The sequence below is a fragment of the Diprion similis genome, chromosome 6 (genome assembly GCF_021155765.1).
Source record: "Diprion similis isolate iyDipSimi1 chromosome 6, iyDipSimi1.1, whole genome shotgun sequence".
NCBI classification, from domain to species: domain Eukaryota; kingdom Metazoa; phylum Arthropoda; class Insecta; order Hymenoptera; family Diprionidae; genus Diprion; species Diprion similis.
Window position 1 is genome coordinate 14,126,957 of NC_060110.1, and position 288,358 is coordinate 14,415,314.

Sequence of the window (288,358 nt, forward strand, 5' to 3'; positions counted from 1 at the left end):
GGTTCCCTAATACGAACGAAAAGTTTGATTGCCTGAAGCAGACAAAAAATTTAGTTACATGAAACAGGCAAAAGGTCTAGTTAGATAGAACGCTTAGGAAGTTTGATTAGCTAAAATAGTTGAAAATTTTCATCAACTAAAACAGACGAAAGGTTTGACGAAAACATTGTCGTTCGAGTGAAGATTAAATGTTTCTCAGTATACTTGGAGAAAAAGTAGTTCGTTGCCCTGAAACAAAAAAAAAAACAATCAATAAAAAAATACTTTCATACACCTTAGATATGTTCTATAAATATACTTACTACAAGCTTCTTGCCCATCACTATACACTCCGTGATTTTTATTCCCGTGAATTGACCGCCGGCTTGCAAATGCCGCGCTTTCTCTCAGAACCAAAAAGTATCAAGTTAACGCGCAAAAGGCACCGTCAATTTGAACTTGAAAACTCTGTCGTTAGTAACAAGATCGATTGAAAAGCTGAAGGCTCAACACATCAAACGTGATTTACTTTTTCATATGCCGTTTACGAAATCGTCAAGCAAAAGAGGCGATCGATCGACTCGCATGGTCTCGATCACTAGATCACTCGATCTCTAGACCACTCGATCACTGGGTCACTTGATCACTCGGATACTGGGTACACGATCACTGGATCACTCGATCACTCGATTAGTCCGCGAGGGAGCGTCAGAAATTTTGGGCTCATTTCCATCAGCTTAATTTTTTTTTTGTTCGGGTTTTGTGATTTTTCCCGATAGACGTAATTCCCCAACAATTCCCGGCTTTTCCGGTCTGTCACCACCGTGATGATCAATCGTCGCGCAAATAACGCGTCCGATTCCCGTGATTAATCTACGCGCAAAAAGGCGCGGCCGATTAATCCGTCGAAAAATCTTAAATGTCTAGGACTTGTCACAAAATTCTGTAGAAAACCAATTCGCATCTGCGTATTTTTGATACCGACACATTGTGATGCGAATTGTTGTTCCGAGATGCAAGTCAAGTCCGGGAGGGAGGTTGGAAGGCATGCATTATTGTGTGGCGTGACGGTCGGCGGTCCTCTTCGACGCGAAGTCTTCGAGCTCAGCATCTCTCCCCATCCAGCGTACCACGGAACGCGATGGATGGTCCAGAGATGCGTTTTGCCTATTCAGACGATCACAGAGATCAATTGAATGAAATAATGATAGACGATGATTAAATAATTGAATTCAATAACGAGTGGAAAACAATAGCAAAGTGACAAGAAATGGGAAATTGGATCTCGTCCAAATTTGAAAGCTTACTAATAAATAATTCGGAGACTCTTGTATTCAGTTTTGCGCGTGTTTCTTGATGAAAATCACTGTGATCATTTGACGCTGTGGATTACAAAAGTTAATAACATCGCGGTGCATCGCGACCTTCCTACCCTCGCCTGATTCCCAACGGAACCACCCAACGGAAATGTTGAAAAGAAATTCACACGCACATCTGCATCAAACCCCGCAACGGATCCCACAACGGCCACCTACCTACCCGATTACCTATATTCGCTCTAAACGATTCTCCATTCTTTCCAACACACATTATTCTTCCTCATTTGCGCCATGGTCACTGTCACTTACTTTTTCATTGAATACCTGTGAGGAGCAAAACGTTTTTGTACCATAATCAGCGAGAGTAATGTTTTAGTGATTGCTGGCCGATTATCGGTACATAAACCTTTTGTAGATGGATTAAAAACACCCTGACTTTTCTAAGCGAGCTAAGCCTGTGGCAATAAAAAATTGAAAATGATTCAAGATATATTATGCAAGTTGATTACGTTAGGTTCTACCAGACTTTGAAACATTATCATTTAAACAATCGCTGGAATATGTTTAAACCTCAGGTTTATCCACCACTTAAACGACATCATTGTAATTATATAATATCTGTAGCAAAACACAATGTGTTTTCGCGAATGTTGAGTAAGTGATGGTTACCTGTCGCGATGCTCATTCCACTCTCAGCAACGTGCAAAATTTCTAACTTTGTGTAACTTTGGTAGTATAGGTCAACTCCGATGAGAGAGAGAAAAAAAATGAGTCGACTGAAAGTCAAGCAGCGTTGAGATCGCGAATGAGCCTATGCTGAGAAATCGAAGATTTGTGTAACAATTTTTACCGCCACGCCACGTGACAAAGGAGTCCCAGGAAAATACCCGTAACCTAAACACGTGCAAACTCACCAACGATGCTGAGTAATGGAGAAGTTACTCGGATGTCTCTGCTTAACTCTGAAAAAATGCAAAAGGAAGCTCGAATTAATTTAGCAAACTAGATTTTCCATTATCACTGTTTTCTATTTCTATATTTGTTTGCCGCATGTTACACAATGACAGAAATTAGGTTTCAAATGTAGCATATCGAATTATCAAAAAATAATTGAAATAAATTTCATTACCTCCTCTGGGTTGCTCCACACTTTACATGTATATGTAGTAATTCTCGTAGCTTCTTAGGTTGTACGATGGTGACACACTTTCCATACTACGATAAGAATATAATAAATTATTACTCGCATCATGTACTTGGATCAGATTTGATGTCACTGCAGACTGTATCATAATAAGTTACTTCCATGATATTTCAGATGTTTCTGATTTATTTATAAATGAACTCTAGATATTGATACTAGAGGGCTAATAAAATAAGCAAAGATATTGGATAAATGCCTAAAATTAATGAGCACCTAAAATCATCTGCAATCAGAAGTGACGTGATAATTAGAAATCACATTGGATGTGTACCTTTCAGGTTTATTCACTGTGTAGCGTTAAACAGGTGGCTTAATTTTCAGAGTATTGTCAGAGATCGATTGATTGGGTTACGTCATTTGAATCATCGCTAAATCTGGTCGATAGTGCTTCAATACAGTGTGCCCCCTCTAAAAAACATTTTATCAGAACTTGTTTTTCAAAATCACTATACAAGGCATTGAAAAACTACTGTTATTTGTGTAAAATCATGATGGACTGAATAGCAATCAATTTCATCTAACAAATTTCTCAAATTGAAATTTATGCAAAGGCATAATTAAGAACAGTCTCAAATGTGTACCTGGTTTCTGGTCTTCCAACAAATTCCGAGATGTTCAGCTGCTGCATTTTGTTTTCCACCATCTATTACCAGGGTGACTTACTGGGGAAGCTCACTAGCCTCGACGATTTTTGCAGTAGTTCAATTCCGTAATCAGCTGAAGGACAAATCCATAACATTTTGTTAATTTTTAATCTAATTCAACATCCATATACTCAATGTTTAAACACATGCAATTTTCGTTTGTAGCCAACGTATTATGCCAAGCTTTGGAAAATCTTAACGATTATTTACACAAACAAGTAAGAAATGATTAGGATTGTTTTATACCTGTTGTTTATCTGCAATAAGTTCAACAGTTCCACCACCGAGCGATGTCTTCCAAGATTTATTGATGAGGCCTTTCAATCTAGGGTTGCTAATGTCAATCAAAGTTGCTGCAGTTTCTTTCTGCAATCGGGTAAGATGAGGAAAGATTTTTCTAGTACTTAATGTAATTTTCATAACGATTTGAACAGCATTGAAAATTGACCATATTCGTCCAAAACATAATAGGTTCGAGGAAGCAATAACAGTTGACGATTTAAGTTCACTCGAAATTTCGAAACGAATCAGTAACGCCGTTGATGCAATAACGTTTGTTAAATCTAATAAAGGATTACAAAATCGAGGATCCCTCTATCGATCGATCCTTAGAAAGAAATTCGGAAAAACATGCAATCCCTCACAGTATTTTTTACATAAGAAACAACACCAAGATCAACGACGCAATAAAATTTTCATTCCACAAACGTGTGTCCACGTGAGAGACGCGATCCGCGAACCGAAATCCGAGACACAACTCACACGAAGGTCACCTTCCGCAAGGTCCGTTTTTTCAAAATGTTAGAAGTAAAACGACAACGGAAGATTATCAGATCATTTTCTTGTCACGAAACTCTAGTGCCAATATGCAGCGTAGTAATTACACTCGATTTCAAGCCATTTACACTTTTTGTGTTGTAGTGGCTGTCTAGAAAGACTGAGTTTAACTTGCTAACAATGCAACTACGCACTCACCGAAAGTCTGCCGCACAAACAATAACAAACGACACCCGACGCAGAGAGTCGAGAATCGAAATCGCTAAAAGCTGAAGTTGCACAAAAGAATGAAAATTTGAGACACGATAACTCACCTTCGATGTCCTCCGCTGTTTTTGTTTCCGTAACTCTGCTCTTTTATGGGCCATCATACACTGCATGCCGTTCGTATATTATCACGGATCGAATCACGATACACAGCCTTTTTATTAACCGTAAGGTATCGGTGCTTGGCCATGTCACTATCTTGTCACAAAACGCTTATGACTCTGCAGCGTAATAATTACACTCGATTCGAAGCTCATTCACAGTTTTGTGTTGTAGCTGGCTGCCTCAAGGGACTGACAATGAGTTAAAATTGCAAACAATGCAACGACGCACTAACCGAAAATCAGCCGCACAAACAATAACAAACGACACTCGACGCAGAGAGTCGAGAATCGAAATCGCTAATAGCTGAAGTTGCAGACAAGATTGAAAGTTTTAAACACGAAATTCACCTTCGATGTCCCCGGCTGTTGTCATTTCATTAACTCCGTTCTGCAATGGCCCGTACGCTGCATGCCGTTCGTATACTGAACACAATCAGTTTCGTGGAAATACACTGATCGAATAACGTTACACAGCCTTTTTTTCACTCATAACCTATCGGTGCTTAGCCATGTTCCGAATACGTATACTGTACATGGCGATTTCAATTCTTGACTTACGCGACTCGCGTAAATCTCATTACGGCTGCTCGGAAGCGACTGACGCCGCGCTACGCTCAGAAACACGTCTCAACCGGTTGGAAACACCATGCGAGCTGTGCACAACGCAGTCAGATGGTCAAAATATTGCCGTTTCACGCGGTTTAAGGCGTCGATTGAAATTTTCTGGTGTCTTCCGATCAAATAAAACATGCGTGAAGATGTTTTTTGACGTACAGCAAATAACTGAATGCTGGAGCAGCAAATTTGCTCCGATGGCGCCCATGATTCCCCCCCCCCCCCTCCCGCACGTACTTAACAAGCAGCCAATGAGAGCATTCTGCTCTGTTTACTGCGCGTGAAAAAACAGCTGAAAGCTAAAGGGGAAATGTGAAAAAAAACCAACAATCTTCTCTTTTCTCAATGTGTAAACATAGGACTGAAACTAATAACATAATATTGCCAGTTACTCGTCCTTATACTACTATGTATATGAATGTGGATTTGTAGATGATCGTATTTGGATGTGAAGATTATATTTATTAACCGTGTGTGCAGTTATCATCCAGGCACCTCGAAGATTATTTCCAAAAACCTATCTTGTCTCGGAGAAAGCTATTGTATTAACGTCACCATTGAAATCGTAAATTGAATGAAAAATCTATTCATATTCAAGTATCGTGTTTACAATTATTGGCCGGTGATTCAGATCTACTCGAACATTATACGTGACATTTATTACGGTGATATCCCAAAAAAATTCACGATTCTTTAATTTCTTCGGTTCTTTAAGCATGTGCTACATTCAATTCTTTTATCAGTACCCCGATTAAACAGACGCTCACGAATTACCGACATCCGAGAAAGAACCCTGATCATTTTTAAATTTGTTTTTTATTACGTGTGTGATAATAATTGCCTGAGATTCATCGAGGTTCGTTCAGCGTAAGCTCAAACATTAGTAACAATCGATTTTCACCTAATTTCCAAAAAATACTAGCCCCATAAGACTGTAAGTCTTCATATATCTTCAGTCAACGCCGTAGCGCACTCTAGCAGCAGCCAGTAGATAGGGTGGTACTTAAACTGGAGAGGAGTACTCGTCTGTGGTAGCGTCCTAGAAAACGATATAGGATTTCGGAACTAAGTTTCGACATATCGTGGATCGTAACCGCAGATCAGTTACCTACCGTACTCCACGAGCCAGCGTTACAGACGCAGTCGATAATACAGAGCATGTTTGCCGTAGCGAAGTGGTCTTGTAGTGATTGAAACTGAACAAATCACAAATATTAACATGCAATGCATCACTTAAAACGTAACTTATATAATCTCGCCAATTTTGTGTAACGTGTATTTCTCCTTGCCTGTGCAGTATGCAAGTTTCTCCCTAGTGATGGACAAGCAGTACCAAATATTATCCTGAACAGACATTAACGTCAGGAACAATTGTGATGGTTATTACTTACATTTCATTGATTTCAATTTGAATTTTTCCTAAATCCTGCGTCTTGAAACACTTAATTTCGTGCAATTTAAAAATTGTATAAGTTTCGCAGGACCTTTCTGTGTGATAAAGATAACATTATGAGCTGTTCAGCTTCTGCGCCGAGCCTCTACTGAAAACTATCTGGAAAACTTTAGAAAAATGAAATCTGAAAATATTTACCGTAATAACACTCGATTCCACGCTTACTTTTACTTTTGTGCTGTAGTGATTACTTTAATATAACACGCATTTACCGAAAATCCGCAAATAATTAATCAAAAATTACCCTCGACGCAGTCCGACGAAAATCGAGACCACTCCAAGTTCAAATTGCACAAAGCAATGAAAATCCGAGTCACGAAAATTACCTTCGATATTTACAGGCTTTTTTGATTTTAACAACTCTTTTTTTGCTTAAGACTACACGCTGCCGTTCGAGTATTATTCGTCGACGAATTTCGTGGAAACGAATTTGGTAGAAATACACTGATCGGACTACATGAAGCAGCCTGAACAATCCGATTTAAATTCTAGAACTGTATGTAGATTAACCGCATCATAAAGTCCGTTTGCCAGACTCAACTTAGAGGGACCTTCCATTCGGGGTATCATAAATACATCGGATTCTTTTTCCATACGATTGGTTGGTTGATCCTTGCGTAGACCCAAATTCAGCCCTTCGATGAAGATGAGCTAGTAGACGGAGACAATTTTTTTGCAATATATTATGAATTTGCAAAATTTATCAATTATTTATTCAAGCTTCAGTAATATCATTTGTTAATGCTTGTGATTTGTTCAGTTTTGATCACTACAGTGGCACTTCACTATGGTAAGATATACTCTGCATTATCCACTGCTTCCGTGATGTCGAATGTGGTAGAGTGTTAATTGATTACCGACCTCTATTCACTGTCCAGGCAGTCGAAAATTACTTCCAAAAAAGTATTTTGGGTCACAGAGCGCTACTTCACAGAGGAGTAGTACTTGCTTCAAGAGAATACCAATGGCTGGCTAGCTGTCTTCAGCAATCCTCAGTCAACGCAATATCCTACCAAAACGAGCCAGGTCCTGTACAACATTACCTGCCCATTCATCCACCCAAATGGACGAAGTGTTCGTCGGTAATTTCCATTATTTGTGGCGTCTGTCGGCAAGCAAAGGCATTACTGTGGTATTCGGTTGGTAATAGTACATTCACTGTCGCTTTCGACCGCAACAAATATGAAGAGCAGACCGTCGATGTCAGTACATCAGTCAGCTGTACCGGCAATACCGATCTCGTACTGATCTGCCGTAATCGTCCGTATCGGTAAGCTACCTTTCAACTTTTGCAGCAGTCGAATCCTTCCTAGTGGTAGGCCTTGTTTAATAGAATTATAAGCCAGAACACAAGTAGACTCGTATATCGTTTGCTGGACCACCTCCGAGTCATAAGTGCACTGAGGTGTGCACTTGATTAGTAGTGGCCTAGGGAGAGTGATCGTCACGGCCTACGGATCTATGGACCGAGCGCAAACTAACGTTATCGACGAGGGGTATGAATCTTGGAGTGAGTTAGAAAGGTAAGACGTCGGCCATATTGACGAGCACTGTTGCGTATGTCACCACATAACCATTAACGGGTTTCTTTCTATTGAGACTCATTCTTATTAAGGCAGGTTGTTTGCTCCAACATTGATACATCGAAAACATCGATATTTCATTCTCGATATACAATATTTTTATATCGATATTACCTCGCCCAGCTCTTGATCCCCGTGTGCGCCCCAACTTCATTCGAATGCTGTGAATTTAGCTTTTTATTCACCCCTTCATAGACATGAGCTACAAATCAATCAATCTATTAATTGAAAGTATACGTAGAATTGATTATTTGATTTCAACTGTTGACCTCGACCAACTTCAATTATCGATATACTCTTGTCGATAATCGCATAAGATCGATATCGAGGCTTCGATATATCGTTCGATATCAATATCGATACTTGGCTTTCGATGATCACCTCCAGTGTTACCACCACAGGGCCTGTACGTTGACCCTAGGTAATGTGAAAAGGGATTGGTTAAAACTGGGAAATCACTTCAATGTGTACCAAGTACTAAATAGAGTACTATAACAGCAAATTTCTCACTCTTTCTGGCTACGTTCATGAACATAAGTTTTTATTTTCAGTTTTGGCAATTCTGCTACTTGGTACTACCATCGTTGTCTCGACTAAACGCGAACAAAAAGCTTGTTTTGAATGGTTTTAAATGTCTTTTCTTCCGCGTCGATAGTCGCAATTAATTTTTTTCAATAAATACGAGAACAACGTGCGTTCAACGGGTCAAGCAGCACGTATGAAATGGAGGCAATGGAAGTAATAGACCTCTCTTCAGACGACGAGAAATCACCGTCCGCCCCAAAGGTATACTACACGTCATGCCTATGCTCATTGTCGGATCGTAGCTCTTTCGCTAATTTTCTATACTAATGTCAGTTATGCAAAACCAATACTAACAACGTCATCACTCGAATTCGACGTTACCACTAGCCAGACGCAGTATTTAATTAACTATCTGCATAACGTGCCACTTCTAAAGTTTACTGAAGAAATGATCTATAAATTTGCATCGTATGTATATTTAACTTCTCTCTGTTTTTACATTTATTAGTTAGGTACCTATTGAATTGTTGAAGTTAAAATTATGCAACGTGAAAGCTACATGCTATCAGTTGGGTTATGTCATTCTTGTAAATCAACAAGACAATACTTCATCAATTAACTATTAAAAAATAACTGGTAAATGTGAAATAGCATAAATTTTCTTGCATATAAGTCTTTTTTAGTATTAAATATCGCTAAAGATTGCAATGATATCATTTAAACGTGGTCGATTATTCCACGTTGCAGCTTTACTTATTTTTGGTAATAATTGAAGTTACACAGAGATGGTCAGATAATTTTGGTCTGCTAAACTTTTCGACTTGTTTAATGAAATCGTGTTGCAAAGACGGTCTGTAATTAAGAAAAATTGCAAGTCTCCCCGTGTCCAATTACATCATAACGCAATGGGAACTGTATAGTATACCAATGAGAATTAGCTGTCTTCACATACCTTTAGTCAATTTTACTAATGAAGTGAAATGTGCCATTGTACAAAAATATCATAATATCGATGTGGACAAGTTGTGATAATTTGAATACTTTTATTGTGACTACCGCTTAGCTACGTATCGTTTAAGAAATCTATAGCCTTAGACCTTGAATACAGGATCGAGTCAATACAACCAATTGGTGTACTTCGTGTTCAGTTGCGTTGTGATACAATTAGTCTTTAAAGATTATTTGATAATAACCTGCATAGTGTTATGAAACAGAAATAAGAGGCTCAGAATAAAGCCCAACATAGTTTGGAAATAATAACACATGAGTAAATCATTCAATGAAATGCATTCTTTACGAAATATTATCATATATGAAATAACCAATTGATTTTACTTACTGATTCTAAGCACACATTTTATGTTTAATTTTTACAGAATGGGGGCATGGAAGCAACGTTGTCTTTACTTTCGAAAAGTAGACTACCAACAAAAACTCTTGCTTACAAGAACGAGGAAGAATTGGAGATTGTGTATAATGCAGTTTCAGCTAGGAAACGAATACATGATGATTCAATTCCAACACATATGAAAAAAATAAAATTATCTTCATATGACCAAAATCCTACAAATGGAGTTAGAAAGCTGGTTACTAATCCGGAAACCCTGACGGACAAATGTCAAGTGATTGTGGATCAGAAACGAAAAATAAAGCCAGAAATCTGTTCACCAAAACCGGCAACTATACCTATGGAATCTCATTCTGCGCAGAGGTGTAACAATGTTGTTAATTTAGGCTCAAAAACAGACCAAAATGTAACCGATTCAGATGTTGGAGATACATCAAACTCACAAGATGACCGACAGAGTACTCATTCATTTAAGGTTAATGAGGGAGCATCATCATCGAGGCAAAACCTTGAGCCGCAATTGGTGGTTAGGAATAAAATCAAAGTTTCTGAACTTTCCGATCCCAATTTGACACTCAGTAAAGAATTGTTTCAGGCATTTTTGAATGCTTGCAAGAGTAAAGACTGTAGCATTGATATGGTTAAAATCATAGCAAAACTTCAAAAACATTTTGATAATTTAGAGCCACATTATGCAAAGTCTGAAAGTTTCATAAAATTGATTCGGACGAAAGAAAAGTTAATTTTAAAAGAACCGGCAAAGTACTTTGTGCATATAGGTGAGGTCAATGATGAAATGAAGGCTCGACAAATTCGAAATAGATCGGTGGCCGCTTATACCCTTCACAGTGAAGAATCAGACGAAAAAGATGTTAAAGATAGGGAAAAATTGAGAGCACTGGAAAAAGCTATGAGACGCTGCGAACGTTATATAAAAAAATGTGAAACGGCTGATGTTAACTTTGAAGATGAAAATGATAGCCATTATATATTGGCAGAAAAATATAAGCAGAGAATGGTTGAACTTTACAACAAATATTGTGAAATTACAGGAGAAAGTTCAGATGCAGGTCGTGACTATTTGAGGCCTAAACATCATTCTGTAACACCTCTGCCGATATTAAATCAAGCAATTTCAAATTTTGTCAATATAAAAATGACAAAATTTAGGGAAACATCCTCTTATAGCAAGAAAAAGGGTGGCAAGACTCGTTCCACCAATACTGTAATTTTTCCAGATTATGTGGATATTCTGAATTGTATAAAAAGATGTAATATGGACCAAAATCTTGAATTGACTAAGGCAAAACAAGAAACAATAGGTAAGAATGATCAATATAATCAATGTGCACTGTAGTCAAATTTGACTTTACCAAGTTCAGTTCCAGTGTATTAATTTTACCATGAAGTCTTCTTCAGCATGATTTGCATTTGGATTATTCCAGAAATTTCGTAGATTGTACTTGTTCATCCAATTATTACAATTTTTTGTGACTACTGACTACAAATCATTTTTTTCTGATTTTCTAGCAAAGCAAGCATTTCTGGATTTGGGAGCATACTTACAACGCTGTAGGCAATCTGACTATTACGATACTTTCTCATTGTACCTTGACAATGACTCTGACCCGGCATTAGAAGATGTAAGCTTGGCGGAAAAATTACGTAAAAATAAAGAAATTGGTAAAGAAAGGTTGGAGAAAGTATTTGCCGAATTCGTGAAAAAACAAGATGAATCTAAAACCACTGACAATATATCGGAATCAGAAAAAGCAGAAGAATCAGATACGAATAACGAATCATCAGATGACAACGAAAGTGATGAATCTGATGCAAGCGAGCACAATCCACTCGATATAGAAATGGGTAGTGATGTTAATGAAACTGTCGGTGATAAAGTAAGCATACGAACGCAAAAAGATTCTAGTCCAACAGATAATGACATTGAAACAAACAGGCTTGCGAATACAGAGAAAGAGATTAACAGTTCTATAGAAAAAAGTAAAGGATGCCGAAGAAGTTCACTTTCACTTTCGAAAAATGGAGAAACACACGGAAATTCGGGTACGAATGAATCTGTAACAGAAACAAGTGTAAGAAATGTTGGTGTTGCTGATAAAAAAGGCACAAACGTGACAAATCCATCAGAAACTTTGTTGTCTCCAACTGCAGTTAATGGTCCAAATGTCAATCAAACACAGACTGATGAGATAAGTGGAACTAAAGGATCTGAAATTGTCAGGAAAATTGCCTCGCCACCTGATAGTTATAAGAAAACAACTGCACCTGTACTTTGCAGCATAAATTTACTATCAGCGGTGACAACAAACGATTTGGGATCAGCTGCTGGGAGTTCATCTCCAACTCCTTCTGACGAAGTGGAAGGTTCGTTATCAAACTCCGTAATAACGTAACGCATTATTTTTTTTCAACACACACTTCCATCTCGAAATTTTTACATACAGTTCATGGCACTTTATTCCAATTTAAATAGGATGATTGTTTTTTTATATGAATGTAAACAAGGTTTATATTTCAATAAAAAGAATGCAATGATAACAAAGCGATTTTTCTGTCAAGCCAAAGTAACTTCTATAAAATACAACCCAATTCAAAGTCTAACATCTTTAACTTGCTGTTTGCGTTGCACTTAGTTCGAACTGCCTTAGAGAACCACCACTTTCATATATATTTCTTTCTTAGCGGCAGTGATATCTTTGTAATTTAGTTAGTTAATGGTTGATCAATACATCAATAGAATATCTACGAATTTCGGCAATTTTTTGGAAATTAAATTCTTCTAAAATAAGCATTTTTCTCTCTATATATCATTGGTGTGGCTACCTCACACGCATTCCTAGGGGGCACCTCCAAGTCGTCTAACAAAAATATTACTATTTCATTTACCACAAACGTATTTATAAAATCAAAAAATTAAAGTGTCACCACTAGTGGGTGCATTCAACGGTAGTATTTGTGGCTCATTCAGCCAGTGAAAGTTGTTTTAAAAAAAAAAAAAAAAAAATTGATATTTTTATTTGTTGCTATTACTTCTACTTTATGATGATTCTGCATAAAGTAAAGAATTACCATTTTCCCAGAGAATGAAGTCGATTAAATATATCAGGACAGCCTTCGTTTTGTGCATGGACGTACAGACTCATTTGGTATTTTTTTTTTTAATTTGGTATTTTAATTAATCGTGGCTATCGTGTGACAGCCAATTTACTGATTAGTCCCTTTTCTTTATCAGGAACGTTTTAACCACTTTCAGAATCCGCGCAAGCGATGCCTCCTGAGGCAGAGACTCAAATATAACACAGTTGAAGCAGCATCAGGCGGATGACTCCGAGTAGTGGCTTGCTGATCTCGTTACTTGTGTTACAGTAACCGATGCCCCTGCCATGGCCCCAGCTGTCAAATCAATCTGTGCGGAGGAAGAGAAGAAACCAATTTTGAGGCCACGGTCATTCGCCAAGCCGTCTGCTTTTTGGTCAGATTTTCAAACTGAAACGAAAAACTCAGCCGGAAATACGAAGATGAAAGAAGCAGCAGACACGGATATGAAGGAAGAAAAAAATGATAAAATTTTGCTGGCTCAATGTGGACAACGTGAAATTATAAAACGGATCAACTCAACTCCCGTAGGAAAGACTGTACAGGTGAATGCTGATGTCCTCAAAGATTTGCAGAGTAAAAAAACGACTGTCATGATACCTACCATTGCGAGTAGAAATAGTCCAAATATCAGTGTTAACAATGTGACGAATAACTTTACATTTGTAAATTTCAAGAAGCAGGTACAGTTAAAACCAAACATTGCATCCGGAGTTTCGCAACAAACTAACACCGACAAAAAAGGGACAATAATTGCACATTGCAGTAATGTTGGGGTAATTAGCATTGGTTCCAAGAAAGGGCCAACTTCTGAAAAATCCAATGAGAATCAGATAGTAAAAACGATAACCGTCAACAGGCCAACCAAACCCTCTAATTTCAGCAATCAAACAACAACCGTAGTCACACCGCCAAGACAATACAAAATTATAGCTCCAAAAACCATAGACAATCAGATTCACAAAAGAACTATTTGCCATCTGCCCATTTTAGATCAACGTGGAAAAAAGACAGTTTATCAGGTGGTTAAACGTCTCCCTACAACCAAAGTTCAAAATATTGTTCTTCCAAGGCCTGTTACGCAAAATCAAGTACCACTTGATCCACCTCAAAGAGTTAGCGGGAATTTACCCGCTATTGACCCAAAATTAAAAGTCCATGTTTCCAAAAGTGTTAAAAAGATTTTTCATATCAATGTTCCACGGAAATCTCTGGATAAGGCAAACAAAGTATACGATGCATCCGACGATAAAGTTTCCACGTATGTGGTGGAGTAGATACTAATAACCATTTTTCTATTGCACGCCTATGGTATGAAAAACGTATATTTATTATTAAATTCATCGTCAAAGTTATACATAGCTAAGTTGGTGAATAATAAAGTATAATGTAGATTAATAATAACTTCGGCTGATAAATTAATTATCTATTGTGTTATTTATCGTAAGTGTTACATATATTATTTTCTTGTATTCGTTGAAAATTAAACCATTGCTTTTTTATAAATCCAGTAGCAGATACCTTTTTTCTAAGCTCCTAAATGCTGGGAGTCATTTAACCCGCGCACGAACTTTAATCGAAATTACCTTTTATAAGTTTTACTATTCGTCTGGTGAGTGGAAAATCGCTAATTGCCAAATTTTCCAACATGCTGTAGTGATCGATACCATCTCGAAGTGATACATATTCCACATTGTCCATATAGCTACAGAGTTGCTGTAAAATAAATTAATCTTGATATCGTATTCGAAAATAAATTACAGTTTATCAAGATCGTGTTTTTGAGAAATTGAAATAGCAATTCAGGTTTCAATTCTCTTCAATCCGTTTATCTACATATTGACAGTTATCAAGTTTATTAATCTTTCGCACCATGGTCAATTGGCGGGCTTGTTCTATGTATGCAGGAGAATCACATTCTCCAACCACAACCAGAGCTTTCAAGTTCGGAACAGGAGCGTGCAGTACACTCAGAGCACTCATTAATCTTGCTTCGTTGCTGGAATTGACAAGAATCGACATATCAATTCGTTCTCAATACATTGCCGGACATAGTGCAGAGTTGGTAGTGTTAATTTAGTGTAAACAATTAATTTAGTACAAACAATATATTCAATAAAATACATTGATGTATGTATGAACGATGTATAATTCCGAACATCATAAATCTGCTCAAAATCAGTAACTAAATCAACTTTGGACGCTTTCAAAATTCCATTCTACACACCTAACAAATTACAGAGCGTGCACTTTTTGAAAAGGTTACTTGTAAAAAGAAAAGACCTAAAGTTGAATGCTACTTGTAATGGCAACTTATGACGAGCCCAGGTGCACTTATACGTATAATTTTGAGCCGTAGTCCTTTATTTCGGGAGAACAACGATGCAAACTTTTCGCTAACCGGATTCTCTTGATTATGTGTACCTTAACTTGAACTGATTTTTGATGAAAAAAAAAAAAAAAAAAAAAATAGCGCAACAAAGTACCATCCACACTTCGTGCTGCTGTTCATGGCTATTGTCTGCATTCGCTTTTTGCAATTTGGATTGCTTGAAGTTTAACTAATTGTAATACACGCCGTACCTGTCAAGTTTTAATTTATCGTTGTACGAAGTTGTAAGTAATGGTTCCAGGTAGTAAATACCGCTGAGAAGCACAAGTCCTTTGAGTAATGTACCGTTTGGTTCATCCACAAGCCATTTTGGATCCAGTACACTAGCCGACAAATGTGCTCCAGCACTGTGACCACCCACCCAAACGCCCCTATTGAGCAATTCGTATGATTGATAGAGAAACGTTGAAAAACTGTTAGCCATGATATGAAATATGGGTTTCGTTGTGGGTGTATGTCAAGAGACTCGTAGCAAGTATCGGAAAAAATAGAATAGCTTGACCTTACCGAGATCCAAATTTGGCTGCACTATGAAGAATTTGATGTGTAGCGGACTTAATTTGATGTACGATATCACGTAGTTGGACTGTAAGATACACAAGACCGTTAGTCGAGAATATTGCACATGGTTCAGTTGTAGCCTATTTAAATTTCTGGTTCAATTATTCACATGACACCTACCGTTGGGGCATAAGTCATAGCCAACGCAAATGACCTTTATGCCTTCTGATACACAGCTTTCGACAGGATATGCGATAACATTTTTACTCGTTTCTTGCCAGTATCCACCGTGTATGAATACAAATATCGGAGCATCTAAAAGATGATGAATTAGTGTAGTTAGCGACATTAAGAAAGTTGATTACATATTTCATACGAAAACACGTATTAACGGTATAACAATATTCTCGTGTTATTTATGCTCACCATTTGGTAGATCAATGCCGTAGATGTCATACTTAGTTTTTTCCGAAGGTCCATAAGGGATGTCGAGTTTACACTTGGTATTTTTCCGGGCGCGAATGGTAACTGCGAAATTATCAAAAACAAGTCGAAATTAAATACTTTTACTAGATACTGAAGAATGTCGAAACCTTTCCTACAATTTTTAATGCGTGGTACCTGGTATTTATCTCCACGTACGTACTAACCTTCCTCGCCAAACTTCAAAAAGTTTGTCACCACTTTGTCCGGACTTGTTCTTTTGTTCCACATCGACGGGGAAAATAGTTTTTCTTGATCCTAGATGGGATAGTAAAAAAATATGATAGAATTTTCTGATTCAAAGATTAAGAATCATAGGAAGTAAAGATTTTGTCAAGAAATCCTCTTCGCATATTTATGATTAACCGTTTCTTGTTCACAAGAAAAGTGTCTCTCCACGGTATGGATGCAGCGTTTGATTAGCGTAATTCTGGGGTGTTAAGGCGTAAGAGAATGAAATGCCAAAATTTGTGTTCTAAGCAAACTCATTAAGGCCTAGTCAGTATCTATTAGTTTGCCGATGAATAATAAAATACCATTCTGATATTATAAAATGTAATATTAAAGCGCAATTATAAATTGAGCCGTTGGATCGTAGAACGATAAATAAAATTCTGCCAGCCGTTCAAACTCTACCCTTGACACCTCGTACAACATTCAACCAAACATCATTTTTCAACGTACCTTCTCAACGGTAATTTCATGGTGCATCATGTTTTGTCTTCTCCGAAAACTTGGTCGTTTCTAAAATGAATCGACAAAACTGGGATTTTAGGAAAACAAAATTTCTCCGGTCTTTTCACTTGAGCTTCTGCCGAGGCGATGATTCACCTTTCTTGCTCAATTTCCTAACTTAATTCTTATCGTCGTATAACATGTAAACAGTGTCAACTTCATTACCCTCGTCTACGAGTATTTTCAACGACATTATCTCAACTTTCGAGCATCGATATACTATCGTCAGAACCAGTGGAATCATCTATAACCAGCTTCGTAAATTAACGAATTCGTAGTCGTACTGTGTCACAATCCGTTAATTAGTTTCGTAAAATAAGACAAGTGCCAAAACTTGTATAACATCACCTGTAATTTGCAGTGTTTTTTGCTTTTTTCTTTTAACGAAATCTTGTAAATTTAATATAAATAATAACTTAGAATCAAGGATCATCTTTAAAGTAGCTAAAACAATTTTGAGGTAAGGCTATTCATAACTTCACATTTCGGAACGAGGTGAAATGGAAACACTTGAGGAAATATTTTTTCCCAAACCGTGTGTGTGTGTGTGTGTTTTTTTTTTTGTTGTCAATTTTCTGAGATGATGCAAGTCGAGATTTTGTTGAAAGGAAGAACAAATGATGCGCCTTGAAATTTCCGATAAGCGGAGTATGTTTCGGTTGATTATTTTACATGGTATCAGGCGGCCATCTCGAACCGTTCGCCGAGCTTTATGTGTTGTTTTACAATCCAGCGGTTCAATTTACTTAAATGTGGTCTGATCGATCAGATATTTGTTTCAAGATTATCATTATCAGTATTTTTACGAATGTTGTGCATTTTTGTGTTTTATCTTATAAATCTTTGAAGCTTTATACCATGATGTCAAAATTCCTCGAGATAGGTCATTTTTTGAATAATTGTTTATTATACGACTTTTCGGTCGCGGGCACCCACCAACCATTTTCAGGCCTGAATGACAAAATTACAAATTCTAATGTTATTCTTTTATGTCTAACATAACGTTGGAACAAAATCTAAACCTTTATAAATGATGCACATGTGTGAATGTTACGTCATTTATAAATCTGGATTACTCACTAAAATTTGGATGACCTTGAGGCGTAGATATTCATGCTTGCGCCATTTGGGGGAAAGTGAAGATTATCAAAATTGATGCAGATCATCCAGTTACATCTTTTAATACAGAGAAATCGATGTCCAAATCAATATTCTACGGCGAGAAATGACGAATGTGTTATAATGTCATGATAAAAATGGCTTAAATTTGGTATATCTGTTCTATGGTTGTCATTGTTAATACTTCCCTGCATTATTTCTTTGACATTTACTTTGTACCAATTTAGTTCGGTGGTAATTACACTATGGTGCCCCTCAGCTAGTCTGTACCTAGTTTTAACCCTCAGAACCAGAGGGCAGACGAATGTGATTTTATGACCTGATAACAGCGAGCGCGCGGATTTTGATAGATAAGTTTCGGCAGTGAACGAATGCGGACGAGCGCAATTTGGAGCGTGTTCTGTAAGCCGTTTTACTCTGAATCGGGTTTTCGTGTATTTGGCCCACTCCTTATTAGGGACATTACATGTATCAGGCTGCATAGCAAATTGTTCGACTAGCTTGTCCAGTTAGTCAGGGTGCATCAGCTGGGCGAGAGACACCCCGTCCTGGCGGGGGCGGTCACAGGATTGCCTCCAGGGTATATCCTTTTGCGACTTGGTGTTCACATCCTGCAAAGTGATGGGAGTCCTGAGACGTCGGGGCCACGTTGCAGGCTTACAAAGGCGGGTGTACCTTCCACAATACTTTATACGTTGATCCAAATGTTGTTTCTCTTGCTATTTAACACCGTCCCTCATACGATGCACAATTCTTGTTCAAGCCTTTAAAAACTATAACACCTACGCTTGATAAAATTAATACAAGTGTGTAAGATTGATTGTTTGGATTCCAACAAAATTTACGTGGGGCAATCATCAAAACATGTAGAAAGGCGGATTGCAGGTCATAGGTCGAAAATTGAATGTCATAACTCTGAAAGTTGTGCACTTGCATCTCACTGGTTAAGAGTTAGGTCACAAATTTGATTTTGAAAATCCTTCAGTAATTATCACTGAACCGAATTGGTACAAAGGAAACGTCAAAGAAATAATGCACATAAGCATTAAGAATAACAATGTTTGCAACGTGTCATTCTAAAGAAAAAATTAATGGTTCACACATGTTCATCAATATAATGGTTTAGATTTCATTGCAATGTTATGTTAGACACAAACAGTAACATTAGGATTCGTAATATTGTTTTTCCAGCTTGAAGATGGTTGGCGGGTGCCTGGCCGAAACGTCGTATAACAAACAATTATTCAAAAAATGACCTACCTCGACAAATTTTCAAATTATTAAACACACCTTGTCACGAACCTATCAACAATGAAGCCTATATCTATGCATGAAGCCATCAGGTGTGGATTGTAAATAATTTTACAGAATTTCAAGACCTCAGACTAAACATATAATATCGATATCGAAGTCAGCGAAATGATCTAAATTTACAATTAATATAGGAATCAGTTAATACACTACACTGAACTGTACTGATGCGAAAATAATCCACTTTAATGAGGGAAAATGAGGCACCAACTGTTTGTAGGAAACAATTCACGTGAATACTACTGGTACCCGAGGTTGCTGAGAAGCCACTGACAGAAGCAGGGACTCGTAGAATAGGTGCGTTGTAACATGATATTAGAGATTGCTTGTATATAGTTCACCACCGATCACTATTACCACCCAAGGAATATTGTATCAAGTATCGTAACAAAATCAATATGCGTACATTCGTGGACCTAAAGGCGCATAAACAAACTCAAAAGTATCGTTCAATTCTCGACGGTTATCATTAGAACGAAATAGTAATTGTTACTCATCATCAGACTGTAGAGACACGAATTTTGAGTTTGCATATCTTTTTACTTCATCGTCGGCTATCAGAGGTCGATTTCTAGCTATCTAGCAGCGTTTATATCTATTCACTTATAAAATAACTGATACTAAAAGCAGTATGGGGGTGATATTAATGCTGCACTTCAATACCTCGATCATAACCGGCACTGAAATATTTCACGAAGACGAAAATCAAATCAATGTCTAGCGTTACTTAATGTTGAGGATTATACACTGCGTTGGATCGTGTGTTGTTCTGGCGAACGAAGTGTCTATCGGAGTTCGAGGGAAGAAGTTTTGCGCAAGCTCACACGAAACCAAACTAGTGCCGTGCTCATACCCATGCTCAGCTGTCGCGTGGTATAGCAGGTCACCTTACTTTATCTGACTAGACATGCCGAAGACATTGCAATAAGCAAATAGGTTAAAATTTTGCAAACCGTTCAGTTTCGTCGGCCACCTCTAGACTTCATAGTCTCTAGACTCCTGGTTCCAAGTAGTCCAAACCAAGAGTTATGAGCATCCGAAATAATGTATTCCGAAACGTTGGACGAAGCCGTATCGATGTCCTGAAAACCATACAGTCCTGGATGGTCAGTTGTGCCAGGTATCATCGCACGTCAATGTGCCACCGTGAGTTAAGGATAGGATGAAGACCGTCAAATCAAATGCCCAAAAGAGTCTTACTGTGAGTTTTACCGAAGCGCAGCTCGTAATGTAATACGTCTTTGTATTGTTACCATGATCTTGTTTCAACTTTTACGGATACTTGTAGTCGCCTTCTTGAGATCCTGATATTTTGTTTTCTATTCCATCGTCAGTCGTTATTGCGGCAAGGTACTGCTCTCAGCTTGGGTCATCTTGTAACAAAGATATAAGTAATCAATTACGATTACTATTACCACATTCACCAGGGAATAGTTGTGATGATGGCGTGCATTCAAAGCGATGATCTAGCTGAAATTTTGAAATCTTCTAAGCATTATTGATAAATTTGGTCTTCACATTGATTCACAACTAATTAATTGATTGAAAAACTTTTTAGCAAGAAAAACTTGGAACTTTTAAATTTAGTTGCAGCCCGATAGTTAATGGATGATAAGCTTTAATTTGCATTCAATTCGATTTGGTACAGTAAACTTTATCAAAGTTTTAATGACTCTGTCATTTCAGTCATTGATGAAAGATTTAAGATCACAAAAGCTGAAGAGTTTCTATTTTACGGCGTCTTGTACTAAACGTTTCATCGCAGTTATAAAATTTATCAAATGCATAGTACATTGGCAGATGGTAACAGTTAAAATTTATATCTTTTTCGTAGAGCATCTTTGAGGTGTACATTAAATTGTGAAATTCAACTAACCGGTTTCCAGTTGCAGATAAGTACCATCACAGTCTGGAATATTAGATCTTCGGTCCTTTAACATACATAACTCAGTATTACCTTGTGATTCGAATTATTGCTTCACATTTGTTGTCAGATACTTCCTGTCCATATTCAGTACATATTTCGGTATATAATTCTTCGAAAAAATTCTCTAATCACTTGTAAAGGATATTTGCGGATATGTATTAATTATTAGTAGTGATAACACTCAAAGCGGGCAGTTAAAAAATTAAGACACATCGTTGTAAACGCTGTTCAATATAAATACGTGAGATCAAAGTTCCAATATAAGTTTTTATGTTTGATGAAGCAAGACCATTTTTATTTACTTATAGGGTTCCTTAATTTTAGGGTTCTTGAGTTACAGACGTTGTGCAGGGTGTTGGCAGAGTTCGAAAGGGGAGAGCCTTGGTTACGACGCAGCATCCGAACAGTGTAGATTGTTGTTGATCAAGCCTGTACATAATCGCATAATTTTTTAAAGTACATAATTAGAGTATCATTCACTGCTGGAAACATATTATAATCTGTACAAGATAGAAACTTACTCATTGTTATAGTCAAAGTGTCACGAATGATTCAATATACCGTATCATTAGAGGCCTTGAGCTAGAGTGATAAAGTCTCTCTTTCTCCAATGTCGCAACCATTTACGTCTCCAGATGCGGAAAAAAGGGGATATTACGGACTGGTTTTGTGTTTAACCAGATTTTATGATAGGTTCGAGCACAAATTTGTCGATGCTCTTCAAATGGTTCACATTACATGGTGGCCGCGTGGTGGTCAGTCATGAAAAAGCCAAGCCTCTAAAATACTTAAATCAACATTCAGCTTAATAAAACTTGATATAAAAAAGTGGTTTTTCTGGTTGGTTTGGTTTAACATATTGCCACCGCAAGCGCCGTGCAACCGATTTATTTATGAATATTACTTGATTACGGTGAAAAAATATAAAATAATAATGCCTGCGGGGCATTATCGGTTTTTGTGTGGCTAATTGTAAATGTCAAGTTTCTGGTTCTTATTCACACAACCTGTTGACCTCAACATTTCATCACGGTGAATATGAGACGAAAAAATTAGCGTAAGGAACTGTTCGTTTTCGATGCAAAGCCACGGCGTGAACAACAGCGGAACGCGAGGAAAGACAATAGCGATGCTTTGTCTGCGGAATGCAAGATTCTCACCGCTGTGCATACCAGACGGAGAAGCGTTGAACCACATGATCTTCACAATGCACTCTCACGCCTAGTTGGTTTTTTACCTCAAGGATAGAGAAGTAGCACAATTCAAGAAATGCCGCGAGCAGAGCTATAATAGCGTGGTTTCCGTATTTCTTAATCAGCGGCGCGGAGCAATTATGCAACAAGCTTCAAATATTACATTTAGACAGCTTGAACACTCCACAAGGTATTATCTGGTAGCACAAAGTACGACCATTCCAAGATGATCGTGTTGAATTATAACTGTCGTTCATCGCCGATATTAACCAGGATATTAGAAAACAATAAAACAAAACACTCATGTGACTACTTTTTTTAGTGACGCATTCCTCAGCCACATGTTCAAGTTTCGAGGCAAATATATCGTGGGAGAAAAAACATTTTTCAATTTCAATACAACCCTTGTACTGATTAATTTTCGGGCGTGACTGAACCAGTGCCTGTTACGGCACTGATTCGTGTACCGAGTTATTATTCGAACAGACACCTGAAAGGTCCAGACGGAGGTGTTCAAGTTACGCGGATCATTCGTGACGCTTAAAAATTTTCAGATGTAGCGGTGAGACAATTTTACATATGATACTTGTGTTAAAATGAAATGTGAAACCTAGTCTAATCCACTGTTTCGAAGCTGTGATCTATACCGCTGCCAAAATATCTAAATACAGAAAAACCCGTGTCAACTAATTTTCACATAGCTATATATGGGCGATGCCCTCAGTATTCCATAAATTGTCTCATACTGAGTTCAACTCCTCGCCGAAATGTCCTGTCAGCGCCCTTTAACACTGTTATTCACCAACTACGTACGATTGCTGAACTTGAATCTGTAACTTCACAATCCAAATTAATAAACACACAATGGTTGACATGCTAATCGTGTTTTGCCTGCACTCCCAACTCTGTAGTTTAATTTTATGCAACATTTCCGGACATGTTTGGCTCGTCATCTCAATTAAGAAAGGGAAGTTTAGATTTCACCCGACAATGAGAATAAATTGTGTTTTCGTTACGAAAATTTCGTTAGGGAATGACATTTTGAGTTCGATTACTCCAATGAGCTAGATTAATTAATCGATCAGATAAAAGCCGGTAACTTGTTGTTTCTTCCTCGATTTCTCCACATCACATTCTGAAGTTATGCATTTATTGCAGTTTCCAAGAAGTCGTCGAACGTAACTTTGTGGTTTTGTGTAACGTAATATTCCGTCGAACGGGAACCGTGTTACCATATGCGTTGTAAGAAATCACAACGTTATATCAGTAAAACTGCAAATCAACGCTAACTTAGAAGCTGCAAGCGCATAATTAATCTTGTATAAGCTGTACTTGGTGCGAGAGTTTATTATACTAAGCCTTGATGCTTGCGTAAATATGATACAAGTCACGTAGGCACTTTCATCATTACTGTAAACCGTGTGATCAGTCTGGATGTAACACGTACCGATCGTTTGTCCTTATACGGAAGTTCGGATGTGGAAATCGGGAAGTTTATGAAGTTTTTGAAACACGTATTATATTGTAACGAAGTTGCGTTCACGCCCTAATTATACAACAATTAATACAACACGTTAGGAATGTTACAATCTTCTCCTAGTCTGTTACAAACTGCCTAATGAACAGAGCAATCTCCTCTTCCGGACATCGAAGAAAACTCAAATTAGGTTCAATTCGCTGGCATCGTTATAGTCTTCGGAGTCACCGGTCCCAGCAGTTATACCTACACAGAGAAAAAAGGACCTCGCGGCAACATTTTTCACCTCCACCCACGCCGCGGTAACCGGCGGTAAGGAACCAAACCCGAGAGTCCGGAGGACCGTGAAATTCAGCAGTAAAAGCCAATGAGAAGCCGGCCGGTTAGGGGCCCCTCGACAACCCGCCTTACATTATACTCCCTTCTTGACTCCTTTCTGTCAGTGTACAGTGTACACATACCTGGGCATATGCCTGGGGTATTCAACGCTGGATTCCAAGGAGGCCTGCAAAGGAGGTAGGTGTTTGCTGGCAGCGTTTCTACGCGGGATATGTATGTATAGAAAGGCGCTGCCGTACTACGGTCACCGAAATGTATGTCATAGGGCAACCGCCGCTATCTGCATTCCCCCTTCCTCGAGCCTCCTCTTCTTCGGCCATAGATGGCAGGGCTCTGTGAATCCGGCTCCCCCAGGAGACAGACGCCCGGATGGTGCCACCCTCGCCGCTCCCATCCACTGCCGTTCACCATGATGCCCACGGTGCAGCCGAGGAGTCAAGGCGAGCGGCGAAGACTCGCGCAGCGTCGGCAAATCCAGCCCTGGAATACCTGGAGGCCTGCAGCAGAACCGCTGCGAGCCTTGAACCAGAAAAACCGGGCCCAACCCCCCCACCCCGCCCTTCCCGCCACCGACCCGGATTCCCACCGCCGCCAAGCCGGACAAGACCGCCATGAGAACCACCGCTTACTGACTGCGCTAACGACAACCGTAGGATGTAGAATGTGTGGATGGGATGTGGATGGGATGTGGATGTGCAGCAGCTCGTCGGCAGAGGTATCGTGTGCGCGGGTAGAGACGCACTTGATCGTATGCCGACTGCATACTTTTGTCGGTGAAAATGTGTGCAGACGACACACGGATGTACGCATGGTGCACAGGCTGATGTAGGTATATAATGCATTCGGGATGCATGCAGGACGACGTGGTTTGGCTGGCCTCCGGCAGGGCTGGAGTATACTTACCGAGAAGTATTATACAGCCTACAGGTGAGACGATATTCCGCACTCCGTCGTTGCCGCAGGTGACGCCTGGTTCAGACGTGTTTATATGTGTATATAATATATATATATAGATATACAGAGATTTCGGTTTCAGCTTGCCTGTTAATTACTGTGCCCTGCGTTTTCACACGCAGGGGACGAATTTTCGCACAAATCAGATAGTCGGGGGAGAGCCAATGTCGAGACGTATAGAGAAAGGTCTTTGTGCCGATGATTTTGCTGTAAGAAAACTAGTTACGATCACGTATTGACCGCAAAGATTCCAGACAAGCGATTAATGGCTGCGGTTAAAAGTCGTGCTTCGGGAGGGGCTTCGAGTAGGAGGCGGAGGAGAAGCTCTGCCAACTTTCCATCGTTAGGTGCTACTCCTTGACGGTGTTCGGAACGTCGAAAATATACTATAGTATAATGATGGTTCCCTTTTTGATCTGTACATCATCCTCAGAATAGTATTGTTGGATATTTGAAAATTTTCTCACGGTATAAAACGTTATTGCTCGACGTTCGTGCATACCACTAATTCCTCGATCCACTGAATAATTCAACTAGTTATGTTTCACACTTGATTATAATTATCGTAAGATACAGAGAAAAAATATTTATTTTTTTTCATAATAACAGGGTCAACAGTATCTATTTTGTAGTTATTTTAAACAACTGCTCCAATGAGGAAAAATTGACCGTAATTTCTGTAACGATATATCCAAAGCAAATGTCGACGTTGCGTAATCATTTGAACTATAATACTACTCTATACTTAAGCGTAGTTATGCAGTTAAATAAACGAAGAAATAACAATCCGTAAACTGTATACGGTTTTTATACCAGAGTACGTTAAACAGCTTAAGACAAAGGCATATGGAGACGAGAATTTTAGTTACGCTATAGGTATAAAAATGTCAGTTTTTTTATAGGTATAAATACAATGGATATTCTGACGTAAGGATGAGCTAGAGTTAGCACGGACTATAGCTGATATAGAAGCCCAGAAGCGACCTCCCCATCTTTACTAATCATTTGACCCATCTTTTAGACACCATTCCGGGCTATCCTGCGTGTAGACTTATACATCCTGCATCTCCTCGTGCATTCCACACTCTACGCTCAGATTCGAGTTGTGTTCAATCGAAATACGTATTCGTACATCGATTACGATATATCAGTTGAGTAGTTTCTGAAGCTACGACACGTGTCAAAGTATCACCCACTACGAGCTCATTTTAATTCGTCCCAAAACTGGTCCAGAATGCTGAGACAACCCGCCTACACCTAAGTTTCCTGATAAACAATTGTCAACTAATTGAGTATAATATCACCCGATAGCTTCACATGTAGTAGTATCACAACACTGCGGTCAACTTAACCGTTGAATTGTCACTTCCGACTCGTGTCGGTTTAGAAACTTCTATGCGGGCTCTGCGTGCATTCATCTTCTAAATCCGAGAAATTTTCAAAGGACCTCGAGACTTGAATGATGTCATTAGCTGCTAAAAGCTTTTTTAATTCATGTACAGTGATTTTTAAAAAATATTGCGCTGCTTGGTATACAGACCAGCTTCAATGTTAATCTCAATATGTACTTATTATAACTATAGACACAACCGCACTGGGTAAACGTAACAATATGCTCATATATAGTAACAGACAGGATTTTCTCGGTTGGAGATTGGATAACGGAGCGGGACGATTCTGCAGTCACCACGTATACGTGACTAGTTAACTGAAGACCAGAGCAGATTAACTTTATTTAACCTATTATTATTTTTAGCCTCAATTAACATTCGTGCTTCGCTTCTTGGAGAGCATTACATATATACGTCAGACGATACGTTTTTTTCAATTGAAAAACAGAGTGACTTGTTGTACTGTTCTCAGCAATGAAGTCCATTACTCGCGCGACACAAAAGTTAAGTAAAGTTGAGGAACGAGAATTGGAGAGTCTCAATGCAGGGAATGGTCTCTCTCTTCTTGCAGAACTACACGCTTGAAAAGATCAGTTACCACGCAAAGTCTGAAAAGATCCCGCTGTCTCAGAAACGAATATTGTCATTTTTCAGTTTAGTCAAGACTGTCAAATTTATGTCTCATCGCTAAGAAGTAAAGCAACTAAATCCACACGAAGGGAAGTTGATGTATTGAACTTTCGGAATCTTACAAAAGCTTATGGTGCAGTGTACACCTAAATGTGTTAAGACTGCAACGGTGCTTCTTTGGAACCGGAGAAACTCGATTACAAATATTACGTAACAATTTCACTGAAGAATCTGAGTTCTTGAGTAAAACTGATCAAGTTACGAATATGGAGCTAGTTAGGTTCTAAACTACGCGTTTATTGACCAACGTAGTTCCGATTGAAAAGTTTTAAAATCACTTTATTCAAGGTTGGATTTATGCACTAAATCTATTGGGTCGATTGAAACTATGACGAACATATAAAATTAGAGGAGGAACAATAGAGGTGAATAAAATTGTTGCTTAACAAGATTCGTATTACTGTCACTATGTTCAACAGACTATAGTTTTACATTTTATCACGCTCATGTTAGAATACTCTACGCATGAGACAGGCAATGGATCTCCAAGGAGCCTCACAAATGCGTGTGCTCAGGTATTTAATATGTCTGCATGTAGATATGTACGCGAGCCCATAGTGAAAGTAGATGCACCCTCGCCTTCGACGATATTCACAAAGTTATAGTCCATTCGCACGTAGCCGTTCAACTTACGCTATATTATAGGCGGAGAGTTTTTCTTAACCCTTAGCGGCACACATTTTTCCTTACTTATTATCGACTTGAAATTTGGTACTCGAGGGTTTTTGGGGTCGCTGATTACGAATCTGCACTCAAAATTTGAAAATTCAAGATAGCGGATTCAATATGGCGGACCAAACGTGCAAAAACTCGTTTGACGAGAGCGAAAGTTGGTACTCGGAGGTTTTCAGGGTCGCTGATTACGAATCCGCACTCAAAAGTTAGAAATTCAAGATGGCGGATCCAATATGGCGGACCAAAACGCAAAAAGTCGTTTGACCTTCGCAAATCATAAAACCCAAGATCCTTTCCATACTTTTAAATCAATTGCAATCGTTTTGCGGTCATAAAATCCGTCATTTGAAGTGTACAGCCGCCATATTGTGTCCGCCATTTTGAATTTTGCAAATCTGAAAACGGATTCGTAATCAGCGACCCTAAAAACCCCCGCCTATCAAAAATCGTAAGGATACTCTTAAAACTATCTTCAATAATACATTATTTCTAAAAAAAAGTGCTATTTTTCAGAGTTTGTTAATTTATACAAACAAATTAACGAAATATAAAAACAATTTGAACATAAACTTTGATCCTCTAACATATCAAGATCATAAAATTACAACAAAAAAACCGGTTAAATCGAATAGAACTACTATAAAATCGTAAAAACGTGTTTTAAAACAGGTGGCATTCAGGAATGCCACTGTGCCGCTAAGGATTAAACGGTGAGAAATGAAAGGAATATGATAAGGAAATAAAATAAATGAGTGAGTAAATGAACCAAGACCGTAGCGGAAGATTTATTACGTACATGGGAAAAACGAGAGTGAAATATTTTAAACCTAACAGCTAATTTCACGAAGTATTTTTCTCAAGTTCGTGGTTTTATAACGTGTTCAACGTATTATCATCGAGGGTATTACCGTTAAGGACTCTGCGAGTATAATCAATTGCCCAACGTTAGTATATCGTCATATATATGCGAGAATTATACCCAAGTATTGTGATATTGAAGTGTGTATCAATTCTTTCGAGAGAACAAGGAAATCGAACGAGCTTTTCGTATAATTTTACAAATGGGAAAACACAGATTGCGTAACGTTCTATTACTTAACTCTTTGAGGGGCACATTTTTCTACTAAAGAAAATCGGAATATGATAGGTGATTTGTAGGTTACAATTCTCCAAGATCTAATGAAGTATCAGCGATTTTTTCTACGTCACTTTTTAGAATAACAAAACGTAAAAACGTAGAGCCGTGGATTTATCCATTATTTCATCCCTACTTTTTTTCGTGTTGATAGAAAGGTAATTACTACGAAACGCGTGAATAGATCTGCATACATAAATACAAATTAGCTATTCGTGAAAATGAAGTTAGTAGTAGATTTTGTATTCATAATCGAAAATCATAGCGTTCAGAAACATTTCATGGGTTAAGAGACTCTTCCGAAAGCGTTGCACACGATAAATAATAAGAAGTTAGTATTCAAAAACCGACGACAATTCTTAGGATAAAAAATAATAATCAGGAGAGTTTGCGGAGCGCACTAATGGTCTAGTCCATTACCATAAGCAATTCAAATATAGATCAGTGAAACTCGCAGAACTTTGCATCAATCGTATCACTTTTCTGAGCAACGGTAATTTGTTTAGTTTGTATTAACTGTCTCCAAGTTCTCATGACGAATAAACTGAAATGAGTTTTAGAAACTCCGAACCAAAGTTGCTGACTCATACCGATACACCTAAATCTTGACGATAATAATTTTTACTAGCATTTCATGTTCGTCGCTTAGTCACACCGTGTTCGTCTCAATGAGGCGTTTGGTGAAGCAAACTTCATTTGGATATCATGTCTTTAAACGATAGCAGTTAAGTCCTAAAAGTCTTCTCAGAATTGAGAGGTTCAACGCTAATTCCCCTTCATTGTTCACGAAGAGTGACGACGCTGTCATGTCTTTTCTTCCTTTTCTTTTATTATTTGCATATACTTCTATTCAAATTGTATGTACGGATATATTATATATGTATAAGCCGTCGGATTATCCATGTAAATTGCCCTAACCGGTCAGTATAATCGTCCCTCGATGAAATGCGGTCCCGAATATTTTGCCTTGCGTGTACCTGAAGGAATGCCTTCGCAGCAAAAGTTTGTACCTTGGACGTATAGATAACTATGAAGGTAGGTATAAGCTATAACCAGAAGCTTACGATCTTCTGTCTTTTGCCTGAGGGACTAGGCGGCAGGGAGAAGGCGTAAAATATAATTATTTCTTTCGGCACTGACGATGAGAACCTATCATTATAGGGAAGCTGATCTGCGAACAAATGAAAATATAATCACAACGATAAAATTTAGACCTCAAAACGGTTAACTGACTATTTTTAAAATTGGCAATCCTTCTAAATATAGAAGATAGGTGAATAATTATTATTCTATATCTATTATCCTCACAAAGCCGACCAAGTATAATATAACTGTTTCTTAACGAGGTTCTCATTGTATATTATATAGCTGTGGCTTTTTGCAGCTATTGACCGCAAACGTCTACGATTATGATAAAATTGTAATAAGATACCGCAAATATTAAAGACTTCCGTATGCAGAAAGCATTATTTAATAAAAACTAGGTTGATCTTGGCAAGGATAAAAAAATGTTGAAGATTTAAAAATAGATATCGATCCTGCCAGGATTCGAACCTGGAATCTTCTGATCCGTAGTCAGACGCGTTATCCGTTGCGCCACAGGACCCGTGGTGTGAATTGGCGCTATTTTTGTATACTAGCTGTCACTATTGCATCAACACGATATGTGTTTTCGTGATTATAATAACCTTATCTCGCAATAAATCAAATAAAAATACCGAGTTACGACAAAGTGACGGCGATTCATACGATAAGATTAGATCACCGGCTGAGAATAACGAATTTTATATGTGAAATGTGACGAATGCCTGTGCACTGTACTGTATAAACAAAATTATCACCATCACTATCAGGTACGAAAAAATTGTAGGTGAATAGAATTCGAATGCTAAGAATTTTTACTTCTCCAAATGCCAAAGCTGAGAAATTTAGGCTGAAATTTTACTCCGATGAATACTCCGGCTTAATAATATGTGATTCATAGATAAGAAATAATTATCTAAACGAGTGATTTCGCAACTTAATTATCCGCATGATGATCAAATAAACCGAAAACGGAAAAACTTCTACATATAATTGCGTGTATTCAATTTGTAAACTATACATGTACGAAACCGTTTATATCTGTGATGTTTTTCGGCGTTTGGCTTTCGGCCAGAACCCTTTCACCTACGCTTAATGGCTGCTTCTGTTGTAAAAGTGTAGAAGTCCACGATGCAGCAGGCGTATCTCGTAAACACGATATTGAAGTACTTGACGATTGGCGTCGACGCTTAGTTGTTACAGATTTACGAGGTATATACGTTAGCATCTCGAGAATGCAACATCACAGCCGGACGCAGTGGAACGTTGTTTCGGCGTTTCCTTTCAAATATCGCCTGAACCGTTTCTTATTATAACGGTTTATCATTTGCCCGAACAGCCGTTGTGCGTTCACTGCAGCTGGCATTGTCCATTTATTCACCTTTAGCTGCTTGAGCAATGCCGATAACTGATTCACCGTTGTAACGACTACCGATCAAACGACGATTGTTATTCGCGTCGACGATAACACAGCCGTATTCGAGAATATAGAAGGAATTGCACACGCAGATGGTAGAATCACGCCTGTGGGATTCTGCGTTGGCCTGATTTTCTAATCAAACCGAGCACAGTACACGGGAGGGGGGAGTAAATCGAACACAAATTTTCCTCAGGTAGTTAGCTATAGCCATGCATATTGCTGACTTGAGTAATCCCAAAGGTAGAAATTTCATTACGATTATGCGTGCACCGTTGCTTCCATGAAACGATCGTTGAAACCTGAAAACCAACTAACGATCGATTATCGTCCGACACGTTATAAGTTTCACTATTTTTCAACAATGTGTATATGAGTAAATGACGCATATACGGACGGATCTAGAATATAGTATAGTTTGAACAAATTACCCAATGAATCATTAGACGGACAGAAGGTCGAAGGTAACAATTTTGTAGAACTCAAGAAACGGAACTAAACATGCCAGCGGTAAGAACGTCGATCCGAAACACCATGTACAAAAGTATATGTAGATATATATTACAGTGTTTCTTTGTCTAATAAAGCGACAAAAGCGATGAAAACCTATAGGTCTCATGGTTCCGTTCTCTACCTTTTCGATTCTAGTACTCTGATCACGAATTATCATATCACACTACGTATACTTCAATGTATTTATATTATATGATCATGCTATGAGTCAAATAATTAATGCGACAACGTCCCATAGGTGTAACGTTTGCATCCTCATCGCAGCCGTATGTAAACGGACGCACACGTAGGTATATCGCTTAGCAAGCACCTTCAGCCTCACGTGCAATTTTGCAGAGCTCAGGGCTCGTACGATAGTCATCATATTCTATACACTAACACAACATATGAAGAAGACTCGTGTGTATATTGACATATTTGGCTTTCTCCCTAAGCTCATATCGAATAACGGTGATGATAGTAGTAAAAAGCGACGAGGATATTTAGCTCACGTCTTAAATACTGTGTATACAAAATTATAAGCACTGACGTGTATTAGTCATCGTGAAAATGTTTGGTTCGGGGTCAGAAATGTCAACGCTAATAAATCAGGCACACATCACGGCCCAACGATACCTTGTGTTGTGGCAAAAAAAGTGGGGCAGACCGAAGCTTCAAGTCGTGATACTTATTTCACGCATTATTTGTTACATTAAATTGCTTTTATCCTATTTCGCGAGTTTCAAATAATCGTAATATAATTAATATAACTTCTTATGGGGCATTCCATGACATCTCGTCATTTATAAGCCAAATTCAGTATTACGTTCATCGCCACATTCGTATCTCTTTCAATTCAATCATTTCGTCGGGCAGCCTATATATAACGACGTAGGTATTTCGCTTTTACGAGGCGTGTCGTTACAATATATTTTTATGTCACGGTACGCGTCGTCACATTTTCACCACCAATATCGAAGAAAATGAGGGAAGCTATAAAAAACTCACGTGGACTTTGATATTTGAAGATATTCACGACACGTCGAAATCGATTGGCGAAAGACTTTCTCTGCTTTGAGGCTGATCAAAATTTTTAAGTGTAGTAAATATAAGATACACAATCGCCTCACTCGCCCCCCCCCCCCCCCTCCCTCATCAACTTGTTTTTCCAGTTTTAACAAGATTTGAATAAAAAAAAATTTTATCTGGCTAATTGCATCGACCTAGATTATGCCTAGCAACCTTTCTATTTGCATGTATAACACGATACTCGCGAATGGGGTACACCAGAGGTGGTGATAAATTTATTCGCACTTGTTGTAAAGTGATAATGATTTGAGTCCCTACAAGTATTCTATATGAGCGGCAATTCATGCGTTAGGAGACGTATACTAATGTGACAACGAGACGAGCTGCAGGTGCCGAGTTCATATAGAACATATGTTTCTAATTACTAACAAGAAGTTTGCGTTACCTACATATACCCTTTCCGTTCAGTGTGTCACACTTGTTTGTATACATCAATTAAACGTTACAGCCTGTCAGAAACTAGATCTCTGCATGCTGTCAATATGCGTACATATTGCGTGTATATTGAAAGCGGCTCGCGTTTACATCGGAGCAGCGATTTTCCTCTCATGTCTTGAATATCTCGAATATTCCCGGCGTCATTGCCAGTCATTTCAAACGTCAAGATTCAAATGATTTGAAAACCAAGTCAAGATACGCGATTGACGTCCGACAGAATTCCTCAAGTTACGACAACGCCGACGCTTAAGATTTTTTGATTTCTCAATACTTTACTGACATTTCAATAACTTTCACTTAGAATTAGTCAGGATCTTTCAGCTCGATGGAACCCTGCAAGTACCGTTATTATTAGTCCTGCAGCCTGCCTGCTTATGGTATTTTCTGAACATCAAGCGCGCAATGCTCAAGATCAGTATAAATGCGGTAAAGTTTACAGATTGCGGTGATTCTTTATCACTCGCAATTCAGTATGGAGAAAAAGATTAAACCACCAATTCCGGTTAATGCCTACAGTGTTCGTGGGAAAACGTGAAAGAAATAAAACCCCTGTTCATGAATGACGTAGAGAATTGTTTCGTGCAATGGTGTTCTTGGGACAGAGCACTGAAGGTATTAGGTAAGTTATTCGTTTTTTCCTTCTAGATAAATTCGATGGGGAAATAACTCGCTGGATTGATGTGTCAATACGTTTGTGAATTAATAAGAAACAACCGAATTGATTGAAAATCACTGAATTAATGAGAATCGACTGAAATAATAACAATTAACCGAAATAATGAGAATTAACTGAGAGAGAATTGAATTATGGACAATTAAGTCAAGTTCATTTGAATTAGTTTGGATTCGTACCAGAATTATCTGTTGAAACGAAAAAAAATTAATTTTAACTGACTGAAAATGAAGAAAACAATCAATACAGTTTTTGTTTCATTACCTCACTCGAAGTGAATTAGAGTGAATTGTTAAGAGTTACCTATGAGAAGAAAAAAAGAAAAATTGATATTCATTAATTAAAATGAATTAAATAAATGTATCTGAGTTAAAAAAATTAATTTAAATTAATTGAAATGAAAAAAATTATCTCGTCACTCAAATCTAAAGTTATTTTCCCCTCGTCTAAATTCCCTGCAGAAAACTTGCGTCATCAAACGAAAAACCGTAAAGTCGGTCAGTTACCGGCGTGATCGACATTTCGAGCGATAAAAGGTGTTAAAAAATCCATAGTAAAAGTACAGCCGCTCCAAAAATGTGATTTTTTCCTAAAGAAAGACGTCATCAGCGACCGTGCGTTGTTCCCAGATTAATACTCTCATCTACCCTCCGGGCGGCTGCGTTTAGCCGCTCGTCAGATGAGTGCAGAGGCGTCGTTGAACGCATCTCCCGTGTTACGTGCCGATGCGATGCCGAAAAGAACGCCGAGTAGGTAGGCACAAAGGTAAAGAAAGGTGTTCATTTTCCGCTATACATATAACACAGCAGTGGAACAATCGTATGCAATCGCATCGAGCAACCACCTGCCTCGAGGCTAGGCGGCACGGCTGTTCTCGGCTCGCCGACCCCTCGCGAGGCTAATCTCGCCCAGCCGGTCGCCATGGTAACGGGATCAACTGGCCCGTGCGCCTGCGCGTTAGGTTGATGCCGCAAGTGGGGTCCCAGGCTTGGAGAGGGGGGAGCGAGGATATCGTAACGAACAACTGCGCCTCGTCTTCTCGGCCAAGGGGGTTGGGGGAGGGGATTTACGACGGGCGTCGCGGCGGGTCGGCGGGGTTGAGTGGACCCGAGCGAACGACGCAGGGGAACAACTCGTCGGACTTGTGCCGTGTGTGCGTCGACAGTATTCTTTAACCTAGATGACGACGCTTGACGGTATAACAGTGTTACCGCGAGTGCAAGTTAGTTAGTTAGTGTCATTATTCCGCATCAAGTGTCGATATACGGGACGTGTGCGCCCTCGTGGGACTCGCCTAAGACAAGGCTAAGACCGGCAAAATGTTTGACGTTTTCGGGTCCGTGAAGGGCTTGCTCAAGCTCGACTCGGTATGCATCGACAACAACGTATTCCGTCTCCACTACAAGGCTACAGTGATTATTCTAATCGCCTTCAGCCTTCTCGTCACCTCGCGACAGTACATCGGGGATCCGATCGACTGCATAGTCGACGATATTCCGTTAAACGTTATGGACACTTACTGTTGGATCTACTCGACGTTCACTTTGCCGAACATTGGCGGTGAGGTCGGTAAAGACATCGTGCAGCCGGGCGTCGGGGCTCTGAAGGCAGGAGACAATGAGAAAAAGTACCACAAGTATTATCAATGGGTATGTTTCACTCTGTTCTTCCAAGCGATACTCTTCTACGTGCCCCGTTACCTCTGGAAGTCCTGGGAGGGCGGTCGCATCAAGATGTTGGTACTCGACCTGAACTGTCCCGTCGTGAACGACGACTGTAAGTCGGACCGCAAGAAACTCCTCGTCGACTACTTCACGTCGAATATGCACACGCAGAACTTCTACGCGTTCAGATTCTTCGTGTGCGAGATATTGAACTTCGTAAACGTTGTCGGTCAGATATATTTCATGGACTTCTTTTTGGACGGCGAGTTCAGCACCTACGGCGCCCAGGTGGTCGGCATGACGGAAATGGACCCGGCGGACAGAATCGACCCGATGTCCCGGATCTTTCCCAAGGTTACAAAGTGCACCTTCCACAAATACGGTCCCTCCGGAAGCGTGCAGCCGTTCGACGGACTCTGCATTCTGCCGCTGAACATCGTAAACGAGAAGATCTACGTGTTCCTCTGGTTCTGGTTTATCGTCCTCGCGATCCTGAGCGGCCTTAGCCTCGCCTACCGCGCCGCCGTCGTCGCCGGGCCAAAGCTACGGTTGATCCTCCTTCGCGCCCGAGCTCGCCTATCGCCGCAGACGCAGATCGAGACCATCGCCCGGAAGTGCCAGATCGGCGACTGGTTCGTTCTTTACCAACTCGGGAAGAACATCGATCCTTTGATATACAAGGAGCTCGTTGCCGACCTCGCCGACAAGCTGGATGGCAAGGACCCCGTCTAACAACCCTAGACTCGATCGTCGTTTTTGATGAATTTTAGAGTTGTCGCGCCATGTCCGAGGATGCAGTTTCAATATTAACCACTAATTTCATATTATACACGCGATCAAATTTACCTATAGTTGTTGATAGAAAAGGAAAGGAAACTAATAGTATAAACAACTCCGAGACTTTGGCGTAGGCTCTAATTGTGATAAACACAGGGGTCGGCGTCCACGCGATGCTGCAGAACACTCGAGTTAACGGTAAATGCATCATGGCGATCGCGTCTCATTTCTAGAAAACGATACGTGCATTGATCATAGGTAATCACTCCATGTGCGATCATCATTAAGTAATATCTAGGAGACGTTTTCAAGGGTTGTAAAACTGCTCCGCAGGATGCACGCTGTGCGTGTGTCTATATATATACACATATATACACATATATATATGTACATACACGTATGTATGTAGATATGCATGTATATGTACATATTCACGCGCGCCCAAACACACACACACACACACACACAAAGTTTTCGGTTGGCCTAGGCTAGAGCAAATAATAGGTTACAATTGATAGTCGGGACAGATGTTGAACGCCCCAACACTCCACGACCGTAAACGCACCCTTATGCAGCCCGACTGCATGCGGCACACATGCACGTAGCCTATCTTTGTTTGCGCCCTTGCCCGCCGTAGTTCTCGGAAAGGCACGGTTTACAACCGAAAGCGAAGGTATAAGGCGGCCCTTTGTCACAGTCAGGCTCACACAGCGGTTCTCATCGAGCGTTTTACCTCTGCCGCCTTACCAGACGCCACCTATTTATTCATGCATACCTGTTCCCATCTATGCACTGTCGTCTGTGCGTGTGTATGTGTGTGTAGGGAGAGGAGAGAAAAATGATAATTTTTGTCCACCAACGCACACGTTATAGGCATACCGATTCACGGATTTACGAGCAAGTGTTGCAGCCGTAATATTTTTTCAAAATATTTTTGCGCTATCGCACCGCGGCACGCCGTTCCCTAGTAACATTATTTTTATCGTAGTAATTGGTATACTATTTTAGTATATAGTATCTTTCTTAACCATAAAGTTTTCATTCCACGAGGGACCAATAAATATATATGTACATACATACATATGCCTACATATATAATTGATAAGTGTATTCAAATGAATTACGTGTTTTTCTTTGTTGTTTTTTCTTTTTTTTTTTTTTATATATATATAAAAATACATTTGTAATTTTTGTTAGATCCGATCCAATGGGGAGGAGTCACTGTTTGTTCATACATCCTCTTATACAAGTTTCGAACAAAACTAGGGATTCTCCCAGGAATGATTTAGAATTTTTTTTTTGTTCTGCTTTACGTTGCTTTTGGTAGTCGCAAGTACCAAAATAATGTGAAACGAGAGAAGACGATTATTTTTGAAAATTGATGCTCAAAGTAAGACTGCCACAAGTACACACTCCATCATATCGTATCTTGTGAAATTTTATATTATTATTAATAATAATGATTAATGATAAATCAATAATAATTCCAAACACAATGAGAGAATTGTGTAAATCGCATAATAGTTATATAATGAATAGATGAAATTACAATTATTATCGTCGAATGTCAAGTTTCCGTGGATTAATCTCTGCGCAAATGTTCATCCAAGAGACGCACAAGATGTGAGAATATGCAATATAAATATATATTTTCCCTATGTCCTTACAGATTGTGATTGTCAGAAATATTTTATATGTTTGTATATATATAAAAATATTCACTGTAATTTAAATAAGTCGTGAAATTTCGAAGAAGAAAGAGAGAAAGATACTTAAATTGAACACCAATTTTTATTTTTCTTCATTTTACAAACTATCGCACCATTTGCCTTGTCGAAACATCTCATCATTCCCACCTAAAAAACATTTCAAACAATTCGGTACGCCCAATGTATGCCATACGAGTTTCTAGAATTTTCTATATGTATTTTAATAAGACATTTCATGATTACATGCCTATTCATTAAACATGTAGCATTAGAAATCGTAAGAGATGTGGTCTGCCGAGTGGAAAACATTCAAGCGCGCAATGCTCTGAGAAGTTAGATTTAAGGTTTGATAAATTGCAATAAAAGCAACAGTGATAGTTGGAAACAATAGTTTATTATAATATTAATGAAACGCTGTAAGAATAAAATAAACATCATATTTTTTGTAGCCTTTAAACGAAAATGTCAATTTCTCTGCTCCTTATCGTTCACTATACGATTGTTATTATTTTTTATTTTCCGTTTTCGTTTTCTCTCGAAGTTTCTTTCCTTTGTTTTTCTCACGGAGTATCCATACACGTATAATTCATAATTATGAGTATACACTTTGTATCTCGTCACCTCCTTGTCACGCTAATTGGTTTTAGTTCATCGATTTTGTGAAATCAGCTGCGAACTTTCTTGCTTACTTTTAGCACAAAATGATGGGCATTTCTCACGAATGCAATTTTCTGTATTATCAATAATTTTATTTTTACTATTATTGTTATCATTATTATTATTATTATTATTATCATTATTACTAGTACCGTTAACTTCGCTACAGTCCCTGCTTTGGGTATGTTCTGAGATCGGCCGTTCAGTTATGGGGTTTTGTAGCCTAAGTGCCTCGCGAGACAATTATATCTCTTCATAGATAGTTATTTTATTGCATAAGCAACCCAGATAGTATAGTAGTTGATGAAAATAAAGAAGCGTCCGGTAAATTTTTAAATAAAATGTTTCGCCTATAATGAGCCGTAATTGTGGTCGAGTGAAGACTAGATAAAATAAAATAAAATATTCACGAAAAGTTTAAGGGGATATACGTGATACTTATGTATTCGCTGCAATTTCTTGTAGATAATAAATATTGAGGAAGAAAACGAACCAAACCGGTATTAAAGAGGATAAAAAAACATGATTGGCTGACATTCCATATTATATAATTTATGCATACGAAATAGCAAAAGAAAAACAAATAAGTATGTAAGACGATAATAAAAAAGAAGAAATAATGTAAAGATGCAAACTAGCCGATCAAATTGAAATAAAGATAGCTGCAAAACAGTACCTATTTCACCGTCTTGTCTTTCCATTTAATCACATTCGGCTTCTCAATACTTTGGATCCTGCGTAACTCCTCACAGAAGGTCATTCATTGATTCACGTTACGACGCGCGTTGATTCTTATTGGTCACGGAGAACTCGAGAGTCACCTTTCTTGCGATTTCAGTGCAGTTAAGAATATCGTATATGTTCACGAGTTATTCCATGACCTCCGTGTAGAGCTGTAGAGAATACTGAAAACCTTTTCCTCGCCCCATCTGGCGACGTTGATGCACTTTGAAAAACGGTAGGAAGTTACAATACACGTAAGTTTTTAAACTGAGATCTAAGCGTCTAAAATAGTGGCGTTTATTGCTTGGTAAGGTCGAAAATCCTACGAGAGGTTTCCTTTGGTAAACCGTGGTTACGAGAGTCTTATAAATACACTGTATGCACAATGTACGACGTTATTGTAGGCTTCATTACGAATGTAGGCGTCTATACTTACACGTGTAGGTACACGCGTATGTTAAAACATAATCAACCGCGCTGACTATTCCTATGACTACCTTTGTGCTCCAGCTGTGTATATTGATGTAAAAAGATTCTAATACCTCAGCGTCGAGACGGCCTCCGAGCTCGCGTCGAGAGGCACCGTCTTTCATCTAGTCGAACAAATGCTACAGAGAAGGCGTAAGGGGATTGGATGTACGTGGGTGTGCCGTAGACGCGGTGAAGACAAAGTTGCGGGTTTCTTCGGGTACGCCTCACCTGGAGATGGAAGTGAAAGAACTTCGAACGCGCTTCGAACACTCGAGGAGTTTTGCTATGCTTCTCGATTCTTATGTTCCGAAGACCTATTTTTTCTCACACGTGACACAGCTGCCCACGTGTTAAACATGTTTCATTTCCACTGGAAGCGAAAACTACATCTCAAGTCGAACGGTCGAATCTTGAGATGATTATAAAATGAGGACGTAAATAATAATAGTAGTAATGACAATAATAATAATATAGCAAATATGTGTGGGGTTGATAAATAACATATAGCCGAAGGATCGTTTTAATTTTTATAGTAAAAAAATCGATGGACAGGAAATCAATCGTGGGTTTTCCCTGTAACAGAGCGATGCACAAGTTCCACAGGAAAACGTAGCACTGGGACCTTCCAGTGAGATTACTCCGAAGTGATAAAAGCTGATGGAAGATAGCTGTAGGTGCCATATAGATAAATCGGACAGACAGGCCTACTTCCACTAACTAATTCTACGTTACGTTCACAAATCACCAACAATTTGCGTCGTTCCTGGACAAATTGAGATGTAAGACATTAATCAGTTGATTAGTTGTAACGAGAAACAACTTTATCCAAGTTTATGAGGACGGATGTGTTTAACATATTTTTTAGCTTACAGATTCACATTCTTCGAGGATATTGATTGCAGAAGTGAGTCGAACCACACGCTGAGCGAGTATGCATGTACTTTTGAGTCCGTATTTCGAGTCGGTGAAAAGTGAATCACTATATCGGTAGAGTGACGAACGCCGATTTAATCCGGTTTTGAGGCTTCCTCTGCTCGAAGCACCAGGTTACGATCCTGCCCCCATTGGCGTAGGGTCGGCCACAACGTACATCGGTCGAATCGATTTGGCATACAACTTTTTTCGCATCTGGCCGCACAATTACAAGACATTAGGTCGCGGAAAAGCATATAGCTATGAGTACAAGCATTGCTTTATTAAATTGACCTCCAGCTTTATTGCGATTGCCCAAGGCCCACGGCACAACCCTCGTAGGTAATCTAACTTTATCACATCTAATGACACACTCGTGCATATCTAAACGTCACAAAGACCGGTGATTGAGGACGGTGCATCGTATCAACGCTGCAGCAATCCAGGACTCGCACGCGACCAACGAGGCTTGTAGAAATCTGACCGTTGTGTAAAACGATTCGTGACAGGCATCACGTACTTTCGCATAACGAATTCCATTCAGCCAATTATCACGCTCGTTCCCGTTATCCACGCATGAACACTTTTTCCGAGCTCTCCGATATCAGTTTTTGCTTATTAATTGTATTTGCGTACACGATAGACTTCGTCCAATGCACCCGATGGCCACTGATGATTATTGTACTGTTTAACGTCCGTTTTCCAGGAGAGAAACTTCCTCGCAAGCACCGGTAGCTGCAGTTGTCACGTGACAGACGGAAGAAGCGTATTATACCGTCAAGGTAATCGAAATCAATAATTCTTGAGCAATATAATGATGATTGATTTTCCCTAAAATTCCAGCAAGTATAGACAGAGCTGCAGAATAGCGGATCTTTGATCGGGGAAATAATGACTGTCGAAAAACAAATAGAATATGTAATCGTTATCAATCGGTGATCGACGCGAGGGACTTAGCAATATCGAGACTCGCGAAAATGCATTTTAAGTGCAAAACCGTAGTGAAGTAACCACCATTTAGCATACGTCCCGAAAATTTGAACGGACAAAATATGGTCGACATCCACTTGGCGATTCAAAGTTTACCGATTATACTTTCACGTATCGCTGCAGCATCCGCGGTTCATAAATCACCCGGATTGCACTTACAACGTACATCATAAATGATGAACACCGTATAACGCCAGCCCTATCTAAGACTAATTGAAAATAACGTCGCCTCCGTAACGTCTGCGAGAATAAACGGTAAAAAATAGCCCCTTTGTAATCGCGTAGAGTTATTGCTAGCCACCGCGTCGTAGAAGAAGAGACAATGGAGTATGAGATCGTTACCCTCGACGAACGCGGCGCGATCTCTTTGGACCCGAACCTTTCGACGTCGACGCTATTGCCTCGTACCTGTAGGGACACGCCGCGTCAAGCGAGACCCTGAGACCGTCACCATGGGTCACGATCGGCGGACGACGGTCTTGGATCCATGGCGGCCAGCAGAGCCTGGCGAGGATCCAGCCGGCTTCGGCATCGACTGGGCATGAGGCCCGTCGGGCCCACGGGGGCAACGGCCGGTCACCGCCGGTGGTAGCCGCGGTAGCCTGTACGGGTTCCTGCGTTACGTGTATATTAGAGCCCGAGGACTCTTCTCTTCTCTTCTCTTCTCACGAACTCTGTGTCCTCGACTGGGCATCGTCGAAACCCAAGACCGTCGTGCACGGGTTGGATTCCCAATGAGCAGCCCGGGGACCACGAGGAATTCAGAGACGATAAATGCAACTTTCATACGCCTCTCGGGCGTAATATGACAGAGACACGTGGCCCACACGTGGGACTCTCTGATCAAGTCGATTTCTACTACCTTTCTCGGGGTATTTCGAAGATCGATGGTGCACAGCCTGCATTCCGATTAAACCCTACAAAGACACGAAGCTCTTGCGGACTTCTGCACCACCGTTTAATGATGGCAATCGTGATCACCGGTCGACATACTTCCTCGTTAACTTGTTCTAATTAAGGTGTGTCTCGTTTGATTGTATGTCGCTCAGAATTACGTTTTGTTCTAGATATTGCCCCATCGTGACTTTGATACAGTTTATTATTGTAGATATAGAGCCCAATCAGGCGAACCCTGCGATAAGATTAATTGCCTCGCTTGTTACAACGGTTTTCAAGTAGCGTGATTGTGTGTAAACGTAGCTACACGCTGTTTTGTACTATCACAGATGTCCCAGCATTCTTCACCAATCATATACATTAATCAATTCTATATATAACCGTTCATAACTTGGATACCGAGAATAATCATCAAACTTTGCCAAATTTCAAAAACGTCACGTTCGCTGTATTTCTTTTTCACTACCATAATCTACGGCGATTAATTTCTGGCCTAATTTCTTAGAATTATCATTTTCTTGATGACTATTCGCAATTTGATGAAATTTTCACATTTTTCTTTCATTCATACTCAACTTCATTTACACTTTCATTTATACTAGGAGGCCTAAACCTGCGCGAATTGTGTTTATACCCCGCTAAGTCTACATTCTTCCACCTTATATACGTAGTAAATGTAACGGACGTCAGATCCCATTTAATTGAAATATTACGTAAAACGATCGAGGAAGTGTCAGTTAAGTAAAATTATAATCTCGTTGTTAGTCGTGTAACGGAGGACATGTACCGTCTCTTTGCGGACGCTCTTAAAGAGGTAGAATTTCTCGTGAGTTTTGACGTATAGTAGATCGTAACGCTGCACGATTTTTAGTTGGAGTTATTCGACTCACGAATATAATTCTCGTTTCTCCATAATTTGCTTATTTCTCGAAAAATATGTTGTGATAAAAGTTAATACAGTTGGTATATTGATCATGGTTCGATCCACAGTACATCTAAACTGCGGTCGAGTAAATTCTTGTTTCGAAATTTACTGAAATTTGATGCAATAGGCGAAGCTGGATAGAGTCAGTCCTATTGAAGCATGCCGCAACTCACGGCGATCGTCAGAATGATTCCGTTCCGGTTCATAAATCTAATCGCATCGCGATGGTATCGTTTTTTTGTACTGTCGTCTAATATTCTCGTCGATTTTTTCATCGAGTTTGGTACCGAATATTAGTATTTGATTTTCTGAAACATCGGTCTTCTTGTAATTGGTAATACTTTTTCTCATGAATATTAGGTCCATCATGTTAAAATGGCAAACCTTCGCCTTTATATTGCAGGCGAAGAAAGAGAAATTGCCTAATTGGAATAGCGCGATTAAGGCGTGGCGATTCCCAGGATCAGAACTGTTCGCTCATGCGTACTATATCTACGTTACGTGTTGGAGTTCGAGTGACAGACGTTTCATTGTGGTTGAAATGCCTGGTGCCTGTTCGTGGAACAAATCCAACAGGTGGGAGACCTGTCATATCCTACGTGTCAGGTAGCGATAACCTTATCTTCCACGTCCGGAAAATTCTGATCGAAGTCTGTAATCGTAGAGGAATCACAATACATTGCAAGGTTATAGTCACGTCTCTCAGGGTCTTGTGACGAATAAAAAATTCGGGGAATCATACTTCGATGCCAGGGGGCGATAATACGCGAATTTGGATTCCGCAAAGTGTCTGGAATTGATTATTGTCGATAGAATTACCCTGACACATAAATCCGCTATGCGGGTACAATTACGCTTGCTCCTTTTGCCAGTGAATGCACAATACATGTTTACAGACAGATTTATTCTTCTCGTTAATTTATCACCGATTTTTGGGCACATGCCCACCAAATTTGGCGAGCATGACTCGGAGTGCGGTTTCGTCACCACATTTCAGAGGTGGTAACCCGTAGCAATAAATTCGGTCGTATAATATTAAGCAATATAAAGTTTGTACTCAATAATCTTTTATGTAACTATATATTGATTTTTCGCGATTGAAAAAAGTACAGTGACTTGTGCTTCTTAAACATAGAGATCAATCGATAGTAACCACTATTCTCTACAGTGTTGAATTTTTTACCTCACATAACCTTGGGCATTAAAAAAAATGTCTACTTGCGACTTTTTTCCCTTTGTGAAAACAGTAACCGATAATTCTCAGGCAAAGTTTTATCGATAACTACTTTTGTTGCAACGAATACATAATTTATTTCAAAAAACGTTCGAAACAGGAATTCCGAGATCTCGCGGTGAAAACAAGGTGCGATATGAAAGCAAAAGTCAATAAATTGTGAAGTTTGTCAACTACTTTAACTGCAGAACAGGTTTACCTGATGTGCAACTTCTTATAGATGAAATAAATTTAGCTGAGTATGAGAGGTACAAGTGTTTCACGGCTCGGTGGCCTTGAGGCCCGGAGATTCGTCAGAGTAAATGATCTCTTAAAAAAATGTCAGAGAAAGTAAAACAGTCCCGTGATTCTAATTTTCAATAAAATTGTGCCAGAGTAGGCTATACAGTGTGATAATGAATCATGATTTCACGCAAAGAGGCTTATCACTGTAAGGTACGTGTTTAAAAACAGTGAAGCTTACATCTACCGCAGATAGAAGCCTATCATTGGGTGTTAAAAATGATATACCGATAAAGGTATGCCGGTGTTCTAAAAACAGTGAGTGTCGGTGGGAGTGTAGGTTAAAGAGATAAGGCAAATAAAATTTTCTTGCTTCAGTTTGAGTCCAATCAGTAAGTTGAGACGTCCTCGTCTACCTACCTTTCAGTTGTTTATTCAAGTGTTTGACTCTCCGACGTCACGTCGGTAGACACGGGAAGACGTGTGACTTTCGGGATAAGATAACAGGACTAAGGAAACAATCGCAGGACTTTGTGGTGAACCGACGAGCTGTGAACATTGCATTTTAGGCCGCACGGATTTTTCGCAGCAGCCCATCTATCGCCTCAACCATGGCTACCGTTCTGGCGACGTTTTCCGTCTTGAAAGACCATGTGAAACTCAAAGTCTCACAGGATGCCGTGTCTATCGACAATTTCGGTAATTCCGGATACCCATTAACGTAATATATTAGCGTATAAATAGTCGATTAATCAGAGGGTAAAAAAAGGCGGTAAACAATAAATATTACACGTCGTGGTCTGATTGCTGGGATAAATTACGTACTTTATCGTGAATCGGAAAGTATAAATAAAAGTGTTGCTTTGAAGAGAAAATTTCTGTGAAAGATGGGGAAATAAAATTAAGGACAAGGAGTTCTATATCCATAGCTCGTTATGAAATGCTTTCCTCTTATGTGTCAGTTTATTCTCTCGTAAGATTTTGCGGTTGATTTGACTTAAAATAAATTCCAACGTTATTTTATGACTTATATCTTTTTGAGTGTCGTTCAAAAATTTGCTCAAAAAATATTTATCTCCCGAAAAATAAAATTCTCGTCTGTTTAATCCGGCAGGATTCATAATAATGTTGATGTAAAAACACTTGTACGTATTTTTCCAGTCTTCAAGTTACACTACCGGGCAACGTTTTTGGCACTACTAACAGCATCGTTGCTGGTGTGTTCAAGGCAATTTATCGGGGAACATATAAGGTATTGAATGCCGTTTCAACTGTATTATTGTTATAATTATTGAAGCCCGGACGAATGAAGCAGATTCAAGTTACTTCCCAAAAAATTTAGATGCATTGCTGACCTGGCGATACCTCCACATGTTATAGACACCTACTGCTTTTTCACGTCGACTTTCACGGTGGTAAGTGAACTATCGTAGATACTCACGATAAATAAAGCGTTCATCATCGTTCATTTTGTATTGTTATACGTGTACCGTTAAGATTCGGTGAATTGGGTGCTTTCAATTATTCAAGGGGATCTTGTGTCTTGTGCTAAGCTCTGCAGATGGCCCTTCATTAGCATGATGGGCTACCGTATTTGACTTTAAAAGTGCAGCATCTTGCAATACACTAGTTCAGAAGAGACTGCAAACTGCGTATCGAAATAAGTCGTGTTTGTCGTTAATGATTTTGTCTAAACGAGTCGCGTCGGTAAGTAGTAGGTAACAATTAATATCTCGTCAAATAAATCCTGAATTCTTAAGAGCCTGAAATAGATATCCAATACATAGCTGAATACGATGCTTGCATCACATCTGATTGTGAGGACTGTACCTTTTAAACGGAAATGCTGTAGAAGGATATTAATTAAATGTAAATTATGCGGAGAGCTCACTGAAAAGTTGATTGCATCAGGCTGAAGCCTCGCAGCATGTCAACATCGTCAGATTGAACAGATGACGCGGGCAAATAGTTTTTGGTATTCAACTCGGAAACTTGGCTCAATAGCGTTTGAGTATTGGAGCGCGTGAAGCTTGCTGTGATTATGAGTACGTACATTTATGTCCGAATACGCGAATATTCATATTTACCGACGAGGAATTGACGTGCCAGTAAAATTGCACGTCGTCCGTGAAGTTTGTACAAAAGAACTCAGAATGGCGGTAGAAAATATACAATTTTGTCGACTTTCTGGCATATTTTGATTACGGGAATTTGAAGGGTTCCTTTCGTTTCTCATTCAAATATGACCCCCCTGTAGATATACGTAGAGTGTGACTCTCTGATAATTCCTTGGTAACGCATTATATGGCTTTTCAATCAGTCAAACGTGTGGGCTGTAGTTATGTTGAAACTCAATTCATATGTGAAGTTCGTCACGAAAGAAAACAAAAAGCAGGCAACCTTGATGGAGTAAATATAATTAGTTGTCATCTAAAAATAAATCACCATAGCATAGTCAAAATATTTTCGATCATAGTTCTAACTGCTATGTACGAACCTCCGAGATTCTTGATATTATTTGTACTCAAAAATATTCTCTAATAATGCAAAATCAGTACTTATTTCTACACAGCAATAATCACCATGCAAAGTCGGTCACTAACAATAAGCCACTTTCAATCGCTGTTCAACTATACAGAGTAACCGCAGACTATATTGTGTGGCTATTACATATGCGCCAATCGGATTTGTCATCGTGCCGACGATAGCGCCCACTTTGCGGTGACACAAATAGATAAAGAACCGCAGTAGTTTCCAATTTTTTGAAAAATATTTGTCGTATCTTAAAATGCCACTTCACCATTCCACGATGACATATCAACTTCATTATATTACCTAAGAGAAGAAATTTCTTTGTCAATTTACCGATGAATCACTAAATAAATGCACACAGGTAAAACACATGGACTTGGATTCTGTGAATGCGGGAAATTTACCACATCCTGGAGTTGGTCCCGCCACCGATGAAGATCCAATCGTACGTCATGCGTACTACCAATGGGTTCCATTTGTCCTTTTTTTCCAAGCGATCTTATTTTACCTACCGCATTACATTTGGAGATCGAAAGAAGGTTAGCGATATTTCTTTCTGCGATGGTTCAATCTCATCGTAGTAACCTGGTTCTGATAATGACAAAGCTACACCTACAATATCGGTGTAGGCAAACATGTTTTTCGTATTAGCTGAACCCGTGAATCGGCCCCGTGTTTCAGGTGGGAGATTGAAGGCCCTCGTAGCTGGACTTCAGTTGACTTCTTTGTCTCTTCGAGACGAACCGATAACGGTCAACGATACTCTGACCATTCCCTCGCGTCTCGACACCGAGCAAAAGCTGCAGACTATCAGAACTGCATTTCTGAATCGACTCCACGTGAACCGGCCCTGGGCTTACTACCTGGGGATGTGCGAGGTCCTCAACTTCATCAACGTCCTCGCGCAGATTTACGTCACGGACGTATTTCTCGGCGGTGCATTTCTGGGTCTTGGACAGGGTGTCTCCGAAGACAAATTTGACGACGAAATCGACGTGCTGGACTTAGTCTTTCCGAAGGTGACAAAGTGCACTTTTCGCAAATTCGGTCCATCCGGAACGCTCCAGAAGCACGACGCGCTCTGCGTTATGGCGTTAAATGTTGTCAACGAGAAAATATATACATTCTTATGGTTCTGGCTGATTATCCTGGCGATAATCACCGGTATAGGACTTCTGTGGAGGATTCTAACCATGCTACTGCACGCGAGGTTGGTGTAACTGTAATTCCGACCGCATACCTACCGCCGAGACTCGGGTCTTCTAATTTTCTAAATGATTCATCGAATTCCAGGAGCAAGAAGTTCAACCAAATCGTATTCACGTTGGCCTGTCCTGGGCGAAACAATCCCTGGAACGTGCTCACGGTCACTCGTGAGTACAACTTCAGCGACTGGATCTTCCTCTACTATATTGCGAAAAATATTGACAACCACGTGTTCAAGGGGCTTTTTGAAAAGCTGGCCGAAGATCTTCAGGAACGACGGAGCGAGGGGTACGGCAAACCCCTGCCGCCTATCCCGGAGGAGGACAAGGAAGAGGGGCAGCTACTGCCCACTTACGAGTACCAGCGGAAACAGGCTTAAGCCAAACATCTCCGAGGTGAAAGGCATTCCGCTAGATGGTTAAGCCTGGTTTATACTTCGGAAAATAAATGACGCGAGATTTCGACGTAGTTATCGATCATCTGATCGCTCCTGTTTCGAACCGGTTCAGATCTGATACGGTATTCTATAAACGACCCAAAGTGTACCATAAGCAATCAAGATATCTTGCTCATTAGTCGATATCGCTTTTTTTCTCATCGTTTTCAGCGCGGATTCTTCTCAGCTATATGTTTGCGTGGCTCTCTCTCTGCTTGTACGTCTTGTTCTTTCTTATTCTCTCGTTGTATGTGTGTATGTTCATTACAAGCGGGTTTGCTGGCACAGCGATTTTTTTCATTCCCATATCGGCAGCATTCTATTATTCACATATCGTGTATCACATTATCGCTTGAATTTTTTTATCCGGGAGATGACGATATGGGTTATAGTAGGCGTTTTTTCCGGTACAAAAGTTCAGCCATTGGTGCGATAAACCTTTGAATATATAATAGTTTGAAATAGTGCAACGCAGCAGCAAAATTCCACCTCATTTAGTGACGCGAATCGTTTCAAGGTTGAGAACCTCTTGTTCCGGTAAAACCCGTTTTAAAACTGAAAGCGCCATCGGCGGTCAAGTGGCGGAATGATGAAGTGAAATCTTCTCAGGGTTCCGCTAGGGTGGGACACCCTTCGGTACCCCAATCGACTCAAAATAATACCATTCGCATTTGTTAATTACAAAAAATTAGTACGATTGCGTCTAAACGTCAAGAACGGGTTCTTTCAAAGTGTGACGATATTTCTCGTTGAAACTGTTTTACTGCTCACCATATTTAAAATCAACTATATTACATTGGTATAATCAGGTGAAGTTAGAAGAAAATTTTGGAAGAACACACTAGGTGTTCTACTACTATTAATTCGGTGTTCCGTATAATGCATTCTGTACTTTCTTCACTATGATTAGAGATGGTACTTAAATGCTACCAGTGTTCTTGAATCCGGTGCCATTGACATTCTAGGAGCATACTCCTGGTAAATTCTAAAGAAATATCAGGACTACGTGTCCGGTCTAAACTTTACTAAAAGCATTTGATAAATTTTCTACCTCCAGCAATAATTCAAACCAGTAGAAAGGCTTTCTCGGTCGGGAAAGAGATAATAGTCGTACGTATAACCAGAAACCATCCCAGCTTAAACGAAGAAGAAGAAGGTTAAGAGAAGGAATACTTCAAATCTCTAGACTCTCACAAATCCTGACTTTAAGCTGACTATACTTCGAAAGACTGTAGGTGGATCCAAACTGGCTGTGTACGTGCAAAATGAAGCTACCATATCGAACAGGTCATTTGAGGAAAGTTAGTTCCTAAAAAAATGTCCCGTTTAACCGACCAAATCTCGTTAGTACGTAATGATTTTCATATCGTTCCCAGGTGTGATGACAATATATATCTTATGTGTAACAGCTCTCGAGTGTTCAATACGTAGTGCTACAGCTATAAAACATTTCAATCCGATTAATTATATCTCCAAGAGCGCTAAAGTGTGTTCCATTTGTAAATACCAGAAGGCAAGTGAACGTATTTTGCCATTAGCCAAGCTGCGTGACACATCGAAAGGACGCGTGCGTTGCGCAATCGCTGTGTATGCGTCAAGTACCGTTGTAATAAAAAAACGAAATGAAAAAAACCACGCACCATTAGATTCCATCTGGCCCTATGGAATGTGTTTTATTTATTAATAAACATAAGAAGTTTTTTGATTACGTATATTTCATTACGTAATCCTTATCTATTTGCGATATGTTGTAACGTCTGAGCCTTCGCTCCTGACCTTTAATACAAGTCCCAAAATTTTGGACAGAATTTAATTTCCTTGCGTCTCCGAGCTCTGCAGAATTGTCTCTATAGCGTATGTACAAATCTCGAAAAACATGCGACGACAAACCGGCCTTTTACCAGCTACACAAAGCTACTCTGCTTGCAACAGAGAAAATGTGGCCAGCAGCTGTGCATCGGTGCTGTACGGAGGGGAAAAGGTCGTTTTACAATTCCTAGCTTGAAAGGCAAAGACGAATCGCTTTGCCGAGAACGAATAGTCCACCAGGTATAAAATGCATCAATGTACCGGGTGACCGACTTGAATATTGTCTTCATGTTGTCTTCAGTCTAGTCACGACTGATTCTACTGTACTATCATCACTTGTGTATTCAAAAATGACATTCAACTTTCAAATGCAAGTGATAGGCTCGTGATAATTTTCAATTTTTCCCAGCTCGCAGTACGAGTGTGCTTGAATGCTACATCGACTGTCTTTAATGCACACGTACATTACTTGAATAAACGTGGAACACACGATATGGGCTTTAACCGAGGAGGGCGTTGTCACTTGGCCTGCTCAAGTAACTAGAGCGTTTATTAACAGTCGTATACAGTATATCCAAGTGTGAGGACGAATACGTGCCTGGTCGTCAGACTCGGTTGCGACGAAATATGACCTGACAATAAGACGTCTTGAGAGAATGAATGCATGTAGGTACAAGTTTATAATGGGTACGCAGGCACCCGTATCCTCGGTACCTGCTAAACTTGATGCTCCGTGCACAGCAACGAGCCGTAGTTCAGGCCTGTCGATCATATACTTGCAAATCCGTACAGGGTGTGCTAAAGAGTCTCAACGACCATTTGCTGCTTGTGCATTTTTGTCGAAGTAGGAAAAAGGACAGTCGAAATGGTTTTCAGCTTTGAAACCAGCCGATTCTTCGGTGAATTGTAAATAGTCGATATACATAAATTTATGGAAAATTTTTAGATTTTTTTTATTTGAGAATTTGTAGTGTAAATTATTCCAAACTGGAAGAAGAACAAAGAAGCAGACGAAGAATGTCGTGAGATCACAGCTTAAAAGCTAAAAAGAATGATACTTTGGAGCGAAAAGTTACATTCCAGTTCAAACGAGAAACTTCTTTCCGCACGGCTTGATACCTTGAACAAGCTGGAACTTTTGGATAATCTCAAGCACAGTTTATTAGTGATATGGAAATAAGTTCTCCGAATTGTACATTATTTTCCCTAATCGTATTTCGAGTTTAACAGTCCGTACGCTGCTGTTAAAACTTTTACTTTGCTGTGAGATATAACTGAATTATCACTCATAGGAATTCGAGAAGTGCCGATGGAATGCTATACTGGTACAGTTATTACATTGGCTCATCAACGTATCATAAAGTTCGTACTAACGTTACCCGTAATTACATTTCCCGTAAAATTCTGCTCTCTAAAAAGCACCACTCTCTGTAATACCGACCTGAGAGCATATCATGGAAAATGATAAATTTCCAAAAATTCTATAATTTTATAAGAAATGTGATCACGATAAGCTTCCATACCAGCCGAGTTCCTTTATTGGTTTCTTCAGCTTACTTTTATACTCAGTATTAGCGACTCTCAATAAAGAAATTCTGGTTAAGGACTATCAATGAATTGCTGTGATTCAATACTCAAGCCTTTGAGAGATAATTCAGACTCTTATATACAATAAGTAACAATCAGCGAAAATATTTGTGATTAGTGGAACATGTACATCGTCATCACCTGCCTTCGTCACCTCAATATTGTGTTGTTTCGAATGAAAAATTGGTCGCGAATCTGTTAAGGTGAGATCTGTTAGTTAATCGAATGAGCTGAAGTATACAACACGTTCGTAATTAATATTAACCCTCAGTCCCGACCGTTATTTTTTGTTTCTTCTTATTCTTTTGCTAATTATCTGAAAAAAATTCTTAAAGGTAGCTACAATCAGAGCTTTGCAATATCCGCTTAGCACTAAAGTGTACACAGTGTGGGAACGGAGGGTTAAAATCAATTCAGTCGGAATTTTAACAATGGATTCGTCACACACGTACATTAGATATGCTGATGCTGAATCGTCTATAACTTTGATCACATGTACTTGGAACTCGACAGCATTCTAGAACCAATGTGTCAGATGAAATGATTCATAATACCAGAACGAAGTAGAATGTAGGAAGTGACGTACTAGAAACGAGATCTATTATTTATAGTCGGTGGGTGTTTAGCTTACACCGATTATAATATTACATGTTCTCATTCTTAAGTGAAATGAAGAAAGGCACAGCGTTGATTTGGAAATTTCCCAGTTGGAAACGTCTCTTTATCACTGTCAAATTGCATCTAATGTGCAAGACAAAAATCCGGCAACTAGTCTTTTTTTGTACAGTTGCGGACAAGCTGTTGAGTACGTAACAAACCGGATGTATAATACTTTCTGTCTTTCTTCGCAGAGTTCTTGCCTCGCCAAGCTGTTCTTGGGAGAGTGCAATGTACATTTCTTGGCTCAAGACTTCAAGACCCAGAGATAACGGTTCTTCTAGAAGTTTAAACATTAATTCACGGCTGGATGAACTTCAGATCGAATAATCCGGAGTACCTAACGGTCGTTGGAGTAGGTTTAACCTTTGATCAATTGATTGCGTATTCCATACCTAATCCTTTTGTGGATTGCGTCCATGGAGTATCAAAAGTTGAAGAAGAATCGATGTTATAATATCGGTGCCCATTATCACGAGTTTATAAAATTATCAACTTCTCTATTAGCGGTTTCCTTTATCATGCAGAATGAAAGATATACAGTGGAACCATGTTTATTATAAAATTATATAATTTAAAAATATTTCCGAACATAAAGTAAGTAGTACAATTTCCACGTGTGTGGTCGGAAATTTCGTACTACGAACCAGCTGCTTTCCAGGCTTTATGAATTAATTATTTTTGTTATCGTTTGATGTTTCAAGCCCATGCTTTCACTATCACTTTGCAGTTCAGTTAAGGGGATTCCTTAATTGTTCATTATGCTTCATATCATACAGGAACACTCAGTCGCGGTGGGGCGCAGATTTTGAATTGTTATTCCTATTGTGGTGTGGTGACAACATGATTGCATATAACATAGACTATGCGGTCGTGGTAGGCAGATAAATAGTGTGCCTTACATTAGAGCTTCGTTCGGCGCAACGAGCGTTTCGAATTATGTTCACAGAAGCCCGTTGCCAGTGTTGACATGGCACGTAGGTACGTCTAGTGCTCACAGCATTAACTTAACGTAGTTGACCCACAGTGGTTCTCATTGTCAATCGAAACCAGCATGGCAACCGACTGGACACACATCAGCAAAAAGAGTATAATTACAGGCGTTGGAAAGGCTCAGTTCTTTCACAGAAGTTGGTTTACGTAATCCGCGTAGAGCTGTCACCCAAGTCCGTGATTCGAATTTTTAACTTATTACTCGGTAATTACTTTTCGAAAGGTGGTATCGACGTACGAGCATTCACATTTTTGCGACAGCCCGGGGGAGAGAAACTTTGATTATAGTAATTAACCGACACACTAGAAAAAAAAAATATTAAGAATCGAGAGGTTGGTATCACGATTATGATCACCGGTCGAGGTCGTAACGGTGCGATCGTTTCGATCATCGAGATAACGTCTCGTATTGTCAATTATGGACTGTCATACGAAACCGGCAATTTTGAAAGTATAAAATATCTACGTTAGAGGTGTAACGGCCGAATAAATACGTTATATATGAATACGTTATTCGTTAAGCCTCCGGTATGTTTGCACAACGTGTATAGTCGTGGACTGCTGACAGTTGGTGTCAACAATGTGCACGTAACATGCCGAAACGGAAATAGCGGGATCTGTGGACAATTGAAGTTCTAAAATAAGGTTTCCAATAGGACAATGAAGGTAGCGAACACTTATTGCTGTGCATGCGTACCTCGACAGGGATTTGCTGAGTTACAGTACTACCTGGTTGATGTCAGCAAGGTAAATACATGTATAGTATACACACATGCGCATTTTAATGCCATGGTAATATTTGTTGTTAGAAAAACGGAGGAGAATGTGAGAGTCAAAGCGTCAAGGGCATCATTTGATTGTTTCTCTGTAACGGATGCTCGCGTATTGTAAGGACATGTTATATCAGGTGTTTCTAAAGTCTGCCATTTCAATGAAACATGGTTTAAACGGTACTTTGGAGTGATAAAGAGCTTTGACTCTAAACATTTCCGTATTTTTGTTAGTCTTTTTTCGGAATTGCTACAACCAGGAGTATGTTCTTTATCGGAACTTTCAACGTGACCTGGGTATTCAAATTTCATTACAGTCAATCCAAAAATCCTCGAAGGACATCAGGTGAACTTTGAATACCTAATTATTTGACAATATTTATTTTGAATAATATATATTTTTCATTTATTTTCTTAAATATACTGCGTTCCAAAAATCCGATTTCAGAAACACGTGACGCGTCAATCCGTTGAAGTTTCATCATACTGCAGTCTACAACCTCCGATTATATAATTACACTTCAGACTAGAGATCAGCGACCTCAGTAATGGAATGGGAACAAAATTCGCATGGATTAAATTTTTTTCTTCGTATTCATTTCATATCCTTGTTTCCCAACCTTCACCGTAGAATGTTAAAAATCAGTTTTTGTTTTTACGTTCATCATTACGGTTCGAATGGATCGGAAAATCATGGAAATTTTACTGATCCTCTCCAACTTATTTGACGGGACATAATATTTGGTAGACGTGAACCAATTGCTCCCTGCAATTGTCATCAGACTAAGTGGCATGAAGTTTTTATCTCCGGATATGTATTATAAAGCTGGTCATTGAGTCACAGCATAATTGGAACAATTAACACCTAAGATTCTGTGAGGAGACAAAAACCGCTTCAAGCAAGTTACATGCGAGCATTCGAATACACCCCGTAGGCCACCCTGGTGAAGATTTCTACGACTACAAATTTTTACAGTAATTCGATTTACAAAATTGTAAATACGTATAATTTTTCACGAAGCATTGTTAATTTTCTTTAAAAACTGTACTATCTTGTAAAATCTACAAGTTTTTGTGAGAAACTAATTTACAATTTTGTAGAAAAACAATTTTTTATACAAACTTGTACGTAACTATTTAATTTCTTAAGAAATTTATAGAAATTCGTAGAAATAATTTTCACCAGGGCACGCTTCGCTTCTGGATAAACTCTATTGAACAGAAAGCTTTGCCTCCCGAAAATTTGCTCGTTCACCCCTGCTTCTGAAATAATAACTATGAACAGCTGTGGGGATTGGTTTCAACCCCTGCAGTATCCAATATCCTAATGCGTAGAGTCTTGTCAAAAATCCGATCCCCTTCGACGTTGTTGCCTTCAACCGCACGAATACCCGATGCAATAATAAGCCTCCATTCTTCGGATCACCAAACTCACTTTCGACTGCTGTACCCAAGTTTTTACCCACTCTTGCACAACGTTGCGACGGTGACCGAGCCGTAGATTCAGTAATTCCTGTGCGGGTTGCGTCATATGCATTCTGAGTATGCTCCGCATGGGGCGGCCAACAACAAAAAATTATGACAAGTTGACGGCGAAGAAACCCCGTTTCTCCTCCTCCATCGGCTCGTCTGGAGTCGCTGGTTATACATTAACGAAACGAGAAAGATACGCCTCGTGGTTTGACTCGAGAGAAATATCTCATGGTGACTTGTTTCATTTGACAATACTTTTTACTCGATTATAAAAGGGGGGAAGATAACGATGTTAGGTAATTATGTAAATTGAGATGGTTTTCTCTACTAAAAAACGAGATATTGACAAGATTTTATCATAATCTATTGTATGGGCTGCTGGGAAGAGTGACCCTCTGATCAATGTCTCTTTGATAACCTTTAAAGCGGAGAAGGAAGAAATTAACTTCAGGAATATTAAATATAGTTTTATAGTCCATAAATGTCAACGATGCGGACGAAGCCAGCAGTGGTAAGTATCGAAATAATCGTACATTTTAGTAAAACGAAAGCCATTGAACTTTATACTTTTGAAGTATCAGATTCAAGGCTTTTCTCAAGTCATAAGGTTCAGAAGCTGTGCCGCGCTTGTTGTGACTTGTGGATATCACTTCTGCGGTAAGATTCATACGGCGCGTCAATATTTGTGGCGTTCCATAATCCAAGGTTCAAAGTTTGGAATACGTAATACCAGGCGCCTGTCAGGATTCATTATTTGTACTCACAGTTATGTACGAAGGTACGCATAATATACGTTCGGACGTGCAAGTTGTGCGTAGAGTAAACGCTCTAGGCTTGGTAACACGGTAATTTATGGAAGAATATACGTATCCACAAAGAAAGGGACTATTTACACACGCTCTAGGCTCTAATTAATTATAGTGTGTAGCGTTTGACAAAACGCGATGTATACGTGCCTCACCTTGTGCATTGTACAACTAAATGTCGCTGTACGCAGTCATGTCCATGCCAAGACTTGTTAAATACTCATTATAGCCAATTGTGAGTAAAATGTTAAAAACTAATAACTTATTTTCAATTTGACGCGCATGGTTAGAGTGTTTAGAAATACCATACAGAGTCCCGGGGCAAGATTTGGACATTTGCTTCAAACAATTACACAATTTTTTCAAAAAACTGATCTACTAATAAATCTGTGCAGTATTCGTTATTCACGGACCCCCAATAAAAACGAAGCCCATGTATAATGACCAACTCGTGCCTAAAGCATATTTTGGTCCCACGGTTGGTAGACCAGGCTTCTTTTAAATGCTGGATAAAAACGTGCCACAGTGTTATTCTATTCTCGACAGAGAATCAGAAGCATATCAAGACTGGCTGATAGATGGTCTCATTGTTAAACTGACCGGATAACGTCGGTCGGAACGCGCGACGAGCATCAGTGTCTACTCTGATAAACTCTAGGTACGTCATCGGTAGGTCGTTGAAGAGATTGTGCGTGTCCGCCTAAAACGTGACGAGAATTGTTTGTAACTTCTGAGCATAAATAAGCTTCAGCGAACTCCATTGCTAGATAGCTTCTAGCGTGTTGAGCACCCTGAAAAGTTCAAACGTGCACTTATTCGGTCCTTCGTTCTTCTGCTCCTTCTTCTTCTTCTTCTTTGTATCTCTGCTAATCTGGAGGCGATCAGACTTCCATGAGTGCCGCTCCAGTGAACTCACTCAATTCAAGCAATAACTGCAGCCTGCTCAAACTGTTCGCGTATGCGGTTAAAGCCCCGCATGGTGCACTGCTCCATAATAATCGTGTACTTTAAAACGTGCCTTAACTTACTCGATTGTCTGACTGTCGGTATGGTCTGGTGGGATTTTACACAGTCTCTTTCATTATTAATTACACGCTTCAGGGACGACATAACATGAATGGCACACGGTATGCTGAAAGATGTTGCACCACTTGTATCACGTATGGGCATTCATGTTAAGAATTCAAAATATAAAGTACGTTACGAAAAGAGCTCTTCGGGAGGAAAAGAAAAGGCCATGAACTTTGCCATGTGTATACACCGTTTTAGTGTGTATTTAAAATGCAAAGTCGATACTACAATTTGTGTTACAGCTGTTGCGCTGTATCATCGACACATAACAGCCGTGACCACAGATAAACAATAAAATCTAGAGTGAGGTCAATGCACAGCTGATGAGGAACTTAGCTATGTGCCAATGATAATTTTAGCTGAGGCTATAAACTCTACATGGAAAAAAACTATCGCATTTACATACGCGACGGTCAATATATGGACAGCTCTTTTTTTAGTAGATCTTATTATGTACTATGAAGCCAACAGCTTTTTTCCGCGTAGGTTGTGAGGAATAAAAGGAAGAAGATTTGTAAAATAGTTCGGACACAGATTTTTATTGATGTAAATAATAATGAAAATAACCCGCTGATTGTTAATTAATTTTTTTTTTGTTATTTTATGTTGTCTCGGCACGAAATCTCATCCAGAATCTGTGCATGAGTATGAACCGGTTTCAAACGCCTCCGTAGAAAACAGGTTTTCATCGATTTCAATTTTTTTCCTCACGACATGTGGGTCAAGATTCTTGCTAATTGAATGAAATCGAAAGACTACTGCGTGCTCTCACACTGAATCTCGAACACCCTCATCTGTCAGTGCAGCGATTCGCAGGGTTGGGGGTCCCTTCAAGTGTAGTCCGCACCCAGTTTCAACCACTTGACTCCTTCACTCCACTTCGTTGTATATACGTGTTCGTTCTGGCACTTCACTCCATTTAACATGGTTCATCTCTTGTCACTAAGGGTGTTCGTGCTTACTGCTTTCCTGTTTCCTTAGTTTTGGCTCAATCTATCGGCTTCCAACCGTGTAACTCGCACTGTCTTATCTTGCCTTACCATTTTGTACGCTCTACTCGTCATAAAGTACATGGTCACGTTGTCCTTACAGTATTTATTTGTAACGTATCATAAATATTTAGTGATATTCTGTTCGTTAGTTTTGTCAATTCAAATTATGTTTTCGGGTCAGTGAAGGAATTCGAGAGCGTTGCGACTGGCGATTTATACGACGTCGTGACGACAGCGATTGAAATCCATTTGAGCCGGTGTAGAACACAGATAAAGTATAACGTGGAATTGAAACCAGTACATAGTTCTTCGCTGTATTTTTCTTCCGTACTAAAATACGAAGAATTACGTGAAAGATAATTCTTTTCAAACGAAGCTTAAATGTTTTTCCTAATGTACTATTTTGTCTTTGGTTCCATGTAGCATACCTATATATTGAAAAAAGATTCATACCAATCGATCTGCTGATTTCCATATTTCTGTATCACAATTTTCAGCGCCTTCAAATTTGAAAGGATGATCATACATCTGAGCCATGAATAAAACAGAATAAGCCCTCTTGTTAGTTTTTCGGCTACCACGATACGCAGTTGATTTGGACTGAAAGTCGTACATTGATATGTAAACAGCACAATGTAGACAAATTCAGGTGCCATATATATAATATCTTTCCTTCCGTGGATTTATCTATTCACCAAATTTGCGTAACGAATACGCCGAAATCGAGGAAGTTTATTCACCCGTGCTGGGCGAAAAACAAAGTTTATAGGATGAAAAAGTTATAGAATAAAAATAAGTTTAGCGACAATTTCTGCGCCGTGGAATTGAGGGTAAAAACGAAGCGTAGAGAAGCTGCGTGGCCAACCGGAGCGAACAGAAATAATAAAAAGTCAAGGAAGCGGGCGAAAGCGTTCAGGTGGCAAGCGTGAAATCAGGTTGTAAAACCTTGACGATTTCGAATAGCTGACTGACTGCCGAGTCGTTTCGTTTCGGTCAGAGAAACAGGTAGGTAGTAGGTACCTACGAGGCCACGGTCGGTAAGCTAGATTCCATCCGACTATATTTCCAAATTTCTAGGTCCTTGAAATACCATCATTATCATTCACGGTTCCGTGACCGTTAATCGCTTCAGCTAGCTCACGTATCAAAGCTTACTCGCGCGATCAACGTACGCTGATTTTATACCACAATTTACGGCACGTGCACTCGGTGTAGTGTTTCGTCATTTTTTTCCTTCGTCCGCAAGCATATCGTACCAGCTTTCCATTTTCACGTCTAGTTCCTTATTGGCACGTCATGTATACCTACTCATTGTCAGAGAGATTGATTTTGAAACGGAAGTGATAGTTGGACAAGTCGTTTAGCTTTGTTGCCCAATCTGAACGACTTGTCCAGCCACGTTTATCACTACCGCGTTTCAGAATCGATCTCACTCACAATTAGTATACATATCGTGGTGTGGATTGATAGTCAAATATTAGACGTCTCACTTTCTACGCAGTAAAATATAAATGACTTATCGATAAAACAAACTAATTGTCGGTATACGCGATAATGAAATCTGTCAAATCACTGTGTGCACACTATTCGTTAACTTATATTATAGAGTCTACTTTCTACCAGTTCTGGGGCACTTAACTGCAAATAATGTTCTAAGTATGACTACACTGTCGGAATGATTTAGCCGCTGCAAGGTGTATCTGCATCTGCGTGTACGTGTCAAATCTTCAAACAGAGTCCGCAGTCCATATATGCTACAATTCACTTCAGTCGGACAAATGAAGCATTTTCTAAAGAGATAAAACAAAGCACCAGCAGCAACTGCAGCTCAGAACAAGTCAAATCTTGATGAGAATTCTTGTATGTCATATGTGTGTAGCTGCAATGGTAGAGGAGGTATGATCGATGCAAATGAAGTGTTCGTCATTGTTAGATTCTTTGTATTTATAGACGACCTTAGTCGAGAGATTCTTCATCCATCGTCAGGCTGATACAGCAGGCTTGATTATGCAATTGTTTTCAACTAAGATTTTTATCACAGATGCATGCTGTTGAAGATGCTCGTTTTTACACTTTCCGTCACTCAACCAGATCGGCATACAAACTCCGTTCTGTTCGATCGTTTGCGGTGCTTTAAACTGATCGAAGCCGGTGTAATATGAGTAGGTGTGAAACTATTCGTTTTATGGTACGTGGCATGATATCCCGTCGTCACGTAGGATGCACCCAACCACATTACGCATGACTAACGAATTACTGTACCTTTTCTTCTTTCATAATACGCTGAAGAGGTTTGCCCACAGACGATTCGTTTGCGTCCATATGGATTCTCAAACTTGCGAAAAGTTAACAAAAGCGCAAACTTCCGATACCATTCTTATGCAGATCAGTACTTAAAATATATTTATCTCTCAAACTTGTCTACAAACTTCAGTAAACAGTGAGTTTAAAAGTATTCGCAGTGTAGTGTTAATCCGCACAGGTACAGTCTAACGTCCAAGGTGTGTGAATTATTTATTTCATAAACAGACTCCTGGAGGATTAATTACACCTAATTATGTATGGTACAAAAATAATCTACCAGTCAGTATTCAAATATTATAAAACGTTTAGTATTTCTTCTCCTGCGACATGAGTTTAATATATAAGGCGTTCATTTTTGGCAATTCCGCGTACTCGACGTCCGGTCATCGCCGAGGATGTGACTGCTCGCGACATGCTGTTGCAGGTGAAAAACCAGGTTAAAAGACGCCGAATACAGTGTATTGCAAAATCATTGACAACGATCATTCGATACGCTCCGACGGGGATCGATGAATTTCTAAATATTTTATTCACTTCGTTTTTCCTGTAGTACGAATGACTTGCTTTTAACATTGTTCTCGTTGAAGGGATTTTATATTGTTCACAGGCAAGAGCAAAAAGCCACCTGAATTTCTATACTCACGGCGCGCTAAGAGTTTTTATCATTCTCGGAAGGTGAACAACTTCAAGGAATTCACGTTTCAAGAACATTGCTCTCGTAGTCGCAATTTAACCGCACGTAGTTTATAATTGCCCGTAATGAAGGTTCCACCGAGTGAAACGCAGCGATTACAAAACATCTTGAACTATGGAGAAAAATCTGACAGAACATAGGAAAAAACGAGATTTTTAACGTTGCTAGTTCAGTTAATCTAAAGAGAGTGTGTTATTTAATTGTAAAAGTGGAAAAGCGAGAATAAATCGTGTATATAATTCAAATTCAAGTTAAGAGCGCGAACGAACAATGCTCCTCGGCACGTGTGACCTTCTTGTGAATTTATATAAATTTATCTGCCCGACAATGATGTTGGTAGAACGGAAAATTACAGGTGTTTCCCGGACTTCGTAATCGCCAGAGGGTCAAGATATCCAAAATACGTATTCAAAATGCAAAAAGGAAATTCAAATATCACGAGGCTCGTTGCATCGAAGTGACAGCGCCATCTCTTGGCTAAGGTTTATGGGCAATGAGGCCCGGTACCCGTAGCAATTCAACAGCATTAAACGACTGCAATTGTCGTCTGCTTTCCTATTGGCTCCGAGCAACTGGTCCCATCACGATCAATTTTAATTCAGCGTCTTTCGGCGCGTTCTCTTCGCCGTGCACGTACGTCGCGTCGGTGGATCAGTTAAGGATGCGAGAACTCATGTTGCCTCGAAGATCTCAGAAGGGCCCGGGCGGCCAGCCGTGCCAGGATTCGGCGAAAATGCGAAAGGCCGATAGGTACATATGCACACAGCCTCTTTCAGCGATGCGAGTCGACTTCGAAAGGAGCAAAGTGGCGCTGCAAAGTACGAAGAGAAGTAGCATTAACCTCGGCAATCGTACACGCGATTGCCCTCTCGGTGTCGGCCAAGAGTAGGTAGGTAGGTAGGTAGGTATATCTCGAAACGACGGCGAAGTGACTACGAAGAGGATAGAAGGCATGGCACAAAATCGTGGCTTCGCGTTGCGTTGCGTTGCGTTGCGTTGGGCCGGCCGGCCAGCCAGCCGGGAATATAGTAAGAGGGGAATACGTGTACCGTTCGGCGTATACGACGCGGAGGCACGGTAGTCGGTAGTCGGTAGTTGGGGGAGCGGACTATAGGGTCTCTATAGTCTATAGTGGGGGGCCCAGGGCTTACCCCCCACCCCACAGTTCTCCACTCCTCGTCAGCTGCTGCCGCCGAAGAGTGCTGCGTACGAACGCCAACACGATTCAGCTACTAGTGAGGCGCAAAGAGAATACACGAGAAGGATAAATCGCCCGAGACGATCGGACGGTCGAGTTACTTCGTTCGTACTTATTGGGTCGATGTTCCAGTTGAGTACAGTGTCTCGGTGTTGTTGTGATTGTGATAAGCGGAATTTGCGGGTTCGCGTCAAGTCGGCGGTCGAATCGGAATAAAAACAATCGGCGAACCCGTTTAAAGGCGAGGGAAAAGCCGAAGAATAGGTCCCAACGATCGCTCGATAAAGAAGGGAACGCTCTCGAGGAAGGTTCGGTGCACTGTACGCGTTATATGCATACGCATCCGCGCAGGGGTTGACGGCGAGGATAGATAATTGGGATGATGACCGGAAACTCGGTAATCAAACGCTGAGGAGCCCTGTTGGAAAGAAGAACCGAAGTCACTTCGTCTATAGAAAAGATTCATTATCCTTGTTTCGAAAGTCGGGGACCTAACGGTGCAACGTTATATAGCTCGTCGACCCGCGCACGAATCGAAAGGTTTAATCCGACTGCGAACTCGAGATGGTAAAACGGCGATGGCGTGAAAACTGACCAGTTGTTTATATTTAGGATTAAATTGCGACGATACGTACGTCGTCGAGTGTCAATTGTTTCATTGTTCGAATATTCCATTCGATCCATAACTCCGCGAGCTTCGCCGAGCGAACGAATTATATCAACGAATTTCTGACACCACGGACGTTGAAGTCTCCCAAATTCGAACCTGATCACAGGCGAGATTCGCGCCTCTGACGCAAGGAAAATTCCAAGTGTGTACCCGATGTGGGATAATTTCTAACCTCAAAAACGCTACGATCCTACGTCATACACCATGTACAAGCTACTGGGTGATTTGAGGGGATATCTGAAATGGCAGGACATAACAACGGACTCGATGATATTCCGGATGCACAACATATTCACCACGGTTCTGCTCCTCGGTTGTTCCCTTGTGATTACCGCCACCCAATACGTGGGCAATCCGATCGCCTGCATAGTCGAATCGGGTCTTCGTAAAGAAGCGATCAACACGTACTGCTGGATTACTTCGACATTTACGATGCCCGACGCCTTCAATCGCCAGGTAATTATAAATATATTCTCACCTCCTGTATACTGCGTGTACCGCAATGGTGATGGAAATTATATTGATTTTATCAAACCCCCCCCCCCCCCTTCGCCCCCCTCACCCCGTTTTTCCCCTCCGCCCCAATCATGGCTCTTCGTTGTCGCGCCAACTTCCTCACACTGGGATAATTCGTCGCCCCGATGATGCTGTTTGGGGGGCTGGACCTTCGAAGGCTATGAAAGGCCGGCGGTTGTCCGCCTCCTGGTGGGGTCGGGTGGGACTTCCAGTGTCTTCCAGAACCTTTGGTGGGCGCCCTTTTGTCTCGCTGCCTGCGTGCCGCTCTGGTCCACATCACACATGTCCGTCTGTCTGCCGCATGCACTTATCTTGGTCCTGCGGTTAATGACTGTTGTCGTTTGAGGGTTGCGTAATTAACTACATGGAAAATTGAAAGAATTGTTTTCTCGGATTTACTTTCACCATCGTATGTTTGTATGAGATCCATTTCGTACTTGCAAAAGGGTGCGAACGCTGCGTACATACGTGAGTCTCGTGACACGAGCGTGGATGAGAAGGCTTGTAATCTGATCATTTCCGGCCTATGTTCGATTCCGATTTCCACCAATCACTGTCCATTTAATGAGTCGTGGATGTTTCTCATCAAACATCGGAGCTTGCAGAATCTCTGCGAGGCTAGTAAGAAGGAAATTCTAACTCGGAATATACGTTTGATGGTGAAGGTCGAAAGTTGTTTCTCATTGTTGATGTTTCGAATGCATAATATAAGCCGGGCAATATGTTGGAAAATCGAATCTGATTTTACTTGATACCGTACGCAGTAGTTTTGTGATCCAAGCTCGTTATTAATTGAAAATTTTCAACTTAATACTAACGGTTCCTTCGAGTATCCCAATGTGAATACGTTTTGCGAAGTAATAGGAAATGTGATGAAAGAAGTAAGAAACTGCAAATAAACTTCCAAAAAAGAATTATCATAAATTTCTATTGCGAGATGTATTTGAAGATGATAATTCTTCCTGCTTACGTACGGCGCAACAAATCAGGTCACCTCTCGAATAGAATAATAACCCTGGATACATGGCTCATATTATATGTTTTTCGTTCGATACAGCAGCAGAAGTTCATAACTTTCGTAAGTCTGCAATGAGTATTGGCAATAATATTCGATCATTACAAATGATTCGATTCCCTATAGGGGTTTATCCTTGTTTACTTACATCTATAGCAATACAATTCAGGAGTTAAGTGAACTTGGTTTGATTCGTGAGTTAATTCAATCACTCCTGTGTAAGTAACAATAACAATTGGTAAGAAGACATCCTGTGTAAGAATGCTGCTTGCCTGATGCCTGAAGCGATTACGAGCAATCAAAGTCTATTAAACGAATTCAGTTCTCAGCTGAGATTAAATTGAGTGTGCGGCACATTCGTGGAATTTGGTCGCTGATACAAATTTTATATCATACCGAGAACCACATCCGTTTCCAGCTTGTGCAAGGTTGTATAAAACCAAGTTTAGTGCGATATATATGAAAATGTTTCAGCAACCATCTATGGTAAAATGACTCCAGCTTCTAAGTTTTTAACGTTTTATTTCGGAAAAAGCTTAAAAACAGTACGGAAAAATCTCCCAACTTCGGCTCTAGGGTTAAAAAATTTTATATCTGACGATTGTCAGAATTTTATCAGATTTTTAATTATGTCGATCAATAAAATCATTTTAAAACATTGCAGAAAAGTCAAACTGTGTGGAAAAAATCTAAAAGTTAATTAGTGCATTTTAATGTGAGAACAATCATAAAAAAAATCGCAGGCCAAATCTGAGAGGTCAAGGGTTGGACGGAGCTCGAAATGGGATTGACTGGCCCGCATACATGCTGAAATATTCCTGTGCAACAATACCTGAGTGGCACATCAAGTACAAGAAAGCGTTGCTCGGTTTTCTATAATAGAACGGGTTTGAAATGCATTTCATTCTTTCCACGTCGCAAGTTCCTCACTGGGTTTTGCCTCGATGTTATAATTTTACACAGATCGAATCATCTTCGATAAAGTCGAGTACTTTTAAAGTTCTCATTGTTCATGAGGCTAACAGAGAGCCGGTTTCGTGATAATGAAGACAATAGATTTCTGCATTATAGACCACAGAGACCTATGAGGGGTTACTTAAATGGATAACTTTCAGTGTGACAGACCGTATCAATTCATTGTCGGTCGGTACAAAAGAAAGAACATTTGGAGCTGAAGCACTATCCTGCTGAAATAAACACGTATAGAACGATATTAAGTTCAATTTGATTTTCAATTGTAGCTCTTGCATACATCACAGATATTGTCGATGAAGGTCAATTCAAGTGGTCCGGGTCAGAGGGTCAGAATACATATATATGTGTATAATAAAGCTTCGTATAACGCGTGCTAAAGATAGAACGTGTTAAGTGCGTTATGTACGTGGCAATGTTCATACGGATACAAGAGTGCCCCTCACATTGCACAGTGTTACATAGAGATAACCCCGCTCAGCACTGGTTCACGATTTGTCTGGAGCATTAAGCCGATCCTTGTAACAGTCTCAGTGGTTCCGGATTCGGATCATTGTGGAAATTGTGGTACATTTATCAATTGACGATTAGTGCAACTTCCAAGAAGGACATCAAATCTCCGGATCACGGATTTTGCTGAAACGTTTCTTTGACCCAAAATATGGGAGTTTTGATGTTTAGTTCCATTTATTGGGTGTTTCTTCGCTAAATTTATAATAGCTCAGGTTGTCGAAAATTCACAATATATTTACGAGGTTGAAGTAAGTATTGTTAACGTCACGAAACATTAGGAAGATATTAATTATTATGCAATTTTAGTATGACTTTTAAGGAGCTAGTTTTTGAAAAATATGGGTATGTGTTTGGTTCGGGATGATTTACTTCCTTAATTTCAGACAACTCTAATGGCGCGAAGTAAAGGTTTTTCCTGACAATGCATCGTTACAGTAATGTTACTAACTTCAATCACATCCGTGATCCGGAAGTGCGACACTCTCCTCGTTAGTCAGGTTATATATGTATCCATAAATCTCTGTCTCTGCATGCTGTATTAGATAACAACATAACGTGATATGGTATAACGTGTGTGATTGTTGGATGATAATTTTATTGCGAAATACATTGATCAACTCGTTGAACAACTGATCCAGCTCACATTCCTTGACTGGATCTCCCAGCCTCTATAAATTTTCATTCTGTCGGTTCTCGCTAAACCTTGGCCTAGTCACAACATGTATTTGTCCAATTACTATTCATGTCCTATTACTATTCATTGCCTCCTTGACAAAGCATTCAACAAATTCCATAGTACGCATTTGGAGATACAGACGTTAAATAAAGTTTTTAAAACAAAAATAAAAAAGTGGAGACTCTTTTACTAATTCTAAACGTGTCTTCGAGTGGAGAAGCCAGCTTGCACGAAGTAATGCAGGTGTAAGAAATTCCTTGTGCGATATCAATCTTACGTTGCAAATACAGTGCATTTTTTTCTTCAAGGTCGGCAAGGAAGTGGCTCATCCTGGAATTGCCAACGATTTCAACGACAGTAGCGCCCGCAAGTACTACACCTACTATCAATGGGTTTGCTTCGCACTGTTCTTTCAGGTGAGTGACTAATCCATAGATGTCATTCATGACCAAAATTAAATCGGTGATCTCAATGGAAAATCCGGTGATTCTTGTGCAGGCAATGATGTGCTACGTGCCTCAGTGGCTCTGGAACACCTGGGAAAATGGTTTGATGAGGAAGATTGTCATGGGGATGAATCACCAACTGTGTGCCGAGAGCGAGAAGCGGAAGAAGAAATCTGTCATGATGGATTATATCTTGAAACACCGCACGGTGAGAATAAATATTCCTCAATCTGTTTATCATACAATATTGCGTTATATTTCGGGGCTACAACCTCCGGCTAATCGTATTACGTACACGTGTACACCTTCCGCGGTGGATTCTGACCGATTCAAGGTCACCAGTGTCGTCTGCTACCGCCGATTCAACCTGCGTAGCAGACGACACGGGTGGCCTCGTATCAGTCAGAAGCCACTCCACTTCGTGAGGTGTACATACCTATCTATGTATACGTACCGCTGCTGTGGGAATCGAATGCCAACGACGATTCGCTGTTATTTTTGACCTAACGATGCTTGCGGCTGGCCGTAAGACGGCACATGTCCGCTGTTTAACCTTTTGTTTGGGTTTACCAAACTTCCACACTCGGTGGGCGTCGCGTCGCTTTGGCCTTTCGCTTCCAGACGTCTCACTCTGGCTGATAAGCCTCCGGCGATATTATTATACTACCTCATCTTGGGTGGCTGATCGGAGTCGCGTGGACACACTTATCCGTCTACTGTGAGAAACGAGCAAACAATCGCGGTGTCGTTTGACGGGGGTGGGGGGGTGGGGGTCGCCAAAACATCCAGATTACCGCAGATCCGGTTACCCTGGGTTCATTGGTTGCGGTCAGTTTTTTCCTGTAATGTTTTTTCACTTTTATTTCTTATAGACTTTATTTTCCATCACTTCATCCACGACTGTCTGCGTGCGTGATACAAGTTTTCTTATGTAAAACTCCACGATTTGTTTTTAAGTATGCAATGCTTGTATCAAAAACTGATGGAATCTCGGCCAGTAAACTTTCATGTATGTGTGTATACTTAATGCACGAAAAACGACTTTGATTTTTGTACAGATTGTGAAAACAATACCATATAACGATCTATTGATCCTAGTTTTCAACGATTACAAAACCTCTAGGTGCGAAAAGCAAGCAAGTTAAGAATACATGTTTATGTAACCAGATTGGAATCTCAGTTGACGAGTTGTATTACAATGCATAAAATTCTTGTGTGTTTGACGAGCGTATAATTCTCGTATTCAAATAGGTGAGCCGCATAACATGTTATATCTTGACTAAACAACGGAATTCACCCAATATATTCTTTATCGCATTGGGCGGATACATATAATAGCTTGTTTATCAGCGTCTCACGTAATCGCTCTTGCAGTTACTTTGACGGACTAATTTTTTTATTCTCGTGAAAATGATATGCTAAGGGTGTACGTTTCCGCCATATAAATATTACGGATATTTGACAGGTTATTTTGACTCTATATTCGTTGACGGAGTTCATTTATATCTCGAAGTTTATAAGTGAAGAATCAAAAACATGTTTCCGTTATGACTTCTATATCTTACAGTAAATTAGATTAATTCATAAGGACGGTAAACAAGTCTATTATTACATTCTCAGTATGCGACGATTAATTTCTTGGTTTTTTTTTTAAATATCACAATTATTTATACGTACTAATAGGAAAAATTCATTGCTTAAAAGGATAAAATTGTTTAGAAATAATTTCACACAATTTCAGTATATAAACGACAATCTTTATTAACCCTTACAGGACCGGTAGCCGATGCATCAGCTTTTAGCTGTTTAGATGAATTCATCTAATTTTATGGTGTTTTGAGGTTTCTATTGTCTTAACCCTTTGAGTCATAATGAGAAGTATTCTTTCCGCCTGTTTTATATCCATTTTTTGCATATTTACTGAACTTTTCATCATACTTTTCCGTGGTTTTTCACTATTTCTGATAAGATAATTTCGATACTTGAAAGTCATTATTGCGATATAATGTAAATTCTAATTGTTAGAAACAATTTTATTGAAAGAAATGGTAAAAATTGCAGAAACAATTCATTTCCGAAAAAGTTATCCCTCCAGCCATACACGTGTTTTACATGAATTGTATGTTTTCGGGGTCGCTGATTACAAATCTGGAAGCTGATAAATTACATTATTAGAATTATTGTAAGAGCATGAAATTGTTCATTCAATCATGACATGTTTCACCTCCATATTATCCGCATTTCTCTCAAAATAAATTGATTCGAACGGATTTGATGTATTTTCACTACCTCGTACCTCACAATGCATACTATAACAATGTCTTTATTTATGGTATTGGCTAAATTTTTGATAACAAATGATCTGACAAAAGATATCTGACAATATTCGACTACGAAATAAAAAAATTAAAATCTTGATTTTTTTCCGTCCCCGAAGCTAATATATCGGCGCGAAAGTAGTGTAATCTTTTTTGCCATCCAACCCAATGACATTGACCCAAAATTTCTAGGACTTAAAACTAAAAAGTCGAAGAAAAATGTCAAGGTCCTGCAGAGGTTAAAGATTGACAGAATTTAGTAAAGAGAATCTCTCCGTTTACGTTATTTTTCGGATTATTCTCACTTGGAGGGTATGCCTGTTATTTGTGAAATCAAGTTGTGTATTTTGAGGTATATACAATGTTATGTTGGATGAGTCTAAAAAGAAGTAATAATGGTCCCTCAATTGCTTTCATGATTTTATTTTCAATTTATTAGAGGAATTTTCCATTTTTATTACCCATTCCTGAATTAAACAGTAAAGAGTTGATTAACTTCCTCAGTTGATATTGCTTCTTTCTAAACTATCGATTATGTAACTATTGAACTTGATTGCCTAGGAGTTATAAATAGAAAATTTGTATATTCCGCTACAAGTGTGGAAAGTAGGGCATTATATTAGTGAGACCCAGCTTGCGTTGATCCCAGAACCCCCATTTCTTACAAATTATAATATTATACCATTGAAATTTACACATATTTATTTGGAATGAAGTAATAATCCGGTAAAACATTGTAACCGTATACTTGACTCTTTAAATCTTGTGTAATAACTTAATGTACTTACCTTGTCACTTCTTTTCAATTTTCAACTGCATTTCAAGTGAGAAAAACAATCGAGTCAAAGTGAAGTGTGTATATAATAATAAAAATATGTCATTTCAATTGTGCGCATGCGCCAACGTCGTTTAACCGGACTGTTCGAAAATTGGTTACTTTACGCACGCTCCGCAGGCTTCGTGAATCGAATCTTCCAAGCAGGTGTTAAAAAAATGAGCCTCATGATTGTGTTATTTTTGCCTTTTTATAGCGACTAAAATTAGCGCTTTACATACATAAATATCTCTGAGACAACGCAATGAAATTCAATATCAATAAACCGTGTCATACTGCTCCAAAATTTGACCAATATCTTTCCCCTAATTTACACACCATTTTTCACTCACCGCATAACGAATAAATGGACAATTTTTTTTTACTCCACAGAGACACATCAGTTACGTTTACCGATACTACGCCTGCGAGATGATTTGCCTGCTGAACATACTGTTGCAGCTCTACTGTATGAACCGTTTCTTCGACGGTGAATTCATGGGCTACGGTCTCCGCGTTTTACAATACGCGGACAGACCGCAGGAGGAACGTGTCGACCCGATGGTTTACATATTTCCACGTGTCACCAAGTGCATTTTCCACAAGTTCGGTCCCAGCGGCTCGCTGCAGAAACACGATTCGCTGTGCATCCTTCCGCTGAACATCGTCAACGAAAAGACGTATATCTTCCTCTGGTTCTGGTACCTGATACTTACGGTATTGCTGGTCGGTCTGCTCACTTATCGGGCCGCAATTATTTTTGCACCCGCCATAAGACCACGCCTGATGCACTTTATGGCGCGTGGAACGTCGAAGGAAACTTGTCGGAGTGTGAGTCGAAAGACGGACCTGGGAGATTGGTGGCTACTCTACTGTCTGGGTTCAAATTTGGATCCGATAATGTACAGGGAGATTCTTCAGGAGCTGGCGAAAAAGTTGGGTGATCAAAATTCACAGGTTGTTGCTTAGCGGAATATATTATGTGTATATTTTTACTTTTCTTTTTTCTCCTTCTCTTCGTTTTGAGAAAAAAGAAATTAGACATCAAGCGCTCAAAATTTAGCCGCGCAACTTATGTATTATGATTATTCTAGAGAGATTTATCATTATTTTACGATCAACTTCTTCGGACAAGTTTTCAAACAGAAAACACTCGCGTTGCACGATGCGCACTTAAATGTCAAAGAAGCGATCTCGGACGAGGACTCGACGTTTCGGTTCAATTAAAACCCAATCTTGAGTGATTTCGTTTGCTCCTGGCCCTGGCCTAGCGTTTACATTTTATAGGTACTCCGGCAAAGCTTTACAGACCGTATTGATATACTCTCTTGAACCTGTCAATATTTGTTTTTTGACCGCTCTACTTACTCAGAACTTTATAGATAAGACTTATCTACCATTCCGTGATTCTCTTGTTGTAGTAGTTAGCATGAGGTTTCTTTTTACTTGAAGTTGCTGGTCGAGTGCTCGGCTATCGTTTGTATCAAGTTATCGTTTGTTTTTTTTTTCTTCTTCACATTACTTTTTTCTTTGCATATATTGGACGACGATTTGTGTTCGTACGTAGGTACATTTTTTATCGCTTTAAAAGTGTATTTTTTAAACATTTTATTTTATTACTGATTTGTTTTTTCTTACAGATAAATATCCCATGTCTTAGATTTCGTTTTTACACATCTTATTCCTAATCAACCGTGAATCTCGCGTGAAACTTTTATGTGATTTTTCTTCGTTTGAAATTGTTATTGTTTTATTTTTGGGTTTCTTTTTTTTTTACTCGATTTTTTTTTTTATCCTTTTAAATCATTATTGAGTTTTCAGTTGAATGGGAGTATAAAACAAGACTGAGGAAGTCTGAAAACTGCTCACTGAACATATGATGCCTTTATATATACATATATATATATATATATATTTACAGTATTTTGATATTTAACACAAATTTTCTCACTAAATTTTGGACAGTCGTATCGGACGTACTTGATTTGATGATTTACGTAATTATTGTAACGAAGTTGAGTGATATAGTAAAAGTAAGATGTTTCAAATTGGTATGACTTCGAGGTGAAATGTTGCAGAAACAAGTAGAAACCAAGTAGATTGTAGTATGTTTAAAATTTAGAGCTCGTGTGAAATTCTGAGATATCGATGTGTATGAATTTTTTTTCTCCCCTTTTTTTCACTCAATTTTTCGGAGATTTGTTTTCGATTCAATGCATATTATCATATCTAATTATAATTTACGTATGTATACAGTAAATAGTATGAAAAGCCGTCGCGATGACGGACTATTTTAGTGGATAAGCGTAATTAAAGAATGAAATGGAATTTGTTAATTTGTGCTCGAAGCCCCTCCCTCGTGACTATACGTTTGCACGTGTTCCTACTTGTTCTATCTAATGAACAAACGAAGCGTTTATTCTATTTTGTTATTATATTTTGATCCGTCGTCTATTTAAAGTGATTACTCATACGCAAACTTTGATCTTTCAAAATAGGAAATATACATTTATTGTTTTTAGTCCAAAATCGAACATCTCAAATACTGGATTCTAAGTTTTAATACATATCAACGGTTACTCACTCAGTGAATTTCCCATTTTCATGATAGTGGAACCCAAACATTTATTAGGAATGATTCACCTCGTACAATGTCAATCGCGCGGTAAAACCATAGTCTGAAGCAGTGTTGGGCACCACTAATTACTTTGTGTAATTAATTACATCGAAATTACTATCTACATTGATGATTTGTAATTCGAAAAATTTCAATTACAAATTACGAATGTAAATAGTATCGCTTATTCTTTTAATTACAAATTACTCATGTAATTAGAATCGATTTTTCTTTTAATTACAAATTACGAATATAATTAGTATCGATCTTTCTCTAATTACAAATCACAAATTGATAAAAGTGGCTAAGTCGAAATTGAATGTGATCAACAACACGTAGATATTCTTTTTTTGTTTTTTCTGTCATGACTTTCTATTGCTACTTTTTAGAAGATTCAAAACTAAGATCAGCCTTATTTGACGAGTGTTAATTTAAGAAGACAAAGTGATAAGTCTGATTCGTTATTATTGGAGTAGAAACAAAGTATTAGCGGGACAAGTGGTCAAGAATGAATAATACCGTTTCATTTTGAAACATTCTAATTATATGCGTGTAGGTATAAGTAATAAGTACATGTACCCGGTGCGCAAGCGAACCAGTAAAATGACGTCGTGTGATCTTTGGTACTTAGCGTGTTCTTGTAAGTTACAATCAGACATTCGTAAGACATTTACTGATTCAGAAAGAATAAAACAAATTAGAAAAAAAATAAATGAAATTACGCGCGTCCACTTGTCATCCATTGATGACTCAGTGACTCAGGCTTCGAATGGGAGCGGAAATGCTGACCGCAGTGACGGTGATGTAAGTCGCGATTTAAAAATACAATTTGCAATCGGTAGTCTTTTAAATGCCTAATTGGCCATCGTGTACACCACTTACCAATTTCGGAAATACGTTAAACCCTCGAGTAAACAGAGTGGCGTTTATTCTAGTATTCAATTCATGGTCATCATTGCTAATGAAACGGTAGAAACTAACTTTTACGCAATTGCAGTTCTTGTTTTTCTAACATCTTAGCACCGCGAATAAAAGTAATCTTTTCCCTTCGTAGCTACGTGTGGTTAACAAAAAGGATAACCGACTGCGTTGATATTTCAGTGCGTCATATTCCAGTACAGTTGTGCTCTGAATTTATATCGGGTCCAATTGGGCCCAATAAGATCTTGCAGAGCAATTGAAGACGTACAGATCTGTCGCCCAATCGGAAGCGAGCACAAACAAGGGTATACATGCACAACTGTGGCTCGCAGCGGATGGTGGTGGGACATGCTAGCCCCGTGCAATGAAGAGCTCTTTCTCCCGAAGGGGAATGAACCGGAGACTCGGGCGACGACCTTTCCGCTTGGATCGCTCGCTTTTTTAACAAACCCGTGAATTCCGAAATTCAACTGAAGCTATCAGTGCGCGTTACGAATTTCAAAGCGCATGCGACTCGCGTTCGACATTCAAACCCCGCCTCGAGTTCCTCTGCGTGGAACACCTGTAGGATTTCTGTATGGAACTGACAAGTTCGCAACATCTGCATCGATTTAACAAGTTTTGCCTACTCAATTAACAATAATTATTATTTCAACTTGCCAGAAAATCGCTTTCACATTTTTACTACAGTGAAGCTTATATCGGACTGCTGTGTATACGCATACGTTTACCTGCATGTAAAATTCGGTTTTATTATGCGCTGCTATAATGTATGAAAAAAGAGGCACAACTGCTAGCATTCCATTGTAAATTATGGGGTATGCAAGCAACCTAGCAATACCTGCGGGCGAGAAGAAATATTATATATATAATATATATACGTATACAGGTTTATCCTTTTGGAGCGAACACTCTGGAAGCCTTAGTGCCGCTGCGGGCAACCGAACAATTACCTACCCATACCTTAGCCATGTGTAGGTATACGTGGATCTTGTCTACAGTAAACGCCGTATTTCAGAACGAAACGACAGAGTATACAATGCACACGGCATATTTCCGGTAAGTCTACTTTAGGAAGCGTCATCGATTACCGGAAATGAAATACTTAGTCGAACGAATACTCGTGTTTTTTATACGGTATGTATACACTACACGTACAAAATGTTCTTTGCAACTCATTTGACCGAGATATTTTTTTATATTTGGTATATATATGTACATACCGCTGCTTAATATATTTCCGGTATAGATAGTCTGGCATGATTGTACGTTTGTAACGTCCACGAACGAATTAGTAAAACATTACTGAAATATGTGTACGATATGTATACGCATTATATACGTAATTGGATACGGAGAAAAAATTTTCTGTTACCGAATTGCGTGCAGACGGAAAGTTAGTTGCTCTAATGGATTCGTGCTGCTACTGCTTTTTCTTACACTTCTCTTTCTTCTTCGATTCTTCTCTTAAACTTCTGTTCTCTCTTCAAGGATCAAGAAATGCGGTTATTCCAACAAAGACCATAAGCGTTGCTACCTCGTAGTTGCGTGCTTGGGATACTTAAGAAAGAAGCACTCGTTCTATGTAACACAAACAGCGAATTAAAATTCTAAATTCAGCAGAAAAAGAGGAGAGAGTTTTAGTTTTTGACAGTTGTTCAAAACTCATGTTATAAATTTTTGAACAAAATATTTGTACGCCATCATTCTACCAAATTCTAAACATATCAAGAATTAGTAGATTGACGAGTATATGTACCTACCTGAGTCTAGAGCATATAAAGGATGGTAGCAAGTTTTTATTCACTTTGAGAAATTCTGTACCTATCATTCATGTGCGCTAGACACATAACGAACGGATATCACTGCTAATCCATTACAGCTTGTGTTTGCAGAAGATATTGTATTCCGAGTCAAGACTGTGTCATGCTGTGCATGGCAGCCGAGCTGACTCGAGCAGGTTTGGTAATAAGAGTAGGTAAGCGTATTTACGGTACACACGTATATACAAGTAAGTTTCCGCAGAGAGTAAAGAGCTTACATCGACCTCCGGCTACATTGCAGCAACAAGTCGAACATGAACACCGGGACAAGTGCCGGAAAGCTGGAAAGTTCGTTAAGCCCAATAGCGAGGAATGATGTCATTTCCTAAGGGCTGTCGTTAATTGAAACAAAGTTCACGATGGCAGTGTACTAAGGCATGGCTCTACGTAAACCATTCATCAGTTATTATTCGGCGAAATACACCTCACGTATAAACCAACTAACTCTGAATATTACAACTATTAAAACTTCCGGACATCCAGGAATACGACATTCCGAAGATTAAACCTGTCAACCCGACGCGACGAGGAAGATGAATTACGTAGACTAATTGTAAGGTCAGTCGCAAAGCCTGCCCAGAACGCCGGATTATAGGGATGCGTACTATACGTATAGAAACCGTATCTTAACACTTCCAGGAACTTTCCGTCAGAAACATCTTCAGGACGCCCACGAAACTTGGTATAAAGCTTCAGTACAAGCAGAAGATAAGATGACGTTCCGAAATTACTGGGAAAACGTTAAATTGTATAACTATCAAGTAATCCTAAGAAGTCGAACTCGGAAACTGCTTCCAGAACAAAGTCGGATATACATACTGGACAGTAGAGCCCAGGAACTTCTTAATTCGTATTAGAATGTCAATAATCATCGTCAGTTTTGCCGAAGAAGAAGCACATAATTTTGTAGACAGTGTTGCCAGCGTTCGGTCCGCAATTTTAGATTTCAAGAATCTGATTTTGGTATAGTCACTGTGACCGAAAATCTATCTGAAAAATATTTTACACCTGAAAATGAAAGCAAGTACTTCCTTGTAAAGAGGTGTGTGAGTTTTTGGTATTATTTTTTTTCTGTAGATAATGAAGCCTGCATAGGAAAAAATAGAAAAAATTAGGTGAAATTAAAGTTTGAAAACAATAATTTATCACAATTCTTTGTAACAATTTATCTATGTTCTACAATAGTTGTGGGGGGCAGGGGGGGGGGGTATTTAGACATTCTTGAGACAGAACCGATTTAGCAAAAAACATGATTCTCGTTTTCAGTTATGCTGAAAATTAAAATTCCTAAAGACTACAACTGTACAGCAACCGCAATTAGGACTTTCTTTTGGTGCAAGCGTTCGATCCGCCTTCGCCTCCCTCCCCCCCGCCCTTTGCCTCGGGCAACCTGTCTCATAAGCTTTGCCGTGTTTAATTGTTTAATTTGTTATTTGAACTAAGGGGCCAGATAATTGGACTTGATATAAAACTCAACAATGTTATTCGTAAAATTAATCAGTCTGTGATAACGATCTCTGACAAAATATTCTTTCATCGACGTGCAGACGTGGCAATAAATCACCCATGGGGGATTTTTCATTGTAAGTTCCCTCGATTCTCCGTCTAACTTTAATAATTGTTTTAATTAAGACCAGACGGTTCAATAGAAATTCCGATACTCAATTCGAATATACTTATTTAAATGTATGTCGTTATTCGAATACTCTGCTATGCAGAAGGAAAACTTGACGTCTGTCTTGACGTCTTTCGAAGCTGAATATCGTTGACGAGGTATTATGAAGCTCTTCTAAAATCAGTTTCACTGGTGAATCTTGAAACAAGTCTCCTCTTAGTCTTAGTCTCCTCTCCCATTCTTGTTTTTTCAACTTGGTTCGTCTTCATCAGGCGTACAGTTCATGCGAAACAATATACAACAGAAAGAATTAGGAAACACATATTCAGTAAGTGCAAATGAGGTTAACCAAGTTGAATTAGTTCAAAACAACTTGAAGAAACAAAACTAGAAAAAAAATTAGCCATTAGCGCTAAAGGATTTACACGGAAAGATATCAATTGTGGACAAAGTTATAAACATTATTGTATACTATTCTGTATTTTTTCGCGTTGGGAAAATTGTGCCGTGTATTCATTGTCAATGAATCGTAACTCATTTTATTTTCACATGGATTATATAGAAGTAGCCTGAAATTCAAATTTGTTTCAACTCTTCAACTGACCGGAAAAACAGCTTATTTAAAATCAATACAGACTGAATATCTCTACATTCGGGGTACGCCGTATTTCAGTATGTATACCGATTTTTTTTCGGTATCTCCTTCCTAGAAATGTATCCGTATGTGAACCCGCTGTCAATACTGATACAGGAATATTCAGATTCCGATAGATACCATAATATAGTAAAATTGGTAGATACCGAAATATTGAAGGTTCGGTAAATCCGGCAATATCGACAAAACCAAAATATAGAGCTTCGGTACACACTTACTGCTTTATGCAATATTGTATTATTATATGCATGTATATATTCGCTGGATGCGAATACCAAATACCGAAATTCAAAATCAAACTTTCCTACGTATCGGAGAGTATAAACTATACAAGACATAAGACTCAAACATATATATATATACATATATTATATAATATGCTGTGCCCGCGACATTCGCGAATGAGTCCTGAAGTATGCTAACTATACTATAGTGGCTGTACATAGAAATAATCGGATACTGAGCACAATATTTTGTATAACCAAAGAACGCGAAAGTGTAAAGTTCGTTGCGTTAATGGATTTACTCTGTTATTTTCCTCTTAAATTCTTGTTGTCTTTCAAGAAATAAGGAGTGCGGTTCTTACAAGAAAGCCATTTAAGTGTTGCTACCTCATATGATAGTAATGTGGTCGAGAGCCTTGAGAGATCACCTATGACCATATATAACAATTCTATATGCAGTAATCAGCGCGTCAGACTCGCGCAAACTAACCGCAATCTATAGAGTTTACTGGAATTGAGAAAGAACGAAGATTTTCTTGTATATGTGTACATGATAAATTATACAAGAATTGTCGATAAGGATATATTAAGAATGTTGATCCAAACAGTGATTTGAATGTCGAAACTTGTGAAAAAAAGGAGAGAAAACCAGTCGAGCGGGAAACATAAATCAGTCGGATAAATTTGGCCTTTCGTTTTTGAAAGTTGTTTGAAACGAGCCTGCCGGGGAACAATTTTAACGAAAAATTTGTACGTCATTCTGCCACGTTCTGAGCATTTCAAACTATATATACCACCTACATCGCGACGAGGCCACACATCAATAGCTTCTGTTCAAGCCGTCCAATGTCCAAAAAAATTAGTCGTTTGACGAATACGTAATTCCGGGACATCTAAGAGATACGATAGCAAATATTGATTTTCATAAGAAAGCCTGTACGTGCATTCATGATCGCTTCACGCCTCTGACATGCTGTGAAAAGGAGCTGCTTCAAGCAGGTTTGGTAATAAGAGCAGGTAAGCGTATAATTCACGCTACGTAAGTAGATTTTCGCACAGCTTACTGCAGTGCAGCAACAAGTTGAACGCGGGTAAGTAGAAGGAAGCGTGCCAGAAACCTGGAAAGTTGTTGAGCACAATAGCGGTGAATGACGTCATTGCCTTGAGGCTATTGAGGGTGGTGCTGGTTGAAGAAAATTGAAACAAAGTTCATCATGATTGTGCACAAAGGCGTCGCTTTGCCCTCGATGCCGCGACGGATTCATTATGCCGGACGTGAGCGTGGCGGAAAACTGTTTTAACGATTGAGCGGCGGGCAGCATTGACTGCAGTCGGTACGTGGGCGTGCGCCTTTACCCTCGCCGATCTACAAAGACGTTTTATCGACCTGGCAGCCAGCCAGCCGAGTACCGCGAGTCCTGTGAAATCTAATCCCTAAACCTGTCGTCTTTATTGTTGTAATTAAAATTTCGTTTACGAAACGGGCCACCACAGGTATTTTATTTCTAGGTCGGTGCCGCCGATTTCCGACCAGGATTTAGAGCGGAAAGTGCCGTCCGTTGGCACTTTATATCGGTAATTTATGCTCGGACAGCGGTAACTCAATAAAGAAGAGAAAAGAAAATCATCAAAATCAAAAGTACCTTGAGACCGTGAAGCAGACTTGAAAGCGAAGTAACGACCAACTTCTGAGGCAGACTGGCGCCTAAATATGCTTGAAAATCGTTCAGAAAATAACAAAATCTAGACGTCTGTATTTACTTATGCATGTGGAGCACGCTTATTCGAATGCCACTCACATAAGTTTGAAATCGATATACGATCTGATACCGGGCAAACTCTATCTTCTTGTCGCTGTAGGCCGGTGACGTAAAATTGATCCCTTACGTAATATAGTGGGAAGTCGGAAAGTCCCCGATGTATTACTACGCTCTGCACATTTCTATCATATTGCCATGTGTTAAATGAGGGGATTGTGCCTTCATGTAAACATAAAACAATAAGAGAAGCTAAGGCCACGTTATATTGACGTATGGGGATTGCCGTTGAATCCGACATACATCTCCGGCGACTCGACATCAGGGATGTCTTTGTAATATTTGGCTAGTCGCTGTAAAAGAAAATGCTATTTCATTTTATAGATTTTCCTGGCAGCCATTTTTTCCGAAATGTTGTCGTAAAATTGAAATATTTCGACAAGCTGTTAAGATCGTTTTTTTTTTTTTTTCATTCAAGTAATCATTGGGTAATTTTTGTGAAACAATCCTTATGGAAATCGGAATATTATCTTGTATTAAGAAAGAAAAAAAAAAAATAGTTTTGCTTAAGGAAAGACGTAACCATACAAAATGCACTCTCGGCGAGTTGGTTAGCAAGAATTCTTCAAAAAGGATTTTTCCATCGTTGGTAAAAAAAATCCATGGAAATTGATATGCAAATACCCAGACGGTGATATTAGTTCGTGAAAATACAAATGCAGAAGTTCGCTGGAAGTTTATACAAACGTTAATCGTTTTTCTGAAGAGCCTTGATGAGCTCTGCAGCCTGCATTTCCATTAAATCGTTTAAAAATTCGTAATTATAGCAATAAAACAAAAACTTCCACGTCGCAAAACCGATACCTAATCAAACCAATTACAACTTTTTGTCCCTTGATACCGTAAAACTCAAATGATGTAGTAGCAGTTATTGTTAGTCTTACTGTGGACTGAATGTGATGGGAGAAATTCCGCTGATTTATCTCTGATTTTCGAATTATAAAACAGTCTTCAAGATTTTGAATGAAAATGTTGAATTCGAAGTGAACCGATTCAACCTTGTAAGTACTATCAGAAGTCATAATTTTTAGGATGAAGAGATTATATTCGTCGATGTATCGTACTGCGATTTGAATATCAATATTATGATCTGAAATCATATATACAATTTCTTCGTGCAAAAATTATACTGTAAATATTTTTCTTTATTGACTGAATAATTCGGGACTCAAATATGAACGTTCTGAATAGATAAAGTATCAGAATTTGGGGTCTGTACATCGCAAAGGTGGGAAGTTTCTTGATCTGTATTATCAGCTCGTCAAAAGCTAATTACAGAAATTTCACGCGATAGCGTAAAGCTATTCCGTGATTCTCAAAAACGTTCGTCAGTGATAACGGTTTGAGACTTTTTCTCGGTCATATAACATCAACACACTGGCACTAGCTTGTTACTATTACAGTGTTTTGCCTCCCAATTAATGAGCTATTTTTTTATAAATCTAAAATTAAAGCGGAAAAATTCCCAACTTATTTCCTTTAATTACGTCGTAAGAGGTTTCAAATCTTCTGTCAGAATACTATGAACTCGTTATTCCCTGTTGATCACACATCACCACTAGTGACTTACTATAAAGACAATGTGTGCAATACAACTTGGATGAAATTGAAGTGTGTAATAAAAGATGATAGTTTCCGTCGCCCCGAATACCCTGACTTGATATCCAAACAAGAGGTTCTCTTGTACATAGTATAACGCCGTCGGTATGCGGTGCTCTCCAGTTTTCACGAGATCGTTGTTGTGTGGCGAAAATAGGTCAGCCGGGTAGTTGCACGATACGAGGTGCCTCGTTACTGTATCTTGAGTGGGAAATAATTAATGGAGCGATTATATGCAGACGGATCTTCGTGCAGTTATATCTGAGAGCTGTTAAGACTGCACAGGTGATTTCCTCCGCTGCTGTCTTCAGACAATATGATTTCGCCTTAACCCAGTTATCCCGGACTGCGGTGGGGTAGGCCTCGGCCCTCCGCCTCTTTAACAGATAAATATACTCCGGTGACCTCACGAGGGCGCTGACGAAAATCTCTTGGTTATTCGAATCATATGAAGATTCACTCAAATCCAGCCACAACACCAATGAGAATAAATAGTTATACGTCGAACGCTGGTTCTGAGGAATTTAATTCTGGAGCGAACACGCGTCTCTGCATGAATGTGAGAAACGCTTCTATGCTTTGGGTTTCTCTGCCGGAGTACCAATATAATTCCTCAATCTGATGACGATCGTGAAAATGTTGTTACTGCATCAAAATTGCAAATAAGCTTGATTATTACCGTGAAGAAATAAATGCATTATTTCAATTTGCGATCACTTTGAGAGAAAATGTTTCACGAAATCTGATTGGATTAAAATCGCCGGTAAAATGGTCGTGTTGGATTTGAAACGCGCATGCGCGAGACACCATGTGACATCATGCCCATGTAGTGTGAACCTGAATTTTTTTCCAAGAATTAAACGTCTACTTGCTGAGTTGGAAGAACTCAGGGAAGAATAAGTAATTCTGCAGCATCCTAATCCTTTGAGTAAACTAACGGTACCGATTTTAATAGCTTACAAGATTTGACTATAAGTTAATGAGGATTTTAATGGATTGGTGAAAAGTACAGTGAATTGCTTTCACCTTCATGGACTGTTAATTGACTCTTGAAAGAAAGAAATGATTATTTTGAGATTCATTTGTGAAACATTACTGGGGCCAACAATTATTGCAGAATTGATCGTTTCACAATTAATAATATTAAAAGCTTGTAACTAACGTCCAAAATCGAAGAAATAGTTTGAATTTAGTAGACGTCTAAAGTGTCCGGAGTACGGCAACTGCACGAGAATTCGGCTTCTACTGTGATCAATTGATCTTCCGTTGATCTAATAACTGACAAACCTGTGTACTATCGTGAAGTTTTTCATCCAATTTCGAAATATTCGTGATTTCAGAATAGGCCCGTTTTTCCAAAAGGTTGGATACGTAAAGCTGTTGGAACGGAAATAGAAGGCACTGAAATCCTCGTAATGGGTTATACTGGTCAGCCAACGGGATCAGTGGAGTGCCTGAATTATTAGATCAGAAATTTACATATGTATACATATTATGCGTATACACACGTATTAATACATTTGGGTCGCAGCATGTAGAATGAATTAGTCTAAGAGAGAAAACAAGGAAAGATGAAAAGTGTAAAAATAAAAACAGAGGCAAGAATTGGCAAGGGGACGAGCCGCGTGTCCAAGATTCTTCTCAGTTTGTTGGAAGTCCTCCTGCGCCTCTGACCCGCTCTTCTTATACCTCTAATGCGTTCGTTACAGTGCGTGGCCGTTAATCCATATATTTAACGACGTCCCGATGAGCATCAGGATCGAGTGTTTTATCCAAGAGCGAACGAGTGAATCGGTCGGGAGTCTAGGTTCGCAGGACCCCTGAGAATAAGGGGCTTGTGTCGATTACCAGAGAATTTTATTGCTTCGATCACGCACAAAAAGCCCAATAGACTCGGGGATACGCGGTGAGGATGTCGCAAGTCGTTCGTTGCCTAGCCGACGCCAGGTGCTCCACGAACCCCCTAAATCGCACCTCGTGAAGGACAAGGTGAAGCAATGGCCTTCTGGCAGATTCGATGCATGTACAGGGCCAGAGGCTGGGAAAGCTCTGGACCACACGCAGCTTGTCGAAGTTAGGAGGCGATGAAAATCAAGGAACTAATTATCATAGTGGATCCAGCTGGGAATGAGAGCGAACAAGTTGCAGGGCAAATCTGGTCACCCGTCGTCGGCGCGCCAGGATAACGATCAGAAGAAGAACGGCGAGCCGAAACAGTTTCGACAAGTGAAGAAAAAGCTCGATCAGATCAAGGCGAACGGCAGGACCAAGGGTGCTGGTCGGAAGGGGCGAAACGGCGGTGGTCAGGAGTCCGGTTCCAGTGCAATGGACGCTATAAGAAGTCTCTACTTTTTTTCTCACGTGAGTAAATTCCAGTGAGAATCCTCGACGCGGTCACGCGATTAACTTCATAAATCGCTGTTGTTGGTCTCGTTTAATAACCAGACCGGGGTGAATTACGTGCACCGAATGTTGTTCCGCAACCGTAATTTGTCGAGGAAGAAAATGAAAGACGCGGTACACGAGACGATCGACAACCCCGGCTAAGGTTGAACGCTGCCCGACGCTCAGCGTGTTTCGATATTGACGTGAAAGTGAAATTATGAAATTCCGCCCGTCAAGACAGCGGATCGTGGGGAGAATAATAAATCTCCACTTTCGACAAATGTGCCTCTCACTCCTGTATAGCGTATCACCACAATATAAATTCATCATTGCTCCGCCTGTCGGGCTTAGTAACGTTTGACAGACAAGCAATGTGTGTTGCCGGCAGGAGGAACTGCACAGTGGCGTTAGGTCGGAATTCCAATTTATACTCGATAGTTGAAATTATTTTACCCACTCGACGGTGATTTAATTTTCAGAATCACACGTCAATGTTAATGACGCTTAACAAAACGATCAGGCTGTTTAATTCTTTTCATAAATGAGAACTCAAGTACCAGAAAACAGGAATTTTCAAAAAACTACCCAATCTCAGTTACCCAGAAAGAAATTTAACAAAGAAGAATAGTTAGATTGGTTTCATTATACACGATATTGTTTCCGGATTCGAAAATATTTGGCGACAATTATTTTTTTTTCGTGTTTTTGATAAGCAGAATAGAGGTGTAGGTAGGGACTTCTGTGAGAAGCGGTTAAATTTAAAAAAAATGACAGTATAAAAATCATGATCGTAAAATAATGATTCACACATTATTTTAACTTCGTTTTCTCAGCTAAAATGACAAACAATTACAGATGATTGTCGTATCTACGGGAGACATGCAAATTTATCAAGTATATTAGGTCAAGTTTATTGGTTACTATCCTCAAGAAGGAGTAAATCGATATGATAACAAAGGATAATCGATTTTGGTTTTGAACCTGTAAAGTTGTACTAGTGAGAATCAAGAAAATAAAAACAATATTATAATACCCAAGCGAGTAAACTGCATATATCAAATCTTAAGGGTAGACTGCATTCAGACAAGATATTTGCATTTCTATTCACAATATTATTATACAAATTACCTTATAAGTTTTCACATGAAAAATTGGTTCATGCTAAAAAATGTATAGCAGAGTCTCAATTGTTTTATGGTATTTCAGATCAGGTTTGGTGAGAAAATTGAAATAGTTTTTTGACAAACATGCATATTTATAAAAATATTAGGATTATTTTTTTAGGAGAATTGAACCCTTTTCGAAAACAAAATTTCTGATATAGGTGAACAGAGTGCAAACGGATAGCATCGTCTTCAGGCTTCATCGTTTAACGGCGGCACTGCTATTGATATTTTCTGTAACAATCAGCACTCGGCAAACTGTGGGGAATCCAATCGACTGCGATCATACAAGGTAAACTCATTCAATAACCAATCACTGACATCGAACGTTATGACTTCAACCTGATAGCTAATATTTGTGTTTTATTGTGATCCTTATGGTGCAGAGAAATTCCTGTGAACGTGTTTAACGCCTTCTGTTGGGTGCACAGTACATATTTCATAACAGCCGCCATGCTGGGTTTGAGTGGTATAAACGTGGCTTACCCTGGTGTCGGACCCTCAAGACATCAACATCCCCAAGGCGAGCACTCAAGCGTCGTGAAACACGTGAAATATTACCAATGGGTAGCCTTCACGCTCTTCTTTCAGGTACATGTACACATACATATAAACTCTTACATGCAATATCGTTAACGAGGCGATAGCAGTTTTTCCCTCTGAAGTTAAGCCAAAAGTAGTTTTGATAATAAATATGTACCGCAGGATATGAACTGTCAGGTATATCAGTGCAACATACAGAGTTTCCCTTTGTCCAAAGAAAATGAGGTAAGTTTCGGTGTGTTTTCGCAACTTCTAACTAGGGTGTAGTATAGCAACGGTAAGATATCAAGAAAGTTCTACTCTTTGGGACGTTGAATTTGGACGTACATGACCTACATCCTTCGCTCCCAAACTTATTTTGTACGAAGTAGGTACTGAACTGTCAGATCGGTGATACGATCTGTTCAAATTTCTGAACGAAATTTATTCTGCGCTGTATTTCTATGATGAATTACTTTGATAAGGTATTATTTAACTATACCAGTGAAATATACGTAGTGTTACCAATCTTACCATCAATTGCAAGATCCTCAATATGGTCACGAATAACTGAACACGGATGGAAAGAAAATTTGCAACCCAAGTACAAGTCGCTCAAAACATTTATTTCGCTAAAATAAATAAACAAGTTGAGTCCACTCAGACGAGAAATATTTCAACTGGAACTCGGATAATGCATTTCGTATTTCTTTGACTAAATTGAACATTTTGTAGGTCTCAGGACTACAAGTTATGAATTAGTTGAATCGTGGACTTTTATTGTTTATCGTTTTCCAAATACACGAAATCTTTGTAAAATATCCGGAAATTGTGTGACCAAAAAAAGGAGTCAATAACCGAACGCCGTGGAAGATATTTTTTGGCAAGCGACATTCGCCCAGGTTTGACGTTGACGTGTTGTGCGAGTGGGTTGCCTGGCTACAGAATAAACTTGGACGTAAACAGTGATCGGAATTTTCAGAATAAACAAACTGAGTTCACTTCCTTCTTTATATTTGACCAAAGTTACAATATTTTTATTTCCCACGTGTATTGTGAGCTAAGAGAAAATCCTTTCGCCTTACGTAACCAGCCATTGTTAATATCACCACCCACCATTTAAGGGTTTTAATTTCGCTTCGCCTTTGCTGACTCTTCTTTTCGAATGACTCGTAATCGCCGGTTATTTGATTCCGTTAGGAACAACAGCCTCGGGCCGGACTCACCAGAGTGAAATCTGCGAATTTCTAGAGGTCGGTAACTACGTTGCCGGACTCTTTGAAATGGCAGAAGGGTTTGACCCTTCCTCGGGCAAAGCTCGAAGCTTGTACCCGACAGATTGCCCTTGTAATATAGGATATTATATCGTTGGTTTCGCTATAGAATTGGGCTTTAATCTACCCGTTGCGAAAGCAGCATCGCAGAAAATACACAAGTGTAATAATGTAATAATAATTTCTCCCAAGGTTTATTAGAGCAATATATTCGTTGCAAGAGATAACGATCGGCTTTTAAAAATAAAATCGACGTCTGATCGACGGGCGCCTGCACTCTCTGCATGAGAAGGGGTTGGTCGGTGTTACAAATTGATTTGGCTACTTAGAGTGGTAATTTATGGGAAAGCCTAGAGAGGATGAGATAGCCACGGTCCTCTTCTGATCTCTTGCGTAACTGATCGTTATAGCTGAGAAGTACGTGCGTCATCAAACCGGCGTCTACAAATACGTAATTGCAGTCGTCGTCCATCGAGTCCCCAATTACTTATCGAAAACTATGTAGTTAGACAATTGTCGATGCATGGATTCGTCCCTGAAATGATCGAGGCGACGATCATAATCATCATCATCATCATCATCTATCGGTGATAACTTCGACCCTGCAGCTACTCGCCCGAAATATTATCAAACAATGCGCTATACACGCGCTTGAGAAATTATTGAGGACGCGAATATATTGGAGTCATTATTTGAAAATTGATGTGACACCTGTCACTATTAATTGTCGGTAGGCGAATTGTTGCCCGCCGCTGTACTAACACCGAGCGTTATTACCGGGGTAACAGTGCACGATTACACACGCTGTCGTCCAGAAATATACATAATCGAACGGTCAACACGTTTTCGTTTTCTAGTTTTCAAACTCCCTGTGAGCCACATTTCGTTGGTATCAGGCGTGGGTCGTATTGTTAGCAGGTATTTACAGCCGAGTCGTGAGACACTTTAATAAACAATCCTCCATGGTCACGAAATGATTGACGATTCTTGCTTCGGAAATTTTCAGAACACTACTCTGTTGTCTTAATGATCAAATAATCCGACGACCAGTCCGCCTCGACGACGGTGCACATTGGCACCGCTGTGTTGAGTGATGACTAAATTCTACTCCCGAGACGGTACTTTAGATTTTTTTAAATCGTGGTACCTCTGGCATTTCATTTCAAATTAAACGGAAATATGCGGGTCAATTTTCATTCAACAATTAATTCAAACCTCGTGCGGATTTTTTCCTGCTGATCAGCCGAGATTGATTTCGGATAAGTTTTTCCGTTTCTTCTATCTGTTTTAGATATGTAGATTTCGACAGCCGTTAACCCTCGCTGTTCGTCGTTTTTTTTTCTCGTTTTTTTTTTAACGATTTTTTCGATTACCTCGTTTCGCAATTTTTATGTAGTTTTCTTATTTTCGGGTAAACATTATCCCGATTTAACTAGCTACAGTTCAAACTTAATAAAAATAAATTCACATTCTTATTTCTTGTACGTTTAATAGAAGCCGCATTTCGAGCTCCGAAGGATTACAAGACGTTCAGTATATTCGTGAAACCAGAATTCGAAAGTATTTCGAACTTGCTGAGAACTATTGAAACTTTGAAAGACTGGACGAAATCTGAATCCTGGAATTCAAAACCACAAGACAAAGAAAATCGACAGACGGTAGCTTCCACTGGAGAGAATTGAAAAGAGAAAAATAGTCATTCATATTCGTGTTCGAGTGTGAAACAGTTGAACCTGGAATAGTTGAAAAAGTCGTACCTTTCCGATTGTACTTGCTGTTGACTTCTGTTGACCCAGCATGGCTACTGTCCTGAGAGTAAGGATAGGAAGACCGCGGATGCCACAGCTATGTAGTGGAGGAGAATATTTTTAGAAATCTTTATAATCGACTGAAAATACACGGACTAAAATTAAGTCACTATTTGACTTTTCGTATTCGTCGATCTGCAGGCGTTGTTTGGGCGTCCCGTACGAATGTATCATTTATCTATTTCTGCGGAAATAAGCGCGAAGCGTAAATCTATTCATTAGACGATGAAGGAAGAGAAAAAAACAACAGTATCCTTGAGATTTATCGCACAGCTTAGCCGATCTCACGAATAATCTTTCACAACAATCGTGAATACACGTTATAATTTCCTCGGACGTGATGCGTCGAGTTGGAAGCGTAAAACGTTGGGTATAGGACCACGGGTGGACAGATATATGTCCCTGCGTCGCCGAAAGATCCCACGGGCATAAATACTGGAAGTGACAGGAGGTTGAATTTGTTGCTTTGCGGGCAGCCGCCATGTTGTACCCTCGGGGTCTCGGGAAAATGAAATTTAACGTTTATTTTTTACGCGAAAAACTTTAATTTCAAGGCTCTGACGCAAGTCCGAGGGCAACCGCACGCGTATATCCATCTGCAGCCACGCATGCGCTGCCATTGAGTTTTAAGATAATATGTAGTAAATTCAGCGACTTTATATAGTACACCGTCATAACAGCATATGTCATGTTGGTATATATGTAGGTATATAACTACGTACATTACCCCTCGTTGCAGATAAGCTGCAATAGCGCGTGGGGTGTATTTTCGAGCGTGTATTTGCGTCTCCAGCTTTCTATCTGTTTTGTTCAGTTTTTATAGCTAACGGAATGCCGCTAACGATGAGCTTCGAGAAGGGTGCGGAGTCAGACGTAGAAACATATATTTTAGTTGCACTGAAATACACGTGCTCGAATGTTTTCGGATTTGTTTGATCCTAAAGTCTGAATAAAAAATAAAATTTTGTGGCAAAATTCTTAAGACATTGCATTAGAATACTGGCAATCATCACAGAATTAATCATTCTACAATATTGAAAAAATATTCCTTGCAATCTATGAACCCATTTCACAGCAGGTATATAGAGTCTGTGTATAATCGGTTCTGCTAAGCCGTGAGATATGTTTGTGATAAAATAAATTTATAATATTCCACGGAATTAAATCGTCGAGGTAGTGCTTTTCCAACGTCTGAATCAGTTGAAATTCTGAGAACAATATATTACACCAATGTTGCAAAACAGTGTGAAATTAGTTTGAAAATTAAAAAGTAACAAATCACAAGGTTAAAATTGAAAAAGAAAAATAAAGAAAAAAACATCTGCACGCACACACGCGATAATTTTCGAACTATACATCAAAGAAAATCTCGCAATTCATTCATATTTTTTATTTCACTCGAGCCTCTGCTGAAAGAAATGTGAGGACAAGCTGACGCTTGCATGTTTTTTTTTTCTATCTGTGGTCAAGACACCTATTTTCATAAGAAAACAGGCTATAATAATAATTTTTTGTTCGATTATATAGTTGTTTATCACAACTATAAAATAAGGTTGCCCCCTTGGGACGCTATCTTTATGGTTAATTTAACTGTATATGCTTTGAAGAGTACAGTTGAAGGTGAGAAAAAGTATTCTTGCTATATTTTTATTCGGAAATTTGTTTAAAAATACCTTTGTAATTTTCCTTAATTAATTTTAAAAAAATTCCGAAGCACAGGAACGGGTAGAAATCTTTTTTAACGAAGGAATGGATGGATGGATGATTTAAAAACTTGCTTGTAAATTCTATGTCGTCAACGATGACCGTCATCGAGGACGGAGACGAACGATACAAACTGCTAGATTCAAATTGCAGACCGTCGGAATTCCGCAGTTCCGCGTCCCCGCATCTGCGAGGCGCAGCAGATCGCTACTTGTAGTTGAATTTTGATAGTTAATACTTGATAAGAGCTTTTGCTTGGCTTGGTTTCGAATACGCGGGGCGCGTGGCCCTATATAAAACCTGGCTTTCACGAGTATATGCCTGTCCGAGAGCGCGCGCTCGACTTGGACTTTGGGATCCGTTCTATTCCTGGAGCCGCTTGCCTCCACCTCTGGTCCTCCACGGAGGGACCGGGCCGTCGAGTGCGTGGCCAGCCAGTCAGTCTGTCGGCTCGCCTTTAGCCGAGAGATTTCCAAAATTTATATCGTCCGTCGACGAGTATCGAGAGTTTTGAAAGTTGGTTTTGACGGTGAACGAATCGTGGTTGGCGGTGCGCGATCAGTTGGACTACAATTTGGCGTCACTGGGTTCGACGGAACGTGGAGAAATCGGCAGTCCCTGCGAAGTGGGTTGGTCAAGAATATTATTCACTTGACTCAACGCTAAAGGAATTTACCAAACCCGCCCTTTTCGGGGGTTGAGGTGTGACCGAAGGGAGAGCATACGACAGAGATCAAGGGCCGCGTTTCAGCACTGCTTTACCCAGGTGCAAAAGATCCGGTCAGTTCCGCACCGCGGTCACAGAGTGAGTGGGAAATCTGAAATATCGACTCGCCGCGACTGTCAGATTTGGTAACGAGGAAATAGCCGCGGACGAGATACGAGGCTGGCTGCTTTTCAAGATACAGGAACTTCCATCCCTCGAAGTTACGGATTTTTCAACCGTTTGAAAACGCTCCACGTTCACCTCCGCAGCTCGTCGACTGGTTTGAAACAATCTGACGTCGCGTTTGATAAACTTTGGGTATCCCGTTGCGTCATGACGCGCCAGCGAGTAAATAAACGATAACTTGCGACCAGAAGCCCGAGGCTGGTTGGATTCGTTGAAAAAGCTTTGTTCCTCGAAGATGGTGGGGTTTCGGTAGACGAAGATCCGGTCGTGTCAGCTTCCTGGAGTACTTACGTAGCGTGAATCAGAGCCGCCCTGCTTGCCGCCTACGAAATTGTTTACTATTCGTTGATATATTTACGAGAGATGTTGTACGGGTTCTCCCGGCTATAGCCTCATTTCTTGCCATCGATGCAAGTATTCTTTCCTCGCTGTGTTAAAGCACCGCAAACTTGTCCGCGGCCTTTCGGGATAGCTCGCCCTCTATACTCGTTGGTATATAATATCCTTGCGCGCAGGAGAATCAAGAGAATCGCGGATTACCGACGAAAAGACGCTGAGCCCCGAGCTCGCCTCGGTTTCCGCTCTATTTCTGTAATTTCTGTCCTCAAAACATTTCTGCGCGAGGGTACGATCGGGATTCATATGCCCACTTAGTCTTGGTCGCGAATTGCATATGTAGTACGCGGATCAACGAAAATAGCATCGTGACTGTAAGCGTGGGTACAATAGAACAAAATGACCCGGAGAAGAGAGTCAAGAGACAGGCTGATGAGAAACAGCGTTCTGACCGCATCGTTCCGCGGCCTCAAGTCGGACTAGAGAATCAGAGCTTTATTGTTACTACAATTGTGCGGTACGGAAACCGTCGATTCGGGTTTACTCGCGTTGGTAACGACAGCTTTCGGCATCGATTCAACAGTTTTATCTCTTTTTCTTGACGCCGGCGTTGCCATTATCATTTTTCTTATTTTTCCTTCTCCCAAGGTTTCGTTCGACGCCACTTCGGCAGTTAGTAGAACAGAAAAATAAAATAAAATTAGTTCCCCCTGTCGAGCGACGTTTTCATCGAATCGTAACTTTACTTTGGTTTTCGACTGTTGTAAAACTGCACGAAACGAAGGGTGAGGGAAGGGCCACACAGAGGAACTTTTTACGGAACGAGAGCAATTTGTCAACTCGAAAATTAGTCAAAAGAGTTTGAAATATTGGACACCACTAAGACTCCGACCGCCCTGTCGACGAGATCGTTGGCGTTTTCGGGTACCCGGCTTTATCTATAATACGAGGAGGAGGATGAACGACCCGAGAACACCCGCTTGGTCCTCGAAGAATCTTAGCGGAATGGAGACAAATAACACGTGATGATCGCCCCGCTCTCTGACAAGATTAATCTGAGCCCATCCGTCCGTTCGCGCTCGCGTATAACGTTGATGTCGCAGGAACACCTGAACCGCGAAAATAAAGGAGCGCGCTCGGATACGGCGCGGAAAATTTGCACACGTTTGTAGATAATTTTTTATCAAAGTATCAACGCGTAGCCGCAGTGTAACAATCGTCTAGTTCCTTAAAATAAAACACATTCAAACCATACGACTCGATATGAGAACAATTAAAGTCACCCTAAAACTTTCGAAGTACGGAATATCGTCGCCAAGGTGCTTCGCAGCGAGTGCCTCGACAAATCCACCGGCCGCAACGCGGAGAACTCTGGGACTCCCGGTGCCTGAGGATTATTCGGTGATATTCTGCTCAACTTCGGAGACGAGGACCCGCTGTGCGACGGGATCGTAGTGCGTCAAGATGTTGGACATATTTCGCGGTCTGAAGAACCTAATCAAAGTTTCTCACATCCACATCGACTCGGCGGTATTCAGACTCCACTACAGCATCACTGTCATGCTGCTCGTCGCCTTCTCCCTGATCGTTACCACCCGGCAGTACGTCGGCAATCCGATAGACTGTATTCACAGCAAGGACCTGCCGGAGGATGTCCTGAATACCTACTGCTGGATTCATAGCACATACACGATAACAGCGGCCTATAAAAAGAAGGAGGGCTCGGAAGTGCCATTTCCCGGAGTCGACAACTCCAAGGCCCATCCGGAGAGTGAGAAGAAGGTCTACAGGTACTATCAGTGGGTCTGCTTCATGCTCTTCCTCCAGGTAACTCTCACTCAACCGTTCAATCTTCTCACAGCCTTGCACTCAGTTTTATTTCAACCGGGCGTAAATCCGCCGTAAGTCTTTATCGCCTGTGTCGACCTCGACCGATCTGAGGTGCGAAAAAATTGCGTTATAGTTCTGCCCTTAGAATGTGTCGACGGCCAGGCATCGCCTTGTAAGCGAAACCTCGAGTTCAGTAAACATCGATACAAACTTCGGCCGGTTGGGGGCCAAGACATGCCGGGAAGATGCGCTCGATTGAATTAGGGACACCCTTTCATCAGTCTTCGCATCGTCCCCGGGGCATCTAGAGTTTACGTTTCCTCCGGTATTCCCGCGACTCGTTAATTAACCGCCAACTCCTTTCATCTCCGGCTCTCTGATCCTGAGTCGAACGATTTTCCCATCGGACGGAAACATTAGTCTGAATACCCGAACGTGTGAAGTCAGGTGTAACATATCTATGTAGACGCTTGCGTCGGACCAATCATCCATCGCGGTTTATTAACCATCTTTCGACGCCATTGTCAAAGTCAATCGATTCACATCGTTCCAGATTCTTGCTTGACAAAGTTGTGCTGCAGTTTTGATCGATTTTAGCAAAGGAATTTATGCCGTAATCACAAAAGAAAAAAAAACCTCATCAGTCGACCTATTTCACTGAATTTTCAATACATAAGACAGAATATTTTTGGTCAGAAAAAACATGGAATACAATTTTCGTTTACAGAGTCTTCTGCACATTGATTCAACAGATATATGAGGTACGCCGAGCCGCTGTAAAAGGCTTACACCCTTCTTAACGTTTGGCGAATCTTCTAACACAGCCGCGGGGCTGAGTGGCTTCGATTGTATCGAAGTAGTCCCGGATGGTGTCAAGGCTGAATTTCTGTTAGACAATCATAATTACATGGAAAGTAATATATTGTGACCATGTCTAAATGGAGTCGTTGGGAAGGTTACCTGTGAAAGGGGGTGGTGGTCGTGGGGTTTGCGGTCACGCGGCTTACTATATCAGCTTATAACCAGACTAGTTCATTGCCAAGAAGGAAACCCTAAGCGGGCATATTTCTCTTTTAAGCACCGATTCCTTCACGGGTCTCGCGATCACTGAGTTGTGTCACGTGTGGCAATAATGATCAATGATACAACGGTAACTATTGATGTGATGGCGTCCGGTGATACGGCAAAGTTTTATCAATCATGTCTACTTACAGCGGTCAATTCATCGGCATCCCGTGTAAGACGTTAAACTTCGAGAGGTGCCAGCAGGATCTTTTTGTGACAAATAATTTGCACGCTTGAAAATTTCACCATTGTAGGACAAGCTGGTTGAATATCTACGAAATTAGTTTTTCTACGGATAGATATTTACAACACTTCTACGGTAATTGTGAATCTCTTGAGAAGTTCAATTTGAAACGATTCATGTATATACAATAGAAAAATTTCCCTCGACAATAGACAGCCCATAATCGAACTACGCGAATGATAGCGTAGCTGTTGGCTATACGGGTCGTGAAGAATAACCCCTCGTTTGGCATGACGCACGGCATATTTTTTCAAACTTCCAAGGTGGACGTATTAGGGAAAGTTTTCCGGCCAAGGCCAGAGCGAGCCTCCCTGCCTTACACGCCTGACCCGCGTGCTTTTCCAACAATAGTTTGACAATGACCTGGATGTCTAATTTTCGGCGTCATCTGAGTCCAGCAGGTGTCGTCGCGCCCTTTTCTCTCGTATTTTTGCATCAGCGACTCGTACCGCGATGACTGCTAAGAGGCTGCACACGCGTCGCTCATCGCGGAGAGCCGCCAAGTGACGCGCGAGGTTTGACGATCGTCGCACACTTTGGCGAACTATACAAATAAACGTAGTGAAAAATGCGTGACTTCTTCTCAATATTTTTCTCTCCTTTTCTTTATTCCTGCAAATGAATTCGGAGAACATGTGATAATTTATTCACGAAGGATAATAAATAACGTAGTAAGGTCACTACTCTGCAAGCAAATCGCGTTTGTGTATCAAATTTTGTTCAATTTTAATTGGATCTTGTATGAGCGCGACTCAAAGCGCAATAATTCTCGGACGCTAATAGTCCGGAGGCTCATTAAAGTTGCGGTTGACTATCTGCAGGACTTCTGAAGTTTTCAGAGTATTTCACAACCGGGCAAGAGTCATCATGCATGATCGCAAACGAGAACAGACGGGCACCAAATCGCAGATCCAAGTTTCAATGTGGAAACGAGGCGAAGAGATGAGAGTGGGTCTGATTCTTCCCTGTCCTCAAGTTTCAGTGTCCAAATTCATTTCTACGTTTTTCCACCGAGTCACGCGGCGTCGAGCACCTAATTGCAAATAGCTCGCGTCGCTTTTCACTCGAGATGAGCGAAAACGAATTCTACGGGAGATTTACAGGCAAAGTATATGTATACATATACATACACACCTAACAGTTGTAAGTGGGAACGTGGCCGCGGGGCGGAAAACACAATTACACGCGTGGCGAAGCACCGCGTTTGCAGGACTTAAACGCTCTGCAAAACACGTCGCCGCGTACAGGCTCCGCTTTAATAAGCCAAGCTCAACACTTCCGGTTCAGTCGCTCGCACCTTCTTCGTCACCGTACTTCTCCCTGCCATGCCGTCGGCCACTCGACCGTCCGCGTCGCGTCGTCCCGCTACTACTTGCTTGCTTGCTTCCACGCCTGACCGCCACGATCCTCTTCTACTTGACTTTCGAGCGCCTGACCGCAGGTCATCTATCACTACTATTCGAAGCTGCACGTCAGGGGACTTGGGTCCGAGAATGGTTGGAGAGCAATAACACACCTAACACACCTAACTTTAACAGTGATGGAATGCCTCGCTCAAACTTCACCGTCGCGACGCTTCACGTAAATCCCACAAGCATCTGTATTGCTCGGGGTCCAGGGGTCGTATTCTTCGAGCGGTTATAGCGGGAAGAATATTCCCTAGGCACGGTATCTTAATTTGATGGCTTTTTTGTCTGGTTTTCTTTCCAGAAAAGCTAGTAATGTCTTTTCGAGGCCCTCCTTTTCTCGCATGTCGGTCTGCAGTTCGGATTTTATATATCAAAGGAATGTTATAACAGTCCGAAACGAAAGTGTGAAACTTACATTCAATCCTTTTCACTGGGGGTAAATTAGAAAAGAAAATAAAAGGAGGAAAACAAAAAGACAATTACAGTATTGATAGAGACGTGTACGCTGAAAAACGTTTGAAGTCTTCTTCTCACATCTTAAACATCGTTTTTCAAACGGTTCTTTCAAATGTCTTGCACACAGTTGTAACTTGGAATATGTTATTGTTAGAAATGTTCTGGCTTTAGAGTCGTTTATTAGAAAACTTCGTTTGCTTAGTGATACGTTACGATAAAAATTACCCGATTACAACGGCCGCCATTCATCAAAGAGATTTTTATTATTGTGCCTTTTGGAGCGTAACTAAATAGTAAGGAAACACGTTGAATATACACGGCGGACGGTCTGTAAGGAGTTGCACTGTATTAAATGGACACAAATCTGGGCAAGAAGTGCAAAACGTATTTAATCAACTTTGGCCATTTTTGCTGCCAGCCTCACGATTGTACTTAAATTGAAATATGGTGTCTACGTATCTGGCGGTATAAAAAGGTAATTTATGTTTAACAACATTGTATAATGAGCGAACGGTCAAAAGCAATCCCAACGGTAGGTGGATTTGATGTCGCGATTATAAGAAGCGTTGCGTAGTAGTTTCGAATATTTTAATTAGAGATCAAACAAAAAACGCATAAATCAGTTGTTCTTCGTCTTGTACTCTAAGCTTGTATTGCAGCTTGGCCTTTCCCTGTTGTACTAAGTCAACGCAAGTATTATTCAGTACACCGTAAAATTGGTGATTCAAATGGACACGTTGAGACTAAAATTATATATAAGAAGTGACTTTTAACGGCTGGCTTAAATTAACAGCGAAGCAAAATGAAATGGAGCAGGACTCCACGAATTTCGGAACCATTCTTGCAAAACGAACTAAATCATCCAGAAGACGATGCCTTCTGGGAAGCGTTCGTGAGCGGGAAACAACGATCCATTGAGTTTATTGCGTTTATGAAGACCTGTGACTAGGCCACGTACGCATCTTGACGTGGGCGAATTGAGACAAGAGTGCTTGCCACTCAGGATGACTCTTATAGGCAACGTCGGAAAAGTGGAAGAATTATCGATGTCGAGAGCGTACTTCAACCGTTTATATAGCAACGAGAGGAATTAACGCGAATCACATTTATGCCACATGTTGGTAGTATTCACTGTTTTACTCGTCAATTTTATTAGGGTGTAAAACAGCTTCGCGTCGAGGATGGTTATTAATTATCAATAGGTAATTAAAAGTGCCGTAAATTCCTGAGTGGCGGATTAAACATAAAGAAATGCAAACGTGTGTGGCACCTTTCTACAAATAATAACGTTCCGAAATTGTTTAACCGCCATTTTACTGTCAAGCGTGCCTTTATTTATATCAGGCAAATAAAGTGGGATAAGCGAATGGACAATAAATAATCGTTGAAAATCGACTGGCACACTTATGTGATAATTGACAAAACGTGTCAGAGTGTCGGCCGTTTTCAAAGTCCATTATCGATGCTCCCGAAAAGATTTAGCTAATCTTAGCATCTAAGGCCTCCGAAAAGAGCACTCTTCAATCATATAATCCGTACATAAACCTATGTACGTATACATATTTACCTACGCAGGTCGATCCTACCCGGATACCTACAGTGTGCTTGGCTTAAATCTATTAGGAGGTACACTCCTTGAGATTGATTTCACCTTTCGCATGACACAGGGAGTTGGCGTACACGGTCCTCTTATTCCCTCCCTTGTCGTCATCCGATCATCTTCATCCGGTTATCGAGAATCTGCAATTGAGAACACCATAATCGACTGTTTTTTCACAGTAAATTCGAAACACTGTACCGATTTCAAGTCTGCCATTAGGTCATGTGAACTTTAATCCCTTCCTTCTCCGACGGTCGTATCATATCTGCTTTACGATCTTTCATCCGTTCTCATTTCGCTAAGTTTTTGGAAGTTTTTAATTTCCTGACCAACACTACCGCACCCGGCGCACCTAGTTAATCTGAAATCTCACCCTGGTTGGCACCCGTTTACAAGACTCTGTGAGGGCAAGTATTGGACGGAGATAATATAAGTCGTGTCTTGCGTGTAAGTCGTCCTAGACTCGGAGTAGTCGTAGTTGAGGCCAAGGGAACCAGGGAGGCCAAGGGGGGCCAAGGGAGGCCAAGGGAGGTCTAAGGAGGCCCCTCAAGTCTCTCCTCAGTCTTCTAACAGCTTGGCTCTGTGTTCCACGTGTTTATTCCGTCCTAAGATTGTGTTCCTTACCTTGTTTCTACATCGTTACTTCTCCGTGCTTCTTCATTTCCTCCCAAACCGAAACTACCACAATTTGCTGCGACTTTCTTAGCAATCTGTAAGAGCCCTGCAGGATACTGATTGATGTAAAGAATTGTAAAGTGCAGCAGTTGTCCCAGCAGCAAATCAAAAAACACCTGGTCAAAAAGGAGAAGTATCGATAAGGAATCGAACAGGATTTCAGCTGGTCATACAGTACCTGAAACCTTGACTTGATAGAGGAGAAAATTCAAGAGGCTGCAACTGTCAAAAGAATACAAAACAGTGAAGGTCGAAAGATGCGTTTGTGAAAATGTTAATAAGAAGGGTAAAGTTGCGCATCTACAGTCTGCCACTAAACTTGATCTTCGATCGGAATAATAATTTGTCTTCAGTGATCAATGTGGTGCTGATCCCCGGCTGGATTGACACTTCTTAAAGTCAACACACGCGGCAAAAGCCTCTATGTCACGGAGGCTGAACACTGCGAGTGGTTCCGACGGCGAAAAATCTACGCGATTCGCATCCCTGTTGGAAAATCTAGAGGGAGTATGCCGATCATGCTAAAAATGATCGATATCTTTGGCTCGATCAGATCGTTGTTCAAGGTCCAACGGGTTTCTGAAGACACGCTGATCTTCCGACTACATTACCGAGCCACAGTCGCTCTACTATTGGCTAGTTGCTTGACATTGGCATGCAAGAGCTTATCCGGATCACCAATTCACTGCGAAGCTGCTGGTTCTGTCGACAAAATAGTATTGGAGACGTTTTGCTGGTTACACACGACGTACAGCATGGTACACGCGTTCAACATGAGCCTGGGTCAGGCGGTTCCATACCCGGGTGTTTTCAATAGTAAAGCTGTCGTCCATGGCCACGGTCCACAGCCCTTGGTCAAACAGCACAAATACTATCAGTGGGTCATCTTCGCACTTCTCTTCCAAGTAAGCCGCGGCTTGTCTTTCCTTAGTAAATACAACACGAAGTACATGCAACGGTATAATTCACCGATATGTATTGTGCCCTACATACATCCTGCCCTACCTAAGACAATTTTCGCTTATTACCTGTCCAGTCTTCTGAATCCTAATTCGCGAAGTCTACTTAAAATAAAAATAAGTCGTGGCCAAATGCTGACCGCATTACGCCTCGAAGGCTTTTGAAGTCTGCTACGAATTCTCTGGGCTAAAGCCATTTTAGTCCAGGCCAAGAATAGTATTTTTCTTTGTATCTGATTTGAAATATTGTGGTTCTAGATTTTCACTTCATAATTTTTTTTTTTTCATCTGTGAGGTACTTTTAAAGTGATCACATAAAAAGACGACTCGTTCTTGTGTACTGTATATCGTTTTCTCGTACTGTACTCGGCCTGTCCACTATAATTTTTACGCTCTTTTAAGTGGGTAAACCGTGTATAGAACTCTGTAAGATATTTGTAATCTGCACCGCTATGCCATAAACATTGTTGGAATGATTGATTTGCACGTTTCAAAGAACATTCGTATCCTAGCTTATCGGCGAAGGGGTAAATGCATATCGATGGGAGATACGTAAATTGAAACGAGTTGGTAATCCTATGTCACAAGCCAGTGCCACATGTGTCGCAACGTAATTGGGTCTTTACAATCGTGACCGGTGATTGAAAATGGATCGCTGTTACGCAGCGTACATGATGTACAGGTTGGGGAACAGGTGAAAAGTATTTGCCCATAATTGCGCCATCAAATCCCTTTCTGGAACAGTAATTTGTTCCTGTCATTTGCACTTGGCAGAAACTCATGACATGTAAAATTTGAAACTTCACAATACTCTTGCAGGCAATTGGTTGCAGGTTCAACTCATGCTCTTAGGCTATTTAATATAGCGTGGCTCGTATCCGCCTTTATTGCCACTCGTACGTAAATCGGCGTCGTTCTCATAACCGGAAAGATTTTATATGAACTTTTAATATTCCGAGAGATGAATTTGACCAAGAGGTGAAAAGTAAAACACCGCACGTGACAGCAGGAAGCTTCTGCTTCCTGTTTTCTTAGGCTGATAGTTACACATACAGAGACCGTCCTTCTTGAAGTAAACCATCATTCTCAACACATTAGTCTGCACGCACACATTTTTATACACATTTATTGATCCTGTCCAATACCGTCATTCGTACTTTTGAACGGGTACATTTATTAGATCAAAGGGAGGTAATACATGCGATAGCTGGAAGCTATGCTATTATGAAACAAGATCCAGTTACTCGAGAGCTGAGAGCTGAAAAATGGCATTCGTATATGTCCGTCTTATATATCCTCCACACTCTCGGCATAAGAGGAAGACGAATGCCAAAATGAAAGTGATAAGTGAAATGTATCGGTAGTCGAGAGTAACATTAAAATTATTCTTGGAAACGATATAATAACTTGCAAAGTGGAATTAAAAGGATGCCAAAGCGTGCTCTAATGGCATCCTAAAACACATCCTCTGTTTTATGTAAGTCGAGGTAAGGCGGTATGTGCGAATCCAGTACTTAGGGTCCATATGTTTAGGTCAAGCGGCTAGTAGTCGGTGGCCGATACGAACGCGGGCGACGGAACTGTAAGATTTGGAGTCGTGCCAAAAAGCTTATGATATGGAAAAACTAAAGCCTCATTCGCAGACGCGCGAACGTTGAATACGTGTTTTGTTTCTCGCACGTGAACGTAGGTGCATTGACACCGGCTTCAAAATGTCTGTACAAACATGGCGAACAATGGATTGGTGTGATTAGAAGCTCATTGCACGAGTTGTGAATATTTATTTCTGTATGTGTTATTCGTTGAGATACTTTTATTGACCTTTTCATTTACCAAACTTGGCCAATTTTGTTACAGGCAATTCTGTTCTACACACCGCGATGGTTGTGGAAAGGATGGGAAGGTGGGAAGATCCACGCGCTTATGATGGATCTGGATATTGGCATCTGCTCAGAAGTCGAAAAGAAACAAAAGAAGAAGCTGCTACTAGATTATTTGTGGGAAAACCTGAGGTACCACAACTGGTGGGCGTATAGGTACTACCTCTGTGAGGTTTTGGCCCTCATTAACGTCATTGGTAAATAACTTATTCCACGAAGTTCGAGCACGCATGAATTTTTTCTCTTTTTTTTTCTTCCTTTCGTTTCTCCTTTCCTCTGTTGCTAGCCCGGAGTAATTCAGTCTGACATACATAGGTGCCGGGTGAATTGTCCGTCCCAAGTTTAGCGATATGTATATACCCTATGTATATCACTTGACGAATAGTTGATGGGCTATAACGATATAAGCTGATTTTATTCATTGCAAGCGTAAAAAAAAGATCGGTAAATGAATGAACTATTTATAGCGATTTGGCAGGCATACAACTGGCAACGTCACAGTAATCTTAGAACCGGCTATCAGAACAATGTACCTCTGTGATCTCTAAACGTTTCCTACGACCCAGAGTTTGCTCTTTGACTCGTATCAGTCGGAGACGACGCCCCTCGTCCGAACGAGTGGTACATGGTCTAATGGAATCACATGTCTAGTGTTTTCACCTTCAGATCTGTTGGCAATGCAACTGGTATCTCATCGGGCGTGTTACATCGCAAGCAACGATTGTCGGAAACAGCAGTGCCTGATTTAAATTTTTTTTTTTTGCACAGGTCAAATGTTTCTAATGAACCGGTTCTTCGATGGAGCATTCCTGACCTTTGGTATCGACGTTCTGAGGTTCCTTGAATCCGACCAGGAGGACCGAGTCGATCCGATGATCTTCGTCTTTCCGCGGATGACGAAGTGTACTTTTTACAAGTACGGAGTTGGCGGGGAGGTGGAGAAACATGACGCAGTCTGCATACTGCCTCTGAACGTAGTAAACGAGAAGATTTATGTCTTCCTCTGGTTTTGGTTCCTACTTCTCGGTGCTCTAAGCTTCATGACCGTCGTGTACAGGGTACGTAGGTCCTCAAAATTTTTCAATTTCCGTTCTAGTGTCTTGTGAGGATATCAATCTTGTCAACGGTCTTTGACTCTAAGTAATCTCGTGAATCATGGGTTTGATATAACCTACGTCAAGAATCCCGGTATGCCGGAAATGCCGATGGCAGCAGTTGACGTCATCACATAAGCATCCTTTAAAGATCAAGGCTCAGTCATGAGGTTATTGGAGGCATGTTGTTACAAATATTGAGAAATCGGGGGTATGAACGGAGTATGGAATATTCAACCTTTTGAAATTCATACAGACTATGAAATGTTTTGCACACCGCAAAATTAATCGCAATAACGAGTATCAATGATGCTTTGCTTCGGAAATCAGTTTCACATTTATCCAAAGTATCAGCACTATATCCCTGTAACGAGTCATTTCGCATTTACTGCCGTGCCATGAGTACCATTATCGCTCGAAGCGGCTACTGGATTTTGCAAAAGGTACAAGCAAACGCACTCAATGTCGTAAAGTTTCGGCGTGAATTGATATGCGCGTGCAGCTCTGCGGTAAATCCTTGAATCAACATCTCGCGTTGACGACGGACTCCATCAAGCGTACATAAGTAATGTTTATCTTTGGCCCACCACAGATCGTGATAATATTCTCACCACGAATGAGGGTCTACCTGTTGAGACTGAGATTTCGCCTCGTCCGAAGAGAAGCTGTGGAGACGATAGTCAGACGGAGTAAAATGGGAGACTGGTTCCTCCTCTACATGCTAGGGGAGAATCTGGACACAGTGATATACAGGGACGTGATGCACGACCTGGCCAACAAGTTGGCATCGAGGCATCATCACAGCGTCCCCGGCATTAAAGGCGAGCTCCAGGAGGCGTAGCCAAAAATCCGTAAGTTTCGAAACTCATTGAAGCTTACACTATTCGCACAGAATCTCATCATCTGCCCTAGCTGAGGACGAACCTTAACAATAAATTATCGGCGAGGTGCCCGCGAGTTCGGAAAGCAACGCCACTACACGTGACGCGGTTTGGGGGGCTCTGGCCGAGGAGGGGGGTGGTGGGCCGCTCCTATTTGGAGCGCGGCAAGCATGCAGTCTTAAAATATTCCTCTATTGCTCGATAGACAGATAGGAACGGCCACCGGCACCGCTCTGGCGACGGTGTGTAGAGTCTCGTTACCCTGCGGCCCCGAGAGACTGTTTTATAAACTGGCCATCGGAGCTGGGCGATCGGTCTTCGGTCTTTGGTTCCCGCGCCGTTCTGGAGAGAATTGTTGTTTCCCTCGTCCGACGAAGAGCTTGGTTCTAAATTTAGTCAACCTGCAGTTGCGAGCCTCGATACTCTATGTCGTTCTTTATCTATTTTTATTATGCGTTTGAACGAATTTTACCATTATCTGGAAAAAGTTATTGCCGCCATGCCGAGGCGTCTCATCGTTCTCCTTAGCTATCACTTTGATGTTATGCTAACAATAGCCACGACAGAGTGACAGGGCGTTAGGAATGAGCCCCGAGTTTCCGGTGTTCTCATGATGCTTGAGACGATGAAACCCTGGGAGAAGCGGCTACTGTGTTACAAGTATAAAAACAACGTGGCCACGTTATTGCACAGCATATCGTAAATATGTGGAGTACGTGTTTGGCAATATCGTGAACGTTTTTCGCGGGGTATCCTCTTATAATTCGACTGCGGCAACAAATAATATGCTTAATTATACACTCGGAAGTTATACAAGCTAGTTAAGTTGTTTAAAGTATAGTTGGTATACGACGCCGTTAAGGACCCAAATATTAGATGGGCAGACAGCTTCTGGAATCACTCCGTTCGTTTTAATCATGGGTCGCGGGATCGGTAGGTATATGCGGGAAAAACCAGGACACCGGTAGTACATACATATGTATTACGTATGCATGTGGCCAGCCAGACGGTCTGTCGATTCTGTAGGGAGCGTCTTACCTCACCTCGAGTGACCGAGCAGCAGGCGCGCTCTACCGATCACAACGACGAGCTGAATTAATTTAACTAGCTTGTACGCGAGCACGGTTCGTTTGTTGTTTTAGGCCTGCCCTCCCTGCCCGTATGATTCGCCACGGCTAGCAAGGCGTCTTATGTTTTCCTTAAGACGTAACAAATGGTGAAAACTTAAAGCACTGTTATCGTCACGGACCGTCGGGTCCCGCTGGGTACCATCCAGTCAGCCATCTTTGTAGGCCGTACTCTATGGTTACGGTCCTTCGGAAATACGGTGATAATTATATGATATAATCGGACATAACAATTACGTCGAGGTTAACGACAAGTTGCGCTCAAACAGTAAAAACTAGAGCCTTGACAGTAATAACATGAGCGATACATTGTTTTCATATACCATTCTTAGGCGTAAGACTACAAGAACTGAAGTTATCAATGGAGCCGTTTTTAATTTTGAAATGAAACAATTTTCACTATTTGTTTTATTTGAAGTAGAAGTTTTTATCCACATGTCTGCTTTATTATTCAACTGTCATAACTACTTTCTGTTGCGTCACACGACACTAGCCAATGAGCAGTTGTGATGCAGTTATAGGCCTGACATCCATTGACACCCACGAATCGGAGAAGTTGACAGGTAGCTTTGCGAATAGAGAAAACATTTCGATCATCGTCATTATTATCACTGCTATTTGAACAAGCAAGTTCCGGGTGAATTATTCGGTGCAAACTATCGACGTTGAACTTGTGGATTAGAGTTGTAACAGTTAGCGACAGCGCTAACAGAGATTTTCTAGTCCGCGACAACAGATAGCGACACTTGGTATTAGTTTCCATATCGATTACCTCGTCTTAACGTGCTTCATCTTAATCTAATTATAATCAAACGCTCGTTCGTGACGGACGCACGTAAATACGTTGCTTTCCTTAATTCTCGCGAGTCGTTTTCTGCTACAAGCCGGATCAAAGCCCATCTGCAGTAGGATATTTGTCGACCTAGTAAAAGAAAACTAGTACATTGTGATCTATCGACTATCGGCAGTCATCTAACAATAAGCTAGAGACAAAAGAATTTCGGATTATAATGCAAATAAGGAACAAGAGTCGAAAAATAAAAATACAATACTTATGTGAACTCATATATACTGACACATTCCACATAGGTACACTATATGAGTACCTCACGATTCAGCTATAACTGTGACGAATGCTAAACGACGCGATATCGCCCCAGGATGACCTCGATCTCGTCCGGGTTATAAGTCGTCTACGTTTTTGATTGTTATTTTGAAATATTCATTTATATCCGACGCAACCGGATCGCATGAACTTAAACGCCGCAATGCCATTTGCGGTGGCGTCACAAACTGTAATACGTGAATTGTTCTTATTTCAGGCGCCAGCAACATCGATTTGTGTCTTCCCATCGATCTCCAGCCGAGAGCATCTCAACCAACCAAAGGAGTTTCATTATTTATTTGCATCTTATATCAATTTCGTATCTACTAGATTATGCATCAAAATGATCTGCCTATGTGTAGGGACGTGTCTATGAATACGCCTGTCGTTACGAAATTTATGTATGAAAATCATGCAGGATAGTGGATATGGGCTTAATTGTGTATTATAATTATTTATAGTAACAGGTACTTTAATACTACACATGATTATCATTATTATTGTTATTATCATTGGCAGTATCGCCAATGCTAGATCGATAAATTTTATTGTTATCATTATTCTCATTATTGTTATTTTATTTCTTCATTGTTATTACGGTATCGCTAATGTTGCCATTATTATTATTACAATTATTATTATTATTATTACCGTTATTTATATCGAGTTTTTAAACTTAAAAAAAGACGCGTTTTGTACGAGTGATAGGTGGTAATTATAGTAATAATTACAGAGAGTGAAAAAATTAACGAGATGAAAATGAAAAATAAAAATAAAAATAAAATCGAGGGGTACATGCTCGTAAAGCGGATCGCTATACCTCGATAAAGAAGTGAAGATTTATTTAACGAATAAATCAAATTTTATTGATTAATAATAATAATAATATCTATATAGTTGAAAAAAGACAACTGCCACGATTGCGCGTGATTCGAAGAGTGTATAGGGATATTAACCTATTTTTAAATGGTACGGAGGACCAAGGTAAATTTCGATAAACATTCTTGCCTTTCGCGTTAAAGTTGCAGATTAAGGCTTCTCGAACGAATCATATATCCGTTCAATAAATCCAGTGTAGGAGGTTTGTACAGATAATTAATCGCATTACTTGCAGCGAATTTGACGAGATTTAAATCCGATCTGTTTATAACACCTACTTATGTGTACAGAAACAACACATGCATACATCAAAAACAGATATATGTGTATGGCGAAAATTTGGACGTATAACGGAAAATGTTGAAACAAAAAGAAAAAAGAACGGAAGTGATGCAGTTATATATTCGCATATATGTCTGCATGTAAAGTGTGTAGATTGGCGTGAATGAGACGAACGTGAAAAAATAAACGATTTTCAATATAAAATCTGACGTAGTGTTGGTTGATTATTTTGATATCCAATTCACGTGTGGCTTGTGCATATAAGTGAAGAAGAAGCTCTTCCTCTTTACTGGCCTGGCCTCTTGGCTCGACAAATAGCGGCTGCGTAGTCGGAGGTCAGCTGCAAATGAATAACATTTCAATTTCTTATTTATTCAGAAATCACATACGACCCACAACACGTTAGAATTAATTCCGCGAAAGTCTGCGGCCCTATATGTTTTTTCATGAATATTTATTATCGCCTCTCGTGTTGATCGCGCCGGTATTTTTCGTTTTATTCCTCTCCATCCTAAAAACTTTAAATATTATCAACCTCTTAACGAGAGAGGGATGTTTATAAAAAAAATCTTTTATGATCTGACGTCAATGTGCTTTATGCTATAATACGATATAATAAAAGCGACTTTTCAGGCCTTTCAAGTGGTAACCGATTGTTTGGCATCGACTATATAGTGTGCGGATCAAGTATAACAATAAACAATAAGCCTACTCATCAGCGTCACATCCGTTTATAGAGGAGTATGATAGACCGCTTTATGGTCCACGCTAATCGATCATAATTCTTTAATACATTTTTTGGATGTAATGCAAAGTGCAAGAAAATTCGTGACACGCTTCTGCTGAATTCATAATACTCGAACCCGATGTCTTCGAAAAAAAATTGAAGCTCTTGTTACATAATAAATGCTTTGGATATCGGTTTACAACGTGGTACCATGAATAAATTGAATTTATAAAACCCCTGAAATAGTGGAGGCAGATTTTATGAAAAACACATGGACTGATGTCTTAAATGCAAATTGAAAATCGACGAAGTTGATTTAAGCAACTGATGGGTTAATTCAAGTCTTACTAATAAGCAATTTTAAAGTGAAAGTATAACACTAGTGCCTGGGGTATAGGGTAAAAAATATACATTTCTATCAAAACTTCGTGCTATATTATATCACCTTCATGTCGATACTCAGTTAAAGTAAGTGAAAGTGTGCCTGCCAGTGAGGGTGTTTCTGTATTATTCTGGATAATACTGGAGAATCGATGCTTCATCGTGTAGAAGACACCATGATCCATAACTCTACTCGTTAACAAGAAGGAGTCCTGCATTGCGCAAAAAAAAAATAATAATAATAATAATAATAATAACTCTAGTGATGGGCGTGACCGAGTCGAAAGAGGAGCGATAAATTTTGTCCAAAGACTGCTGCAGGACTATTTAGAATCCAAACAAACCCGATATCTTGAGAATTCCATCAAAGATATCTGTCAAAACCAATCATAACCGGAACGCAGCATCGTATCCAAGGCCTCGCGGTATGACGGAGAATGCGCAACCCCAGCATTAAAATTAGCTATTAAACCGTTTGAAAGCGTTTTGCTCGGTGCCTGCTGCCAAAATACACAAACCCCCGTAGCCACTCGGCAGTATCAACCTCGCTGGTCGGTGTAACAACGGAACGAAAACAATCAGAGGAATAAAGCAATCCGAAGACCCCTCGAGGGATGTCTACAGACCGTTGTCTCGGCGTTTCCAACGCTAACGTACCTAAGACAAAGGGAATCTTTTGAACCGCATCGAACCCGAAAAATTTCGTGTAGACGAAGGCGATCCTTGGTTTGATTGCGGCACTATAAGCCGTGCGAGGAAGTCGGGGCATCTTCGTGTAAACATCTTCGCCAAACTGTGCTGGAATTCAGATCGCAGGCGGCCAGGAATACTCTAATTTCCAAAAAAAACTTCAGACGTCGATGCTGCCTTGCTCGTTGCCTATCGTCCATTCGACGATGTACCGTTCGGACGCGGAGAACAGGAGCTCACCTCGTAGAAATCCCTTAAAGGCAATCTGTTGCCCGGCTCCAATTCCAATGTCATCATCAACCGCGATCCTTGTGTGTATAGTCTTTGACTGCTTCGTTCTTCTCACAATCAATTATTTATTGTTGGGGGCCCCGTTACGTAGAGGCTTCTAATTAATCGATGTTCTCGTTATGCAGCTCTCGTTATGAACATTCACATCCAACCGATGTCGCGTTTTAATACTCTTTTGGTAAAACCCTGCTTATTTCGTGCCATAACGATATTGAAGGCTGGGTTGTTAAAAAGAATGATGTATGTTGAGACGAATTATTCACCAACTCTATTATTTCAAACGTGAATTGGGTGAAATTTGTAATTTATCTTGATTGTCCATATAGCTTTTTCGTCTAGACATAACGTACGTATTAAGGTATAGTTATAGTTATAGGCAATTTTACGGTATCAGCGTTTAGGTTGGGAGGGTAATCCAATTCTGATATCGGTTTTCAATTCTTATCTCCCAGCGGTATTTCAAATGAGAATTTCTTTCCCTGTAGGGTGATGGGGGTCCGCACATTGGAGATGATGAATGGGCAGATGAATACCCCGCACATTCCATCCAACCTGCTCCCCGAATGGTTCGTTTCATAAACGACGACAAGAATCCCTGGAAAAATGTAGGCGAACCATTTCGTGTAGGTAATGTCGTGATTGTTGAAACGTTGGAAAAGTGTACAGTTTTAACGGACGGGCGTATTATACCAGCCGCAACCAATCTCGACGAGATTGAGCAAATTGCAAAAGGGCGTTCACAGGCCCTCGAGGCCCTGAAACCCAGACTATCGAGTCTTCTGTGGTTCTCGCTTGCAGAGCGACACGGTTCAACGCTCTTGTTCGGTCGCTTACCTACTATTAAGAATTACCTGGAATTTTCACTAACGATAGAAGATTCTCACAGCATTTCGCGAATGTATTTCACAGAATATATCTCGAAAGATCCGCCACTGCTGTCTGGAGTCTCCATAACCATTTTAAGACGCGATGTGCAAGTCATTTTCACACCCTAGTCGTAATCCCGGACCCGCTTGACCTCTCGCTGAATTTCGATTAATTTAAATCTCCAAGCGAGGCAGTTTAATTCCCACGTCTCCTATCATTAAAGCCCGTTCCGCTCACCGGGACATAATTTAGTCCTGGTTTTAACCCATCTCGGTCTCTCTCTTATAAAATTCTGATACGGCGTATTGTAGGTGCAGTTTTATAGCAATTGGCTGGCTTTTGGCGTGTCCAATTTAGATTATACATTTTTATGGTTTCCGGACTTCGTCTCTTCGTTATTCGACAAGTTGTCAGAACGTCGTTAGCTTTTATCTCAATTAGCTTTGAAATTATTATGAGATTCTACAATCTGTATGATTCAAGCCCCGGCTTACTATCCAGACTGACAACCCTACAAAACTGCAGATTTGATATTGTCCGTAAACCTTCACCTTTAAATCGATAATATTTAATCTAAACTCAACAGGGAATTCATTTTTATAGATCGTAACTTTGAACACCGATATAATGGTGACCATACATCGTCCAAAGGATTGTTATACGTTACATGTTATCAGCTTGATATTTCAACATTAAAATCGCGTGCCTCATAATGGATGATACTTGTTTTCTCGTTGAGAGCTTTTTTCATTTGCTTTTTTTAAATTCTAAACAATACATTGAGTATAGACGACGAAGTGTGTATTCATGAATGTCTTTATACATCGTTTCAATCGCACTTATCTGAATAATTCGAAAAAAAGCAGCAGCAAAGATAAAAAAAAAAACTCGACGCTCGAATAAATCAAGCAACTTTTAAGAGCCTAAACAACAAATGAAAAGGCAAGAAGCGAAAAGAAGCTAGAAAAAACAAAAAAACTAAGCAGAAATACAGAATATTATACAACGCAATAATTTTGTGTAATGTGCATGTGGTTCCATTTACAGATCTTTGGTAACGGATCTTTCTATACAAAGCGTTTCACGGAACATACCCAAGCCTACGCATACATGTATACCTCATTTCATGTTTGACAAATCGGACAGATTCAGGGGGGACGACTGCAGTGAATAAAATATGGCAAAATAGCGTTTATTTCATGCGCGAAAACCTTCAATATAATTTTTTCTCTCTCTTTGAAACACTAGTTTGGTAAAATCTCTTGATGTGGGAGGTAAGCTGAAATACTTGTTGGGCAAATCCGGTGATTTTCAACGAACCAAAGTACTCGGGGGACTTTCGCTGGCTGGCTCCGCGCCTGGGCTAACCGGTAGTTACGTTCAAGATGCGCGTTGCTCGCGGGAGGAATCTCACAGGATCGAGTGGAAGGCGTTCGTTCGTTCGTTCGTTCGTTCGTTCGTTCGTTCGTTCGCGTGGCCCACGGGGAGCTGACGCGCCGAGTAGAGGTTACTGCCCGGGCGCGAACACCGGCCGCGGCCACCCGTTGCATGGACCGAGGCACCCGTCGTCGCCCTCGCCCACGAACGGTGGGCATCCAGGTCCAGCAAGCAGCATCCATGGTCGGAGGCTGATCGGAGACGCGGAGCTGAGGAGCGAGCGACCTGAGCGTCGCCGATGAGCACCGGTTGACCATGTGCGAAATGGCCTCGCTCCCCCTTTTCTTCCACCGCCGAATGATCGCCTGTCTAGCCGTCTTTGTCCCGCGAGGTCTGCATTATACCTACATACCTATTTCTATCGGTGTAGTACAGGCCTCGCTTAAATTGAGCAGAAATCGGCTGACAGATATTCTCGTGATTCCATGGCTTTCTGTTATACTGTTTTATAATAAACATGTATATATATATATATGTACTCAACGTGCAAGTCGTAAAAATCGAAAGTTGTTTTACGTAAAAAATATAGCTTGATCATTCGAACTGTCTCCTTTTACTTTATTATATCACTGTCAAGATTCGTTTTAAAATGCAGTTTGTTTTTTAGAATTCATCAAATGACCATTATATGAAAGATTCTTGAAAAAAAAAAAACCAATAATGTGGTAAAGATTTTGGAAAGAAACAATAACTTCACTTGACACTTATATTCTGGTTTACAAAATATGTCAAGTTGTTTTATAATTAATTTCTCTTACCACTCTGCAAAAGACTTCAGTTCATTCGAAGGCAAATAAGAATTGTACTAAACAAAAATATTTTATGTGCACGTAATTCAACGCGTAATTTGAACAACATCGTGGCTTGAGTTGACTTTCGTTCCTAGCATAATAATTATTCTTGTTTTTAACCTGATTGAGATTTGAATTGAAGCGACTGGTTAAATCGCAATTCTGTAGTGATTATACTGCATATATACTGCTCGTAGAACAAACATAATAAATTCCGAACAAATATTTAACGATTTGTATTCGTAACAATAATCGTGACACACCGTGTGGTTTTATTCTACCGACGTGTACACAACGCAAAATGTTATTCGAGTACAAAAGTGCGTGGTTGCAGGTGTGAAGTATTTGGTCACGTATCTTTTCAACCTTAACACGCTTACTAGAATGTTGATTGGTCTCTTTTAATACACTTTCTTTCTAACCTGAAGGCTGATTAACAAAATCTCGTTTCTCAGTCAGAAAATTGACAGAGAAATGTAGGCGTTATCGGTAAATTGACCATCGAAAAAATTCCAAAGGCAATATACCCGAAATTATAAATGTAAATAATCTATCTGCCAGATATAAAATATGATATTTTTTTAATTAGTCCAAGAAAATTTTGTAGGGATTTTGTTTGCAAGTATGAATAACAAGCTCAAGTATCATGCCCGTAAGCAGATCGTATTGAGTAGGTTTAGCCAACAGATATCTTTGGTATGTAACTGCATTTTGTCAAAGTTCAATTTTGCGATAACTTGAAGAAGCTCAGTTACAAAAACATCGAATTATAATAAAATAAAATGATGAGAACAAAAAAAACTGTACAGTATGCCCCCGAGACTCGTTCTATGAAGGTCTAGAAACTCGCGTACTTGCACTAGCTACACGAGATATCAGAAGATGTCTCGACTCAAGGTCTTCGGCTGCGAACGGAGAAAGTGCCAAGACACGCTCTCCACTGTGACCGACGGCAGGAAGAGCGATGATGCATCAACGCAGTCTTAATTGGATTTTCTTTACAAATTCTAATCAGCTCTAAATAATGAATATAGAAACGTCTCATAAATTGATGGTAAAAGCTTTGCGAATCGCTTGTCACTTAGGAAGTAAATCGATATCGGACTTTCTGACTTAAGAGTATCTTCGGAATTTCGGAATTATCGAAGTCTGAAATATCCCGCAGCTACTCATGTATGTCGGCGGCGTTTCAAACACTGATTTTTTACAACTTTTCTTGTTTTCCATCTCTCGAAACCTCCAAGATCTTCCCTATGATAGACACAACGCGATACGGTCGGCGCATACAAATCGACCGAGTTCATAATACTCGTTCATTCTCGCGTGCAGACGGCGATTCCAGTCGTTCTCCGCGCCGACGTGACGATGATAATAACAGCGGCATTAATGACACTGAGATAATAAGGACGAAAATAACTATGGCATTCTGGAGTAGGTTAAGGAAATTATAAATCTACCAAATAACTTCAAAAACTCAGCTTTGCATCTTCGAATCATTCGGATATTAAGGAATAGCGATGCAAAAACTATGTGGCTATGTGAGCTAGTTCCTGTATTCTTTTTACTTAAAATTATCTCAGGTGAATACCTTAAATACAACGAGTCCGGTGATGAACAATAATGAATTTCAAACGATCAGGATCAAGCCATAATTATTTATTGCAATGAGAATATAGACATCACAATCGAATTATAGCCTACATTATAAGAGATGATTATTATTTATTGACTGACAAACTACATTCAACACGTGACCGTTTTGTTAAAGAGTGCAGCAATAAAAATGATTGGTGTGAAATGATTTCTTTCTTCGACGCAGATGAATGACTGTATACAGCTAGATTGCTACAGAAATAATCGTTCTATTATGCCTACATTTACGGTGTGTAAATAAGTAAGAGGTACGAATGCAGTTCGACATGCGTTTACGGTGCAGGCGGTGCCTTTTAATCGCCTTTAATTAACTCCACATCGAGCAGCTCGTACTCTGGCACAATTGCGAAACGCCGGGAGTTAAAGAAAAGCGAATCCATATGGTGTCATGTCGGTGCGGGTAGAAGGCGACCGCGTGGGCACCCAAGGCCTCCGAACTCGAAGTACAAGTCGCCATTTACGGGCAGGTACAGCAACGGAGGCTGAGAGAGAGTGTCAGCCGAGAGGAGAGATGGCCGCATGAACCCTGCGGGTAAAAGAAGCGAGACGAGCCTAAGCGATGAAGCAATGTGGGGGAAGAAGATGAAGAAAAAAGTTTATACGACGCGAAAGAGTAGACTCGAAAGAAGCGTTTTTTTTTAATTGAAAGCAGTGATAAAGAGAAAAAAATTATAATAACCCGAAAGATGAAAAACTGGTCCTCTTCCGCCGCTTCTTCGTGCTCACGTACACACAAGAGCCGACGTTTACCGATTCAATTAAAAACCGAAGCGTACGGCTGCTGGATTACATTCCACCTGTGTAAATCTGCCTCATATATATATATTGTGTACGTAGGTACATAGTTCGCGATAATTAAAATTCGATGAACGTCATTACATTTACTTCAGGTTCAATTTGCTAGAGGAGACGATCGTTTTTGAGAATAATTATTCGTTCTTAGAGTGAATCATCGCGTGAAATTCATATGCAGTACTCGTGCGACCGGATTTCTCAAATGGAATTTTATTTTGTAGAATTAGTTATTTTTAGCCATGAATATGGCGATTCTGGCTGTTATGACTTTTCGACACCGTAATTTTTATTTTTTTGTAAGTATGTTCTTACCTTGTCAATTTGGCAATTGACTGAGATATGATTTCTGCAGCTGAGGTTCCGAAAGTGAATTGTCATTCCTGAACGTCGCGTCTAAATAGTTCATGCCGAAATAGTTATGGTTCACTCTCAAAGTTTATGCTTTTAGAGTAGATGGTACGATACCAAAGGTTTCTGTGATACCGTTGGGAGAAATTTCTACAGTACACTTGACGCCCTGTGGGATAGTCGGATTACACAGTAAGACACGCACGTGAGGGACTTTTCCTACGTGATCCGGATGGAAGCAGCTGGGTCTGTAATTCATAAGTCGAGCAGGCTACATTGTCAACCTTCCGACAGTACGGTGGAGCAAACAATGATACTGACAGTGTAAGTATACGGTAGGGTAGAAGAGTCAACCACGTACTCTTCGAGGCAACGAGTCTATTGCACGAAGCACCGTTAAATTTTATAAGGAAACGTTTAATGGTTTCCATAGTGCAATAGATTGCAACATCCCTAAAAATCGTTTGAACCTTAAGATAGATATTTTTTATCCTCCAAGGTGTTGACGATTCCGTCAAATCTGTGCACTCTAAAAACTGTAAACAGTTTTTGGAAGAAGTAAATAATTCTCCAGGTGTACTTCTAGCACGTACTGCATTAAATATTCATCAAATTAAGTCTACCTGTGACTTGTTAAACACGTTGAGGATACTCCGATTTCATTCGCATGTACTGACATTGTTTACAGAAAGTTTTAAACCTGACCTGAAAAAACACAAGAAACAATGGCACGATGTCGGTTTAATCTCATTTTCATCGCCTTTGGCCTCTGAGAGGAATCTTTCTTCTGATACTGAGAGCTATAAGGATCCGTGCAAAGCGGCGAGGACGGAAGCGAGAAAAAAGAAACGAAAACCGAGCTACAGGTGCAGCGACAATAAGCGACGACGAGGGAGTGATTAACTGACCCTTCGAAGCGTGACCCTACCCACCTGCGTTCCGTGCCCCTCACAATACCCGAAATCTACCCACCACAATTTATATTATATACATATCTTTATACACCGTGCTCTAAAACATGCACGAGGAGCATTGCGCCCTCGAGACTCGTATAAGACCTGGTTTGAATGAAATTAGGATAATGTGGGCGCGGGGGCAAGGAAGTTTCATTTCCGTTTAGACGATTCCCGGAAGATTAGACCTAGCTTTTCCTTATAGTCTCGTTTTTGGTAACGCTCGTTATTTTTTACATTAATTTCAGCTCATTTAAGTAATCGAGGTGATCGTGTATGACAACATTTTGAGATTATACACTAAGGAATATATTCGTTGAGGTTCATTGTGATATTCCTTCGACTGACTTTAATTTCCAAATTAAACTGCATGTAAATTGGTATGTAATTGCAAAAAATATTTTTTATCAAACTTCGATTGGTATCTATTTATTCAAGTGTACAGGGTAAAGACTGAGAAGCGTAACAATGCGCTTTACATGCTTGTAGAATTTTACTTTTGTTCGGAGAAAAGTAAAACGTCTAAAAAAAATTTGTACCGTCTTCGCAGTTCAAGATGACTATCCTTTTTTCATTCGAATAACAAGGTATTTCAATTCATCTACCGTATAAAACCAATTTTATTGCCAACTCAAGAAAAAGTTCCGATCCTGCAGGTATTGATTTGATAAATTATGACACTGTTTGACGGTTCACCACCTTGGAAATTAAAAGTAACTCGCATTGAATACAATTCGACATGTGAACGGTACATTATTCTGTAACACCCCGTATACCCATAGGAGAATACACACATACACACGCATGTTTCAATATGAAAGTTAGGCACACCTCATACATGCAGTAAACGCATCCTGACCAAGGTAAATCTAGCCCATCTAATTGCAGGGTGGCGCAGGGGTGGAATAAAGGAGGAACGGCAAAGGGAGGGGGACGTGAGCCGGAAGTTGTTAATGAATTCGTATGGCTTAGGCGTGCATCTGTAGAGGTGAAACAGTGCGCAGGAAAGCTTCGCACAGCTATATAGAATTTGAACTTTGAGGAGAGTAGGCGGTCCTCATTTGCTGCTACCCACACGAGCCACCGTCTGGATAAGGCAGGTAGAACCTTCAGCCTTGGTGCAGGATCGGGTGCATGTGTGCCAGCAGTTAGATTTCTCGCATACGGTATCAAAATCGCAGGATCATTAAAACCGGAAAGATATTCATACCCGGCTGCAGGGATTAGTCGAGCACACCGAAGCACGTATAGAGTTCGTGGGAGCATGACGTGAGCACGCGCGTGTTGAAGCCTGGTATCTACAATTGTCAACGTCTGTTGTCTATTCGTGCCTGAAATAACACGTCGAATGATCCTCGTTTGCAACGGCGAAGCAAATGTTTAAACACCAGATTACGAGGTGTGAGACTCGCTAGTGTAATAAATAGGCTAAAAAGTAGAAATTCGGAGGACATCCACTGCTTCTGTTCTTCGTTTTGTGAAATTTTTGTCAAATACGCTACGGTTTGGAAGTGGAGAACGTGACTCATCGTAGAATATTATTATTTACTATTCAATATAAACAATCGCTCAACAGTAGCAAGAAGTGGCTGTTATACATAAATTTCATCGGAATTTAAAAGTATTCCGATCGTTGTTAGCAATTATTTCTAGAATTTTTTTCAGTTGAAGTGAATGTGTGCAATTAAGTATCGGTACTCCGATAGCGATTGCCTTAGGCGTAGGAAACACTTGAACATTAGGATTTGCATTGCTTAAAGATTTTGTTCGTAACAGTAAACTGCGACAGCTGTATACACACGTTAAATTAAATTTCCTGATGGGCGGTAACTTTAAAAATTCTTAATCACTGTGAGAAGGAAATGAAAAAAAGTCAGTTCCAAGAAAACGTAGCATCGGGTACCAGAAGTGGATACTTTTTTTGCCATAAGTGGTTCTAGAGTTCTATATTTTATTTGATGGAAGAATTCACATGCGGTATAAGTGCAAAAGGAGGTTATATTTATACGGTATAATTACAGTTATTATTGGAAGAAGCTTTTACAAATGAAATTGACACGACGAAAGCCTAGGTACAACAGCTGTTGTGTCAATCTTTATCAATAAAAAGTGTTCATCGTTGTTCTTTCGTGCTCTGTAGTCGTTTTCGCGATTTCGCATGCGGTATTACGCGTAATGGTTAATTATATAAACCAAGTATCTTGCTAAAGATGTTAAATCATCGACCGTTGTGTAGAAATATCTACTTGCACAAATATCAATGAAGTTTCTAGAGAAGAAGATTCGTAGAATCATTTTGTTCCGCTTAATGCACTAATCGCTGTGCAATTCGAAGTCTGCAGAAGCGTCGCATCTGTCGTGAATCAGCGGGAAAATCGAAAGGTGAAATTGAAATGATCTTAGTTGATTGAGAAGTAAATCGAAAACGGTGGTAAAGTAGATGGAAAGTGTGGGGGAAAGAAAGTGATAAGAAACGTTATAGTAAGGAGAGTGAGAAGAATCAACTGGGGAAGATGATTTGTTCTGTGTTTATTGAAAGAAAAAAGAGACCGCAGGAAGCGGGCACGGGCCTTAAGTGCATGATGTACATGTACAATACCACAAAGCGACTACGCCGTTAAATATATTCCAAGAGAGAAAATGCGATTGTTGTTCAGGTGAGAGCAAAGAGAGAAGGAGGGAGTGGCAAAGAAACCGAACCGCAAAGGATGGAGACACTGGCCACTTCAGAGGAAGGTGGGGAGTCCATCATGACGGCGGTGAGGGAAACGCGGGGAAGTTTGGATCAGCAGCCTGCAGTTGCCGTCAGCCTCGCCTCCCAGTGAGCCAAGCTAGTAGCGAGGCTGCTTTGCCGATTCGATACTTTTTTTCATTTCACAAACGAAGAAAAACGGTGTGTGTTTCAACGTAATTTGGTCTGTTTCTTCCCTAACCGATTCACCGGCGAATTCGCATGTAACCGTAATTAAATAACCCCGTAACAATAATCCGATTTAAGAACCAAGTTAACCGATTCATCCGGTTCCGCAGTTGTCCGAACTACGCGCAACGCCTAACACCTCGAATATTCTTTCCAACTAAACGCAAACACGCTATAACCAGTAAACGATCGTCTTCGACGAGTGATCAATGTGTGCGGAATAGTGCAGTCAGTTCCCGAGACCCTCGAGGAGACCGAGACGCTTGGGTAAGACTATTTCTCCGGATGCTGCACCGAGTCAGCCGTTGCCTTGCGTACACATTATGCGAACGCGAGATGGCCGTTAGGAGTGCGACATCGAACTCTCCCATCCGATACCCGGAGCGAAGGCCGAATAAATAGACGACGTACGTCACCTCCGTGTATGTAGTATGGATAAATACGTCGTGATTATGTACCGTGACCGAAGCCTCCAAGGTTTCCAATTTTTCCGATCTCTCTCGCGCTGTTTTGCAGGCCACAATCAACACTCACGAACTTGTAGCCACCTTTTATTACGATTATTTCAAGTGACGCCTGTGTGTTTTTGTTATTTTTATCTCTCGACCAGGTTGCGTCATGATAATGTTCCGTCGTTACCACCGCGCTCGCATTCGCGTTGTACATCGTTTCTACGTCAGTCGCACACACGTGCAAGATACATGCAAGCAATCCACGCTTCTGCCAGCTTAAAAGTTGCTCGAACGGTTTTGCACGGTGTGAAAGGATGATTTTTCTATTTATAGACCGATCATGGCCGAAAACTCACACAGGTACACAGATCGCAAGGACCTACAACGGCGATGTTCGAACGAATAATAATTGTACGAAAGAGTTTGTGGTACTCCGAATATCGCGTGCTCCTGAATCATAACGACGAACCGCGTTTCGAAGTGGTTCAAAAGTCCCCGGAATAATTCTCCGAATGACGCGACCGCCATGTTGGTTCTCGGCCGAAATGACGTCATTGGTAGAGTCTTCGCCTCTCCGCGGGTCCGGTCCTCGCGTCCGTTCGCCACACGCCGTCCCAGTCTCTTGACACGTAAGTGTGGTCAGCTCACGCGTGTGTGCAGAGCGTAATATGCGCTGACTTGAAATACACGATGGCTATCTGCCGGGTTGTCCGTGTGTTGGGTACACCGTTCGTATCCACGAGTATATGGCGTGGCACAGGACACGAAGCAGTGAAAGTTAGCCTTTGCGCAACAATATCGACTCGGCCGGTCTTATTTGACGCCTGAAACGAAAAAGTTGGAGCGCTTGTTGGCAGCACATGTACCATGTTTGTGTGGGCACACGAGTATAACAACATACTGTACGTTCTTAGATATCCTATAGTATGTACATAAATTATAACGTCCATTATGATTATACCAACATAGATTCCTACACGCGGGCTGTCGAGCTGGAAAAAAATAACAGTCACTTCACGACGCGAGATCGTATAGAGACAAGCGATGCAGCAAACGACTTGAAGATTATGAACCAAGATTATACGAATTTAACGTTTCCAAGGTCATTTACACAAACTGGAAAAAAACGGATACGGTTTTCAGAGGATAGAAATTCGGCATCTCACAATCTTAATCGTACGACAGTAATCGAATTCTGTAGCTATACATACTATCTGGTGTCAATTCACAGAATATAACATTTTACCTGGTGCAAAATGGAGGTAGTTGGAGAAGAGTGTGTAATACTTTTCCTAGCCTTACTCTGCATCAATTAAAACTGATGAAAGTTTCGTTAAACTACAAACAGGTTACACTCACCGCTGTGGAACTTGAACGGTTTTCTAGCTGTAACATTCATAAAGGCATATCGTTCGCAGTTCACGCCAGCAACTTTGCGGCCTTCTTTCGAATGATCGAACCGCTAATTAGAGACTCCGTAGCGCAAAGTATATACGAGTTATTCCATTCGCGTCGATTAACCGAGTTGTTGATTAGTTCTGAGAAAAATACAAAATGATTTGTCGGTGCATAATGGTAATGGAAACCCTAATCGTGCTTGGAGGTAGTTGAAGATGAATTATTAAACAGAGTCGAGTGCGACGTCAAATTTCTTCCGCCAAGCTCGATCGGAGAATCGACAAGCTGAAAAATTTCATTTAGTTCCACGAAATATCAATTTTCTCGTCATCTCGCATCTCAGTTGCCATTCAGCAGTTATGTTGCTAGGAACGAATTATCCAAGCTTCCGGTGTCGCGTAAGCCGTCGTGACAGTGTCGACAGTTGAGACAATCCGGGCGATTGAAACCGACCAAAACGAATGCACGGAAAAATCCACTTTGCGGAACCGCAGAGACTGGGCACAAACCTTCGGACCAAAAACGGCCGAGGATTTTTTTCGTATTCCCGCCTTCGTCATCCGCAATCCGCGCGCTCTCGGACGATCCAACGGTACCGATCACCCCAGCTCTTGTGCCAGGTTACACTCGAGTGCGGAAGAACAACTGCATAGCGAACCTCACCGTCCTGAGGAAGCTTCATTCGAATCTACGAGATGTCCCAGTGCACTAATATGGCGGGGCTGAAGGCGGACAGAACCGGGAGCGAAACCTTGCGAGAAAAGGGCATTGGAATTTGGTGATTGTTTTGCGGAAATCGAGAGGTGCGACCGGATAGTTGTCACAACGGCAACAATGAGTGTTGAGTCACGCCGTGCCGTAGACTTCTCATTAATTTTTCAAAAGCTCTTTCGTTCTCCGCCCGAATTTTCAACTCACGACGTCAGTAAAGTGGGAAGAGGACGGAGAGGGGCGGTGCTTTAGCCCAGGCATGTCAAGAACGATTCAGCCCGCAGCGCCAACAGCCGTCACGTATTCTTCATAAAATTATTCTTATTGGAATATCCATTATTCTTGTGTAAACATGACTTGTGGATGAGCCGTGAATTTTAATGGCATAATCGCGAATGGGATAAAACTATGAAGTGAATTCGAGTGCCATGGATACCTCTGAAAAATGGCTAAAGAGAGCGTTTTCTTTTTGGGATAGTTGTAGAGGGGGTCGTGGTCTTTGCTCGAATGCGTGAGGAGCGAGGTGCATGGCTCGGTACCTGAATAATGAACGGATGGAAGCATATACGACACGGGAACAAAGAAGACATACGTGTTACACGATTTTCCTTGTTGACAATTCATAACGAGTCATGCTTGGAACTTCTTCTTCTTCTTCTCCTCCTTTCTCGTCGTTGGTAATAAAACTTTCTATCTGCTTCGATGTCGCATCTACTTTGCTGGTCGACGCGTTACGTGCTGCATGTTTTTCGAGCCGGAAATGTCGAAGGTCGCCTTCGTATCGCCGTGCGATGGATTGTCTAGTCTATAGATTCTGTCTTTAACAGGCGTGTAAGCTCCATTCGTCGGGCCTTCCTGTAGTCGTCCTGATCGCTGGCAGACCAGTTGACTTACGTAATTTTTCAAACCTAGGTGTGTTCTTGCACGAAAGCATTCGCGAGTCAACTTGCCTGGCCTCTATTTATTCGGACAACGGGGCGGTTGAAAGACGGTAAATGTATCGTGACAGCAACACGTTCTGCGCCTTGTCGCACTGTTCAAGCTCCCCTCAGCGGCGCATTTATCACAGTTCTCGGCACAACTGCAACCCGCCAACGTGCATATTTGATCATGATTTATTTACTAAACTCGAGGGAGCTGAAAAAGCACCCTATTTTAAAAATTCAATATCGTTGATTACTCTTTCAGTATCGAGTAAGTAATTCGTCTCTCAGATTACGCGGTTTGTGATTCATTTTGTAAATGAGAAACTTGATTGGAAGAATATTCTAACAGCAGTTGCGAATTATTACTAACCGAACTAGCCAAGAATGATTACGTATAAGTTGAAATTTATTTAGTTTGCGGTTTTACCCATTTCACGTCACAATTTTTCGTATTAATTTTGAACGTGTACTGAAGATCAACGGTACGATTAAACATGCTAGCCAACCAAGTACAGTTAATTGGATGTGTGAGCACGGTAAAAATTTGACATTCGTAGTATTGATGCGGATACTAAAGTTTCCTTCATCATCCTTTACTGAAATAATTCTAATTTTGCTCACGAACAGGGTACAACAAATTTTTCCAATACAATCCAATTGATTCCTGTCACGATTGAAGAGTGCATTGCCAGATACTTTTTTAATGAATACCAAACACTATATAGAATTTCGAAAACAGCGTATAGACTTTTTTCATTACGTTCGGACAACAACGTGTAAAGTATAGGTGGTGAAAATGAATATATGTAAAAAACAGTCACACACCATATGGAATTTTTATGCGTGTACAAGTTTAATACAATTCATAATTTCTTCACGATTTAAAATTCTTTTGCAGAACTTCCAGCCATGGGACGGCGATGAGCCATTAATTTACCTGGAACAAGATGGGTCATCATTACGTGAGCAAGGTAATAAAACAGCATATTCGTCACGAGTATGATATTCGATACGAAGAAATATTTTGATCACAAATGAAATGCAAATGCAAATCCAGTGCATTGCTGATAATGTTGATACATCATCTTGCTAACGAAATTAACTAGAATGGTTAGGGTAACGGTGTCTGGCGCACCGGAGCATGTACCGTGAAGAAGAGGCGAGCGAAAAGCCCATTGTTAAAAATGGACGAAATTTTCATCCGAACGTTCCCTGAGCGTTCGTCAAACTTTCATACGTATAAATGCTGAAGATGAATGGACTTAGGATTAATTTTTCCGGCCCCCGTGAACTCGACTCCTCTTTGTACCTATACGCAATCTCCCTGAGTGAGAGATGCTAATATCCTTCGAGGAACTGAAACCACCGGAAGATTCCCCGGAGCAAAGGGAAATCTCGAGGGATGTACGCCGACGTGAATGCATTGTTTCAAAGTTGGCAGACACACTTGAAAGTCGTCGAGGAGACGACCGTTTCTTACACAACGCTTTGCAGCCTTGCTCCAGATACTTCACTGACTGACTGACTGGATTCTGCAGTTAAGTTTCACGTTTCACGTTTCGCGTACGTCGATACGGTAGGAATCTAAGCTCCGTACACACTTGGCGCCATTCGGTATTCGATCACGTACTCCAGCTCACATTTGCCTAACCCAGTGGTTACGCGACCTGGGACTCGACAAAAAGCACTAACGACAAACACTACCGACGTCGATCCACCATTACGTTAAATTGAAAATCGAATTACCGTTGTACATTTCACGGCGTGGTGCGCTTCTGCGAATTATTATCCCGTCAATCTCTCAGTCATCATTAATTGTGAGCCACGAATCATCCGTATGTTTCCAGTCCGGACACTTAAGCTCCGATCTCTGCCCACACGTTTTTCATCGAGTCTGACATCATCGTCCAGTTCCTGCCCCTACACATACTAACGCGCTGCAGCCAGTTACCTACAGCCATTCACAGACATATATATATATATATATATATATATATATATATATATATATATATATCATGTATATTATAGGCACGCATTTACAGAGCAGTGAGAGGCTGCGCGAGGTCTAAGCCCTACCGCGAATGCTTGATTAAGCGACCGAATCCCGTTAGTGATTTAAACTTAAAAAAAACACGCTATCGAGCGATTCAGACTCGATGAACTCAGAGTTAAATTATCACAGATTAGTCTGAAGGTCTTTTAGAATACAGTTCTACCTCTAGAAGTGATGCAGAATCTTCATATTTATTTTATTAAAAATTACCCCCGAGGACATGCTGCATGCTTTCGTGTCATGTATTTTACGGTGAGCTACACTCAACTCGGGCAAAAATATGTTGGTAAGACTTACTCAGATCGTATCTTTCCTCTATAACCGGATTGCCCAAGGTCGGAAACTGTTCACACAAAAATGCCGTAGAATTTATGCGACCCGTATCTCGGATTTTGCTGGCGAATTGGCAATCCACCGTTTAACGTGGATGACGTTACTTACCGATGACAGTGAATTGCAACGGAGATCCCTGACTGGACCTCGTTCCCGACGACAAAATAACTGCACAAAAAAGGGCCACTGGCTCCAAGATCGTCGCAGAATTTCACGGTGGCGAATCCTACCTTCGTAGGAAATATCAATCCTTATAGACGACGGACAAGTCGCCGCGCCGCCGTCTTTTTGTTCTGTGTGCACAGATATCAACTAAGTAGTGCACGGAGGAAAAACAGTGGCAGAAGAGAGAAAAATAGCGAGAGATTGAGGCAGAATCGGATACGCCGTATGGGGACACTTTTCGGTCGGAGAAAGATCGTCAAAGTGATCGTAGGCGTAGGTGTAGGTAATCAAGTATGATTCGAAGAATGGGCGAACATAAAAAGGGGCCGAGAATCCTTGGAGTGGAATTTCATGGATTTTCTCCGAAGGAGCGCACCTCAACGAAGCCAAGGATGTCTTTTCAGATTTTGATCCAAACTATCGGGAATAGTTTATTTTCACCTGGTTAAAAAACGTATTAAAATCGATTGTCTTTGTAGTGAGCTGCACGGTTTGCGAAGACGATTTACACGTCTATTTAGAAAGATTTTCCCTATGCACATTATAGAAAGTTTGAAAAATTATAATGAAATTTTTATTATCTACAGCCTGATACAGTTTACAAGTTTGCTGATCCTACAAATCTTTTCACTTCAATTGTAACCGTAATGATAAGCTTAAACCAACGCTGTTCAATATATTTTGATCAAAAGGATTGAGTCCATTCTGCGGTATGGAAAGTAGTCGCCCACAAGTAACCTTGCGAACAAGGACGTTCAATTTTAGTCACAGTAATAATATAGCATCTCATTTTACATCAGTATGCGATTCTAAGTATATCCTTGCTGGTCAAATGGTGAACTTTGACATTTTAGGAAATTATAAATTTGTACAAAACCAATTTCTTTTTCAGACGTAAACACGTACATAAAAGTCTACGTCTAGTTATATATTATTCGACGAAAATCGCACCGTCCTTTGCTAACCAGGTCGTAGTCTCGATTCTTGTTTTTTTTTACACAAATTCAGCACCACTGGATTCGCTCAATTTTGCGTCAAACTTTCCAGCACTTCGAAACGCTGGAAGTTATCGCTTCTTTTTCGTTTTCCATTCGTCAGAACGCGAAGCGAGTTTAACCAGTACATTGGAATGCAGGCTCCTTGCAGACTGTCCAACGCGCATTGTCCTTGGGCAGTTTACAGCTGCGTACGTGGAGTGATCGTATATTCTCAATCACTGCTGGTGAAAGTGATTGTGTAGTCCGAAGGCAGTGGTCCATATTTGGACCATGCTTGACGCAATTGGTTTCATCAATTGATTGAGATTGGTTGATACGTTGGAATTACGATCTTTGCAGATTATACAAAACTGGTCTTAGCGAGCGCTAGATAGAATATCAGTATTTTCCCACTGGGGCAACTTTCGCTGGACTCTAACTGGGAAAATCTCATTTGTGCCGTCGATGCGTAACGTAACGATCTTATTTCTAGCTACTCGGAGCTGGTTGCAAATTACATATAGTTCTCCATATCTATGGATCTTTTATCCAAGTATAACTTTGGCAATCAAATAGAAAACCATCAATTGGATCTGAAAATCAATAATTGATATAACACTTAAGAAAAATTTAATATCATCTAATTGGAAATTTTTGTTGGAAACGTTGTGGCTTTCGTTAAAAATTCACAATTATAGTTTCCTATATTTTTTGTTACTTTCAGATGACGCTATACCTGCTGATCCCCGTGTTCGGGGCGTTATTCACGCAGGTGTTGGCTCAGAGCAACTATGCTTCCCAGGCAAACAGCATCGAGTACCAGCCAGGACTCCCGCCTAGTACCATTCTGGACGGCAAAGTCACAAAATTGGACGACATTTCCTCAGACATATCCTTAAATCGTACTAAGGCTCATCTGAACTGTGCTCAAGGCAGCATGGAAGTCGAGCTACACTTCAATGAAGCATTTTACGGTGTAGCTTACGCTGACTTTGATCGCAACAGTGCCTGTATGGCTAGAGGAAACGGCGCTAATTCTACCAAATTGGAATTACCACTTAAAGGTGTGCATTGCTTGCCACTTGAGGTATCCTTGAGTTCAACTACGTAATAATCACCATCTTTTTAATGTAGGTTGTGGCACGGTCCAGGATCCCCAGCGTGTTTTCACTAACAACATAGTGGTGCGATTCCATCCTGGTCTCGAAATGGAAGGTGACGAGGTTATTACCATTGTTTGCAGATACCCTCCTCCAGTGGTACTAGTACCACCCGCAACGCAGCGTATAAGAGTGTGAGTAAATGTTTGATTAAAAAGTATTGGCTGGGGTAGGAATTGTCAATAATCATTATCGGTATAATTACAGCGATGAGCCCACCATAGGTCCTGTCCTGCCAGCACCACTCCAGGGATTCCAAATTCTTCTGGTTATCTGCGCAATCTTATTCCTCACGCTTCTACTTCTTGGCTTGGGCTGTTCGTACATGTGCCTGAAGCGGAAAAACGTCCGCGTTATTCACCGGCATCCGTTCAGCACCGGATCCGGTTCTGAAATAACAAAAATGTCGACATCATCCCTCAGCAATTTGTCCATGATTGAGGGTCTCAAGATCCCCAGGGCTCACGCGCTCCTTCACGCAGCTCCGTCATCCTCCGGAAGCGAGACCAATCTTGTCATCGACCATTCAGATACCCTTCCCAGTGACTATCCGAGTGAGAGCCATTCGGAAGTTGACGAAGAACGCTCCTTACCGGTTTCCTCCGCTGGATCCTACGACAACAAAGCTTTCATGCACCAGCAACAGGCCGAGATTCGCACGCCGAGTTCGCTCTATTCGGAATCGGTGGCGGACGCGGAAACCTCGGCAATGACGGCCGCCAATGCATCCAGAATTGCAGTTCCTCGACACCCCGTCGCTCTTCCAATAGAACCCAAATTCGACGTACAAATGAGAGTGAAGAGAGCGCCACCTCCGCCACCTAGTCCATTGCCATCCGAGTCCGACGCAAGCATCGCCCTGGAAAGAAACTTGACGACAATTTTGGAAAGAGAAGAGTCCGCCAGATCGATGGAGAGTCCAGTACCACCTGCACCTCAGATGACCTCATTCTCCTATGTTCCCGAATTGCACTATCCTCCGAACGCCACCATATCCAGACAGCAGACACCGCCTGTGTACTCGAGGATTCTAAGGAAGCAGGCTGAGAGAGAGGCGATGGAACCACCGATGGCTATTCATCGTCCCAGGTCATTGACCTCGCTGAATACGGAATTGACGGATACTCACTCCCTCACTGAAGTTACCGACAATACTCACGCTAGGTACAAGGTCGCCAGCATTCTCGCACCGACGCCACCGCCTCCACCATCCATCGGGCCGAGCACGCACACGACTGTTTTGCACCATGAACTACCCGCTGAACGAGTTGAGCCTCTCGTCGAGCCTGTGGTCGCTCAGAGACGCCCGGAAATTACGACACACGAGGTCGACGATGTCTTCCTAAGAACCGTGACTGAGAAGCGGACTATAGAGGACATCGAACGTCACAGACGACAAGTGACCGAGTACCATGCCAGACCGCAAGTCCTTCCAGACCCGAAGTGGGACGTGACCATTCGAAACTATCCGACGGAGGAGCTTCCACCACCTCCTCCCGAATGGGAGAACTTCTCTGACATAAGCTCGGCGTCTAATCTTACCATCACAAACGACCCAACGCCTCACGAACCCGAACCCGAGCTGCTTGATATGGTCGATACGAACATAGAGCCGACGTACACACCCAGGGTGGAAATGCCGCCCAGAATGATCGACGAAGATCCGGTTCCAAATTGGAGCGTCCTGATACGCGTACTCGAACCGCAACACGCGGCGGAATTGACGGAAGAGGAACGCGTCAAGTGGCGAGAGATAATCACCACGGAAAGCACCCTCCGCACTCTCCTTACCGAGGCTGTGGTGAAGGAGGATTACGAGCTGATCAGAAAGGATGTGCGATACACGAATCTATTTTCATCAGAAAAGTGGGACGTGATCATCAGGATTCTCAGCCCTCCATCTTCGGCTCCGCCCGGCAAAAGTGGGCAGCGTTACAAGCGCGGAAAGGGTTCCGAGTGGGACACCAGATCAAGAAGGTCGTCTCTTCCAACGCTCTACGAGTACGAGAGTGACGGCGGCAGTTCAGTCAGGACGCTGACCCAGGACCAGCGACAAGGAGGAGGAGCTCCTCTTCCTCCTGGACGCTACAGACGCCTGAGCTCAACGACTCGAGGTGGCAGCGAAGCCGACCTCAGGTCCATGTCAGAGATGACAGTTAGGGACTTCGCCAGAGCGGATCGCGATGATCTGACCAGTCTAAGCTCTTACGAAGGCGAGTCTCTCGTCAGGTCGTTGAGTCAACCGAGTCTTGCCAGGTCCGGTTCTGAGTTCACAGAACACTGGGGGGTTCCCAGAGGGACTTGGGGTGGCGAGGACGGTGTCAGCTCCGCGGAAACGACACCACAACCCGTGAGGCGGATGCCCTATCAACAACACCGCCAGGAGGTGACCTCTTCCGTCTTTAGCAACGCTCAACAGGGCGTAATCACTACCGGTGGAGCACCGGGGACGCAGGGAATGGTCTTCAGGGAGGCCAGGTACTCTGAGACCGTTCGAGAAACCCAGCAGCAGGGAAGTTCCAGTTGGTTCCATGACGACTCGGAACCGGAAATGCAGATCTGAGGATCTTTATGATTACGAAATTAGGGAGAAAGTGATAAAGATGCCTATTGACGACTCAGCGTCGTCTCATAGTCCAAAATCAAAATAGATTATCGAAAGGACTTTTCCGAAAAATTCACCTTGGTGCGCGATTTTCTTTTAACAATATTGAAACAACGCATTTGGCGAAGGTAACAATTTCATTCTCAATATGTGTGTATTATCGGCAAAACCCTAAATCCGATGAAATAATTGTGACACTGTTTTTTCGGCATATCTTATTTCAACTTATTGCATTATAACTTCTAAGGGATCAGATTAATCTTCAAAATTGTATTATTCAATATTATATATTGAAGAGAAAATTTTTATAGATTAAGCTTGATCTTGAAATGCATTTATTGGCAAGTCGTAAACGAAATACAATTTTATTCTCATTCGCATATCGAGAGCTTTGCGTTTATTATGAAAAATATTCCGTCCCAACTTTAATGGGAAAATATTACTTTTGATTCGATATTTTCATAAACGTAGCAGTTCATTGTGCACTTGGTACTTACTCGACAGAAACAGAACCATAAAAAAAGAAGAATTCATTATGCAAAATGTACACCGTAACCGGTTGTAACTATTTTCGTCGGACGTACGGTATATAAACTATTTTTAAATTGGTCAGACCAGTTTAACGGATTTTAGGGTATGAAGTCCAGTATGCAGATGGTTATACATGCAGAGACTAACGGCACTCCTTAAAAAAGAAGTTTGTTTTGCGTGCTGAATTTGTTCTATCTGTACCAAATGTGCCACGAATCCATAAAATGACGTAGTGTTACAACGAGTTTACAAACGGTTTGAGAATCTTATTGTCAACGGCCAAGTCACAACTATACTGTAAAGATCAGACACGCACGAGGGTAGCTAGCAAGTTATAATTTCGTTCAACTGTTTGAAAATTTAATTAAAAATCCCTCAGTTGCGCCCACGTTCGTTCTTTGGCCGTTGGTCCCTTCCGTTTGTACTTCCGCTTTCATCCCTTGGAATATCGGATCACAGTAAGAGACCCTGCGGAAATTCCCGTTGAACCCCGTTGGTCATTCGGATGCGAATACCGCCTTCCAAGTACGAGACCTGTCGCCATTGTCAGGACAACGGGTCTTCTTTAAAGCTACACTGCCAGACCGAACTTCTGAGCTTCCCAGGCGTAAATTAATGCTCGCTCACGTAGGATCGTCATTGTTATGATAATCGCCCGAGCTCGACAGATCAGCTGACTTGCTAACGGACTTGAAAATCCGTCGGTACATTTTCTCGGCATTCGCCGAGCTTGGCGCTCCTGCGTCGCGGTTCAACTTAACCATTAACATTCAAATTTCTTTTATTCTCGTAGGTATATAGACATTGCCCTCGCTAAGTTGGAGAGAATTCGAACTCCCATTATTAACGGGGATTAATCCGTCCTGCGGTTCACCAAGTCTTGCCGCGAAAGTCATTAAAATGATACGTTTAAATTAGCATTATAATTATAAAGTTTACGGCTGGAGCGAGACTCTCGTCAACTAATCTACCTTATACGTTCTATTGAGGAAAGGGATTTCGTAGCATCGCTCACAAACTACAAGCCAGGCTTTACACTAGCTACTCGCATTTCCCCCGGTTTAATCCCTCCAACCTCTGCCCCTCCTTACTTACTTTTCAATTTTCATTTTAAACCATTCTTGAGGGTGCGAGTGGGACTGTAGAGTTTGGCTTCAAATGTTTTTAAACTAATAGGATTAACAGGACAATAATTTTATGCGTAACTCAGACTTGGCTTCCTAACAGGAAGGTCAGACAGATTTTGAAAGTCTCCAATTACGACGAGAGTAAAATGAACCCGACTTGCCGAAGCTTGGCCACTTTCGAAACTTGACTGACCGTATTCCCTTGCGATCGCTAGTGATAATAGGATTAGGTAAAAAGTGGTGCTGGGTTTACGCTTAACGATTAGTTAAGCTACGATAAATTCTATACCATTCGTATACATAAACACACATGTACGTACCTACCTACCTACCGTATTCAAACTTTATACTTACCAGTAGATAATATACGCATACTGCAAATAGATACATGTATATGTGTATGTATGTATGTATGTATTCAACAGATATACGTATTTTGGACAGATGATGCAAATATTGATAAAAGTGTCAAAAAAAAATAATATACATATATATAATATTGTAACACGCTATACGAATTTAAAGACAATCAAAAAAAAAAAATGAAAAGAAACCTATTTTGTAACTTCGAGGAAATATTTCGAATGTCTTTGTAAAAGGGTCGTTGCACGTTGTAGGTACACATTCATTTATCGCCAGTTTATGCATTTGAACGAATCGTTATTTCGACAATCCTGCTCAATATACAAAGTTATACATAATCAACTGCCAGCCAACTAGACATGCAAAAATTATGCCCCTTTTTACAGAGAATCGTTCTATTGTCGACATATATTTTTAGCCATTTAAATTTAGTTACTTTAGTAAGGTGCTACTCTGTATATACACTGACTTAATGCGGAAGAAAAATTTCCCCTACAATTCGACAGATCTTTAAAAGGTAATACGAGGTAAATCACGTTGCGAGGCATATGGATTTTTTTTTAATAAATTGTAAAACACTCGTTGTAAATTTTCACTAATTCTTTGAAATAAAATGTAACGATGCTTCTACTATTTTTACGTAAATCCATCTCGAACTACCGAGTCATCTTCTTCCAATTACGCTTACACTCTTCAATCGCTGCGAAAGTTTCACTTCAATGAAAGTAGCAAGAACTATTCAAGCTTGAGTTGGAGAACCGCTCGTAAAAACCACCTTCGACGGACTCAATAAAGTAAACGAGATCGCAGGTGATCGGAAGAGGGTCAGATAAACCGATAAATTTGTTATCACATTATAAGAAGAGTGCGCATCACAATAAAAAAGCTGCATGGCGTAATAAAATGATACAGGCGGAACGAAATAATCAATAGCAGAGTGGAGGTGGCACTGTAAACCTATAACGAAATAATGAACAAAGCCCCGATAAATCAGCTGTAATTCGGTGCAATGGGTAAATCGTATAGATTCATGGATTTGAACATTTCCAATTAACCCCAGCTGTTCTCTTTGCTCGTTTTTATCGATTTTCTGAGCGTGCAGAAATAAGCCAGCTCGCCTAATCCCCGGTGTATCCGGGCTGCTGGGCTCCACGTCGGCTATCTTAACGTGGTCCATTGTACTCTATGCAGAGTTTTTTTTCCGCTCCGAGTGAGGCTAAAAAACATGACATGTTTTTTCGTGGGAAAAGGGTATCGGGTCCTTTATGATAAACTTGAGGGATTGCTATTGCTTCACGGTATCGAGTAGTAGATTAACGTCAGCGAGATCCTCAATCTTTTGAGGCCCTCAGCCCTTCAGAACATTAGAGGTATTAAAGACCGAATATAATTAACGAAGCACGATCGTTTTAGCGGTTTGTTATTTTTCAGGAGCAATTTTTTCTCTTCTCGAGGTTCATTTGTCTCACTTGAAAAGTATTCTACGGTCGTGCACACATTTATCATCCCCTTCAAATGCCTGAAGCATCCGACAGGATGTACCGCGTGTACGCTCGGACGGAATGTGTTTGATTATTCACATTATAAAATTATGTGTTTTTCATTTACCCCGGCAGATCGCAAGCTGTATAGCAAATTATAACCAACCAAAGGCTTGGATGATTAATATCGGTCAGAGGGTCGCACAGAATTTGGGGTGCAAATTAAAAAGAAGGAATTCAATTTTGTACAATAGCTTACTTCGGGACCTCGTGAATTCTGCGAATAATTTAATATGCGAAAACAATTAACCTTTTACTGTGGTAAAACTCTGAAAAGTCGACTTCACGTGCCAGACGATATTTTCGTAGATTTCGTATAATATACATACATCTAAAGAAATTTGTGGTCATAGTTCCTCGACTATTTTCATTTTTTACTGTAACCGAAAAAACAGTTCCACGTAGAAAGGAAAAACGTACATTGTAGCCTGACTTCGAAAATTTAGCATGTCTTGCTATTATTTTTGATCATGATCACTGTTTCGGCGAAGTAGCGATGGAACAGTTCAAATCAAAGTATTGTATCGTGCTCATTTCTGTCTCATTTCACTCGCTATTTAAAATCGTCCTCACACATGCTCTCACACTCGCGCGCAATGTTTACTTATCCGTCTCTACCTGAAATCTCGCCGCTTGCCCGTGTCGCGACTCAAAACAGATCGACTGTGTATTTCATGTACTCTCTACTGTCTCAAAATCATATCTGTGTATCATCTATGTATTCTCTCGCCTCTGTAAACCTCAGTTGTCTAACCGTTCTCTTGCGGTACAGATCGTGTCGCGTATGGTTCTCAATAAAGTATCTCGTTATTGTTAATCAACTTTCTCTATCGACAATCATCATCCCGATTCCGTACTATAGGTAGTTATCGCTAATTTGCGGATCCTACGTCAATGATCCAGAATCTCACGTTATCTCTCCAAACAATCACGTAGGCTACATTTTACTCTGAGTGTTGTGATAATTTGATGTTGGTGTAACAGTAAATTGGTGTTTAGGAGTCATTCACCTAAAACATATGATTCACCAATTAACAAATAAATTCAACGTTGCAATAACCAGAAAATACAGTGCCGAAAATTATAATTACAATAAATAGTTACTCGTAACGCACTTTCTTGTAATTTCGATAATATTTAAACCCTTAAAACAATACCTATCTTATCATAATTTTCTCGCGACTATAAGATTTCAAATCTTTCTCAAAGCAGATGAAAGAAAAGAGTGTATATTAAACTTTTAAACAGATACCCTAAAAAGTCACGCAAATTCACCAGAATAACTTGTAAACGTGTCAAAACGTCGCAAGTATTATAGAATGTAAGGGGCAAAACGACCCCCATCAATTTCTTACCCTCGTCAATGTGATAACCGCACGACGTCCAACGTTGTTGTGCTCCTTTCACTCGAGTAACAAAATTGATCTGAAATGAATGGCTGTTACGCGGGGTGAACTTTACTACCTGGAACAAACAGCCGTGGTTATAAAGAATAGACGGGGTGCAGGAATGAATATCGTACCTACGTGCGGTGAATCATATCAGGTGTTACGGAAGACGGGTCACCCATGAGAAGGTGCAGAAAAAGCGCTTCATCACTGAGAACGGAAGAGCGAAGGATGGAAATGAAAAATCGTACAGCGCAGCAAAGACATTGATAGTTCCTGATAGTGCGCCTCTGCCCTCAGGGCATGTTCATTTCGCTGACACCCCTCGCTCTCAATTACGCTCGTTAATTAGAGGCTTGATGCGCGCTTCATCGCAACTTCTTATAACTCGGTGCGCATAAAATTGTCTTGATTAGAGTTCGAAAAAGTCGTTCGGTTATCAGCACGGCGTCTAGACGGTGGATTATTTAGAACACCCTACACACCACAGGGTGCCGAATTTCTCAAATTAACCCGTCAGAGCGGCGACGTGCGTCGCACACCGAAGTTGCATCAAGGTTCCAGCAGGACCGAGTGTCGTTAAAGGGATTAACGTAAAGCTTACAAGGTACTTTGTCCAGTTTGAGACAGACTCTTCCGATGTCTGGTGAGCCACGTGAAGACTGACTCCTGTCACGTCGTGCCCAATTTCTAATAGTTCGATCGATCCTCGCGGGTGTTTGTCACTGGCGCGTCCTTGCCGAAGTCGAGCAACGCCAGGATCACCTATCCTGATCAGGATTCTATGATTCATTTGCAGGGTAAACGACACGTGGCGCTTCACGGGAGAGCCGCCTGGAATATTCGCGTCGATAGCCGCCCCTCCTGATCACCCCCAGGAATAGCTAAATTTCGTATAGCGACAGGGACAAAAGTTTGCCAGCTTCAGCAGACGCGGCCAAAGTTACAGTCAGACTGGCGCCAGCCCTCTGCCAACACAGCCAGACGTCGCCCACGTCGTCGAGGAAGTGTGGCGAACGTCGTCGCGACCAGAACACCAGTTCCCCTCGCATTTGTGCGCCGAAGCTTCACTGTGCGGGAGGCACTCGTGCGAAAATTTCCGGGCTAACTGGACGAAAAGATTTCAGTCTCCCTGTGTTTTTGACTCTTTATCGATATTGTGCAGTCGTAGCTGTCGAATCAGACGCGTAATTACGTCAATCAACGCACTCGCGTTCCTGGTTGAGATCGAAGTTTGAACAGTACCTACCATCGTTGGTCCCCGCGACGATGGAATGCGGGATCATGCCCACGTGCTATTCGCGAGAACGGTGATCATGCGATTCATCATTTTCGAGCTTAACATTTCTCAGAGGAACTATGCAAGCAGTTTCAGTATTCTTGTGTGACTATTTTTGTGGGGAAGTGAAAGCTACTTCGCCGCGTTTGCTACGGATCTGAAAGAAGATGGACGGCGCCCGATTACGACGAAGACGTCTACGGGCACAACGCACTCTTGGCGATGATGCTTCTTCCCATTTACCATGTACCAGAGAGTCATCGGGTTCGGTCAAGGAATCGAGTTCCACGAGACGGTCAGCTGGATGGGAAGAGCTCATCAGAGTCAGCCTAAAGACGTTTGTCGTTGACCTGGACTCGTGCGTGTGAGTAATTTTCTCATCAATCTCTTTACGAAGAATCATTTCTAATAAGCTACTCGAAATATAGCAAAAATCTATAATGCCAGGGCACTTGGATTCTAACATTTCGAGTTGTGCTAAGGGTGCACATCTACCCGGCGGCTCGAAAAACGAGTCACACTTTGGATTTTTTGTCCACATAACCTATGGGAGAAAATGAACTGACTTTTTTTTGCTTATATGTACGTATATTTCGAATGTGGAATAAAACATCCAAAAATTTATAAACACAAAATCAAAACGGCCGCGGGAAAAGAAGGTTTCTTTTTTATCTCAGTCACCATCAGACGTATGTGCTTGTGTACATTCTGGAGGTCACAGTTTTCGTATGACATCAATAGGATTTCAAATTCATTTTAAACACATGTCTTTCTTGTATATGAACTAACCTTCCCCCAAAAAGATTGAAAATTCCATTTTTTAGGGGTATTTGAACACAAGAGCATAATTCTTTGCTATTTTCTTATCACTTTTTTTTGCAATAAAAAAATACTTTGAACAATGATTTTGACCGAATTTCAGTTCATATAGAAGAAAGACATGTCCTTAAAGTAAATTTGTAACCTTATTGGTTTTAGATGAAAACTGTGGCTTCCAGAATGTACACAGTCTCATGGTGACCTCCGATGGGTGGAGGCTGATAGCTTTCATATTTCCGGGGCAATACTTTAAAAAAATTACGATGTTTATTTGAATATATGTATGAAATGGTCTCAAAGTTTCACTAAATTATATACATTCCTTTTTTGCCAAAAAAATTTATGAAAGTGACTAAAAAAACGTAGGTAGTCCTATATTTCTGCTCTTAAGGAAAGCCGCTATCACTTCTGCTATTTGTTTTTTTATACATTTATTTTTATTGGCTAATGCGACGCAACATCATAGGTGTTTTTTTCAAATAATAACAACGATCGGTTCAGGTTTACCAACTTTGCCTAATACAATTAATCGGGATGTGTTTCATTTTATTAGTAATGCATGGTTTCGCAGTCTAATGGGTTAATGCATTGTTGGAAAATAAATGTCTTCTAAAATTAGACTCAAAACCCCAAAAACCGTTTATCCCTGTTTCTAATCATCAAAATAATTTACGACGAACATTCGGGCCAAGGGCATGTTCGTGACAAGTGTCGCTTGATGGGGAGCCGGTGCCTCAAAGAGCGTCGTGAGCATTAAACGCCGGAAGTCATCCACCCTTATTCCATCAAGAGCATGATAAGGCTCGAAGTGGCGAGCGCTATTACAAACACGTCGCAGTTAGGCGCCTTCCATACACATGCGCCTGCGTTAATATTCCCAAAAAATATTCAACTCACCCATTCACCTGCCTTGCATAATAAAATGCATTAGCGAAATGCCCAATTTATAACTTTCACCTTAGCAGTAAATCGCGAGGTTCAATCTGTATCGAATTCGAAACATGCGTATCTCTTCAGGCTGTTCTGCACGATGAGATAATCAATTAGCATAAATTGCCCAAATGGGTGAATTGGTAAATTGGAATTTAGCCGACGAATAAGGATCCGTCAGTAATTGTAATTTGTCATTTGCCACAGATAGCGTTTGGTGGTACATTGCCAGGGTTGACTGGCGACAATGTTCACGGAAGGGCGGATTTACGATACATCCCTAGTTGTAGGAAGTCAACAATTCTCAACACCGCAATTTGCTCCGCATAGTCAACTATGCCGCCTAACAATCGCGTACCGTCGAAACCCTAACTTCTCGCCGCACCCCGCTAGACATTCTTTGTAGTATAGAGCGATCTACGTGCGTTTGCGAATTCCTGTCATGTGGCACTTCAAAATAGAGAGGTCGAAGCCTGTTTTGACTATCCAAGCAGCAAGATACTTGAAGTTCATAATTTGATATCGATGATTTATCAATCTTCAGTACATTTACTTGAGATCCAATTTAGCTAATCACAGAATCAATTTTTTTTTCAAATACTAATTTTCCGATGAACTCAACGTGCATTTGAAAATTTTCTAAATATTTAGCAACGAAAAATGCTAAGCACAAGAAACACGGCACCAACGTCCATTTAGCGAGAAGGAAAGACGTGTAAAATATATTACTAAGAATTTTCGAAACAAATAAAATGTTGCAAAATTAATTTTTCATCAATTGGTCAAAATTACTCCAAGCAGGAATCATTTGCGAACATTCTTCGAATAGATCGGTATATTTAAGATAAAAAAATTGGCACTTTCAATCGCGAGTGATTCATCAGTGTTCGGTAGCGTGAGCTCAGTTTTTTTCTTTACTCTGTTTGTGAAGAACCTTATAGCTGCGGTTCGTTCGCGGTGTGACGCATGCGTGGGCTCAGCGTAATGGGCAGGATCGGGTGGTTCGAACTTTGTACGTGCGGGTTGCTCGAGGTAAAGGGGGTAGGAGAGCGGAGCTTCAGCCGAGGTTATAGCCTTGTAGGTATCCACGCTCAGTCGCAGCGTGATACTAGCTACCTTCAACAAGTGTGCTACTACCATCTTCGCCTGTTACTATTTAATCGTCGTCCGACTGCCTGACTCTACTCAATATCGAACGAAAAACTAAACACCAATTTCAACTCTAACAACGAACGAAAGTATGTGTTCGCGTGATCCATTTGCCTACTTTTTCCAACACGGACAACGATTCGCGGACGGTGACTCGGCGATTAAAATATCTCGGGCGAAAACAGAGTGATAGACGCTAATACACGCAATAATAATAATAATAGAAAGATTGAAAACGTTGACGAAAATTAGCGAAATTTCATTCATTATACGTTGTAAAAACAAACTCGGCGCTCATATTTCACGAGATTAGTCGTACAGGATGAGGTTGTGATAACAATAAATCAGTTACGCGATTACTTGTATAATATTGATAATGAACTCGGAGATATTTTTCTAAATGGATAAAAAATTATTACACCATTTTTAAAGATCAGACAATTTAGTGCTTCGGAAACAGCTGACTTGCATCTGGTCTGACCGGGTGGTGGGGTAATATCGTTTGGGGCAGAGTCTACATGAGGAACTGCACAGACTGCAGCGCGGTGATCAATTTGAATCTACATCAACAGGTTATCCGCCCTGTGAGAGTCATTTATTTAACACCATTCCTGCCATGTGTGCTTTTCGATACAGATTTGCAGTCGACAGACTGGAAATTGTATCATTAGTTGGCTCGGTATAGATTTTCAGCAGTTACCAGCTGTGAGAAATTCTCCACCCCACTGGTATTGCAGTGCTAATTATCCTGTGAACATTTTGGCAGAAGTGGCAGGTCAATCAATCACCTGTTTTCATCAAGCCGAAATTTCCGCTTTAAGGACATGCTAGGAAACAGTAGGGTTTCCTTTGGATCATTAAAAACGCATTAAGCCAAGAAATCCCTCGACAGTTGACAAGGCAACAGATATTTAATTAAAAATATTATTATCCATATCGACCATTGATCATATAAGTGAACTGCAGACTGCTTGACTAGAAACTGGACAATTTTTCTTTTTTGTCGGGTTAACATCGTCGAAGCGACAGAAGGCCCAAGACTAATCGGTTCATTCGGCAGTGTCGCTCGCTCAAAGAAAAACCACTTGATGTTGAAGAGTGAGATTAAGCTAAGCAAACTCGACATCCATCTCTGTCAATCCTTAAAGATAGAACAACCAGCATAAACAAAACATGGAATATCTACGTTGAGTGCTCAGCAGTCTTCCCTGGCATCTTTGGCTCTTATTTGGTTCAGGGTATACGGAGAGCCAACCAAACCCTTAAGTTCAGACCTCTAAAAACCGAAATGTGATTTCACCAGATAACAAGAATTTACGATGCTTTTATCCAGGATGGTCAAGTTCAACCATAAAATGTGCCATTCGAGGATCCACGTAGTACGTGATGCAACTCTCGCGAAATTATATTATAACACAAACTTGACGTACCGTGATTAATATTTAACCTCAGGCGATAAAGTCAAAATTTGCACGATGAGCTCCGTGAAAAGAACAGCGACCGCCAAAGGCGGCAGTGCACGTCGCATGGGCCATGTGCTAATCGGCTCTTCCCCAAGTGTGAGGAATCTATCTCCAGGAAACATCGGACGAGACAGCAATACCGGTTCCCCTCTCCACGCCAGGTCCAAGTATGAATTGAGAAGTGTCAGCTTTGAGGGATCCAACAGGGTGCTGCCATGGACAACGCGGTGAGTTTTTATTGGGTATAGTAATGTGGAATGTCCTTCACATGAGAAAAGTGTCCGATGTTCATGACCAAATGAGCATAGTGATAGAATTCATTGAACTCTTTTATATACCGTGGTTAGTAGGCACTTAAGTTCATTTTGACGACGAAACAGTCTACGGAACTACCACCTTAACTGAATTCATCGCATATTTGACTGGATGAGCACCGCGGTTGATCCTTAGACTTGAGCTCTTTAAATTCCGCTGTACACTTACAGCCGCATCGCCGAGCTTTTCATCTCCCTCAAAACTCTCGGAAAATTTCGCTTAAAATATGAGCTTTGGCAAGAAGCTTGGAGGGATGTACTTCTTTGTAACTTCTCTGGGGGAGATATACGTTACATTTAGCACGTTTCTTTATGACCAGAGTAATTTTTTAGCACTTACAACGTTGTTCATTTAATTCATCTTCTCTTGTTTTTTGCTCACTGTTCTTAAACTTTCTGCAAATCTTCCACATTGTCGGAGTTCGGGTGAATCATTAGGGAAACTTTTTGGCACAAGATGCGAGTCACGCGCAATCACGTGTGACTTTTTCGAACTTTTTTCCCACACCTCTGGCAACAATGAACCGTGGACGAGCTTTGCGTGGTAAATTATTGTAGGTTCTACTCTCAGAGGTGAGCTTTCAACCGCTAATAAGTCACCCTCAAGGGTGCTTTCGATGACATCAAATTTTCAGCGGCGTGCATCAAAACCTAAGATACAAAATGCTCCTGTCAAGCTGACCGAATAGTTCAAGTCTGCACAATTGTACATACGTATCCATTGGATTGAATACCAGTGCCCGTGTGCCCTTTCATCATAGAAGTCTTAGATACTAAAAGGTTCGGTACTTTAAGCAACTAGACGAGTAGGTAGTTTATCGACTGAAAATTCTTTTTACCAAGTTCCAAGAAGGTCATCGAAAACTGAAATTTCATGCTGCAAATATTTTTCAGGGCTTATAATTAGCCTAAACGTCATCATTTCCAAAGACATTTGAGATTAGGTGGCCAAACAACTTTATGTCACCAATGTCACCATACGCGTAAACGATATCGTGAAATATCAATGATTCTTGTTTCGCTTATCAAAAAGTAAGGAAAAATATAAACGTACAGACGTTAGTACGTATACAGGTCATTCTCTATTGGTAAAACTTCGGTGTTCAACATGTACACATCACTACGAAAAGTAAATAAATTCATTGTCATTTTTAGTCTCTGTATCACAATAAAATAAATAGAGAAATAATTTGAAATTAATTATTGAAAATTGTAATTAAAAACAACTCACTTTCAATGCCTTCCACCGGTCCATCTTACGTTTTGTGACAGAACGGTGAAAAATGAGTTCGTTACTTTGTGAGTTACAGTGTTCATTGCCATTGCCATCGATTCCCACAACGGTGTACATAATTTCTTTCCGCAAGCGATTTGCAGCGATCATTAGTCGCTCATGACGCCGAAAGCAATTACTAAAAAGAGCCATGGGTTTACCGTATTAAAACGTATGCATGTGTACGTAAGGTGATTTCAAAGGTTCCGCAAAAGGTTGCACTGAACAATCTCAGTCGCAAATGACACATAAAATATTTCCTTATAGTTATGGTGCCATTGTGGCATGACCTCGTGTATGTTTCTTTTTATTTCTTCGCCTCGTAAGTTATATACCTCGATCGATCTTTTGCTGTTGACGTATGATTCGAGCCCAGACTGGTTGGTCAATACTCTGTGTACGGTGCCGAAAACGAAGTGAAGTTGAATTAAAGGAAAACGGATAAGAGAAATAAATGACATTGAAAAAAAAAAAGAAAAATATCACCCAGTTTCTCATCACCGCCGTTTCATTCCTAGTACCCTTTCAGAGTTCGTGAATTAGGGATACGGTCAGGTGGCAGTGATTTGTAGCCTGGGGTACTTTGTCGGATCCCAATCAATAGAAGCTATAAGAAAGCTGGCAATAGAGGGGCGCCAATAACGAGTCCTGGTATAAGGTACTGACCAAGCTACGACTAACCTTGGCCTGGCAAGCTCACAATACTTCTGAATGGTTTAAGCATGGTCATCAATCATTCTCTTTTTACTTCGGAGCGTTAAATGTTACACGTTGATATATATCTGCCGTTGAGCTTTCTGGTCTTGAGTCTGGCTTATGGAACTGCTGCTAGTGGAAGTGGGTGGAGATTAAGTCAGTCCCTGATGAAGGGGAAGTGGGTATGCGGCGTGCACGGGGAACACGGTTACACGGAGGTTCCCATCGAACCATCGCGTCAGCTCTGTGTTGTTTAGGCTACATATCCTCACCCACCTGGCACGGTCCCAGCTGAGGGTTGTTTTCCTCGATTAATCGGAAGCCGCTGCAGGTGCGAGGAAGCGACGGGAAAATGTTCAGCCCTGTAATTCCATTCAATTCTTGGAATAAAATTAGCAAGAGTATGGTCACGAGGTTCTTTGGGAAAGCTTTGGAAAAGCTGACGGTGGTTTTTAATTAACACTCCCGATCCCGTTTGGACCGACAACGAACTTCACAATTACACACAATACAGATCCCATCTTTAAACTAACTGCTTAGGTAGGTTTCCTTTGCAAACGGATCCTTTGTAGATCTAAATCTCGTCACCGCGACTAACCTGAAATATCACTAGCAGTAGCAAACCTTGGGGGAACCAAAAACGGATCTTAGTTCCACTACGTCCTCCACTTGGGTAAGCTTTGCTGCCGTATTTGCAGTCTGAAAGCAAATATGCCAACACCCCTGGTCTTACATTATACTTTTCCAAGTGTGCCCAACTTACTTAGCCGTGATTTAATACTACACTTGGTAACCGTGTGTTGTTTTAAACTTTGTATCCTTGCAATGTATAAAATATTTCTTGAGGTAATATCTTTTGCATTGAATATCGCCATGTTTTGTTATACTTCTGAATCAACTTTGCATCGATATTATTCATTTTTTGTTTTTTCCCAACAACCATGTAGGAAAGCTACCGTGCCATTTTTCATTTCATAATTGTCATGATCCATGGAGAAAGAGGCACCGGTATTTTAGGAGAACTTCTCTTCTCTTTCCTCTTTGGAAATTGATTTACAATTTCTCTCCGGCAGGTGGCTTTGGGGGATATATGGAAAGAACGGGAGGGTGACGCGAGGATCCTGAATTTGGAGTCAAAGTTGTTCGACGGCGTACAACTCTACTGGGATTCATATAACATGCTCGCGATGCATATAACGTATAATATACGGGGTGTGCACGCTGATTGCGATTTGTTATCAAACCGGTAGATAGACATTGACCGATTAATTTTACGAAGAATATATACATTTTTATGCTACATTTGTAAGATTGATTGCAAATACAAGTTCTTTGCGAAATTAGGTGCTACTAGACTTCTCTATCTTTGCATCTTGAGGCCTATCTGAAGGTCATGAAAAGTATATTCGTGGGTGGACTTGGAGCTGAGGAATTCTCAACCTAATCTTTTCCTATTTCACTCAAATTATAAATCTGTGTACATATCGTGCTTGGATTGGACACCCTGTATATGAAAGAGGATACCGTTCCATTAGGCCCAAGAGACTGCCGCAAGCAGTTTAAAAACGTTGATTATTCACTTCATCCCAGTTGGCTTCTTTCCGAATTGTCCCAAGACCTCATCTCCCAGAAAAAAAGAAAGAGGCAGGCGGGGGGAGGTAAAACGAATTCATTTTGAATTGAGCGAATCGTGGAGTTTAAAAACTAGGGCTGTGGATATCGGACGCGAAATTGATGGCTTAAATATCTCGCGAGCATTTGGTAGAGAAGCGTTTGGAGGATCTGATAACCCCGAGAATTTATAACCAAGGTTTATACATTTTCATGACTAAACGACTGAACCCCAAAAACCTTTGAACTACTGGATGGAGTGGATGGGCACAGTCGGATACATTGACCACGCTTTGCCAGCAAGCGCAGGTTCAAGAAACTGTGTAGGGGTTTCAATTGCTCGAAGTCTTAAGCTCTTCGATAACCGATCACACGCCAAATTGAGTTTGAAAGTAAATTTCTCGGGGCGTACGAATGTGCTATTACTTTTCGACGGTCTCTCAGCATGCGTAAAAAACGGCAATTGTTCGTGGTATAGAAATAAAAAGCGAGAAAGAAAAACATTCATCCAAGCCTTTCTCATATTTATAATTTCTCGGTGGCTGACAACTTTCATCCCCGTTAAACAATGGCCTGCTGACGTATCATTCACATCAACTTGAACCTGCTTTCTGCACAAAGTGAAAACGACACAGCTGCGCTTGTGCCGGAGCCACAGCCATGTCTACGAGCGGCCGAGGAAATCCATTATTTCGCCAGGAGCGCACTTCCATTATATCTACCGAAATAAGGCAGCTCTCTCATTACCATATCTCTGTCTGTACAACTCCCTGAATCTTTGCGATAGAGCACGAGCAGGACTCGGAGCTTGGTTCTTAGTTCATTCTCAAGGAAGCAAGGCTGCAATACGTTTTTATAGAAGAATTATTATGTTTTTATACACCTATTTATCAGGATGAAAAAAAGTCCAGAAAATATGGTCTCCGGACGATGAATGGGGGTAGTTAAACCAGATGGTTTATTTCGCCGCATCGCAGCTAGGTTAAATCTAGGAAAAACGACAACAATTCGATGATCTACTGGCCGCCACAGTTCAGTGCTCTGAAATCCGATTGGATATAAAAAAAAAAAAAAAAAAAAAATTGTTAAACGACGATCCCGCAGTTCTCGATGCAAGACATACCTTTGTTCGGGTGTTGGACGCTTTGCGGTTCATCTGGGCTATGAGTTTCCGTATATCTATATACATATGTATAGATGGGCTAAACGTAGAGTTATAGCAAGCTAGTCAGTTCCATATGGGTGAGTTTTAATCTCCAGCCCAACTCGTTGTTAGCTGATCTATACCTTCCTCCACATTCGTCTCTCCATTCACTCGACGTGTCTTCGGTCAAGGATGTGCGAGCACTCATACAGCCGCGTGTATTCCACGTTTAGCGAGATACGTGGTCCAGCCTGGTCTGCTCTATCCTCGAAGGGCCTTTAATATCACTATCCGATAGTGGCTTCGACCCAGAGAAATAAATACCCGTGGCCTGGCCCGGAGGGAATATCAGACTTCCAGTTTCGCGGCTTTTTACCCTTTTGCTAGTTCAATCGCGTTCCAAAGTGTTCATATTCTCGGCACGTTCTGAGCATTCGAAACAGATGATACAGCACAGTTCCTCATATGGCAATACCCTTTGCCCACATTTCGGAATCGACGCACTTTGGCCATACTGTCAACGCATTAAATTGGGCTTATCCGCCGCGGGCCGCATCGGGGCGGTTAAATTAAGGTGCTAGTGGTCAAGTTACGAAGACTGCTGTGACCGCAGGGTCAAAACTTGGGATATATTCGGTCATAGTTTTGCAAGTAGCGGTTCACCCCGAAGGGTGGGAGTGTCAACACTATATTACAGTTACAGGAAACTTGAGCGAGAGAGAGAGAGAGAGAGAGAGAGCTTGGGATGAAGTTGTGCTCAGCTCAGCTTTATAATGTCCTTCAAACAGTTTCCGACCAAAGCGAGGGAGCTTTCTGAGTGGAACATACACCGCAGCTGTGAGCAAACCGGCGTGCGGCAATGATATCGCAGTACAAATTGAATTCGAGATGGTTTAAGCTCGGCAAAGGTCTTTCCGTAAGCTCTTCAACCACCATCAGTCAAACAGATGATTTAAAGGAAGTTGCAATGGCCTTAAATATAAGTATGTATAAATCGTTTCGTACGATCATCAATCATCACTGAACACGAAACTGAACTTAATATTCTCGGTCAAATTAAATAACGACTGAAAATACCGAAGGAAAAGAAAGTGAGAAAGAGAAAAAGAAATGTTATTTTAATGAGCAGGACTCGCTCTCATAATCCGTTCAACACACATTCGTGACGGTGAATAAATGCATAATATGTTTATAGCCAAAACACACGAAGGCAAGAAAATAACCTAACAAAGTTAATAATTCATTGGTTTAGATATAATAATAATAATAATAATTTGCACAGCTGTTTTATACCAGAGTACATTGTACACTTTCATAAGCAGCCGTGTACATGCATGAATTTTGAAAACGAGTAAGCCAGATGTTCAGCCGCAAAAACGTTCCTCGCTCAGCGTTGTCGGAGCAGACATTGCAAGAGGCATTCGTACCTGCGGATTATTTCAGTAAAAAAATGAACCGAGCGCAGCACCATCTCGACTCACGGCCACGTTTGGCGTCACGGAGTCCTAGAACTTTTGACCCACATATTACTAATAAATATTCACATTGTTGCTCTCACCCTCATCTCGCGTGTTTCTCCTCGGCTGCTATGAGGACGCCAAAGTTTTAATACCTGTAGGAAATTCCGTTAGCCTTAATCCTTGACAAGTTCGGGCAGATGCCGTTCAGGGCCACAGCACACGATCCCAAACCTGGTCCCCAGACGCCAAGATCTCACGCTGCGCTAATTATTGCGTGAGCTTCACTCGACGTCAAGTTTCGCTGGATTCTCATTCGCTATCACGCAACTCGAACGTATCGAGCCCGCGGCGTTTGGCGTTGCTTAATCGGATCGTCGGTTCGCAGAGAAATTGGGCAGCAGGACGAAGCGGAATTTTTCGTAAAGTGAAAATTGCGTTCCCAGGACTTTTCAATGCGCGGGGGACCGAGGCCGGAGTAGCTTATAACGATCGCCCGGCAATTTTCGCGTAGACTAATCACAACGTGCGTCATTACTCGACCACCGAGGACATGCGAATATGTATGCCACCCTTTACCGAATTGCAAATCTTCCAGTAACAACGTTGAGTCTGTGATCTGCCGCTTCAAAATGATTCAAATACGCTGCCTATATATACAGCGATCTGCGAAACCCGTTTAATTAATGAGATTAATTGAATTGAATGAAATAACGAGATTACGCGAGTGACGCTCCGGTGAACTATTACATAACAAACGTGTCAGCAACTCGTTCTCCAGAGACCATCTTCCTATTTTATTCGTACTCACAAGTAAAACAGAGTTATAATTGAAAATTCCTGAACTGAGTTGAATTTTGTAATCCACAGTAAGCCCCGCGTGATTAAACAGTCGGTGATTACATGCTTCTGACCCAAGTCTGGAATTGGACGAAGATCTTTTTTTTGTCTTTAAGCACAACAAAAAATTCTGTAAGTACATATTATTAAAAAATGTATTCATATATTCTTGGTGTATTACGAACCGAGCCTGAATTTCTTACTTAATATTCATATTATTTCAACTAATCGACTGTCCTATGGACTTTACATAAGTTCGTCGAAGATTAAATTACCGTTGCAAAATATGAGAATATTTTTAAAGTTTCGAGATCGATCGCGTAAAGCTTCGTGCAGCTGTAATATATTCAAATCTATTCATCGATCAATTGAATTCACTCAGTTTTTAAAGAACTCACGAGTCGAGAGAAATATGAATGTCGCGCAAGTGCGGGTTCGAATTATCTGAAAAAAGTGCAGTTCGCTTAGAAAATTATACTTTTTATACCACATTTCCATAAAAGCTGTAGCCGCCTGCGGTAAAAGCTCTACGTACCCCACTCGAAGCTGCACGGATGACGTAGCGAGAGCGTTAGACACCCGATTAGTCACGTGTCCAGCCACCCGGTAACCTGGACGTAATCCTGTCCCACACGGTCTGTTAGGTATCTTCTTGATGTCGAGGAAGAGAAAAAAAAGCAAGAAAAACCATGAAGTTGAATTGGTGCCATCGTCTCTCTGTCTGCATCGGTGTCGTTGTGCCGTCAAAAGCAAAGATTTTAACTTCAACACGTGCTGTTCCCGAGGCTCGCGGAACGGAACGTGAAAGGTAATATACACTCGTGGGCGTTAGCCTGGTCTGCACCCCCTTTCATCTTCCACCCGAGTGGCTAATTGCGGTTGACACCGGAGAATCCCATTAAAGCTTTTTCTTTTTAATTAACTACTACTTCCTAGTATTTCAGGCCTGAACTCACGCGTATGCGCAGCTCGTATGCCTAATTGAAACGAAAACTGGGACCACATCCGGCAGTTAAGCCGATCCCACTAACACACCTGCTTTCGTTGTCTAAACCTACGCATGAACTGCTCCGCACACGGCTAAGTAGTCCGTTAATGAAGTTTATACGACACCTTGAAAAGGGGTATTTTTTTGTTCAAGTGCCCAAGGGAATTGCTCCAATATTAAAAGCCGGAGTAAATTATGTAAGAGGGGTAGGTAATATGAAGTGAACGGCAGGACTTGTGGGGTCGATCAGTCAGCTGAGTATCACCCTCACTTTTTTCGAGAAGGCCCTTTGGCGTCCGTCGCATTGACATCGATGTCGACAGCTCGAGAAAAACGCACCTCAAGAGAAATATCCTTCAAATTTATTACCAAGACGATGTCTGCGGGCATATACTATATGATCGAGATGACAAGAAGAATATTTGCCACCAGGGATTCACAAGCAGAATATGCTGGCCTAGAGGATGTGGGGTTTGCCGAACAAGGGTGCTCTTTCAGGTCATCCAGGCTGTTTTAAATTTCAGACGCGTCTCGGCGTATCAAATGAGATTCGTTATGCTAGACGCGGAATTTTTCGATTGCCCGTTCTTCGCGTTGAGCAAGAACGGGTTTATCAAGCGATTCGCCATCTACCTTTTTACCTCCCTCAGATGTACGGATCCATTGAGCTTAGACATCGGATCTTGAGCACGTGACCAGATCAAGGGACCAGCAGACGTTTCTGGCGGCATTCCGACAGAAGGAAGTCCGGGCTTTCTTCGAATCCCGAGGACTCTGCTTTGGCTGTGTTGGCGCTGGATCTTTAAATCGGGATTTGAAACCGTGAGGTGGTACGTGGAGAAAGAAACATTTTTCAACGGAATCCGAGAGCGCTTTTCGTGATTACTTCGTCTGAGCGACGGTTTGCATTAACATCATCCAGGATACGTTTTTCACGAAACGTGTTTCATTTGTTACCCGTTGAGACGTTATCGAACAAAGACCTTGTATTGTTTGGCGATTTTTCATGAAAGGAATACTTATGCAAATATTGCATTCGCAGGTCGCCACCTTGAATTCAGACCACACTGAAAATTATATGTTCAACGTGATTTGAATGAAATTCTTTTCCTCAATAGCAGTGCCATTACTCGCTGTTTGTAAAATTTATCTTAAAAAAGTAATTGCACTACTAATTCTACACCACACCTATTATGTTTTCCAGTATGTGGTGCGAGGGTAGTACAAAAAAATCTGGGACTAACATTGCCTGGTCCTTCGTATCGGAAGATTGAACACCACCAAAGAAAAAGCCTCGTAATCAATCAGTCACCCCTAAGCAACCATCGAATGTATCGTTTATTGGGCACTCAAGGCACTCGACCAATTCGTAATTACACGATCGATTATCTTGCCGAAACTGCTTCAGGTGCGAGGGTCCGATTACTTATTGTAATACACGTTCAGCGATACTTTCGCCAAAGTCGAGGGTACTAGGTGATCGGATAACGAAATTCGACAACGCAAATCGTGGATAAATTGCAGTTGTTTGACTTCTCTCAACGCCAATCCTATCCTGTGATTAACTCTTCGAAAATAACATTGGCCTACTCTCTGCTGGAGGCTTCTACGTAATTACCGACCCTCGACAGTTTCCTTTCCGGTAAATGTAATGCTCGGATGTGTAATGACAAAGTCACAGTCAACCATTTCGTGAAATTTGCTTACTCTGGTTACTCCGAGTGAGTTCACAAGTTCAACTGTTTTTTCTCTGTACAGTGTCATGGCAGTACAAATTATACCTCTGTGATTCCTGTACGGAGTAATTATATTAAACATAGATATAAAATAGGGTTAAGGCAGATCCCGACACCGCGGCCTTGTCACATTAGTAAAAAATCTGGACAGCGAGACATACTGCAGGCTGCTATATATATTTGGGGACAAAAATTCCCAAGTCGTGGTCCAATTTCACAAGAGAAGCCGCTGTTTCGTTCTTCCCTTTGGCAGGCTTCCGTTGGTAGCCATTATTTCGCGTCATTTTTCCCTTTTCTGACCGTAACGCGATTCCCATGGTGCCTCGACTTTCTGCACGCCCGATCGAGCGGAAGACAGAAGAGCTCGAGCGCTTCCGATTACTTTGCCCGACGAGTTGCCGCTCGCGGTAGCCCAAATCCGAATATCTACACGATCGGCTTCACACGCTCGGGCTATAGGGCTAACGATTCCACAACGTCGACTTCACCGGCATAACGAAGCTATGGTGACACACCAGCTCAAAGCTTGGGTCGAAACTTGGCCGAACAAAAGAGACCCAAAAGAGTGGAAACAAAAAAGTGGATACGAATGAAAGGCGCTTAATCATTCCAAGCTGCCGACATGTTGGATGCCGATCTTGGAATACGTTATGTGTTACATCTCTCAGAGTTCCAACAGCGAAAAGAATACGATTACGCGAGTATCAGGGTGAAGGAGAAAATTAAGTATCGGAAGGCTTGCAAGGAACGACGGTAAATTATTCAAAACTAAAAACGTGAAAAACGTTTGCAAGAAAACAAACCTTTCATGAAAACTTTTACACTTAGGAACTTGTCACTATTTAATGTTTGAAGATCAATTTATTGATCAAGCCTGAAATCAGACTTTGTACATATCGACATATTTGCCGCGGTAAAAGTCGTATGATGATATCTCGATATAGTTGCATGACTACCTAATAATTCAATTTCCTTTTTCTCTGAAACGTTGTCAGAAATCGAAATAGAATATTTCCCTTTTCATGAAATTTCAAACAAAACGTTAGGTCTGAACCATGTCCATGGAGACCATATATTTTCACGGGAATCAATAAAGTATTATTCGTATTTGATAATACTTAAAATTATACTACAATTAGTTGCAAAGTTAATAGTATTTTACTTAATGACTAGCACTAATTAACACCAATTCAAAATCTAAGAAAATAAAGAAATTAGGAAGTTAAAGATCGACCATTTTGATAACTTCGTGAACGCAGATAATTATTTTCGAAAAATATAAATTTTATTTCGGGTCGGGTCGGTGGGTGACTGAGATATAAAGGAATTAGTATGTCGGTTGAGACCTTCTCACTATGAATAATTAATCCTCTGCAGCGTTGAGAGAAATAGCGATCGAATCACCCTCAATAATTCATGGTCCAGGGAATCACGCAGACGTGCTTGAAATCGTCTATTTCGACTTGCGAGAAAAATGATCCGATGCAGCCAGTTCAATAAGACGAGACATCGATCTTCGAGCGGTCGCACCCTTCACTATATTCATATACAAGTAAAAAGAAATCACTCTGATATAAGAAGATCCAACGATACATGAATATGAAATCAGGGTTGTTTTTATACGAACTATTGCTACAGCAATTTTTGGTTTAATTCAATTCTGTCGACCCTTGTTCACAGAGAATGCTATCGGAATTTGTACTTGGTATAAGTCTCGCCTTGAATGATCATAAAGTAGTAGCTATTGATATTTACTTTCGCAATTTAAGCGTATTTGAGACATAAAATTATGCAAGTAAAGTTTGCGCACCGCATACCGCAAATGGGGATAAGTCTTGTTGAAACAGTTGATCAACCACGTTAAAATACGTAAATACCGTATTCCATTCCACGAGGTTCCATGTTTGCATAAAGGAACTCTCCGATCTTTCCCTGACGTTAAATAGTTCAAAAAGTTTTTTCGATTTTGATTAACTCCGGTTCATGAAACCTGTAACAACTCTAGGAATGTACCAATCCAGATTTGCGTATATAATAGTGAAGCCCAGCTGTTTTGCAATATTGTACCGCGTAAATCGAATAGTGCTGAATCCAATTTGAATTGATTCACATTCCGAAAGTGAATCAGCATCGGATTAGCTGCCACGTACCGTCGTCAGTTGATTAATGTTATACTAACCAAGAACAACCACGGTCACGTACGTCACTAATTACAGGTGTCTGCATGTGTGCGTCTAAAATTTCTATCGTGCCAAGCAGAAGCGATCAGTACTTGAATACGTAAACGGTTGAAAATTTAAATACTCAACAGAAATTGTATTACGTTATGAAACGATCAACAATTTGGTATGCTGTATTAATTCCAACCGTAGGTACAAAGCTGAGAGTTTTTCGCTACTCATAGACTCTTACGTGCCAGATTCTGTAATGGCGTAATGGGTTACGGTGATTATGAGTAACGCCAGAAACGGACTCCCTCTAATTCTAGTATACTAAAATTAGTGTAGACATGGCAGAGAAATTCTAATCAAAAGTAAACTCGACACCAGAACAAAGTGCCGGTAAGTCGTAACCATCAAAGTTCAAATTACAACGCTCGAATACCATGATAGATGGTTTCGTAATGACGTTACAGACGGATTCGGTAATTGTACATATATATCTAGTCTGCAAATAATGAAATTTGACGGCAAACGTCAATTGAATTCTCGGTACTGTTCATCGTCAAGTCTGTTGGAGGTAATAGAAGGATCTATGCAAGGGCAGCTGGTGTGTACTGAAAATTTATTAAAGTGGAGTATGGGTGTCACAGATAGGGTGTTAAGGGATTAATTCATTGAACTTTTCATTTGAAAAAAAATATTTCACAGTAAATTACAATCGATAAGAACATAACACTTTTAACTTTAAGAGGTAAAATAGCTTTTTCGTTACATGAGAGCAAATAACCTTTAAATTCTCACATCTAAAGGAAAAAAGCAGTTAAAACAAGCTTTGATTAGCACCCCTTCACGAATTCTTGGTGTTCCGAAAGAAAAGGCTAAAGAGTCTAGGATTTTTCAACTTCATAGCATTTAGACAAATTAGGGAAAATTTTGTGTGAAAGACAAGCTATACTGTTGAAATTTAGCCACAGGAATTCAAAAGGAGAAGTTCGAACGGCCGTGGAAAATGTTAGTCGAGGGCGGACAGGGTATAGAAGTTTCAATTAAGCGGGACAATTATCCCTTTAAATGTTATTCACTTTCCAAGAATTGTGTGGGGGGATTGAATGACCAGACACCATTAAGGTACCTCAGACGCATTCGAACTTTTTGGTCAGGCTATCAAAAGTAGCAAATTCAATTCAACGCTCTCAACCGAGTCAAACTTACTTACATTACAAACTGGAAAGCAAAAGGTATCACGGAATTTTGATTACTATATAATTTGTTTTCCATGGAATACTTCGTGGTGTTTGATCAAATTGAATCGACAACTTTTCCATTCTCGCAACTATTATCACGAATTTTGAAATACGTGATACAAATACATTGTAATATTTGTTGTCGTAAGCAAAACTTTGTTAGATGTTCACAAGATGAAGCACCTTTTCACCCCCTTCTAAACCCTTTTCACCCCGGACGGTAAAATGTGCAAAATAGTATATTGTGTCACTGGTGAGGAAAGTGGGTGTCTTTCGTTGAGTGTGAAGTTTTCAGCGTAAGCCGCAAAAGTTAGTGCTGTAATCGCACGAGTCTAGTGTAATCCACACGTGACACACGCTGTTTTTGCAACCCTTGTAAGCGAAATTTTTATTTAAAAATCGATGATGGTGTCAGTGATAGCGCATAATACCTATTTGGGTTAGGTAACTTATGCACAATGGCACAATGCGTGAAATTAAACTGTTTGAAAGCGCGCATGCGCCAAACAAAGTCCTAGTGTGTAAAACCGAGCACTGAAGCCTGTGTGTATGCGTCAACGTCATTTTACCGCACTGTTCGGAAATGGGGCACTTCACGCATGGTCCACAGCTTCAGAAAACCCGATATCGGAAAAAAGTATATTCTGGGGTGAATTTTGCTTGCAAATGTGTAGTTGTTCAGAATACACAGTGAAATATGTAAAAAAAAAAATGACGAACCATGATTTTAAATTTTGTAGAAAAATTCTTTTGTTCTATTGACCTTCACTGTTATAACATTAATATGTGTCAACAGAAAAATTAAATACTGACACAGTAAAAGTGTTTCTAAATTTTTTTAATATTAGTGAGGCAAGTCGTATATCTATACAATGTTCAGTAATAAATATGGATAAAACAGAGTTTCCAGCCACAAAATGGAAAGGCTGGTCAGGGGATGGGAGAATGGCGTGGTGGTTTGTACGGGGGAATCTGGTGCGCAGCGTATGGGAGAGAAGCAAGTTAACCGATGATCAAAGCTTCACTTGTTGAGCGGCGAGGCGGGTGTTTGTCGAGGTATTGTGCACGTCGTCACACTGTCCGATATCCCGTTATACCCAGGCACACTAGGTGAAGCTCGTCGAACGACCCAATGATCCCCTGCAAAAGCAGCAGCCTATCGACAGGGCATTTCGCAAACTCGCGCACCGCTTCTTCATAGCCCCGCGTAAAAGCTCTAACGAGAACCAAAGGCCGGGCTCATAACGGATGGTGTTGGCACGCGAGAAACACGTTGTATTCAGCAGTGAAAACTGCGAGGACTGTAGATACGGTGCACCGATGTAAACGGGCATACCGGTATTGAATAAGTGGAGCATCAATTCTTCGGGAATTATTTATTCTACATGCTGCAGGAAGGGAAAAGCGACAATGGAACCTGGGCAAAGGAAGTTAGTCCAGCTTGTACCGAGTGAGTGACAGTGACTATAACGACGACGCCCGAAAATTCTCATTTGATATGCTTTTATGGTGCGATTTGAAACTACAGTGTAAACTTCCGGTGGAACGTGCCTCGGCACATCCCAGAGGAAACAACCACTCTGAACTATGTTACCAACTTCTATACGTATAATCATAACGGATGCTGAAGTTGGATTGGCTCAACACTGGTTACCAGATTTCGGTCCATGCTAAAAAAATTGCATACAATCATTGGTGAAATGTGATATGAACTCTGAGTTTTAAGAAGACACGTCGCTGCTCGTTGCGATCATATGAGAAAATACTGAGATAATGAACTTTTGAACTTTGATGTTCAAGATTGCCAAGCTGAGTGAAATTTTTTCATCGCAGATACTGCTTGACGTTACTGATATATCTACTGAAGATTCAAATCAACCGGATAGTCTCTACCTGGTTTTTCTTTGCAGTGACTGGAATATAACATTTTGTAAATGCAAATCCGCGGAATATCTTCGTAAGAGACGTTATAATTCAAGTGCTGAATTTTGTGCAAAAAATTCGTTTGAAAAACTGAACTGCATTAATCATCGTTGCTAATCGCACTTGATGTACTCTGTTCGGACTAGAATTGTAATGGCGTATTCCAACTTGAAAACTAGTCAAATCCTCTTAAGACAGAGGTTCGTTCTAGTTATTATCCTGCTCTTAACCATATTGCAGAGCTGAACAGCTATTGCCGAGTTAGCCCACCTTAAGCATCAACGCTTATGTCCTTGTTGAATCAGACTGCAGTATCCCAGCAAGATAGTTAGAGCAGATATCGCCGGAGGCCTGAAATCAAAGAGCAGGAAGTGGTGGTATAATCTCCCAACGAATCCTCATACGTGGGGGATATAATTAACGGAAGTAGAGTGCCTCCTCAGGGAAGTACAGAAAGTTGAGAACGGTTTCGTGTGCGCACAGTAGACAGAAATCTCGTTTCATTGCCTCGGGCTAGAGCGTTTTCGTTTCACAATCAGTCTGAAGTCCAACCCGGAATTGAGCCGATCGCTGAAGCTGGTGCATCGCATCCGGAAAACGAAGCTAAAGGTGAGGACGTAACGTACGACCAACTCATGACGTAAGAAGCCTCGGATCACCTGCGCTTGGAATGGACCAAGCAGCAAGAGTGAGCCATGCAAGGAAGGCGTCTTGTCTACCAAAGGTGATTCCGGTGCCGCTGGTTCCTCTGCCCACGGGAACCGGAACTGGGACAGCTACCGAGCATGGAGTGATAACCAGATGGGGAAGCATTGGGGAATTCGAAAAGGGTGCAAAGGCGGGTTTAATGGCGGAAGAAGAAAGCCCCTTGAGAAGAGCCCTGACGTTCAATGCGCGGGCTAAACGAACGGCCAGAAGTCACCGGCGACGGAGCGCGGTTGCTGACATTTTGCATCACCTACATCAGACGACATTGTCCATCGCGGTTTCGAGGTGAGTACACTTATGGAAAACGCCCGGGTTTGCTTCGAGTCGCGACTCGAAGAACAGCATCAATGTGCAAGATCATAATACAGGGTAGAATTTATGCAGCAGCCACACATGTCTCCCCTTTATGGTTTATTTACGGCAATTCGCAGCCGGAGAATGGAATCTTCCGCTGCAGAAGATGAGTAACCTGCATCGCTCTCTGCAGTACATCCCGTATCTTTGCGAATGCACGCCTTTACCGAGAGTCTGTTAAGCGCCTAGATTTACAGTCAATGATTTCAAGTTAAGTCGCGCTTGATCTTGGAGCGTCGTACTGAATCCATTGTCAGGGCCGCGGCACAGATCAGCGTATAATTTCGACCTCTAGGAAACTCCGAGTGCTTTCAAATCCTAGATATTTCACAAGCAACAAGTATATCTAAGCGTCTTTGAAGCCTGTAGGATTCTCTCGTATTCAGATCACTTGGGACCCGTGAAAGGATCCTATTGTTACAAACATCTCTTACCCTGTCGGCGCTCCGCTGCAGCTCGGTGAATATTAAAAATCTTTTGTTACCTCGGGTGAAAACATTCGCTCGGAAAACAACGGGTCCGAGCATCTTTTATGCATATATCCGAGTACGAGATGTGCTATGAGAATAAAATCAATCATCGGGAATGTTACGAATTCACACTTGTATAATTCTAAATGATTCGTACGAGCGAACTTTTTGTTTCTCTTTAATCAGCAGAAGATCTCGACAAGAAACTTCATCAAGCGCTTTTTTGTCAGATCCGCTTTTAGAATTAGATGTTTTCCGACTAGGATGAAGAAACTAGTAGCCCGACGACTCGCAGCAAACTTTTACCTTACTGAGACGATTTATTTGGTTAAGAGAATTACTGTGATGCGGCAGTGAAAATTTACAGTAGGTACACAGACAGTTACCGTAGGCTTTGACATCGGTGGCTAAAAGAACACTTTGTCATCCTGCATCATCCGCTGGTTTTGCATTTTGCATGTAAGCATCTCTGTAAACAAAACGGCTATTTGAATTTTCAATGAACAAAGTTGAACCCTCGTGTTTAAACACTTTCAAATAAGTAAATCAACGCAAATATTTGTCCCCGAGCGTTCGAAGTCGAGCCATTTATCCGTCGAGTCGCATCTACGAATTATTACAGAATGTTTTCACCGACATGCTGCTAATCCGTGATTCTTCACGTTCGCACTCAAGATTCATGTAACAAAACTTCTCCCATTACATCACGGATCAATTTCCCGCAAGGCATCAATCAAAAACAATCCTTTGAATAGTAGCAAACTTGTCGATGATTAATTCCACACACGTACATGAGTTGCCATTTCCCTCTATTGATCGTCATATCTATTATTCTCTTCCGGGCTCAATCGAAGAAATCGCCAGTTTTTCTGCGTTTGATGAGTACAGGGAAGGTTTTCCGAAGGCGGATGGACGGTAGAACCATTTTCATAATCTATGGGTCACAATGCGGTTGCCGTTGAAGGCTGATGACTAGAATATTCTCCTATAGAAGATTGGGGTATCGAACTGTTTACGTTACTACGCCACTTATCTGTCGAAACTCTATCGGTTTGATTGGCATCTGAATTGTATCGGCGGAAACACGCAGTTAGGTACCATGAGTATCGGTCGCTAACATTGTTCGGCGAACAAGGAAGAATCGTATTTACATAAGCAAGAACGTAAACGTTTTTGATGACTTATGCGCATCGACAGCTGTGCGCGAAGTAATCTATTGAAATAACTTTTATTGTTAGTCAGGTTATATTTATCCACTTCCTGCGGCGATGTTTCCCGGAGAATTGCTTATGTGTATACCGTCATATCAACACAGGATCATCATTCATTTTCTGCTACGTATAATAATTTCCTTTAATTTGTTACTAACAGACCGAGTCAACTGATCAGGTGCTATGGGCAAATAAAAATTAACTATGTAGTACGATGTATTTACCGGTAAGGAACCCGTGGATTTTTGAAGAGCTGGAATTATGCTAAGGCGAACTGTGAAAGTGAATATCTCGTGCAAATAGAACCAATCCAAACTAATCGGATCAGCATTCGATCACATTAAATTGTACCCCATAAATTTTAGGTTTACCCGTCTGGCGGTCAACCGGTTAAGCGTAAATCTCTCAGGAGGAAACTGAGAGGCGAAAATCTCGTCCGAGAACTCGCTCGCATGCAAATCCTCGCATTCCACAATGGACGTTGAAACTTTGGGTATTAAGAAACCTGAGCTATATAGTCGAGAATGTCTGGACTTCGGGATTGATCTAGGTGTAGCGTGAACAGCAAGAGTTGTTATGTTTTAAGAAGAAAAAATTCCATCGTCGTGTTCTGATTTAATTGTAGCATAAACGTAACGTCGTTCCAATTTCTTCATAAATAAATTACTGCGATATTCAAGAGCTTCTATCAACCTGCTGAAGTCTAGATAAGAAGTCATACAGTCAGGATTCGAATTGACTTTAAGCTATGGAACCTTCATTTCCTTATAACATTAATTAATGCTGATGAACTCAGTGACAGTAAATTGCCAATTACAATTATCATATCTAGTATCGCCGAGCTTATATTATATCGTAATAATTGGATTCGAAGTCTTGCGCGTTCCTTGTACTACTGCACAATTGCGGAGTACGAATTTTATCATACGCATACGTGCCTGTAAAGGTGACAGATTCTACTTGCGCACATTCCCCTGGGAAAATTTCATTCTTCATCCCCGTTCCAAAGTAAATGAAATAAATTGTTCCCATATGGTATTGTGGTATTATTTGGTATTCCGGGTATGCATGTGCAATTATAATTTATTTCAGCGTTATTAACGCATATCAGCTAACCCACAAGGTTTTTTATCAAAAATTACAGCATAAGTGACGCGTAATATGTATAAGAGATCTGTTGTAATTTGTGGAAATATCGATTACCTGCGTGTAGGTGAAGATACAGTCGAACAAGGAAATTTCGTCCTCAACAACTCTAGATTAGAGGATATGAGAAAGAGAGAACTATAAATTAAAGCGTACACGTTACATTTCATGGGAAAGCCAGGCCATCATTGCCTATGTCATTACCTGAATATGTAATACTCATAAATTTTCACAGGTATTATACCCGCGTTGATATTCGAAATGATATTGTAAGAGCCACCGATTATTCCTCCATTTTCCGGATTCATCAACCTAGTCGCGGTGAAGGTGAACTTTGACAATGCCACCGACGAACTCACATGCGCGTTCGCACAGTAATGCGAAATTTGTATTCATGGAAAACCGGGATAAGTCGTGAAGGAAGTTTCCACAGTATCTGTGAACTGGGTAATTGGTGACCTGTCCGAGATTTCGAGGACAAGACTAATAACTTCGAAGTCATTACAGTACACTGAGAAATCTTTTTACCTAAAGGAGGAAATATGCATGAAATTATTTAATTTTGAAAAGTTGACTTGAATTCGTTACGAACAAAGTATGCTTGGAATCAGGAAGAAATCAAGTAAGCAAAGATTAAATTTTTGTAGCTCTGTTTAAATGAAACGAAATTATTTCAAGCAAAGAAAATGAACTATTTCATTTTTCACTTGGCGATAAATAAAACATCAGCACCGGAAATAAATGTTTTCTCTGCGAGTATAGTTCATAGTTTTCTTACTGTCCAAAGTGGTAGGATATTACTTCCGCTGGCAAAGCGAATCCTTTTGATTACTTTACTCGCAAAAAGTGCTATCGTAAATGATACGACAATTTATAGTAAGAGTAAACAAGTCTGTAGAGAAAATTCTGGGGTCGCGTCGTCCAAATAACGGCACCAAACAGTGTTTACACATAGGAGTTAGCAGGGGTTTTGCCAGTGATACACTCGAGTGCTCTTCAACCCTTCCAAAAGATTACTTGCAATCTAGGAGGGAATGAGACAATTTATGCGGAGAGGAGAAATTTCCATTCTTTGAAATTTCGATGAGACCATACTATAAATTATTACGACACGTAAGTATACTTCGTGGGGTGTTAATACGCTTGCATTACACGTTTGCCCTGTCGGCATCACTCCAGGAGAAAACTGATCTCCCGCGAAAACGTTCCTCGACGTCATTTCATGAGTTTATATTACAACCGCGCAATGCTCAGGGGGTCGACATAACGTAATTCATGACCGCAATTACCCGAATACACATTCCCAATATATTTATTAGTGGTTCGAACTAGCATGGCGAACTTACGCGTGATGATCGATCTCTGCGTTTGCAGATTCCAATGTAAATTTTGACCGCGACCTCTTTCGCTACTACCAACAGCCTGATTTTTACCGCTTTTAATTTTTTTCAAATACATAGACAAAATCCAATTACCGTTATCCGAAGTCACCAGATTTATTTCAATTCCGTTGATCCGTGATCTCAATTTATTTCCTGGTAGTTTCTCACTCGGTTTTCCACAAATGGTTACAAATGGTGGTGAACTGGTGCCAATCGTTCGTCAAGTTTCGCCCAATGTCACCAACTTCGATTTCCGCAAGTTGATAGATGAAATGATGTATGGATATATATTTTTCAAGTCTTATAATGCAGCGAAAAACTTTTCCAAACGCGTTGCTAACGTTGAACGTGATGGATCATCCTCTCGAACTCGCGTTATATTGCTGCTACACGGCTGCCGGGTCGCTTCAGATTATTATTCGCCGAGGAAAGTTTTCTCACTTAGCGTAGCGGATGGTTATGGGCATTATGTTTGCGTAATGCAATTTATCGGCATCCATGCAGGCTATAATACATATTTGTCGTAGTCGATGGCAGCGGCAGCCGGGCTCGTAATCGCGCCGTAGTCAACGCAGCAGCACATCGTGTTAATTTATTATTTTAGCATATAACTGGCACTATTAGTATTAGCCCGTGTATGCACCCTATGCATATATTACGTTTATAATATTAGGCAGCAGCCATGTAGCAAATTGGGTGACCCTTGTTGCTTTAACGGTTTGCAGTTCACCTTTTGCTCGATGAAGCTTCAAATATTCCGCAATGTTGGGCTTCACTTTGACCCCCCCTATGCCTTGAAAATAAAAAATTCCTAATTCAAACCCGCCTGTGTCACCGTGTTTGAACTGCTTTTATTTGAAATTGATCAGAGCCTCATGGGGTGTATTTTGAGCTACGGTGGTGAAATTTTTTTGAGATACAAGGCAGACACGTGCTAACAGATGTTTGACTCTGAATCCTCCCTCGACGATAGAAAATTGCATACGGGTTTCAACGGTTTGTTTCTATTTCTGTTATCGAATTACTGCGCTTTTGTTACCAGACTAAAAATAAGAATCTGTTTATACGAACCTGGTCGATACAAATATGATGTAATAAATAAAGAAGGAAACCATTTTCATTAGAAAGAAATTTCCCCGGAGAGCTGTGCTTTTAGATTGGAGGTAATTTGAGACTGAAGGTTAAACTGTCGGATTTACCACACGAATCCATGCTTTTTCTTCAAAATAAGTTTTTATCCTGATTTTAGCAGCTTAAGAGGGTAATAAATCTTGCCGGTGAAATACACCCCGAGATGAGGTAACAAATGTTCAGCAAGGTAGCGATTTTAAAAACTTATTTAGCTGGTAAATTTTCTCTCTAACCGGTGATTTCAGTCATTTTCAAATCGTTATAATTGGTGAAACGGTTAAAACAATACCTCTTCAAATCAAAGCTTATTACCACACTTTATTCGTGCTGAAACCATGAATAGCAAATTGGACCGTAAACGAATAATCGGGCGCTGCGCTGACAATGAGTATCGATTCAGCTTGCAAAGGTAAGGTAGAACCCAGATATTAACGACGCTCCGAATGACAGAGAATCCGATTCTCGGGAAAGCTTGGAAACGCTTCGAGCTTTCAAACAGATTTCTGTACTTCCGACCGACGGGGCTTGACGAACTACGTGTACCTACGAACCATTGCAGCGAGATAAAAAATGTTACCATCAAACGCGATCCGAGCTTTGGTTGGAGAACACTTACCTGCCATAGAAAAGCTGATTATCTCTGTTCATTTGATGGATTTATTATGAGGGAGGATACTACACTATTGATCTTTTGTAGAAAAGGTTGAGATTTGTAGTGAAACTTTTGAGTGCCGATTACGATTTGAAATTTAATCCTTAGGCTTTTCCACATTGAAGCCTTCAACCTTCATGTCACAACGCATATGGGGATTTACAGGGGGTCAGCAATATTTTTGTTATACTCAAAAATACCGGGATTAAATTGAATCCGTGTGCGATGTAAACCCAACAACGATCGTGCGAATATGAAAGAATCACTTTGTTCATTTCCAGGAGGCATCCGATGGCCATTTTTGACCCTTAGTTGTTAAGTTATAGGCTTCTAAAGAATTAACGTAATTGATTTGCGGATTTTTTGGGAGCAGTTTTTCGAATTAAACAAATTTGCAATAAAATATTAATCCTTTGAAGCATACATTTTACCTTGCAGTTAAATTCCTTGAAACTGGGTATATCAGGGTTTTCAGGGTCAAAATTCAAGTTGGCGGATCCAATGTGGTGGACTGAAAATATAAAAATTGATCCTATTCGCACATATTAGATCCGCCATCTTGAATTTTGAAATTCTGACATCAGATTCATACATATTTGGGAAAGAAAGATTGCAAGATATTTTTTATTACAACCTTATGATAGAAACTCTGTGAATAATAAAGATGTAAAATTTTTAGCAAAAAATCACATTGCATAACGGAGGTCGTTCCATCAGCGTTATATAATTTATGGATGGCTTCTGTATTCATAACGTACGCCTAAAGTTATGATACCAATTACATCACGTCACGTAAAAGAATTCACCTTATTTTCCATTCAATTACTGAAATTGATAAGGTGATTAATATTTAGGCTTCCAACAAAACCTGACATCCCGTCTGCGGCGGATCGCGACCGAATCGTTCACGCGTTCCCCAGGGCAATAAATATTACGGCATTCTGAATTTATCCAACCACTAAATGAATTTTATACACAAATTAATATCACTCGTTAAGAAAAAAAAAACACGCCAAACAATGACCCAAGCCGAATCATTGTAAACGTTTTTAGAACACCTGTAAATTAAAACGATAGTTATATCAATTTCTCGATGTTATTGCAAATTAAAATTTTTGCAGAATAAATAAAGCATGAGTTTTTTTATTGTTATAAATGCTCCTCTGTTCGTGCAATCATGAGTATTGTTTTTCCTTCTCCGAGCTACGATTGCCTGTTTCTCATATCACTCGATGTCGTTTTTTTCTTTCACAACTGCTAATTGCTCCTTTTCACAAAAGTACCAAACGTTAAGTAATGGATGAGCGTACATTTAATACTACAACTGACTGTAGTTTTATCCTGGTTCTTGAAGAAGAGAGAAAGAGGAGCCGAGTCATGATTGAATCTCACTTCACTGCCTGAGTGCAGGTCACTGTTTCCCTAGAATGAACCATATCATCTATAGAATGCTTCTGGTGTACAGAATATATGAATACACAAGTATCCCACGATTTTGTGATGTCATTCAACATTCAAGCATTTTCTATCCCTGAACGTTTCGTTATCATGTAACTATGTGCATATGTAGGTCCAGAAGGCTTTCATTGGAGCCATTTGTGAACACGTGATAGATAGCTGCATACCTCACTATTTCTGACTGATATAATCCAATATGAAATTCTACAAGCAGTTCGGAATACCAAAGGTAATTTCAAATCCTTTGCACAAAAATTGAAATTTCCCTCCTCCAGCAAAGCTTCATGTCCTGTAATTTGCTTCTTTCGTACCATTACACTCATCATTGTTTTGCAGATCATCATCTCTTGACGTTATTTCTTTGATAAGTTAGAGGTATACTCGTTACCATTTCGTGATGATCGTTTTCCTCGCAAAGCACTGCAAGAAGAACTTACCCTCCATTAATTTCACATTTCTTTCTCTTTTTTTCATTAACTATTGTACCCGCAGAGTTTACGCTGTCGTTTCTCATCCCTTCGAGATCTTCAGCCTTCCCCGAAAAGATTTTCCACTCACTACACCTGACGCGCCCCACCGCGTGGACACATTGAATTGCCACTTTGTTTGCAACTTTAGCGATTTACAAGCTAAAAGTACCGGGTGGGTGGTAAAGCCGGGATATTCTAACTGCCGAAGACGTGTCTGTTCAAAGTTAGCTACAATGGTACTAGTTTGCAATGCCGAGTCTGCTGTACACATGCACAGAGACCTGTATTCGGATAACTCGATGTATAACATACTTACCAAGTTTCAAAAGTACCATTCAAACCTGTTTGCTCAGACGCTTCAACCCCGCACCACGTTGAGCTGGATGTGCAAGCTTACCAACTTTTTGCCACCCCTTGCACCTACAGCAGAGTATTTCTGGGAAGTAAGTGAATACGAGATTGTTTGGACTGTGTTCCTGGCCAATTTGATATCTGAATAGCCATAGAGATTTTCTCCAACAGTCGCGGGGTTTGATTTGTAATAACTTTTCATTTCGACCCGAAACTTCTTTGCAATGCGATACTGTCTGATTTACTGATTGAGAAATAACATTCTTCTCAAACCTGGCATTGTCGATGCGTGTTCGTCGATCCCAAACTCCAAACCAATGACATATCTACGATTTGGATGCCATAAGCATCGTAAAAATCGCAGAATCAGACGAACTGTAGAAAAAGAATTGGCGATGAAAAAGTGTTCACATCTAAAATGTTGGAAACCCGATTAACCTGAAGAAATTTTTCGGGCAAAGAGTCGGCATCAATCTTCACGATTGACTGAAATAAATCAGTGAAGCGAATTAACAGTCACAAAGCATCGTACGGCTGAGCAAAGTAATGCTCCTCTTTCCCTCTGTCGGAAAACTCGCGGAGAATTATAGAGGCTGAAAAGATTGGAAAAAGTTTGTAAAAAAAGAAGTATATATACCAGAGCGAAATCAGTTATTTAAATTCTGCCTATAAGAAGCCTGGCGTTGATTTTCAGCAATTTGGTAGTTAGAGGACGGGGAAATAAATGCCCACTATCCAAAATCTTTGGAGCGGTACCGAGATGGTGGATAATAAACTTTCGGATGCGATACGAATCGCGAGTCTCATTTGTCAGGCGGGTAGGAAGGATAGGATAGGAAAGTTCAGCCAGCTGTCGTGAAAACTTGCCGATGTAATCTACTATTTTGCCAGAATAGGTATGGAAGCTCCAACATATCATCGCGAGGAAAGAAGTTACGGTTTCGCGGTGTTTCAACTGCTTTTCTCTCCTGGAATTTGCACTCGTATAAACATATCCATAAATATCTGTAAATAAGTATATGAACGTATGGGCAAAGTATAAATTGATGTATATACTCTTCTATCGGGTAAAACTTCGGACAGCTGATGCGAAGAGGAAATGGAAACGAGAAAATCGTACGCGTATAAACAAACTATATCCTAATCTATAAGAATGAAAACGTTCGGAGATAAATCCGTGGCTGTAAACCTCCTCAGAGTTCGATGAACGGAGTATGCATCGCATATATGTATATGTATATACATATATATGTATGTATGTGTATAATATACATGTATAGTAAACCGTTCGCGAAGTGGCGCCATTGCGCCTGACCCAGACGATGTTTTGTTACAATCTCTGGGTTTCGTTGGTGCGACGCCAGGCGTCCTCCGCGAGTTTGAGTTCGACGCCCGACGGCACCCAACTTCCCTGACGTCGTCGGGGATATTACAACGTACGGAATAGCTGAGGAAACCAGAATTGGAACTATCAGATGTAATTTTATGGCCCGATGCTTGACCTACTCCCAATATTGAACCTCAATGACACAAATGTCTGCACAACGATCGTGAAATTTTCACGCTACCTTAAACGGTTTGGAAATGCATGATTCTTATATCTGTTATGTGAAATACGAAATTTAATAATCGCAGAGATAATTTCAGCAGATACGACTTGATCCAGGCACATTCAGTCTGAAAAACCACCCTCCTTGTAGCAGCTCGAATGGGGTAATTTTGAGAAGGGCGTGGAAATCCGAGACCCATTCGAAAGGGTCGATGATCTCGCGTGAGCGGCCCCGTATCCTAAATCGGGGACACTGGGAACGATAAAGAACATCTCCAAATTCTTTTCGACCCAATTTTCTCAGCTCACTTGGCTCATTTCACCAATTTCGTTCCAATCTTCTCTCATATATGCAGAAGGTCTCGCACAACGAGCCGAATGTGAATTATTGGACTGATTGCAGCTGCATTGCGTGCAACCGCAAAAAAGCTTCGTAAATTGGCCGGTGAAAGGAAACAAACCAAATTTACTCGAACCAGCACAGAAAGCAGACGGAATTTAAACGGAATATTGTTCTGAGTTGACGTGTTTGGACGTACCGATGAGACGCGAGTTCTGTATGATCTATAAGTGTACGAGTTACGCATTAACACTTCCCTCGTGTTCCCCTGGAATATACACGTCAGTGAAAGCAGGTCGTTACTATACGGGCATTTCGTACCCCCATGGGCAATTTTCACGCCTCTCTGGTATGATACGCATGCAATGCATGTAGGTGTACACATTCGCCTGAATTTATTGCAAATTCTGTTATTCGCTCTCATAACTCGACGTTACTCGCTTTTGTGAGTTTTTATTTCTTTATTTTTTTTTTTTTGTACTGTTCCCGTAAATTTTTTCCACTATAATTTCGGTCGTTATTTGCCGTGTAAATTTCTTCCACCTCGAGTGATCTCCACCCTCCGTTTGAAAACAACTGATTATTATGCAACCGTGGATGTCCACGTGTGCACAATAGCAAAGCGATGACGTACAATTTCACTTTAACAATAAGCCTGTTCCAAGCAATAATAATTACATCCGCGTTTATACATATATTATATATATATATATATACATATCATAAGTTATACTTATGTATACATGTATAATGGGATGCCTGAGTTGTTCGGAGGTCGTAACGTTCGCTGAACAGATTGGGGTTAAGTGTTGGACATAAGAAAGAGCAGGCAGTCAATATAATCTTTGCTCTTATCTTCCCGGTGGTTTTGTATACATTTTTACGTGTGCACAAGGAACGCCGAGGCCATTGTGGGCTTTACCTATTACTCCGACATGGATCTTGTTGCAGTTTATTGTATAGATCGAAGGACAATGCATGATAATAATTATCCAGGGTCAGTTGCCGCAAATTATTATTTCATGTGGTAACAAGAGGTGAATTAACGATCGATAATGATTCATATTCGAGTTTGATGTTTTTTTTTCTTTACACTTGTAGAAACATGTTACGTAATTATATGCACGTGCATTATGCATAATAAACTATCTCATGGTGTGTAGAACGTCAACGTCTAGCCGCCGCCGGCAGCCCATGCCAGTCCGTATACTCATGGTGCTTTGCATAAACTCGGTTGGCCGGAAGCGAACGCGGGCGAGTGTGAAATATCTATCCAGGGCATTGAAGGGTCGATGAAGGGGCGGCGGAAAGAGGGTAAGGAAGGACGCCCGACGTCGACGTCGGACACTTAACGAGGATAACAGCGTCGGCGTATTCTTCGAGATTACGAAAACTCGGAAAGCAACGCGAACGCAAATTGGAGCACTTTCGACTCTCCCTGATTACGACGACTGTAGTCCACGTGGGTATGATGCCCGTATACACGAAGGCTTACCTTTATCCATGTACATGAACACTGCGGGCATCGATACGCATGTATATCTGTATACACCCGGCATACATTCAAAGCCGATCTTCGTGGAGGCCGTTTCTTCGGGTCGCAATACTTTTAATCACTTGCAATTACTCGAGGAGGGTGACTTCGAGCTCGGACGGTAAAGAAAACCTCCGCTGTACCCCGTCCCGTATAATTTGAACGCAGGTAGGTGTAATCGGGAAATTGATTATACGTCTCTTCTTTTGCCCGAAATTATTTATTCATGTTATTTATTTTCTCTTTTTTCTTGCTCATATTTCTTCTTATTGACGTTGCCTTGGTACAACGATTTTTTCACGACAAATATAAATACCCCGTGGTGACAGTTTCACCGCGTGAATATCAGATCGATAGATTGTTGTTCCAATTTTTTTTTTTTCTTTCTTCATTTGTACTCGTGGTTTGATTAATAAAATTCTAGTGACTCGTTCTTTTGTTGAATCCAAAATAAATGTACACGCATATAGATATAGGCATACTCAGTCATACGATTCAATGAATTTGAGATTAGTGCGCAAAGTGAAATTTCTCACAGAGTAGGAAGCTTATAATTATACATAACAAAGTGTATGATGTTTTTACATACATATTATGAATATGTTTCAAAATTATCACTTATATATCATTCCTTGGCGTAAAAATTAAAAAATGTAATCGGCGACCTCGACTAATTGGCACTTTATAGTCTATCTCGTACGCGTAGTCTACAAGTGGTATTAAAGAAGCAGCCACTAGCCGTATAACAATCGTTTACGGTACAATTGTTGGTTAATTATTATTTTTTATTTTTATTTTCAATGTTTCATCGATAATTGATCACCGGAGCAGAATAACTTCTATCTGCCATAATGAACTGAAAAAAAGTGTAAAAAGATAATAATCATGCGCTATAAAATGGCATGAATGTGATGTAATTCAATAGATCCAGTAACGCAGCGTGAGGTTTTCAAATTGAATACTTTCATACAATAATTGAACTCAAATATAGTGTGAGTATAGTACAAGATGATAGAACGAATGACATTTGCCACAGGGGATTGTGCAGATGGTAGGTTGCCAGCACACGACACACGAGAGTCTAATTGTTACAGTCTCTATTTCTGTCGGGTAATGAGCGCCTATTTATCGTTCAAGTCATATCGGCAGGCCCGCAGCAGCAGCAGCAACAGCAGCAAGAACAAAACGGAACATTCGTAATCTGTTGTGGCTACTCTAATAGGACTTGTTCAGCGATATTATTTGAAAGTAATAATCAGCGGGAGATAATTGTTTTTTTTTGTTTTTTTTTTTTTGTTTTTGTTTTTTATTACTTTTTGTAATTATAGTTACGAAACGAACGCGACCTTCCTTGCGACACATGGCTCATTATACGCAGAAGCGATTATTCCACGCCTGCGTTTAGGACGTGTATCTATATCGCGTGACTTTCGATGCGTCATGGGGTCTGCCGCGTTCAAGAGAGGCAGTGCAGGAGGTAAGCCGCCTTTTATTTCCATGGTAAACGCAGTAACTCTGTAGCCCCACTACGTGGTAGAGCCTTCTATCGTTTTCCTATACCCGCCCGTCAACGTTCTCCATAAAATTTATAGTTTATACAGAATGCGCCGACGTGACGCCTCGATCACTGGGATAAAGGTTTAGTCAGCATGGTTTAACCACGGCATGACTCAGCCTTGAACAATCCTTTTTCTTGTGGCTAATGCAGTAGTCTTGATGGTTTTCTCGTTTTCTTCTACTATTTTTAAATACTTTTACTTGATATATTAATAAATTGTCTACTACTTAATGACGAGTACTTTCTTTCTCTTAGCACCTTTTCGATGTATATAAGTATAGTAAGAAACGTGGATGGTGGGCCGAAAATTCGATGTATCAAATCTGTAGTGAGGGATATTCTAAAAATTTCTTAGTAAGACAAAAATTTATGCGCTATTAGATTTTGTTAAATTTTATAAATACGTTTGAAGATATGGTCTCTTTCTGCGTCGACTTTGTTAAAAAGGGTTTTGAACTTTCTCTTAAGGGTTGAAACAACGATCTTGTTTTCCTCATATTAATTGCGGTTGGCTTGTCAAAATTTATACAGCACGTGCAGCACAGCTTGTCACGCCTATACATCGGATGAATAATTCAGAATTATTATTACGACGTCAGTTTCTTGCGCGGAGCGAAACATGAAGGATTAGACGAAGGGAAAAAAGTTATCAATTCGAATTACTCGTATTAAACAATTTGCAGGGTTTTTAACGACCATAGATCTAAACTTCGTGTAACAGGAGTGTAATGATTGTGATAGACGATGAAGTTTCGAACGCTTTGACGTTTCGACCACACCTCAATATCATTGACAAAATTACTTTTTTCAGAATACTAGCCGTGTAGATTGTCTTATTTTTTCCGCCCTGCCAGCGAGTAAAAGACCTTGTGAATTCAGGAGGAGGCTGAAAATGAAATCTGTTTTGCGACAACGCTTTTCACTATTCAAAGTGTATCGCACCCAATATACTGTCAGCGTAAGGTGTAGGAAAGAAGTTCCAAAAGCCATGGCCTACTTTCTCACGTGTTGTTAAGATTGAAACTTTTCATGAATAAATAGAAGATGGGATCAAAGGGTGTGAAATATCGTCACCGTTCTAAACAAAACTACAGAAAGAAGTTGTACAAGAAGTTGCGAATCCCTCATGTCAAAGGCCGCGTGAAAACCTTTTTTAATTCGCGAGTAGCCCCCGCTGCTGGTACAGCAAAGACGGCCGAATCCTCAGATCAAAAATTTAGCCAACGTATCATGGGATTCCATCGAAGGAAAGATAAAAAAAGTTATCAAACTCGCTAGAGGACGTGAGGAGATAACTTCGCTGCGGTAATTGAATAAGTTCGTCTCAAATTCCAAATATGCTGAAGGTTGATGGAAGAAAAGGGAAAGTCACCTGCGCCGGACCTTGATACGCTTTTTGTGGCACCTTTTTATCCACGTCGAAGAGACGGGTATAGACAACTGCGTGCAAAAGTGTGTCAGTGACGAAGAACCGCCTCATCGACACCTCTCGACGCCAAACTTACACGCTACGCAAAGACTAGGGAATCATGTCAGGTTAGGTCGCACGCGACGCCCGCCGTCGCCCCCGCCGCCGCCACTGCCGCCGCCGCCGACGACGACGACGTCGTGATCCTGGCCCAGTCGTAGTCCGAACGCGAAGCGGTACGTCGACGACTCACTGCGTCTGGCGTCTATTTCGCTGCAATCGTTTTAACCGGGGGTGAAGAAGCGGTAGCATTAAGTACAATTTCAAAATCAGACGATGATCATCATCTGGGATTTTCGATCTACGGTAGTGGGGTGACGTACAGTAAAAAGTTTAAAAAAAGTTGAGGATACTGCTGGCATTAACGTCGGGTATAGACCTGCTGGTATCTGAAGGGTTATCGAATTTGACGGGGGGTTGGGGGTTGGAGGTTGCGTGTAAGCGCGGGCTGAGCAATTTCTGCAGTAGGACGTTTGCAATTAGGATTTGATTTGACGATTAGAATGCTTGCTTTCAACAATTAGTGGCACTTGGAAACGAGCTTTTGAAACGATCGTCAACACGAACGCGTGTTCACCGGACTGCGTATAAGGGATATACGAATCAGTGTGAGTCGCAGGTGTTTGCCGCCTGTAAATATACACAAACGCTGCCGACTCGTCACCGGGTGTATTTGTCAATAAAGTGAAACTTGTCGGGTGTCTCTTGAGGGCGCGAGGCTCGTGGTTTTTATCGTAAATACTTCCGACATATACGAATAACACGAAATGTAACACGCCGATATACTTACGTATATGCATACCTGTGTGTATTGCATATGATAAGAAAGGCGGCGGTGGATTGCTGATAAGCAGCATTTGAATTTAAGGCATGTTGTGTCTCGATATGAAGCTTGTGTCTCGTTTGAGAGGGTTATCCGGTTCCTCTTCGGCCTCCGACGCCACTCCAAGGAGGAACCGCGGTGGCAGCGTAAGCAGCGTCGTGCCCTCGACTGATCTTGAAAGCGACGAGGATGACCGCTTCTCAAGTTCGACAGATACCACTTTTGCATCGGCCAGCCCACCTCCGAGGATCGTCAGGGACAGATCGCGTTCCGTTTGCGTACCCGTCCTCAATTCCTCGCAATTGAGACACCTTCATCGTCGCGCCAGTCACAATATGTACGTCAAGTATCGTCATGATTTTATAACATCAGAATACTAATCGAAACTAATGATTTTAATAAAAATAATTTTTTACATGAATTCTATAATAGAGAAACTGTACAAGAATTTGGCAAGGGAATTGGCAAAGCTGCAAAATTTTATACTTAGATAAATTCACGTATGCACTTGCCAAATTCTTGTACAGTCTCTGAACAAATCGCGAGAAATATCAATTCTTCGGAAGTCGAAGTGATCGACTGTAGTCTGAAGTCTGATAAGTTCGAAAATTAAAAATCTCCATCGAATACTCGATTTTTTAACAGAGTTTCAACCGAAACGCTGAAGCGTTTCGAAGGAATTTATGTACAGCTACTGTATAGAAAATGAATTTGTAGATTGACATTATAAAAACAAAAAATATACGCTTCCATTTTTAAGGAAAAGTACTTCTCCAGTGATGTACGTCTTTTCCGATAACAAAGTTTAATTCTAAGTCAACTCCAATGCAGGTACTAGGTATCATTTCGGCGTATAAAAATTAATTCCATTCGATGAAAAAAAAAAACACCGTACAGTACAATAGCCTCTCCAAGATATCTTTATTATCGATCAATAAATCACGATGACCACGATCGCAATTGAGCCACCGATGTACGTAGTAAAGTAAAAAGTGGGAAAACGTTCGCATTTAAATTCTAGAGGAGAAAAACTTTCGCAACATTTTTTTCTTTGTCTTCACGACTAGAATATAAACGTCCAAGTACGAAAAGTCTACTTAAACTTGTATCATAAAGTTGAGGATTTTATCCCAAGATTAATACCACGCTATAGGCAAAATGCAAAACATAGGGCGAAAATGTTAACAGAATATAAACGTTAAATCCCTAGTTTCCGCGTGGCAGTGAATAACGAGGGACCCGTGGTTACAGTACACACCTTGAGGTCACTGTTACTCCGCCATTTTGGGTTAAAATTGATTTATTTCTTGTTTGCTACGACGTGAAAACAGGTCCTGCAATAGCTTGAAGATAACAGCTTTATACGATCATGTTCATAAATGGTATTCCCCGGATCATAATGGGCTGTGTGAAAAAAAAATTGACACTTCTTCTTACGGTTTGGGAGGTCTTAAGCCCCCTGATAATCCTGGACCGTTTTACGCCACTATACGAAGACGATTTATTAGCCTCGGACTTATGGACCTTAGAATTCGGTTGGTCACGCAGTAAAATTGCTTCGAGAGCCACGCGTTCCTCGGTGATCCATTATAGGTAGAGTCACTTTTTATTTTCAAATTTTCATTATGTGCCTTTGATGTGCAACCTGTAGGTACGGCGTGGTAACGAAACACTGTGGAACCGTGCGATCCTTCCGTCGCCTTTATATGCGCGAAAAAAGTGATTTGGCGGAGAACGAGCTTTATTTTTGCACAGTCACCGACGGACCATCCGAACCGAGTTGCGCGGTTTCTTGCGGCTATTTTTTTTACAATATCGTGCCGAACGTCGAATGTGTACAATATATTGGGTATGTACACGTTCGCGTGGAAATTGATGTCACGTAGGCGGATTTCAGCGCTAAGCCCAGCCCTGCGTAGGTAATCGCAAAAACTAATCAAGCGTCTGAATAATTCATAAACATGAAATATTAACATAATGTTCCGTACGATAAGCACCGAATTTCTGTTCTATTATATCAAAATTATTCCTATATTTATTATAGAAGTGGGTATAGAGCAAGAAGCAACAATAGCTGAGGTAAAAACATCCAATGCGTGGGTGGCGTGTATAGAAAAAAAAATCTACATGTAATAGTTATTGAGGTACTTTTCTCATTTCACGGATTTAATTATATCGGATTCTTCTGAACTCGTCTCGCCTTTGTCTCGCTTTCACCTGGACAACTACAGGTGGAAACATTGAAAACTGAGAGCCAAAGACGGGATTCCTATCCGCGCGCATGGGGGAGACTCACCCTTTCGATCGCTCATTAACCTATATCTGCGAGAGTATAAAGCGGACCTGACTCTTTTTAATTAATATCCCCATTTCCGTCTTTCTCCGTATATCTTCTCTCACGAATTTCCTCCCATATCTTTTACTTCCGCTCGGCTGTCAAGTCCAAGACTGAAACGTGCAGCTTTTCAGAGCTTAATCCGTGGAAAGAGTCCCAATTCGAACTGACATCAGGCAGACGGGTTCAAGTTCCTTCCGATCGCTTGACGGGGCTTAGAATTAAAGGCGTCGATCAATCCCAGCATAGCATTCGTTTCAATACACGCACTCAATTGCCTCTTGTTATACTTGTTTCAGATCACCAGCCACCGACACCGTTTCACGGAGGGGCGTCTTTTCGAGGCGATACTATGGCAGCATCGAAATGGTAAGGTCAATTGGGTTAATTTACCGCATAGACTCGATAACCGATTACACGTGCTGCGTTGATTCACCAATTGCCTGCACTTACGTATCCGTAAGATACTTATGCAATGCTTGACGAATGCACCAGTCAGTGCATGGTAACGGTAAAACGAAAAACCTGACCGACGAGCCGGCAAATCATCGGTGATCCACACGTGATAATTTATACTTTGATTCACTATCTGACTCAGCAGTGATTATTATCCTTGATCCATGTAATACTTGCGGTCAGATTATATGACACGAGTTGATCGCTCAGCGACTATATGACCATCAAAATACAGTCTGTTTACTTAGAGGAGAATCATAGAAGTTTGGAAGCCTGATGAATTGTTCGCATTGTAAATTTTTTCTCATCGACTATCCAAACGATTAGTGAGAAGAAAAGGAGAAGAAAAAACAAGATACAAATTTATTGCCTTTGCATTACGGGGGTTAACCACTCCCTTTTACCTCGTATAAGTTTCAGCGATATATATTTGTGCTAATGTTGGTATTATGCCGAGGAAGAGAAATGTGAATATCGAGTGAAATTTCCAACAGACCAACCACTTTGAAACCCTATTTTCATTCGATTACGAAGCCGCAAGCTCTGCAAAGGCTAAGCAAGCAAATCGAGTTCCACGAACACGTGTATGAAGCGTAAAGGCAGAATAAATACGCTATCCACTGATCCGCAATCAGGTTGTAACAACATTCGATTATCTGAAGTCGGTTAATCAAAACCTCGATCTATACCTATATCGCCGATGCTGCGGGATAACGGCAGTATCTGTGCGATAACGCCACCGTCGGGATACGGTTATGCAAATTGAATGTGACAATTATTTTTCAACGTTTCAAACTTCTCACGTTTCCTGTGTACGTGCGAGCAGCGTTGAATATGGATCAACGGAGGGAACCCGGCTCTAATCTCCCCGCAGTTTTGTAATTTACACAAACATACCGTTTACCGGAAATTCGTTCGCGACCGCGTTCAGTTTACTGCTGTTAATCTATCGTTATACAGATTAAACGAGCGAGCGCAGGTTTCCAAAATTCAGACCTTTTTCCAGATTATTACGCACAATATACTGCCAAAATTGAACTACAAAATGTTGTATTATATGTTGTACCTTGGAAAGTACAGAATATGTATATGATTCCGATATTATCGAACAGGTACACCAATTTTTTAAGAAAAGTAGCTCTACTTTCACTTATAAAATACTTTGCTATGCTCCACCTGTAGCCAGTAAAAACGGTGCCAACATTTTTTACAATCGCACGACCTCAAGGGCGCTTATTAAAAATTCACCGAGACAGCTTGAGACAAGATATAGCGATCCTTGACCTTGTTTCATGTCTACTAATTAATAATTAACGATATCGACAAGAATTCAAACGGCTCTCTGTTTATTCTCTGATGTCTTCCATGAATGCGACAGTGACCAAGATAAATCTTCAAAGTCTAGACACGATTTATTGCTACTTGAAATTGGCGTGATCTGTCGTTTCGGTAACTACCTTAAATACTTATTGACTCGCAATAAGCCAGAGGCATTCTAGTAAAGCATATACATTATACAGGGTGTTTCCGAATAAGTGCTGCAGTGTATTGGGTTGCTCACAGCTGAAGGGAACAAATATCGGTACGAATTATCGGTAGGCAGCGCGTTTAGAGTCCTCGCTAGTACGCTGGAACTGCTCATTTTGCTAGGTTGTGCAGATTTGGCCAAAGAGTACTTTCGTTGTCTATAATCCATGCTGAAGAGTTTTAAACTGAACGTCAACCCGTTTACTTTAAAATGAAAATATTAACTCAAAATGCTTTTGTTTGACTAAGAACACTTTTTGGGCGATTTTGAGGTGTTTTAGACATGTTTCAGGAATTGATTTTTTTTTAGAAATTTGCGTTATTCTCGCAACGTGAGAATAATTCTACAAAATAAATAGCGGCAGTCGATTTGTCAAGAAATTTTACCCTTATAGTATATCTCGTGGAAATTGTCATATGATGATCATATGATTTGACTTGACTGAAGCGATTATGACTCAGTAGCTCTGTTTTACCGATATTTGTTCCCCTCGGTGGTAGGCAACCCAATATACTGCGGTGCTTACTCGGAAACACTCTCTATAAATGGAAATACTGTGAATCGCAATATGTGCTGAATTATTAAACGTATACGATGTGGAAAATCTTGGTAGGTATGCATACCTCTGCTCACAAATCTTACCGACTTCATTTCGTTATTTCTCTTGCCTTTGGCTGTGTCAACTTTCAAGCTGCGTTAGTTTTTCTCCGAATAACGTACCTTATAAGCGTAATGCTAAAAAGAATTTCTACCTTGCGCAAAATGTAAACATACTCCACTCAACTATGTAGATACTCCCGTCAACCCAGATGGCAATTTCTTGAACCGTAAAAAGGGTTCGAAAACCGGTTGACCAATTAGGTCCTTAGGATTTCGAATAAGGTGGAGGCAGGGGGAACTTTTTTGCGTAACGAGTTAGACAAACTAAACCACCCTCTCGTTATGTATGTTTCGAGAAAATTTTACTACGGTCATTACTTATAACCGAAATGAATATATTTCTCCACCTGCGATTCAATCTCGATGCTTGCTCAGCGTTTGAATACAGCTTCTTCTCATCCCTGGATGCATAAGTTGCGAGAAAATTCTCCGCCTCTTACATCCCAACTCTTATATTAAAAAACGGCATCCGATGATTTAGATATTCACTACTTTATCTGCTGAGATCTACTAGTTTCCAACATGACCATTTTTACACTCCGCATATCGTGGTGCAAGTGATGAAATGGATATTTGACAAATTCTCATGCCCTATCAGATTTTTCGGGCTTGCAATAGAAAAATTTTCACTCATAAAATGGTCTTTGTCGCGTCAAAAGTTGTCCGGAATGTAAGACGAGGTATTGACATCGATTTATCAGTTCTAGATCCCTGATCAATTTCCCAAATATTTCCGCGTTCCGGAGGCACTTTGTACGACGGTTAATCTTGTTCCGCCACCAAACGTTATCCCCATTACCGCGTTTAGTCACGAGCCTGCTTTCTGTATCGACTACCCAATTCATTATCTTGACATTCTGTAATTGCACCCCTCGTCTCGCCACTTTGACTGTTGAGAGAAGTGTAAATATGTATAGCAGCCAAGCCCGATCAATTAACCGCACGAGACAAGGCGATAAAAACAGACGACTACCATCGACGTGCCCAGCTAGCAAAGTAGGAAACTGTTTCATTGATATCGCCTGGCTGGTGCAAACGAACTCCTGTTACATACCTGTCATGTATCAAAGTCTCAAGGAGCGATCTACCGATACGGTCTGCACACACCCGGATCCCATTATTTTTTGGCCTTTGTAACATTTTTTGGAACGTATAATAAATAAATCATGCATCACGTTGGACGTACCTGCGAACGACGCTGGACCCGCAGGGATTTACGCGCTAATTTCATCGGAGGTCTCGCCATTGTGTTACGTAAATTTACTGCGATCCTCATTTGCGTCCTAACCCATATCAAACCTTTTTCAGCATCTCCGTGAGCTCCGAGCTGCTGGATGTTGACGCTCTACTATTTATCGCTCAAAATATCAAATATGATGTAAAACTCTGTCGTGAGATAGATCAAATTGGGAAAATATTCTGCTCAGCTTTCAGATGTATGTTTTACTTCTTCAGTTTTGTAAGTGCGTGCTCATTGCTGAAAAATTGAACTCTGCATCCCAAAATCCTCCATAATTTTGTTTGGTTTGACCGTGGCAAAATTCATGCGAAATATCAGGCTAAGCGAATAACGTTCAGACTCTGTGCAGAGGCGCCGCCGTGGCCATAAATATTTCATCACCGGACGTGCGAAAAATGGGAAAGTGGTTATCACTCGTCAAGTAGCTCTATAAATTTTATTCAATCAGATTGAAAATTTTCAACGATTTCCCCCTTGTTTGTAGGGAAATAAAAGCATCCTCATAAACTTCGGCGGATTCGTTAAATCGCAAGTTTTTTTTCTACCTGCTACAATCAATTTTTATTTCCGCAGTTCTTCGGTTTTTTCATATCAACTAGAACTGAATCGACAAAAAATCTGGTCGGTTTTTTTTCGGAGTATCGGTATTAACAAAATATTGTTTCCATAGCACTTTTTTTTACGTGCGTAGCGACACGTGATATGAGTATCGGCAAATATTGATCCACTCGAATCGTAGTCACACATAAGTTTAATAAAGTTTGAAATACTGTCAAACTCTGCATGGTCCCTTCCGTCCTTATATTCTAATATCTTTCAACGCAACCCCAAACACACATTCTCGTGTTTAAACTTGTCGGAGTTTCATCCGGAGGGAACACCGAACAGAGAAAAACTCAAGAAAAAAATGCAAGATTCGGTTGTCCGCGCGGAAAAATTTCCACTCTCGCTTCAATGGCGAATCTCGTGGAGCACAGAATTAAAAATACTACACCCAAAATCCGCATTATCTACATATTTGCTCATTCACTCGGATTAACTGAAACTGCTTAAAAAATAGAATTTCCTCGTATTTAAGAATTTGTCGTGTCGCTGAATTTACACATTTGGAATGATTTGGCTTGAACATCTGGAGGAAATCAACATGAATTATGAATTTTATTTAATGAAATAAACACGTCCGTAAACTAATTTTCACTATTTCCTTCAATATAAATGGATGATTTTAAACCATTCAGATGATTTTCAAATTTATGTGATATTGTATGAATTTATAACAAGCCAGCCTTTACGTTTCGATGAATCTCACATTTGATTCGCGATTGCAGATTTCGTTATTATGCAACATTTAATGTACAACGCAATCCGATATATGTAGATAAAATCCAACCAAGTCCCATTGATTCCTGATCATTTTACACTAAAAAGGTAGAGAAAACAAACGTGTGATCGATTCGACTGAATGATGAATTGTCTCTTGACCTACAGAATACTTACCCTATTAAAATGAACGAACTTGTCGTATTTACCGTGGCTAGAAATTCACCTGCGACTATAAAAATAAAACTATACTTCGTTACACAATTCCGGTGAAATAATGTCTTATTTGAGTAAATAATACCTTTTCTTATCACCTACTTGTGAATTTTCGGCTAACTTTAAACGATTGAAAGGATCCGTCCGAAGGATATTATACACACCTTAAAAGGGCATAATATATTACTCTGAAATAATTTCCATCCCATCATTCTTCAGGCTAAATTTGCATAGCTGTCTTACAATCTGCAGAGTTTGTATCGTCCGTCAAGTACGACCATTAATATCAATTTCTCTGTTTCGTTACTTTCTCCGTAAAGTATACAGTGACCTGGAAACTCATAGGTAAACAATCGCCTGACCCTCTTAGACGGAGAAATGAAAATGCATAAGGGATGAAGCGCGCGTTCGCCGTCTGACCACACGGTCGCCCTCACTACTAACCATCCTTCTTTCGTCGGATTGGCTTCGGTGAAGATCGTAGCGAAACGAGAAAGTAGCGAGGTTGAAATTTCAGATTTTTACTTCACCCTTCGCCCATTTTCATTTGGACAAAGGAGAAAAAGTTTCATTCATTGTCAGAAAAGAGAATTATTCACCGCAGCTGGTTTAATCAAATTTTGGTGGGCAAACTTCTCTGGTGATTCGTCAGGAAAATAGTTATGAAAAATGTGTGCCTTCAACCGAGAAGATAATTTTCTTTCACACAATAAATCACATCTGTTTTTTTCGAGCTCAAAGTTGCCAGCCTGCCGCTACCGTGGTTAGTGAATAATACTTCGAAATAATGAATTTAGGACAAAACCCGAAACGGAAGATGGCAAATAAATTTCGCGATCCGGCAGAAAGGAAGTGAAGTAAAACAGGGACACGAAGGAAATGTTAATTAAGGGTGAAAATATTATATCGAATTATTAAGTAATATATTAATTCTATACTGGGCCGAGTTTTTCGCCAGTAAAATAACGGCGGGATTAATCAGGATTCACCGTAAAATTTGTCGTACCTTTTTTTGCAGGGCGTAAAATTCTGTAAAATAATAAAAAGTTGTCGGTGAATAAACTTTCGTAAATTATTTCAACGGTAAACTGGCATGATTCTTGGCATTGTTTTTTGTTTTATTTCTTTTTTTTTTTGTTTTTCGTATCCTTTCCTGCCATTATAATCGCTTAATTTTTTTAATCGAAAGCACGACTATAACCCCGCTCCAAAGTTTACTTCTCATTTACCTCCACTTGACCCCATTATATACCGACTAAAGGCGAAACTTTTGTCGTTGAAAAATGCGTCGAGTAAATCAAGTGGTAAAAATTTTTCAACCAACAATTTTGTACATATGTATAAGTCATAAATCGCGGATTATGCGAGTTCTGTTCTTCTAGATCTCTTGAGAGTAAAAAAATTAGGGTCTGTTTTGATATATTTAGTAGTATTTTTAAGACGTTTAAACTTTAATTTGAGATATTGTGATAAACTAGTCATAATCTTTCCGCAAGGTTAAACTTTTTATTTCATTTCACTCACGGCGGCACTTTACCTCAAGAACTCCGCAGAGATTCGGCTATATATTTATTTATATACACATATTTACCATTAAATTATCAGTCTTGTATCTTCCACTTTCGTTAAAAGCTTTTACAGCGTTTCCGCATATATATACATATACATATATGTATATCTACCAGTTTGATAATCGCACACGCGAATGATAATGAAGAGGAAGCAAGACTCTTGGAACAAATTGTCCCTATAGTTCATGAAAACTGTTCGTTACGAAGGCTCGCGGTAATTCAGAGTTTGGGGGCTAAACCGTTACGTTTAATTTGACTTTTACACACACAATTATTATCACAATTTTCTTTTTACTTTCCTGATTTTAATTTCACTATACCGCCGCTATCACGATGGAACCGTGCAACGACCGCACAATCCAAAAATTGATCGTCGAATAGTGTGTGGAATATAATTTGTATGCCCAGCAAAACATTTCTGCAAATTTATTCTCGGCTTTTCCACCTGTAATTTTTAATATATCGGAAAGCTCCGTCCGCGACTATTGAATGGAAGTGAAATTGGCGATAATCGGACCCGTCACACTAACGTAGCTCTTTCCTCATAATTTTCAATGAAGGGCTGCCAGACCGCTTCCAAGACGGTCGATTTGAGTAATTGCGTTCCTCCTCTATATTTAGAATTCAGGTGTTTTATAGGTCACGACGAATTGCGCCGCGTTTCCACACCGTCAAACACACATAATTCCGATACGACACCTACAACAAGAAGGGGATTCGTCGAGGGAATTTCACGGAAGAAAAAAAAATGTATTTCCTCCTCGTTTTTTTTTTCTTCTTCTCTGCTCAGAATTGGCTCGTCAAAAGAGAAAATAACAATAACAGCGATAACAATAATAATAATAACAATAACAAGAACAGAAACGGTACCCGAACCACAGAATACCGTGAATTTCAATTATTTTATCCGATGACTCAATACCAACATACATACGTAGCCAAAACAATACAACAAGAATACGTGATGCGAAAAACATATAGTGGATCTAGAAAGAGATGAGCGATGTAATAATATAAAGTGACAGAATATAAATGAAAAATTAAATATTTCATACATAAACACTAAACCATGTCAATACAAACACACATTCCAGTTAGTATTACGTACAAAGAGCAGGCAGATCCTTATCGAAGAATATTAATCTTATCTGAATCTTGCTAGCTGGATGTGAAGTTTATAGATGTGATGATAATCTTTGTCACGTATTTAGGAAATTTATTAGGTCAAATCGTTGCTTATCTCAATTTGTCCCCCTTCCCGAATTCTAAGCTCGATACCAATTGCCGGGATATTATCGAATTATAGTTATTCGGCGCTATCTGCGTTTGTATAGCGTAAAAAACGGATCACAGCTACCGTGCGAACGGTGTCCTGCGTGTAACGGGCAATGGCACAGAGAGTATCCTCTTCGCCCTCGTCACCGTTCAACGTTCCTGTTGAGAACTCAATTTATTTCCTAATCTACTCTAATATCGATTTAACCAGCTGGTTTCTGTCACGAAGTCATTCAGAATGCCTGAAGTACAGGAGTTCGTCCGTTAACTATATTCCTCGTCGGATAATGAAGGTACCAAAAAAATTGAAGAAAAAAACGTAATTAAAGTGTGAAAAAATTAACGAAAACACTTAGCAAACCGTTAAACGCAATTCCATCCCACAATCAATGTGAATACGAGTAATTTACATTTTCAATGATGATCGTTTAATGTACCTACATATACTTGTTAAATTCGTTTCCGTTACTCTCTATGTAACGGTATTGGATGCAAATATTTGAGATAGTGGACAATTAACAAACGCGAACCTGAAGTAAATACTCCGTCGTTAGATCAGCTGTTTGAACATTTTTCACTTCAACAAAGTGCGTGATTGCTGCGAAAAAAATCACCGAGTTTGTTATTGCAGACTCTAGTTATTCATGCTTAAAAATGACAAACTATATTTAAACGCTATTTGTCCTGTCATTCATAATTCATTTGGGTAAGTTTGCAATGTTAATTTATATATACCGGAGTTGTCAAAAAGCTTCGTTGGTAGAATTTAATTTGGCTAAGTAAATCGTATATCTTTTTCACGTGGTACCCTAATAATGGAAATGTTAGTATAACTGACGTCTTCATAAAAGTTGAATCGCAAGAGGTGAAGATATGTAAAAGAGAGACGATGCGATACCTACATTCATGAAACTGACGAAATCCCACGTATCAAATTAACCATATTACAGCATTTGCTTGAGACTAGCCTAGAAAATATATTCAAATCAGATCGGTTCAACCCACCCACGCCACGGTGTTACTGACGAAATGATGCGTTAGACAATGCAGCCTGAAGACGGCCAGAGCCGTTTGTCATTTTATTCAATATCCGCGGAATGGGAAAAATGGAGATAAAAGTAAACCTCGAAAATCTCACGCTGGATTTATGGTACGGATATGAGGGTAAGCGACTCGTTCTCTAGGGAGGCAAAACGTCCAAACCCAACAATTCTTCCCCCTTTTGCACGGTTAGAATAAAACATCCAGGATGGTCCGTTTTTTTCTCTGCATCAGTACCACGCACTATTCAACATTTGACAAAGCTTCTCCTACCTTACCTTGGAAATCGATCCTTACTATTTTGTTTTCTCTGTTTTCTCGTACAAAACTACTCATTGAGAAAACCAAGAAATTGAACAATTCTATTTCAGTACTACGACATCGTTTAACGCAAACACCATTGATCGCTGTGCGAAAAAAACCGGAAGATGTATCGTAATCAACCGTATGGATAATTTTAGAAAAACAGCATCCGGGAAGATGGAAGAATTTCAGACTATTTTCTAAACGAGAGGAAATTCATTTGGCGACGGTGATAGCAAAACATTTCTTTTTCTGAAAATTGTGGCATTTCACTCTCTCCCTGGAGGTGCGAATCATGCGGGAAGAAATGCGTTTTTCCACGTCTCGGGAGACGGGGCTTCAGAGGAAACTGAGAGGACCGCATGGAAGGCGCGAAGTGGACTCCCGGTGGGCACCCAATGGATAGTTTCTGTCGACCACTGATTCTTTATTGAAATAATAGGAATCCATGCTTGGCGCCCCCGCAGCTCGCTGCTGAAACAGCGGAACTCGTATTACGTCTCTTTGTTCCATTATTTCCCAAAGTTACGGTTAGGATTTATTTTTTATGACCCTGTGGGACATTCTGACAAAAGTGACAAACTTTCCAATCAAATTCAGTACCACACCATTACCTGACTGTAAATTGTACCTTGCGTTAACGTGACAAAGTTTGATTATTCGGCGAAAGAGTCTCGGGAGCCAATCAATCCCGATGCGGTCCGCTTAACATGCATAAAAAGAAAACTTTTAAACGGTACATCGATTGTTTGCAAATGAAATTTGGCAAAAAAAATTCGGTGGCCTTTCAATTTTACACCAAGTAATTTCTATGGTGGAAAGTAGTAAGCGGAAAATAATTGGACATGTGATTGCATCAGTTCACTTATTATAAATGAAATTGTTTCTCACAACTCTCGATAAACAATTTGAGGCCAGAATTTCAGTGAATCTGAACCGCATATTCCACTATAGTGTGTTTTGATTCTGAGGACCGGTTGTTTGGCTTTATGGGTATCAGACTTTTCGAAACCGTTAATCAGGTAGAATATAACAAGCTGAATGTCTATTCTTTTATCAGATTATTCTTAGACGATTTCACCTCGGTCTTGTTTTACGAAAAAAAACTTTGATGATATATACAAATCGTTCGTTTAAAAACATCTGAAATTTTCAAATAAACATTTCAATTTTCGGAAAGGTTTCTTAATTGTTGAAAGTTGAAAAAGAGCTCTGCAACTCTTAACAAGTATAAGCTGTACTCATTTGCGCGTGTAATCCGATAATTCATTAATACCTAAATCCCGGAAGTTGTGTGCGAATTAAATTTCCCGAACTTCTCGAGGCCCGGAATGATTAAACGCTCGCATTTCAGAGCTTGCGAAAGGTATTCCGTGTTAAAACCCTTATAGTTTAAACTCGAAGTTCCTGCGTTGTAACGAAATAGAAAAAAAAAAAAGATATTCAAAAACAATTACGTATTTTTCCAAATTTTTCAAACATGGGAAACTTTCTGTGCAACTGATTTGTAAAAACTGAAACTATGCGTAACGAGCCGAACATAATCCAGGGTGTCATGTGTCTGTCTAGTTGTAACAATTATATGGATAATTTATGTGGCGGTTTACGTTTCGCGAGGCTGGTCGTTTCTCGCCATAAATGAAACGCGTGAATTAGATAGGCAGGTAGGCAGGATTGATCGACGGGCGTTAATACGACACCCCATATGCTCTGCATGAATATCAACCAGCTCGCCGGGACTTCCGATCGGACGTAAAAAAGGCAGTAAATAATCACAATGACAAGTGTGAAAAATGTTACTGAGCAGCGTATTCGATACACTCGGTGAAAACGAATACTCTGAAATATATACGGACCATATTTCATTGCTGGTTTTCTGCCCCCGTAAATTTCGGACCGCTCAACATACGGCGACAAACCGTTGTCAGTTTGTGCTTGGGAAATGACCGATAACGACGCGTTCTCAGGTTTCCGTAAAATAAATTATATTACACAATCAATTCGCGGAAATAAAATCCGTTTTATTTTCAAAGGTATTTGTTTTTATTTCTTCGTTCAAATTTATATCGGTTGATGACTGTACCGTGTATCTCGATTCATCGTAATTCCACACATTGGATATTTCCATTAGACAGGTGCGAAGGTTACGTTGCAATTCGTTTTTTTTTTTTTTAATTCTGTGAATAGGTATTCAGCTTTCAGAAGAAGAGCGAGAAGACTCTTGCTTAAATTTAAACACCGAATCTTTTACCCAGAGTGAAAATAACGATCTTCCGGATAAAAATCCTCTACTGCAATTTGATGCGGTGAAAATTTTACGACGTACTTGACAGAAATGATCTGTTAAAATGAGATTCGTAATTTATCGATTCGCAAAATTATCAAAATTTGCATGGCGATTAGCTAACGGCCTTCGTGAGTCTCTAAAGACATCAGGAAATAGCTCTCGAGGTCAGTTAAGGAAATGAGCCTGCGTAATTCTCATTTGCAACTCGTTGAAAAGTCATTAAGCTGTTATAATAAGTAAATGTAAAAGGTATATTATGTATACATATTTATATGTATATTGGATGTGTAAATTAAGTGTGTATATATATACAATGTCATTTAATGCTGCTCAAATGTACTTGATAAAGTTAAAGTCGTTACGAAGCTTGCATATTTCTAGATTAAAGTTAACGACACGATATCGCATTCTCTGCATTATAGTTGCCGCAGGTCGAGCAGGACGGCTTGGAAAACGGACGGAGATTTCGAGTTGAAAATGGCGACTCTCTTGGAGAAAAGGAAGAGGTGACAGTTTAAATGATAAACTATATTTTATAAGTGCAAATCTCATTCGAATCCAGTACGAAAATTTCTGTTAAAGTGATGAACACACGGTAAATATACCTATGGAATGGTAATATCGTTGTGCAGCAACGTATAACTATGCCCATATTTTTTCGGATTCAAATGAGTTATGCAAATAGTTCCAAGCCGTCTCCAGCATCTCGTAGAGACGAAAAGTAAGTTTTATGAACTTTCCAGATGTTCGGATCGCCCAGTACGCCGGTACTCGAAAATCCGGAGAACCAGACTCGATGGTACTTCAAGTATTTTCTTGGAAAGCGTAAGTACTAAATTGCAAGATCCTTCACGTACATTACGAAGTTCTGTACAGTCTTCTGCACATATACGTAGTCAGAATGTCTGCGACACGGTCATCACGGTCTTCAACAAACGCTTGAGTTTATTGCACCTGCGAATAAGTACCGAAAAGGCAGAGAACTCGTGAAGTAAAATAAAAAAGGATGTCCATTAGGACCAGGAACCATTGGGGAAAACGAGGCTGCGCGATATTGCAACTTCTTCAGTACTCTAATCATGGTTTTGTTTTTTAAAGTTCACCAGAATTACGTTGGGTCGGATCAAGAGAGAAGTCCCATCTTCCTTTCGGTTGTCCTTAGCGAAGGAGCCGGAGATCGCTGCGTTCCGCATTACAGAGCTATTCTATGGAGGCGAACAGTGAGCATTTTCTCCATTTCGCTATGTATATGTATACATGCGCAGTTAGCTGATTAGACCTTATTTTTCGGGTAAATACGATATTGCTTTCAGGGAGCGCAGAAAATATCTCTACCTTACATGGCAAACAAACCTATGACGGTCAAGCAAATTTTAAGGTGGGTGAACATAATCAATCTATCGTAATACATCCATCAGATTACATGTGCATTAGACATATATCCGGTGATTCTTGTTCTACTGATGTAACATATGACTTCAGCAATTTTCCGGGGATGGACAGACTGGACAAAGGACCACGTGAGATATTTTCTCCGGACATACAAAAAGTGAGTTTTCCTTTTAGTAGGCTAGAAATTCATGTTGGTGACGCTTGCCGATTCTATAATATGCATTGTCAAATCATTGAGTGTCGAATGGCTTTGGAAAAATCGGGCCCAAAAGTACTGGCGTAAATAATAATTAATGAATAAGTGTCCAGTTTGAGCAAATTGAGTTAGAAGTTATTAGGAAGAAGACGAAGAGGCGACGTGTTTTCAATTACGTATATCTAAAGCCTATGTTCTAAAACTTATCTATTCGATCATGGTAATTGTCTAAAAAGAAAAACATCAGCGAAAGTAGTTCGGAAAATTTATTACAGGATAAATAACTCGATGTGTGTTTGGTAAAATCCAGAGAAACTCTGTAGAGAAGTATTTCTTTCCGGTCTTTCACCGGAAACTTCCGTTTAACAAATTTATAATATGCCAGTTGCGACGAGAAGATAAAACAAGAAGTTTTTATTCCAAAGCCTTTTGCTGACTGATATTAAATTCGTGAAAAGTTTTTCGATGTATGTCCACGTGGTCATGTTTCGATGTATGTCTCAGTCGTATGATAAAACTGCAGTTCACGCTCAATACAGGTAGGGGATATCATGTTTCCGCCGCGTAACTTTCCGGCTTAAATTACCATTTGCGACTGACTTCGCTCCGGGCGCCATGTTAACTAGGCGCAAGCCTTTTTACGAACTTGTTCAACGAATGAACGTCTCTATTAAAATTTTTTTACCCTTACCGTGATACAAAAAAGCAGCATTCATATTTCATTCAAAGTGAACACACATTTTCCACTTCGTTGGGGTTTTTTACACCCCCTTCATTCTGTTCTAATGATCTTTTAGTTTTCATCTTCTGCTTATAATTTCTTTCGCTAGCTTCTCGCGAGCATTGATTTTCCTTTTCGTGATCCAGTTGTAGTTTTATTCGGTCTAGACACCCCGCACGCGTTCGCTGCGATATTCAGAACCAGTTTCTTTCTTTACTTCCCAGGATTTGTTACTGTTGGAGGAGCAAGAAGGTTCTGTAAATTTCAAGTTTGGCGTTGTCTATGCTAAGGAGGGTCAGACGACAGACGACGAGATGCTGTCCAACGGTGAGTAAAGAAATTCGTCCCAACTTGACCTCCACAGCTTACGGCCATGTGTGTAATGTCTGCATTCCCTCACAGAAAAAACCTTCAACTTGGGTGTAAATTCGTACCCTCAACTTAGAGATAATGCTAAATCCCCGTAAGAAAAAATTTGAGGGTACGAACTAGCACCAAACTAGAAGTTTTTTTTTCGCGAGGGTTCTCCGAGGCAAGAAAAACGAGATCAGATGCCTATCTGTGCGTAAAATGGATTTTACTATCGTGCCAAGTTGTCAGCCTGGCATCTTACCGTCCTGTACTCTAAGTGAGGTAGATTCTGCGGCAAAACGGCTGGATTTTCTTACATGCTATTGGACGTGGAACTTAAGCTGTCAGTGGCAGAGTCAAAGTCGCCAGATATACGCTGTCGAAGGCTTCGCCACGGTATTACCAAATCTCTTAATCTACAACTGATGTATACCTGTTTCAGAAAAAGGGAGCTCCGATTTCAACCGGTTTTTAGATCTACTTGGCGAAAGGATTCGATTGAAAGGCTGGGACAAGTACAGGGGTGGTCTGGATGTCAAGGGTACGGCATTTACTGTAGACTTCACATAGAACAGATCACTTTATAGAATTATTGTAATATCTGTGAGACGTAAGAAAGGATACGAAACCGATGCTACCGTCCTCCGTGAAAGGAAAGCTGTGCACACGAGTCTATGAGGAATTTGCCTACGTCACGTTGCTCGGTCTTTTGTTTCGAAACTTTTTCACTCGAACTTTATGATCGATATTTGAAGAAGATTCACTTCAACATGGACAGCCAGAGGGAAAAAGTTATGAAAGAAGAAAGACGTATTTCACACTATGAACATCACGTCTAAAATTTAGTGTTCATCGTTATCTTTTTTCTAAGCTAGCCATTGAATAAATTTTCTTGAACTTGTTTCTATTTCACAGTTTATCGATTCCCCATGTTCTTTGAACACTTCCACAGTCACCCCGACGAACAATACCAATTCAAACTTGACTTGTTTCAGCAAGCTATACTTTAATGAACTCGGTCATCCTTCCTTCAAACGCCCCCCAGGTGTAATTGTACCTTAAATAAGGAAGGAAATTGGAGTTTCGAATTTCCTCACGAACATTACGTGCTATGAAATGGAATGCGATTAATGAAAAACGAGTGATCTCACGCTTGTATCTGCCGCCAGGTGACATGACGGGCAAGGAAAGCGTCTACACTGTCTACGCGGGACATGAAGTGATGTTTCACGTCAGCACGATGCTACCGCACTCCAAGGACAATCCTCAACAACTCGAACGTAAACGGCACATCGGAAATGACATAGTCAACGTTATTTATACCGATGATCCTACTGCACTTGACTCCTTCAATCCAAACTGCATCAAAAGCCAGTTCACCCGTAAGTTTCGAGTAGAAATAGAGCTATTTATACGAATCGTTTGAGTGCAGGGTTGGTATAAAAACCTTTTTACACTGTATGAAAAAAGAACGATGGATACGGTGATAATTTTATCGTGAAAGAAACTCTTCGATTTTCAGACGTATTTGCAATAGTGAGCAGCGATAGTAGCGGATGGAGAGTCGCGGTTTACTGCGACGAATGTGTTCCCCTTTTTGGACCTAGTTTACCCTGCCCTCCAGTCTTCAACGATCCGCACACCTTCAGGGAGTTTCTCTTGGTGAAGCTCATCAACGGGGAAAAGGCGACGTTCAACACTCCCACGTTTTCCCAAAAGAGAGAAAGGACTCTGGACATGTTGATCAGGGACCTCTACCAGGAACACGTTCAGGACACCAAGGGCAGCGTAAGTAGGCCGCGCAGTGACGTTTGCTCTCGTCATTCATCGCCATTCGACGACGAGACGACGATCCGTGCCTTTCAATTTTTTTCCAACGTATTCGTAATTGTTTCAGAATATGCTGAACCGACGTGCCCTTTCCGACGTTGTCGAGGCGCCGGGACGACGGCGTGAAGAGACACGTGCCGTCGAAATGGTTCGCGTCGGACAGGCTTACAAACTCGAAGCCATAGTCAGAGGCCTCGCACCGACGTCAATGGCCACGGCTGGTCCCTTCAAGCCGAGTCCTTGGGAGCCCCTTTGCGTCTACCCGGATTTCCCGCAGGACATCATCTGCGGAGATTCATGGTCACAGAAGAACAGAATGGTTCTGTCTACCGAATTTGGGACGTTTCTCATAGAAGGTAAGCGAATGAGCAGTTTACTTCCGACCGACTGACGTCCTCACACGTGATTTGATCTGAAACTAACTTTGAGTTGTTCTCGCACTGCATTCAACGGACTTCCACTACCACCATATGACATATTCTATAATTAATAAGGACAATTAACGACTTGCTGCTAAGTTCTCGTTAAGAACATACACGAACGCTCGGCACTAGCAACTGCACTGACTTATAACCGCACGCGTTGTAACTTACCTCGTTCTAATTGTAAATTAAGTTTCAGAGTTCATAACTTGCCCGCGTAACTGAATCGTTCGTCGGAATGAACAATGTAATGAGCAAACCGTGGAAAACAGCCTACGGCGTACGCACTTGACGACAGCGTCTGAGTGATCGAAGTTCTAATCTTGGCAATGGTAGAGAAATTCCTTATTTTCATTTTTTTCAAATTTACATCGGCCTCGAGTTTCGCTGAATTGAAAATTTACCAAGTGAATTATGTGATCTTCGGTTACTTGCGGAAATTTAAATTTTATTCCTTATCCTGATCAACATAAAGTGAATTCTGAATATCACATTTCGGTAAGATCTTTGTGAATCCGATAAGCTTGGTCTGAAGCTTCGTGAAAAAATTTTCGTAACTTCGACAAACAATTGTTTGCTTGATATGAATTCATCATGAAAGTTTTCTTTGTTAAAAATCTTGCTAAAGAAGCATTATTCACGTGTCGTTATACTCCTGAAAACAAAACTATCGATTTCCTTCAACCATTATCAGGCGAGATTGTGTCAGAATTCTTTTATGCAGATCAGTCTTACACGGATCTTTCATTATTTATTTTTATTTTGTACACGCAATTACTTCAAGAACTCAATTAATTTCCAATCATGCATGCTTGTAGAGCAGTTTCGCAATCTGTGTATCTTGGTACAAGTTTAGCGGAAGCCTCGGTCACGAGAACAAGAACAGAGTCTCGGATGGGGTGACGGTCAATACTTGCTGTTCATAGCCCGCGGTGTCCTGATTCACTCGTATGAATGGCTTTGCCAAAGTCTTTTGATCGATTCGAGTTACGAATCTACCGTCGAAGATATTCAGAACGAGGTGAAGCTCGGTTAGAATATTATACCGTGTTTATGTTATCACATTTAAACTCTTACTATCACGTGCATAGATATTTTTTGGAAATGCTATCCTCCAACAATTTTTAGAGTTCGATTAAATTCCCGAAGGTCACGCTAATAAAGGTCAACGACTTATCTTTTTCGCTGATTCCGACGAAGCAACATCAGCTCGCTTGACAAGACCTTAATCAATGCCAAGTGGGTACAGCAAAGTGTCATTTGCGAAACTCATCGTCATTTTAAATCCGTACCCATTGAATGAAGGCTCGAAAATGCTCAAGCGTAATTTGTATGTAAAGGACTGAGGTCGAAATTGAAACTGCTTCCAGACGGTCTTTCGCATAGACTAATATTCGACAAGTCGGTCCAGATAAAACAATTAGACGTGGTGGAACAACACGGCATCCTGCTAATTAGAGCCGGTGATCGTGGGAGGGATAGCAAAATCCACGTGTTTCGACTGAGCGAGTTCGATGCGGAGGCTGGAGACGCATTGCCGAAGACGAGGTCACACTCTAAGGAGAAAAAGCTGGAACGCACCAGAGGATGCCACATATATTCCCTTACTCGACCGGGTGGCTCGCATCTGCGAATGGTGAGTCCATAGCAAGTCGAGACCGTATTCAGCCCCCGCGTAATCTTACTCTCGGTTTCCTCTACCTAGAGATAAGCAACTTATCTCGCGAAAGCTCGAGTGCGGTGCTTAAAACGGATGCGCAAGAGATCCGCTCTATCACCTTTATAAAGCTTTGAAAATTGTCATAAATCCGTCCCACCTCTGAATCGAAGCAGTTTTACAATAAATTTCGAGGCTCAACCTGATGAACCGTTTTATCCTATCGACGATTTTAATTTTCATCTTATACTTCGAAATTTCCACAGTGTGCCGCCATAGGGCGTCGACTAGTCGTTATGCAGTGGAAGCACAGCGCTGCTTGGACCGCTTGGTGCCCAGCATCCGACACCGACACCGTCGACGGTTTCGTCTTCGTCAAAGAATTGACGGCCAGCGAAGTTCCCAGCTTCGTGACCATCGTCGAGGGGGCAATGGGATGTGGTGATTGGGCACTCTGCTGTGCTCTGCGACATAATTTCGAGCTCATCTCAGCGGAGGGTGCATCAAGAATACTATCCGTCGAGACAAGCAACAAGCCCCATCTCGTCGCTGCTCTGGATCTTCGAGAAGACGAGGAGCCGGAACTGCTTCTGTGCTACAATAGTCAGTATTATCCGACATCGAATCGAGTTGATTCGCGAGACTCGTTGCCGCAGGCCTTTTTCGTAATAATTGTTCACTCTCCAGATACATGCCATTTCCAAAAACTGATGGACGAAAGCATGGCTTCGACAGCGTTCGATTTTCATTGGAATTCCGTACCGACGGCAGTTGGTACGTGTAAAAATTTCAAACAATATCATCGGTAAACCCCGTTAATACTGATTGTGATTTCATATTTTCCACAGTATGTGCATTTCCATACGTAATCGCTTTCACTTCGGATACGATGGAGATCAGATTGATTATCAATGGAAATCTTGTACACACAATGGTGATGCCGAATTTAAATTTAATATCCTCGAAGAATGACATATTCTTCGCAACCACGGCCCCGGAATTCTTTTCCACCCGCACCGAGAGGATCCACTTTGATGGAAAGATGGATAAAGACGACAGGAACAACAGCCCGCCAGCATCGCCCCATTCCGGTAGGTCACGGGAACAATGAAAGGGAGGAAGCAGGTGTTCGCAATTATTTTAATTACCGCAGGGTCGTTTCGCGGGCTTGAAACCGCGTTGAGGACCTTTCGCATCCTATTATTTGCTTCGCTTCATCTTTTATAAGTAACGAGTTACATGCCTCTGAAACTTTATCGATTTAGCGACCGATATATCGAGCTCATTTCTATGCCCAGTGTATCAACTAATTGCAATATATCCATTCGCCGTCACTCATCCCACGTTTTAATTCTACAGCTATTCGGTTCTGACTCTGCAGCGAACCCGATCTTTTTATAACCCCTGTTTCAGCCTCACCCGAAGCTAAGCCGATGAGGATCTACAAGATCCCTCTCAGCACCCTCTCGGGAACAACGGTTACTACCTGCGAAAGGCGATGCCCGAGTCCTGCAGAGCCGGATTTAGTATCCGCACCACCCTCTGGGGATGCCAACTTTCTTACGGTCGACTCTAGCCGAGCTTTAAGTAGATCGTGCAGCAGCAGTCCGACGCCTGGTCACGTACCCTGCTTGCCGGGCATCGGAATGAATAAGTAACTTCGTGATACAAAACGGCGACGAATCAGTTGAAATTAATTTTTCTTTACTTGACGAAAAAAAAAAAAAAAAATTAAAACAAAAAAAAACACAGAAATTAAGATTTTTACAAACGATTGAATCGCCAATGCCTCAATTCCACTGAGCCCACGTTGGGGCATTAGCTTCAAGCATGATAACATATAAACATATTATAGATAATATATAAATATATACCGTATAAATAATATATAATATATACATTTATAAATAGTGCTTAAAAAAAATTATATGAAAGAATTTTATTTGTGTGTTGAATCTCTGCATGCAAATTTCGTACGTACCTTTAATCTTTATAGTATTATTAATATATTATGAGACACGTGATTGTACACGTCTTTATTAAACGTCTTCTCTTCTGTGATACGGCGATACAGCTATTTTAAAACTTGAAAAACGTATATTAACAATAGGAATATATTACAGTTATACGGTTAATAATATAAAAAATAATAATTAATATTATTAAGAGAATAATAATAATATTAACAATAATATGTATATCGATAATGGCAAAAACTGTATATAATTTAACTTGTGCATACTCCACGCACATCCATTATTCTCGATTAATATTCATGTGATACGCAAATGCCATTTCCTAAATAATATGTAGAATACAAGAAACGAGCAGGATCATTCTTTATGTTACCGATCCACGTAGGACGTAGATTCGCTAGAAAAATTACATTATAGACAGATATTTGATAATGTATCATATTTTATTTCAGAATACCGCTACATCTTAAGTAACCTCGTATAACGTTATAGATGTATAAATATAGTTTAGTGTACTATTATTGTCTAGTCCGTGACGATACCTGCATCTACTGTCTCTACTATGATTTTTACTATAAAAAATCCATAGACGCATAAGCACAAGTATTTATACATGTACATACATTTCAGGCGCGTTAGATTAGTGGTAAATTTTTAATTTGCCGGCCTGTTATGTAATTTTTAACTAGCATGACTGAGTCATAAGATAGTTGATTGATAGTGGTAAATAAAACTAAAAATGAATGTTCATCGGAAATGATAATTCTCACATTGAAATGCATTACCTGTAAGTTTCACATCGGGAAAGAAAATTATGCTGCGAGACCTATCGTGCTATTATAGCAGTAAAGTGAGTTTCTTTAACAATTATGTAGGTATGCTAGTGACTTGTGTTGGCCGTGGTGATTCGTGTGATCACATAGGAATCGAGATATAAATATGAAATGTAACACTACTCTGTGCGTATTATTATGTATGTGTAGGTGACATATGTTATTTATAATTAATTTACAGAGTTGAAAAAATTAAGTGCGTGTACAAATTTTTGTTATGTTTATTTTACTATACATAAATTAAGACATACAGGTTGAACAATTCCCTGACGACAATCTATGATATGGTGTGAAGGAGATTAAATCAAGTTGTTATAACCTATCAGGATTGGTAAAAAATATCCAAGGAAGCCAAAAACTAAAAAACCTTTTCCCTATATATTTAGGTACAGCGAGCGTTGTACCAAAAACATCTCAAGGAAATACTTTCCGTGTCACGCTGTACGCACTAATCTCCTCAGGCTATACTGTTGCAGCCTTTCAAAACGTACAATGTAAGATAAAATTAAGTGGAAAGCAGAAATAAAAAACAATGTAACGGAGTTTAAAAAATATATATATAGATATATATTATATATATACATATATATGTCAAGTTTAAGAATTAATTTTAGACGGTCAAGGGAAAGTGGTGTGTTTAGCTATTTAGCAATTTTGTCCCTGTCAAAATTTAGAATTAATAGCGTAACATTAATTTCTCTCAAGTGTAAAGTCTACCGCCTTATTCTACGTACGTGGTACACTACTTTCCCCTGCAAAATATAATACATTATACACATATTGTTACGGGAGTAAGTTGAATTTATTATAAGATAATATATGACAAAGGTATTCCAAGCGTTGTAAGAAAATACAAAATTTCTTTAAAACCAGTATACTGTTTAAACGATGGACGTTTTCACCCTTCGGGATCGAAGTGAAACAGAAGATTATCAGAGCTGCATATCGCGCTTGGTAAGATGAGGAAATTGTAAGATATCCACAGATCTTGAGGATCGAGGAAAACTGCTTCACAGTTGCATCTGCCAGATGGCTCTGGCACTTCTTTCCTTGGAAGTCGACGGTCGGACTTAAAAAGTGTGGAGGTGGCGTTGATTTGGAGATCAGAGTGTTACACGCGACTATAGAACACCACTAGATGGTGTTAGGACTCTGGTTGAAATAATTGGTATTACCTCAAACTCCTTATTCTCATAAACCGTGAATCCCCTGTTACAGCGTTGGATTCCCTCAAGCAGAGAAAAGCACGGTGTAAGAATAGTGATATCGCGTAGCGGGGATGCTTAAAATGATTTTCACGTCCGTCAATGATACAGTTGCAACAAAGACTATATTCTCATTAAAATTCAAGTCGTGTATTCGTTGTCTACATATTACTAGTATAGTCAACATCACCCGTCGAAGCTGCTTCTCTCCTAGAAAATCTAAACTTCTATACAGCATACGGTACTACATCCTTCAGCTTGGCTCTGTCATAATACTTTAATATCAATGGAACGGAGGGAGATTATTTATATAAATTGAAGAGTAAAAATATCGTAAATAGGATAAAATCGGTGTGTTTTATTCACATATTCCAATAATACATCGATGAATAGCAATAACGATAAGTACAATTTTCGTCCGAAATAAGTTACAATAAATCTTACATCTTTAGGTATGATAATAACATAAAATTTCCTGTATCAAGCCATTCACTAAACTATTGGATTTGTCTAGTTCTTGAATCGTCTTGGAAGTTGTTCACTCAGCGTTCGAATTAAACATAAAAAAAAATGAATCCCTTCCTCTTAGAAGTAGTGCCACGTCCAACAAATGACTGGCTGTTAATATGGCCGTTGCAAAATTAGTAGAGACCAGAGAATAATCTCTGAAAACAAACAAACAACCCTTCGACTCGCGCGGGTGTCGAACTCGTAAAAATCTATAACTACCTTGTACGAAGTATTCAAAGACTTATGGCTAATTGTAAACCATCGCCGCTTGCAAAACCGAAGCATCTTTCTACAGTTTTATTTATCGTCCGTTATTCATTTCGGCTCTACTTTCTTGCTCCTCGGTGAGTGTTTTTTTTTCTTGTTTTTTTTTTCTCTATATCCTTCTAATCGATAGGTCGCGCGTAGCTGGCGAAACGGAGCAGACGTTGTCTGTGGTCAGTAAACCCGGGTGGCTGCGTAAAGGCCGCAGGGTGAGAATGAAGGGGTGTTGAGGTCGCGGCGAGTACGATGTTTTCCGAATGAACGTACGAGGAGCGAAGGAAGCCGGCGTTAAGTGCCGATCGGAGCTGCTCCCTGCCGGGGATGCACTGTACTACCTTGGCTCGTGGTACTATAGGTTCCCCTGTGCGCGAGGCTTGTAACTTGTAACGTGAAGGTGTGCCTAGCCTGGATGGCCTGTTACCTGCTGTAGTACAGGGACAGCGTATTGTGAAAGTGCTGTGTGCGTTCCTCGAAAGAGAGTCGTTGGAACCGATTGCGGACTAGGATATTCCGGTGATTTTAGCGAGACATCGTCCGGAGCATGAGGTGAGTTTAACGATATCCAACGTTCGTATTCGCGACGCGTTTTAGAACAACGGCGAAACACCAAATGTCCAGTGAGAGAGCAGTGTTGGTAGGGTTAGCCAGTGGACAGAGGTTATGTTTCGCATCGCATCTCCCCACTCCGCGTTGCCCTATGGAACCAGAGTCACGGCACTTTGTCTCTCGGGTGTATTCTTGCGATCGGCCAGGTTGTCAACGCTGTACGTATGTACCTATTTCGACGTTTCGAACGGAGAGACGCCGAGTCCTCGGAGTATCATGGGATCATTCGACAGCCGCGTACGACGAGGGGAATCTAGTCGTCGTCGTCTGGCGAGGTATCGCGAGCGCACCTGACCGATTCTTTTTTGTTTTTGCTCGAGCCGCCGCGCTGCGGTCCGTTTCATAACTGCCCGGGCTGCTGCTGGCACTTTCATGTATGTTTCGCAAACAATCCGTTTGCTTTGTAGCTTGCTGCTGCCGCTGCCGCTGCCGCTGCTTCTGGCTATACCGCAATATCATATTTGTATACACAAACCGCGCCGATGGATTTGACGACTTTCGAGAGTTGATTCCACCTCGCTTATAAATTATACTACCAATCCACCGCGTACATTTCTCCTCGCTCGCAAGCCATGCATATGTGTGATACGTTACGTCTCTCTGTCCTTCTTCGCCTTTCTCTCTCTCTCTCCCTCTCTCGATCTATCCATCCATCCATCCATCTCTCCTTCTCGCTCTCCTTTACCTCGCACACGTTGCCCTCCTTCAATTTAACGTTTGTATAAACATAATGCGAATACGACGAATAGGAGCAACTCGGCGAAGTTAGACGGAGACAGGGTTCGCTCGAAAGTCGGGTATTAACATGCGAGTAAATGAGACGGCTTGTTGATATTTCGGCGCGCAGGCTCTGGCTTGACACTTGACAGCGCGGCCGGCCTTGAGCCTCCCCTTTCCTCTCCGCCGTCCCCGCCCCCCCTCGCCTATCTCTATCTCTCTCCGTTCCCCGGCCTCTTTATGTCCTCTTCTCCCCCCGCCGCGCCGTCCTCACGACCCCCAAATCACCTTACGCCTTTTATCTTATCCTCAGCGGTAAAACTATTGACCGCAGCGAGCGAGGTTCGTCATAGCGGCTATAGCATGAAAGAATAATATCGCATACCTCGACCCCCCTCACCTCATTTCCAAAAATCAGCACTCTTCTTTTTCCGCGCCCGATTCAACGTTTTTCCGCTGCAGTTGTCTGTGCACGTCGAGGTGCGATAGTCATAGATCTATATTGAAACGGTGAAATGATTCATTTTCTCTCCTCAAGGGTTTCGAGAATGCTCGTAATTCAAACTAATGTACTCGAAATACTACTTACGCGACATAATTCGAACTAAATAGATATAGCATATCGCTGAGTCGATTTGGCCGATATTATACTTATAGACAGTAAGAATTTCGATTAGAAACAGCTTATCTGAACCACGCTGATTCACGAGTTAATACTTGATCGGTTAAAACTCGCGTATACCTAGCTAGACGATAAAGCGAGCAACGTGTTCGCGGTGGCTCGCACCTCCTTCTCCTCTGCATCGAACCCAACCCAACAGAACCCAGCCCGAGCCAAGAATTGCGTCAACGATTTTTCCGACGATTTAAAAAATTCCTACGCGGCATGCGATAAATTTTATATTACACACTCCGAGTTGAGGAATGAGCAAACACATATCGACTCCGAGGAGGAAGGGACCCACGGTGCAGGAGTGCCTCTTTCGGTCTCTCTTCTCTCGATCCTTGAGATGCGGATAAACCTCCGGAGGCTTATGAATATGGATGAAAAACCTTTCTCGACGCAGTGCAGCCCGGACCGCACCTCGCTGCTCATTCACTCGCTCGCTCGCTCTCCAACGCGTTCTTATAACACGCAGAGCTCAAGTTTTACCTGCGCTATGCCGCGCGATGGTATGCAGCAGCTATGTGTTGTAAGCATATTACAGGATGGAGTTGGTCGTAACCCCGCGTGGCGACACGCGACGGGCTTTCTTTTTAGAAGACTAAAACCAATACTAGATTCACCTTCCGCTTTAACGCTCGCTGCTGCGAGGCAATTGCTTCTTTGGAATAAAAGATGTTATATACCCGCAAATAAGTTACCCGTCACGCCGTAGATTCCGCACCGCGTCGACAGTTTTCTTCGATTTCCTCCGAAAATTCGAGAACCTTTTAACGCGTTTGTGAATCTTTTTTCTCTACCCTTCTTCGCTCGACTTGTCGTTAGTTGGCTCGGTATTTACCGTGCGGTATATCCTAACCCGACGTAATGTAGCGGATCGAGCGCATTGGTCGGCGCCCGTTTCTTGGCGGGCATGTAACTGTATTTTCTCCATGGTACCCGTCGCCAACGACGACTACTGTGACGACGACGACGACGACGACAACGACGATGACGGCGACTTCGAGGACGACCTTCTCGGCAGCGGTTACCAACAGTTTACTCTTAATGCTGTTGCACAGTCAGTCGGCGTGGCGGCGCGTGGTCAGTCACCAACGTATAGGTCCATACTCACTCATGATATATCCGAGATTTTCACATACTTATGCAGCGAGCTGCGAGATCGTTTCGTTTTTGCGCGATATTTTAATTCTTCAATAATAAAAATGAAACCAATGTACCGTCGCGCCGGCATCAGGCGTTGAAAACACTGAATCTCCGTATTGATCAAGCCGTACATCTTTCCAGTTTTTATTTCTCATAAGTGATAAAAAGTCTGCCCAATGCCAAAACAGCGTCTCAATGTTTTTTTCTAGGCGACTATGGGCAACGCATAATACTACAGAGTCTAGATCTAAATAAGTTTGCCAATTTTCTGTTCGTATATTTTGGTAGAAAAAATCTAAATGAAATATACGTTATTGTAATATTTTTTCTTTCCTTTTTTTTTTACGCGTGTATTTTATAACGTTTTATCTGCATTAAAATCGACTATCTCTTAATTATACATACCAGATTTCCATATTGAGAAACAATCTACCTTACTAAGCGGTTAAGAAGTTGCGTTTTACGACATCGCTCTTTAGTATAGAAATTTTGAACATTTCACAAGATGACGCATCTATATGTTAATGCATATAGCGCATGCGCTTCGGAATCTTAATTTCGGAATATTTGCGGTAACGTCATTATATATAATTAGGATTAAAGGTCCGAAAAATCTGAACAACCAGACGAAAGTACTCGGCCGGACGCTGAATTGGAACGCGCCCCAACAGGTTGCTTCATCGTCGTCTTCTTCTTCCATACTTGGCCTCAGGTTGAATTTTATCCTGTATTTTCTCTTATTAAATAACCATGTAGACCATATGCAAGGATGAAGATGCGATTAACCATCAAAATTGAAGAGGTCCAATTCCGTGGTTCGACTCCCGAATTGTATGGGTACCTATAAAAATATCACACTGTGCAATCGTCATACGTAACGACGTTTCTTCCTATATTTACGTGCACGTGTATGAATCTGATATAGCACTCTAATGCGTATGTCGTTAAAACTGAAAGGTGAACGTACAATACAGTGTCGTTAAATTGGCGAATTGCTGTGTGTGAAGCACTGTAGCAGCGCCCAAGCTGCTTTTTTGCCACGTTATAATTCTTGGTTCTCTCATTTCTTACCCTGCCGCGCCGCGGAGGCTGAGAGCGTAAGACTCAATGATCTCGATAAATCTGTCACTAACTGTATCCGTGAAACACCGCACACACGCAACGCAAGTCTACACGTCTACCCCAGGAGTTCAGAGCTCCGAGTTCTTATACCTACACTGCAGCACGCCGTGCGTGTAAATGTGTACCGCGATCTCTTCCTTGGCACCCTTCCAACCTATACGAAATTTTTATTATATACACACAACCTGTCTGCCTACCATCCCTCGAATTGGCACCATTAACCACCTAATAAAATCCACTATCCATACATACATACATGTAGGTATGTACATGGATAGGTACATATGTAAGAATAAGAAAATTTTAACATTACATGGTACATTCGTCCTCCTAACGTGTATATATATATATATATATATATAAGCATGCGCACCTTCACTCTCTCGTTAAGAGTTTACTTTATGCCCACGAGAAAACGACGACGGAGGAAATCATCAGAAATTCGGCGTTTCCCTGCTGCAGCGGCTCACCGTACTAAAGAAAATAATCGCGGTCATTCCCGGGCAGGAAGGGGAGAGAGTAGAGGATGAGTCTCATGCACGGAGTGACCGGGGCAACCGTTCGGTCGGTTTGCAGACTCTACTGTGCAACGCTGCAACGTGCATGCGGCGTGAGGTGGTGCCGCATTATGGGACGCCTCCTTTCCTCGTCCCTTCTCTTCCCTTCCTTCTTCGCCCTTTCCTCCTCTTCTTTTTACAGGTTGTGGTACCTTGCGACGACTCCCTCAGATAGCCTCTCCGTGGTGCAAGAGGCCGGAACTTTAGGGCCATGCAGCAGCCGCAAGTGGATTCTTCGTGACGAACTTACGGTTGCGGAGCAGACGAATGCTCGACACCCCGGCGCGTAGTTGACTCGGCCAAGTCAGTCGGCTACCTCCTCGCCTTGTGGTGGCCATCGTCCGACATTGTCGCGCTTCTCACTCTCGTCGATATTAAAAGTCGTCTATGACCCGCGTTGTTTTTCCTTTTTTTAATTTTTTTTTTTCTCTTCCTCAACCCTTTACCACTCTATTTATCGGCATACAGGTGAACATTTTAATAATTATTTTAACCGAGGTGGGGAAGAACTCAAGGCTGTGGGTGCAAAAGTTTTCTCGCTCTTTCGTGGATCGGTAATCGTGCTATTGAAATGGAATGTACGAGTACGGAATCCGAAGAATATCAACTGTAGATGAAAACGTTTCGGTTGAATTGTGTTGTATCTACAAGTGTTCCTTAGTATGAAACTTAAAAATTTTATCGTTGTTGTTTGACAACGCTAATTGTTGAAAAGTTCGGACAATATTATTCGGTTATAAAAGTGCTACGGTATCATATGATAGTTGACCGTTAAAGCTTTCAAATCACAGTAGTGCAATTAACAGCAGGAAACAAAAGAAAAGATAAGAGACAATTCGCATTTGTTGTTTTTTTTTTTTTGTTTTTTCACTGTCGTCATTATTATTATCATCTTGGGAGATACCATTATACGTATATGTGCACGTTTTTAAAAGGTGTACCTGTGTCTAACGTGTACGGCCTAGAAATGCAAATAATTAGCGTGCAATTATAGTGTTTCAAGATATACGGAATACAGTCATTGTAACGGCAAGGATTACAAAGGACAACGTTATACACCGCGAAGCAAGTGAACAGTGTGACACAAGTAGGAACTCGGAGTTTGTCGACGTTCAAAAAGTATTAAAAAAAACGCAATAATGTATATTGTATGACGTATCTTCATATACTGGAGATATAATGAGTGATAATTCCTACGTGATCTGAATCATGTAACACATATATATATTATATACTTATCGGAACATTTCTTACGTATTTCAACAGATTACGTTTATAGGTAATAAAAATGATTTCTATATTTATTGTAGCCATTGAAAATTTATGTAGATATACATAAAAAAAATAGGTATACGCTAATTTTATCAATAACCAAAATCCGGGATTAAGGCGCAATTTCGATCGACCGATCCTTATCGAGATACCGGTGTGCAGGGCTTTACATGTATTTGAACGGAACGGAAATCTCGAATCCAATCAGGAACCGGTTCCTTTCCACATGTGTTTGAACGGATCCGCGTTACGAGAGTAATAATTTCAATTGGTATCGCCGGTTAGTTATAATATGTATATGCCTACCTATCTCTTGCTTGAATATACATGATGTACATGTGTATTGTATGGTGGAATAAAGATATGCAGTAGTTGCGGCGGCAAGCAAGGCCCGGCACCACTCGGTGAAAGGAAAACAGACATATCTCGTATAACAAGTATGCGCAAGACGTGAGGAGAGACGTTAGTATTTTACACCTATAATGCTAGGTATTTAGCATACATACATACATACATACATACATACTACATTCGAAGGAGTCCATTCCAAAATTAGAAACGACCTTACAGGCTTCGTTTGACGTAAGAATTACCAACATTCGACGAGGATTACGTTCCCCGTGCGTTCACGTGAAAACTACCAGCTCAAGTTCCATGAATTCATTGAATATTTCTTCTCTCGCCCCCCTCCCCCCCCCTTCTCATCTCCTTTTTTTCTTCCTCTTTACACGAAGATTTCGCATATCTGTCGATAGGGAATTCGAAATGCCGGGACGCAGGTTCTAAGTGTGCATATAAGTGGGTACCGTGTCGTCGGAAACTAATAAAGGTATCAGACAGTTTCCACTCTATAGAAATTTCACGGAACCGTGGTGGTTCGCCGCGCCGCGACGCGACCTCTCAGAGCACGTGTTGGCTGCTGGCGCATGCGCGTGACAACCGCCCTTAAAATAGAGCAAGTTCGCTCGCGAACGTTTCCGGTCATTGACCTTTCGTTCGTCTATACTCTCCGTGTACATGCAGACGCAACAAACACATCCAGCCAACCATGCAATGCGTGTGTTGCGGTGCATCGTTGTTATGCCTAGGACGTGTGTACATACTACTGCTGCACGTGTTGTAGAGGTGTACAAATGCACATGCTCATCGTGTACATAATACTCGATGCCTCTGCAGGACGAAGTGCACAGTCTTCATAGTTCATCGGTAAACGTTCCGTCAGCTTTATTCTCCTCCATCATTTATAAAGATCATACTTGTACGAAATTTCAATTAATCTTTCACCGTCAATTATATATGTATATCCATCAGATTTCAGCCTCTACATTCAGCGTCACGATAGGACAATACCCCTACGTGTATGTACTACGTACTTAGGTGCTTCGTCGTAGGCAGACAAATAGACACCCACACGCATGGGTACGTTGCAAGTAATTAACGGGCAGCCGAGCATCGTTGACAACAGTTTCCCGTCCCGCGTTATGGCGGAGGGTGGGTGAGCACGAGGGTCAGGGGGGGGGGGGGGGTAAATAGTCTTGAAAGCTCGACGGTGATTGGTCGCCGAGGTTTCGTCGGGGGCTCGAGGGGGTGTTCAAGAGGGTAGGGTGACCGGTCTAGTCTCCGGAGTCTGACTCAAGTGACGGCTCGCCGAGGTGGGGATAGGAGACCTTGAGCGGCGTCACGTGACCCTAAGGTGCATGGGGTAGGGCGACGAGGGCCTTGACCTTACCGGCTTGGGAAGAGACTGACTTACTACTGCCGCGTCGAAAAACGTCGGCCTTTACAACGGAACCCCTCTTATAGGAGGCGCGGGCTGTGCTCGACGTACAGTCGGGATGGATTGATAACGAGCGAAGGGATGGGCTTGGCGGGATACTTCGAGGGGGGGGGAGTCTAAGACGATGCGTAGGATAACGTGACTGACTGACTCCGACTCTACCCACCGTCATCGATATATTACGTCCTTTGTTTGCTTGTGTGCAGTCAATTCGTGCGAATTATTGCACCGCATGTATGCATACGTATACGTACCGGAATACCTATACGCGTGCAGTAAGGTATACGTTTGCGTGCGTATTAACCCCTCTGTGATAAACTTTGTGTGGTTGCCTTTCACGATACGCTATTTATTACATGATTTTACTAAAATACATCTGCTGTTGCGGCATATGTTGCGATACAAATCTATACTAACTCGTTACACCGTTCCTGCATATTAAAGTCTATGTAATATTATTGCAGTTGTGTGTACGTTACTATATATACATTATGGATATATACATGGGAACACCTTCCAACTCACAGAAATTTTACGGAACGATCGTTGTAATGTATATGTATATATAGATATGTATGATGTATGTATAGGTATGCGTATATACATACTGTTCTCGAGAGACAAAGGAGGTACCGCTATTGCGTCACCTTTTTTCGTCTTACTTTTTTATACGTTTACATTAAGCCCTGGGAGGCGGGATCAGTTGCGCCAAATATAAACTTGGTATCTATCGCTTATTTGATCTGATTTTTTGTCATTGCGTATTCGTGTAAGTATAATGTATGTATGCGTACGGATCAAGAATCTTTAATGCCAAAGCTGATGTATACAGTGTAAGATATATGTATATCAGCTAAGGTGTTCGCTGAAATCGTAGAATGATTATGTCATGGAATTTGGCAGTTTGATACCTACCATGAGAACGACAACCTGAAAATATCTGAGAATTTTATAATCGGCCAGATATTTGAAATAAACAAAGATTGTCTCGCGCGATTCATCAAACTTATCAGAAACAAATTATTCTTTTTTTTCCTCTATCTCTCTTTTTCTTCGTATTTTCAGACAACTTTCATTCGTTAGGTAATGATTATCAAGGCGGAGAAAGTATGATATATGTATTTATGTATTAATTTTTATCAGGGTCCGCAAAAACCGGGAATGGCCATGAAATTTCTTATACATCGAAGATCTCGAATTAACACCGGATCTCGATTGTCGTACGACTAATAAGATATCACTGTCTATCTAATTATCTGCATGTACGAACGTACGTGTAGTGTATATATATTATATATAGTATAAGTACAATGTATGGTGTACGTATAACGTAAGTTTATTACACTTATGCATAGCGAATTAAAGAGGTATAATACAGCTTGGAAAAGTCGGGTAGGCGAGTGCAGTTGAACTTGACGAGTATCCTATATGGTGCAGGCAGACAGTACGTATATACGTATGTAGCTGTATGAGCCGAGTAACAGGACGGGATCAAAGCCGAAGGCTTGCCAGGAATGCAGGTCCTGTGATTATCTACTTATTTTGTCAATAAATAAAAACCGCAAAAACAGGTTCCCATTCGCGCAACTCCACCGCACCAACAACGGTACGTATAAAGACGACGACGACGACGCTGCCTGACTGCCTCTGGCACTCTCCCCCCTTCTCTTCTTCTTCACGCGGGCAAATTTCCCTGCAGGCAATCGATTTTCGAAACATACTTTTTTAGTAATCTTTGCCTGGGAACACGTTTCGTCTCATCCACTCCCCCTCTCTCTAATCCTACTTATTCTCCTTATCCTCCTTATCCTCATCCTAATCAACACTTTCCTTCTCGCTCTGGTACGCTCCGAGTGCCATATCCACGCTCAAATTCATCCTTGTTCGACCTACGCAAGCACACACGTTTTCCGCAGAGACTATATGTACGTACGTACATTCAAAGTACGCGTAATATACACTCGTTGATCCCTCCCTCCCTCCCTCCCCGCCATCAACGAGACGCCGCGATCTCTTTCTCTTTCTTCGCGTCGCTGATCTTCCGTCTCTCTTATTCGCTACATGCGTCATATCTGGCAACTTTTTATGTAGGCCGTTGGAGGCAACAAATGTACAAACGTGTGTATATATATATATGTATATCTATCTCCACTCCGCCGGCGTGTGCTGCGGGTATTTATATTTAACCAACCGACACTTGCCATGTGCGTGTCCTCTTCCGCGCGAAGGTCGTCTGGCACCGGAAGTGGGCCGGCCTTGCGGGACGACCGTTATACTCCGGAAGTTATACTCTCCCGTAGAGCCTGTAACTCTTTTCTACACCATATATTTTGAAAGTTTGCGTACCCATATTACGCTCCTTGTATATATACTGTATGTATAGGTTTATGTTAGAGGTAATATTGCAGGGGATGCGGAAAAGTTCGTTAAGGAACGATGCGCATGCGATGATGTTGTCCGCTAAACAATACATTAAATTCAATACTACGGTTGTATTGTTTAATTTCACGATGATTTCTATTCTGCAAGCTCGTTAGGCAGGCAGGTTAGGCTGGTGAGATATTTATTAATTTCCGAACACATTTCAACTCTGTAAAAGCACATGTCGTTTTTTGATTAATTTTCAATTGAAATAACCGAAACTAAATCATCCTACCAATATATTAAGTGAATTTGCCAGAAATAATTTTATTTAACAATTTTGTACTTCAATTCCATTTTAGGGTATATTGTATCATTTAGTCCTTGCGAAAGGAAGTTGACGTTCGTATAAATTCGTCCTTGATATACGAGAGAAAGGTTATTCTCGTTTCCGGACTTTCTTTTTCACCGTTCGCGAAATTATACACCGAATTTCATATAGTCGGGAAGAAATTATTATCGAAGTATAAGCAATCTTCTTCGATCTGACGAAAAAATGTTAACTTACTGTAAAGGAAAAGCCGTCACTTCCATTTTGGCAGTATGTCTTGAATGTTGGTTTAGTTTTATTGTAAACATTTCAAGGAAAACAAGTATATGCTAATGGTAATTTTCACTCTTTCTGTAACAGCGGTTGGATTCTTGGGGTTTTCTCCAATCCGAAATCATCGTAAAGAATTCTCAACCGTCGAACGCGAAGTCTAGCTCAAAAGGACGGCTCAGGATGCTGGGCGTCCCGGCGAGCGTCCACAGGCCCAAAGTCAACGCCAGAAGCGTCTGGAGGGAAGCCAGCTGAGAATGTCGGAGCAGAATGGGCCCCCGGAGGGCCCAGGCTGGTGGCCTCCGGCCCAATCCTGGAAGTCGTCGTCAGCCCCTGCACGACCAGAAGCAGGAAAAAACGTATCTGTGACCACCATCAACGTTCCACCAGCCCACGAAATGCATGACGGTAATTTTTCCTTCAACCCATCCTGATTTATAACCCTCTTTTTTATCAAATCGGTCAGAATACAGGCGCGTACCTGTACAGGTATATATATATATATATATATATATATATACCTGTACAGGTATATATATATATATATATATATATATATATATATATATATATATGTATATACACATATGTATACCTATATTTCTTATGCTATATACAACATGTACCGAACTACCGCGCTTTTAGTGACCGGACATTCCGCGCAATTTTATCATGCTTCAAATGTCTCAAACCTACATCGATATGCGATAAAAGAAAATTATACCAATAAAAAGATCGAAAATCTGATAAACATTTCTCGAAACATAAATAAATTTTTTTTTTAGCATTATCAGTTGGCAGTTTCTAAAAATAATATTATGAAGAGTAGTTTACAACTAGATTGACAGTAACACGATTGTCACTATGCTTCGTATGCGATGTTATCTATTATAGTAAATCCTATCGGATGCGATCTATATGTAGAAGTTTGTCGTCTACAACCAGAGTAGCCAATGTTCGGTAACGGTTTTAGTTAATATATTAATGCGGTTCCATACGACATGTCTACAATCAGAATTCTAAAATCATTGAACAGCGCTGGCGATACGTCATGAACGTCCCACCAATCGGACACTTCGACAGTGATACTCATTCCCGATTAACTTCTATCCAAATTTATACGCTTAAGACATTCAGCCTCGCTCCCGATAATTGTAAACAACGGAAAACATAGATAGACATGAAAGTTCTATTTATTCCATACTATATTCTTATCAAACAGTGTAGCGGTAGGTACGAATGGATAAACTAGTCCAGACATACACGCAGTGTTATACAACTGTGGTGGTTACCGCGGTGAACACCATAAAGCATGGTGGCCTATGGGTTAAAGTATAGGTGGATTACGTACGTATAAAATACCGATACGTCGGTTAGCAAAAAGTGAAAGAATCTTATTGTACAAGGCGACTAGATGGTGGAGGCATGTTTAGTCTTTGAAGCACGTTTCGATCGCACCAGCAGGCTAAAACAATTATTATGATCAGCGTTACCCCCTTACGTCTAACACGTCCCGCCCCGTGCCCGCCCAACGCGCGATTATTTATTACCGGGATACCTAATGCCGATTGGAATGTTTTCATTAAATCGCGCCACACCAGGAACGGAGCGGGAAACGTGATACTCGATGAAAAAATCACCGGTGCTTTCAAACCGCCTTGAACCTTTTGCGAAACTCAACGGAGTGACAAGAAAATCACGAGTCACCAATGGCTGCGCCGGTCCCTTACAATATGCCTTTGGAAGCTTTCCATTCATGCTGATTGGACGACATTACTCTTATTTTTGCGAATAATTCATTTGCAGCGCTTTCCCTTAAATTACAATCTAATTTTCCTGTAACTGGAAGCGAAGGAATTTTTTATTTAAAAAAATTTGCCATCACACGAAGCCGAGAGATTGCAAAATCTGGATAACTCAATCCAAGTAAATTGCTAATAAATATTATCATACGTGTCGTTGTACGTTGGCGACAATTATGTACTAGTTACAAAAAATAAACTAAAAAAATGATTCAGATTATCAGGTCACTGCCTTAATGAAAGGTGAATAACGTCAGGTAAACTTCAATAGATCATTGCCATTACCATAAATTTCAATAAAACTTAGTTTCCTATTTGTCATACACAACTGGGAAGAAATATTTTTTATTTTTATCCCTGCATACAATCGTGTATATTGTTTAAAATCGTTGTAAAATATCGAGTGAATTTCGAATCTACGAAGGTACTCGATAATATTTGGTTAATTATCTATCGTACGCAGGTAAAAATGTTAAGTATTTGGGTGGTCGGAATGGCGTGACGGTGTCCGTTGTGTCCGGATGCGGGACCGGAAATGAACCTGAAAATGACGGAGCCGACAGCGATGGAGAAGTGAGCAAGATCGACTTCCGGGGAGTAAACCTTCGCACTAAGAAGAAGAGGGACGCGCCAGAGGGTCAAGAAAGCGACGCCAGCACCGTGACCGAGGCGATGCTGCAGCAACCAGAACGGCCCATGTCCTGGGAAGGAGAACTCTCCGACCAAGAAATGTCTTCCAATACAATTACTAATCAAGTGCGTGTTCCATTTTCTTATCTATCCGTAATACAATGTCATTTTACTGATGAAACTATCAATAACGCCATGTGCCATGCCGTTTTCGTGATTCACTTCCGAATAACGATCTTCTGACTCAACTCGAGAGTTTCGAGGATACACTCTGAGTCAGAACGTTCGGAATCCAAGGTGGAAATGATGTAATACAAAGTCGGACTGAGCACGCGGTTGAAATTGTTATTTTTTCTTGAGGTAGAGCTTCACAAATTTTCTCATAACATATTCTGCACGAGCTGAGAACTGTTTGAAGCTTAGAAAAAAAGTATCAAGGAACATTATCAAACTCGGAAATGTATTGTACTCGTACATGTCATGATTTCCCAGTAAGAATTCAATGAATACGAAAAATGTCATTGTCCCATATTTCAAATTGCATTTCATTTATCCATAAACCTGAAACCAGATTTCGAGGTATTACGATCTCATGTGCAGTACTTACTAAATATTGGCCAAGATATTACTTCCGACGTGAAATTTTCATTCAGAATTTTCTATGCAGGTCAAAACTGCCATATGGTATATCTCTTGAGATGTTCCTGGGTAACCAATGAGTAATTTACGGTAAAACACAAGATTAAATTTTACACTTATGATTAATCGTCAATGATAGTGATTCACGTGTGGTTACATCGGTTTTGAAAAGAATCCCGCACTCAATGTCATACAGAAAGGTTTTCATCTCTTTGCGCAAGAACAATGTTTGTATAATGAATCACAGAGGCTTGCTTCATAGGATAGTTCGAAATTTTCCCCAATAAAAACATAAGTATATTCCTAAAAGTAATAGAATGCTAGTGAAAATTGGTTCATACCAAAATCCATCACAGCTCCTCATAAAGGAATAGTTAATATCGTATTTCAACCGCTATCTGAGGTATTGGTAGCACGGGTACTATTAATGTAGGGTCACCCTTTAAAATAATTCGTCAAACAAACTCGTTATTGATTACAACTCTTGTGGTTTTAGGACCATGAAGAAACTTCAATGGAAGGTGTTCAAGTGTGTAGTGCGAGTCCAGGGCCAACACATGCACCACCGGAACCTAAATTCGCAATAAAACTAGAACCAGATTTCCGCTCAAGCCCAGGGCCTCCCTTAGGCCCCCCAAATGAGGTGACCCTATCGGCCACCCAACAGCAACATCAACAGCATCAGCATCAGCAACAGCAACAGCAGCAACAGCAACAACTGAATATAGACGGACTTGAGCAAACTCAACAAAGTGATTTACCACTATTAGTTGGAAAGTTGCTAGGAGGATACAACAACGCCACTCCGAATCATAGTCCAGTTCTTAACCCAAGACATCATCTGACTAAACATAGTCACACAAGATCACAGGCTAGTATTCTTTATAATGACCTAATTTATTACAACAACTTGCCATTTTTCTATTATCAACAGAAATAAAACTTATCGTATTTATATTCAATTTTCCAATCATTCCAATCCACAGGTTCCATCCCCGGATTCAGCGATACATTCGGCGTACAGCGTGTTCAGCTCTCCGACACAAAGCCCGCATGCTGCTCGTCACTCAGCACTCGGAGCTGGTAGTCCAGTACCATCTTCGTCACTGTCACTTTCTCGTCATAGTTTCAACAATTCCACATCGTCTCTTTCCTTGTCTCTCTCGCATTCGCTTTCGCGTAACAACTCTGATGCATCCAGTAGCTGCTACAGCTATGGGTCTCTCAGCCCACCAACACATTCACCTGTTCAACAGCCAAGGCACTCTCATTCTCACACTTCACATCCTCACCATCAGGTCGCCGCTCAGGGCAGCCCCTTACACCTACCAATATCTCATCACTATTCAACGACAAATTCGGAACTTTCCGAGGGCTTAAGCGAGGATCAAGAAGACTGTAAGATAGCACCGGCTGCGGCGGGCATTTCGACCAGGCAACAACTGATCAATAGCCCATGCCCCATTTGTGGTGATAAAATCAGTGGTTTTCACTACGGCATATTTTCTTGCGAATCTTGTAAAGGATTCTTCAAGAGGACTGTACAGAACAGAAAAAATTATGTCTGCCTTAGAGGGGCTGGCTGTTCGGTTACCGTAGCAACTCGTAAGAAGTGTCCTGCTTGTCGGTTCGAAAAATGCCTTAATATGGGAATGAAGTTGGAGGCGATAAGGGAAGACAGAACTCGAGGTGGCAGAAGTACATATCAGTGCAGTTACACACTTCCGGCAAACTTGGTGGGCTGTACTTCTGGTGGATTACCCGGTGATAAAATGGCTGGTGGAACGTGCAGCCCGGCTCCTCCTGGATACGAGCATCATCATTCAGCAAGGCATCATTCGAACCATTCTCACAAGCAACATGTTGTGCCGCAACTGCTACAAGAAATAATGGACGTGGAACACTTGTGGCATTATAATGACAATGATAGAACAACGAGTGCACAAAGTAGTAGCAGCAGTAGTAAGTCGGAACAGCCCAGGCCGAGCTCCACTGGACCACAAAACACCGATCATGATCAACAACACCCACCTAGCAATGCAAACACGAATGCGAATTCTTCGCAGCATCCCGATTTCTTGTCAAACCTGTGCAATATTGCTGATCATCGGCTTTATAAAATTGTTAAGTGGTGCAAGAGCCTACCCTTGTTCAAAAACATTTCAATCGATGATCAAATTTGCCTTCTGATCAATTCGTGGTGTGAGTTATTGTTATTTTCATGCTGCTTTAGAAGCGTGAATACTCCGGGAGAGATTCGAGTCTCGCTGGGAAAGTCAATTACACTTGAACAGGCAAGGCAACTAGGTCTGGCAAGCTGCATCGAAAGAATGCTTGCTTTCACCAACAACCTTAGGCGATTGAGAGTGGACCAATATGAGTACGTTGCAATGAAGGTAATACTTTTTTAAATAATCTTATAAATAGCTTTACGAAGTACAATCTGATATTATCATCCTCACGAAAATAGCGTACTATATAACGATACTTTGCATACTCTGTTCATAGTCGATTTTGAATAATATCTAACTTAACCCTGTATATTGATGCTCAAAATTGTTTAGTTTTTATAAATATTTTTTTCAATCTAAGGTAATTGTTCTACTAACTTCTGACACAAGCGAGTTGAAGGAGCCCGAAAAAGTTAGAGCATCGCAAGAGAAAGCATTGCAGGCGTTACAACAATATACAATCGCCATGTATCCAGAAATGCCGGCCAAGTTTGGTGAACTTCTTCTCAGGATCCCAGACTTGCAGCGAACATGCCAAGCAGGAAAGGAACTGCTCAGTGCAAAACGGGCCGAAGGAGAGGGCAGTTCGTTCAATTTATTGATGGAACTGCTTCGCGGGGACCACTGAGTACCAACCATCACCACAGGTAAATAGTAGTGTATATTTTCACTTGATGTAACTATTGCTGTTCTGGAATCGAGTGGAGTTCTGCGACTTTTGAATTGATTAGACCTTATTTAGTGTATTAGCCTATCTTCTAAAATATGGAAATAAAATTTAGCGATTAATTTTTTCTCTTATAGATTCCATGCTTATACGGATTGTTGATAAGCAGATAGAATCGGGTGTGGTAAGTAAGGACATTTTTTTAAAGACAAGAGAAATGACTGTAACAAGTAGTCCGTAATAATGTTAGCTCTTGGTGAGGGGGATTATTAGGTTGTTAGAGGACTTAGATAATAATAATATATTTTTTACTGAAATGCTTCCGTACAGGGCCTGTATTCCTGCCTTTAAAGTTTAAGTACAGGAGTTTAAAGCGGCCTATGGTATGTCCGTATCGTCCAGTGTGCATTCAAGTGAGAATCCGAGTGCGAGTGATAATATTTGGTCGTGTGAATGGTGGAAGAGAGGAAATATGTTTCCAGTGTAATCTTAGAGTTACACTTTAATTATGAAACACCAGTATTTCGTACATAATTGCGATTACTTAAAAACAAAGCATAATGTCTTTTATGTCCCGGTAAAAATGTACTTAAATCAATTATCTGTAAGGCTTAATTATTACTACCTTATTTAGTTATACTATTTCAAGGTATTTTTTACGATACTTTATACATAAATACATAATTAAATTTTATATATATATATATATATATATATATATATATATATATATATATATATATATATATATATATATATATATATATATATATATATATATATATATATATATATATATATATATATATATATATATATATATATATATATATATATATATATATATATATATATATATATATATATATATATATATATATATATATATATATAGGTATATATATATATAGGTATATATTATAACAAAAAAAGTATATATATTATATATTATAGCCTTACCCGGTCTTAATCTGACAATTCAGCTTCAGCCGCTTCTTGTTCAGTCGGAGAGTTCCATCCATTATAAAAAAGAAAGGTATTATACCAAGAAAAAGAAATTTTTAATGTTTCTTAGCATATATAGTGCCAAGTAGCTATTGTTAGCAAAAGCTGCACAGCCATTGTGTTCCTGCAAAAATATTCTTGCAAATGAGAAATATATATATATAAATATATAACTAAATCGACTTAATACGTTATTTGTACTGTTTCATACCGCGTTTATTTATGCATCAATTTTTATAAAATCTTTTTGCATGGTAATTTTTCTTACACTCATCGGTAACTCTCTAAGTAATCAATGCGAGGTCAAAGAGAAATATCACCGAGGTTTAACTTCAATAATGATGATTATTTCACTTTAATCTTATAGTAATCCGAGTAACATAACAAAACACACATATGAGTAATTGAATATTCAGTTGTAAGTACTCGTAGGTACCTAAGTAAGTACACCCAAAGTAAGACTGCTGTAGGATGGAACTGCTGATTTGTCAGATGAATAAAGAAATTCATATTTTATGCTAATTGAAGGAAACAGTTACGTACTACTGGCAATATAAGGACCGCTAAGTTCCTTAAATTAAAGCAAAAGAATAAAATTATTACAAATCCAGTATTCATGCAGATGCGAAATGAATTGGTATTAAAATATTCAAAGGAAGTATAGTTTATGTAACACGAAGTTATAAAAGAAGAAACGAATGACAGAAATAATGTGTATATAGAAAGTGGTGTCATGTTGAACAAGCAAAAGAAGTGCGCGCGTGAACATGTTGTAGCCATAAGATAGTTTTTTGCCTGTTGAATTGTGTCTATTCTATATTTATATTTGATAATAATTATTTCTACATACTTCATTACTACATATAGTGCGAATCGTTATTTTATTTTATTTTTTTTAATTTTTTTTTCTAATAAAGTTAATAGTAAAAGTATTTATAAATTCTTTTCATGACGGAGGTGGCAATAAACTCGAGCTATAAACTGGTGTTTTGGGAAACAATACTTGTTATATCGACACAAGGTAAATGAATATTATTCATTAATCAATTAATATTATTCCAAGTGAAAATGGCGGCTACAAGCAGCTATCTATTAAAGCTATTGTACAACAAAATATGATTGACAAATGGAGCTACGAATAGCTTCGGTTGTACTCATATTTTAGTTCGATACCTGTAAAGTCGTACATATTTAGAGAGAAAAGAGATTCATCTCTTAACAAATGTGTATGAAAGAATTTGCGGGGGGGGGGGGGGGGGGGGTAATGCCAGTGATGACAATATTAAGGCAACATTATGTGAAAAAAAATTGATATTCAAAGAGCTTAAATACAACAGACTGTACTGACAATTATATTATATCTTTACAAACTAATATAAACATTAGATACCAATACGAAATAAAACTGGAGTAAATGCTATAATGTTGAACAGACAAAATTATAGTAGAATATCATAGATACTCACGTATAGTATTCTTTGTCGATATCAAAAATTGAGATTCTGGAAGATACAAAGAAAAAATAAACTCCACGAAAATATTTAGAGACACGTAATGTATGCGATACGAATGATGAAATACAGAACCCATAAATGACCATAAAAATATTCCATTCTTAAAATAATTCTAATAACAAGACGATTCTAGTAAATATAGTTAGAGTAGTTTTATACTTACGATACGAACAATTATTAATGCAAATAAAGCACCTTTTAAGAAGTGTAGTCTTTCCCTATTTTATTTATGTTAAGATTTCAATAATATTTTCACAATTATTCTATATTCATCAGCTCTACGTAATTTTACATACATCCATGATTCTAACTTTCACATTATTAATCTTATCAAATTGTTTGGCAAGCTCAAAGCAAATTGTGCAGATTAATTTTAGTCTCCTGAAATTGATAAACAAGTTACTGAAACCTGAATTTAACATTCAATGCTGGCTTTGTATTCACATTTCGCAGTGAAATCAATGAGCCACGACAATTGACTAATATTACACATCAATGAAGTTGTTAGAATGTAGCATATCGCTTGTTACGAATTTTGCACGTTATTATCTATAGACCAAATGAGTTGCATGCAGGAAATGTAAATTTTACCACTGCAAATGTTTCTCTAACTGACCAAAGAAAGCAGTCGTGCATGTGCTGTGACATATTTAAAAAAGAGGGAAATATAAGCTCTGACAAGATTTGAAATTGAATGGCCATTTTTATAAACAATTTCACTTTAGCTCTTTTATTCATGTTTGTAATGGATTTTAAATGTTTACACTCTGCATGAAATATGGTTCGTTTTCAATTACTACAAGGTAGCCAATCATTTCTTATAACCTGTTAAATATTTTATTTGTACCTGTCAGATTGACACATCTTACTTTGATGATGGCAAAAGACATATCGATGTCATACTGGTATACAAAGTACATTCGCACGAGGAGCCGCAAAAGCAGAAATGGCGAGACACGTTTTTTACCAATATTATGCTAGAAATGGGACTGGAGACTGAGCTAACTCTCGCAACGGTAGCTACTTAATTAAACTCAATCACGAAATGACATTGATTATCCACGTGCCTTTTGATTGTAATATGCTGTTTCTTGTCACGTATATGAAGAAAAATATTTAATACTGTGTATTTAGAAATGCGCTTGAATACTTTCATCCTCAGAAACATAACACTTATAGAGTTTAGTACTTTGATGGCTATTGTACCACAAGAAAACATAGGGGAGGGGATTAAAAGGGAGATTTTATTCTACAGAATCCTGAGAGCGGATTAATCTTTGTGAAAATTCACGCACCGTATAAGGAGTTGGTGAGGCATGCTAATTTATTGGAAATCAAACCAACTCCAAATAACATTATGGAACAGACATACCGTACCCATTGGTTGGATAAGTGGCTTCCGATTGGTTTTCCTAAGCTAGAACAATGCACCGAATACCTCCGAAAAATTTATATAAATGAGATCATCAATGGACTGTACTTATATCAATCGTTATCTAAACCTTTTTTCTGATTGAATCATTTAATAGATTAGTTACAATTTTGATTTTTGTATCAAAGATTTAATTTCCTACCTTGCCATAATTTAATGAACAAAAAAATTTCTAGTTCTTGTTTTTTTGAACTTTGACCTCTTTGAGCGTAAATAACATAACAGGTATTCACTGTGAAAATTAATGTATAAAATATCTGTGCATACTCAGTAGTAAATGGGAAAAACATGCTTATACAACGGCAGATCGAGCAATTATCATTTGGGAGATAATGTGGAGGACAAAATTTGGTCCTGAACCATACCAAAGTGGTTTACTGAAGCTACTGAATGAAGAAGTATTTTTAACTGTATATCCACTACATGATGGATACGTGGATGCACGGAAAAATGAAGTACCCACCCATCGCCAAGTTTGTATTCTTTACTTTACATCAAGTGTCACATGGTTTTCTCCGGTTAGGGATATTTTCCAACAAATCTAATTATCTAGTGTGCCAATTTTTTTTGCTACACGCGGTCAGAAATTCTTTTTGAAATTTTTTTAAAAATCATACAGTCAACTATGTAGTGAAATACATGATTTTTCATATATTATATCTGATGATTCGTACTTTTATAATTTATTATGTTACTTCTTATACATTTTATCAAGTTTGTGAGATAAATCATGTAATCTTGCACGCTGAATTCTTTCAAAACATTTTATGATTAAACAGCTGAACATTTTCAGTCGGGTCATGCAAATAACATTGTCTGGAATATTCAATTCCATGATATTAGACTAACAATATTATAGTGCAATTGAAAAATTTGTAGTTCTGGGTAGGGTGAGGAAAGATACTTAGATGACAAATTTATAATTTCATTGTATCACAATCCATTTAACATGCTGACATTTTTACACTTTTGTTATTACCATATTTGAAACTGAAATAGTCACATCATATCTCATCAACAGATTCTGTATCGTGAGTGGGGCAGTCCTAAAGCGACATTTAAATATCAACCATTGAATTTAATCTGCCTCTACTTTGGTTGCGAAGTTGGTCTTTACTTCACTTGGCTGGCGTTTTACAATCGAATGCTGCTATTTCCTACTGTTGTAGGAATTGCCACATTCATTTTTGGAATTACTACTTTACACGGAAGTAACTCATTTGTGTAAGACTATGCCATCATGAAAATATTAAATTAATGAAATCGGATTTGCTAATAACTGTTCCAATTTAAAATTGACAAACTAATCGTTTCCATACAGGGATGAGTTGTGTTCAAGTGAGGAAAAAATGTGTGGTCGGTGTCCGGATGAAAACCATTGTTCTGCATACAAAATATCTGACTCTTGTTCCTACACAAAAATTTCGCATATTGCTGATAATAATATGACAGTATTTTATACCGCATTTATGGCATTATGGGGTATGTACATTAAATCAATCAAGTCAAGATACAGTTAGGCTGCGTCCTTTTCTATGCACTGTTACAGCAAACATATCATTAATGGATCAATTTCAATAGCAACAATCTTCAACAAAATGTGGAAACGAAAGTTATCAATTTTAAGTTGGTATTGGAATCTTCGTGATACAATAATAGACCATGACATTCGACCACAGTTTGAAAAAGCAGCAACCAAGTATCGGTATAATTCACTGACAAAAAAGGTTCATCTGGAGCACGATACATTTCGTAAGACCTGGCAAGTAGCGTTATCTGTCAGCCTCATCATGGTACTGGTACGTAAGACGAGTTCATTCATTTCTAGATTTTTGTTGACGGTGAATAATCACTGGACTTTCCTGTAAATGAAGAGTTCTAAGGTTTATAACATTTACCTGTACTTCTAAATATCTTTTAATGCCTTAGACAGTTACAGCATGTTCGATATACTTTGGCGTTGTTCTTTTGAGAACAACAATAACAAATTTTTTGAGAATCAGCCACAACCAAATCCTTCGCTGGAACAGTTCAATAATAGCAATTATTATTGCTTCATTCTTAAATTTGATCTTCATATTGGCACTGGAGTTTGTAAGTACAAGTTTGAACTATCTGTAACGTGATAGAAGACACTTCGCCATTGATCTGTATTTTTTCTTGTTTACAGGTATATCAAAAGCTAGCTGTAATCTTGACTAATTTAGAGAATCCTAGAACACGTGCAGAGTATAACAAGAGTTACACTATAAAGATCTATATTCTGTCATTTATTAATTACTACTCTGCATTAGTGTACGTAGCATTCTTCAAAGGAAAGTTTTACACACATCCTGGAGATCATGGACGCTGGAATCTTATGTCTGGAATTGCTATGCAGCAATGTGATCCAGCAGGATGTTTAAGCGAACTTTCAATACAGTTAGCAATTATTATGTGTGGAAAGCAAGTATTTATGAATATTATCGAAGTACTCGTTCCAAAGGTTCAACATTGGTTCAGGGGAAAGATTAACAAATTTGAGGATTTGCCACGTTGGGAAGAAGACTACCTGCTTCGGGAAAATGGACAATTCACTTTGTATGCAGAGGTACATGAAATGGGTAAGAAATTAACAACCTATTGAAAGTTACGATAATAAGATATTTAACAAAAGAAAAAAAATTTAGTGCTACAATACGGATTTGTAACTTTATTCGTATCAACATTTCCTTTGGCACCAATGTTCGCATTGATAAACAACATATTTGAAGTACGAATTGATGCACAGAAGATGTTGTGTGACCTTAGAAGACCTTTTCCGCGTAGAGTGAGAAATTTGGGTGCATGGGAAGATATTTTACAAGGAGTGACCTACACCGCAGTTCTATTTAATGTGAGTAAAAAATGATCATTCCTCAAGTACACCGTTCACTATAAATGCAATAATAATACCGAAACTATTCTATATCTCTCAGGGTTTAATTATAGGATTTACGAGTGATTTCGTACCAAAATTGCTGTATAAGATGGAACATGGTAGCCTAACAGGCTATGTAAATGACTCACTGTCAATATTTGCAACTAAACATTACAAATCAACTTTAAAACCGGATACGTGTCGATATGTCGGTTACCGCTATCCACCTGATCATCCACTAGCATACGAACTAACACCGCAGTACTGGTACATATTATGTTGGCAATTCATATTTCTCGCAATATTCGAGGTACGTTTCAATACCTTCAAACCCACCGAATAGTTTATGACTGAACAGTTTTGTAAGCTTATCGTTTGCTAGCAATTAGTACAAGTAAATCACAGTTACAACTTAAATCATATAAAAAAACAGATTTAAGACTTTCATGTTAAGACCATCCAAATTATCCCAATGTAAGGTGAGTGTATAGCAGCTACACACTTGTTTAAAAAAATGAGAAATCATATCGCACACACTATTTCAACAGCTTCTAGTTCTAAACAGAAATTATGTTCTATTGTAAAATGGTATTATTTCTTTTCTGTTTAGCATTTCGTATTTGGTATAACGAAGTTTGTATCCTACATAGTGCCGAATATGCCACAATACATTAAAGAAAAAGTTCAAGCAGACCAAGAATTTATACGCACATTAAGGGATCGTACCACTGAAAATGAATAATATATACTGTAATCAATATTTATAAAAAAATTGTTATACTTGTACGTAATTACGATAAAAGAATTTAAGTATAACTGTGCAATAACAACTGTAAATTGGTGATTTACCTCAAAATTTCGGCCAATTGTTAAAAATTTAATATGTTTTCGTACAAATATAGATATAATTTTTTACCCAATATATCAAGACAATTTGAGATTCCATTGCAATAAGTATTTGTACTCATATGTATTCATATTTTGTATATTTATAACCCACAATGAGCTAATTGACTATGACACATTCCCTTTCCAAATAACTAATACGTATTACAAGTTCATTGTGTGTTTCACTTTAGAGAAATTACATTTCAAAAAAAATTATTCTACGGATATCTATGATGCAAATGTCGTTGATAGTCTTGATAAAGTCTTGGTAAAGTGATTGTATGGCAAATAAATAATTTTTCGTTTTTAAGTAGAGAAATAAAGTACTAAACTTACTTCACTATAATTTAATATTCATTACTTAGATGCTATATGAAGCATTTCGGAAATGTCCACAATCTTTTCTCTTGGTTTCCCAACACTTTTTCCTCTTTGCTGTTCCACTTGGTCTATTTTTTCCCAGTCTTCGTACGTGACAATTTGTACTTTATTTCGAGTTAAAACAGATGAGATTTCGGTCCACCCTGGTTTTCTGTCTTCTACTTTCAACTCCGTACATATTCGATTGGAAACTTCAAAAGCATTCGTCATGGTGGACAATATTACTCCTACAGGACCAGTTGCCAACCAACCAGTAGCATAAAAATTTTCTGCTATCTTACCATGTTGGGCTAGGACTCGGCCATTCTTCGCATCAAACAGAATGTCAGGATCAACCTGAACCGACTTATAGCCTATGCATCTTAGTGCTAAGCCACACTTAATATTCTCAAAACTGTTTGTACTTGTTGCAGTAAGTCCAGTTGTGTTATCGCCACTTAACTCATTTATGCTTAATTTCAAATTTTCTACAGCATTTCTGCCTTGAAATTCCGCAGGACCACGGAAAAATATAGGAGCTAATACGTTTTTACAAATGGATTTGGTAGCAGGAGTTTCATCCAAAGACTTGAGCATCAACTCAGTTAAACGCTTCCGTGGTCGTGCTAAATTTGGTAAGTGATCTCTTACACCATGAAAATCAGCACTGCGCCATTGTGTACTACAGTTTTCAAGTTTAATCAATTCACGAAGCTCCTTGATAGTAAAAGCAGCTTGCAGAGGTCCACGGCGTCCGATTAACCAGACCTTACGCACTTTGCTATGTGCTAGCTGCTGCAATGCATGTGCCGTTATATCTGTGTTCTGTAATTAAAATCAAGTATTTCAGTTTCACAAAAGTTAGCAGTTTCATTGACTAACCATGGTCTCATATTTTTTCATGTGTCATAATCAGTATCACAGGTTTCATCTTAAAGGTGGTGAAAATATTGCAGTATTAAATGACGACAGGATTATTTCATGTGTGATCAGTTTGTCATAATATTCATAATCTTGAGAACATACCTTTAATTTGTCAATTGGAGTTAAGAGAATTCGAGCAATGTCCATAGCAACATTCCCTTGGCCACAAATTACAGCTTCGTCGACATCCAAATCAATGTTCAAATCTTTGTCGACTGGTAGGCCATTATACCAGCCTACAAATCGACGTCCTGATATAACATTGTTTAAATTTTCACCGGGTATATGCAATTCTCTATCTTGTTCTGCACCATATGCCTGTAATTTTAATTCGTATCTACTCTCAAGCAAAGAATGGTAATTCGCATATTACATACAATAATATTGGTTCTTAGTACCTATTCATTGGATGCATTTTTCTTACTTGATATGAATGACTTTTATAGTAATCGTAAGTACTTACCAATATAACAACATGGTAGGCCTCCCGCAACTGTTTTATAGTAACATCTCTTCCCACGTCAATATTTCCAAAGAAGTTAACATTTGGATTTTGTGCAGTCTTATGAAACGTGTGGGTAACATTCTTTACTTCAGGATGATCAGGGGCAACGCCGAATCTTACCAGTCCGAATGGCACTGGTAATCGATCTAATATATCAACTCTTGCGTCTTTTAATGTCTATATAATAGGATAACACGAAAAATTAGTCACCGATTAGCATCTAGATCAAAAATATTTAGCAAACATTCTTAAAGATCATACTTCGTATCATATGTAAGAGCAAAACAAATAATAAATTTCAAAACGACATCAGCATCACGTACCTTGATCAAATGTTGAGTAGCATAAAAGCCAGCCGGGCCAGCACCGATAACACATATTTGTGGAATGATTTTTTCGCTCGAAAAATGTCGGACACAATTATGCAACAGGTTGCTCCTCATATTTCACTCAATATGTGGTCTAAAAAAATATTTATAATTAGTTATATTAATTCATTATACTTCAACGTCTTCACTACACTTAGAAACACTGTGTATTTTATAGCAGTAACAATGAGTAGCTGAAACACTTTGAAATATTACGCAACTATTCCAAGAGAACTAGGTATATTGACTGCTTTGCTACAGAAAGAGCTTCTGATTTCATCTTGGGCATCACCAGTAGAGTATACCATGTAAAAGTAACTTCAAATACGGACATTCAGGTCAATGTGCAATGAATAAAACATTATACATATACTATCTATCGATATGGAAACTTAGAGACCTACAAGGTATGTTGAAGAATATATTCTCAATGTCTCATGTACTGTTTATTCGTCAGATAAGTATATAATTGATAGATTGTAGCCACGTATTCAGTTTTAATGAGTCACAAAAATCTTGCATAAAATATTACACTCCTTAGTAAAAATATTTCAAACTTTATTTAACTGTGTCCAGTAAGTCCAATTTGTGCTGCAAGGGTGAGGACAACCATGTATAATTTTATTCAAAACGTCCATATTATTGTGAAGCTTTGAAGGACTTTGATTCCAGTCATTCGTTTTTGAGAAATAAATAAAAGAGAATCTCATGATGTTTTACTTGACAATTTTTTTTGTACACAGTCGCCAATTTCTTTCACACAGTGCTCGATGGTCCAATGATTAGCGTCGACGATGCTGGGATAAAGATCGCTTTCTAAAAGTATCAAAGTGGTAAGAAATCTATAATAGAATGTTTAAGTTAATGAAAAAATTACTTAGGATGGACAAAATTTTATTCTTACCACAAAGTTTTGTGATGGGAAGAACTGATAGTACAGATTCACTAGAGGCTTCAGCTTTGATTGTAGCATTATGAACTTCTTTAAAACACTCCATTGTACTTTTAGTGCGTAAATTATGTTTTAGTATAACTATACAGCCAAATTTTTCATTCAATATCACACCGAGTGATTGAAACATATGGGCTAATATGTATAAAATTCCTACGTTCAACTGAGTTAACAAAGAATAGCCAATCAAAACCAGACTGTCCCTTTCTACAATGTTCTCCAGTATTTTATTTATTTTACTTAAAGTATTGTTACTGTTTTCTGTAATTGATGGTTCAAAACTCAAATACCTATAATTCTTCGTATCATTTTCTAACACATTTACAAAGTTTCGAATGGATTCTACTTGATTGTAGGGACGATCAATACCAAGTTTTTCCGATAGTTCAAAAACTCTGTTACGGATTTTCAAAAACTTTCCCATACAGAATTTGGAACTCTGTACTTTCAGAAACAATTTTCCGCAGCAGATTTGCAATGCATCCAAAGGTCCTGTAAACTACAATTATGCTTAAGTTAAACCGTTAACATCGTCGGAAGATTAATTACACACATAAATATATTATAAGGATAGAATCTCACTGTAAACCACTGCGTCGTTGCCCGAACTTGAATTGGAGTTAGATTCTGACATAGTGCTAAGAGAAGGCGTTCTGGCTCCAGATTTTCCATTACCCGCCGTCTATTGTACGAGCCATCTGGTATTCTTGGATCCAAGTTAATAGAATGGATGTGTGTCAGTTTAGTTTTCCCAACTACTTCTAAACTTTCATTTTCTAGTTTTCGAAGACCGTACGCTGATATGAATTTATTTGCAACGATGCGCTTGATTTTTTTTGTTTCAAAATCTATGTGCCCATTGTCCTCTTCGCATCGATAGGCTTCTATATTCTTTAATATCACTTCACTCTGGTGAGCTTTGAAGAACTCGCCGCATGAAATCATTTGTTGAAAAAATTCATCTGGTATATCCTCTTTACGGAACATTGATTTATCTGGACGTTTCTCATAATATTTTTTCAATATATTCAAATAAGGAAGAGAATATCCTGGTCCTCGATAATCTAAGCATACCAAATATATTTCAGAATTTCCCTCTTTACTGGTTACAGGCTTGTTTACAAATACCTGATCAAACAAACAGGAAATAAGGTAAACTAAGCACAATGAATCATGTTCGAATATGGTAAACATTTTCAGGAGTAGACTTCCGTGCTCAGATAGTAGCTGCAGGCCTGTAACTGCTTCGCAATAATGCAACGGTCCAACAATTGATTCCTGCTCTCCAGGATCATTAGTGCAATCTATACTGCCATCAGCTGTAACCAATAATACATCTCCTTTTTCTTGACACTTTTCAACCAAATTCGTCATGTTTTTTAGATTCATCACATTCCCAGTATAATCACTGCCGAAGCACCATTGATTCAAGGAAGATATGATGAATCTATCATCATTTATCATGCAAGAAAGGGGATTCCCTTCATAATATGGGTTTAATGTCGTGGCAATCCAATCCCACTGTATGTTAGGTGCGTTCAACCTTAGCCAGTGATTTAAGGATGTTACAAAAGCACCAGGTGCTTCACACAGGTGAACTGACAAAAGTTTCTCAGCTTTTACAGCAGTGTTTGGTACCAATGGAAAAGAGGATAAATTTTCATAGAATTTACACCATGCCTGAGTTAGGAATTCTGGATCTATTTCATTTCGGAGACGCCACTGCACATCTCCAGCTCTGTTCCTTCGCCTTGTATGCTGATGCCATTTAGCGATATCATAATCGTTTAGCTTGTTTTTTATATCATTTAGCTCTCTTTTCAATATTTGTAGCTTAGTTATATCCCATGGATTATCGGTAAACATAGTTTCTGGTTTAGGGATGATAAACTTATCATTCTCAATTAAGAATTGTTTTTTAAACAAACTCTCGACTAGTGGTTCATAGGCTTTATCATTTCTTGATCTTTTTCGCCAATGATTACGATCTGTTGAAGTGAACGCCTTTGGTAATTCAACGTTTGACATTTCATTCAAATGCCGCTTTTTTCCAAATCTATCCTCTTTACTCCCCATTCTATTAGAGAATCTACATTCGTTTTGCGCATACGACAGTCCGAATAATGTTATGACTTGCAGTTTGTTCACAGTTCAATAAAAATGTTCCTATATTTTTCATAAAGTACCGGCGAACATAAGTAGGGTTTCAATAGAATAAAAGTACCGCAGGCTGTTTCGTAAATTGGAGTTTATACACAGCATTATTTTTTTATAAATAAACTAATAGGAAAGCTCTCTTTCGTCACATTTTTAGTCTATTACCATTTCAGTCCTACTACTCCGTGGGCACAATAACCGAATGATATTGATGATGTGAAGTATTTATATACAAATACGCGTATTTTCTCACCTAGGCAAATGAGAGATGGTTACTTGTTTAACACCTTACAGCGTTACACTTGCGCTGTACGCACTCACCAAATGATTCACCCCGTGCTTGAATAATCTCGGCCCTCGATCGCAAAAATCAGCAACCATATTCTCTTAAAGAGAGGGGCTTTCGTAGATTCGTCTGCCACAAACATTTAATGGTAACTTATCGACATCCGTAATTACAGCAGATACGTATGCGATCTGTAGTATCGGTACGGCAGACTGAGATACCGACAAACACGGCCACAGATGCAAAGGGGTTCTGTTCCTTTTTATTTCATTTCTTGAAAAGAAAACATGTACCAGTATTCTATACTTCCATATGCTTAAAATAAGAAACAACGATGAAAATACGCAAATACTTACCATTTTTGAGCTGTAAAGATCTTGGCAACTCTATACAGACTGCGCTCTATATGACTCTATAGACTGCGCGCAATCGAATACTCACGTAAAATTACGTCAGAATAGGGCATGAAAAGACTGTTTGCAGCGTTTTTCAGAGCCGATGAAATTTTCAATATAAATCCGAAGGGGTAAGCCTTACTTATTTTTGAGCGAAAAATCATTTGTCTTTGGATCGATTGTACAATCCTTTCTAGACTAGTTGAACCCTCAGGATGGGAAAAAATGGAGCAGCACACGACCAGCAGTGACGGGAATACGAAGGAAACCGTTGTATATTAATTGTTCATTTATTTTTATATTGATTACATGAAGATCAGACGATACAATATCATACCTTATAATAAAATATACCACATTCTGCAAAGTCGTTTTGGCCCTGTACGCATGCCAAAACTTGAGCTGTATGATAAACTATGATATTAATTATATGATGTAGTATTTTTTATATTCTGATAAGGACAATGTGTACTGCGCACCTACTTCCTTGTGTAGTACGTAGTTTCTTATGTAATTGTAGATGATGACTTTGTATTATTCTTGATTGTTGATTTCAATTATATTTATGCACTTGTTAGATTACTATACGCTAATACACGAACATTTGTACTAAAATGAGGGCTTATTGAATGAACTGTGACCTTCAGCTCAGCAGACGTGTTTTTTCTTTCACACTTTTCAGAAAATCTGTAGCAGGTTTCATGTATTATGGACGTAACTTTGAATCCGATGTTCGTAAGGTGACCCTTGCTGATTTTGTCATTTTTGGAGACTGATCAGACCATCAGAGGTAGCTACTCAGATATGAGGAACGGCGAAAGACAACGAACTGAAAAAATTCTAAATATTCTTTAGTTTTTTTGCTGTAACTTTTAATCCGTTTCTAGCAGCGTATTTAGACTAAATTTGATCAATTTCTCTGGCGAAATTACGTCGAAATAGTGCCCTAAGAAATCAATTCCAGCCTTTTTCGTAATCGTCGAAATTTTCGACAAAAATCCAAAGGGGTTAGCCTGAGTTTTTTCTCGATTTTCGGAGCCGAAAATTTTGCGTCTCCGAATCGATTAGTATGACCCTTTCTAGAGTAATTCGACCACCAGGAACTCAAAAAAAACATGAAAGAGAGCGTGGGACCAACAGCAGAGAAATGACGACGAAAATCTGCAGTTTTTCGGCTGTAACTTTTCAGGCGCTGCTCGCAGCGTATTGGGACTGCGCTCAATCGATTTGTCTCGCAAAATTACGTCGAAATACTGCCCTAATAAATTAATTGCAGCCTTTTTCGTAATCGCCGAAATTTTCGACAAAAATCCAAAGGGGTTAGCCTTAGTTTTTTCTCGATTTTCGAAGCCGAAAATTTTGCGTCTCCGAATCGATTAGTATGACCCTTTCTAGAGTAATTCGGCCACCAGGAACTCAAAAAACACATGAAGAAGAGCGTAGGACCAACAGCAGAGAAATGACGACGAAAATCTGCAGTTTTTCGGCTGTAACTTTTCAGGCACTGCTCGCAGCGTATTGGGACTGCGCTCAATCGATTTCTCTCGCAAAATTACGTCGGAATACTGCCCTAATGAATTAATTGCAGCCTTCTTCAAAATCGTCGAAATTTTCGACAAAAATCCAAAGGGGTTAGCCTCAGTTTTTTCTCGATTTTCGGAGCCGAAAATTTTGCGTCTCCGAATCGATGAGTATGACCCTTTCTAGAGTAATTCGACCACCAGGAACTCAAAAAACACCTGAAAAAGAGCGTAGGACCAACAGCAGAGAAATGACGACGAAAATCTGCAGTTTTTCGGCTGTAACTTTTCAGGCGCTGCTCGCAGCGTATTGGGACTGCGCTCAAACGATTTCTCTCGCAAAATTACGTCGGAATAGTGCCCTAAGAAATCAATTGCAGCCTTTTTCGTAATCGTCGAAATTTTCGACAAAAATCCAAAGGGGTTAGCCTAAGTTTTTTCTCGATTTTCGGAGCCGAAAATTTTGCGTCCCCGAATCGATAGGTATGACCCTGTCTAGAGTAATTCGGCCACCAGGAACTCAAAAAACACATGAAAAAGAGCGTAGGACCAACAGCAGAGAAATGACGACGAAAATCTGCAGTTTTTCGGCTGTAACTTTTCAGGCGCTGCTCGCAGCGTATTGTGACTGCGCTCAATCGATTTCTCTCGCAAAATTACGTCGGAATAGTGCCCTAAGAAATCAATTCCAGCCTTTTTCGTAATCGTCGAAATTTTCGACAAAAATCCAAAGGGGTTAGCCTTAGTTTTTTCTCGATTTTCGGAGCCGAAAATTTTGCGTCTCCGAATCGATTAGTATGACCCTTTCTAGAGTAATTCGACCACCAGGAACTCAAAAAACACCTGGAAAAGAGCGTAGGACCAACAGCAGAGAAATGACGACGAAAATCTGCAGTTTTTCGGCTGTAACTTTTCAGGCGCTGCTCGCAGCGTATTGGGACTGCGCTCAAACGATTTCTCTCGCAAAATTACGTTGGAATAGTGCCCTAAGAAATCAATTGCAGCCTTTTTCGAAATCGTCGAAATTTTCGACAAAAATCCAAAGGGGTTAGCCTAAGTTTTTTCTCGATTTTCGGAGCCGAAAATTTTGCGTCCCCGAATCGATAGGTATGACCCTTTCTAGAGTAATTCGGCCACCAGGAACTCAAAAAACACATGAAAAAGAGCGTAGGACCAACAGCAGAGAAATGACGACGAAAATCTGCAGTTTTTCGGCTGTAACTTTTCAGGCGCTGCTAGCAGCGTATTGGGACTGCGCTCAATCGATTTCTCTCGCAAAATTACGTCGGAATACTGCCCTAATAAATTAATTGCAGCCTTTTTCGTAATCGTCGAAATTTTCGACAAAAATCCAAAGGGGTTAGCCTTAGTTTTTTCTCGATTTTCGGAGCCGAAAATTTTGCGTCTCCGAATCGATTAGTATGACCCTTTCTAGAGTAATTCGGCCACCAGGAACTCAAAAAACACATGAAGAAGAGCGTAGGACCAACAGCAGAGAAATGACGACGAAAATCTGCAGTTTTTCGGCTGTAACTTTTCAGGCACTGCTCGCAGCGTATTGGGACTGCGCTCAATCGATTTCTCTCGCAAAATTACGTCGGAATACTGCCCTAATGAATTAATTGCAGCCTTCTTCAAAATCGTCGAAATTTTCGACAAAAATCCAAAGGGATTAGCCTCAGTTTTTTCTCGATTTTCGGAGCCGAAAATTTTGCGTCTCCGAATCGATTAGTATGACCCTTTCTAGAGTAATACGACCACCAGGAACTCAAAAAACACCTGGAAAAGAGCGTAGGACCAACAGCAGAGAAATGACGACGAAAATCTGCAGTTTTTCGGCTGTAACTTTTCAGGCGCTGCTCGCAGCGTATTGTGACTGCGCTCAATCGATTTCTCTCGCAAAATTACGTCGGAATAGTGCCCTAAGAAATCAATTCCAGCCTTTTTCGTAATCGTCGAAATTTTCGACAAAAATCCAAAGGGGTTAGCCTTAGTTTTTTCTCGATTTTCGGAGCCGAAAATTTTGCGTCTCCGAATCGATTAGTATGACCCTTTCTAGAGTAATTCGACCACCAGGAACTCAAAAAACACATGAAAAAGAGCGTAGGACCAACAGCAGAGAAATGACGACGAAAATCTGCAGTTTTTCGGCTGTAACTTTTCAGGCGCTGCTCGCAGCGTATTGGGACTGCGCTCAATCGATTTCTCTCGCAAAATTACGTCGGAATACTGCCCTAATAAATTAATTGCAGCCTTTTTCGTAATCGTCGAAATTTTCGACAAAAATCCAAAGGGGTTAGCCTTAGTTTTTTCTCGATTTTCGGAGCCGAAAATTTTGCGTCTCCGAATCGATTAGTATGACCCTTTCTAGAGTAATTCGGCCACCAGGAACTCAAAAAACACATGAAGAAGAGCGTAGGACCAACAGCAGAGAAATGACGACGAAAATCTGCAGTTTTTCGGCTGTAACTTTTCAGGCACTGCTCGCAGCGTATTGGGACTGCGCTCAATCGATTTCTCTCGCAAAATTACGTCGGAATACTGCCCTAATGAATTAATTGCAGCCTTTTTCAAAATCGTCGAAATTTTCGACAAAAATCCAAAGGGGTTAGCCTTAGTTTTTCCTCGATTTTCGGAGTCGAAAATTTTGCGTCTTCGAATCGATTAGTATGACCCTTTCTAGAGTAATTCGACCACCAGGAACTCAAAAAACACCTGGAAAAGAGCGTAGGACCAACAGCAGAGAAATGACGACGAAAATCTGCAGTTTTTCGGCTGTAACTTTTCAGGCGCTGCTCGCAGCGTATTGGGACTGCGCTCAATCGATTTCTCTCGCAAAATTACGTCGAAATAGTGCCCTAGGAAATCAATTGCAGCCTTTTTTAAAATCGTCGAAATTTTTGACAAAAATCCAAAGGGGTTAGCCTTAGTTTTTCCTCGATTTTCGGAGTCGAAAATTTTGCGTCTTCGAATCGATTAGTATGACCCTTTCTAGAGTAATTCGACCACCAGGAACTCAAAAAACACCTGGAAAAGAGCGTAGGACCAACAGCAGAGAAATGACGACGAAAATCTGCAGTTTTTCGGCTGTCACTTCTTAGGCGCTGCTCGCAGCGTATTGGGACTGCGCTCAATCGATTTCTCTCGCAAAATTACGTCGGAATAGTGCCCTAAGAAATCGATTGCAGCCTTTTTTAAAATCGTCGAAATTTTCGACAAAAATCCAAAGGGGTTAGCCTTAGTTTTTCCTCGATTTTCGGAGTCGAAAATTTTGCGTCTCCGAATCGATTAGTATGACCCTTTCTAGAGTAATTCGACCACCAGGAACTCAAAAAACACATGAAAAAGAGCGTGGGACCAACAGCAGAGGAATGACGACGAAAATCTGCAGTTTTTCGGCTGTAACTTTTCAGGCGCTGCTCGCAGCGTATTGGGACTGCGCTCAATCGATTTCTCTCGCAAAATTACGTCGGAATAGTGCCCTAAGAAATCAATTCCAGCCTTTTTCGTAATCGTCGAAATTTTCGACAAAAATCCAAAGGGGTTAGCCTTAGTTTTTTCTCGATTTTCGGAGCCGAAAATTTTGCGTCTCCGAATCGATTAGTATGACCCTTTCTAGAGTAATTCGGCCACCAGGAACTCAAAAAACACATGAAAAAGAGCGTAGGACCAACAGCAGAGAAATGACGACGAAAATCTGCGGTTTTTTGGCTGTAACTTTTCAGGCGCTGCTCGCAGCGTATTGGGACTGCGCTCAATCGATTTCTCTTGCAAAATTACGTCGGAATACTGCCCTAATGAATTAATTGCAGCCTTTTTCAAAATCGTCGAAATTTTCGACAAAAATCCAGAGGGGTTAGCCTTAGTTTTTTCTCGATTTTCGGAGTCGAAAATATTGCGTCCCCGAATCGATAGGTATGACCCTTTCTAGAGTAATTCGGCCACCAGGAACTCAAAAAACACATGAAAAAGAGCGTAGGACCAACAGCAGAGAAATGACGACGAAAATCTGCAGTTTTTCGGCTGTAACTTTTCAGGCGCTGCTCGCAGCGTATTGGGACTGCGCTCAAACGATTTCTCTCGCGAAATTACGTCGAAATAGTGCCCTAATAAATTAATTGCAGCCTTTTTTAAAATCGTCGAAATTTTCGACAAAAATCCAAAGGGGTTAGCCTTAGTTTTTTCTCGATTTTCGGAGCCGAAAATTTTGCGTCCCCGAATCGATAGGTATGACCCTTTCTAGAGTATTTCGGCCACCAGGAACTCAAAAAACACATGAAAAAGAGCGTAGGACCAACAGCAGAGAAATGACGACGAAAATCTGCAGTTTTTCGGCTGTAACTTTTCAGGCGCTGCTCGCAGCGTATTGGGACTGCGCTCAAACGATTTCTCTCGCAAAATTACGTCGGAATAGTGCCCTAATAAATTAATTGCAGCCTTTTTTAAAATCGTCGAAATTTTCGACAAAAATCCAAAGGGGTTAGCCTTAGTTTTTTGTCGATTTTCGGAGCCGAAAATTTTGCGTCTCCGAATCGATTAGTATGACCCTTTCTAGAGTAATTCGGCCACCAGGAACTCAAAAAACACATGAAAAAGAGCGTGGGACCAACAGCAGAGGAATGACGACGAAAATCTGCAGTTTTTCGGCTGTAACTTTTCAGGCGCTGCTCGCAGCGTATTGGGACTGCGCTCAATCGATTTCTCTCGCAAAATTACGTCGAAATAGTGCCCTAGGAAATCAATTGCAGCCTTTTTTAAAATCGTCGAAATTTTTGACAAAAATCCAAAGGGGTTAGCCTTAGTTTTTCCTCGATTTTCGGAGTCGAAAATTTTGCGTCTTCGAATCGATTAGTATGACCCTTTCTAGAGTAATTCGACCACCAGGAACTCAAAAAACACCTGGAAAAGAGCGTAGGACCAACAGCAGAGAAATGACGACGAAAATCTGCAGTTTTTCGGCTGTCACTTCTTAGGCGCTGCTCGCAGCGTATTGGGACTGCGCTCAATCGATTTCTCTCGCAAAATTACGTCGGAATAGTGCCCTAAGAAATCGATTGCAGCCTTTTTTAAAATCGTCGAAATTTTCGACAAAAATCCAAAGGGGTTAGCCTTAGTTTTTCCTCGATTTTCGGAGTCGAAAATTTTGCGTCTCCGAATCGATTAGTATGACCCTTTCTAGAGTAATTCGACCACCAGGAACTCAAAAAACACATGAAAAAGAGCGTGGGACCAACAGCAGAGGAATGACGACGAAAATCTGCAGTTTTTCGGCTGTAACTTTTCAGGCGCTGCTCGCAGCGTATTGGGACTGCGCTCAATCGATTTCTCTCGCAAAATTACGTCGGAATAGTGCCCTAAGAAATCAATTCCAGCCTTTTTCGTAATCGTCGAAATTTTCGACAAAAATCCAAAGGGGTTAGCCTTAGTTTTTTCTCGATTTTCGGAGCCGAAAATTTTGCGTCTCCGAATCGATTAGTATGACCCTTTCTAGAGTAATTCGGCCACCAGGAACTCAAAAAACACACGAAAAAGAGCGTAGGACCAACAGCAGAGAAATGACGACGAAAATCTGCAGTTTTTCGGCTGTAACTTTTCAGGCGCTGCTCGCAGCGTATTGGGACTGCGCTCAATCGATTTCTCCCGCAAAATTACGTCGGAATAGTGCCCTAATAAATTAATTGCAGCCTTTTTTAAAATCGTCGGAATTTTCGACAAAAATCCAAAGGGGTTAGCCTTAGTTTTTTCTCGATTTTCGGAGCCGAAAATTTTGCGTCTCCGAATCGATTAGTATGACCCTTTCTAGAGTAATTCGGCCACCAGGAACTCAAAAAACACATGAAAAAGAGCGTGGGACCAACAGCAGAGGAATGACGACGAAAATCTGCAGTTTTTCGGCTGTAACTTTTCAGGCGCTGCTCGCAGCGTATTGGGACTGCGCTCAATCGATTTCTCTCGCAAAATTACGTCGGAATAGTGCCCTAAGAAATCAATTCCAGCCTTTTTCGTAATCGTCGAAATTTTCGACAAAAATCCAAAGGGGTTAGCCTTAGTTTTTTCTCGATTTTCGGAGCCGAAAATTTTGCGTCTTCGAATCGATTAGTATGACCCTTTCTAGAGTAATTCGACCACCAGGAACTCAAAAAACACCTGGAAAAGAGCGTAGGACCAACAGCAGAGAAATGACGACGAAAATCTGTGGTTTTTCGGCTGTAACTTTTCAGGCGCTGCTCGCAGCGTATTGGGACTGCGCTCAATCGATTTCTCTCGCAAAATTACGTCGGAATACTGCACTAATGAATTATTTGCAGCCTTTTTCAAAATCGTCGAAATTTTCGACAAAAATCCAGAGGGGTTAGCCTTAGTTTTTTCTCGATTTTCGGAGTCGAAAATATTGCGTCCCCGAATCGATAGGTATGACCCTTTCTGGAGTAATTCGGCCACCAGGAACTCAAAAAACACATGAAAAAAAGCGTAGGACCAACAGCAGAGAAATGACGACGAAAATCTGCAGTTTTTCGGCTGTAACTTTTCAGGCGCTGCTCGCAGCGTATTGGGACTGCGCTCAAACGATTTCTCACGCAAAATTACGTCGGAATAGTGCCCTAATAAATTAATTGCAGCCTTTTTTAAAATCGTCGAAATTTCCGACAAAAATCCTAAGGGGTTAGCCTTAGTTTTTTCTCGATTTTCGGAGCCGAAAATTTTGCGTCTCCGATTCGATTAGTATGACCCTTTCTAGAGTAATTCGGCCACCAGGAACTCAAAAAACACATGAAAAAGAGCGTGGGACCAACAGCAGAGGAATGACGACGAAAATCTGCAGTTTTTCGGCTGTAACTTTTCAGGCGCTGCTCGCAGCGTATTGGGACTGCGCTCAATCGATTTCTCTCGCAAAATTACGTCGGAATAGTGCCCTAAGAAATCAATTCCAGCCTTTTTCGTAATCGTCGAAATTTTCGACAAAAATCCAAAGGGGTTAGCCTTAGTTTTTTCTCGATTTTCGGAGCCGAAAATTTTGCGTCTTCGAATCGATTAGTATGACCCTTTCTAGAGTAATTCGACCACCAGGAACTCAAAAAACACCTGGAAAAGAGCGTAGGACCAACAGCAGAGAAATGACGACGAAAATCTGTGGTTTTTCGGCTGTAACTTTTCAGGCGCTGCTCGCAGCGTATTGGGACTGCGCTCAATCGATTTCTCTCGCAAAATTACGTCGGAATACTGCACTAATGAATTATTTGCAGCCTTTTTCAAAATCGTCGAAATTTTCGACAAAAATCCAGAGGGGTTAGCCTTAGTTTTTTCTCGATTTTCGGAGTCGAAAATATTGCGTCCCCGAATCGATAGGTATGACCCTTTCTGGAGTAATTCGGCCACCAGGAACTCAAAAAACACATGAAAAAAAGCGTAGGACCAACAGCAGAGAAATGACGACGAAAATCTGCAGTTTTTCGGCTGTAACTTTTCAGGCGCTGCTCGCAGCGTATTGGGACTGCGCTCAAACGATTTCTCACGCAAAATTACGTCGGAATAGTGCCCTAATAAATTAATTGCAGCCTTTTTTAAAATCGTCGAAATTTCCGACAAAAATCCTAAGGGGTTAGCCTTAGTTTTTTCTCGATTTTCGGAGCCGAAAATTTTGCGTCTCCGATTCGATTAGTATGACCCTTTCTAGAGTAATTCGACCACCAGGAACTCAAAAAACACCTGGAAAAGAGCGTAGGACCAACAGCAGAGAAATGACGACGAAAATCTGCAGTTTTTCGGCTGTAACTTTTCAGGCGCTGCTCGCAGCGTATTGGGACTGCGCTCAATCGATTTCTCTCGCAAAATTACGTCGGAATAGTGCCCTAGGAAATCAATTGCAGCCTTTCTTAAAATCGTCGAAATTTTCGACAAAAATCCGAAGGGGTTAGCCTTAGTTTTTTCTCGATTTTCGGAGCTGAAAATTTTGCGTCTCCGAATCGATTAGTATGACCCTTTCTAGAGTAATTCGGCCACCAGGAACTCAAAAAACACATGAAAAAGAGCGTAGGACCAACAGCAGAGAAATGACGACGAAAATCTGCAGTTTTTCGGCTGTAACTTTTCAGGCGCTGCTCGCAGCGTATTGGGACTGCGCTCAAACGATTTCTCTCGCAAAATTACGTCGGAATAGTGCCTTAATAAATTAATTGCAGCCTTTTTTAAAATCGTCGAAATTTCCGACAAAAATCAAAAGGGGTTAGCCTTAGTTTTTTCTCGATTTTCGGAGCCGAAAATTTTGCGTCTCCGAATCGATTAGTATGACCCTTTCTAGAGTAATTCGGCCACCAGGAACTCAAAAAACACATGAAAAAGAGCGTGGGACCAACAGCAGAGGAATGACGACGAAAATCTGCAGTTTTTCGGCTGTAACTTTTCAGGCGCTGCTCGCAGCGTATTGGGACTGCGCTCAATCGATTTCTCTCGCAAAATTACGTCGGAATAGTGCCCTAAGAAATCAATTCCAGCCTTTTTCGTAATCGTCGAAATTTTCGACAAAAATCCAAAGGGGTTAGCCTTAGTTTTTTCTCGATTTTCGGAGCCGAAAATTTTGCGTCTCCGAATCGATTAGTATGACCCTTTCTAGAGTAATTCGGCCTCCAGGAACTCAAAAAACACACGAAAAAGAGCGTAGGACCAACAGCAGAGAAATGACGACGAAAATCTGCAGTTTTTCGGCTGTAACTTTTTAGGCGCTGCTCGCAGCGTATTGGGACTGCGCTCAATCGATTTCTCTCGCAAAATTACGTCGGAATACTGCCCTAATGAATTAATTGCAGCCTTTTTCAAAATCGTCGAAATTTTCGACAAAAATCCAAAGGGGTTAGCCTTAGTTTTTTCTCGATTTTCGGAGTCGAAAATTTTGCGTCTCCGAATCGATTAGTATGACCCTTTCCAGAGTAATTCGACCACCAGGAACTCAAAAAACACATGAAAACGAGCGTAGGACCAACAGCAGAGAAATGACGACGAAAATCTGCAGTTTTTCGGCTGTAACTTTTCAGGCGCTGCTCGCAGCGTATTGGGACTGCGCTCAATCGATTTCTCTCGCAAAATTACGTCGGAATAGTGCCCTAAGAAATCAATTGCAGCCTTTTTTGTGATCGTCGAAATTTTCGACAAAAATCCAAAGGGGTTAGCCTTAGTTTTTTCTCGATTTTCGGAGCCGAAAATTTTGCGTCCCCGAATCGATAGGTATGACCCTTTCTAGAGTATTTCGGCCACCAGGAACTCAAAAAACACATGAAAAAGAGCGTAGGACCAACAGCAGAGAAATGACGACGAAAATCTGCAGTTTTTCGGCTGTAACTTTTCAGGCGCTGCTCGCAGCGTATTGGGACTGCGCTCAAACGATTTCTCTCGCAAAATTACGTCGGAATAGTGCCCTAATAAATTAATTGCAGCCTTTTTTAAAATCGTCGAAATTTTCGACAAAAATCCAAAGGGGTTAGCCTTAGTTTTTCCTCGATTTTCGGAGTCGAAAATTTTGCGTCTTCGAATCGATTAGTATGACCCTTTCGAGAGTAATTCGACCACCAGGAACTCAAAAAACACCTGGAAAAGAGCGTAGGACCAACAGCAGAGAAATGACGACGAAAATCTGCAGTTTTTCGGCTGTAACTTTTCAGGCGCTGCTCGCAGCGTATTGGGACTGCGCTCAATCGATTTCTCTCGCAAAATTACGTCGGAATAGTGCCTTAAGAAATTAATTGCAGCCTTTTTTAAAATCGTCGAAATTTTCGACAAAAATCCAAAGGGGTTAGCCTTAGTTTCTTCTCGATTTCCGGAGTCGAAAATTTTGCGTCTCCGAATCGATTAGTATGACCCTTTTCAGAGTAATTCGACCACCAGGAAATCAAAAACCACATGAAAAAGAGCGTAGGACCAACAGCAGAGAAATGACGACGAAAATCTGCAGTTTTTCGGCTGTAACTTTTCAGGCGCTGCTCGCAGCGTATTGGGACTGCGCTCAATCGATTTCTCTCGCAAAATTACGTCGAAATAGTGCCCTAGGAAATCAATTGCAGCCTTTTTTAAAATCGTCGAAATTTTTGACAAAAATCCAAAGGGGTTAGCCTTAGTTTTTCCTCGATTTTCGGAGTCGAAAATTTTGCGTCTTCGAATCGATTAGTATGACCCTTTCTAGAGTAATTCGACCACCAGGAACTCAAAAAACACCTGGAAAAGAGCGTAGGACCAACAGCAGAGAAATGACGACGAAAATCTGCAGTTTTTCGGCTGTCACTTCTTAGGCGCTGCTCGCAGCGTATTGGGACTGCGCTCAATCGATTTCTCTCGCAAAATTACGTCGGAATAGTGCCCTAAGAAATCAATTGCAGCCTTTTTTAAAATCGTCGAAATTTTCGACAAAAATCCAAAGGGGTTAGCCTTAGTTTTTTCTCGATTTTCGGAGCCGAAAATTTTGCGTCTCCGAATCGATTGGTATGACCCTTTCTAGAGTAACTCGGCCACCAGGAACTCAAAAAACACATGAAAAAGAGCGTAGGACCAACAGCAGAGAAATGACGACGAAAATCTGCAGTTTTTCGGCTGTAACTTTTCAGGCGCTGCTCGCAGCGTATTGGGACTGCGCTCAATCGATTTCTCTCGCAAAATTACGTCGGAATAGTGCCCTAAGAAATCAATTCCAGCCTTTTTCGTAATTGTCGAAATTTTCGACAAAAATCCAAAGGGGTTAGCCTTAGTTTTTTCTCGATTTTCGGAGCCGAAAATTTTGCGTCTCCGAATCGATTAGTATGACCCTTTCTAGAGTATTTCGGCCACCAGGAACTCAAAAAACACATGAAAAAGAGCGTAGGACCAACAGCAGAGAAATGACGACGAAAATCTGCAGTTTTTCGGCCGTAACTTTTCAGGCGCTGCTCGCAGCGTATTGGGACTGCGCTCAATCGATTTATCTCGCAAAATTACGTCGGAATAGTGCCCTAAGAAATTAATTGCAGCCTTTTCCAAAATCGTCGAAATTTTTGACAAAAATCCAAAGGGGTTAGCCTTAGTTTCTTCTCGATTTTCGGAGTCGAAAATTTTGCGTCTCCGAATCGATTAGTATGACCCTTTCTAGAGTAATTCGACCACCAGGAACTCAAAAAACACCTGGAAAAGAGCGTAGGACCAACAGCAGAGAAATGACGACGAAAATCTGCAGTTTTTCGGCTGTAACTTTTCAGGCGCTGCTCGCAGCGTATTGGGACTGCGCTCAATCGATTTCTCTCGCAAAATTACGTCGGAATAGTGCCCTAAGAAATCAATTGCAGCCTTTTTTAAAATCGTCGAAATTTTCGACAAAAATCCAAAGGGGTTAGCCTTAGTTTTTCCTCGATTTTCGGAGTCGAAAATTTTGCGTCTCCGAATCGATTAGTATGACCCTTTCTAGAGTAATTCGACCACCAGGAACTCAAAAAACACCTGGAAAAGAGCGTAGGACCAACAGCAGAGAAATGACGACGAAAATCTGCAGTTTTTCGGCTGTAACTTTTCAGGCGCTGCTCGCAGCGTATTGGGACTGCGCTCAAACGATTTCTCTCGCAAAATTACGTCGGAATAGTGCCCTAATAAATTAATTGCAGCCTTTTTTAAAATCTTCGAAATTTTCGACAAAAATCCAAAGGGGTTAGCCTTAGTTTTTCCTCGATTTTCGGAGTCGAAAATTTTGCGTCTCCGAATCGATTAGTATGACCCTTTTCAGAGTAATTCGACCACCAGGAACTCAAAAAACACATGAAAAAGAGCGTAGGACCAACAGCAGAGAAATGACGACGAAAATCTGCAGTTTTTCGGCTGTAACTTTTCAGGCGCTGCTCGCAGCGTATTGGGACTGCGCTCAATCGATTTCTCTCGCAAAATTACGTCGGAATAGTGCCCTAGGAAATCAATTGCAGCCTTTCTTAAAATCGTCGAAATTTTCGACAAAAATCCAAAGGGGTTAGCCTTAGTTTTTCCTCGATTTTCGGAGTCGAAAATTTTGCGTCTCCGAATCGATTAGTATGACCCTTTCTAGAGTAATTCGACCACCAGGAACTCAAAAAACACCTGGAAAAGAGCGTAGGACCAACAGCAGAGAAATGACGACGAAAATCTGCAGTTTTTCGGCTGTAACTTTTCAGGCGCTGCTCGCAGCGTATTGGGACTGCGCTAAAACGATTTCTCTCGCAAAATTTCGTCGGAATAGTGCCCTAATAAATTAATTGCAGCCTTTCTTAAAATTGTCGAAATCTTCGACAAAAATCCAAAGGGGTTAGCCTTAGTTTCTTCTCGATTTTCGGAGTCGAAAATTTTGCGTCTCCGAATCGATTAGTATGACCCTTTCTAGAGTAATTCGGCCACCAGGAACTCAAAAAACACATGAAAAAGAGCGTAGGACCAACAGCAGAGAAATGACGACGAAAATCTGCAGTTTTTCGGCTGTAACTTCTCAGGCGCTGCTCGCAGCGTATTGGGACTGCGCTCAATCGATTTCTCTCGCAAAATTACGTCGGAATACTGCACTAATGAATTAATTGCAGCCTTTTTCAAAATCGTCGAAATTTTCGACAAAAATCCAAAGGGGTTAGCCTTAGTTTTTTCTCGATTTTCGGAGTCGAAAATTTTGCGTCCCCGAATCGATAGGTATGACCCTTTCTAGAGTAATTCGGCCTCCAGGAACTCAAAAAACACACGAAAAAGAGCGTAGGACCAACAGCAGAGAAATGACGACGAAAATCTGCAGTTTTTCGGCTGTAACTTTTCAGGCGCTGCTCGCAGCGTATTGGGACTGCGCTCAATCGATTTCTCTCGCAAAATTACGTCGGAATAGTGCCCTAAGAAATCAATTGCAGCCTTTTTTAAAATCGTCGAAATTTTCGACAAAAATCCAAAGGGGTTAGCCTTAGTTTTTTCTCGATTTTCGGAGCCGAAAATTTTGCGTCTCCGAATCGATTAGTATGACCCTTTCTAGAGTAATTCGGCCACCAGGAACTCAAAAAACACATGAAAAAGAGCGTAGGACCAACAGCAGAGAAATGACGACGAAAATCTGCAGTTTTTCGGCCGTAACTTTTCAGGCGCTGCTCGCAGCGTATTGGGACTGCGCTCAATCGATTTATCTCGCAAAATTACGTCGGAATAGTGCCCTAAGAAATTAATTGCAGCCTTTTCTAAAATCGTCGAAATTTTCGACAAAAATCCAAAGGGGTTAGCCTTAGTTTTTCCTCGATTTTCGGAGTCGAAAATTTTGCGTCTCCGAATCGATTAGTATGACCCTTTCCAGAGTAATTCGACCACCAGGAACTCAAAAAACACATGAAAAAGAGCGTGGGACCAACAGCAGAGGAATGACGACGAAAATCTGCAGTTTTTCGGCTGTAACTTTTCAGGCGCTGCTCGCAGCGTATTGGGACTGCGCTCAATCGATTTCTCTCGCAAAATTACGTCGGAATAGTGCCCTAAGAAATCAATTCCAGCCTTTTTCGTAATTGTCGAAATTTTCGACAAAAATCCAAAGGGGTTAGCCTTAGTTTTTTCTCGATTTTCGGAGTCGAAAATTTTGCGTCTCCGAATCGATTAGTATGACCCTTTCTAGAGTAATTCGGCCACCAGGAACTCAAAAAACACATGAAGAAGAGCGTAGGACCAACAGCAGAGAAATGACGACGAAAATCTGCAGTTTTTCGGCTGTAACTTTTCAGGCACTGCTCGCAGCGTATTGGGACTGCGCTCAATCGATTTCTCTCGCAAAATTACGTCGGAATACTGCCCTAATGAATTAATTGCAGCCTTCTTCAAAATCGTCGAAATTTTCGACAAAAATCCAAAGGGATTAGCCTCAGTTTTTTCTCGATTTTCGGAGCCGAAAATTTTGCGTCTCCGAATCGATTAGTATGACCCTTTCTAGAGTAATACGACCACCAGGAACTCAAAAAACACCTGGAAAAGAGCGTAGGACCAACAGCAGAGAAATGACGACGAAAATCTGCAGTTTTTCGGCTGTAACTTTTCAGGCGCTGCTCGCAGCGTATTGTGACTGCGCTCAATCGATTTCTCTCGCAAAATTACGTCGGAATAGTGCCCTAAGAAATCAATTCCAGCCTTTTTCGTAATCGTCGAAATTTTCGACAAAAATCCAAAGGGGTTAGCCTTAGTTTTTTCTCGATTTTCGGAGCCGAAAATTTTGCGTCTCCGAATCGATTAGTATGACCCTTTCTAGAGTAATTCGACCACCAGGAACTCAAAAAACACATGAAAAAGAGCGTAGGACCAACAGCAGAGAAATGACGACGAAAATCTGCAGTTTTTCGGCTGTAACTTTTCAGGCGCTGCTCGCAGCGTATTGGGACTGCGCTCAATCGATTTCTCTCGCAAAATTACGTCGGAATACTGCCCTAATAAATTAATTGCAGCCTTTTTCGTAATCGTCGAAATTTTCGACAAAAATCCAAAGGGGTTAGCCTTAGTTTTTTCTCGATTTTCGGAGCCGAAAATTTTGCGTCTCCGAATCGATTAGTATGACCCTTTCTAGAGTAATTCGGCCACCAGGAACTCAAAAAACACATGAAGAAGAGCGTAGGACCAACAGCAGAGAAATGACGACGAAAATCTGCAGTTTTTCGGCTGTAACTTTTCAGGCACTGCTCGCAGCGTATTGGGACTGCGCTCAATCGATTTCTCTCGCAAAATTACGTCGGAATACTGCCCTAATGAATTAATTGCAGCCTTTTTCAAAATCGTCGAAATTTTCGACAAAAATCCAAAGGGGTTAGCCTTAGTTTTTCCTCGATTTTCGGAGTCGAAAATTTTGCGTCTTCGAATCGATTAGTATGACCCTTTCTAGAGTAATTCGACCACCAGGAACTCAAAAAACACCTGGAAAAGAGCGTAGGACCAACAGCAGAGAAATGACGACGAAAATCTGCAGTTTTTCGGCTGTAACTTTTCAGGCGCTGCTCGCAGCGTATTGGGACTGCGCTCAATCGATTTCTCTCGCAAAATTACGTCGGAATAGTGCCTTGAGGAATTAATTGCAGCCTTTTTTAAAATCGTCGAAATTTTCGACAAAAATCCAAAGGGGTTAGCCTTAGTTTCTTCTCGATTTCCGGAGTCGAAAATTTTGCGTCTCCGAATCGATTAGTATGACCCTTTTCAGAGTAATTCGACCACCAGGAAATCAAAAACCACATGAAAAAGAGCGTAGGACCAACAGCAGAGAAATGACGACGAAAATCCGCAGTTTTTCGGCTGTAACTTTTCAGGCGCTGCTCGCAGCGTATTGGGACTGCGCTCAATCGATTTCTCTCGCAAAATTACGTCGAAATAGTGCCCTAGGAAATCAATTGCAGCCTTTTTTAAAATCGTCGAAATTTTTGACAAAAATCCAAAGGGGTTAGCCTTAGTTTTTCCTCGATTTTCGGAGTCGAAAATTTTGCGTCTTCGAATCGATTAGTATGACCCTTTCTAGAGTAATTCGACCACCAGGAACTCAAAAAACACCTGGAAAAGAGCGTAGGACCAACAGCAGAGAAATGACGACGAAAATCTGCAGTTTTTCGGCTGTCACTTCTTAGGCGCTGCTCGCAGCGTATTGGGACTGCGCTCAATCGATTTCTCTCGCAAAATTACGTCGGAATAGTGCCCTAAGAAATCAATTGCAGCCTTTTTTAAAATCGTCGAAATTTTCGACAAAAATCCAAAGGGGTTAGCCTTAGTTTTTCCTCGATTTTCGGAGTCGAAAATTTTGCGTCTCCGAATCGATTAGTATGACCCTTTCTAGAGTAATTCGACCACCAGGAACTCAAAAAACACATGAAAAAGAGCGTGGGACCAACAGCAGAGGAATGACGACGAAAATCTGCAGTTTTTCGGCTGTAACTTTTCAGGCGCTGCTCGCAGCGTATTGGGACTGCGCTCAATCGATTTCTCTCGCAAAATTACGTCGGAATAGTGCCCTAAGAAATCAATTCCAGCCTTTTTCGTAATCGTCGAAATTTTCGACAAAAATCCAAAGGGGTTAGCCTTAGTTTTTTCTCGATTTTCGGAGCCGAAAATTTTGCGTCTCCGAATCGATTAGTATGACCCTTTCTAGAGTAATTCGGCCACCAGGAACTCAAAAAACACATGAACAAGAGCGTAGGACCAACAGCAGAGAAATGACGACGAAAATCTGCGGTTTTTTGGCTGTAACTTTTCAGGCGCTGCTCGCAGCGTATTGGGACTGCGCTCAATCGATTTCTCTTGCAAAATTACGTCGGAATACTGCCCTAATGAATTAATTGCAGCCTTTTTCAAAATCGTCGAAATTTTCGACAAAAATCCAAAGGGGTTAGCCTTAGTTTTTTCTCGATTTTCGGAGTCGAAAATATTGCGTCCCCGAATCGATAGGTATGACCCTTTCTAGAGTAATTCGGCCACCAGGAACTCAAAAAACACATGAAAAAGAGCGTAGGACCAACAGCAGAGAAATGACGACGAAAATCTGCAGTTTTTCGGCTGTAACTTTTCAGGCGCTGCTCGCAGCGTATTGGGACTGCGCTCAAACGATTTCTCTCGCGAAATTACGTCGAAATAGTGCCCTAATAAATTAATTGCAGCCTTTTTTAAAATCGTCGAAATTTTCGACAAAAATCCAAAGGGGTTAGCCTTAGTTTTTTCTCGATTTTCGGAGCCGAAAATTTTGCGTCCCCGAATCGATAGGTATGACCCTTTCTAGAGTATTTCGGCCACCAGGAACTCAAAAAACACATGAAAAAGAGCGTAGGACCAACAGCAGAGAAATGACGACGAAAATCTGCAGTTTTTCGGCTGTAACTTTTCAGGCGCTGCTCGCAGCGTATTGGGACTGCGCTCAAACGATTTCTCTCGCAAAATTACGTCGGAATAGTGCCCTAATAAATTGATTGCAGCCTTTTTTAAAATCGTCGAAATTTTCGACAAAAATCCAAAGGGGTTAGCCTTAGTTTTTTCTCGATTTTCGGAGCCGAAAATTTTGCGTCTCCGAATCGATTAGTATGACCCTTTCTAGAGTAATTCGGCCACCAGGAACTCAAAAAACACATGAAAAAGAGCGTGGGACCAACAGCAGAGGAATGACGACGAAAATCTGCAGTTTTTCGGCTGTAACTTTTCAGGCGCTGCTCGCAGCGTATTGGGACTGCGCTCAATCGATTTCTCTCGCAAAATTACGTCGAAATAGTGCCCTAGGAAATCAATTGCAGCCTTTTTTAAAATCGTCGAAATTTTTGACAAAAATCCAAAGGGGTTAGCCTTAGTTTTTCCTCGATTTTCGGAGTCGAAAATTTTGCGTCTTCGAATCGATTAGTATGACCCTTTCTAGAGTAATTCGACCACCAGGAACTCAAAAAACACCTGGAAAAGAGCGTAGGACCAACAGCAGAGAAATGACGACGAAAATCTGCAGTTTTTCGGCTGTCACTTCTTAGGCGCTGCTCGCAGCGTATTGGGACTGCGCTCAATCGATTTCTCTCGCAAAATTACGTCGGAATAGTGCCCTAAGAAATCGATTGCAGCCTTTTTTAAAATCGTCGAAATTTTCGACAAAAATCCAAAGGGGTTAGCGTTAGTTTTTCCTCGATTTTCGGAGTCGAAAATTTTGCGTCTCCGAATCGATTAGTATGACCCTTTCTAGAGTAATTCGACCACCAGGAACTCAAAAAACACATGAAAAAGAGCGTGGGACCAACAGCAGAGGAATGACGACGAAAATCTGCAGTTTTTCGGCTGTAACTTTTCAGGCGCTGCTCGCAGCGTATTGGGACTGCGCTCAATCGATTTCTCTCGCAAAATTACGTCGGAATAGTGCCCTAAGAAATCAATTCCAGCCTTTTTCGTAATCGTCGAAATTTTCGACAAAAATCCAAAGGGGTTAGCCTTAGTTTTTTCTCGATTTTCGGAGCCGAAAATTTTGCGTCTCCGAATCGATTAGTATGACCCTTTCTAGAGTAATTCGGCCACCAGGAACTCAAAAAACACACGAAAAAGAGCGTAGGACCAACAGCAGAGAAATGACGACGAAAATCTGCAGTTTTTCGGCTGTAACTTTTCAGGCGCTGCTCGCAGCGTATTGGGACTGCGCTCAATCGATTTCTCCCGCAAAATTACGTCGGAATAGTGCCCTAATAAATTAATTGCAGCCTTTTTTAAAATCGTCGGAATTTTCGACAAAAATCCAAAGGGGTTAGCCTTAGTTTTTTCTCGATTTTCGGAGCCGAAAATTTTGCGTCTCCGAATCGATTAGTATGACCCTTTCTAGAGTAATTCGGCCACCAGGAACTCAAAAAACACATGAAAAAGAGCGTGGGACCAACAGCAGAGGAATGACGACGAAAATCTGCAGTTTTTCGGCTGTAACTTTTCAGGCGCTGCTCGCAGCGTATTGGGACTGCGCTCAATCGATTTCTCTCGCAAAATTACGTCGGAATAGTGCCCTAAGAAATCAATTCCAGCCTTTTTCGTAATCGTCGAAATTTTCGACAAAAATCCAAAGGGGTTAGCCTTAGTTTTTTCTCGATTTTCGGAGCCGAAAATTTTGCGTCTTCGAATCGATTAGTATGACCCTTTCTAGAGTAATTCGACCACCAGGAACTCAAAAAACACCTGGAAAAGAGCGTAGGACCAACAGCAGAGAAATGACGACGAAAATCTGTGGTTTTTCGGCTGTAACTTTTCAGGCGCTGCTCGCAGCGTATTGGGACTGCGCTCAATCGATTTCTCTCGCAAAATTACGTCGGAATACTGCACTAATGAATTATTTGCAGCCTTTTTCAAAATCGTCGAAATTTTCGACAAAAATCCAGAGGGGTTAGCCTTAGTTTTTTCTCGATTTTCGGAGTCGAAAATATTGCGTCCCCGAATCGATAGGTATGACCCTTTCTGGAGTAATTCGGCCACCAGGAACTCAAAAAACACATGAAAAAAAGCGTAGGACCAACAGCAGAGAAATGACGACGAAAATCTGCAGTTTTTCGGCTGTAACTTTTCAGGCGCTGCTCGCAGCGTATTGGGACTGCGCTCAAACGATTTCTCACGCAAAATTACGTCGGAATAGTGCCCTAATAAATTAATTGCAGCCTTTTTTAAAATCGTCGAAATTTCCGACAAAAATCCTAAGGGGTTAGCCTTAGTTTTTTCTCGATTTTCGGAGCCGAAAATTTTGCGTCTCCGATTCGATTAGTATGACCCTTTCTAGAGTAATTCGGCCACCAGGAACTCAAAAAACACATGAAAAAGAGCGTGGGACCAACAGCAGAGGAATGACGACGAAAATCTGCAGTTTTTCGGCTGTAACTTTTCAGGCGCTGCTCGCAGCGTATTGGGACTGCGCTCAATCGATTTCTCTCGCAAAATTACGTCGGAATAGTGCCCTAAGAAATCAATTCCAGCCTTTTTCGTAATCGTCGAAATTTTCGACAAAAATCCAAAGGGGTTAGCCTTAGTTTTTTCTCGATTTTCGGAGCCGAAAATTTTGCGTCTTCGAATCGATTAGTATGACCCTTTCTAGAGTAATTCGACCACCAGGAACTCAAAAAACACCTGGAAAAGAGCGTAGGACCAACAGCAGAGAAATGACGACGAAAATCTGTGGTTTTTCGGCTGTAACTTTTCAGGCGCTGCTCGCAGCGTATTGGGACTGCGCTCAATCGATTTCTCTCGCAAAATTACGTCGGAATACTGCACTAATGAATTATTTGCAGCCTTTTTCAAAATCGTCGAAATTTTCGACAAAAATCCAGAGGGGTTAGCCTTAGTTTTTTCTCGATTTTCGAAGTCGAAAATATTGCGTCCCCGAATCGATAGGTATGACCCTTTCTGGAGTAATTCGGCCACCAGGAACTCAAAAAACACATGAAAAAAAGCGTAGGACCAACAGCAGAGAAATGACGACGAAAATCTGCAGTTTTTCGGCTGTAACTTTTCAGGCGCTGCTCGCAGCGTATTGGGACTGCGCTCAAACGATTTCTCACGCAAAATTACGTCGGAATAGTGCCCTAATAAATTAATTGCAGCCTTTTTTAAAATCGTCGAAATTTCCGACAAAAATCCTAAGGGGTTAGCCTCAGTTTTTTCTCGATTTTCGGAGCCGAAAATTTTGCGTCTCCGATTCGATTAGTATGACCCTTTCTAGAGTAATTCGACCACCAGGAACTCAAAAAACACATGAAAAAGAGCGTGGGACCAACAGCAGAGGAATGACGACGAAAATCTGCAGTTTTTCGGCTGTAACTTTTCAGGCGCTGCTCGCAGCGTATTGGGACTGCGCTCAATCGATTTCTCTCGCAAAATTACGTCGGAATAGTGCCCTAAGAAATCAATTCCAGCCTTTTTCGTAATTGTCGAAATTTTCGACAAAAATCCAAAGGGGTTAGCCTTAGTTTTTTCTCGATTTTCGGAGTCGAAAATTTTGCGTCTCCGAATCGATTAGTATGACCCTTTCTAGAGTAATTCGGCCACCAGGAACTCAAAAAACACATGAAGAAGAGCGTAGGACCAACAGCAGAGAAATGACGACGAAAATCTGCAGTTTTTCGGCTGTAACTTTTCAGGCACTGCTCGCAGCGTATTGGGACTGCGCTCAATCGATTTCTCTCGCAAAATTACGTCGGAATACTGCCCTAATGAATTAATTGCAGCCTTCTTCAAAATCGTCGAAATTTTCGACAAAAATCCAAAGGGATTAGCCTCAGTTTTTTCTCGATTTTCGGAGCCGAAAATTTTGCGTCTCCGAATCGATTAGTATGACCCTTTCTAGAGTAATACGACCACCAGGAACTCAAAAAACACCTGGAAAAGAGCGTAGGACCAACAGCAGAGAAATGACGACGAAAATCTGCAGTTTTTCGGCTGTAACTTTTCAGGCGCTGCTCGCAGCGTATTGTGACTGCGCTCAATCGATTTCTCTCGCAAAATTACGTCGGAATAGTGCCCTAAGAAATCAATTCCAGCCTTTTTCGTAATCGTCGAAATTTTCGACAAAAATCCAAAGGGGTTAGCCTTAGTTTTTTCTCGATTTTCGGAGCCGAAAATTTTGCGTCTCCGAATCGATTAGTATGACCCTTTCTAGAGTAATTCGACCACCAGGAACTCAAAAAACACATGAAAAAGAGCGTAGGACCAACAGCAGAGAAATGACGACGAAAATCTGCAGTTTTTCGGCTGTAACTTTTCAGGCGCTGCTCGCAGCGTATTGGGACTGCGCTCAATCGATTTCTCTCGCAAAATTACGTCGGAATACTGCCCTAATAAATTAATTGCAGCCTTTTTCGTAATCGTCGAAATTTTCGACAAAAATCCAAAGGGGTTAGCCTTAGTTTTTTCTCGATTTTCGGAGCCGAAAATTTTGCGTCTCCGAATCGATTAGTATGACCCTTTCTAGAGTAATTCGGCCACCAGGAACTCAAAAAACACATGAAGAAGAGCGTAGGACCAACAGCAGAGAAATGACGACGAAAATCTGCAGTTTTTCGGCTGTAACTTTTCAGGCACTGCTCGCAGCGTATTGGGACTGCGCTCAATCGATTTCTCTCGCAAAATTACGTCGGAATACTGCCCTAATGAATTAATTGCAGCCTTTTTCAAAATCGTCGAAATTTTCGACAAAAATCCAAAGGGGTTAGCCTTAGTTTTTCCTCGATTTTCGGAGTCGAAAATTTTGCGTCTTCGAATCGATTAGTATGACCCTTTCTAGAGTAATTCGACCACCAGGAACTCAAAAAACACCTGGAAAAAAGCGTAGGACCAACAGCAGAGAAATGACGACGAAAATCTGCAGTTTTTCGGCTGTAACTTTTCAGGCGCTGCTCGCAGCGTATTGGGACTGCGCTCAATCGATTTCTCTCGCAAAATTACGTCGGAATAGTGCCTTGAGGAATTAATTGCAGCCTTTTTTAAAATCGTCGAAATTTTCGACAAAAATCCAAAGGGGTTAGCCTTAGTTTCTTCTCGATTTCCGGAGTCGAAAATTTTGCGTCTCCGAATCGATTAGTATGACCCTTTTCAGAGTAATTCGACCACCAGGAAATCAAAAACCACATGAAAAAGAGCGTAGGACCAACAGCAGAGAAATGACGACGAAAATCTGCAGTTTTTCGGCTGTAACTTTTCAGGCGCTGCTCGCAGCGTATTGGGACTGCGCTCAATCGATTTCTCTCGCAAAATTACGTCGAAATAGTGCCCTAGGAAATCAATTGCAGCCTTTTTTAAAATCGTCGAAATTTTTGACAAAAATCCAAAGGGGTTAGCCTTAGTTTTTCCTCGATTTTCGGAGTCGAAAATTTTGCGTCTTCGAATCGATTAGTATGACCCTTTCTAGAGTAATTCGACCACCAGGAACTCAAAAAACACCTGGAAAAGAGCGTAGGACCAACAGCAGAGAAATGACGACGAAAATCTGCAGTTTTTCGGCTGTCACTTCTTAGGCGCTGCTCGCAGCGTATTGGGACTGCGCTCAATCGATTTCTCTCGCAAAATTACGTCGGAATAGTGCCCTAAGAAATCAATTGCAGCCTTTTTTAAAATCGTCGAAATTTTCGACAAAAATCCAAAGGGGTTAGCCTTAGTTTTTCCTCGATTTTCGGAGTCGAAAATTTTGCGTCTCCGAATCGATTAGTATGACCCTTTCTAGAGTAATTCGACCACCAGGAACTCAAAAAACACATGAAAAAGAGCGTGGGACCAACAGCAGAGGAATGACGACGAAAATCTGCAGTTTTTCGGCTGTAACTTTTCAGGCGCTGCTCGCAGCGTATTGGGACTGCGCTCAATCGATTTCTCTCGCAAAATTACGTCGGAATAGTGCCCTAAGAAATCAATTCCAGCCTTTTTCGTAATCGTCGAAATTTTCGACAAAAATCCAAAGGGGTTAGCCTTAGTTTTTTCTCGATTTTCGGAGCCGAAAATTTTGCGTCTCCGAATCGATTAGTATGACCCTTTCTAGAGTAATTCGGCCACCAGGAACTCAAAAAACACATGAACAAGAGCGTAGGACCAACAGCAGAGAAATGACGACGAAAATCTGCGGTTTTTTGGCTGTAACTTTTCAGGCGCTGCTCGCAGCGTATTGGGACTGCGCTCAATCGATTTCTCTTGCAAAATTACGTCGGAATACTGCCCTAATGAATTAATTGCAGCCTTTTTCAAAATCGTCGAAATTTTCGACAAAAATCCAAAGGGGTTAGCCTTAGTTTTTTCTCGATTTTCGGAGTCGAAAATATTGCGTCCCCGAATCGATAGGTATGACCCTTTCTAGAGTAATTCGGCCACCAGGAACTCAAAAAACACATGAAAAAGAGCGTAGGACCAACAGCAGAGAAATGACGACGAAAATCTGCAGTTTTTCGGCTGTAACTTTTCAGGCGCTGCTCGCAGCGTATTGGGACTGCGCTCAAACGATTTCTCTCGCGAAATTACGTCGAAATAGTGCCCTAATAAATTAATTGCAGCCTTTTTTAAAATCGTCGAAATTTTCGACAAAAATCCAAAGGGGTTAGCCTTAGTTTTTTCTCGATTTTCGGAGCCGAAAATTTTGCGTCCCCGAATCGATAGGTATGACCCTTTCTAGAGTATTTCGGCCACCAGGAACTCAAAAAACACATGAAAAAGAGCGTAGGACCAACAGCAGAGAAATGACGACGAAAATCTGCAGTTTTTCGGCTGTAACTTTTCAGGCGCTGCTCGCAGCGTATTGGGACTGCGCTCAAACGATTTCTCTCGCAAAATTACGTCGGAATAGTGCCCTAATAAATTAATTGCAGCCTTTTTTAAAATCGTCGAAATTTTCGACAAAAATCCAAAGGGGTTAGCCTTAGTTTTTTCTCGATTTTCGGAGCCGAAAATTTTGCGTCTCCGAATCGATTAGTATGACCCTTTCTAGAGTAATTCGGCCACCAGGAACTCAAAAAACACATGAAAAAGAGCGTGGGACCAACAGCAGAGGAATGACGACGAAAATCTGCAGTTTTTCGGCTGTAACTTTTCAGGCGCTGCTCGCAGCGTATTGGGACTGCGCTCAATCGATTTCTCTCGCAAAATTACGTCGAAATAGTGCCCTAGGAAATCAATTGCAGCCTTTTTTAAAATCGTCGAAATTTTTGACAAAAATCCAAAGGGGTTAGCCTTAGTTTTTCCTCGATTTTCGGAGTCGAAAATTTTGCGTCTTCGAATCGATTAGTATGACCCTTTCTAGAGTAATTCGACCACCAGGAACTCAAAAAACACCTGGAAAAGAGCGTAGGACCAACAGCAGAGAAATGACGACGAAAATCTGCAGTTTTTCGGCTGTCACTTCTTAGGCGCTGCTCGCAGCGTATTGGGACTGCGCTCAATCGATTTCTCTCGCAAAATTACGTCGGAATAGTGCCCTAAGAAATCGATTGCAGCCTTTTTTAAAATCGTCGAAATTTTCGACAAAAATCCAAAGGGGTTAGCGTTAGTTTTTCCTCGATTTTCGGAGTCGAAAATTTTGCGTCTCCGAATCGATTAGTATGACCCTTTCTAGAGTAATTCGACCACCAGGAACTCAAAAAACACATGAAAAAGAGCGTGGGACCAACAGCAGAGGAATGACGACGAAAATCTGCAGTTTTTCGGCTGTAACTTTTCAGGCGCTGCTCGCAGCGTATTGGGACTGCGCTCAATCGATTTCTCTCGCAAAATTACGTCGGAATAGTGCCCTAAGAAATCAATTCCAGCCTTTTTCGTAATCGTCGAAATTTTCGACAAAAATCCAAAGGGGTTAGCCTTAGTTTTTTCTCGATTTTCGGAGCCGAAAATTTTGCGTCTCCGAATCGATTAGTATGACCCTTTCTAGAGTAATTCGGCCACCAGGAACTCAAAAAACACACGAAAAAGAGCGTAGGACCAACAGCAGAGAAATGACGACGAAAATCTGCAGTTTTTCGGCTGTAACTTTTCAGGCGCTGCTCGCAGCGTATTGGGACTGCGCTCAATCGATTTCTCCCGCAAAATTACGTCGGAATAGTGCCCTAATAAATTAATTGCAGCCTTTTTTAAAATCGTCGGAATTTTCGACAAAAATCCAAAGGGGTTAGCCTTAGTTTTTTCTCGATTTTCGGAGCCGAAAATTTTGCGTCTCCGAATCGATTAGTATGACCCTTTCTAGAGTAATTCGGCCACCAGGAACTCAAAAAACACATGAAAAAGAGCGTGGGACCAACAGCAGAGGAATGACGACGAAAATCTGCAGTTTTTCGGCTGTAACTTTTCAGGCGCTGCTCGCAGCGTATTGGGACTGCGCTCAATCGATTTCTCTCGCAAAATTACGTCGGAATAGTGCCCTAAGAAATCAATTCCAGCCTTTTTCGTAATCGTCGAAATTTTCGACAAAAATCCAAAGGGGTTAGCCTTAGTTTTTTCTCGATTTTCGGAGCCGAAAATTTTGCGTCTTCGAATCGATTAGTATGACCCTTTCTAGAGTAATTCGACCACCAGGAACTCAAAAAACACCTGGAAAAGAGCGTAGGACCAACAGCAGAGAAATGACGACGAAAATCTGTGGTTTTTCGGCTGTAACTTTTCAGGCGCTGCTCGCAGCGTATTGGGACTGCGCTCAATCGATTTCTCTCGCAAAATTACGTCGGAATACTGCACTAATGAATTATTTGCAGCCTTTTTCAAAATCGTCGAAATTTTCGACAAAAATCCAGAGGGGTTAGCCTTAGTTTTTTCTCGATTTTCGGAGTCGAAAATATTGCGTCCCCGAATCGATAGGTATGACCCTTTCTGGAGTAATTCGGCCACCAGGAACTCAAAAAACACATGAAAAAAAGCGTAGGACCAACAGCAGAGAAATGACGACGAAAATCTGCAGTTTTTCGGCTGTAACTTTTCAGGCGCTGCTCGCAGCGTATTGGGACTGCGCTCAAACGATTTCTCACGCAAAATTACGTCGGAATAGTGCCCTAATAAATTAATTGCAGCCTTTTTTAAAATCGTCGAAATTTCCGACAAAAATCCTAAGGGGTTAGCCTTAGTTTTTTCTCGATTTTCGGAGCCGAAAATTTTGCGTCTCCGATTCGATTAGTATGACCCTTTCTAGAGTAATTCGGCCACCAGGAACTCAAAAAACACATGAAAAAGAGCGTGGGACCAACAGCAGAGGAATGACGACGAAAATCTGCAGTTTTTCGGCTGTAACTTTTCAGGCGCTGCTCGCAGCGTATTGGGACTGCGCTCAATCGATTTCTCTCGCAAAATTACGTCGGAATAGTGCCCTAAGAAATCAATTCCAGCCTTTTTCGTAATCGTCGAAATTTTCGACAAAAATCCAAAGGGGTTAGCCTTAGTTTTTTCTCGATTTTCGGAGCCGAAAATTTTGCGTCTTCGAATCGATTAGTATGACCCTTTCTAGAGTAATTCGACCACCAGGAACTCAAAAAACACCTGGAAAAGAGCGTAGGACCAACAGCAGAGAAATGACGACGAAAATCTGTGGTTTTTCGGCTGTAACTTTTCAGGCGCTGCTCGCAGCGTATTGGGACTGCGCTCAATCGATTTCTCTCGCAAAATTACGTCGGAATACTGCACTAATGAATTATTTGCAGCCTTTTTCAAAATCGTCGAAATTTTCGACAAAAATCCAGAGGGGTTAGCCTTAGTTTTTTCTCGATTTTCGAAGTCGAAAATATTGCGTCCCCGAATCGATAGGTATGACCCTTTCTGGAGTAATTCGGCCACCAGGAACTCAAAAAACACATGAAAAAAAGCGTAGGACCAACAGCAGAGAAATGACGACGAAAATCTGCAGTTTTTCGGCTGTAACTTTTCAGGCGCTGCTCGCAGCGTATTGGGACTGCGCTCAAACGATTTCTCACGCAAAATTACGTCGGAATAGTGCCCTAATAAATTAATTGCAGCCTTTTTTAAAATCGTCGAAATTTCCGACAAAAATCCTAAGGGGTTAGCCTCAGTTTTTTCTCGATTTTCGGAGCCGAAAATTTTGCGTCTCCGATTCGATTAGTATGACCCTTTCTAGAGTAATTCGGCCACCAGGAACTCAAAAAACACATGAAAAAGAGCGTGGGACCAACAGCAGAGGAATGACGACGAAAATCTGCAGTTTTTCGGCTGTAACTTTTCAGGCGCTGCTCGCAGCGTATTGGGACTGCGCTCAATCGATTTCTCTCGCAAAATTACGTCGGAATAGTGCCCTAAGAAATCAATTCCAGCCTTTTCCGTAATTGTCGAAATTTTCGACAAAAATCCAAAGGGGTTAGCCTTAGTTTTTTCTCGATTTTCGGAGCCGAAAATTTTGCGTCTCCGAATCGATTAGTATGACCCTTTTTAGAGTAATTCGGCCACCAGGAACTCAAAAAACACATGAAAAAGAGCGTAGGACCAACAGCAGAGAAATGACGACGAAAATCTGCAGTTTTTCGGCTGTAACTTTTCAGGCGCTGCTCGCAGCGTATTGGGACTGCGCTCAAACGATTTCTCACGCAAAATTACGTCGGAATAGTGCCCTAATAAATTAATTGCAGCCTTTTTTAAAATCGTCGAAATTTTCGACAAAAATCCAAAGGGGTTAGCCTTAGTTTTTTCTCGATTTTCGGAGCCGAAAATTTTGCGTCTCCGAATCGATTGGTATGACCCTTTCTAGAGTAACTCGGCCACCAGGAACTCAAAAAACACATGAAAAAGAGCGTAGGACCAACAGCAGAGAAATGACGACGAAAATCTGCAGTTTTTCGGCTGTAACTTTTCAGGCGCTGCTCGCAGCGTATTGGGACTGCGCTCAATCGATTTCTCTCGCAAAATTACGTCGGAATAGTGCCCTAAGAAATCAATTCCAGCCTTTTTCGTAATTGTCGAAATTTTCGACAAAAATCCAAAGGGGTTAGCCTTAGTTTTTTCTCGATTTTCGGAGCCGAAAATTTTGCGTCTCCGAATCGATTAGTATGACCCTTTCCAGAGTATTTCGGCCACCAGGAACTCAAAAAACACATGAAAAAGAGCGTAGGACCAACAGCAGAGAAATGACGACGAAAATCTGCAGTTTTTCGGCCGTAACTTTTCAGGCGCTGCTCGCAGCGTATTGGGACTGCGCTCAATCGATTTATCTCGCAAAATTACGTCGGAATAGTGCCCTAAGAAATTAATTGCAGCCTTTTCCAAAATCGTCGAAATTTTTGACAAAAATCCAAAGGGGTTAGCCTTAGTTTCTTCTCGATTTTCGGAGTCGAAAATTTTGCGTCTCCGAATCGATTAGTATGACCCTTTCTAGAGTAATTCGACCACCAGGAACTCAAAAAACACCTGGAAAAGAGCGTAGGACCAACAGCAGAGAAATGACGACGAAAATCTGCAGTTTTTCGGCTGTAACTTTTCAGGCGCTGCTCGCAACGTATTGGGACTGCGCTCAATCGATTTCTCTCGCAAAATTACGTCGGAATAGTGCCCTAGGAAATCAATTGCAGCCTTTCTTAAAATCGTCGAAATTTTCGACAAAAATCCGAAGGGGTTAGCCTTAGTTTTTTCTCGATTTTCGGAGCTGAAAATTTTGCGTCTCCGAATCGATTGGTATGACCCTTTCTAGAGTAACTCGGCCACCAGGAACTCAAAAAACACATGAAAAAGAGCGTAGGACCAACAGCAGAGAAATGACGACGAAAATCTGCAGTTTTTCGGCTGTAACTTTTCAGGCGCTGCTCGCAGCGTATTGGGACTGCGCTCAATCGATTTCTCTCGCAAAATTACGTCGGAATAGTGCCCTAAGAAATCAATTCCAGCCTTTTTCGTAATTGTCGAAATTTTCGACAAAAATCCAAAGGGGTTAGCCTTAGTTTTTTCTCGATTTTCGGAGCCGAAAATTTTGCGTCTCCGAATCGATTAGTATGACCCTTTCCAGAGTATTTCGGCCACCAGGAACTCAAAAAACACATGAAAAAGAGCGTAGGACCAACAGCAGAGAAATGACGACGAAAATCTGCAGTTTTTCGGCCGTAACTTTTCAGGCGCTGCTCGCAGCGTATTGGGACTGCGCTCAATCGATTTATCTCGCAAAATTACGTCGGAATAGTGCCCTAAGAAATTAATTGCAGCCTTTTCCAAAATCGTCGAAATTTTTGACAAAAATCCAAAGGGGTTAGCCTTAGTTTCTTCTCGATTTTCGGAGTCGAAAATTTTGCGTCTCCGAATCGATTAGTATGACCCTTTCTAGAGTAATTCGACCACCAGGAACTCAAAAAACACCTGGAAAAGAGCGTAGGACCAACAGCAGAGAAATGACGACGAAAATCTGCAGTTTTTCGGCTGTAACTTTTCAGGCGCTGCTCGCAACGTATTGGGACTGCGCTCAATCGATTTCTCTCGCAAAATTACGTCGGAATAGTGCCCTAGGAAATCAATTGCAGCCTTTCTTAAAATCGTCGAAATTTTCGACAAAAATCCGAAGGGGTTAGCCTTAGTTTTTTCTCGATTTTCGGAGCTGAAAATTTTGCGTCTCCGAATCGATTAGTATGACCCTTTCTAGAGTAATTCGGCCACCAGGAACTCAAAAAACACATGAAAAAGAGCGTAGGACCAACAGCAGAGAAATGACGACGAAAATCTGCAGTTTTTCGGCTGTAACTTTTCAGGCGCTGCTCGCAGCGTATTGGGACTGCGCTCAAACGATTTCTCTCGCGAAATTACGTCGGAATAGTGCCTTAATAAATTAATTGCAGCCTTTTTTAAAATCGTCGAAATTTCCGACAAAAATCAAAAGGGGTTAGCCTTAGTTTTTTCTCGATTTTCGGAGCCGAAAATTTTGCGTCTCCGAATCGATTAGTATGACCCTTTCTAGAGTAATTCGGCCACCAGGAACTCAAAAAACACATGAAAAAGAGCGTGGGACCAACAGCAGAGGAATGACGACGAAAATCTGCAGTTTTTCGGCTGTAACTTTTCAGGCGCTGCTCGCAGCGTATTGGGACTGCGCTCAATCGATTTCTCTCGCAAAATTACGTCGGAATAGTGCCCTAAGAAATCAATTCCAGCCTTTTTCGTAATCGTCGAAATTTTCGACAAAAATCCAAAGGGGTTAGCCTTAGTTTTTTCTCGATTTTCGGAGCCGAAAATTTTGCGTCTCCGAATCGATTAGTATGACCCTTTCTAGAGTAATTCGGCCTCCAGGAACTCAAAAAACACACGAAAAAGAGCGTAGGACCAACAGCAGAGAAATGACGACGAAAATCTGCAGTTTTTCGGCTGTAACTTTTTAGGCGCTGCTCGCAGCGTATTGGGACTGCGCTCAATCGATTTCTCTCGCAAAATTACGTCGGAATACTGCCCTAATGAATTAATTGCAGCCTTTTTCAAAATCGTCGAAATTTTCGACAAAAATCCAAAGGGGTTAGCCTTAGTTTTTTCTCGATTTTCGGAGTCGAAAATTTTGCGTCTCCGAATCGATTAGTATGACCCTTTCCAGAGTAATTCGACCACCAGGAACTCAAAAAACACATGAAAACGAGCGTAGGACCAACAGCAGAGAAATGACGACGAAAATCTGCAGTTTTTCGGCTGTAACTTTTCAGGCGCTGCTCGCAGCGTATTGGGACTGCGCTCAATCGATTTCTCTCGCAAAATTACGTCGGAATAGTGCCCTAAGAAATCAATTGCAGCCTTTTTTGTGATCGTCGAAATTTTCGACAAAAATCCAAAGGGGTTAGCCTTAGTTTTTTCTCGATTTTCGGAGCCGAAAATTTTGCGTCCCCGAATCGATAGGTATGACCCTTTCCAGAGTATTTCGGCTACCAGGAACTCAAAAAACACATGAAAAAGAGCGTAGGACCAACAGCAGAGAAATGACGACGAAAATCTGCAGTTTTTCGGCTGTAACTTTTCAGGCGCTGCTCGCAGCGTATTGGGACTGCGCTCAAACGATTTCTCTCGCAAAATTACGTCGGAATAGTGCCCTAATAAATTAATTGCAGCCTTTTTTAAAATCGTCGAAATTTTCGACAAAAATCCAAAGGGGTTAGCCTTAGTTTTTCCTCGATTTTCGGAGTCGAAAATTTTGCGTCTTCGAATCGATTAGTATGACCCTTTCTAGAGTAATTCGACCACCAGGAACTCAAAAAACACCTGGAAAAGAGCGTAGGACCAACAGCAGAGAAATGACGACGAAAATCTGCAGTTTTTCGGCTGTCACTTCTTAGGCGCTGCTCGCAGCGTATTGGGACTGCGCTCAATCGATTTCTCTCGCAAAATTACGTCGGAATAGTGCCCTAAGAAATCGATTGCAGCCTTTTTTAAAATCGTCGAAATTTTCGACAAAAATCCAAAGGGGTTAGCGTTAGTTTTTCCTCGATTTTCGGAGTCGAAAATTTTGCGTCTCCGAATCGATTAGTATGACCCTTTCTAGAGTAATTCGACCACCAGGAACTCAAAAAACACATGAAAAAGAGCGTGGGACCAACAGCAGAGGAATGACGACGAAAATCTGCAGTTTTTTGGCTGTAACTTTTCAGGCGCTGCTCGCAGCGTATTGGGACTGCGCTCAATCGATTTCTCTCGCAAAATTACGTCGGAATAGTGCCCTAAGAAATCAATTCCAGCCTTTTTCGTAATCGTCGAAATTTTCGACAAAAATCCAAAGGGGTTAGCCTTAGTTTTTTCTCGATTTTCGGAGCCGAAAATTTTGCGTCTCCGAATCGATTAGTATGACCCTTTCTAGAGTAATTCGGCCACCAGGAACTCAAAAAACACACGAAAAAGAGCGTAGGACCAACAGCAGAGAAATGACGACGAAAATCTGCAGTTTTTCGGCTGTAACTTTTCAGGCGCTGCTCGCAGCGTATTGGGACTGCGCTCAATCGATTTCTCCCGCAAAATTACGTCGGAATAGTGCCCTAATAAATTAATTGCAGCCTTTTTTAAAATCGTCGGAATTTTCGACAAAAATCCAAAGGGGTTAGCCTTAGTTTTTTCTCGATTTTCGGAGCCGAAAATTTTGCGTCTCCGAATCGATTAGTATGACCCTTTCTAGAGTAATTCGGCCACCAGGAACTCAAAAAACACATGAAAAAGAGCGTGGGACCAACAGCAGAGGAATGACGACGAAAATCTGCAGTTTTTCGGCTGTAACTTTTCAGGCGCTGCTCGCAGCGTATTGGGACTGCGCTCAATCGATTTCTCTCGCAAAATTACGTCGGAATAGTGCCCTAAGAAATCAATTCCAGCCTTTTTCGTAATCGTCGAAATTTTCGACAAAAATCCAAAGGGGTTAGCCTTAGTTTTTTCTCGATTTTCGGAGCCGAAAATTTTGCGTCTTCGAATCGATTAGTATGACCCTTTCTAGAGTAATTCGACCACCAGGAACTCAAAAAACACCTGGAAAAGAGCGTAGGACCAACAGCAGAGAAATGACGACGAAAATCTGTGGTTTTTCGGCTGTAACTTTTCAGGCGCTGCTCGCAGCGTATTGGGACTGCGCTCAATCGATTTCTCTCGCAAAATTACGTCGGAATACTGCACTAATGAATTATTTGCAGCCTTTTTCAAAATCGTCGAAATTTTCGACAAAAATCCAGAGGGGTTAGCCTTAGTTTTTTCTCGATTTTCGGAGTCGAAAATATTGCGTCCCCGAATCGATAGGTATGACCCTTTCTGGAGTAATTCGGCCACCAGGAACTCAAAAAACACATGAAAAAAAGCGTAGGACCAACAGCAGAGAAATGACGACGAAAATCTGCAGTTTTTCGGCTGTAACTTTTCAGGCGCTGCTCGCAGCGTATTGGGACTGCGCTCAAACGATTTCTCACGCAAAATTACGTCGGAATAGTGCCCTAATAAATTAATTGCAGCCTTTTTTAAAATCGTCGAAATTTCCGACAAAAATCCTAAGGGGTTAGCCTTAGTTTTTTCTCGATTTTCGGAGCCGAAAATTTTGCGTCTCCGATTCGATTAGTATGACCCTTTCTAGAGTAATTCGGCCACCAGGAACTCAAAAAACACATGAAAAAGAGCGTGGGACCAACAGCAGAGGAATGACGACGAAAATCTGCAGTTTTTCGGCTGTAACTTTTCAGGCGCTGCTCGCAGCGTATTGGGACTGCGCTCAATCGATTTCTCTCGCAAAATTACGTCGGAATAGTGCCCTAAGAAATCAATTCCAGCCTTTTCCGTAATTGTCGAAATTTTCGACAAAAATCCAAAGGGGTTAGCCTTAGTTTTTTCTCGATTTTCGGAGCCGAAAATTTTGCGTCTCCGAATCGATTAGTATGACCCTTTTTAGAGTAATTCGGCCACCAGGAACTCAAAAAACACATGAAAAAGAGCGTAGGACCAACAGCAGAGAAATGACGACGAAAATCTGCAGTTTTTCGGCTGTAACTTTTCAGGCGCTGCTCGCAGCGTATTGGGACTGCGCTCAAACGATTTCTCACGCAAAATTACGTCGGAATAGTGCCCTAATAAATTAATTGCAGCCTTTTTTAAAATCGTCGAAATTTTCGACAAAAATCCAAAGGGGTTAGCCTTAGTTTTTTCTCGATTTTCGGAGCCGAAAATTTTGCGTCTCCGAATCGATTGGTATGACCCTTTCTAGAGTAACTCGGCCACCAGGAACTCAAAAAACACATGAAAAAGAGCGTAGGACCAACAGCAGAGAAATGACGACGAAAATCTGCAGTTTTTCGGCTGTAACTTTTCAGGCGCTGCTCGCAGCGTATTGGGACTGCGCTCAATCGATTTCTCTCGCAAAATTACGTCGGAATAGTGCCCTAAGAAATCAATTCCAGCCTTTTTCGTAATTGTCGAAATTTTCGACAAAAATCCAAAGGGGTTAGCCTTAGTTTTTTCTCGATTTTCGGAGCCGAAAATTTTGCGTCTCCGAATCGATTAGTATGACCCTTTCTAGAGTATTTCGGCCACCAGGAACTCAAAAAACACATGAAAAAGAGCGTAGGACCAACAGCAGAGAAATGACGACGAAAATCTGCAGTTTTTCGGCCGTAACTTTTCAGGCGCTGCTCGCAGCGTATTGGGACTGCGCTCAATCGATTTATCTCGCAAAATTACGTCGGAATAGTGCCCTAAGAAATTAATTGCAGCCTTTTCCAAAATCGTCGAAATTTTTGACAAAAATCCAAAGGGGTTAGCCTTAGTTTCTTCTCGATTTTCGGAGTCGAAAATTTTGCGTCTCCGAATCGATTAGTATGACCCTTTCTAGAGTAATTCGACCACCAGGAACTCAAAAAACACCTGGAAAAGAGCGTAGGACCAACAGCAGAGAAATGACGACGAAAATCTGCAGTTTTTCGGCTGTAACTTTTCAGGCGCTGCTCGCAGCGTATTGGGACTGCGCTCAATCGATTTCTCTCGCAAAATTACGTCGGAATAGTGCCCTAGGAAATCAATTGCAGCCTTTCTTAAAATCGTCGAAATTTTCGACAAAAATCCAAAGGGGTTAGCCTTAGTTTTTCCTCGATTTTCGGAGTCGAAAATTTTGCGTCTCCGAATCGATTAGTATGACCCTTTCTAGAGTAATTCGACCACCAGGAACTCAAAAAACACCTGGAAAAGAGCGTAGGACCAACAGCAGAGAAATGACGACGAAAATCTGCAGTTTTTCGGCTGTAACTTTTCAGGCGCTGCTCGCAGCGTATTGGGACTGCGCTAAAACGATTTCTCTCGCAAAATTTCGTCGGAATAGTGCCCTAATAAATTAATTGCAGCCTTTCTTAAAATTGTCGAAATCTTCGACAAAAATCCAAAGGGGTTAGCCTTAGTTTCTTCTCGATTTTCGGAGTCGAAAATTTTGCGTCTCCGAATCGATTAGTATGACCCTTTCTAGAGTAATTCGGCCACCAGGAACTCAAAAAACACATGAAAAAGAGCGTAGGACCAACAGCAGAGAAATGACGACGAAAATCTGCAGTTTTTCGGCTGTAACTTCTCAGGCGCTGCTCGCAGCGTATTGGGACTGCGCTCAATCGATTTCTCTCGCAAAATTACGTCGGAATACTGCACTAATGAATTAATTGCAGCCTTTTTCAAAATCGTCGAAATTTTCGACAAAAATCCAAAGGGGTTAGCCTTAGTTTTTTCTCGATTTTCGGAGTCGAAAATTTTGCGTCCCCGAATCGATAGGTATGACCCTTTCTAGAGTAATTCGGCCTCCAGGAACTCAAAAAACACACGAAAAAGAGCGTAGGACCAACAGCAGAGAAATGACGACGAAAATCTGCAGTTTTTCGGCTGTAACTTTTCAGGCGCTGCTCGCAGCGTATTGGGACTGCGCTCAATCGATTTCTCTCGCAAAATTACGTCGGAATAGTGCCCTAAGAAATCAATTCCAGCCTTTTCCGTAATTGTCGAAATTTTCGACAAAAATCCAAAGGGGTTAGCCTTAGTTTTTTCTCGATTTTCGGAGCCGAAAATTTTGCGTCTCCGAATCGATTAGTATGACCCTTTTTAGAGTAATTCGGCCACCAGGAACTCAAAAAACACATGAAAAAGAGCGTAGGACCAACAGCAGAGAAATGACGACGGAAATCTGCAGTTTTTCGGCTGTAACTTTTCAGGCGCTGCTCGCAGCGTATTGGGACTGCGCTCAAACGATTTCTCTCGCAAAATTACGTCGGAATAGTGCCCTAATAAATTAATTGCAGCCTTTTTTAAAATCGTCGAAATTTTCGACAAAAATCCAAAGGGGTTAGCCTTAGTTTTTCCTCGATTTTCGGAGTCGAAAATTTTGCGTCTCCGAATCGATTAGTATGACCCTTTTCAGAGTAATTCGACCACCAGGAACTCAAAAAACACATGAAAAAGAGCGTAGGACCAACAGCAGAGAAATGACGACGAAAATCTGCAGTTTTTCGGCTGTAACTTTTCAGGCGCTGCTCGCAGCGTATTGGGACTGCGCTCAATCGATTTCTCTCGCAAAATTACGTCGGAATAGTGCCCTAGGAAATCAATTGCAGCCTTTCTTAAAATCGTCGAAATTTTCGACAAAAATCCAAAGGGGTTAGCCTTAGTTTTTCCTCGATTTTCGGAGTCGAAAATTTTGCGTCTCCGAATCGATTAGTATGACCCTTTCCAGAGTAATTCGACCACCAGGAACTCAAAAAACACCTGGAAAAGAGCGTAGGACCAACAGCAGAGAAATGACGACGAAAATCTGCAGTTTTTCGGCTGTAACTTTTCAGGCGCTGCTCGCAGCGTATTGGGACTGCGCTAAAACGATTTCTCTCGCAAAATTTCGTCGGAATAGTGCCCTAATAAATTAATTGCAGCCTTTCTTAAAATTGTCGAAATCTTCGACAAAAATCCAAAGGGGTTAGCCTTAGTTTCTTCTCGATTTTCGGAGTCGAAAATTTTGCGTCTCCGAATCGATTAGTATGACCCTTTCTAGAGTAATTCGGCCACCAGGAACTCAAAAAACACATGAAAAAGAGCGTAGGACCAACAGCAGAGAAATGACGACGAAAATCTGCAGTTTTTCGGCTGTAACTTCTCAGGCGCTGCTCGCAGCGTATTGGGACTGCGCTCAATCGATTTCTCTCGCAAAATTACGTCGGAATACTGCACTAATGAATTAATTGCAGCCTTTTTCAAAATCGTCGAAATTTTCGACAAAAATCCAAAGGGGTTAGCCTTAGTTTTTTCTCGATTTTCGGAGTCGAAAATTTTGCGTCCCCGAATCGATAGGTATGACCCTTTCTAGAGTAATTCGGCCTCCAGGAACTCAAAAAACACACGAAAAAGAGCGTAGGACCAACAGCAGAGAAATGACGACGAAAATCTGCAGTTTTTCGGCTGTAACTTTTCAGGCGCTGCTCGCAGCGTATTGGGACTGCGCTCAATCGATTTCTCTCGCAAAATTACGTCGGAATAGTGCCCTAAGAAATCAATTGCAGCCTTTTTTAAAATCGTCGAAATTTTCGACAAAAATCCAAAGGGGTTAGCCTTAGTTTTTTCTCGATTTTCGGAGCCGAAAATTTTGCGTCTCCGAATCGATTAGTATGACCCTTTCTAGAGTAATTCGGCCACCAGGAACTCAAAAAACACATGAAAAAGAGCGTAGGACCAACAGCAGAGAAATGACGACGAAAATCTGCAGTTTTTCGGCCGTAACTTTTCAGGCGCTGCTCGCAGCGTATTGGGACTGCGCTCAATCGATTTATCTCGCAAAATTACGTCGGAATAGTGCCCTAAGAAATTAATTGCAGCCTTTTCTAAAATCGTCGAAATTTTCGACAAAAATCCAAAGGGGTTAGCCTTAGTTTTTCCTCGATTTTCGGAGTCGAAAATTTTGCGTCTCCGAATCGATTAGTATGACCCTTTCCAGAGTAATTCGACCACCAGGAACTCAAAAAACACATGAAAAAGAGCGTGGGACCAACAGCAGAGGAATGACGACGAAAATCTGCAGTTTTTCGGCTGTAACTTTTCAGGCGCTGCTCGCAGCGTATTGGGACTGCGCTCAATCGATTTATCTCGCAAAATTACGTCGGAATAGTGCCCTAAGAAATTAATTGCAGCCTTTTCCAAAATCGTCGAAATTTTTGACAAAAATCCAAAGGGGTTAGCCTTAGTTTCTTCTCGATTTTCGGAGTCGAAAATTTTGCGTCTCCGAATCGATTAGTATGACCCTTTCTAGAGTAATTCGACCACCAGGAACTCAAAAAACACCTGGAAAAGAGCGTAGGACCAACAGCAGAGAAATGACGACGAAAATCTGCAGTTTTTCGGCTGTAACTTTTCAGGCGCTGCTCGCAGCGTATTGGGACTGCGCTCAATCGATTTCTCTCGCAAAATTACGTCGGAATAGTGCCCTAGGAAATCAATTGCAGCCTTTCTTAAAATCGTCGAAATTTTCGACAAAAATCCGAAGGGGTTAGCCTTAGTTTTTTCTCGATTTTCGGAGCTGAAAATTTTGCGTCTCCGAATCGATTAGTATGACCCTTTCTAGAGTAATTCGGCCACCAGGAACTCAAAAAACACATGAAAAAGAGCGTAGGACCAACAGCAGAGAAATGACGACGAAAATCTGCAGTTTTTCGGCTGTAACTTTTCAGGCGCTGCTCGCAGCGTATTGGGACTGCGCTCAAACGATTTCTCTCGCGAAATTACGTCGGAATAGTGCCTTAATAAATTAATTGCAGCCTTTTTTAAAATCGTCGAAATTTCCGACAAAAATCAAAAGGGGTTAGCCTTAGTTTTTTCTCGATTTTCGGAGCCGAAAATTTTGCGTCTCCGAATCGATTAGTATGACCCTTTCTAGAGTAATTCGGCCACCAGGAACTCAAAAAACACATGAAAAAGAGCGTGGGACCAACAGCAGAGGAATGACGACGAAAATCTGCAGTTTTTCGGCTGTAACTTTTCAGGCGCTGCTCGCAGCGTATTGGGACTGCGCTCAATCGATTTCTCTCGCAAAATTACGTCGGAATAGTGCCCTAAGAAATCAATTCCAGCCTTTTTCGTAATCGTCGAAATTTTCGACAAAAATCCAAAGGGGTTAGCCTTAGTTTTTTCTCGATTTTCGGAGCCGAAAATTTTGCGTCTCCGAATCGATTAGTATGACCCTTTCTAGAGTAATTCGGCCTCCAGGAACTCAAAAAACACACGAAAAAGAGCGTAGGACCAACAGCAGAGAAATGACGACGAAAATCTGCAGTTTTTCGGCTGTAACTTTTTAGGCGCTGCTCGCAGCGTATTGGGACTGCGCTCAATCGATTTCTCTCGCAAAATTACGTCGGAATACTGCCCTAATGAATTAATTGCAGCCTTTTTCAAAATCGTCGAAATTTTCGACAAAAATCCAAAGGGGTTAGCCTTAGTTTTTTCTCGATTTTCGGAGTCGAAAATTTTGCGTCTCCGAATCGATTAGTATGACCCTTTCCAGAGTAATTCGACCACCAGGAACTCAAAAAACACATGAAAACGAGCGTAGGACCAACAGCAGAGAAATGACGAAGAAAATCTGCAGTTTTTCGGCTGTAACTTTTCAGGCGCTGCTCGCAGCGTATTGGGACTGCGCTCAATCGATTTCTCTCGCAAAATTACGTCGGAATAGTGCCCTAAGAAATCAATTGCAGCCTTTTTTGTGATCGTCGAAATTTTCGACAAAAATCCAAAGGGGTTAGCCTTAGTTTTTTCTCGATTTTCGGAGCCGAAAATTTTGCGTCCCCGAATCGATAGGTATGACCCTTTCCAGAGTATTTCGGCTACCAGGAACTCAAAAAACACATGAAAAAGAGCGTAGGACCAACAGCAGAGAAATGACGACGAAAATCTGCAGTTTTTCGGCTGTAACTTTTCAGGCGCTGCTCGCAGCGTATTGGGACTGCGCTCAAACGATTTCTCTCGCAAAATTACGTCGGAATAGTGCCCTAATAAATTAATTGCAGCCTTTTTTAAAATCGTCGAAATTTTCGACAAAAATCCAAAGGGGTTAGCCTTAGTTTTTCCTCGATTTTCGGAGTCGAAAATTTTGCGTCTTCGAATCGATTAGTATGACCCTTTCTAGAGTAATTCGACCACCAGGAACTCAAAAAACACCTGGAAAAGAGCGTAGGACCAACAGCAGAGAAATGACGACGAAAATCTGCAGTTTTTCGGCTGTCACTTCTTAGGCGCTGCTCGCAGCGTATTGGGACTGCGCTCAATCGATTTCTCTCGCAAAATTACGTCGGAATAGTGCCCTAAGAAATCGATTGCAGCCTTTTTTAAAATCGTCGAAATTTTCGACAAAAATCCAAAGGGGTTAGCGTTAGTTTTTCCTCGATTTTCGGAGTCGAAAATTTTGCGTCTCCGAATCGATTAGTATGACCCTTTCTAGAGTAATTCGACCACCAGGAACTCAAAAAACACATGAAAAAGAGCGTGGGACCAACAGCAGAGGAATGACGACGAAAATCTGCAGTTTTTTGGCTGTAACTTTTCAGGCGCTGCTCGCAGCGTATTGGGACTGCGCTCAATCGATTTCTCTCGCAAAATTACGTCGGAATAGTGCCCTAAGAAATCAATTCCAGCCTTTTTCGTAATCGTCGAAATTTTCGACAAAAATCCAAAGGGGTTAGCCTTAGTTTTTTCTCGATTTTCGGAGCCGAAAATTTTGCGTCTCCGAATCGATTAGTATGACCCTTTCTAGAGTAATTCGGCCACCAGGAACTCAAAAAACACACGAAAAAGAGCGTAGGACCAACAGCAGAGAAATGACGACGAAAATCTGCAGTTTTTCGGCTGTAACTTTTCAGGCGCTGCTCGCAGCGTATTGGGACTGCGCTCAATCGATTTCTCCCGCAAAATTACGTCGGAATAGTGCCCTAATAAATTAATTGCAGCCTTTTTTAAAATCGTCGGAATTTTCGACAAAAATCCAAAGGGGTTAGCCTTAGTTTTTTCTCGATTTTCGGAGCCGAAAATTTTGCGTTTCCGAATCGATTAGTATGACCCTTTCTAGAGTAATTCGGCCACCAGGAACTCAAAAAACACATGAAAAAGAGCGTGGGACCAACAGCAGAGGAATGACGACGAAAATCTGCAGTTTTTCGGCTGTAACTTTTCAGGCGCTGCTCGCAGCGTATTGGGACTGCGCTCAATCGATTTCTCTCGCAAAATTACGTCGGAATAGTGCCCTAAGAAATCAATTCCAGCCTTTTTCGTAATCGTCGAAATTTTCGACAAAAATCCAAAGGGGTTAGCCTTAGTTTTTTCTCGATTTTCGGAGCCGAAAATTTTGCGTCTTCGAATCGATTAGTATGACCCTTTCTAGAGTAATTCGACCACCACGAACTCAAAAAACACCTGGAAAAGAGCGTAGGACCAACAGCAGAGAAATGACGACGAAAATCTGTGGTTTTTCGGCTGTAACTTTTCAGGCGCTGCTCGCAGCGTATTGGGACTGCGCTCAATCGATTTCTCTCGCAAAATTACGTCGGAATACTGCACTAATGAATTATTTGCAGCCTTTTTCAAAATCGTCGAAATTTTCGACAAAAATCCAGAGGGGTTAGCCTTAGTTTTTTCTCGATTTTCGGAGTCGAAAATATTGCGTCCCCGAATCGATAGGTATGACCCTTTCTGGAGTAATTCGGCCACCAGGAACTCAAAAAACACATGAAAAAAAGCGTAGGACCAACAGCAGAGAAATGACGACGAAAATCTGCAGTTTTTCGGCTGTAACTTTTCAGGCGCTGCTCGCAGCGTATTGGGACTGCGCTCAAACGATTTCTCACGCAAAATTACGTCGGAATAGTGCCCTAATAAATTAATTGCAGCCTTTTTTAAAATCGTCGAAATTTCCGACAAAAATCCTAAGGGGTTAGCCTTAGTTTTTTCTCGATTTTCGGAGCCGAAAATTTTGCGTCTCCGATTCGATTAGTATGACCCTTTCTAGAGTAATTCGGCCACCAGGAACTCAAAAAACACATGAAAAAGAGCGTGGGACCAACAGCAGAGGAATGACGACGAAAATCTGCAGTTTTTCGGCTGTAACTTTTCAGGCGCTGCTCGCAGCGTATTGGGACTGCGCTCAATCGATTTCTCTCGCAAAATTACGTCGGAATAGTGCCCTAAGAAATCAATTCCAGCCTTTTCCGTAATTGTCGAAATTTTCGACAAAAATCCAAAGGGGTTAGCCTTAGTTTTTTCTCGATTTTCGGAGCCGAAAATTTTGCGTCTCCGAATCGATTAGTATGACCCTTTTTAGAGTAATTCGGCCACCAGGAACTCAAAAAACACATGAAAAAGAGCGTAGGACCAACAGCAGAGAAATGACGACGAAAATCTGCAGTTTTTCGGCTGTAACTTTTCAGGCGCTGCTCGCAGCGTATTGGGACTGCGCTAAAACGATTTCTCTCGCAAAATTTCGTCGGAATAGTGCCCTAATAAATTAATTGCAGCCTTTCTTAAAATTGTCGAAATCTTCGACAAAAATCCAAAGGGGTTAGCCTTAGTTTCTTCTCGATTTTCGGAGTCGAAAATTTTGCGTCTCCGAATCGATTAGTATGACCCTTTCTAGAGTAATTCGGCCACCAGGAACTCAAAAAACACATGAAAAAGAGCGTAGGACCAACAGCAGAGAAATGACGACGAAAATCTGCAGTTTTTCGGCTGTAACTTCTCAGGCGCTGCTCGCAGCGTATTGGGACTGCGCTCAATCGATTTCTCTCGCAAAATTACGTCGGAATACTGCACTAATGAATTAATTGCAGCCTTTTTCAAAATCGTCGAAATTTTCGACAAAAATCCAAAGGGGTTAGCCTTAGTTTTTTCTCGATTTTCGGAGTCGAAAATTTTGCGTCCCCGAATCGATAGGTATGACCCTTTCTAGAGTAATTCGGCCTCCAGGAACTCAAAAAACACACGAAAAAGAGCGTAGGACCAACAGCAGAGAAATGACGACGAAAATCTGCAGTTTTTCGGCTGTAACTTTTCAGGCGCTGCTCGCAGCGTATTGGGACTGCGCTCAATCGATTTCTCTCGCAAAATTACGTCGGAATAGTGCCCTAAGAAATCAATTCCAGCCTTTTCCGTAATTGTCGAAATTTTCGACAAAAATCCAAAGGGGTTAGCCTTAGTTTTTTCTCGATTTTCGGAGCCGAAAATTTTGCGTCTCCGAATCGATTAGTATGACCCTTTTTAGAGTAATTCGGCCACCAGGAACTCAAAAAACACATGAAAAAGAGCGTAGGACCAACAGCAGAGAAATGACGACGGAAATCTGCAGTTTTTCGGCTGTAACTTTTCAGGCGCTGCTCGCAGCGTATTGGGACTGCGCTCAAACGATTTCTCTCGCAAAATTACGTCGGAATAGTGCCCTAATAAATTAATTGCAGCCTTTTTTAAAATCGTCGAAATTTTCGACAAAAATCCAAAGGGGTTAGCCTTAGTTTTTCCTCGATTTTCGGAGTCGAAAATTTTGCGTCTCCGAATCGATTAGTATGACCCTTTTCAGAGTAATTCGACCACCAGGAACTCAAAAAACACATGAAAAAGAGCGTAGGACCAACAGCAGAGAAATGACGACGAAAATCTGCAGTTTTTCGGCTGTAACTTTTCAGGCGCTGCTCGCAGCGTATTGGGACTGCGCTCAATCGATTTCTCTCGCAAAATTACGTCGGAATAGTGCCCTAGGAAATCAATTGCAGCCTTTCTTAAAATCGTCGAAATTTTCGACAAAAATCCAAAGGGGTTAGCCTTAGTTTTTCCTCGATTTTCGGAGTCGAAAATTTTGCGTCTCCGAATCGATTAGTATGACCCTTTCCAGAGTAATTCGACCACCAGGAACTCAAAAAACACCTGGAAAAGAGCGTAGGACCAACAGCAGAGAAATGACGACGAAAATCTGCAGTTTTTCGGCTGTAACTTTTCAGGCGCTGCTCGCAGCGTATTGGGACTGCGCTAAAACGATTTCTCTCGCAAAATTTCGTCGGAATAGTGCCCTAATAAATTAATTGCAGCCTTTCTTAAAATTGTCGAAATCTTCGACAAAAATCCAAAGGGGTTAGCCTTAGTTTCTTCTCGATTTTCGGAGTCGAAAATTTTGCGTCTCCGAATCGATTAGTATGACCCTTTCTAGAGTAATTCGGCCACCAGGAACTCAAAAAACACATGAAAAAGAGCGTAGGACCAACAGCAGAGAAATGACGACGAAAATCTGCAGTTTTTCGGCTGTAACTTCTCAGGCGCTGCTCGCAGCGTATTGGGACTGCGCTCAATCGATTTCTCTCGCAAAATTACGTCGGAATACTGCACTAATGAATTAATTGCAGCCTTTTTCAAAATCGTCGAAATTTTCGACAAAAATCCAAAGGGGTTAGCCTTAGTTTTTTCTCGATTTTCGGAGTCGAAAATTTTGCGTCCCCGAATCGATAGGTATGACCCTTTCTAGAGTAATTCGGCCTCCAGGAACTCAAAAAACACACGAAAAAGAGCGTAGGACCAACAGCAGAGAAATGACGACGAAAATCTGCAGTTTTTCGGCTGTAACTTTTCAGGCGCTGCTCGCAGCGTATTGGGACTGCGCTCAATCGATTTCTCTCGCAAAATTACGTCGGAATAGTGCCCTAAGAAATCAATTGCAGCCTTTTTTAAAATCGTCGAAATTTTCGACAAAAATCCAAAGGGGTTAGCCTTAGTTTTTTCTCGATTTTCGGAGCCGAAAATTTTGCGTCTCCGAATCGATTAGTATGACCCTTTCTAGAGTAATTCGGCCACCAGGAACTCAAAAAACACATGAAAAAGAGCGTAGGACCAACAGCAGAGAAATGACGACGAAAATCTGCAGTTTTTCGGCCGTAACTTTTCAGGCGCTGCTCGCAGCGTATTGGGACTGCGCTCAATCGATTTATCTCGCAAAATTACGTCGGAATAGTGCCCTAAGAAATTAATTGCAGCCTTTTCTAAAATCGTCGAAATTTTCGACAAAAATCCAAAGGGGTTAGCCTTAGTTTTTCCTCGATTTTCGGAGTCGAAAATTTTGCGTCTCCGAATCGATTAGTATGACCCTTTCCAGAGTAATTCGACCACCAGGAACTCAAAAAACACATGAAAAAGAGCGTGGGACCAACAGCAGAGGAATGACGACGAAAATCTGCAGTTTTTCGGCTGTAACTTTTCAGGCGCTGCTCGCAGCGTATTGGGACTGCGCTCAATCGATTTCTCTCGCAAAATTACGTCGGAATAGTGCCCTAAGAAATCAATTCCAGCCTTTTTCGTAATTGTCGAAATTTTCGACAAAAATCCAAAGGGGTTAGCCTTAGTTTTTTCTCGATTTTCGGAGCCGAAAATTTTGCGTCTCCGAATCGATTAGTATGACCCTTTCTAGAGTAATTCGGCCACCAGGAACTCAAAAAACACATGAAAAAGAGCGTAGGACCAACAGCAGAGAAATGACGACGAAAATCTGCAGTTTTTCGGCTGTAACTTTTCAGGCGCTGCTCGCAGCGTATTGGGACTGCGCTCAATCGATTTCTCTCGCAAAATTACGTCGGAATAGTGCCCTAAGAAATCAATTGCAGCCTTTTCTAAAATCGTCGAAATTTTCGACAAAAATCCAAAGGGGTTAGCCTTAGTTTCTTCTCGATTTTCGGAGTCGAAAATTTTGCGTCTCCGAATCGATTAGTATGACCCTTTTCAGAGTAATTCGACCACCAGGAACTCAAAAAACACATGAAAAAGAGCGTAGGACCAACAGCAGAGAAATGACGACGAAAATCTGCAGTTTTTCGGCTGTAACTTTTCAGGCGCTGCTCGCAGCGTATTGGGACTGCGCTCAATCGATTTCTCTCGCAAAATTACGTCGAAATAGTGCCCTAGGAAATCAATTGCAGCCTTTTTTAAAATCGTCGAAATTTTTGACAAAAATCCAAAGGGGTTAGCCTTAGTTTTTCCTCGATTTTCGGAGTCGAAAATTTTGCGTCTTCGAATCGATTAGTATGACCCTTTCTAGAGTAATTCGACCACCAGGAACTCAAAAAACACCTGGAAAAGAGCGTAGGACCAACAGCAGAGAAATGACGACGAAAATCTGCAGTTTTTCGGCTGTAACTTTTCAGGCGCTGCTCGCAGCGTATTGGGACTGCGCTCAATCGATTTCTCTTGCAAAATTACGTCGGAATAGTGCCCTAAGAAATCAATTGCAGCCTTTTTGGTAATCGTCGAAATTTTTGACAAAAATCCAAAGGGGTTAGCCTTAGTTTTTTCTCGATTTTCGGAGCCAAAAATTTTGCGTCTCCAAATCGATTAGTATGACCCTTTCTAGAGTAATTCGACCACCAGGAACTCAAAAAACACATGAAAAAGAGCGTAGGACCAACAGCAGAGAACTGACGACGAAAATCTGCAGTTTTTCGGCTGTAACTTTTCAGGCGCTGCTCGCAGCGTATTGGGACTGCGCTTAATCGATTTCTCCCGCAAAATTACGTCGGAATAGTGCCCTCAAAAATTATGTGCTTTACTTTTCAAAGTTGTCGAAATTCTCACAAGAAATGCAAAGGGGTTAGCCTTGCCTTTCTTTTGACCGAAAAATTTTCCATCTTAGAATCGAATAGTATGAGTTTTTCCCAACTAACCGGAGCCCCAGGAATGAAGAAAACGCAACAAAAAGTCCGTAGGAACATCGGCAGAGAAATTGCGAACAATAGACCAGCAGCTCGAAAATCACGAAACGAACATTTTGTTTTCTGGCTGTAACTCTCGATCCGTTGCGAGTAGCGAGTAATAAATATCCCTCGTTCTTCCTTGCTCAGAAATTTTCGACCGCGCGTAATTGTTTTTTTTTCGCAAAACTACAGTGATTTAAGGAGTCGTCGAGTTTGTTAGTCGATACACACAATTCTAAACTGACAACTTTCATCGGAACATAATCACACTATTCTCGGAGCCCAGCTATTCAGACCAATTGTGAGCAAAACTACTTGTTGGATGCATTGCAATTTGATTTTGCAGTTATTTGGCAACTGAAATTCAGATCGTCATATTGTACCAACACCGGCTAAATCTATCTTCATCGTAAAAGCTTAAAAATGTAATGCGTCTCTTGAATGTATTTTTTAATGCATGAAACTCAGATTATCGAAAACGTGGAAATTCTACGTTACAGAAATGTCGGATCAGGAAGGCCAGTTGTATAAAGGGGATATTTAATTGAAACTCCAAATTAATATGACTATCGTTTAGGAAGTCAATTATCTGCATTACCCCGGGTTTCGACTGGACCATTCTGTGTGAATTTCTACGCAATGCGTGCAAATCATATAACGACAGAAGTACTGAAATACGACTACTATTACCACATAACACGAAGGGTATAAATGCTCATTTGGTTATGCGTTTATTCGATAACAATCGGTATATTCTTGTTCTCGTTTCTCACACGTTCACTACAAAAAATATAAATGCACCGCCAGCTGTATAGGCTGATTCACATTTTGTAACTGTAATTGGACTTAAAGTTATCAAAACCGAATGCAGAGATGCAGAACATGGAACATGTTGAGCTGCAACATAAGTATGAACTGGTACTTTAACACATAGAAAAGAAAATGAATACATCACATCAAGTCACATAATGATGATACGTAAATGATTCGTAAAAATTATACCACGTCTACCTAGCGAATTTGATATTTTTCCATAATAAAAGCAATTTTTATTACGAAGAAACTTTTTACACGAAGCAAATTTCACTGAGGAGCTATCTTACATTTCCCAAATGTGATAAGTAGATATTATCCACGTTTGATTGTTTTCTTAAATATCAGTTTATAGTAGAACTTCACTTTTATCAACAAAATATATAAATAAAACGTCAATATCACCAAACGAGAATGTTTTCGAAAAAGTCCAGTTATTTATTCAAAAACTAAGGTAGAAGTGCTTTAGTAACTGTCAGATTTCACCATTCAGATCCGCGGTTGCTACACATATATACAATATAGCTAAAAGATAATCCTACATTCTGTGTAAGTTATAGCGGTACGTTAAAACGATGAAGTATTATTCAAAATTTAAGAATCAATTTGAATTACGCTTTTAGAGCCAAGTAAATGTAACGAGTCTGCTCGTGTGTGTAACATAACTTATAAATGAACCTAATATGACATGGCTATATGCGACATATTTTAAAACGAGCAGTATAAGACAATCCCAATTTGGGTTTCAAAGTTTGAGGTCTTAATTGCTACTCAGGATCGGCTTTGTTGTTTTCCTCGTCATGGGTTGGACTATGCCAGGTTAGACGTTCTTCGTAAAATCTAATTACGATTTGGGGACATTTTTCGTTTGCTATCCTCGCTGGAACAAGATCTGCATCGTCTGTGCCCTTCCACTTCATCAAAAACATTAATTCACCACTGGAGTCAGTCGCTCCAATGATTCTCTCTGGTTCCAAATTTCGGTCAAAACCTGTAAAAAAAGAACGTGATTACGTAAAAATTTACTTTCGAAAATACAGTATCTGTTTTGTTATATAATATAATAATTGTTGCCTCAATAATTGTCAACTTTATGTATTCCTGTGATATTATAGTTCAAATACTATTCATTCACTGTTTCCGTTTCAACTTGATAATCCAAAGGATTACGGAAATGAGTACAATAAAAAAAAATCCAAATGACGATCTGAGATTTAAATTCTTACATCTTCCAAATGATAGTATCTCTCACCTTCAGGTTTCTTATCTTCAGTAACCTTTTTCTTTGAGGGAGCTGTCGGAGTTGGTGTGGATGAACTCTTTCGTTTCTTTTGTTCCTTTTCATCTTTTTTTCCACTGCCTGCAGCTTCTCTTTTTTTACGCTGTTCTTCAAACTGTGCTATGAGGTCTGGACAATCAAGGTTTTCCTCTGGTTCCCATGTGTTTTCATCGTTACTGTATCCTTTCCATTTTAGATAATATTCAACTTTTCCTTTCACGACACGTCTATCCAAAACTTTTTCAACACTGAACTCCTCCTCAGTTTCTCCATCCGCGACAGGCGATTCCTTAGTTTTACTCATTTTAATCTGCGACAAGCAACATAACATAATGTAGATATAAATATACTAATATTGGTGATATTTTCAATGGAACAGGTACATAGGGATACACAAAAATAAGAACATTTTGCAACAATGTTAGATCATGTTAGAAGTAGACAGTAGTTGATGCTTGCAGAGCTGGAACATAATTTAACTCACGATATATTTCAATGTAATACTGTGTTTTAGAAAGCTTACATTATAACACGCAATGATATTCTTTATGATACTTGAAATATCGGTTTTTAGAATTCACCATTACAAGGATTGACATATTCTTTGCACTCTGACACTAACCCAGTACATTTCAAGAAATTTTGTTGATATTGTCTGCCGTAGCAAATATTTTCATCATGCAGAAATTGCCGTCTTCATCTATTGTCAAATAAAGCATTTTTCTACTTGCATCTAAAGCAGTATTGGGGGTTTCAAACATCAAAACATTATTAGACTTGAACTGTGTAGTAAATTGGTGATGCATGGTTCAAATTCCACCACATAGAAACCATAAAAGTTTCGAGTGCAGTATAAGAACAAGTTTTTATAAAATAAAATGTGAAGGAATCTACTGATTATTACTTGTAGACCACATTAATATGCTTCGTGCAAATTGCTGATAATTTTACGAATATATTCACACTTACACATCACAGAAGTTTATTGTTTTTTTTTGTTTTTTTTTAATAATTCTCATTTTGTTTGCTTTTGCTGTCGGCCTGATACGACATGTGTATCGCTTCTAACGTCATTCTACATATAATACCGATGAACTGATTCAAATTTAGCAGTGAGGTAGGTTCACAGTGGCACGCTATTCACAATAAATGGGTTATTTCGTTGTACATAACTGACAAAATATCTAATTTCTATCGCCTACGGTTTAACAACATGACAGTGTTGACTTGGAACAACTAAGCGGATAATCATTCCTCGAAAAATATAGACACTTTGAAGTCACAAAAAAATCCTCGCATTAGGCAAATTAACCGTCACATCAAGAGAATCATAAATATCATTATCATTTAGAAAATACCTTCATATTCAAGGTAACGCATCACATCAATCACCAGATCACACTCGACAATACTCAAAATGGCTGGCCACAGAAAGCCACGCCAAGCGGTTGGAAGTTCCAACGAAACGTATGCAGGCCGGGAATTTCGTTGGGAATTTATAAGACCGATAATTAATTGTGCCAAGTTTTTTTACACGGAGTGGACGACGGTTATTTACTTTTCGTTGATTCTTGCGAATAAACTACTTACATAGTTCCGTGATACGCCGCTGTCCTCTGTAGCTCGTGCCTCTTTGGCATCTGCCGTTACCGCCAGTTGCCGCGGAAATCGAAATGCATAGACAACGAACGCACGAGACTCGCAACTTTCCCGCCAATCACCACTGAACGCACTCAGCGCAACCCAACTGCCACTGACGGAATAATATGAGACGAATGTATGTATGTACGAAACCGTCGAATCACGGTGTAAGAACAATGAAATGTTTAAAAAAGTAATTACTAGAGTCGGACCTTCCACATTACGTGTTTAACATACCAATCCGCTCTGTATATATATACATTTACATGATATATATATATATGTATATATAATAATAGCAAAGAAATTCAAAATATATAAATGCAAAGAAATGTGTATATATATATACATACACGTTTCTTTGCATGGAAGGTGTGTAGGATATGTTGATTGGTTAGATAGATCTCGGCGGCCAATAGTAAGGCTGATTTTATGATATTTCAGTTTGACTTTTTGAAATTCAACGATTACAACTGGTTATCATGGACACTTTCATGTTTTTTGATTGCATACGTTTAATTAACGGACGCATCGCAGAAACGAGAAACGGATAATCATTGCTGAGCAGTGGTGTGCACTGCTTCAAGGGAGACTCAATTTGAAAGACGAAACTTGCGTCGTAGATTGGTTATACTTCAAAAAGTATGAAATTATGAAAACTGGCACTGACCGCTTGTGTAGATGAAATGTGAATTATATTTGAAAATAAATAATGTGTTACAAGCACGCCAGTTTATTTACGCCGATAAAACAAAACATGTAGAGATATAAAACAAAGTAATAATAAAAATGAAATATCATGGATCATTACATTAATCAGTCGAATCAATTATACTGAATTCTTCAATAGACAAGTTTGCATTAATTATTTTGTTATCATTCTTATTCATCAAACTTTCGAAAATTTATGTGCCTGTGGACCTAAATTCCAATGGAAATTTTGACTGTTTAGTATTTAAAAGTGTACATTCAAGATTTTTGTTTTCTATTATAGTATCAGATACAGATTTTTAATTGCGGCTTATATTCATTCGTACGATTGATGTTTAGTTGTAAAACCGAACTTCAGTTTAATATTTCTATATCAACTAATAGTATACACAATAGCAGTACATAGCAATAATACTTGAAAATGGTTTGGATTATATGCATCCAATGGTCCAGAATATACTTGTAGAAAAAATAGCCCCTACCTGGCATAGTAAGTGAAAAAGCTACAAGATATAGGCTAAAGACCATGTCGATCTTAAATCAGTCAAGAAAAAGTATCTAAAACTATCATTTAGAGACATATGTTATTTCTTAATTCCAACATAGTTGCCATATGTTATGAGTTATTATTTAATCACTAAATTAAATAGTACTTTAAATATTAAATTAATAGGATTTCTTTTCATTTATAAACCAACACAGTTGGCTGTTTCGTTTGTCTTACGAACAATAAATACTGGAAATAGAAATACAAAGCAGGGGGTTTATACAATATGCTGCACAAATCTTAACATTACAGTACAATTTGGAGGAAAGACAATTTTAAGTTTAATTTCAATCAATAATGGAGTTGCCAATGCAAATTCAGAGGAATTAATAATTAATTGGGATGTAGAAGTGATACACGATTTTTAATCGTAAATGATAATCTTTTACCCCTGCGATGATCATTTTGAACGAGAAACTGTAAAATAGCTACAGTCGGTTTAAATATCTGAACCGATATTTTCCTTACTTACTTGGTTCTCTTGTCACGAATGCTTTTTCTATTGAGTGAAATTTGTTGTGAGATAAATTACCGTCAATATCAATTAGGTAGTGAAGATTCATTTTTTCGATATGCATTCAAGTTGTGGACAGCAAATTATGATTTGGATGTGAATAAGCGTGATAACTTTCGGTGGTTTTTTGATTAATAAGGTACTAATTTGATTATTCCTAATTTATAGTGTAAAAATAGCATAAATAAATTAACCAGTCGAAATTAGATTAATCATTAATTAGCTCTGACGTGCTATCTATAAAATATGTAAATCACACAAGCTTGCTTTATCAAAAAATGTTAAGGCATCAATTATCTTACAATCAAAGTAGCAGCATCCAGCAATATGTCTTGCTGGAAAAGAAAAATATTCTTATCCTTTGAAGGATAAGTAAACGTGAAAAAATGTGCCGATTAGTAATCAGTATCTGTGCGATAGATATATTGATTTCAGAATTTATCTGAATGTAGTAAAGCCATTAGCTTTGGTTAGTTGAAAAGGTTTGCGTAATTTTTCTTCAACGCTGGTAAGTTTATGCCTGGTACTAGAATCATAATTTTCTTTTCCAGGTGAATTACTCCAAGCAGACCTTGGCGACTCTATGCCAAATGGACTGTACAGTTTTGTTGGTGTCCTGCCCAACAAATGCCGAGAGCGAGTTTGCGGTGTAGCAGAAATTGTAGGGGAATGGCATTCCTCTAAACGCTGCCTCCTGCGTGTTGAACTTCTGAATTTCTTGATAGAGAAAAAGAAGCACGTTATTGTTTATTTCATAAAAATCACAACACAACTCTTAGTGGCACAGACAGATATAAACCCAAATAATAGAATGGATTTTTAGTTCAATGGCTGTAGCCAGTGTTTAAATTCCGTGTAGATGGTATTCTACTATCGTGAAGTGAAAAGTAACTGGTGTTGAAAGGCAGTTATTAAAAAATAGACGTATAAGAGGAGATCCCCAATATCTTATGGTAGCACACACAAACCTGAGAAATTGTTCCAAAAGTCATTCGAACTGAAGAGATGGTTTTGGATAATTTTTCGGCTCCATTTCTGAAGGCTCGTCTTGAGTCGGCCGAAACGTTACTCAAACTTAAATTGCTCCATCCTTTTTCGGGAGTTAAGGTACCGGCCTTACATTTGGAAGTACGTTTTTTCGAAGGTGACTCTTTTTTTGCCAAATTGTACGGGCATTCTTGGTCAAAACGATCCTGCAGTCTTTGACGTAAATTTCTCGACTCCTTCGGCTCGTCTGAAATGTTGTTTGCGGTTAAAGCCGAGCGGTGAAATGTGAAAGAGATGCTCCTTGAATCTGGCCTCATTATCGCTGCTTATTTCTTGACTTCTAATGCCAAATAATAACGCTTATCAAACTGTCAATAATTCACTAGACTCTTGTTGCAGTTCACTTCTTCCTGATCGCTTGTCGCTTAGGCTTTGGCGGTAGAAAGCATGGATGCCAACGTGAGTGAACGCAGTTAAACGCCAACGGCTGCCAAGCGGGAATTAACGATTTTTTGGGCAAGGCTGCGTGATCAGCGTGAATACATTGTACCTAACACCGTTGATCGTATATTCTTCAGTCACCGCTACACTCACACGACTCATGTAACACTTATTTCAAACTGTTTAAAACATGGTTCAAGTCAAGCACTGCATGATAACACAGGTATTGGTTTCGAATTTCAGAGCAGTTCGTATTTCGATTGAGGAAATATTCGAGTTCAAACTTCAGTATTAATTTCACTTCCCATCAAATGCACTTTCCAAATCAGGCCTAAATATGTATATACCGTAGATATCTACAGTTAACGATGCAGGTTGATTTGGGTTGCAGCAGATTCTGATATTACCGACTGAGGGTACAATCATTTGATGGTACATTCGCGGCATGACGCCTCGATTTAAAATATGATACGTTGATATATTATAATATACATCGGGTACAAAATGGTATAAATTAAAAATATAGGCAAGCTAAGCATCTATAACGAAACGCATTGATACTTAATTAAGAATTTCGTTACCTGCAATTTACATAAGGATCAAATATATATATATAGATCCTATATAAATATATATAGATATATATAAATATATATAGATTGATACAATTTACTATACTGCAAACTGATTATTGAATATTCTGAAATTTTTATTAAAGTAACAATACAATGGATTTCAATTCGTAAGATGCAGTTAGCCTAAGAACGTACTTCTTCGATTGAATAGATTTTACTTTCATATTTATACTTTTATGAGAAATGGTCAACATGACTTTATGTAATTTAAAGTAATGAGTGGAATTTTTTATTGAATTACAATGAAGCTAGCACAAAATGCTGAAATTTTTTCGGAAAACTATTTACAATAAATTTTGCACAAATTATTGGTACTGTAAAATATTCGAAAACAACTTATTATCATGCTTGGATCTTGTATCAAATCACTCAATTTATTTACTGATTATTATTTCGTAAAAAAGTCTTTCTCTACAACTTCGTTAGCCATATCCTATATGGTTCAAAATTAGCTGAAATTTTCACTAGAAGTGGTACAACTGTGTGGTGCTTTAATCACTCTGGATTATGAAAGTTTCTGTATTAAACTCAGTCGACCAGATATCCGTACAATAAATATCCACCTATGTCACTCATTAAAATGTCAGGATGTGTCCTATCCGGCAATACTTGATAAGATCGTAAGAAGTTGGCGAATAATCTTAAATTGATAACATCTGATCTTTGCTTCAAAGCGACGTAAGTTTCCTGTAATGGTTCTCGAGATGAATGATAAATCACAAATGGTCTAGAGATTCCTAAGAATGGCAGAAGACCTTTGATTATATTGAGTGGATGTTCTTTAGCTATGATAGCTAGACCGTCAGCCTTAGTTACTTTAATAATCTCAACAGCCTCTTGTGTTTCTAGAAGCCATTTTGGTTTTTTAGGAGGTTCATGACTCGGTGCATCGCTAAGTTTCCGTTTCAACCCTTTACTTTCCAATGAGTTCAAAGCTCCGTTGCTTGCATTACCTTCTGTAGTCCCCTCTGCTCTTACTTCAGCTTCAGCCTCGGACACATTACGATTTGCCACATCTTCTGTCAAGTGAGTGTCATTGCATTCCAATACAATGCATTCTACGTTCGGGGCATCAGACTTCACTTTGTACTTTGATTCTTCTAGAAATTGTTCAGTCCCCTGATAATACATACGTATTAGACTATAAATGTTAACAGTAAGCATTCTATGCAGCTGTTCCTCGGGAAAATTCATTGCCTGAATTAATGTTCTTTGGGGAATATTTCCTGGATGCATGTGAATTAGTTTACCATTTGTCCCGGCGCCAATTCGATGAAGCATAGCTGAAGCAGGCAACCCTTGAGAACCGCTGTCGTAAACCATGAAGAGCCCGTCAGCATTAACGCCAGAATAAGAAAGGAGCTGAGCTAGTGTATCCATCCTCAGACTGCTGATTTTCTGATGATCCATTCGAAAATAAATATCTTGAATTAACCGTATTGTAGGTTTTCTAATTGTGATGTACTCAAAATATTTCTTTTCTTTTTTTTTCAAATACTTGGCTTGCGAATATTCAGTTTTATTCTGAAACGTTTTGCTGTTCTCTATCAGTTTGCCAACTATTTCTTTACTCGACTTCCCCGCTTCCCTTAATCCCACAATATCTTCGGTTGATAGCTGCTGTGACGTCCCGTCATCAATGATGCTTCTGTTGTCTAGTCCGCTTGGTAACATACTCTTCAAGTCTTCCGACAATGATTCAACTTCTTTAGTCTCCTGTAAAATGTATAATCGCTTGCCTGTCACCTTTGCTTCCATTTTATACGTTGTCCACATTGGTTTCCCAATTATACTACTCATTTCCAGCTGGTCTTTACCCAGCAGTAAGTTTCCATTTGCCGTCACCTTATGCAGCTTGTAGTAATTCTGTCTTTGTACGACAACATAGTCTCCAACTTTAACAACTTCTGCATCAATCTCGCTCATTACGGAGGCACTTTGGGTACTACAAAGAAAGAAATTTCTTTATATTTTCTACTTTCGGTGGTAATCAGATGTCCACGTGAGAAATGATTACCTTAACCTCCAAATAGGGAGCCAACGAGATGTCAACTGTTGCTGTAGCGTAAGCCTAGATCGACCACAGACAAGATCGACTCAAACGGCCAATCGAAGCTCGGGTCAGGGCTGCCAACGTTTTTAACCCAAAGGTTCCCAGGCTGCAGCCCTGTAGATTTTAAGGCGGGTTCATTCAAATAAGTAAATTTACAATTAGTTAAAATTACATTTGCCAACGCATTTGCAAAACGCTTGCAGTAGGGTAATTTTGTTGGGACACCATACCAAGTTTTCAGATTTCATCTTTTTAAATACGATAAAATCGTAATTCCCCGTTTCGAGTTTCAACTTACCTGTGAAGTACATTTTTTGCCGAAAAATAGTTATATTCATTATGAATTCATTAAAAGATATCGGCGAAAAACTATATTTCGAAGAGTAATTGATGAATTCTATTTTGAATAAAAACGCATCTATGATCTGAAATCAAACTTGCAAAAGAATGTTTATAGTCACGCATTGATATTGACTAATTTCACAACACCAAATGAGTGGTTGAATTATGATGCGTAATATTTTTCATGGGATTTAAGGAAACTATGGTCAGATTCGGATGGATCGACTTTCAGTGTGTTATACCATTGTACGGTAAAAGTTCTGGTTTTCTGTCAATCAGTTGTGGCAATATTCTTTACCACAAGTAGAAAATTATGGCCAAAAATTAATTTGAAGTGCGTCGGTCTGGTTATCATATCAATTTGTAAAGAACAATAAACTTGTGCAAAAGGATACTTCAGTAATGAAATGAGTATTTGAATGAATTGAAATTCATAGTAATGAATAAATACAGCATTCTATCAACTTTAGTCACAATTAGTATATATTGACCGTAAATAGTATGCCCAGATAGCACAAAGCTCCAACGAAGCTCCCAGGGAACTTATTTTGATGGACCCCTAGAACGCTCCG

General features: G+C 40.5%; 15 protein-coding genes and 1 non-coding gene across 40 annotated transcripts; 9 read left to right on the forward strand and 7 right to left on the reverse strand.

Annotated features, from left to right (window-relative positions):
- Nucleotides 1-8,503: 8,503 nt before the first annotated feature.
- On the forward strand, nucleotides 8,504-14,250 carry LOC124406931. 2 transcript variants are annotated; one of them, XM_046882618.1, is made up of 5 exons: nucleotides 8,613-8,731; nucleotides 8,804-8,938; nucleotides 9,847-11,140; nucleotides 11,349-12,203; nucleotides 13,206-14,250. In XM_046882618.1, the coding sequence occupies exons 3-5, from the start codon at nucleotides 9,856-9,858 to the stop codon at nucleotides 14,210-14,212; spliced, it is 3,147 nt and encodes a 1,048-aa protein (XP_046738574.1). In that variant the 5' UTR covers nucleotides 8,613-8,731; nucleotides 8,804-8,938; nucleotides 9,847-9,855; the 3' UTR covers nucleotides 14,213-14,250. The 2 variants fall into 2 exon arrangements, with proteins under 2 accessions (XP_046738573.1, XP_046738574.1); XM_046882617.1 differs by lacking the exon at nucleotides 8,804-8,938 and having other exon boundaries at nucleotides 8,504-8,731.
- Nucleotides 14,251-14,417: 167 nt separating this feature from the next.
- On the reverse strand, nucleotides 14,418-16,585 carry LOC124406703 (kynurenine formamidase). Its single transcript, XM_046882230.1, has 7 exons — nucleotides 16,479-16,585; nucleotides 16,255-16,356; nucleotides 16,009-16,143; nucleotides 15,835-15,913; nucleotides 15,519-15,698; nucleotides 14,808-14,934; nucleotides 14,418-14,651 (listed from the first exon to the last, which is right to left on the reverse strand). The coding sequence occupies exons 1-7, from the start codon at nucleotides 16,540-16,542 to the stop codon at nucleotides 14,508-14,510; spliced, it is 831 nt and encodes a 276-aa protein (XP_046738186.1). The 5' UTR covers nucleotides 16,543-16,585; the 3' UTR covers nucleotides 14,418-14,507.
- A 14,205-nt stretch (nucleotides 16,586-30,790) lies between these two features.
- On the reverse strand, nucleotides 30,791-30,863 carry Trnar-acg. The gene has a single exon. It is a non-coding gene; the product is annotated as a tRNA-Arg (tRNA).
- A 4,682-nt stretch (nucleotides 30,864-35,545) lies between these two features.
- LOC124407708 (innexin inx2) lies at nucleotides 35,546-37,322 on the forward strand. Its single transcript, XM_046884128.1, has one exon. It carries the CDS (start codon nucleotides 35,769-35,771, stop codon nucleotides 36,843-36,845), a length of 1,077 nt encoding a protein of 358 aa, XP_046740084.1. The 5' UTR covers nucleotides 35,546-35,768; the 3' UTR covers nucleotides 36,846-37,322.
- Nucleotides 37,323-45,933: 8,611 nt separating this feature from the next.
- On the forward strand, nucleotides 45,934-51,113 carry LOC124407706 (innexin inx7-like). The gene is made up of 6 exons (XM_046884126.1): nucleotides 45,934-46,329; nucleotides 46,792-46,882; nucleotides 46,973-47,045; nucleotides 48,524-48,701; nucleotides 48,844-49,372; nucleotides 49,456-51,113. The coding sequence occupies exons 1-6, from the start codon at nucleotides 46,242-46,244 to the stop codon at nucleotides 49,745-49,747; spliced, it is 1,251 nt and encodes a 416-aa protein (XP_046740082.1). The 5' UTR covers nucleotides 45,934-46,241; the 3' UTR covers nucleotides 49,748-51,113.
- Nucleotides 51,114-64,079: 12,966 nt separating this feature from the next.
- LOC124407707 (innexin inx1) lies at nucleotides 64,080-73,933 on the forward strand. The gene is made up of 5 exons (XM_046884127.1): nucleotides 64,080-65,284; nucleotides 68,829-68,936; nucleotides 69,019-69,174; nucleotides 72,492-73,091; nucleotides 73,256-73,933. The coding sequence occupies exons 1-4, from the start codon at nucleotides 65,033-65,035 to the stop codon at nucleotides 73,065-73,067; spliced, it is 1,092 nt and encodes a 363-aa protein (XP_046740083.1). The 5' UTR covers nucleotides 64,080-65,032; the 3' UTR covers nucleotides 73,068-73,091; nucleotides 73,256-73,933.
- Nucleotides 73,934-85,041: 11,108 nt separating this feature from the next.
- LOC124407507 (innexin shaking-B) lies at nucleotides 85,042-108,296 on the forward strand. 3 transcript variants are annotated; one of them, XM_046883716.1, is made up of 7 exons: nucleotides 85,042-85,730; nucleotides 87,079-87,209; nucleotides 87,304-87,508; nucleotides 103,549-103,768; nucleotides 104,340-104,629; nucleotides 105,258-105,516; nucleotides 107,996-108,296. In XM_046883716.1, the coding sequence occupies exons 1-6, from the start codon at nucleotides 85,497-85,499 to the stop codon at nucleotides 105,504-105,506; spliced, it is 1,329 nt and encodes a 442-aa protein (XP_046739672.1). In that variant the 5' UTR covers nucleotides 85,042-85,496; the 3' UTR covers nucleotides 105,507-105,516; nucleotides 107,996-108,296. The 3 variants fall into 3 exon arrangements, with proteins under 3 accessions (XP_046739672.1, XP_046739674.1, XP_046739673.1); XM_046883718.1 differs by lacking the exons at nucleotides 85,042-85,730; nucleotides 87,079-87,209; nucleotides 87,304-87,508 and adding an exon at nucleotides 92,673-95,280; XM_046883717.1 differs by lacking the exons at nucleotides 85,042-85,730; nucleotides 87,079-87,209; nucleotides 87,304-87,508 and adding an exon at nucleotides 100,634-101,637.
- A 12,353-nt stretch (nucleotides 108,297-120,649) lies between these two features.
- LOC124407506 lies at nucleotides 120,650-131,681 on the forward strand. Of its 3 annotated transcripts, none has more exons than XM_046883714.1 (5): nucleotides 120,650-120,765; nucleotides 125,178-125,250; nucleotides 128,535-128,874; nucleotides 128,945-129,104; nucleotides 129,178-131,681. In XM_046883714.1, the coding sequence occupies exons 2-5, from the start codon at nucleotides 125,227-125,229 to the stop codon at nucleotides 131,531-131,533; spliced, it is 2,880 nt and encodes a 959-aa protein (XP_046739670.1). In that variant the 5' UTR covers nucleotides 120,650-120,765; nucleotides 125,178-125,226; the 3' UTR covers nucleotides 131,534-131,681. The 3 variants fall into 3 exon arrangements, with proteins under 3 accessions (XP_046739670.1, XP_046739669.1, XP_046739671.1); XM_046883713.1 differs by having other exon boundaries at nucleotides 120,668-121,059; XM_046883715.1 differs by having other exon boundaries at nucleotides 120,670-120,787.
- A 5,867-nt stretch (nucleotides 131,682-137,548) lies between these two features.
- Nucleotides 137,549-197,799, forward strand: LOC124407502 (GTPase-activating Rap/Ran-GAP domain-like protein 3). 17 transcript variants are annotated; one of them, XM_046883695.1, is made up of 17 exons: nucleotides 137,549-138,168; nucleotides 176,793-176,862; nucleotides 188,813-188,896; nucleotides 189,134-189,215; nucleotides 189,489-189,610; nucleotides 189,704-189,768; nucleotides 189,873-189,939; nucleotides 190,924-191,026; nucleotides 191,493-191,591; nucleotides 192,220-192,432; nucleotides 192,573-192,838; nucleotides 192,948-193,236; nucleotides 194,673-194,938; nucleotides 195,226-195,562; nucleotides 195,647-195,733; nucleotides 195,808-196,050; nucleotides 196,361-197,799. In XM_046883695.1, exons 1-17 carry the CDS (start codon nucleotides 137,972-137,974, stop codon nucleotides 196,615-196,617), a joined length of 2,847 nt encoding a protein of 948 aa, XP_046739651.1. In that variant the 5' UTR covers nucleotides 137,549-137,971; the 3' UTR covers nucleotides 196,618-197,799. The 17 variants fall into 17 exon arrangements, with proteins under 17 accessions (XP_046739651.1, XP_046739659.1, XP_046739650.1 ...); XM_046883694.1 differs by lacking the exon at nucleotides 137,549-138,168 and adding an exon at nucleotides 140,954-142,392 and having other exon boundaries at nucleotides 196,373-197,799; XM_046883693.1 differs by lacking the exon at nucleotides 137,549-138,168 and adding an exon at nucleotides 140,955-142,392.
- A 2,305-nt stretch (nucleotides 197,800-200,104) lies between these two features.
- LOC124407503 (nuclear hormone receptor FTZ-F1 beta) lies at nucleotides 200,105-217,267 on the forward strand. 2 transcript variants are annotated; one of them, XM_046883708.1, is made up of 7 exons: nucleotides 200,105-200,293; nucleotides 210,661-210,978; nucleotides 212,836-213,128; nucleotides 214,138-214,512; nucleotides 214,628-216,037; nucleotides 216,234-216,519; nucleotides 216,677-217,267. In XM_046883708.1, the coding sequence occupies exons 2-6, from the start codon at nucleotides 210,828-210,830 to the stop codon at nucleotides 216,498-216,500; spliced, it is 2,496 nt and encodes an 831-aa protein (XP_046739664.1). In that variant the 5' UTR covers nucleotides 200,105-200,293; nucleotides 210,661-210,827; the 3' UTR covers nucleotides 216,501-216,519; nucleotides 216,677-217,267. The 2 variants fall into 2 exon arrangements, with proteins under 2 accessions (XP_046739664.1, XP_046739665.1); XM_046883709.1 differs by lacking the exon at nucleotides 200,105-200,293 and adding an exon at nucleotides 205,447-205,838.
- Nucleotides 217,268-222,018: 4,751 nt separating this feature from the next.
- LOC124406517 (anoctamin-6-like) lies at nucleotides 222,019-224,349 on the forward strand. The gene is made up of 6 exons (XM_046881955.1): nucleotides 222,019-222,331; nucleotides 222,420-222,584; nucleotides 222,661-223,093; nucleotides 223,160-223,365; nucleotides 223,448-223,699; nucleotides 224,000-224,349. The coding sequence occupies exons 1-6, from the start codon at nucleotides 222,026-222,028 to the stop codon at nucleotides 224,129-224,131; spliced, it is 1,494 nt and encodes a 497-aa protein (XP_046737911.1). The 5' UTR covers nucleotides 222,019-222,025; the 3' UTR covers nucleotides 224,132-224,349.
- A 237-nt stretch (nucleotides 224,350-224,586) lies between these two features.
- On the reverse strand, nucleotides 224,587-229,850 carry LOC124407505 (NADPH:adrenodoxin oxidoreductase, mitochondrial). The gene is made up of 5 exons (XM_046883712.1): nucleotides 229,797-229,850; nucleotides 226,390-226,528; nucleotides 226,025-226,243; nucleotides 225,664-225,879; nucleotides 224,587-225,462 (listed from the first exon to the last, which is right to left on the reverse strand). Exons 2-5 carry the CDS (start codon nucleotides 226,507-226,509, stop codon nucleotides 224,635-224,637), a joined length of 1,383 nt encoding a protein of 460 aa, XP_046739668.1. The 5' UTR covers nucleotides 226,510-226,528; nucleotides 229,797-229,850; the 3' UTR covers nucleotides 224,587-224,634.
- LOC124407504 (cap-specific mRNA (nucleoside-2'-O-)-methyltransferase 2) lies at nucleotides 226,553-229,751 on the reverse strand. Its single transcript, XM_046883710.1, has 4 exons — nucleotides 227,969-229,751; nucleotides 227,339-227,885; nucleotides 227,155-227,250; nucleotides 226,553-227,025 (listed from the first exon to the last, which is right to left on the reverse strand). Exons 1-4 carry the CDS (start codon nucleotides 229,460-229,462, stop codon nucleotides 226,997-226,999), a joined length of 2,166 nt encoding a protein of 721 aa, XP_046739666.1. The 5' UTR covers nucleotides 229,463-229,751; the 3' UTR covers nucleotides 226,553-226,996.
- Nucleotides 229,851-278,546: 48,696 nt separating the features above from the next.
- Nucleotides 278,547-281,612, reverse strand: LOC124406996 (chromobox protein homolog 1-like). Of its 2 annotated transcripts, none has more exons than XM_046882758.1 (3): nucleotides 281,506-281,612; nucleotides 279,889-280,225; nucleotides 278,547-279,627 (listed from the first exon to the last, which is right to left on the reverse strand). In XM_046882758.1, the coding sequence occupies exons 2-3, from the start codon at nucleotides 280,217-280,219 to the stop codon at nucleotides 279,404-279,406; spliced, it is 555 nt and encodes a 184-aa protein (XP_046738714.1). In that variant the 5' UTR covers nucleotides 280,220-280,225; nucleotides 281,506-281,612; the 3' UTR covers nucleotides 278,547-279,403. The 2 variants fall into 2 exon arrangements, with proteins under 2 accessions (XP_046738714.1, XP_046738713.1); XM_046882757.1 differs by lacking the exon at nucleotides 281,506-281,612 and adding an exon at nucleotides 281,274-281,431.
- Nucleotides 281,613-282,946: 1,334 nt separating this feature from the next.
- Nucleotides 282,947-284,846, reverse strand: LOC124407153. The gene is made up of 2 exons (XM_046883007.1): nucleotides 284,297-284,846; nucleotides 282,947-284,045 (listed from the first exon to the last, which is right to left on the reverse strand). Exons 1-2 carry the CDS (start codon nucleotides 284,630-284,632, stop codon nucleotides 283,767-283,769), a joined length of 615 nt encoding a protein of 204 aa, XP_046738963.1. The 5' UTR covers nucleotides 284,633-284,846; the 3' UTR covers nucleotides 282,947-283,766.
- Nucleotides 284,847-285,627: 781 nt separating this feature from the next.
- Nucleotides 285,628-287,450, reverse strand: LOC124407130 (tRNA (adenine(58)-N(1))-methyltransferase non-catalytic subunit TRM6). Of its 2 annotated transcripts, none has more exons than XM_046882977.1 (2): nucleotides 287,405-287,450; nucleotides 285,628-287,343 (listed from the first exon to the last, which is right to left on the reverse strand). In XM_046882977.1, exon 2 carries the CDS (start codon nucleotides 287,315-287,317, stop codon nucleotides 285,920-285,922), a length of 1,398 nt encoding a protein of 465 aa, XP_046738933.1. In that variant the 5' UTR covers nucleotides 287,318-287,343; nucleotides 287,405-287,450; the 3' UTR covers nucleotides 285,628-285,919. The 2 variants fall into 2 exon arrangements, with proteins under 2 accessions (XP_046738933.1, XP_046738934.1); XM_046882978.1 differs by having other exon boundaries at nucleotides 285,628-287,336; nucleotides 287,409-287,435.
- Nucleotides 287,451-288,358: the final 908 nt, after the last annotated feature.

Coding starts and splice junctions, on each gene's coding strand:
- LOC124407505 (XM_046883712.1), bottom strand. CDS start 226,509: ATGAGGAGCAACCTGTTGCATAATTGTGTCCGACATTTTTCGAGCGAA. Junction 225,880..226,024: donor CCTACCATGTTGTTATATTG/GTAAGTACTTAC, acceptor TTAAAATTACAG/GCATATGGTGCAGAACAAGA. Junction 225,463..225,663: donor CTCCAATTGACAAATTAAAG/GTATGTTCTCAA, acceptor TTTTAATTACAG/AACACAGATATAACGGCACA.
- LOC124406996 (XM_046882757.1), bottom strand. Junction 279,628..279,888: donor TGAAGATAAGAAACCTGAAG/GTGAGAGATACT, acceptor CTTTTTTTACAG/GTTTTGACCGAAATTTGGAA.
- LOC124406517 (XM_046881955.1), top strand. CDS start 222,026: ATGCACTGTTACAGCAAACATATCATTAATGGATCAATTTCAATAGCA. Junction 222,332..222,419: donor TTTCTAGATTTTTGTTGACG/GTGAATAATCAC, acceptor TTAATGCCTTAG/ACAGTTACAGCATGTTCGAT. Junction 223,094..223,159: donor TGCAGAGGTACATGAAATGG/GTAAGAAATTAA, acceptor AAAAAAATTTAG/TGCTACAATACGGATTTGTA.
- LOC124407507 (XM_046883716.1), top strand. CDS start 85,497: ATGAGAGCGAACAAGTTGCAGGGCAAATCTGGTCACCCGTCGTCGGCG. Junction 85,731..87,078: donor GTCTCTACTTTTTTTCTCAC/GTGAGTAAATTC, acceptor TTTCTGATATAG/GTGAACAGAGTGCAAACGGA. Junction 87,509..103,548: donor CCTTCACGCTCTTCTTTCAG/GTACATGTACAC, acceptor ATTTTGTTACAG/GCAATTCTGTTCTACACACC.
- LOC124406703 (XM_046882230.1), bottom strand. CDS start 16,542: ATGTGGAACAAAAGAACAAGTCCGGACAAAGTGGTGACAAACTTTTTG. Junction 16,144..16,254: donor CGGCATTGATCTACCAAATG/GTGAGCATAAAT, acceptor ATCATCTTTTAG/ATGCTCCGATATTTGTATTC. Junction 14,935..15,518: donor GATAAATTAAAACTTGACAG/GTACGGCGTGTA, acceptor TGTCAATTCCAG/CAACGAAGCAAGATTAATGA.
- LOC124407502 (XM_046883689.1), top strand. CDS start 158,224: ATGGACCAAGCAGCAAGAGTGAGCCATGCAAGGAAGGCGTCTTGTCTA. Junction 188,897..189,133: donor CTCTTGGAGAAAAGGAAGAG/GTGACAGTTTAA, acceptor TGAACTTTCCAG/ATGTTCGGATCGCCCAGTAC. Junction 189,216..189,488: donor CAAGTATTTTCTTGGAAAGC/GTAAGTACTAAA, acceptor TGTTTTTTAAAG/TTCACCAGAATTACGTTGGG.
- LOC124407503 (XM_046883708.1), top strand. CDS start 210,828: ATGTCGGAGCAGAATGGGCCCCCGGAGGGCCCAGGCTGGTGGCCTCCG. Junction 210,979..212,835: donor AGCCCACGAAATGCATGACG/GTAATTTTTCCT, acceptor TATCGTACGCAG/GTAAAAATGTTAAGTATTTG. Junction 216,038..216,233: donor ATGAGTACGTTGCAATGAAG/GTAATACTTTTT, acceptor TTTCAATCTAAG/GTAATTGTTCTACTAACTTC.
- LOC124407130 (XM_046882977.1), bottom strand. CDS start 287,317: ATGAGCGAGATTGATGCAGAAGTTGTTAAAGTTGGAGACTATGTTGTC.
- LOC124407153 (XM_046883007.1), bottom strand. CDS start 284,632: ATGAGGCCAGATTCAAGGAGCATCTCTTTCACATTTCACCGCTCGGCT. Junction 284,046..284,296: donor CTTTTGGAACAATTTCTCAG/GTTTGTGTGTGC, acceptor TTCTCTATCAAG/AAATTCAGAAGTTCAACACG.
- LOC124407706 (XM_046884126.1), top strand. CDS start 46,242: ATGGCTACCGTTCTGGCGACGTTTTCCGTCTTGAAAGACCATGTGAAA. Junction 47,046..48,523: donor TCACGTCGACTTTCACGGTG/GTAAGTGAACTA, acceptor AAATGCACACAG/GTAAAACACATGGACTTGGA. Junction 48,702..48,843: donor CATTTGGAGATCGAAAGAAG/GTTAGCGATATT, acceptor CCCGTGTTTCAG/GTGGGAGATTGAAGGCCCTC.
- LOC124407707 (XM_046884127.1), top strand. CDS start 65,033: ATGTACAAGCTACTGGGTGATTTGAGGGGATATCTGAAATGGCAGGAC. Junction 65,285..68,828: donor CCGACGCCTTCAATCGCCAG/GTAATTATAAAT, acceptor TTTTTCTTCAAG/GTCGGCAAGGAAGTGGCTCA. Junction 69,175..72,491: donor ATATCTTGAAACACCGCACG/GTGAGAATAAAT, acceptor TTTACTCCACAG/AGACACATCAGTTACGTTTA.
- LOC124407504 (XM_046883710.1), bottom strand. CDS start 229,462: ATGGGGAGTAAAGAGGATAGATTTGGAAAAAAGCGGCATTTGAATGAA. Junction 227,886..227,968: donor CAACGACGCAGTGGTTTACA/GTGAGATTCTAT, acceptor GCATAATTGTAG/TTTACAGGACCTTTGGATGC. Junction 227,026..227,154: donor TGTACAAAAAAAATTGTCAA/GTAAAACATCAT, acceptor TCACCCTTGCAG/CACAAATTGGACTTACTGGA.
- LOC124407506 (XM_046883714.1), top strand. CDS start 125,227: ATGGGTCATCATTACGTGAGCAAG. Junction 128,875..128,944: donor ATTGGAATTACCACTTAAAG/GTGTGCATTGCT, acceptor TTTTTAATGTAG/GTTGTGGCACGGTCCAGGAT. Junction 129,105..129,177: donor GCAACGCAGCGTATAAGAGT/GTGAGTAAATGT, acceptor GTATAATTACAG/CGATGAGCCCACCATAGGTC.
- LOC124407708 (XM_046884128.1), top strand. CDS start 35,769: ATGTTTGACGTTTTCGGGTCCGTGAAGGGCTTGCTCAAGCTCGACTCG.
- LOC124406931 (XM_046882617.1), top strand. CDS start 8,669: ATGGAGGCAATGGAAGTAATAGACCTCTCTTCAGACGACGAGAAATCA. Junction 8,732..9,846: donor AATCACCGTCCGCCCCAAAG/GTATACTACACG, acceptor TAATTTTTACAG/AATGGGGGCATGGAAGCAAC. Junction 12,204..13,205: donor TCCTTCTGACGAAGTGGAAG/GTTCGTTATCAA, acceptor CTTGTGTTACAG/TAACCGATGCCCCTGCCATG.